Consider the following 286,294-nt stretch of genomic DNA (forward strand, 5'->3'; position numbering starts at 1 on the left):
CATATTAGCATTACTGAGTGCTCATTTGTTCTTTCTGTTTTAGCACTGCAAAAAAAATTAGGTATAGGTTTTTCCCTGTTACAGGTGCTTGAAACTGCAATGAATTTCATTAAATGAATGGAATTATTTAGGATTCTAATCAATGGAGCTGCAGAATCTAACCAGGTATCCTAAAACCATCATATTTATTTCTAAGATTCAAAAATGTTTTATTAATAATTTAAACAATTGTAGGGAATATCCTGTTATATTGACCTTGAAAATGCTGTTAAACATAGTAAATAAAAAACATTTGCTTCCTGAAATGGAAGGATAAAATGCTCAGTCACTTAGAGCTTCACATGGAAATCATCAGGAAAACAGCTCCTGTTGTAAATGGAGCTGTCAAACTGACAGGTTGCAAAAGAAACCTATTCCCAGCTATTCAGTAGTAACAAAAGATCAAGATGATCCAGTTTCATCAGACCATCAAAGAGGGAGACTTGAATTTGTTGAATTCAAATCAGTTTTCTCTGTTTGCTCACTTAGGCTGGTCCTAACTGCAGGATTTAGGAAATTCGTAATAAACTGAGCTGTTACTCATTCCAAGAACATCAAATAGCTGTCAATTATAAGGTGGCAGAGACTTGAATAAAAATGCAATTGCCTTTTTTGAGAACTACTTTGGGTTGATCACAGCCACTTTGACGTAAGATTCTCTGCATGTGCAATTAGCAACTCATTCTGGCAGTTTCCTTATGGGAATTTTTCCAGGGATATTTGATGCAAATGTCTCTGAGAATCAGCTGTGGATGCATGGTGAGCATCGTTTAGAAATCTTTTCTGGAAAAGACACCTCTGTGTCTGCTATAGCTTCAACAAGAATGTACAGCTTTATCAATTCCTAACCCTTTGTCCCTGTCCAGCTTTCAGCTCCACCACTCTGCTCCAGCCTTTTCTTCTTTGGATCAGTGCAAACCTTGGGGTTTTTCCACTTGCTTGGTAATGTATTTGCCAAGACACTTGGGGCTTCTTTGCAAAGGTGCTACTGCTCTGCTGATTGACATTCAGCATGGGCAGGCAGAGCAGGCCAAGGAAAGAAGCACCAAGCCAGGATGGAACAAAAACCTTTCAATCTTGAGTTCTTATTCCAAGTGTCTTTGAATCAGCAGCTCTGGGCCCATCCCAGCTCCTGAAGGAATGCCAGTTCAGAGCTGTGAGTGAATCAGGTGTGTGCGGGGGCGATTGCTTCCCTGTCATCTGTCAGAAGCCTCATTTTAAAAAGTGCCTCTTCTTTTGCTGAGTTACAGGGCCTTGAACGGCTCAGAGGAGCTGGGAATGGCTCACACAGGATTTTTGTCCATGGCCTGTTGCCCAGTGCAGCCCAGCCCAGGCCACGAGTGACCAGGAGCTGTTCCCGTGCCGGCACAGCCTGATGGATGGTGTGAGCTGTGCCTCGGCCCAGCTCCAGCAGCAGGAGCAGCACAAAAGCCAGCACTGCCCCTGTCCCCAAGTGACTCTCTCAGAGGCCAGGGCTGTTTTGGGGCAGGGCAAAGCCGAGGCTCTGGGGGAGCAGCTGCCTCCTGCCTCACATCCTTCCCTGTGCTCAGAGGGGGAACTCCAGCCTGCAGAGCTGTCAGGCTGATGCCTTCCCCAGCACTGGGATGACACACAGTGAAAACAGGCTGGCAAAGGAACAGAAATCAGGAGCATCTTGGGTTAGGAGCACGGATAACTTCTGGTAAAAAATACACACAAGAGCATGAATGGTTTCATGCAGAGTTTTGGACCAAAGCCCTCTGTGGATGAGGAAAATCATTAGCACATCATTAGCTCTCATGCGTTAAAATGGAAATTATTTCTTTATTGTAATCTCTGATTTTATTTTATAAAGTTTTTACTATTTCTTTTTTGCAGTTTGCTTGTTTAGTTTCTCATGCTGGTCATTTTCACTCTGCTTATATTTAATTTCACTCCTTTGCTCGCTTGTTCTTCCATCTGAAAAGCTCACGTGTTGGGTAACTTGCTCAGCAGCAAGGATAGAAGGAAACAGGTGGGCAAGCAATCTGAATTCTGATCTTGGCTCTGACACTGGTTGCTTGACAAGCTGTTTACACCCTTCCATGCTTTACTTTCTCAGAGAAAGAGATTCATAGTTGAAGAACAGTTGACAAAAAAGAACTGTGCAACTACTTATGCTATTTACTGAAGGAAAACACATGTAAAACCAGGTATTTTATTCCATGTGTTCCTTAAAATATCTATCAGTTAAACACAGTAAGCCTCTGTTCTTCATTTTCCTTTCTGAATTAGTTCTAAATGTTGAGTCACCATCATTGATGCACACATCCAAACCACCACAGAAATAGCCTTCAACCTGCTGAAAATCCCAAATGCTCTGGATACTTCACCCATTTAACAGGTAGCAAATGCAAGTTGCAAATCCTAGTAACTACTGAGACACAGCTACAGCACAGATCTGCACTGGCTCTGCAGAAGGTATGAACTGCTCTCTCCTGAAACTTTAATGTTCTCTCTATTCCCTCCCTCCCCAGTTTAATTTGGATGAAGTGTTCACCAGCAGGGCACAGTGGTTTGTTAAGGGCACAGTTGTTACATAACTTTATATTACTTACAGCTCTATAAAAGTGTTGCAGATAACACCAGAGACAGTGTCATTGCTCTGCCTTGTTCCTCCACAGTGCCATTTCCAGAATCATAAATTCACAACTGAATCCCTTTTCCCTCAGGAGTGCCTGGGGTCAGAGCAGTACTGTAGATGCTGATGGAGGTAAAGAGCCAGCAGCAGCATTATGCTGAAAAGCTTCCTAAAAATGGTCTCTGTCTCCCTGCTGACCTGGAATCTCAGCCTCTCCTATCAGATTTCCTGATTCATGACCATAAAACTCTTCGGGTACCAAAAGTTTTTTAAGTTAAATGGCAAAACTTCAAAAGTGCAAGCTTGAGTACCGCTGCTGACAGCTTGGTGTGAGCTCTGCCTCAAAGTCCAGGGGAAGAGGAAATCCATCTCTAATTATTCTGAATGCAACCCTTGACTGCATTTAGTATTTCTTGCTGCACTGCACCCAAGGGTTAGCTAAGATCCCAAAAGTGGATTTGTGAACTTTACTGTAATGCAAGTGCAACTGACAGAGTTAAATTCTTGGTTCATTTTACTGATCTTCACCGAAGCATTTGCCAGTGTGGCACCTGGGAGCTGGTGTTCTGCAGCCTGCAGGAAGCTGCCAGGAACTGTGCTCAGGGGGACAGTGCTGAGGTTATGTGCTGCAGGGCTTCGGATGTGAATGTGCTTGTGGGTGGCACTCTGGATACACATACTGAAAAATATTACACCTGTGATTTCCTAAGATTGGGTAGCAGTGGAATGCAAGAATCTTTCATTAAAAATGTGAAAAGCAGTTTGGCTTTGTTGTGATTAGAAAGTGGCTTCTATTTGTAAGAATTTCTAAAGGTAATGAATATTCCTGATCATGCTTATTCAGTTGGCTTCCTGTCTTGTTCCATGAAAAGGCCAAACAATTTTTGAAAGACTGAACAAAATAATACTTCTTTCATACTCCTTTCTTCCTAATTCCACACTCTTACTACCCATGTCAGTTACTGAATGCTTTGTTAAGCTCCTTTCATGACTATTCATTTTCTCTTTTGTCTGCACTCATTACACATTATACCTGGCACACAACTTTAATGTACATTATGCTCTTCATTGGTTGAGGAAGTAACTGAAAACTCACAAAGAGTGATCACTTGCTCTTTTCTGGGCAGCACATTAGTCCTTGTTTGCTCCCTACTGCACACCCTGTGAAATTCTGGGGGTTGAGGATTAGGTTTGGTATATGGTAAAGTAAGTGTAGTTTCCAAAGCAGGATGTGGAAAACGCCATGCTCAGAATAGATGGGAGAAGACCTACTTGGCTGAAAAGGACTGGGAGATTTTTCAAACTGAGAGTTAAAAAGGGATCTTCATTGTTTCTGCCCCTCCCATCTGCTGTTCTCTGCAGCTGAAAATGGGGCAGAAAGCCAACATTGTGACATTTGAGCAGACAGCACTTTATGGAAGTGTCTATTTCCATTCCACACCCATGGTAGAAAGGAGCCTTCTCCCTGGCCAGGGCGAGCAAAGGTGCTGCCCGAGGTACAGCTGATGTGAGGCTTCTTTCCTTGAGGCTGGCATTTGGAGGCAAACTCTTACATTTTTTTGGTGTAGGTTTTAAATAAGATTCCCCTTCCTCTGCTTGCTTACTCCTCTCCCCCTCCAGAAGGAATCAGAGGATTTCTGAAACACACTGTGGAGTTTTCTCAGCCCTCACGTGCCATCCTTGCCAGTGGGCTGGGCTGCAGCAGCAGAGAACTGCAGAAGCACCGTGACTGAGAAGAGCCCTGTCTTTGCCTCACCGAGTCATCTCAGACAGCAGTGAAATACCCTCTGAATTACAGCAGTGACTACCCTGTGAATTACAGCAGTGAAATACCCTGCAAATTCCAGCAGTGAATAGCCTGTGAATTATATCAGTGAAATACCCTGCAAATTATATCAGTGAAATACCCTGCAAATTCCAGCAAGCACGTGAAACCCACACTGATCCCAGTGCCAAACTGATCTTAGATGGGAGCCCTACAGATCAAATGGCTTTTTCAGCCCCTTTGATTTTCTTTTACAATGAGCACTTTCAGTGGTTCCACGAGTATCCTTTATCATTTTATCTGAAAGAAATACTAATATATTCAGAAATACATGCATATATATAGGCTGCACGTAAAGCATCTATCCATATATCCCCACTCCCCTTTCTTCTATTTAAATAGTGTTCAGTGATTGTTCAGTTCTCCTAAAAGGATGAGTCACTGCAGCTGCACAATGATCCAGCTGTGTAGCTTGATAAATTATTTTACTGGACCTCAAAAAGTAAATACACTGACATCCACTGTCATTATTTTTGTTTGTGCTTACATTATTTTTCCTCAATTTTTAATTTGAATTAAATATTAAAAAATTAGCATGAGGCTATAAAAGGAACTGCTGGATTGGCAGCCCTAGAAATTGAGGTTCCCTGTTTCTTGGTAGCACAGGGACACTCATAAAACACAGCAAGGACGTTCTCCTCCACCTGCCCCATTAATCAGTGATCCGTGGAGCAGAGCTGGTGGTGAGCAGCCAGTGCAGGTGCCTCACACATTCCTTCCAGGAATTCTAGAGACATGGAAACAACATGAACTGAACTTCCACCTCAGATGCTTTTCATGTGCAGCATCACCTGGTGTGCAGAGATCACCACTGCCTGGTGCTGTGAAAGGCCACTCTGCATCAGCTGTGGGGTGACAGAAGAGCAGTGGAAGAGAAGAGGGTCTGTCCCGTGCCTGCTGTGCCCTGAGAAAGCAGAGGGGTCTGCAAGGAAGGAGTGAATGTTAGACTCCAGTGAGAGTAAAACCAGGAGACTGAAGAAAAAGCAGGAAAACATTTGCTGTCATATTTAGGAATGAGCTGAGGAAGGGATGTCTGAAGGAAGATAGGTTTTCCATCATGTACATAGAATATAGAGATAATATGTGTAATCCTCCTTAGCAAGTAATTAAATAAGTAAATTAAGTGAACTTTTAAGTTTCATGCTCTCCAAAAGGTTTGATTAAAATGAAGTGAGATTGCTCGCTTATTAATAAGGGGTTAAGTGCCATTTCATTCCTAGATCTGGAAAGAGAGATGCAAAGTGAGGGAGAGGAGATGTAGATTAGCACATCTCCCCTGAAGAGCTGCAGACTGCAGTGGCAGAAGAGCTGTCAGACATTAACAAAGAAAGAGGATAAAGCAAAGGCAGTGGTGCAGCTGTGGGGAGAACAGTGACACAAACAACCCTGAAGGAAACCAGCCTTGCCACTGTAGAGGAAGTGGACTGTCCCCTCGATAAAATTCTGAAGTCTGAATGAGCAATTTATTTTTTCTTTTGTTTTCCTGAAGTCAGCCAAAGGAGTTGTGTGATTCAGTCTCACCAGAGCAGGGGATTCCCTCTGGATCTGTGTCTCTTAGCTATGGGTTGGGTTTTTTTTCCTTTGACTTGTCTCCTGAGCAAACATGACACCTCCATGTGTATCCTGAAGTGTTTTGGGAACCAATGAGATAATGGGCTAATGAAATGTGGGGGCTTTCTGGTACAGGCAAAGTACCAGGCTGACAGTGAGCCCTGCATTTCTCTGGAACCAAGAAAAGACATGCAGAGACTCTGGTGGTATTTTTGATAATTTAGATTGTACATGTCCCTGTCCATCTTTGTGCCTTTCAGCCTCAGCCCTGCCGAGACTGGGAAGATTTTTAGAGAACGTCTCATTGCTTCCTCATACCCCCTCACTGATCTAACACATTGTTTCACAAATTTCCATCCAAAGGGTGTTTAGGGCGCTGCTGGAGCTGTCCTGGCTGGGGTTTTCAGTTACAGCTGAATCAGCACAATCCCCAAACAGGTTCCCCTCCTCTGCCTTCCCTTCGGAGGTGTTTCAGACTCACTGGGCAGGAATCCAAGCACCACAGGCCTGCAGTAGCATTTAATCTATCAGAAACCAAAGTTGCTGTGTTGGCTGTAGTAGCTCATAATTCAAAAGGAACATGTTAGAGAAACTGATCTGGATATTGATTTTAAAAACTAATCTGGCACTGTGTCCCAAGATTTCTCTTTCACTGCAGAACAAATTGATGCCTTATATAAATTCTAAAATAATACAAAGCATATTGCAGAACTGGCATAAGAGTGGCTCCATTAGGGGTAGCTCTGATTTTGCAGAGTGGGGTTTGGCATGTGAAACCAGTGATCAGAAGCTGAACTGGATAATAGCTGGCGGTAAAACACTGCCAGCAGGAGAACTGGGGATTTCTATTTCATTAGGAATTTGTAACTTCATCTAATAAATGACTAAACTGCCTACCCAGTGGGTGAGATGAGTTTCATAAGAAGGGGCAGTTGCTGTTCTTTGTGCTGGTTGGTTCAAGACAGGATATTGCTGTTTGCCTTGGACCACCACAGCCCCATCAGTGCCACCCCTGTGGATGAGCTCCCCTGTGGAGAACCCTGTCCTGTGTGCTTCATTTTCACTGCCTGCAACTGAAGAATCTTCCCTGGCTCCCAAATGAGTCATAAGGATAAATTATGTAATTTTAAATGTTTAGTTAGCACTGGAAGGACAAAACCTGATAATTGAATAATATGTAACTACCCAAATACCATCTGAACTTAACAGCAAGGCTTTCCTTGCTGTTATCTTCCACAGTTGTTTGAAAACAGAAGAGAAATGGTGTGCTCATTCTGGGGTGGTATCTTGTCAGTAACCACTCCTCAGGGTCCTGAAGATTGTATTAGGAAGAATGAAAGGGAACAAGTATATTTTAAGGGAGATCCTTGCACCAGTTTCTCCCCTTTATAAAAATTTAGGTTACTTATGTGGTGATACAGTGACTCTGAGACAAGTGTATTTTCCTCAAATATGGTCCAACAAAATTAAACCCGTTCCTTGTTGATTTTTGCTGTGTGATCACTCATTAAATGCAAAGTAAACACATTGCTGAATGGCATCTGTCCTTTGGATAAATGGAAGACAGATGCATTGCAGCACAGGGAAGCACAACACAGACTTTGCAACCAGGACAGAGCTATTAAAATCATAGGCTTGAGTCAGTTAGGGAATGTGCATGTTTTTTAAGGCTGATTTAGGGTAAGCAATGAGCTGTTTCATTACAGTATGTACTGTATGTTCCAGCACGTGCTGTCACTAACACTGAGCCATGTATCAGTAAAACACTAATAGCTCAAAGACTGCTTTACTCACAGAGGTTTTGCTACTCATGGAAAATATTTTGCAAAAATTTGACAGTTTGTGTTGCTGAGGGTGTGGCAGAGCCGTGCTGAGGAGATGGATGGTGCAAGGGTGCCATGGCTGGTGCTGGGGGGCTGAGCAGGGCTGCCCTAGGGCCGTGCTGAGGCTCTGCTTCTGCACAGGTGCAGAGATGGCATCAGGGTCAGGGCAGGAGGGGACACTGAGAGGTGTAGTCAGCCTCAGTATCCCCATATCCCGTGTCCTGTCCCTCACGGCTGTCACCCTCAGTGTCCCCATGCCCCGTGTCCCGTCCCTCGTGGTTGTCACCCTCAGTGTCCCCATGTCCCGTCCCTCACGGCTGTCACCCTCAGTGTCCCCATGCCCCGTGTCCCGTCCCTCACGGTTGTCACACGCGGGGTGACAGAAGCTCCGCCCGCAGGGGGCGTGGCGCTGTGCGCGCTCTGACGTCACGCGGCGCTGCCATGGTAACGGCCCGTCACGTTGTCCGGTCCATGCGGGCGGGGCGGAGCCGCTCCCGCCCCAGCAGCGCCATGGCGGCGGCTCGGTGACACCGCGCTCCGCGGCCCCCCGGACACCGCAGGTACCTCTGCCCGGGGGATGTCCCCGCGGCTGGGCTCTGCCGCCGGGCAGCTCTGCCCGTCCCCCGCGGCTCCGCTCGGCCGCCCCAGGGCGGTGCCCGGTCCCCCCGCGGCTCCGCTCGCCGCGCCGGGGCCGGAGAACCTCGGCCGGGCGGGGCCGCGTGGGGCCGCAGGCCGAGCTTCCCGGCGCGGCGGCAGCGCCGGCCGCTGCCGCGGGACTGCGGGCGGACGGGAGGCTCCAGTGCGCTTCCCGCCTGGGCCGCGCAGCCCGGGGACGGGCTCGGCCCCAGCAGGGCGGGCTCAGGCTCGCCGGTCCCGGGGAGGGTCCCGGGTCCTGGTGCCGCGTCCGGCGCTGCCCCCGCGGGGCCGCCCGGGAGCGCCGCGCCCGCCCCGCCCCTTGGGCGGCCCCATCCGCGGCGCCGGGGGGGGGCATGGGCGGCACCACCGCAGCGCCGGGGGGGGCAGGAGGAGGCAGGCAGGGCTCGGGCGGCGCCGCCGGCAGCGGCCCCAGCGCCGTGAGACCCTGGCAGGTGAAGCCCCGGGCAGGGAGAGCCCCGCGGCAGAGGGGCCGGGGCGGGCGCGGGGCGAGGGCGCGGTCCCGGGGTCCGGCGGGACGGGCGGGCGGCATCACCCGGTGCTGTCCCGCCCGCCCCGGAGCGCGGGCGCAGAGCCCGGGCTCCGCGGGGAAGGGAGGGGCCGGGGCAGGGCCGCGGAGCGTCCCCCGAAGCGGTGCCGGGGACGGGGCGTGCGGAGGGAAGGAGAGGCTCGGTACCCCGGGCTGGGAGTGAGGAGCGGGCGGGGCGCGGGCAGCGACCCCCGGTGCCGCCGGGCCCGGCTCGGTGACACACCGGGGGCGGTGACAGTGACACACCGGGGCGCGGGCGCCGCGGTCCCTCCGGCCGGGGAGGAGCTGCTGGGGGTCGGGGGCAGCCCGGGTGGGCAGGGCCGGCCGGGGCACGGCGCTCCCGGCAGCATCGGCTGGCCCGGCCCTGGGTCCCGTGTGGGCTGCGGGAGCGCCCGGCGGCTCCCGGGCCGGGGAAGGGCGGGGGAAGCTCCGCTCTCGGGTCTGTGCCTGACGAGAGCAGCACAACTCAGTTCGGGGCTCAGCGTTCCGTAAATCGGGCTGGCTGTGACTTGCATGTCTTGCGTGACTGTTGTGGCAAAGGTGAGTCGGAAGGTGCTCCCCGTCTTTAGGAAAAGTGCAAAGTCATTAGGTGCTTTTCTTGTCATACTTCCTAGGTATTGCTCGTTTCCCCGTCCAGATTCATTTTGAATCTGCTTTTTTAATTTTGCACTTGTTGCTGAGACTATCATCTTCGATAATTTTTAGTTTGATTTCTGTTGGAAATTGTGAAAAGCATCCAAATTGCTACCAGATATAAATGTGGTAGGCTAGTTTATGCTGTAATATTATCTGAACTAATGCAAAATAAGCCTCTGATCCATTCCCTCCTGTTAATTATACAGTTGAGGATGTTGTCTTTTATTAGGCTGGTTATTGTAGCTGGGAAAGTACATGATTTTCCAGGATGGTTTTCAGTTCTGAAATAGAAGCAGGGTAAGTCTCAAAGCTAAGTATGAGCTGAGGAAAAAAGTGCTTAATTTAATTAGGTATAATCAGTTTCTGAAGCAGCAGAGGAGTGGATGCTCCTCTGCTGGGTGGAGAGTACTGGGGAAGGAAGGGGAAAGAATGGCAAAATGGTGCAGGGAGAGGAGACAGGTACCAGCCTGTAAAACCCGGGGAGAGATGAAAACTGCTCTGTAGGAATAGCAGGGACATGAGTCTGCAAAGTCATGGGAGTGTTCAGAGTAAAACCTGAAGCTACTTCCTGACTTGTGTTAGAAATATGGGAAGTGATATCAAAGATGGTCACTAACCTGGCAGTGGAGTGTCAGCTGCAGGAGATGCAGTTGCTGGTTAGAGCTGGGGGAAGTCTGGAGCTGTGCTAACAGGAATAATAACTACATCAACAAATTAAGATGAAACAAACCACATGACAAGCACGCACAGTCCTGAAAGTCTCTTAATGGGATGGGAATCTTCAGCGGGTTTTTCACAGTGTTTGTTTGTGATTTCTAAGCACGATAGCTGTGGTGAAGTTAATTTGTGCTTCCAAAGAACAGACTGATGTTATCTTGGAAGAAGGGGGCTAGGGAAATGAGGGAGATTGTAAGTGTATGGAAATGTCTCGCTGTGTGTCTGCTCTGGCAAACTATATTTTGAATTATTATTTCTCTAAAATAATCAGTTTTCACAGTGGATAATGTAGATGAGTTGTACAGATTTAATAGGCTGAGAACTAAGGCTGCTTTAATAGCATGTAGTGTATACCTTTCACCTGTTAATCATGAAAAAAATTGAGTTTCAGGTTACAGATGTGTCTTTTTCTCTCTTCTGTATTGTTAAAGTACTACAGCAAATAGCTGCTGCTCTATCCACTTCAGGCCTTTTCTGAATGCTTGGAAAGTTGGTCAGGTCGTTTAAATCTTAAATAAAAAATTGTTGGCTGCAAATGTTGTGTTATATTTATGTTAGATAATGAAAGTTTCAACTGTATTCTCATTTTGCTTAGTTGAGCACTGATGCATCTTGTGTTTAATTTGTCCAAGTATTTTAATTTTCAGGCTTCTAAAGAAAAATGTAGGACTCGGAAACCTAACTAGAAAACCTTGCAAAAACATTTTTGAATACGGAACTGTGTAGTTCTCTCCTGGACCATTAAGAAAAATGGCACAAAATTTATGAATATAAGATTTTGAAGGTGAATAAGAAATACAAGTAAAAAATCCTGACAGTATCTAGAGAAGTGATCTTCTTGAGTTACTGTTCTTTTCTGCCAGAGTCTTTAATTTATGACTATTGTGTTACTGAAGACAGTAATTTAGATTTTTTTCATATCTCAGAAGTGACTTTGAATGTCTTCTCAAACTAGTAAGAAATTCAGAATCTCTGAGCTTGATGTGCCGTGAAGGTAAAAACTTTGGGACAGTGATAATGCAGGGATTGTGTTTTGTACTTAACACTGTCTGGAAATATCAATGCTCAGATTAATGCAGCTCCCCAGTGCCTGGAACTGACTGTTTAGAAAGTATGCATAGTATTGCTAATCAAGAAAACATTTTCTAAGTTCTACAAAATTTTTTCTCTATTCTAATTGGATGCAAACCTGTCACTTACTTCATCTTCGGAAGTGTGTAATTAAATTTGGTTGTTATTGTTTTGTTCTTGTATGCAACTTCTGTGTTTTGCAAGCCGGAGTTTTGTAATAGAATTTACGTGAAAGATCTGAAACAGAACTACAGCAAATGCTCCTGAAAAACACAGAATGTGTGCTGTTCTCTCGAGGCTGTGCTTTGGTGCAGAGGGGTTCATGGAGCTTTCTGGATAACAGGGGCAGGGCTGCCCTGAGCTGCAGCTTTAATTAAAGCGTGGCACTGCTCAGGGATGGATGGGGTCATGTCTTCAGCAGTGTCTGAACAGCAGAGCTGGCTTTGCAGAGAGCCTGAAGCACAAGAGCAGGAGGGGAGCTGGTGGATGCTTTGAGTGAATGTCAGCTTGGGTGCCCCCAGCGACACTGGGTGTGCCGATGGATCACTGTGAGTTCCTGAGGGGCAGTGCCAGAGGGAGAGCTGGGCTGAGGGTTTGTCAAAGCCACAGTTAGCACAACTGCAGGTGGACACTGGCTGGCAAATACTTAGGCAGTTCACTGAAGATGGTTTCATTTCCTTTAAGGTGTCTGGGCTTCCAGAAGTTTGTGAAACGCTGACACACAATAAGCCAGGTTTTGATTCAATTACTGTAACTCTTGCAGTCTCCTGCCTTCCAAAAGGGCTTAAACTGGAAAGATGGAAGTGCCTGATTCTACTGTAGAGCAAAAGGCACTCTCAAGTGCCACCTATTATGTAAAATTAGTTCTTTGGGGCAAAACAGGTTTGACAATTTGCAGGAGCTATTTTCCCCCTCCTTGTTACATTAGATCTCAGACAAATATTAATCATATGGATTTTCAGTGTAAGCCAAATGTTTGAGTCATTGTGAATCCCAGTGTTTTGAAACATTAAAATAGCTGAGTAATGTTAACATTGAAATTATTTGATAAGGTTTTAATTTTCAAATGGGGTGGGGAGGAGAACAAAATGAAATCATAAAATCAATCCCAGGATTGAATGTGCTTCTTAAATGAGATTGGTCTTGGAGCTGCTTTCAGTGACTGTCTTGGCAGCTTTACAAGGACAAATCACCTCATTGCTATCAGCAGTGGGAACTCTTGGACCTGCCTGGTTTGTTTTCATCATGCAGGCATTAATTCAGGTGGTCAGCATCTAGTCTAGCACAGAGCAGACAAGCAGTTTCAGGATAACCTGATGATTTAATTCTTGTTGGATTATGTTTTGTATATGGTTTTCCTGATTTACTTATATATATATGTATGTAGTAATTATTTCTAACATAAATTGCACTTGTGTAATTTTATGTTTATATATTGAAATGCAATTTGTGTAGTATTTGTGTGCATTTGAAGTCTTGCATTAAAATTAAAGATGCTCTTTTACGATCTCTTGTTGAAACGTGATATTTAAAATTGGTCTATTTAAAAGAAATATTTGATCTGAGTATTTTTCTGGTGACCCTTTGTATCATAATTGGTTGCTTTAGGTGATTGTTCATACAAAACAGTTTTATTCCTAGCTTGGAAAAGGAAGACATTTTTCTTCTTTCAGTTCTTGATTTAAGTTGAACTTAGTTATTACTGAGCTGAAACAAGTATTCAGATTCTATGTATAGATGTTATACTTGTCAAAATCTGATTTCACACACTAAATGTAGTGTGTACCTAGTGATTTTGATCAGTGTTGATGATTTGACTTAAAGATTTTGACAGTGCAATGTAATGTCACGGTACTAAAAATTAGTAAATTGGAGTACACTAGGGTTTAGGTAGTTAAATTCTATAAGAGCTTTCTCTCCCCCAAAAGGTCTGAATTAGGTTTAGGGCCTTGTATTTATCTTGTGTTGCTGTTGAGGAGGCAGACTGGAGCCCTTCCCTTTGCTTGTTCATGGTGCTGATGGGAAGATCAAGTTTTGTTGTAATCCCAACATTAGACAGGATAAAGCAGAGTTAAAAGAGCAGCACAGCAAAGTTTCCATGACAGCATTAAGTCCAGATGCCCTAGAACTTCAAGAAATTAATCATGACGTTAGTACCATTTTCCTTCCATTGAATGGTAGGAAGGGCACAGCAGGGGGGTTGGGTGCTCCTGACAATCTCAGGGAGAAGAGCAGTGGTCCACAGGGAGGTGTTACAGCTTTTTATAGGACACTGAATGCCTATTTTCAGTCTCACTGACTGACACTTGTTGGACAAGAAACTTCTTCATTGCCTTTTCAAGTAGTTTTAATACAAAGTGTCTAAATACAAAATAAATTGAAAGTATGGAGAATGAGATGGCCTGGAAATAAAACTGTGGCTTTGGTGCTACAAACACAAGCTTAATTTCTAAGATAGGCACCAGAAAAGGGGAAACTCCTCTTTTGTCTTGGAAGCATCCCAAAAGAGGGAGCTGGATTATTTATTTATTTTTATACAAAATAAAAATAAAATTCTAATCCAGAGTAAATGTCCTGTAAATGAGTATTTGATGATGTGAGTGTTTCACTGCAGTTGCCCACACTTTAGGAAAAAGCAGCTAATTTGGAAAGTCAGGTAGCTGAAGATGGGAAGTGATTACAACTCCTTTTTTTCCTGCTCGTCTGTTAGATGTTCTTACAAATGCAGATAGATGGGCATCAAAAGCCAAACATGCCCTTTGAGAAAGGATGGAGTGAAGAAAGTTGACTTTTCCTGGTGGTGCTGCTTCAGAAGCTCAAGGAATTCTCTGTTCTCAATCTCTACAGAAACCTCATGACCCTGAACGGTAGAGCTCTGATAACTGTGACAGGATGAGCTGAAAGGCCAACAGCCTCAGCAAACAGCTGAACTGCTGCAGAGTTCCAGAGCTGGGCCTGTGTTTGCCTTTTCTTTGAGTTGGGTATCTTTGGCATGGAGCTCATGGCAGCAGGAACTCAAGGATCTTCAGCCACTTTTACCAATCAGTCACCATTGCTGAGAAAATCTCGAGTGGTGGAATGTGTGTCTCAAACATTAAACACCAAAGGCTTCCAGGAGCAGTGTCTGCTCTCTGGTGAGGGCTGGAACAGATGGATTTAGCTGAGCTGCTGACCTGGCTGACCAGGACTGAGACATGCAGGGAGCATTTACAGCAACAGAAGTTCCAGTGGATTGGAAAGCCCCTTGAGCAAAGCAGGCTGTGGAGCTGTGGGCTCTCTCCTGGCCATGCTGCCTGACTCATTATTCCTGTCTATAACCTTAGGCTTTGTCTCCAGAGGGGAATTCTGCTATTTATAACCTAGTGAGCATCATGTGTTCACAAAAAAGTTTTCATATAAAAAATAAAAAAGTTACACTTTGTGGAAGACTACTACATGTGGGAATCAATATTTTATTTCTTTGCAGTAGCAGTTTGTTTCTCTTTTATCCTCTTCTGTTGGAAACTTAATCTGGGGCCATTTTCTTTCCAGGCAGATAGGTAATTTCTGACTTTGGACCAGTTAAAAATTACTTCTACAAAGACAGCCTTTGTTTTGAGAACCCTGCAAGTGTGGAGATAATTAGGAACACAGTGCTACTGATTTCCTTAAGGTAACTTTCTTCAGTATTGGATGTTGTATCTTTGTTAGTAAGTGACTGTTTGAAAAGAGACATTACTGCTTGAGAAACATCAAAAGCAATCCAAGGAGTGTAGATTGGATATATCAGTCTCATCAGAAGTGGTACCAGAAGTGGCTACACAGCCCATGTGCTCTTAATCCTGTATTTGCAGTAAAAGGGGTGACAAAACAGTACATGGGGGTTTTACTTCCTAGCGTTGGATTTCTGATCATTCTATAGTGTGAGGGTTTTGGTAGATTTTTTTGAAGTATGTGCATCTCATATAAATGTGAATCTCAAAAAATATTTTTTTAAGAAGGTAGCCTGAACTCTAGTCTGGAAGAGAACTTAATTTTCATGGCTTCAAATCACAAGTAATTGTGATTGAGAAGAAAGACCAGAAATGTATTGTGAACCGAAAGCAAAATTAAAATGAGACCTGAGGGCAGTAGCTTTATCTGCCTTGAGGGCAGTAGCTTTATCTGCCCTTTGGATAATTGGTATTAAAAAAGCTGAGATGTTTATATTGCCTCGTTGTGCAGTGAAAGGGTGCAGCTGTGTTCAGCTTGAGGGGATGAGCAGCACATAAAGCCTCGCTGTGACCGTGGTACCAAGGGAGTGCTGGATGGGGAGGAGGGAAGGGGCTGGGGACCAGGGATCCATCAAATGCATGGCTTCTCCTGATGGTACATCTGAAAGGATTTAGTGTGTGTGTGTAACTGGTACTGCTGGGCTTTCTGCTCCTCAGGAGAGGGAGAATGCTCCACTTGCAAAGACTGTCAGCCAGAAATGATTGCAGGCAAGTGAGCAGTCATCTGAGATGAATGGAGGCACTTTTCCTGTAGACACTATAGTTTCTCTTAATGTGTATCTTCTCCGTTGACTTTAAACCTCAGATTTTCTGTGCACTTGGTGCTTTTTATGCATGCTGTGCAGTCTGCTCACTCTCAGATAACAGGAGGCTGCTTCAGTAATCTTTTGTGCCTGTAGGTGCCAGACCAGATTTTATATGCATAGCACTGCACGGCCCTACATGATGCCACTTCAGTAAATACCAATGCATTAGCCCTTAAAAAAAATCCAAAGTCAAACTTGCTTAGAGATGGATTTAAATGTAAATGAAGGTCTTTCAGAATGACTTTGAATTGTCACTCTGCAGTACACTTTTCCTACTAAAACGTTCAAATGGCTTCTGGGTATGGCTGGGTATTTGAAGAGACAAAAGCCCTAAGCTCACTCCATACGTGTATCCACCTGTCTGTCCCCAAGGAAGAAATTGGATTGGAACCATCTCTGTCTTCTTACTTAGGGTTATATCTTTCTGCTTCATTAAGATCTTTCTTGCCATTTCTTACATGTTTTGAATTGCAAAACCAATAATAATTTGTTCAGTGATGGAGTGTCCTGAGGTCAGTGAACCAAGTTTTTACTGCAGAATCATTATTACAGTCACTAAAGACAAGATCATTTGAATTTCACATGTAGTTCTGTTTGCAGGCAGTGTGATAAAAATAAATCTGTGCTTATGTACCAAAACATTTTGACCTGGAAACGAACATAATGAATATAAGATGCAAGAATGTTAATTTTGGAAAAATCACTGTTGGACTGTGAAATATTCATGACTAAAAAATTCCTTCCTTCCTGTGCTTTTCTCAGCCTTATGCTTAACACTGAATTTCTTGAGGCTTTTTTTCTAGAATTTGTAATGTATGGGTTAAGAAGAGTAAGGCCTTTCTGTATGTGTTTTATGAATGTACTTGGCTTTGACTTCAGCTGGGTCTTAGAAATAAACTCTCATATCTCTGAGCTTAAGAGACCAGTGTCATGAGCTGTCAGCCAAATGATAACAGTCTCAAGTCAGTGATTATTTTTTACTGGTAAACTTAAGAATCACTTCAATTTCTAAACTGATTTCCTTTGTCTGTTTTGTCACTGCTGTCAACAAGGTCAGTGTTTGTTGGTCTGTTTGTCCTCTATGGAAACCATCATCAAACCAGTCACCAAAACCAACATGGGCCGTGCCCTGGAGTGCTGGGGCTGGTCCTGTGGAACCACAGAGTGGTTTGGGTTGGAAGGGGACCTTGAGGATGCCCCAGTTCCAGCCTGGCCCTTGTGGGTTCACTCTCTGAGCCAGGGGATGGCTTAGAGATGCAGCAGCACCACGGGACCTGCTGGAGCTGCTGCTGCCTCTGCTCCCCTCTGGCTGAGAAACACTCCAGGGTGATGTTCACAGTGCTCAAGCCTGGAGGTGAATGCAGAGGTGTAAATTCTCTTCATAGCTCCAGGTAGTTCTTGTGGTGTATAGAAGTGTTTTGATGTGGCAGGCTTTATTTCAAAGTTCTGTTAAAATCCCTGGCTGAGTGTGTACGTGTGTATAAAATGGCACATACTTCTGCTCTTTGTGATGAGTGGGTCTGAGGTGTTTTGGAGAAGGGAGGAAGGAGCAATATTTGTTGCCTTGAAAGTGCTGGTGCCACCCGGTTGGTGGGTGGGGTTGTGTTCCTGGTGTGGCTGCTCAGGGCGTGTGAGCACACCCAGAGGTGAGGCTCGAATCCCACTCAGTTTGCTGGAGTCTCTCTTGTGGCATCCCCTTTCCAGCTGTCCATCCAGTTTTTGAGCACACACATCCATTGGTCCCTTGGAATTGGGGATGGTCTCTCCTAGAGGAATGGGTGTTTAAGAAAGTTCTGTTCATACCCTTCCTCTCGAGAGGCGTTGGTTGATTATTTCCTGTTTTTGTACCAGAGCTATAATGGAGACATATCACTTTAAAACACTTCCAAACCGTGCAGAAGTGCAACAATAGCACTGACCTCAGCGAGCGAGGTCACACCCAGGCTGCTTCCTGTTTTCTTCTTGGGGAGACCAGAGGCCCTGAGCACGGCCGAGCTCTGCTCGCATCTGCCTGGGGTCGGAAATCAGAGCGGCGCTTCATTCCTTCTGACAAAGTCAACATAGGAAAATCTTAGGGAAAAGATTCAGTTAGGATTTCCAGGCTTGTTTGCTCAATTGTAACTATTTTTTTTTTGAGGGAATAACCATTTTTTTCTTACTTAAGTGATGTGTGTAAGATGTTCTGCAGTTAGTGCACTTCTCAAAACATACATTAAAGATAAAGAAAGGAGGGAGGTGCACTGAAGAGGTTTGAGAGGAGAGATAAAGACCAAGGTACACAATGGGGCAATTATAGCCCTTACATACTGTTATTTCAACTTATCCCAGCATTATTCTCCTGGGATTAAAGTATTAGTTGACCAATATAAAAGCTCTTTGCTTTGTTGTCTTTGTTTATTGATGCAGTACTGCTACAAGTCAGAACAAAGAAGGCTTGGGAGAATGGATAGCTGGAAAGGTCTTTGAGAAACAAAGGAGAGGCAGCATAGGCCCAAGGTATAGTAAAAAATGCCATTTAATGTTTCATTTTCCTAAGTGCAGAGCTGAGTGTATGTATGATTCTCAAACAGCTCTACCATAAAAAATACTTCATGTAAAATTCCACCTGAAATAGTTGCTGTATATGAAGGTATGTAACTGCAGCACAGCATCAATGCATTTACTTTACATTACTGTTGTGCAGGCAGAGATTTCACTTGATGTAAGGCTTTGTCCACTGTGTCCAAGTTTGTAGATTTTGAATATGTCAAATCCATTCTCTTCAGGCTGTAGGAGATAGAACCTCTTTTTGTTCTTCTTTATTCATGGCTTTGGGGAGACATAAATGACTGGGCAAAGCTGCCAAATTTTGTTTAGTGTCACTAAATGAAGCAATGTTTAATCAAAATCTTCTCTGGCACATCCTGACTGTGTAAAATGTTGGTCTGTGTGTGCTGGCAGGGCTCAGCTCCAGAGCCAGAACCCACTGTCCACAGCCTGAGTGTCTGAGTTACCAGTGTGTCTCCCTTGAGAGAGCTGGAGTGGTTCTTGGTGTCTTTCCCCTATATTTAGTAAAGTGCTGTAATTAGCATTCCTTATGTTCAGCCACCTGTGTGCTCACTGGTAGGGATGATCACATGAAAGCCATGTGGAACCTCCTTTCTCCTCCTGCCTGTTGATCACTTTGTGGATCATTGGTGTTACTGAGTGAGATCTTTGAGATCTTGCTGCATGGGAGTTGGAAACCTGAGGTTGATACATGTAGGTAAGCACTTGTTTCAGTTCTAAAGGACTGATTTTTTATACTAAATGAAATTCTTACTTAAATAACTGATAGCTCTTAAGAATCCAGTCAAACAGACTGTTCTTTCTGCAGTCCCTTTAATCTCTATATATTTGGCACGGAAATAGCAAACCTTTGTTGTGGGGAGGGGCAAATTTACACTTCTCTAGTAACTCTTGCAGAGAAAATTGTGTTTTTCCAGCCACAAGGTTTTGAGTCCACAGGTTGCAGAGAGAGTACTTTGGAGACAAGACCCTGGGGTAATTTGTCACTGCCTGCCTGTATAATGAAGAATTAAACTCTTAGCAAATGATGCTGCTACTGAATCAGGAATAGTGTAAGGAGTCATTTATCTGTGGAGAGCTCAAGCCTGGCAGTGGCTTTCCTGGCACTAGATACACTGTGCAATCTGACTTAGTTAATACACTGCCTTGGGAGGCACTTTATTTTGGTATCAGTAAATTCACTTGTACAAGTCTGAGGAGAAATTGCACTGAGTGCAGCTCAGCCTACAAATGACTGAGGGCAGGGATGAGCCTCCCTGGTACACCAGGGCACAGCTCACAGCCAGCTCCCTGAGCTGCTGCTTCTGTCCTTGGCTCCATTTCCTGCTGGTTTGGGTGTCCTGCAGTGGCACACTTGCCTACCAGAGGTGCTAAAAGGTTCTTCCCTGTCCTGGTGCTCTTTCCCTCAGGGCCTCAGCAGGTGGAACTGTTCCTAGTTCATTGAGCACATCATGAGTTGTATTTGAAGAGAAGCCTCTGACCTCTTTCATCAGAGGTGCTGCCTCTGAGTGCTGAAAAGCAGATACCACGAGTATTCTGCATCTGAGCAAACTCAGATTATGTTTTCTTTGATTCAACATTTATTAAAACTGTGAATAAGTCAGGGAAGTGACATTATGTTAGCCCCAGTCTCCTGAGATGGCAGGAGGAATCCTCACTCATCCTTTCTGCCCATACAAGAGCTGATGGCTTTGCTGTGTATATGACCAAGCATGGTACAGTTGGGCTCCTGGGGAAATTCATGTTTGGAATAAAGATTTTTCCAGGCTGTGAAGCTGTGATTCTTCCAGGCTGTGGTATTTTGATCTTGGAGGGGAGAGTGAAGAGGCACCGTGTCCTTTGTAACCCAGTATGGGTTGGTGATGAATCCTCTGAGGTTTTCAGTAATTTGTACGAGTAAAAGTCTGCAACACAGCCATCACCTCTGTTCTGGGCAATGCTTGTAAGCCCTGCCAAAGCAGTCCCAGCACTTAATCTGATAAAACCCAAGTTGTTTACCTGATGCCTGGTAGCCCACTTCAAGGTTTGGTGGTGTCTTGCTTCTCTGCAGTGAGGACAGGTTTGTAGGATGCAGCCTCTGCTTTGCTGCCAAGCTTCTCAGTTCTGTGGTGTTCTGTGCTTCACTGCTCACCTCACTGGTAGGCTTAGAAACAATATTACAGCAAGTGAATCTAGCCTGGGTAATGGTCTTTGCACATAACTCTCTTTAACCACACTGCTGCAGCATCAGAAGGATTGAAACAGACACAGATGCATCCACGAGTTCCAAGCTTCCAAGCATGTGCTGATCTTCCTGTGTTGGAGTTGTGAGTCTGGTGACATCAGTAAGATCTTCCCACAGGAGTTTGACAGGAGTTCAGAGATGCTGCTTGCAGAGTTAGTGTGAATCTGGAAATGCATCCATGAGAGCTTCCTCCCTACCCACTCAATTTCTGTAGCTTCCTGTGGGCACAGGAAAATAGTGCTTGAAAAAAAATAAAAATCCCAAGTGGAAGCATCTTTCTCCCAGTTCTGCTAAATACTTAATGGTGGGGGATGATCTGAACACACAGGCCTTTGCATTGGGAGCTGCTGCCAGGCACTGCAACACTGCTGGATACATTTCAATTTAATAGTTGAACTGCACTTAGTTTGTTTACTGTAGTATCTTGGTGTTTATACATAGCTTCATATCTCAGAGTTAGTTGTTCAAATGCTGTGTACTGGAAAGGAACTTTAATGCTTAGAGCTAGAGTGAACCAGTTCTAAAGTGAGCCTGGATTTAGTGGAAGTGTGTGCTGGTTTGAAGGCAGCTCTCTGAGGTGCAGCTTGACCTTGAACCACTGACACATTTCTACTGAGCAGTAATGCTTAAAGCTCTGCAGGTTTAGCACATGCTGATGCTGCTAGGGATCTTCCACTGCTAAAAGTTTCTTTTAAAAATCTGAAGGATCATTGTCCTTTTATTTGCTTCAGAATTATTTTTAAACTAAAGACATGTGGGTGAGTGAGAAGACTTCTGGAGTTTGTCCATGTAGGAGCTTGGAGGAGTGTGACACAATTTAAAGTTGTGAAGTTTGACAGCTGTGCAGCTGCTGGTGCAGCTTGGTGCAGAAATGGCATTAGTGGTGAGCAGTGCTGATACAAGTGACATTAATTAACATTAATTTTATGTGCAGAATTGCTACAGATGGTCTTTGAATGCCAGTGCAGTGCTACAGCCCATTCTCAAATCTGCTCACAGCTTTACCTATGAATGGAAAAATACCCTAACTTTGGGTGCTCGTGACTGGCCATGCGTGCTTCCAGTTGTGAATAATGTCACTTTCTTTATGATCAGTAATTCTCTGTGAGAATTTGAAGTGACTGCCTACAGAGCACTGAAGTGTGGCACAGCACAGGGCAGAAGCTGACTTCCCTTCTCAGAAAATTGGAGATACATCAACTTCCCTGCTAGGAATCTTCATCTCCTGTTAAAAATAGCACACAAGACTACATTGGCAGGCAGCATGGCTGGCTGGCTTTAGACCTTTGAGGCCATTGTTTTGTCTGTGCTACCTTTCAGTAGGTTCTGGAGTAAAAAGGGAAAATCATTCTGAAAAGGTTAATTTGGCACTGTCAGAACTGAAAGTGGGGCTATGTTTCATAGAGGCATCCCCATTAAAGGCATTAAGGTTGTAATTAAATTTGATAGCCTGTAAAGGTATGTGATTAATGCATGTGCTAAAGTCATGTTTTTAATGCTTAATCCTTAAAATTGGACACCAGTGTTGATGGCTTGTATGTTATGCCTGCTGTGCATTCAGAGGTGTTAAATAGTCTGGGCTGCTGAAAAAGGAGCACAGTAGGAAATGGAGAAGTCTCCTGGAGAATTCCCATATGAATTACAACATGGTAATTCTTTGTAGTTGAACAGAGTACAGGTTTAAGGAAGGGGAATGTGTGAACCTCACAGTTTGCTTACATGTAGCTGGAAATGCTCGTTAGAGCTGAGTCACCATCCCTGTCACTGATGAGGATGATGGAGATGATCCACCTCAATGTGTGCTTGTGAGTTGGCTCTGAAATGGACTTGAAGTGATACCTGTGGGAAGCAGAGATTGAAAGGAAATAGAAGGATAATTAGTGAAGATACTTTTCTTCTTGAGAAGCAATAAACTTTGTAGCTCTCAAACACTTGTATAAACTGTTAGTCCAAGGATGATTTTTTTATTACCAATTGCATTGAACCAAAACTTCTCACTCTTTTCAATCTATGAGTGTGGTGTTTTATAGATGGAAGAAACCTTTCCAGAATCAGTCTTTAGAGCACATCACTACAGAACTGCAGGGAGCCAATAGCCAGACCAAATAAAGGGGTTTCCCTAGAGGTCTGCAACTTACCAGACACACTGTGACCTTTTTTTCTCTGGTTTTTGGCCATTTTTCAGTGGACTAAATAGGAAACATAGACTAACGTTTTGAATAGGTTCTTCTTCCTGCTTCTTTTCCTTCCTTCCTTAATTTTCATTTTGTGAGCAGTAGTCTGACTTGCCTGTCTTCTCCTACAAACTAGAAGTGTTTTGGCTTTTTATATAATGTCATGAGACCACTATTATCACCTTTCTGGTGTGCATTTTCTGTCATGAAAAAATTACAAATAAGTGCCTGGCTTGTCTGTGAGCAATTTACTTGCTGATACTGCTTTCACTGCAAGGATTTTGAAGTCTCCATGTGTGTGAATAGACTTAAGAGGTCTCTAGTGGTGTTTGACTGCACTGCTGAGCTGGGGATAAAAAACCTGAAAATTGATCTGAGGAAACTTGTTTAACACATTGAAAAAAATCAAATGCAAAAATCTGATTTAAAAAAAACAACTTACTAACCTGAAAGTGTGCCTGCATGTGGTCTTACTGTTAATTGATATTTTTGTTAAGTTGACTTGGAGTCCTCATTCAGATGACAACTGCATTAGGGAACTGAGGGCTGTATCAGCACAAGGATGCTTTTAGGGAGGATTTGGTTTTTGCTATCCCTTCTCACTCTGTGGGTGCTTTTGAAATTAAAAGATCATTGTGTTTTGCCTGAAAAAAATGTGAGAAAAAAGTGGAGAGAATCTGTTATTTCAGCTGTAGTCTAGGATTCAAAAATTTCATCTTCAATTAAAAGCAAGTCTGCCCTGGATGTCCTGTGCAAGGTTCCTGTATCACAGCCCTGCTGAGCCCAGGGGCAAACACTGGGGGCACCTGCAGCCTCTGCTCTGTGTTGCCATCCTGGGGCACAGACCCACAGAGATTTCTGGGTGGGGGAGCAGGGAGCTGCTACAAAACAGGTTTATAAAGTACAGTGGGTGGTTCTGTTGACAGTTGCTTTTGTATTTAAAATAGACTTCACTTAATTCTGCTTCTCGTGGTAATTCAGGAATTGAAATCACTCAGGTCTTGCCAAATTCATTAACACGGTGTACTAAAGGGAATGTCTGTTTGGAAGCCTTTCTAAAAGCAGAATAAAAATCAATATATACACAGATTCTTTGGTTTTTTATGCTTTTTAAAAAGGAGAAAAATAACTTTCAGTATCTCTTCCCTCTTCTTGGCAGGTTTCTTCACGAGTGGAGTGTGAGCAATAGAGGCTGAAGAAGATGAGTGAGCTGGAGCAGTTACGGCAGGAGGCAGAGCAGCTGCGAAACCAAATCAGAGTAAGAGTTGGGAACTGCTTCTTTTCCATGAGAAAACTCCTCCTTTGTGGCAACAAACTGTAAAGATCTGTCAGTTGTTCCTGGTTAACTCCTGCAGAGCTTAACGTATTTTCAGAATATTTGAGTAAAAATCAGAAAAGCCATTGGTATAATGAAGTAAATTTGTAATATTTCTTGAACAAAATGTTTTATTTCCTGTTGAAGTTCCTGAGTTTTGGTGCTAGGGGGTGTATGTGTTTCTGCAAGTTTTATGTTCTGGGTTTTTAGAAACAGAAGGGAGCAGCAAACTCCTAGAACCTAGGCATGACAAGTTTGGCTTAAGGGGTCTTGGAAGAGCCTGGTCCTGGGCTAAAAGTGATGCCTCTGGGGTTAAAGCAGGAGTGTGAGAGAGCCTTCCAGGGTGGATGTCATTTCTACAAGCACTGTTTCTTGGCTTCCTGTGGAGTTTATTTTTATTAAATGCTGATGCCCCCATACAGGCTATTTTTTTTTTTTTTGTTGGATTTACTCAGTGAAGATAAACCAAGTATGAGCTGTCATGTTCAAAGTTAGTTTTCCAGGAATCTTCTGCAACGTGCATTTATATGTCAGTGATGCAGTTTTCAGTGAAGTATAATAAGGATCTTCAAAGTCTGTTTATTTTTCATCAAAATTTTCAAAGCATGAAGCGTTGATAAATCTGATTTATATGGGAATGGCTTAAAGAGTAAAGAGTACAGGTTTCTTGGAATATGTTGCATGCACAGAGGCTTTTTTTAGCATGGCATGTGCTGGCAGCAGTTGCTGTGTGGTGTCTCCTGTGAGGTGTGAGGCTGCTGGTGGTGTCAGCCACGTGCTGAGCACACTTGGTGTCTCAGGGCTGTGCTGGGGCAGATGCTGCTCATTCAGAGCCATCCAGGGGTGCCTCTGTGTCCTGCTCTCACTTCACCCCCTGTGGAAACACAGGGTGGCAATCAGGAGACACTGTGCCCCTCCCACCAGCTCTGTAGAGGATACAAATAAATTTTTAGCTTAAAATACTTTTTTTTTGTTCCAGTTTAAGCTTTATTACAGAATTATTCTGCTAAAAGGGGTACATAATTCTTCAGTTCTTCTCTGCATGCTGTGTAAGGACTTTATCATGGTGTTATGTTGAGGGGAGCCAGTTGAGTCTTTGTTCAGTCTTGGTAATCAGTGAGTCTGGTTTCATCAAAGCTGTGGGAAGAAAGAGCCACCAAGCACATTAGAGGGCTTAGACTGTGCTGCAGGAACATTTGCTTACTTTCTAAATTTTGGAGCACAGAAATCTGATGGACTCTTGGGTAATGGCTCCATTTTGTGGCTTTAGGTCAATATAACATTTCCTTTGTAACTCTACCACCCAAACTTGTAACAGCTGTAGCTCAGTAACCATGGGTCTCTTGCCTTTGGGGTCCCTTGGCTCAGCAGTGGCAATTGGTGATTCCCTCTTGGCAGCTGAGTGCAGGCTGGGATACCTTGTGGTTAATTCTAACTGCAGATTCATAGGCAGTTAAAAATGCTTCTGATGATTTAATATCCATGAAACTTTCTGGCCAAATACTTCAATTTCACATTTGAAGACATGGCTACTTATCTTGCTTATTAAATCATTGCACAGTTTTTGTTTGGGATGGGTAAGAGGATTTGAAAATTGGGGGTGGTTTAAGTGTCACAAATATCTACTGGGCTGGTTATTTTCAGGAATTATTTTTGATGCACTCCTTAAAAGAGATGAGGTCACTAATGGCATTTGATGTTTTATGTACAGCAGCATTTTTCTGTCTTGGTTGTAGACAACTCTTGGGTTTTGTCTGGTATTTCCTCTAACAATATAATCACAGAAAATCAGCTTTGTGCCTAGGGTCCAGATAAGATTGTACCTAACAGTGTCCTAAGGTGTAGAAACTGCAGTGCAGAGCTGTTGATTCCCCAATGGACTTCAGTCTGCAATATTTTAGAAGTGTTTCATGACTATTAATTTTATTTTTGCAGTATCTGGGTGATGTCTCCCCATGCAGCTGGAGCTCTGGTCTGTGCACAGACAATGCACAGCCTGGGAGTGCAGGAATCTGTAGTGCAGGAAGGTGGAACACTGAACAGTGAATTGTCAGATATCTGTCAGATGCTTGATGGTTAAAATTAATTCCTAGTTCTGTCTGTAATGAAATTCCCATGTCATACATGTGTCCTCACTTCAGTGAGAACTGAAATTGAGGATAATGATTTAAGAAGTGTTGCTTACTTTGCACAGTGTCATTCAAACCAGAAATTCTGGACAAATAACACTGTATTTTTAAAAATACAGCTAGTTGGGGAAAAAAACTGCAACCTGAAGTGTGTGCTAGGAAAGTCTGAGGGCTGCACAATGATCAAGCAGTTAGATTTTTCTCACAAATCTTGCATGGTCTTGCTGTATGAACTGCAAAAAATCTGCAATTCCGTAAAGAAGCTCTTTTATGTTTTGACTCTAATGATTCTGTTATGGTGATGCATATGTAGAAATACAGTTTCAAGGTAAGAATTTAAATAGCCTGTTGAAACTCTACTTTTCCTGCAGTTTTGCCAATTGTATGGCAAGTATTAACCTCAAATACAGGAGTTGTTAATAACTCGCTCTTAAAGAGCAAAAAAGCTTTGTTTCATTCAAAGTGCATTCAGAATTCATTTTATGCTGAACATTTTCAGCTATTTCAGGACAATCAAACAAATAGTCATTTAAAATGCAGTGTGTTTCTTCCTGTGGATGAAATAAGTCCTGAGTGCTAAGGGATTTGCTGCTCTGGTATTTTAAACCCCTCCTGATTCCAGACGTCAACATTTTATAAATATTTCTACAGTTCAGACATTATAAAATAAGTTGAGATGACTTAATCCACTCTCAGGCTTGCTTTTTGGGAGGAGAGCTATAAAGGGTGGTCAAAATAAACATGCACTTAAGAAATGTTAAAGTTGCAATGTCAAGTAACTCTCAAGCAAGAGCTTGAAAAAACTTGAAGATCCCAGCCTGATCATGTTGAGGCAGATCCAAAATGTGCAAGCAAATGTTTCTGTTGCTGCTGTCAAAGGGACAGACTGAACAATGTGCACAGACTGAACTTGGGAGGGACACACCAAGTGCTGGTGAAGAGGCACCATTGTTTTTGGGTGGCTGCTTCACTGGTTGCACAAGGTGGAGAAATTTCCAGGAGTTGGGAGGGTTCTATGGCTGCTCCTGGTGATGGCTTTAACTTCAATTTGTGCTGCACAGCTCCTGCCTATCTTCAAGCCCCTGTAAGCCATTTTCTCAGAGGGAGGAGCTGTCCATGCCTGTCTGTGTGTCCTGGGAAGGGCCTGAGCTGCAGGAGAGCAGTGCAGTGACAGCTGTGACTGAAAGCAGGTCTTGCACAATCTGTGTAGCAGGGGAGGCTCAGTGGAGCTCACCTGTGCCAAGGTTCAATGTGGGACTGATTTATGCAATGAAAGTCAAGTTGTTTTCTAGGTCAGGTTGAATCATATGCAGGAAACAAGTCCTGTGTCCATAGAGTCTGAGATAAGGAAAAAACCATGGAGTGTCTGTGTGGGGATCTGGCAGCACCCATTCCATGAAATGGGTGAGGGTGTCACTGGGCCATTTTTTTCCCTTCAGTTGGTGTCAAGTACATCATCACTAAGCTTTGGTAATCCTGCTGTGTGTCCTGCTCCTGGGATCCTGCCTGCTGATTTTCACCCTGCCTCTCCCAGCCAGCAGGAGGGTTAATTTGGGCACAGAGCTTGCTAATCCTGTGTAATATGTGGTTGCTTTTCCAGGTGGATCAGTTCTTCCCTTGTGCTCAGCACAGCCTGAGCAAGCACATCCCCCCCAGGGAAGGATACAGGGAACAGGGTAGGCACTGGGACTTCAGGATGGCTCCAAATGCCTTTGAATCCCATAGTCTGTAGAAAGGGAGATTCAAAGGCTGCTGGGGCATGGCCTTTCTTAAGTCCCTCTTCCTCCACTACCCCTTGTTGTGTGCCATTGCTTTTTAGATTCCTTGCCCAATAAACAGATTAGGGTGACAGAAGGAATATTGGCATGTCAGTGGTGCTGTGTGGCTTTGAGTGTGTTGGAATTTAGTTCAAGAGTTACTTTTCCTTTAGACCCTCTCAGCTGATGCTCAGTGTTACCTTTCCAATTCAACTTGTTCCATTTTTTGTTTCAGGATGCCAGGAAAGCCTGTAGTGACACAACTCTTGCTCAGGTATGTTCCTGTTCTTTGTGTAGGCTGTTTCTTGAGAGATGAAAAAACAAAAATATCACTTTGTGACTCTAGCATGTTCCTGTTCAGTAACTGAAAGAATAAAGTGAAAGAAGCCTTTGGAAATGTACAGTGTGTTTGTTTAGTTTTAAATAACTGTATAAAGCCCCACCAAAAAAACCCAAATAAACAAAACAGCGAAAAAACCCAACCAGTCAACCCCCCCCACTACCTTAATGGAACCTGCTTCCAGTTTACCTTTTAAGTAGAGTATGTTTATTGTGTTAAATATATTTAGAAAAACTTAAATAAATAACTTGTAGCAGTTTTTTGGAAACAGAATTATTTTGCATATAAAGTTCTGCCATGCTTTAAAAAGTAACAGTGCAGCTAATAGTGAAGCATTTTCTTTCATTGGTTTAAAATGAAAACTTTGAGATTTAATAATCTGAAATAGTATAACATAGAAGCATTTTAAAAGAGCTTCCTGAAGTTTCATTGTGGCCACTGTGAAGTGTGTTATGTCTCTGTAAAATCTGTTTGTGTCGGTGTTGCTGGGTGTACACCAGTATCCTATTTTTAATGGTTTTTGTTGTGTGCCAAGATAGATACTCTATCAAAGTTCAAATGTATTTTTGTTATCTTGTGCATTAAAAATAGTTCCCAGTATCTCAGGGGTTTGTTTGGTTTATTTTTAGATCACAACAAGTCTGGACTCCGTGGGGCGAATCCAAATGCGAACCCGGCGCACGCTCAGAGGGCACCTGGCCAAAATCTACGCCATGCACTGGGGATCTGACTCCAGGTGAGTACAGGGAGCCCTGGGCTGCCAGGCATGGGCTGGGCTCCCACTGCCACCTTCAGATTCCTGTCAGGCCCTGGGGGCTCATGGAGTGGAGCTGGTGCCCTTGCAGGGATCACAGACCAGCACTGGTGGGGGTTCAGGTTCTTTGCCTGTTCTTAGGCATTTTGCTTTCTCCTCTCAATTTTAACTTAAGTTTTTGAGTCTGTTTGAACAAGAGAGAGTATGTGATGAGGCATATTTTTTGGAATGTTGGATATCGTACTTTCCAAAATGTTGAATAATTGTGTAACTTCTATGGTAGGGATTTAAAAACTTTACTGACAAATTTTTATTTCATTGAAAAAAAGATCCTTTTGTACATAGTGGGAAAAGTAACTTGGAGTTTTGTTTTGCTGCCTTTAGAGCAGCTGATGGTGAGGTGTAAACACTGCCTCTGTATTGTATCCTCCAGGGAGGAATTCACATAGAATCTGTTCTCAAGCTTTATTTTTGCCTAAATTCCTTACTTGCTTTTGTGTAACTGTGTAGTTATATGAATAATGAAAGCAATTGTGGAGAGAGTTCATAAAATGTGTTTTTAGTGAGTTGTGCACTTGTGTTCATTTTCAATCATGAGTCCCCATGGGATTCCTCAGCCAGGTGATATGGAGATCTAGATCTTTGCAATAAATGCACCCCGTCAATAAAAAGGAAAAAGCAGAGGGTAATGAAGAAATTATAAAACTTCTGAATCACTTGATAATCATGCATGATGTATGTCTATTTTGAGATTTTGTTTGTTTTATATTAACATATTTTACTTTGTGTTCATATTTAGGCTACTAGTCAGTGCTTCTCAAGATGGAAAATTAATTATTTGGGATAGTTATACAACAAATAAGGTAGATATTTATAATCCTTATCAATAATTCATGTATAAGTTGTGTGTTTGAAGGTGCTTGTGTCTGTCTTTTACCATGGCTGCAAATCAAAACTCAAAAGTAGCCTTTCTCATTCAGACAATCTCTTTCTGTTCCTTTCCTGGCTGGGTAGCCCTAGTGATGTGTTGTAGGTTGTCTCTGAAGCAATAGTTCATTACATAATAACAACGTGTAACATTTTCACTCTTGCTTGCCTAGTGCAGTAGCCGTAGCTCTCTGCCTGTGTGGTGTTGCTTCTAAAGCTAACTTGGTTTTGAATTATAGAACTACACAACCTCAGAATTTACAATAGTGCTTTGGGTTTGAGGGCAGAGGAAGGAGAAGGAAGCAAAACAGCTGTTAGGGAAAAGCTTAGGTGGCGTGGAGTGGAGCTGTGCTTCTGTAAACCATGCAGTCTCCATGGGAACAGCCATCCTGTCTAACAACCTACAGTTTAAAGATGCAAATAAGTTGGACAGAGAAATCTTAACTAGAATAAACGAGGATCGTAAATGTTTAAGTTTACAATAGCTTTGCTATGAAATAACCTACTGAAGATCTGTATCTGTCACCCCAGGAGCTGTGAGTGTGTAAAATGCATGGGTTGGGTGTGATGGGCTGGGGTGCCCCTGGCCCTGGGTGTGCTCTGAGGCAGCAGTGTCTCTGCAGATGCACGCCATCCCCCTGAGGTCCTCCTGGGTGATGACCTGTGCCTACGCTCCCTCGGGCAACTACGTGGCCTGCGGGGGCCTGGACAACATCTGCTCCATCTACAACCTGAAAACCAGGGAGGGCAACGTGCGCGTGAGCCGCGAGCTGCCGGGCCACACAGGTCAGTGCTCCAAGGGGAGCAGCCCTGCCTGGGGCTGGGCACTGCCTGAGCTCTGCTTGAGTGCCACAGCCTGGCTGCTGTTCTGGCATTTTCACCTTCAGTTGTTACTCCTGGGTCAAACCCTTACACAGCTGTTTTGTTTTTAGGATACTTGTCCTGTTGTCGCTTCCTAGATGACAACCAAATTGTCACTAGCTCAGGAGACACCACTTGGTGAGTTTTTGAGCTCTGTTGACCTTCTCCCACCCCCTCTTTCTTCCTTTTTTTTTTCTCTCCAGTGCCTTAATTTCTGTTTAAAATTTGAACTCTGAAATAATGACAGACGTTGTGTTAACTTCATCTGCAGTGCTTTGTGGGACATAGAAACTGGCCAGCAGACCACCACGTTCACAGGGCACACTGGAGATGTGATGAGCCTCTCTCTGAGCCCAGACATGAGGACTTTTGTCTCGGGCGCCTGCGATGCCTCCTCGAAGCTCTGGGATATCCGCGATGGGATGTGCAGGCAGTCCTTCACGGGGCACGTGTCAGACATCAATGCAGTTTGTGTAAGTGAGCCTCCTGCTCCCACGTGGGAAGAAAGGGGGAGGATAAAGGCTACATTTGCATGAATTCAGCTTAGAGTCTACTGAGCTGCCTTGATTTAAAATCAATTAGTTAGGGTAGAGAATGTTTAATTGTATGTAATGGAGAAGGTTGTGTAATAACTTACAATCTACTTTGTAACTGAATTGTTATTGCCGTTTTCTGTGATGCACTGCGCTGTTCCTGGAATAGTTTCCCTTGTGTTTTTATTCAGTAACTGAGACATCACTTTTTTTAAGAAGTAAAGAATGGACTAGGGAAACTTCTTGAAGCATGGCAATGTGTTAAAAACTGAAAATTGTGGATAAATGCAATATACTGAGAGGGTAAAACAAAGCCAAGCATACTCATCCTAAAGTTTTTTTGTTGAACAAAAAGAGCTTTCAGTGAAGTATTCTGGAAGGCAATTAAAATTAGTATTGATATTGAATATTCCCTGGAATAATATGGTAATATTTAGAAAGTGGATTATATTTCCCCTCTGTCATAGTAACGCTATGTTCTGATCTGCAAGATCCAGGCTCTGGTAAATAGAGAAAGAAATCTAAGTCGAAGCTGCATCTGTTTTTGATAAACATGAAAAATTGTTAAGGCTGAGAGAATACCAAGCACATGACCAGTACAGAAATGCAGTTCCTATACTTAGACCTGAACTCTGAGATGTGCTGGGCTCTCTCCATTCCCGTTTCAATCAATATTGCTGTTGAGAGAATAACTCGGATTTGGAATAGATTTTTTTAGGAAATTGAATTGCTTGTTTGCAGTGTTTTGTCTTGGCTGAGCCAACCTGGCTGACCAGCTCAGGATGGAACACTGTGTTCCACTTCAGCCAGGATGTGCAGAGCTGGGGTTTGCTTCATTTGTAGGAGTCAGTGGCATCCCCTGTGACTGCTCTTACAGCACACCCAGGAGCTGCCTGGCTGTAATTCCAGTCACTCAGGTGTCCCCAGTGCTGTTCCAGAGGTGTTCCCTTGCATAGCTGCGTACCTGCGTTTTCCAGCATGCAGAAATGAAATAAACCATTCTGCCTTTGCCTGGTGAAACACTCCTGTGCTGTGCTCAGCCCAGCATGACCAGTGTACATTTTGGTGCTGAGCTCCTGTGTCTCACCCCCACGTTTCTGGCAGTTCTTCCCCAACGGCCACGCGTTCGCCACGGGCTCTGACGACGCCACGTGCCGGCTGTTCGACCTGCGCGCGGACCAGGAGCTGATGATGTACTCGCACGACAACATCATCTGCGGCATCACCTCCGTGGCCTTCTCCAAGAGCGGCCGCCTCCTGCTCGCCGGCTACGACGACTTCAACTGCAACGTCTGGGACACCCTCAAAGGGGAGAGGGCAGGTGAGGACCCGGCCACAGCCCCTGCACACTGCAGAGCCAGGCTGCTGCCAGGGCTGGTGCTGCTGCTGTGGATCTGCTGGATTCCTTTTAGTGCTGTTTTCTCTCAAAATGGCATCCTTACATTTGTCTTCCAGAAGTCACGTTGCATTTCAGTTCCATCTCCATGGTGTGAGCAGTAAATGAGGCAGGAGAACAGGCCTGTTCTTGGGCTTTCCAGATCTGTGTGCTGGGAGATCCCAGCTCTTGAGGCTGAGAAATGCCCTCCAAAACTGCATCTACAGAAAATATATTTCACTAAAGTGTATGGGATTAAGTAGTGCAAAATTACACGTTTGCATTGTATTTTGCACCCATGAGTGGCAGTAATTCAGATGTAGCTACAGGAGTCTTTTTGGCTTTGCATTCCCTGCTGTTGAGATAAAGGGAAAGTGGAAACTTCTGGTCCTTGAATCAGTCACTTCTGTCAGGACACAGCATGCTTTATAGCACAGCTATTTCTCACTTCTTACAGTAACTTAAATGCTTGGGCCTGGTTCAGTTCTGAACACCAGTTCTGCTGTCCAGACTGGAAATAAATCCTTTTCCTTAGTTCTACTACACCTGGATGGGGAACCTTGGGAGAGCAGACAAGGGCAAGAAGACTTAGAGAGAAAACAGAACCAAAGCAGGAAGGAGGCAGGCTAGTGCTGCTCTTCTGTTTGTCACAATATACAGGGGATTTGTAATCCCTTGGGCTTGCAAAACTTGGGAAACTCAAAGTAGTTAATGCACCCAGGACTTTGTAAGGAGACATCACACTGGATTTTGGGAGTGCTTGATGGCTGAAATTGTGGACAGCACTGTAGAAAACAGGGAAAAACCAGTAGAGAGCCAGATTAGGGAAGACATCTATGGGGCAGAAAGGAGAAGTCATAAGGGCGGAGGGAAAATGGAGGCAATATTGTGTGTAGATATTTTTACATACCTTATTGTTGGGTTTTTTGATAAGGCTGTTATAGTCTGTGTGGTTCCTCAGAGTAAAGACAAAAAGGAGAATGAAGATCTTGCACTGTACCTTTTTTAGTACAATTAAGACTTACTTGGGAGAGCAGAGTAACAACTGAAGTCCTTGGCATCTTGCAGACACTAAACTTCCATTGCTTCTTCTTTTCCAGGTGTCCTGGCTGGCCATGACAACCGTGTCAGCTGTTTAGGTGTTACTGATGACGGCATGGCTGTAGCTACAGGGTCTTGGGACAGTTTTCTCAGAATCTGGAATTAACTGGGAGCCAAACATGTACATTCTCCATTTGAGATCTGGAGAGATCAATGCTGCAGCCTATAGCTGTGAAATAACATTTCTACCTTGTATTTGCAGGTGAAGTTTTTCTATTCACTGATTATTACACAAAAAAGGCTTTCTGTAAACTAGAAAAAAAAATCAAGTGAAGAAATAGGGGAGGGGGGAAGAAATCACTGACTTTTTAAAAGGGGCCAGCACACATAATCATGGTGACCGACAAACTAAGAGCCAGTCTTTTTGTTTTTGGTGGTTTGGTTAGATTGTCCTTGAAGGGTTTTTGCTTGTGCTCAGTCTGCTAATCCTGTACTTTTTTTTGTACATAACAGAATATACACATTATAGCAGCCAATCATGTAACATTTGTCTGTATGTAAAGAAATATGTTTGCATTTTTTATGGAACTACATTTATAGCTTTGCTTTTAACCTGAGATGTCACTTCTGAGTTTTGTAGTGGGTGAACTAGATTGCTGTTTTAAATGTTTTTGTGAATTTACTGTAGATAAAGTGAAGCCAATGGTATGTATGTGTTTTTTATAATGGAAGGCATTTGAATTTTTTTTAAAGGCCCTGGAGACTCCCAGTTAATACCTACCGCCTTATTCACTCACTTCTTGACCTGCTTGCCTGGTTTTGATCAGGGGGTTCTTCCTTCAAGCCAGTGGTTCCTGGTTCATCCATTGGCAGTCATGACCTCCAAACACCAAGGAGTTAATGCCAGGTAGACTTGCACCAAGAGCAGTAATAATTGGAAAATAAAGTAAATCCAGATGTTTTAGCTTCCTCCCTGCAGGTTTTTGCATCAGTTATTCCATGCAGTCCGTGGGTACAGAAGCCAAGTGGCCGAGTGCTGTGGCCAGCTCAGCTCTGGCCACACGTGTGGCTTTGGCTGCTCACAAGCTCCAGCTGATGTGCACTCACAGTGACTTGGCTGCTGCTCAGAGCCCAGAGCAGTGTGTGCAGAGACTGCTTGTTCCACACCAACTGAGAAATTCAGGAGGACTTTGCTTAAATTCCTGAAGAGGATTTAACTGTGCAGTTAATTGCTTCTAATTCCCCTCCAAATTCAGGGGTTGCCAAAGCACACCACAGCCAAAAGTGCTTGTTGTTAGTTCTGTGCAGTGTGAATTACCAAAGGAATTGTGTAACTTAACTGCACCTGTGTGACCCCTGAAAACTTCCAGCATAACCCTGAGGAAATGTGCTTGTTCTGTGTGCTCTCTGAGGGCTGTGCCATGGGGGTTTCATGATGCCAGATATTCTGCAGTTCCAACACCATAAATGGCCATTCCTGCTCCTTTCCTGATTTCATTCTGATTTTGCTGTCAGTTGCTTAGAAATCTCACCAAGTACAGTTCAGTACAGAGACAGGAAAATCATGGGACTGATGCCCATTTGAAACTGCCCAGGGAGGATGCTTAACTTTTTGGTGCCTGGCAGCATGTCTGTACTCCAGTGGATGTTCCCTTGGGAATCTGAACATCTGTGGCTATTTTGGAATGGGGGATTAAGTCTATTGGCTTCTCTTAAGTGACTTATTTTAAAGATAACGTGAATTTTAAATCACCAGGTTGGAAGATGATGTTAGCTGTCATTCATTGGAACTGATGGGGAGTCTGGGTGTCTCTGGGTCAGGTAGGAAAGAGAAGGACCCAGAATCCTGTAGTATATCCAAATGGATTTCTGGCTGAGATGACTTCTGTCAAGTTTCTGACATTTTTTAATCCCTAAACTTCAGTACTTCCAGACTGTGCCTGTAAACTCACCATGTCTATAATGGTGAAGGTGCCAATAAATGTGCCAGTCAATCACGGTAAATTCACTTTTAAAATAAGAAAAAGGCACTTCTTATACTGGAGAAGGAACATTTCCTAACAGCAGCCTGTGGTGTAGGACCAAAATCCCACTGTATTGTGTCTCACAGGAATTCCTCAGTGTTTTGCTTTGTGATCTGTCTGCATTTATAGAACTATTATGGAATTCTTGTAACTCTCTTAAGTGAGCAGCTCTTTGGGATCTTGCAGACTCAGTTTATTTTTTAGTGGTGCACTTGATTATTTTTTTTATCTCACAGCTGCCTTGAGTGAATCATTCTGGAAATTTGTTACTAAGGAATTTTAAGAAAATATTCTTTTTCTAAAAAAATTGTTTTCCATAGAAGTGTTTTGAACCAATTTCCTAGTCAACACCTTTGCCGAGACAGGTGCCATTTTTACATTCTGGTATTAAAACTAGTTTCTACTTGTGAAACTCCAAACCCAATTTTACAGCTGTATATAACTTTTCTTACCAGTTCAGGTAGCCTGTAACAGTGGTAATGGCTCTTGTACAGGTATTACTGCAAATAACTTCACTGTCATTGTTGGATGGCTGTTGCCTCTTGGATTCAGCTGCTTTTAAAGTAAATCCTAAGGAATGCCAACTACTTGCTGAGGTGTCCAACAGCATCACAGAGCTCTGCCTGCCTCTGCTCCTCGCTCAGCCCGGCCTGAGGGGCTCTGCTGTCAGCACACGAGACCTGGGAGAAGCCTGAGCACAGCAGGGAATCGGCGTCTGGTGCAGCTTTGGAGCCTGAAGGAAGCTGTGACAGATCCTGCCCAGGTGGTGGCTGCTGTTCCTGCCCTGGCTGTGGGTTGGTTTTCAAGCCTGCAGGTTGCAGTACCACAGGTACTGTGTGATGCCACAGAATGACTCAGGCTGTGGCATTCCCTTCTTTAAATGGCTGGCAGGGACCTCTGGAGGTCAGTGCCCCAGCTCAAGTGGAGGTGGCTTTTATGGTAAAAGCTCAAACTCCTCCTAAAAGAAGGAAGGTAATGAAATGACCCTTGATAGGTTTTACCCCAGCTTTGAATTTCAGAGACACTGGTGTGGGCCCAGGTGTGCAGCTTGTGTGACTCTGCACCATGACAGCAAACTTGCTCACAGCAGGTCCTGCAGCATGAGTGGGCACATCTTCACTGGCTTTAAGGGTTTGTAGCCAGGCTACATCCTTAGCTGAAGTTCAGATAAGTTGTGTCATTACAGAACTGGAGTAGTAACCAAGAGCATTGTGCCAAACAGTGGCAGAGCAGCTCCTGCCCAGCCTCTCTTTTAAGGCAATCTGTTACGGCTCGGGAAGCAGAACCATGTGCTTGATCTAACAAGGTTTATTTTATTCTGGTAGAGTTTGTCAGCATTTTCTAATGTGATCTAACTTTCCAATAGAGAGTTCTCCCTTCAGGCAAGTGCCCAGCCTGGGCTTGTTCCCATGTAGCCTTGGATGGCTGTTGATTGGTGGAGAAAGCAGTCTGAGATTCTGGAAACCACAGAAAGCTGCTGTGGCTTCGTGCTGATGTTTGCTCATGCACTTCAGTAGTGTGGCCTGGTTCCACCTGCCTGCAGCCCTTTTCCTTCCACACGCTGCTGTCCTCTGCTGTGCTGAACTGCAGAGCCATGGCAGGGCTGGCAGGGCTGACAGCTCCATGGATTGACAGGATTTGTGCCACTCCAAAGGGAACGTGCATTAAAGAGGCTGTTCCTGCCCCAGGACAGGCCTGACCTTGCCTTGGCAAAGCTGAGCTGGAGCAGCAGCAGGTCTCAGTGGGTCCTTCCTGTAATGCATGGGCTGGAAGTAGTTGACTCCTTCCTTCAGTTTTGTAACTGCTCATCCTTTGATGAAGTTCACATTAATTACTTTAAGATGGAATGAAAACATTGTGAAAACATTCCCAGAGTTGTAGTCTGTCCTCTCTGGGGACACTGTCACCTCCACTAGGTTTAGTGCTGTGCTTTAAGATGTTGGTGAGAGTTTTGGCTAATCAGACTAGTTGGTATCAATGGTTGTGTAGCAGAATGGCTGGTTTTGAGATAGCATTTCCTGTCCAAGTACTTAGCATGGGTTGATGGTGCACTGTGTATCCAGTACTCTGGCATGCATGCTGGTCACACTCCTCCTACACTTCAGAGGCACCAGAGCCTTTTATCCAATTGCTGGTTATGTAAAATACATGCAGAATGTTAATGCAGTGTTGTTATGGTAAATGTGTGAACAGTGTTACTAATTGATATAACTGATAACAGATTACATGTGCCTGACATTCTTATACCACACAGTATGTTTAGGTTTTAACTAATATGGACTTCGGTGGAATAGTCTTAGGTATTTCAAGCCTTTGTTTTACTTACACAATGGTGCTCTCTTTGTGTTTTTCTTTTTTTTTTTTTTTTTAATAAAAGCATCTGAACACTTGTAGTACATATTACATCCAAAGGAGTCCAAAGCAAAGTGCTTCTAAACATGCTTAATTTTACTTTGCCTTTAGTTCCCAGCATCTCTCATCAGCTTTTTTTGTTTTGTTTTTACTTGTTGCTGACTACTTTGGAAAACTTTGGTAATGTTACCAATTATGAAGTGATTCTGCACTGCCTTTGGATTATGTATGTATTCAGAAACAGTCTTAAGGCTTTTATTTAAGCTATTAAAAAACCAGGGACTTGTGCCATTTGTTCTTTAACAGTGCTGTTGTAAAAAGACTTCGCTGTGACAAAAAAATCACTTGCTATGAACTCTGTTTATAGCTTTTTTTTTCCACGATGGATCTTTTTCTTTGTATTTGTACAGTGGCTCAGTGAAAGATGTTGCCATGAGTTGATATTGTAACCAATAAACAAGTGCTTTTAACCAGCCTGGCTCAGCTGTCAGTGTTGTATTAGAGCAGTCCCTGGGCTGGGGATGGAGCAGCCACACAGCAGCAGCTGGGCCCTGTCCTGGATCTGCAATACCTGTGGGACAGAGCTGCCAAAGAACTTACTAGAGCACAGGGGTAGGACTTTTTTAATAAATAACTGTAGAACACATGCATTGAAAGTTTCATCTTGATACAAATGTCAATACAAATGCTCCACAAACAGAGCATTGATACACAGCTCTGCCCTCACCACACCAAGGCTGGGCTGTTTCTCAGGGGCAGATTCCACACTTTCCCTCAAACCCCCAGGACTCCCCATGCACAGTCAGAACAAACACCTGAACACACTGGTGGAAGTGCTGTCTTCCCTTAATGCCTCTAGCATTACATCTTGCATCTATTTCCTGATGAGACAGCCCTTAGTTACTTGAAAATAGCAAACTCCTGTACCTTAGAGCTCAATCATTAACTTAGTCAATATTAACACTGCCATAAAAATATATAAATACTCTGAAAAGGCCTTTCTTTTAAAATAATTTTAAAAAGTCTAGTTAGAAAAAAGTAGATGTTGAATGACTGCAGTCAGCAACAGCAGAAGGTTGTTAAAGAGGCTTTGCTGTAGTTGAGCAAAGGTCAAGGACTCCATCACAGCTGCCTGGAGTCTGACCTAGAGCAGACCTGTTCTCCAGCAGAGGGGCTGGAAGGGAGGGATGGGGTTTCACCATGTCCTGCTCCCTGAATGCAGCAACAGGAGCTGCAGGTCCCTCCTGGCACCCTGAGCCCCTTCTCAATCTGCACCAACCGTGCCCAGACCATCTGAGCACACCCTGCTGTGAGCTGGGGCTGTGACACACCTGAGCTCAGCACCTGACCATGGTTCCAGCCTCGTGCTCACAGGCAAAGGACCACATCACTGCTCTACCCCCTGCCAGAAACAGGTTCACTTCCATGGCATCAGTGCCCTCTTGGCTCAAGGCTGGCACACTGGCACCTGCCTTCCAAACATCTCGAGAGTTCTTTCCAGTGCCACAGTTTGTACTTCCCTTCACTAAACAAAGTCACACCCACACAGAAAACCAGCACCCTCCATGCCTGGACAATTCCTAAGCAGCTGAAAGCAGGAGGCTGGGCTAAGCTCTTTTCCTGTCTGAGGTCCTGGATGCCAGGAAGTGAGACTTGCTACTGCTGCATACTCATGAAAACCAGTGAGGATTTGGGGTTTTATTGTCAAGTGCCCAAAAAACTTAGTGTTCAAAGGTAATTTTTAACCCAAAATCTGCAAAACGAACATAACACTCGAGTACCACAGCTCTACCGTTTGGTTCACCATCAGAGTCCAAGTTTTACAGCAACTGTCACCAGAGTAACATTAAAAATAGAAATCATTTTCATAGAATAGAAGTGTCACCTGTAAAATCTCTACTTTGCCCTACAAAGGAGCACTGGAAAGGTTCACAATGATGTTTTATTTACTCTTTTGAAGAAAATGTTTTGTGAAGCGATCTAGTTCGTTCTCGAGGTGAATGGCTTTATTTCTGTAAAACAAACAAAAGCAAGGGATTCACTTCAGTGCCTGAACAATTCAAAGGCAGGATCAATATCAGTGTTTCATTTCTATTCATCTACTCACACCCCAGCACCAAGAAAACATAAATGCAGGTTTTTAGAAGGGGTGTGTGGGGGCAGATGTTCACCATCAGTGGTGGTGGATGCCCGAGGCCAGCAGGCACCAGCCCAGAGCCACAGGCGCCTTTCAGGAGGTGGAAAGATCAGGAAACTACAGCTGAGGCTGCTTCCAAGTCCCTGAACCACCAAGTGCTGGAAGTTCCTCCTCTGCCAACACCTACCACTGGCACCACCAGTACTGCACTGGATGACTCAAAAGAGCACAGCTGCTCTCCTGCTCTGCTTGGGGAGGGGCTTTGGGAAGGTGCCACCCTCAAGTTACCAACAGGAGACTAAAATTCTGGTGAAACGCCTGTCTCCCCCACTAAAGAGAGACAAGGGTACAGATGATCTAAGAAATAATATTTTTGGAGGTTAGCTGATTCACTGAGGCAGCAGCATCCATTTATTTAACATACCCAGAGCTGTTCAGGCTCTGCATCTCCTTCTGCACCTGAACTAACCTAGTTCAACTCCAGAGTAACAGCAAGCACTGACCACTCTGAAGTCAGCAGGGCTAAGAGATGCTTGTGGCCAGTCACACCAAGACTTACCTCAGCTGCTTGGAGGTGCTTTGTATGTTCTCCAGCTGATCTATTTCTTTGGAAAGCCTAGCTATTTCTTTTTCCAGGTTTTTCTCAGTAATATCCACTTGCTGACAGAGCCGAGCAAAAGTAGTGGCCATTTCCCTAAGGCGAGAACAAGTTTATGATCATGATTTACAGAAGTTTATGCTAAAAAACCCTAAGAAATAAAATCTCATGGCATTGCAGGGTGCAGGACACAGCAATCAAAGCCTCCTTCTGCATGGGAGTACAGAAGAGAAGAAAGCAGGAGAACTGGGTACTTTTTAAACTAGAAAAAGAAACCCTCAACACACCAAATGCACTCAGTCCATGCCTACATCGTGCCTGGCCATTTCCACAGAACATTAACAGGTGCAGGTCTGAGATGGGGCTCTGGCTGTGGCAGGAGGTGGCAGAGCAGCCCCACAATGCCAAGCTCAGCGCCCTGTGCCACACTCAGAGCCCTGCTCACAGGAACCTGAGCCCTGTGCAGGAGGAGGAGTGCTCCAGACCTGCCCACCCAACCTGCTCCAAGACTCCTCCTCACACAAAGGGCAAACAAACCCAGTTACCAGCCTGGGCCCAGCACCCAAGCTCTCATGCAGGAGATGAAGCACCCTCTCCTCTCTACTGGAGCAGGGTTTGAGTGCAGCTCTTCCATGTCCTCACAGAGCTGCTGGACACAGGGATGGATCTATTTCCTCTACTAAAGCAAAACTTTTTACTGTTCCTTTTGTTTTGTTTTCTCTTTCCAAAACACTTTCCCACTTGTCTCTGCCAAGTAATGTCTGGCTGATTATCTTCCTTAGCCTCTTCTTAGAACTATGTGTTTTATTGAATTATTATTTCAGAAAATTAGGGCTGCTAATGTGCCCTCTAGCCCACAGGGTGCAGAACACCTCTCCTGTGTAGCTCAGGAAATAGTTCAGAAAGGCAAGTGACGTTCATCTCCTGCAGTGCAGAAGAGCCAGGATTGGCTGCTCAGAACCTGCCCATAGCAGCACCTGGGGCAGAAGCTCTGCTCATCCTTCCAGGGACTCCAAAGGCAGAACAACTCAGCCTCCCCTAGAATGATCTCTCATGTCTCTACTGTAAGGGGCTGGACAAAGAGTCACCATCTTCAGAGCACCACACACAGCCACACAGAGATGCAGGTATTGGCCTTTCCAGGTGGGCATTTTAAACTCTCTTCAAACCCCCTCCCACTAAGTGCCAAGGGACAATAGAGGTGCCCTCATGCAGGGCCAGTGACAATGGCCTGTCACCATGATATTTTCTGAAAAATCCCTTCACCAGGATTTTTTCTCCTGAGAAACTGAGAAGCCTCACAAAAGAAATGTACACAATAATTATCTGATTGCTTTGGAATGTGGTCTGGAGACTGTTTACCAACAGGTGCATCTTCGATTGGTTCCATGTGAATTGTTTTTAATTAATGACCAATCACCCTCAGCTGTGTTGGACTCTGAGGAGTCAGTCACGAGCTTTCATTACCACTCTTCCTAAGCCTTCTGATATATCCTTTCTTTTTCTATAGTATAGTTTTAGTATTTCATTTCTTTTAATATAATATCCTAAAATAATACATCAGCCTTCTGAGAACACGGAGTGAAATTCTCATCTCTCACCTCGGCCTGGGGAGCCTCACAAACACCACAAGTCCTGTGGCAGTGAGGGGCCAGCCTGTGTGACACTTACTGCTGCACCTGGTGGCTGCAGTTGGCACTGGTGAGGCTGACGATCATCTGCAGCTTCTCGGTGGCGTAGTTCACAAACTGCTGCTTGAAGGCTCTCTCCTTGGCCCGGGTGGTCCAGGTCAGCCTCTCATACAGGTACAGCAGCCCGTACATGCTCAGTGACAAGGAGATCAGTTTCCAGCCTACGGTCTTCCAAATCTGAAAAACAAAATCTTCGTTAGCTTAAATAAGGTGCCCTATGGAATAAAAGCTAACTTTGCCCATTTTTTAAAAATCATCTCCACAGCCCTTTCACTGGACTTGTTTAAGAAATTAATGTTTTCCATATTATTGCTGCAGAGCAATACAGCTACATTAACATGAGCTGGTCCCCAATGGCACAGAGAATGTGCAGGTTACAGAAGCTTGATGCTCTTCATGAAGAAGCAAAGCTCCAACTAAATTCAAAGTGAAGGAGGTACCATCAGATCCCCATTTAATTCAGGCACTGAACACAGACTTCTGGCACAGAGAATACACCCAGCTATCCTCAGAGTGACTGCCTGGTTTCTCACTGTGAACTGACTGTGAGTATCCAGGGCTCATCTGGCCCAGCGTCAAGTCCATGGCACGCTCTGTGTCACAGCCCAGGCAGGACAGAGCAGCTCAGCCTCTGCCACCCCTTCCAGCAGGAAATGTGCTACTTGCCACTCCACCAACAATGATGATGCTCATGGAGGTCCGGGACGTCAGCGAGGCTAAACTCAACACCAGAGGGACCATGAACTCCTCCTGGGGCACGCTGTCGGGAGTTAAGGCGGGAAGGCTGGCGGCAGACGGGGTGCTGGCTAAAGGACGAGGGATCTGGAAGATGGGAACAGCCTGAGTCAAAAGCATCAGGGAACTACACAGATGGGGTTTATTTTCATATATTCAGGTTTTGATTTACTTGAAGGAAACCCTTCAGCAGTGAAATCTGCACAAAACTCCTGAGGAGAGAAAAAGGGTCTGTGTGGGGCTGGTTCTGACCCAAGGATCCAAATATTACAAATGGAATAGGCTACTCAAAGGATTCAAGCCAAAGGAAAACCAACTTGTGTACAGCTGCAGAAAGTTTAAAAGAGGTTTTCAGTTCCATTCTAACCCTGAATATAATCCAATAAAAACAACCCACACCAAAAATATTTCACACAATGGATCTAGGGAAAGGTAGCAGGAAGCGTGTAAATAGCATTGGCACAGAGGAAAAATCAATATATTCTCATCAAGGTAAAACAAAGCAGCCCAAGCTCTGAAGGACTCACATGTAGGTTTGGATCTGCTAATCCCTGGAGTACTTTCTGAGCTTGTTTAAGACCCAAGAAACGGTTTACAAGAGAAGTCCATCCCAAAGAAAAGTGGAACATGATATCCTCTTGAAAATCTGCACACAGGCTATGACAGTTTAGATCATAGCTAAGATCAAACTTCCTGCATGGAATTAGCAAGTGGAGCTGATCCTGAACACTAGAAGGCAACAATGGTTTCAGATTTTCTAGAAATAAGAACAAATAGTAAAGCTGAGTTAACATTAGAAGAAGAGCATATTCACAAGCAGTATCTCTGCACTGCTGAGCAGGTTTATCAATTCAGAGAATCTAAACTGCTCAGTTCATTATTTATTTATTTACTTGTAAAATCACTGGCATTTCAGCAGGATTGACCCTAACAGAGCAGGGAATTTATTGCTCCAATACAAGAAAACAGTCATGAAAATTAACTCACTGCTGGAAAAAAAGGCTCAAATAAACCAAAAGACCTCTACCACTGATCAAAAGATAGGGATGGAGTAAGGAAAAAAATCCATTTATCCATCTGTTCCATGGTGCCATACAGAAAAGGCAACATTATTACATAAGAGGACAGAAAGGTTCATGTAATTCCATGACCTCACTCTGAATCTTTTATTACCAGGAACAGACCAATAGAGATGGATGTGCAATAAAGTTAACTACTTACAAAGAAAAAAAAAAGGGGAGTGTACAAATCCTTTGTGAAATAAACTGTTTTGTTTTCCAGGTCTGGAGGAACCTAGGGAGAGCATTATACTGCAGGAACACTTTCTAATAATTAGTGTATTTGGTGTGTCTCTCATTGAAGCCAAATTTTAAATGGGTTTATAAAAGGATTAGATGAGTTTCCAAAGGACAGGTCCATTACTACTTGCTTAAGCCATTAATCCAGATGCAGTGTACCAGCTCAGAAGTCCATAAAATGGACAGGGATTGCTATATTTACCTTGGTTCATTATTCTTCTCCCCCAGCATCTGTTACTGGTTAGTATCAGAAACAGGGGACTGGGCTAAACACTCAGTCCTGGTCTATCATGGCTTTTCTTTTATCCTTCATAGCATCAATATTAAGCATGATCAGAAGGAAAATTCTTTTAAAACTGAATTTTCTGAGATTGTCTTCCTTTAAATGTGAAGTGTTACCATTCCTCCTCCCTCCTCCTACCAATCATCTCCTGCTGGGACTGGTGCATTGACTGGTTGACTTCACTGGAGCAGCGCTCAGCCAGGTTCTTTCCCAAACCATCTTCTATGTGTTTGTTCAGTTCCTGAAGTGCCACAAAGAACACAAGCTCATCAGTTTGTGTTTAGCCAATCAGTTACATCATATGGGGCAGGAATATGTTACCCACTAAGCATTGTTATTTACAGTGGGAAGAAAAGCATGTTTCCATGGAAATACCATGCTTTCCAACTGCACACTGGGACTGAAAACCTAACTAAAGTGACACAGGAGAGATTTCCCTAGGACTGTAAACATTAAAAGGCATAGAAGTCCATACTTTTCACTGTGACAGTGCAAAGCAAACCACTACCTACTGCCCTGCAAAGCCCTTACTGTGTCATTTGATGGGAGCCAATTCCACTGCTCTGCACAGGGACAAACCCATCCCACCAACTCCCACGGGGGCCTGCTCAGGATACTCTGCTGAGGTGAACCAGCACAGACTGTCCTGAAAATGCAGCACTCCAGGTGATCAGCCAGGCTGCAACAGCCTGGGATGAGCTCAGCTGGTTGGAGCATGGTGCTGTTAACACCAAAGTTGTGGGTCTGATCCCCAAATGAGCCATTTGTGTAAGAGCTGGACTCAGTGATCCTTGTGAGTCCCTTCCACCTCAGAACATTCTGTGACTCCAGGGCAGTCAGCATCACCAGCAAAGTCTGGGCACAAGGGGCAAACATAGCTATATGTGCTTTAACTTAAAGCACTAAGTTTGAGAAGGAATTTATAAAATTAAAAAAAACAAATCAGTTTTTATTAAAAGTGCTGAGTATTTGCAAGCTCATTTTATTTTTGGATATATTTGATTTTAGGAGTAGAGAAAATTATTTATGCAAAGTCTTATTTACTGGAAGTGAAGACTTGAAATTAGGAACCACTCTACTACTAAAAAGATGTTGAAAAAAATTAATTTCTTTCCAAAAACAAAGCAGAAAATATTTTCAACCTTTTTTAGCTTTGGGTAGAGATATGCACATGTCAGCAAGCAAAAATCCTGCAATGCTCAAAGTCACAAAATCTCAGCAATTTATGAAAATACAGAAGTAGAAATTAAGGGAAAGGCAAAGAGTCTGGCTTCAAACCATTCAAAAAAACTTACTGTCTTATAGAGCTTCAATACTTGAGGAGAAGGGTGGAAATCAGAATAAAATTCATCAACTAAAACTGAAAGCCGGCAAATCTCATCAGTCATGGCAGAGGAGACCTGGAAGAACACAGGAAATGCATAAAATGTTTCTGCTACCTTTTCCAGAGTGAGAACAGACAACTGCATGAACTGCCCCAAGAAATCATTCAATCATCTGACAGTCAGCAAAGATTGCCATTTTAAGCATTCATTTTTTCTTTTCTTTTTAATTGAAAAAGGAGTGTTCTGATATTTCAAACATATTTCCTGAGATGGGTGGACTGCAAAAGCAGCTGCCTGAGAGAGGAGGCCACACCTGGATGTGAGAAGTTGTTCCCACTGCCTTTCCTTACTTTGTTTTCGACTTCCTCAGTGACGCGTTTGATCTTTTCCTTGGTGTCTTCTGTCAAAATGTTCAGCTGATTTCTCACAAAGTCCAGCCTGTCCTTCTGATCTTCTCGCTCTTCCATGGATTGGACTCTAACCCAGCAGAAAGAAATCACCATCACCACCATGTATTCCCCCAGGAAAGGAACAAGCCCTTAACCAGGCTCAGCCAGCTGATGGTTTCTGAGCAGCCCCGGGGAATCCCAAGTGACACCGGCTGCCCAAAGCACAGGCACTGCTCCAAGAAGGGCTGGACATGGCAGCTCCATGTGCACAAGCATTCAAAGGCTGTGCTGAGCAAACACAACTCAAAACCAGCATTTCAAGTTAGAATTGTCATCACTGTACTGTCACATAATTGCAACTAAAAAAGGTGTGGGGAATCAGAGGCCTTTAATAACTCATCTACCCTGATTTTCAAAAAGGGTAAATCTGATCAAAGTGCTGCTCACAAACAACACTCAACCACTTGGTCTGATGACCCTGCAAAGCAAAGGGGATGTGGCAGAAACCAACCTTGGCACAAACAAGTCTCTTGAGAATTCCTTGACCTATCACTTAAGCAAAAATTCCTGAAAACCTGGAGCAATTTCCTCTTGAAGGGCCACCAGAAACAACAAATAGCAATTCAAACTAAGAGGCATCACCACAGACATTTTGGTTAACTCAACTGACAGAAAGAAGCAGAATATCAGAATATTTTCAAACATTTCACAGCATGTTTTCATGGGATCTGACAACGTGAGACAAGCCAGTATGTAAACAGGCAGTCTGTAAAAACTGACATATTCAGGGGGATGAGTGTGTTTGACAGCACAGTGAAGTCTGTTGAAACACAAAGACACATTATTGACAGGCAGGAAGGAGATGGATGGGAAGGATTAATCGTGACAGCAAGTTCACTGTGTACAAGAGACACAAGGTGGCAACAAAAGTGAGGAAAAACTGCACACATTTGCAAACCTCAAAGGATACATGAAGCTACCAGACAGAACAGATGAGCTGCTATCATTAGCACTAAAGGATTACATGAGTGAAGAGAGAATAAGGATATTTAAGGATGCAATCTGGAAGGGGCCAGAGGCCAAGCCTCTGTTAGCTTGGGCTCATATCATTCCTTACAGTATTCTAATCACTTGCAAATTAAAGCATCTGCATCCTTCCACTTTTCTTCTTCACTGTAACTGCTAAAGAAAGTAGAGTAGGCCCAAACATCATCTCTGAAATGCTATATATCACTAGAAAAACTTAACATTTTAACTATTTCTGAAAAAAAGGCTTGAAAACATACAGATTGCAAATCAGTAAAAAAGAACACCAAAGTAAACCAAGATCCCTGTACAGAAATCACAGACCAAGAACAGAACTGAGTGAGCAAGTGAACAATGATAAGACTGACATATTGACATACCAGGGAAATTGTCTGTTTCTTACCAATCAGAAAAAGTGGATTTTAAAGTCCATAATGGCCCAAGAAAATCACCAGCCCAGAAATGGCTCCTCAGATGATCTGGACAAACCAAATCCAACCAGCCCTCCACCCCACCTACCTTTTCTCTGCTGCTGCAACGTTTATGGTGTCCATAATGTTTTTCACAGTATCTATTATCTGTTTAGCTCTGATAGTGTGCTGTTCAAACTTGGTTTTCACGGCTGACTGCGAGATACACTCCTGCGAGGGGCCCAAGCCACAACACATTACTGCAATTCCATGCCAACACCATCAGGAATTTCACTGTCAGAAAGCACATGCTGCCAACTTTACCATGAACTTAAACCAGTGGGAAATAAAAAGGGAGAAAGTATAAAGAAATCAAAAGACAACAGAAACTGAAATCTCAAATGAATCTACAGCAGCAAATCTGCCTTCGTGTCCATTCACAGTAATGTGCATAGGTTTTCATTCTTTTAAAATAAATTAATAATGAAAAAAAAAAAGAAAACTCAGATGAATACATAAGATAAATCTATCTCTTCAGGAAATTTTCAAAACCATCTATTTGGAATTACAAATGTCAAAGATGAATGCTAGCAATATGGCCTGGCTTTAGTTTTATTTGTTGCACTACACAGTCTTACTTTCAAGAGGCAATTCTGTCAATATATTTGACATTCTCATGTCAACACTGACCATCCAGGAACAAAATATACAATTAGGAATAAGAAACAAGGGTTTTCTCATGGGATAAATAAAAGTTAAGTAGTCCTTAAAATATCAGTTTGTTTGCATGTTATTGAAGTGTTAAATTAGTAACAATACAATTTCTAATCAATCTTCAACATTGAAGAGCAATTCAGAAATACAGGACAGTGACTGAAGAACTCTTGTGGTTGAGGGGAAGAAAGCAAGCAGCTGACTTCCTTAAACCAGACCAATGGGATTTTTAAATTGCTCTCCATCTGTGGATTCACCTTTCATGGCACAGGTTTGGATGGCTTTTAGAAAACTTGCCTATGACCTTAGCATATGCTGTAATTACAAATCTCAGCTATCTAAAAATAATGATGAAAACAAAATAAACAAAATGGGTAAAACAGTCCCTGTTCCTCGACGAAGCAGATCTAGAAATCAGCAATGAAAGGCCAGAGTTTTTTAAATATCAGCACATTGTAAGAGCTAGACTAGGCACAGAGCAGAGTCTTCCCAACATTAGTATGTGGTAGATAAAAGGATGACAATCACTCACAACACAATCAGAAAATCCAAGTTAGAGCACTAGGAAAAACACAAAGGTTAGTCAAACGATGGGGAAAGATAAGAGGGGGACAGCAGCAGTTTGGCTGTTAGTCTGTACAAAGCATTTACTGAAACCAAGATGAGCTGGTTCAAGAGTCTAACCAAAACCAGTTACCTTAGCCAGCATCACAGGACACTGTTAGTGCCCAGAGTGTTCTGTATCCCATCCCTGGGCAGAGCTAGGGAAGGGCTCTGCAGCGCTGCCTCATCCCAGCCCTGCCAGCCAGGAGTTCCCTCCTCCCTCCTCCCTCCTCCACTGCTTCCCACAGCAATTCTGCTGCCAGCACTCTGAAAAACTCGAGGAGCACCCCAGCCCAAGGCATGGTGGGGTTGGTTTTATGTAGGATATCCTCTAGGCACTACTGCACCCAGTGCAGGGCCCAGGCATTTCTCTGCTGTTTTAATGAGGCATTCTGTGTACCTCAGTGTAAAATTTCAGGAAAATACACTGACCACTTTCTATTATTCCCTAGTATAAAAAAATCCAGCACTGATCCAAGAATTCAATACTTTTAAAACTGCTTCTCTCCTTTCCTTTGTTGTAATACAGCTGACATAGTAGCATCACTTTTTAAAGCTACTACATGAATCTCTAAAATCTTAATTTTCCCACTGCTTACAAGTGTTTCTAGTAATGCCTGCACCATTTTTTTTTTAGCAACTTCAACCACCCTATGCTTTGCAGACAAACATGTTTCATCTAGTTTCAGAATGATTTTTGCCCTCACACTAAAGTCTACATAACCCTTACAAGCCTTCCAAAATTAGTCCAAGCTTTTCTCATATCACAACTAACTAGCACTGGTGGGTTGTTTCTAGATTTATTTTTTAAAAGATTCTATCTATACCGAGCTCATATCAGTCCTGGAATGAACAGGCTTTCCCATCATGGAACTCATACTAAAATCAGGAATGTGGAAGTACTGGAGAAGTAACAGTTCCTCTTCTCAGCCCATATGGAGAAGAGGGAAAAGCTGTCCAATTTTAGTGATGACAAAAGCAGGGTGAGAGAATCCAGGAGGAGCAAACCCAGCAGATACAGCCAGGGGGAACAAGGCACATGTGGACAGGTCTGTGAGGTGACAGATTTCTGAGAGACGTTTGGGAAGTCTGAGGGCACCCACACAGGACAAGGAGCTAAAGGCAAGACAGACTGAGGGAGAGGAGGAATCAGTGTTTGATGAGGGCAGACAGAAGCATCTGTGCTCTCATCCCTTCCTTTTCACACACTGCAATGTAACCCCAGTGCTGGGACTTGCAGCTCCTCTGTCAGGAAACAGAGTAAATGCAAAGTGCTTAGGCTGCACCAGGGCTGCACAGCATCTGAGTTTGGTCTGGCAGTGCACAAGGCAGGGTAGCAGTGAGGATTTCACACAAAGTTCTCCCTGCAGTCTGAGATTCCTCATTAATACAGAGCCCAGAGCTGGCAGGCAGAACTGATGTCAGCATGCTGATGTCAGCTACTTTATCAGCTGAGGTGACAGTAATTTGAGTATCAGGTCTGAAAACTTCACACCTGGTAAGACATTTCAGTCTCAGCCTTGCTTTAAAAGCACATAAGCTTCCACTGTAACTTAGAAAACTGCCACAAAACTAGAATGTGAAAGAGGCTGCAACAGCAAGCGCTCAAAATTTTAATTGCTTTGGCAATCTTAATTCATCACAGTTGTCATTCTCTAAATTATGGGATCATACCCCTATTTAAAGACATTAATAATGATTTTAGGACAAAACACTGCTGAGCAGGGAAAAACACTACAGAATCCACTATTCTCACTGTTGGAGTCAGGTGTGCAGCAAATGTAACACACTGGGAAAAAAGAAAAAAGGCTGATTTAAGGCCATGCAGTGCTGTCACAGAATTGTTCCTTGTGCTACAGAAACTTGTCATGGTTGTGATCCTGTGACAGATATTTCTCATTGTGGTGGCCAGCTCGAGGGCTGACTTACACATGTGCTGAGCACTCACAGCATCATATCATTTAATAAGTCATCATCCATCTTCCTATTGAAATATTCTAAGTGAGGAGTGCTTAACTGTAATTATAAGAGATTTTGTCAAAAAAGCTTTGGGTACAGCAGATGGCAAAATACAATAAAGAACAATAACTGATTTAGCAGCTCAGTTTCCACTGTTTTCCTGCTGGCTCAAAGTTTCCTACTATGGTTCTGAGGACAAAAATTGCAAAAAACATGCAGGTTTGACTACAGCTAGAGACACAAGAAATGTCATTTCTCATGGCCAGGCCCTGCCAGTACCCTGCACCCATCATTTCAACACTTCAGTCACCTATCAGAAGAGTGTGGATAAGGAATAAATTTAGTCTGACTTTTTCTTATGCAAGACCAAATCAAGCTATTATTTTAAAGCCTTTCTCAATACACACACGATTACATAATTCAGTTCTGCTAAGGTTAAATGGGTTTGTTGTAATGCAAGAAAGACTTTTCAGAGGCAGTTTGATTTTTTTTTTAAATACTCATATACAAAACCATTGAGGGATACCCAAGAGGCTTCCTTAAGATATCCAAGAATGGCTTTAGTTAATTAAAGTTATCAAATTTAGCAAGTAAAATGGATCCTATAATAAAGAAACCACTCAACTGTCTAGCCAGTCCTACTTCTGTAGAAACTGTTAACTCCAGCTATGAATAATGGCTAAACTGAGGTGGAAGGGTGGATTCTGTACAGCACAAAGGATGCAAGGAGAGTGTTAATGATCAGAACAGAGCTAAGAGGTACATAATGGTGATAGATTCAAAACTCTGGCTTTAGAAATGAAAGTAATTTTTTAGATTTACATTGATGAAGCTAAATTTCTTACTGCAAACATTCACCAGCATATGGCTGTAAGTGATACATAAGTTTCAAGACCATAATTTCTTCTTACATAGACTATATTGGTCCTGAGATCTCAGAACATGAGCTATGAGTTTTGGTCCCTTCCCTCACTGATATAATTCTCCTTTCCAACAACTACCTGCTACTCAAGGTGAGAAGGTATGAACAGAACCCACAGAGAAGGCAAAGCTGCAGATGGCTTAAATACATTACACTCCTCCACTTGCTAATATGGATAATGCTCAGTATAATTAAGCTAAGCATAAGGAAAAGCTACCTTTACAACAAAAACCAGGCAGTTTAGAAAGCCCATCATAAATACCTCAAATATCTGCTCAAAATGCTGAAATTCTTGAAATCTTGTTTGAAATCCTTCAGCAAGTGCTCCACCTGTGAAACAACACACTGTAAGGGAGACAGCAGTACCTCACAGCAGGGACTGCATCTTTAACACATTTATCAGGTTTTATGGTGTTTTTCTGCATTTGAGGAAAAGCAGGAGTTGCTACACACCACTCTCTGGCATTCCTTGGGCCTTTTGTGTCCTGGCACTCAGAACTTCTTTTGCTGAAACAAAAAAGATGCGGTTCCTTGCTTCCACAGGATCAATAACTTTGAGCTCATCGACCAGGAACGTCAGACAGCGCTCCATGTGCTGCCTGCGCACCTACGGGAAGGCAAAAAGCGCATCAACAAAAGGCAAAAGCTGAGCTGTGAGCACATCACAACATCAGAGGCACAAGCAGATGCTGAACCACCCTCTGAGAGCAGATGCCTGCCAACCCTACAGAAGCAGCAGCTGCTTTTACTCCTTTAAACAGACCTGGACACAGCAATACCTCCTTGTACAAGTGCATTTACGTAAGTCAGAGATCTCAGCCAGTTTCTGGGGTAAACCCTTCTTTTCCCAGCATGGAGAAATAATTCTCACTGCAAGCTGGCTGCTGTTGGCAGGATCTGAAGATCCAAACTGCTCCCATCCAACACTGCACCTTCCCTGCCAACTCTATGCAGGTATAAATTTATAAACTGTGCCCTCAGGCTGCACTATCACTGCAGAAACAAAAGGTAATACAGAAAAGATTAAAAAACAAGCTTAACTGTGGAGGTTCCAAAGAAGTCTCCCATATTATTAATTGCCTGCATTACTGTCATTTGAATTGCAAGTTACTTTTTGGTTTGAATGAGGAATAGGTTATTTCCATTTTCTGACCATGTAACTTAGCCTTTAATGAATAAGACAGAGCTGGTGTTTCCATATTAATACATATTAATTAACTGTCAACCCATGTAAGAGCCATCAATTCACTCACATCTTCCATGTACTCTGGTTCTGATGCAGAAGCATCCCATCTGTTATTGAGGATGAAGATGTTTGGCTTGGAAAGTCGTTCGTTCACTTTATGGAAAAAATGTTTCTCCTAAGAATTAAAGCACAAACAGAAAATTTCCCAGACATCCAAACCAGAGTCATGCATTCTTCTGTAACAGATTCTGAAGTTAATCCAGTTTTTTACAAGTTTATTATAAAGAATTCATCAGTATAAAAGCCCACAGATATTCAGCACATAACAGGCTTAGGGTAGTTCAAAAGTCATCAAATGTCTTAAAACTGATGCCAGTGCTAGTCAAAGACACTGCAACTTTCCCCAAAAAACTGGTAAAAATACAAACTAAGAAAACTTCCACAAAATAGTTCAAGAAACACTGATGTCTGACTAAAACAATGAAATCTCCCTTACCTGAACTAGCAAGAGGCTCCTGCTAACCCTGTCAAATCTAGCTCTCTATCCACATAATATCATCTAACCTCAGATAATATCATCTTACCTCAGCTAGGTAAGATCAGCTTGAGCTACAGAGAAATAACATTTCCTGCATGAGGACATATGGTTGAGACACAGAAAAAAAAGTCATCGATGAATGTCTTAATTTAACAAAAGAAAGTGTATTTAGGTCTCTTGGCTGCACCTACCACCCATTATTGCTGTTAACAGAGTCATAATGGGTAAGTCGTGATGGAGGGAGTCCCCACTCAGCAAAGCTGACACAGAAGAGATCTCTGTGCTGCCATAAACTTTTCCAGCCTGCAGCAGGACACCACAACATATCCTGGACACAGCACTGGAGACCCATTATTCTCCAGCAGCTGGGAATAAGCATGTGCAATCCAGATCACTGCTGAAGAAATCAAAACTTTGTCTGAGGAGAATTTATAAGGGAACAGTAGAAGAATCATGCTTATCATGTTTTCACCAAAATAATCTCTGGTAGTGTGGTAGAATAAGGCCAAGTATTCTCAAACCTGCTAAGGTAAGAGGCAAGAACAATGCTTAAAGAGGATGAGAACTTTTTAGTTGTCAAAAGCTTTATCTGCAGGATAACTTACGTTATCTACACAGCAGTGAGATGTTCACAGAAATAATTTTTCTTTTTCCTTTAATTAAAAGGCCCCAGCAGCTGTGTTATACACATAATGTAAACAACTTACAGGTTTTGTCCATACTAAAAGCCTAAAAGTGCCACTCATGAATAACAGAGAAGACATGGCCACAGTAGTGCCAAATCCTTTGTCTGGAATGTTTTAAGAATTTTCTTTTTCTTCTAAACTACATCTCTTGTATTTGACTCTTTGTGGACTCAGCTCAGAAGATGGAATGCAAGGTTTTTAAACCATTCTAATGTGCTAGAATGCAAAGAAATACTGTCCTTGCACACTAAGTTCTTTATTGTACTAAAAATTGTCTCAACAGTTAGAAAGTTCACACCTTTCAGGTGAGAACCATGCTCAGAACAACTAGAGCATATTATTTGTCTGCAGTGGGCTTAATAAAAATCATCAGGAATCCCCTCAGTAGCATTACTCTGCATTCTGGCAGTCACACTTGCAATAGCTTAGAAACCTTTTATTGTCAGCATCCACAATACTTAGTTTAGTCAAAACTGGAGATCACTGCAAAATTACACCAAATTTCTGGTCTTGTATTTTGATTATTGCAACAGCTGTTCTGGCCACCTTAAATGTTCCCCTCCTCTTACAAGTCCTCCAATATTTAGGCTGCAAGGTTCAGAGAACTCTTCTCTCTCCTGAAACAAGGCTTTACAGAACAAAGACATTAAAATATCTTCAGCTCTCCACACTGCACAGAACCTTATTGCTCACACCTTCTTCAGAAGAAACACAGCCCACTGAGGGAACCTGCAGCACTCATCCTCAGCACAAGGTGTGCCAAGGGAATTCACCCTCTCCTGAGAGAGGAACAAGACAGGAATTCAACTTCTTTCAGGCAGTTCGTGTATTTTACTACATTTATGGAGTATTTTTGGATATGAAACACTCCTTAATTTCTTTGATAATACAAGTGTCTTCAGTCCACAAGTGTCTTCTTTTGTTGGTAGCAAATACCAACAAATTGCAAGGCAAGACAAGCACTCCATCATCCATTTATCAAAAACACAACTGAACTGGAAAGGACAATCATGACGCCCAAGGCAGAGAAAGCCAAGCCAGTCAGAAATTTAAATTTTGTTTTCTGTTTCCTAGTGAGAGATATACATTATTTCTTGCCTCCCACCCCCAAGTCCTATTCACAAGACCTAAGTGCAGTGATTCACTTTCTGTAAAGGTCTCAGCTATTCTGGTTATGGAACTGTTGAATATTTAAATGAAGAAGGAGCATAAAATCATTGCATATCATACCGTGTTCATGAGAGTTGATTCAGAATTGGCAACCAAGACAAACACATCAGCATCTAAGCAGAACTTGTCAATCCAGCTGTCCAGTTCTGTAGTGACATCTGTGCCAGGGCTGTTGAGAACAAAACAAACAAACTCTTATTTACACAGCAAAGAAGTAGTTGGTTTTTATAAACTGATAAAAATAGATTGGAAATGCCTAAGGGCCTTGCAAGAAATTACAGAGGTTTGTATCTCGAGGCTGATGCCTACCTCAAACTTAAGATAAACACTGCACAAGGCAATTACCATCTGGAATTTATCAGACACTTGATCATTAGACTACCTATTCATTCCAAAATGCAATTTCTGATTAGTAAGTATGTACATATAATTAACTGCCAAGTGAAGTGACAGGCAGTCCATCAGAAACCCAGACAGCCTCACACAATGGTTCCCCTCCTTGGATCCTAATTTAATCAGAAGAGACTGTAGTTCATAAAATATTTTTTTCATTAATAAAGTCCAAGTTTAAAGCAATATGCTATGTAAGCTGTGCAGAGATTTAAGAAGAAACCAAAATGAAGTTAAAACTGTAGTGCTATCTGTTTAAAAAACATTAAATGGAATACGAGCATTAAGTCATGTTTGCAACACCTAAATGATTGTGGTTCAAATTTTCTCAATTTAACAGTGAAAGGATGAGCTGCTCTTTTCAAATCCCTGCTCTCTCAGAATATATGCTCTTTTCTTTTCCCTGTAGCAACAGAGGCTGTACAGATCCAAGAAAATAATAACAAACTCCCAGTGATTTCAAAGTACAAGAGATGGAACAAAAACCACTGCAATTTATTAGAATACATTCTTGAGTGTTGTTTTCTTGAAGAAATCATACTTAAAAATTCACTGACACCTGTGTGAATTATTCACAAATTCAGTATTTATTGATTTACATGTCAGGTACAGATCACCTGAAGGTTTGAAAAGCTACTGTAGGTTCTAATGCAGTGGCCAGAAATAAGGGCATTTAGCATGGACAAAACAACCACTTCCAGAATTCTTTAAACACATCAACACAGAGGAAATGCCAGCCTAACACAGGGCACACTCAGCTGACATAGTCAAAACTACATTTTGAGGTCACCCATTACTTTGGTATGTAGGCACTGCAACTCATATCAGAAGCTTTTAAAAATGAAGTCCACGTTGTTTATACTTCACATGATCAGTCTGAAGCATTTCAAGAAAGGAAATGGGCAAAAGGTTGTTGCTGCAACAACCCTATTCACACTTCCATAGTGCTTGTTCTAAAGGTAGAGTATCCTCAGCCAAAAGCTATTCCCTTTTTCAGCTCAGTCACAAGACACCCGTCTGTTCCAACTGCTACAAGGGCAGAAACAGGAGGGTGATGACAAGCAGTACATAAAAAAGAACAAACTCTGTACTTTCAAACAAAAAAGCCTTTCAAGAATTTTGAATCTAAACCAATCTCTTTTCTAAGCATTGTAATGGCTAATATCCTTAAGAAAATATTTACTGAAACAGAAGAGATACCTGTCCACTATAACCAAATCATCTCTCAGCAGGGCACACTTTGACTTGGGCCAAAAGACATGGACGAGACAGCCAGCCTTCAAATCCTTATCCATGTGAAGCGCGTGAGCCAGCTGATTGACTGTCTAGGGAGAGCATCAAAGAGAACACAGACATGAACATGCACCTCAGACAGGGCTGTAAACCTGTCTAATTCAGTTCTCAAGCAAACTTGGACAGGATCTACCTTGAAGAGGGTAACAGAGTTCATACTTTGTTCTGGTGAATAGCTGTGATTTTTTTCTTTAAGCTCTTCAACTCACCAGCAGCTAAAGAACAAGTTGTGCCTTGAAACTCAGACAAGAGTTTCTTTTGAGCCAAAAATGTTCCCTACAGGGCTGAACTGAGTGCTGCTGAGCATCATCATGAATTTGCCTCAGAGGTTTAACAAATCAGCGTACACAGTTCACTAAGATGAGCACCATCAGTCCGAATGAAGGGCACATTCCAAATCCTTCATCAGTAACAGGACTTACTGAGTCCTGTAAAAATAAATCACCCAACACATGCCATGTTACAATGAAACAACACACGTTAGTTGTTTCTCTAGAACAGCCAAGAAAACTGGGCAGCAGAGCACTTCCATTAGTTTGCTCTTCCCTCCTAAATAAGAATTTAAAAATGCAGAATGAGTGAGCCTTATACTTTTGTTGGACTTTAAACTGTTGTTTAAAAAAACACTCTTTAAGAGTCAGTTCCTGTGAAAATTGGCATGAAATCATCTAAGAAATGTACCTTGACACTCTTCTTTTCATCTGATCCTTCCGTCATAAGATAAGCCTTATCTCCATCAGTCCCTTCCACACTGAGGAAGCAGTTTGTTGTATGGCCAATCCCACTAGGAAGTACCTTGTCCCACAGCATGGCATTAATGACTGAACTTTTCCCACTGCTTGTTCTAGAGGGATAGAAAACAAAAGTACTTTGAGCAGAGCACAGCAGCATTAAACACACCTTTGTGCTGAACCAGCTGAACAAGCTGGTCTGGGTACAGAGCTCCAGCCAGGTGAGAGTGGGGAGTGCTCATTCAGAGGAACTGGTCACTAACCCCACCTTCTGCAACAGCTTGAAGCCCTCAGCAGTGTCCTACTTTGCACTGACCCTCTACCCCTCACCCAGAAATATCTGAGGTTTAACTATTACACAACAGCATGAAGTTACACAGACTGTAACTCATTTTTGAACTACTTCCAGAAAAAGTTCAGCGCTCACTGTACAACAGTTCACAAATTTATTCAAAATGCCAGAGAGAGAGTTGAGCTCTCTTTTGTCCTGCTCAGAACTTTTTCTCTTTGCAGAAGGGAAACTTTTAACACACATCACAGCTTGTACTCAATTTTTAACTTTTTGAAATTTTGAAAAGGCTGAGATATAACTAATTTCTTTATTTCAGAACTTTTTACAGTTTTTTTTTTTAATAACTAAATTACTTTTAGCAAAATGAAGGCAAGACCACTGTTGTACAAGTTTTACCCAATACTATCACAGAATTTTTAGAACCATGAAGATTCACATGTTTAAGTGTACAGACAGAAAAATCAATCTCCCCAAAGCAAAGTGGACTAGTAGATCACATTGTTACTGCTATCCTTAAAATCATCACACAGATCTATCAGATTGATGTTACAACCAACCAGGCAACTATACTATCTCTGTTTCTCTTCAGCTGCTTATAGATGAACAGCTCCAAGTTTAGTTCTTCAGCACTTCTAATCAAATACAAAAAAAATCCTAAACAGGAACAGTCCAAAGCAAAAAAAAAACCCAAAAAAACCAAAATGAAAAAAGATTAAAACAAACAAAACCACCACCTTAAAAAAACCCAAAAGCCATTCTGGAGAACAGGACAACCTCTGACCTACCTAAGTCAAAAAAAAATGAAATTAAGTACTGGCAATTTCGTTCATTACCTGCCAAAAAATGCCACTTTCATGTGTCTCCGTGAGAGCACCTCTCCAATGACTGCCAACTTGTTTTTATATGCTTGTATTTTTGCTAGTTCATCTTCTGTTGCTATATGATCAAGCTCTGGGTTCTTGTATGTGGCTACACACAGAAAGGAAAAACATAAAGGCAATCACATACAGAGAACGTGTTCTGTGATACAAGCTGTAAGTAATCAGTACTTAACATGCCAACTACAAATTTTAATTACAGTGGTTAAACAAAACAAGAAAAAACCCACTACAGACACTGATACCAGCCCTTATCATTTGATAGCTCTGCCCCAAGCACTGCTGAAATCATGACATAAATCAGTTCAGATCAATCACCAACCTAACCACTGATGGGCTAACCCAGTGAACACAGCTTGATGGGCTCACGTGCCCAGTTCTGTGGGACACCTGCTTCCTTCAGAAAATGAAACCAGGACCTCCCATGGATGTACCAGCAAAGCTGGGCTGTCTTGCCCCCACAGAGCTCACTGGGATGATGAGCAACCAGCTCTGTGTGGCCCCACACATACCAGGCTGCTAAACGTGGCTCTGAGGGTGTGACCAGTGTTTCCCTGCATTGCATCACTGATGCACCTTTCTGCTGGAAAATGGGAGAACCTGTTTGTCCCTCCTTCTGTGCAAAACAAACTACCATAGAACTATAAAACCAGAGTGGTTAAGCTTTCACCCCCATGGAAAAGAGACCAGGCTACCAATGCATGTGAGTTACTCAGCTTTTCAGGTACGTAGCAATGCCAGGCATTCCTTCCAACACAAGATGAAAAAAATCCCCAGTGTCAAATGAAAAATATGAGTATTTCTGAAGGTGCACGCTTATACAAACAGCACAGTAACAGATAACATAAGGTACATTATGCTGCAATAAAACATACTCAGAACAAAGGACAAGGCTCTCGTGTTTAAGGGGAAAGCTCACCTTCCACAAACGCTGCTCCCTCAGTGACATACTCCAGCAGCTGGTCGAAGATGGCAGTGATGGTCTTTTTGGCCAGCACAAAGTGCTTCAGTGGAGAGACAGAGGCTTCTGCCATGCTGCAGCTGCAAGGAAAGGAGCATCAAGTGACCAAACACTCCGTACACCCAGCTCATTAAAACTCATACACTGCCCACACAGCCATTAGGAAACAAAACAAAACAAAACAAAACAAAAACGCCTGAAGCCCCAAATCAAAGCTCGAAACTCCAAAGGGCAGTAAGCTCAGTTTGAGCTGTTTACTCTGCTCTCCTCTCCTCCCCACAAGCGCCAAGATCAGCTGGCGAAACTCGGGGGCACGTTCGAACTGATTCGGTGCTATCTGTCCCGGAAACACGAGGCTTTCCCCTCGTCAAACGCGGCGGAACCGTCCGCGGCTCAGCGCTGTCCCGCTGGCCAGTGAGGACGGGCCCCGCTCCCTCCCGGAGCCCCGGCTCGGTGCGGTCAGGCCGAGGGACAGCGGCGGCCCCAGCCCCTCATGGTGCCTCACTCAGCCCCGGTCCCTCACGGAGCTCTGGCTCAGACCCGGTCCCACATGGAACCCCGGCTCAGACCCTGTCCCGCATGGAGCCCCGGCTCAGACCCGGTCCCTCACGGAGCTCTGGCTCGGCCCCGGTCCCGCATGGAGCCCCGGCTCAGCCCCGGCCCCTCACGAAACCGCCGCTCGCCCCAGTCTCTCACGGAGCGCTGACACAGCCCCAGTCACTCACTGAGCTCCCAGTCCCGGCCTCTGTCCCTCACGGAGCCCCGCTGGCCCCGGCCGTGCCCGTGACCGCCGCCGCCGGGACGGGGGGGGCGTCACTTCCCCTTCCTCCTCCTATGACCCCGCTCCGCGCCCGCGCCGGCACCGCCATGTTCAGTGCGGGCTGAGGGCGGCCGCCGCCATCTTGAGCGCGGGCAGTTCGCGAAATGGAGCTGGGCAGGGCCGGGGGCAGAGCCCGGGCGGCACCGGGATCATCCCCGGGGGTCCCCCACAGCACCGCGGCTCGGGCAGAGCCCGCACGGTGACAACGCCGCGGGCTGGCAGGAGTTAAACAGCACCGGCACCTCAGGCATTTGGTACGGGGCGAGAACCAAAATGAAAATCGGCGACAACAGCATTCTTAGAGGACACGTTATTTGAGGATTATTAATCCACTGTATTTTAAGATCTTGCAATAATTTGTGGGATGTAAACTTTGTTTTGGAGTCAACAGTCTTTCACATAAAAAAGGTCTTTTGCTCAATAAGAAATATGGTCCAGGAATCTGACACAGATTTGTTAAGGTTGGAAAATACCCCTCGAAACTAAGGGTTCACACATTGAAACTAAGGGTTCAAAAGTCTGAAAAGCAAAGAATCAAATACACGTCTCTCACAAATATAAAACACTACCAAAACCAATCTCATGATTTCGCATAGCTTCTGTTGGAATGCTGTTCCTTAAACAGCTGAACCCTGCAGGTACCAGTGAACAACCAGAATTTGATACTTAGTGCCTTGGAGAGAAATAATAAATACTGGCACAGTGCTCGTCCCTAGAGTTTATTTCTGCCTCTCTGGACTGAGATGAGCAGCTCGAGCTCCAGGGTGAGGGAACTGAGGCCAGGTCACAGCACTCACCTTCCACTTCACCCAAATAACCCCAATGTCGTCCCTGTCCTTGGCACGCTCAGCCATGCCTTTCAGCCTTCCACATTCCACGAAGACTCACTACCTATTTTTTCATTACCTATTTTTTTATTCATTACCTATTTTTCCTACTACTTAGTAACTTTCTTGCTTTAACACGCAAATCATGTGGAAGCCAGCAGTGTACTTCTGTTCTCTTTTAAAATGAGACATGCTACTCCTGTACACTTTCATTTACTTACCTCACAGTAAAAAGAAAATACCAACATTAGTCCCTCATTTATAAAATCCAACCTAAAATGACCTTGGATACATTTCCTGTTTAGACGCTGCATTTTAGAGTTTGGAATGATGTGGCTTCACAGCATTCCTGTGGGGGATTGTTTTGATTCCCATTTTAGAGATCAGAAATAACCCAACTCAAAGACAGCCATGAAGTTATTCATGTCAACAAGCAAGTGTCACAAGGGCTCTGTGCTGGCACAGGACACCACCTTTCCTGCCGGGGACACAATGCTGGTCTACACAAATATACACACTTCTTATGCCCCCTTATTTATTTTGGGGCATTTTTAAATGCCTTTTTTTCCACTTCTTGTCTCTGTCTCCCAGAGCAACTTTCTCTCCAGAGCTCAGCTGTGCCATTCCACCTCTGTGCCATCAGCAGGAGCAGAGTTTTCAGAGAACCAGCATTCCCCCTTTGAGATATTTGAGGAAAATTACCTTTCCATATAGAAAATAATTCATCTTAGTGTTTTGTAAACTATATTATTGCTACTATTTTAAGCCAGCCAGGGAAGAATGTGTACAAAATAGGAAATCAGCAATTCTACCACAGATACTGTCATTCTCTATACAAGAGAGTAATAAAACACAGCAAGACACCCTCAGGTTGCCCTTTCAATGACAAAACACAAGATCTAGTAGTGTATCAGCATTTCAAAGTGAGGAAATGGTCTTGCCTCTCACAACAAAATAACCACTAAGTGATTCATAGAGTTTCCAGAAATACTTCTCTGGAAATCAGAACTTCCATTAATCGATAACATTCAGCCAAGTTTTATCAGCTTTAAAAATCAAATCCAAAGACCCTTGCATGCCTTGAAGCTGATAACACCAAACCTCACTGATCAAGAAATGTTTGATACATTAATTATCTCTATACAAAGCTTGCATTAGACAATCTTACATTACAAATTTACAATCAATGAAGAAAGAAATGTAAACTCCACTAGTAATTATTATGAGTATTTTCACCATGGTATCTAGCATGATCTAAGTGACACCACTCTTCTTTTTTTTTCTGTCCAACTATCCACTCAGATATAGAGCTACAGAATGAACTGTAAAAACTCACTTCCAATGATTACAAAGGCAGGATAGTGCTTTGTATAATATAAACAAATGTGTGAAATAATTTGAGTGATTAGTAAAAATTTTGTAATGTACCAGTCTTTTAAGCCTGTATATAAAAGTTTTAAATTTACAGAGTTAAAATAACATTCCTCAAGTTACTAGTGGTGGAAAGATAATTTTAAATATACAGAATTACTACAATAATATGGACTACTAGAAATTTTCTCTAGTCAGAGGTTGGTGACATCCATAATTTCAGTGAGAGCTATATTAGGATTTTATATAAGAAATGCATCTTGTACATTCTCAGCAGGATCATTACAAATTTGTTTTGCAATTACTCTTTAAAACATGATCCAATCCAAACCCAAGCAATGTGTGTCTCCTCAGTGCATTAAAAGACAGGAACTGAAGGTAAATAAAGGGAATATCATGTGGGAGTCATGCAGTACATATGTGGAAGAGTGTGTTGGACAGTCCCACAGATGGGACTGAAACACAGAACAAAGTGAACAGTGAGGTCAGAACAGTATCCCAGGAGAAAAACAGGACAATTGAAAAAGCTTATCAGGAGCATGAGGTGGGAAATGAAGGCTGGTATGTGAATCTGGAGACGTCCATGCTTGGGAACTTTTGGAGCACCCTTATCTTTGGCAGGCCAGTGCTACTGCTAAACACCAGTGCAGTGACCTGCTGCCACCCAGGGTAACATGAGCTGGATGTGGAACTGGACCAGTATTGGGCTATTTAAGCATAGAATTAGATATTTGCTTTGTTTTTGTGCCTTTTTAAACTCAAGAGAGCTGGTCCTGTACACTAGACATGAAAGAGCAGGATGACCACCAGAATTGGTATCACAACATACAATTACTCCCCCTGTCCCTCCCCCCAAAATTTGATCCACCACAGTGTAAATGTGATTATTCCTACTGAAACCTGTGGACAAGGAAATTCACAACACCAAGTGCTATACATGCTTTGCTGATATAAAGATGAAAACATTAGAAATGTACAGTTGCTGTTTAAAATTGTATTTAATATCACATTCCAGTGACTGGAAATTAATTCAAATTCTAACAAAATGATTACAGGGAAAGAAAGCAATCACACCGTCTCATGTATCTGAAGATGACTTAAAAGATCTTTTTCATTCCCAAACCTCATTAAACAATCAGTACATTTATGAGGCAAATCTGCTGAATGCCTGAAATCCAAATGTGTTTTAAGGTCTTCAATTTGTCCTGTTGAATATTCACAGTATTGACACAAATAAATCCCTTCAGATAAATGAGAGCTCAGGTGCTTGCAATATTCCAACATACCTGAAAACCCCTTCCCACAGTCATCACAAACATGAGGGAATATTTTGGTGTGCTCAATAGCTACGTGCCTGTTGACATTTGTGTGCAGCCTGCTCCTAAAGCCGCACACCTGGCACACAAAGAAGTTTTTGCATTTGTCAAAAGTGATTTTGTTGATGAGGCTGTACTGGCCCCGCTCCTTGCTGTGGTAGCTGTCGCTCAGCTCGATGAGCCGGCACGCGTGCTCGTTCACCACGTGGCTGTGCAGGTCCTCGGGGTCGTTGGTCTCGTGCTCACAGAACTGGCACAGGTACTGCTCGTCACAGCTGTGCTCCTGGAAGTGCAGGTACAGCTCACTGCTGGAGGAGAACTGCACATCACACTGCTCACACCAGTAAAGGTGGTCGTTGAAGTGAGTGTCTGCTATGTGCTGACTCAGGTTCTCAAAAATCACCGTTTTGTAATCGCAGTATTTACAGATGTATGGATCCTCCTCGTGGAGTTTTACGTGCTCGATGAGCTGCACTTTGCTGGAGAAACTTTCTTTACAAACTTTACAGACGTGAGTGTCTGTACATGTCTTATGCTTCAGGATCATGTGCTGCTTCAGATCAGAGAAGTACTTGCTGTTGAACTCACAGAGCTCACACTTGTACAAGCCGCTGCTGTTGGCTCTCAGCAAGGGCCATTTCTGTTGAGCTGTGATATTCAAAGCCTGGTTCTTCTCAAAGATCTTACAGGTCTCCAGAGGGATTTCCTCAAGGTCCTCAGCTTCCAGCTTCTCAGGTGACACAGTCTGTGTTTCTATATCATGAACTTCTACAGCATTCACCTCTGTTGTAGAAATTTCTACAGTTTGGATATCTAGAGGTTTCTCCTCTTCTGTGGGGCTGTCACTGAATATAGGCGAGTCACATAAGTCTCTGCACATTCCATTGTTAGTACCTTTATCTGCAGGAGGAAATACGTAATAGAAGGTTGAAGTAAACCCACTACAAAACACCTGGGCCCATTTTTAACTTTTCAGTCAGCTGCAGCAGCTTTCAAATGCAAAGACCAGTAATTTCTCCCCTGCCAGCCTATGATGTATTATCAGCTAACAAAGCAATGCCAGAAAATATAAATTCCTCACCATTTCTGCCAAAGCAAGGAAGTTACACAAATAGCCAGGAGCAGCTGGGCTCTCCAACCTCCCAGGCCTTCATCTGCAAGCACACTGACCTTTACCTTTATCCTTCTTTTTAGAGTCTGTGCAGTGCATGCCAGTGTTTGAGTGTGCCCCACTCCAGTGAGAGCTCCCGGCATGCACTGGACTCCCATCATCATCCGTGTCCAGGCTCTGCACAGGACTGTGGAATCTGCCTGCAAAGGCAAGGGAAGCATTTCCTTGTCATCATTTCTCCACACCAGCATCCTGATTCCTGCATTTAGTCATAGATCTTACTTATTGTTTATTTATTCTACTTGTATAAATTTATCTTTATATACTAAGCACATCATAGCCTACATTTAAAAAAATTGACAACAAATACCTTGAAAATTATTTCCATACATGCAGAGAGAAACAAAGGAATTCAAAAAGTAACAAATCTGTCTAGAAGATTTCAGCAGAAAATACTGAATTTACTACTGAAAATACTCAGCTGATTATACAGAAAAAAACCTTAAAATCCTTAAATGAAACATTACATTTAAAAGACTCAAAAAAAATTCTTCAATATTTCTGGACACTGCATTTTAAAATATGATACTTTCTAAAACTTCTGCAGACTTTATGGATAATTATTAAAGTGAAAAGAAAAATAAATAGACTAAAAATCCACCATCACATTTACTCTGCTAACTTTCCATCCACTATTGGATGTTTTATAAAAAGGCATTTTGTTTTGCCAGGTTCAAGTACAATTCAATGCAACTGTTGGTAATTTCCATCTGAACTCACCAACTTTGTTACCTAGATAGTGAGTATTGGAAGCAGTTTAATCACCATAATAAATGTAAAATTGAAGGGTCTTTTTGTTGTCATTGTTTCTAATTTGAAAACTGTATTTCAGCTGTAACAATTGAACAACCTCCCACCAGTCTAAGGCCCATCAGATCACAAGGACACTCAGAAATCACCTGCTGTATACTGTGTATTCTATTTCCTTCTGTGAATAGGAACATGATACATTAAAGAACTGCAGAACAAGACCCCAAAACATAGTCTTACCTCTGTTTATATCTGGCTGTCTCATGGAACAGACACTATAGCAGTGGTCAGAAAAAATCCCACTGTTGTCTATGTATCTGCTTGCACCTGAAGAATCTAAACAAAAACATGAACAAAAATGTTTAAGTACTCATATCTTGTTGTAGCTACAGATGTATTTCTTGCTCATCAAAATTCTTTTCACATTTTTACTTGTTTTGGAAGAATTCCTGCTGTGATTTACACCTTCCAGCTGCTGCCCTGGTGTTTGCAGGTCTCTCTTCCCACTGAGGACATTGACAAGTGTGTGGTCTGTTTAGTGCTGAAAATTCCTCTCTACCCACCCCACCCCAACTTTTACAGAATTCCTGCCCTCTGTGGAAGCAGAATCACCTTCATTTGCAGCTAAAGCCAGTTCCCCCATGTGCAGGAGAACAGAACAAACCACTCAGGTGCACTGGCTCAAGGTGGCCCAACAAAGGAGCCTGCAGAGTGGGTGCTGCCCATTCAAGCCAGTATTTCTCATCCCACCCTTTGTGTCACTGCTCTTCCACGTGTTGGCAAAAGTGGTCATTTCTTGTAAAGTTATTATTCTGAGAAAAAAGATTAACTTACTAAAGTGTACATAACTCAAGCTCCAGACTGACCTGAGTAACGAGAAGGATGCAGAGTCTTCCTTTTCCTCTTTTTAGGATGTTCATTCATTTTGAACAGTCTACATGAACTGTACAATAAAAACATTAAAGAATTAGACTTGTATCTAGTTTATCTTTCAGAACCTTATGGAACAATACAAGCATTTTGAAAACCTGCATATCAAATACAAAAGTCTTTTCCTACTCCCTTTTCTTGCCCCCCAGCCCATTTTGATACAGTTAAGAACCCACTAAATGCACACAGCTGCTGAAGTCCAGTTTCACATTCCTGCCCTGGAGCAAAAGGTTCAACTAAAAGACAGACAAGTCAGAACTCCAGGTACTCCAGCACTCAGGGTCATCTACAAGCCTTCTCTCCAGCACCCTTTTTGTCAGAGACAGGACACTGAGGCAGAGCCCTCCACAAATGAGTTTTAGTGTTTAAAATACCAACACAGTCATGCTCTCTTACCAAAAATCCTAGACTCTTCAGTATCAGGATGCAGAATAGCTAAGGAGCTGATGACTGTACAGCTTCCAAATGTAGTGAATACATCAGCTCAAGAAGACCTTCACCTACAGAGTGATAGCATTTTAAACCACTTAAAACTTTAGCACAAAATAGAAAAAAACACAGAATCAGATACATGTAATACAAATACTACAAAAAAGTTAATCTATGGAAATTGAAGCTACAACATAAGAAGTTGATATTAATACCGGTTTAGAGCATCAAAATTAGTGACGTGGATGCACTGGTGTATTTCTTTTTCTTTTGTCTCAGGCTAGTTGGCTTTTGCTGCACTTGGCAGCTCCTGAGAGTAGAAAAATATTTGGAAACGAAACACAAATAGTTGACCTATATACGGGACAAACAGTCTTGAAGAAGAAAAGGCTGCAAACAAGGAATGTGATGCCGGTTGCCATGACTGAAGAGCACTGGGGGGCCCAGGAGCTTCTGTAGTCAGTGCCATGCACCGGAGGGGAAAGGAGGGAAAAAAGGGCCCTGATCAACTCAACGATGTTCTTCCGACATTAAATATTTTCTGAACTAAAACTTTATTTCAAGGGATGGAAAAATAATTGATTAACGTTATATCATGATCCAGAAGTATCAGTACCCTCACCGTTTTCTGTGATTGCAAGGAAAGAACCGACAGCGCGGTGACACCGCAAGTCTCACCCCAGGTAACGCGCGTGAAAAGCTCAACCTTTTCTGCACGGATGGCACGGCGGGGCAGCAAGGCGGGCTGTTCTATTCCAGAGGCTTTCCCGGCCCTGAAAAGCGGGATCCAGGCCCCGAGCACCGGGATCCCGATGGGCCCTGGGGCCTGCGCGGAGGCCGCACGGGGAACCCTGGCGGGAGCGCGGCGAAAGCACCGCTCCGCCCCGGCGGCAGCCGCGGAGCCGCGGGCACGGGCGAGGCCGCGACCCCGCAGGGGCGGCGGGAGAGGGCCGGGCCCGGGGCTGCAGCGGGAGAGCCGCGGGCCAGACCGTGAATCACAGCTCGCCTCCCCGGCGGGACCGGGGCACGGGCGGCTCCCGCCCCGCGGCTCCCCGGGCGCTGCCGCCGGGACTCACCTGCCGGCCGCCAGAGCCGCTCCGCTCCGCTCCGCTCCGCTCCGCTCCTCCCGGGCCCGGCGTGGCCGCTCCGCCCGCCCCGCTCCGCTCTGCTCCGCGCGGGCCCGGCCCGGCCGCTCCGCGGCTGAGGGGCGGGAATGGGGCGAGCGGCCGCCGCCCGCAGCGCCCCCTGCCGGCCACGGCCGGCCCCACACCCGCCCGTCGCCATAGCGACAGCGAGCGGCCTAAATAAACCTTTAGTTGGTATTTGTGCCGGTATGGCGACGGCGAGTGGACTAAATGAACCTTTAGTTGGTATTTGTACCCCTATGGCGATGGCAAGCGGCCTAAATAAACCTTTAGCTGGTATTTGTGCCCGTATGGCGACGGCGAGTGGCCTAAATGAACCTTTAGTTGGTATTTGTACCCCTATGGCGATGGCAAGCGGCCTAAATAAACCTTTAGCTGGTATTTGTACCCGACATTGTCTGCACGGCCACCTTTCCATCCACAGGCCTCGGCCAGGGCTGGCAGTGTGTAAGCCTGCTTCAGAACAGTGTCTGCACCCCGATTTTACACAAATGAGAGGGTGATATCAAAGCCTGAACTCAGTAAAGCTCAACTTTACTTTTTGTGTCAGTGTAGAAGCTGTCCCTTAGAGCTGCTGTATAGGAGAATCAATATAAAGTGTATCATAAATATATACAGTACAAAAAAGAAATATATACATACAGAAAGACAAGGAATTATTGGAGAGGCACAAAGTGAGGAGGGGTCTGGAGCATCTCTTGTGAGGAGAGACTGCAGGACTGGGGCTGGTTAGTCTGGAGAAGAGACCTCTGACAGGGGATCTCATCAATGCATGGAAATATTTCAAAGACAGGGGCCAGAAGATGGTGCCAGACTCTTCTTGGTGGTTCCAAGCAACAGGATGAGGAGCAATGGCCATAAACTAAAACACATGGAGTTTCACCTCAACGTGAGGAAAAACTTCTTCACATTGAGGATGGCAGAGCACTGGAACAGCTGCCCAGGGAGGTTGTGGATTCTCCCTCTCTGGAGACATTCCAAACCCACCTGGATGTGTTCCTGTGTTACCTGCTTCAGGTGACCATGCCTTGGACTGGATGATCTCCAGAGGTCCCTTCAAAAACTAACAATTCCATGATTCTGTGAAACATGTATAAATAAGGATTTGAAAATTAAAACAATCAACTCTCCCTTTTCCAAATTTATAATCATGGCCCTTTTTGCTCATTTAATCTTTGCTTTAAATCATGCCACAGGAAAAAGCACCAAATTGCATTGGTTCACAAAGCAGAACACTTCAAAAAGCATCTTACTTTTTAAAAAAATACCTCATTAGTTTTGAAGACATGAGGGAGGCCGCTACAGTCCCTTATTTCCATGACTTAAAATAACTTATGGAATTTTGCCTAAGTGTTTTATCCATTGAATTGTTTTACTCTGGCTTAGCCTGAATTTACCTAGTTCTACAAAAAAGTTTTGAATTAGCAGAGACTCCACAATAACCTCAATGATGTTGCTCCACTGACTGGCAAAAAAAGAAACTATACCCTGTTTCTGGCCTTAGTTTTATTCATTATCTGGCAGATGAAACTGGACTTACCCTGTCTATAAAATCCTACCTTTAGCCTTTGTCCTGAGGCTGCAAACATCCCTTTAGAGTAATGTGACTTGCTTAGAGCCAGATGGAAAGAGCTTTTTGCTATGATCACACAGGAGTTTTGGTGGGGAGCAGCAAAACAGAACTAAAGGTGTCCTGCTGCTGGCACACTGCTGAGCCCTCAGACAGGAAATAAATGTTGTATGCCCATGATCTCCTGCACTGAGTTACCAATCCAACAAGATCCTGGTCTCCCAGCTCAGTTTGTTCTCTGCTTTTTATTCCAGCCGTGGCTGCTGAGGTTTCCCCAGGACAGCTTGTGTTAAAGGTCTCACAGATCGGCTGTAGCCTCCCAAATGGGCGGATGCTCGCATAGCTCTCCCTCTATTCACCAAAATGTTTTCCCTACAAACGTTCCAGGAAAGCACTTTCCCCATTTCCCAGCGGAGGGCAGTGATGAGAACCTAAAATCCACACATGGCAAAGGGAGAGGAAAAAAAGCCAGACCTAAACCCAAGCCTTTGCTTTGAATTCAGTCCTGCTTGTGAGGCAAACGCGGGCGGACCAAAGCATCTTCTGTACCTTTTGACTGATTTATTCTCCACCCAAAGCGGCTCAGCCCAACACCACTTATGTCAGATAAAAAGACAAGGCTTTAAGTGAAAGAAGAACATCTGAGGAGGATCCCCTTTGAAGCTGCAGACCCAGTTCAAAGTCACACGCATCAAACAGAGCTAGCAATGCTTTAGACAGAACAGCCTAAATGAGTCTTGTTTTTTAAACCACCACGTGCTTGGGATGTTGAGAGAGCTCCGGGTGAGGTTTTAATCAGTCAGAACTGAAAATACAGAAAAGCCTGTGTGATATTGACATTCTTGGTAAAATGGACAACATAGATGATGTTCGTTTCAATTAGTGGGGATGTATCCTGACCAAAACAAGCATGGGGTAAACCCTTTCTTCAATGACAGCAGTTAGCATAGCTCATGAGGATAACCTTCACTGCAGGTAGGTTTGTTAGTGTTTAAAAGGACATGTAGGAGATTACTTGACATATCTTGTCTAGCATCAGGTTCTTTGCTCTTTTATTACATGGGTTCAGAATTTAGATTGAGTCTTTCCAAGGCAGGTTGGCAATCAGACTGATTTCTGAGCATAAAATCAGGAGGGCTTACTGAGATACTCACGCTAAAGCAAACGGCCCGCATTGCAAATCTTTCTTGTTTCACCAGCATTATTTTGCAAATTTTCTGTGATTTTTTCACGTTTAGACTTAGAACTTCTACAAAAATCACACCCTAGCACTAAATGGCAGTAAAGTCTAAAATTTGTATTTGAACAAGAGCTGATGATCCGCTCATCCTGAACCATCCTGTGCAACTAACACACAGTTGTAGCCACTCACAACCATTTCATAGTTATTAGGCAAAGGTAAAACTCACCTTATGTATAATAAACACAAGTTTAACCTGTTAGTTCAGGTTATTGAAGTAGCTAGTTCCAAAGCCCCAGCCATACTTTTCAGACCAGAGCTCTTCTGAAGCTTCAGAATAAATGTAAGGATGATGATGTCCATCTTTTATTCAGGGTAGGTCCAGCACAGACTGAGCACCTGCTGGAACAAAGCCCTTCTCAAAGCTGGGCAGTGTGACCTGAAACAGAACTGACCAGTGTACAAAGTTTAGAGCTGACTGGGGACAAAAATGTTTTGAAGGGGCCTGATTAAAAACCCTGACACTTGCCTCATCCCTCCAAAAAAAGTGAAATCCTCTCAAGAGAACTCAAATCCTTCCCAGTTTGTTAGGAACTGGAGTCCAAAGTAGGCCAACATGGCCACAGAAGGAGTTCCTCAGCAGCCTCATGCTATTGTACTGCCAGTGAGTAATTTCCCAAATATGTTTGTTGCTCTTTCAAAATTAGTATTGGATACAAAAATATAATCTTGTTTGTTTGTTTTTTTAAATTTTAATTTTGGTAATGAAAGCATGAAGCATATTTTTCAAAACTGGATTGATTTAGCAGGGATTGTAAACCATGAAGCTGAAACACTTCAATAACATCATCTTTCTTGTCACAGCTTTTTACAGCCCACGTCTAAAACCAAAATAAAATTACTTATTTTGAGGATCAGCATTTACAAGAACAAATGCCACACGCATATTGGACTTTTCACCCCTAAATAATGCAAATTCTATTTCTGTTCCCCCCAAATTAACTGAGGTATGCAATTTCCATTTCCTTTCTTCTAGCCTTTTTCAAAGGCAGAGCTGCAACACCAAATCACACACCAAGAGTGAATATTCCTTAAATTCTCATTTCAGAATTCACAGGTGTATCAACCATATCATTTTAATTTAGTTGTTAGTATATACATTAACACTCAAAAGTGTGATAAAAACCAAACAAAAGTAGTTTTTTTAATAAACAGCATGATACAGACCGCGAAGATAAATAAAAAGCAGACTTTTTACAGTTTCCCATGAACATGAACTACAATAAGTATCATAGGCCAAACTTTTGTTACTTGAGTAGCACAGCAGAAGGGTTAAAAAAGGGGTTGTGTTTTTTTTTTATTTAAAGTACTGCAAGACTATTCTCAGTATGACAACACATGCATCTTGCTGCATCTTAAATACTTTTTGGCCCATTTTTACTAAAAATGTCTTGCTTTCTACCTACTTTACCACAGACCTTTATCACAGAATGACACACACATGGCACCGTCCCCCCCTGCCCCAGTAGTGGTTATTTCAAAGGTAATTGTCTCATTTTTAAAAGATAATTGAAGCACTGGTGGGGGTTTTTACTTTCCCTTTGATGCAGACAGGTAACTGCTCCCAGCTTCAGCGAAGTTACACAGAAGCATGGAGAGCTGACACCCTCCTGGGCTCTGTTTTTACCCAAAATTCCATCAGGATGCTGGGCTGGCTCAGGAGGAGCAGCTCAGGGGAGGGGGGCCTTGCTCAGCACTGGTGAGGCCACACCTGGAGCTCCCAGTACAAACCTGACCTGGGTGTGCTGGGACGGGTCCATGGAGGGGAGGGACGGGAGAGGAGGCTGAGAGGGCTGGCACTGGGGCCTGCTCAAAGAGAAAGCCCAGGGGGCACCTGGCCAATGTGCATAAAGACTGGATAGGGAGGAATAAAAACAGGCAAGGCTTTTCTCAGTGCCCACTGAAAGGACAACAGGCAATGAAATAGAAGATATTTCATATAAACATTATGGAAAAAAAAATGACTGTGGGTTCCTTTTTCTCAGACAGACTCTAAACCCAGCTAGGCAATGTCCTGGGCATCCTGTTCTATTGCTGACCCTGCTTTGAACAGGGTGTCTGGGCTAAATGAACTCCAAACCAACCTCAATGGTTCTGTGAAAATACTGCAGCTATGTTGCCATTTACAATGAGAACAATACTTACAAAATTTCAAACCCAAGAATCCAGGACTTGAGACTGCAGCCATATATATTTAAAGCCCTTTTCTCCACCAGGGAAGTAGATTTTCATAGTGTAGTGGATATTCACAGTTAAAACTTTTAAGAGGTGCAAAGAGAATGGATGATACTCCCAGATAATGAATTACACATTTATCTTCATATGAGAAATGAAGAATTTGGACCACAGCTGCTATTAGACAAGAAGATTAATCTATTCCTTTTCTTTCCCCAGCCCCAAGTGAAACAGTAAGACAATTTTGGACAGCCTGGAGCAGTTGATAAATCAGGATATAGAACATTATTAATAAAGCCTGAAAATAGATTAAAAATAGTTAAAGAAAAAAGGCAGAATGAGATTCCAACTATTAATATCTGTATTTTGGCTCACAAGAATTAACTAAACTACAACAGACATAAAGATTCTTGAAGAAACCAGCTTCTGCCTGAATTAGGCTTTCAGTAACTTCAGCAATGCAATTAAGTCAGGTTTAGTTGTGATTAATTTTATGACTGGAACAGGAGCCTAACAAAATGAATGCAGTTACACTGAACTGAATGGCCCCTGAAGCAGTATAATAACTACTGGGAATCAGGCACCAGAATTTCAAAAAGATCAGGACAGAACAGTGTATTTTTTGCCTTCCTTCTGCTGCAGGAATATTGCATCACATACAGAAGTGACAGTAAGGACACTTAAAACACACGGACACAAACCAGTGGGGACACTAACTTCAAAGGACAGGCAGAACATTGCTTCAACTGATCTTCTCTTACAAATATTTTATGATGTTCTTATGCTCTGGGCATGTCCCAGAGGGGTGTTGGAGAGAGAAGAGAAGGGACAGAGGGATTCACCTCTGGCTTTGAGTCAGGAGCACTAACACTGCAAGACCTCAGACTTTGCAGAGTCTGTCCCATAAAGCTCAGATGTCCAGAACACTGTATGGCAAATGAAGAACAGAGATTTTTCCTGAGTGTGGGTTCAACAAGTCTGTATGCTACAAAAGAGTAGGAAGAGGAAACGTTTAAGCTACCAAGGAACAAAAATATTGAAGAAGAACGAAACAAACTGTAGACAAGATTACTGTACTTTTGGAGAGCTGAAAAGGCTATTTTGTTAATAAATTACTATTTCAAAGTAAAATTATTAAGTGTTTAACTGGGCTGCTACTAAAGATTCCTCTCCTTATGAGAACCTTTCATACTGAATCCTAGGAATAAATAATCTGCAACTCTGATACACATACAGCCTAATTCTGATTTCATATGCTGTTGTGAATCCAGAGCAATTCTGATGAAGTGAGTGTTGTATCAGCATAAAGTGAAATCAGAATTCCTCAAAGAGAATAGCACCTATGGGTTTGGTTAGAGTATGCAAATAGAGAACTCCTATAGCCAGTTTCCAGTTGGCTTCCCTTCATTAACACAGATGTAAAAAAGAGTAAAACTAAACAAAGAACCCCGAACCAACACCGGCTGCAGGGGTGCTGAGCTACACACATCATCTTGGACAGACAGAGCCTTGCCTAAACTGAGACAACTTCCAGCACAAAATAAAAAGATGCAAATTCATTATTTGTATGAAACATGTATTGCAAAATTAAATTGGGATTCAACAATCTGCAACAACATCCACAGCTATATAGTGTTTTCAAAAAAACAAGTGTGGTTCTTCCATTCAAGTAAAACTAGAACAAGTGAAAGAAGTTAAAAAAAAATCCTAGAAGCAGCAAGTTACAATTCTTTCTGTAATACCACACCATTTTCATTAACTTGAAGTATTTTCAAGATGTCAAAGACATCAACAAAAATAGTAATTTCAAGTGGCTTTTCTGATATTTGTTTTTTGAATGGGTCCAGCCCAGGTCTGCAACCTGTACAGACATGCAAAACAGGAGGAATTCATAATTACTATTAAGAACAGACATTTGAACATGCCAGTTATATAATGACAAAGCAAAGACAATACCTTCAAATTGTCAACAAACATGGGCTACTGACCACTAAAGGGCATTTAATACTTTACAGAAAAAGGAAAGTTGGCATAAAAACCCACAAACAACTCGCCAAACCACCAACAGCAGGGTCATCACTTACAAAGTTCTTATAAACCTGGTAATTTCTATACTGTCCTCTGTATGCAGGCTCATATCTTTTCCACAAGATGCCAAACCACCTACAATTTTGGTTTTATTTAAAAGCATTAAAAAAAAAATTCAAATTATACTGGAAGTCTGTTTCAACTATGAAAAAACTACTAATGCACCCTTTCAGACAAAGAAGTATGCATATATAAAATCAGTACAGGTACTTCTGCTACATTTAGGAAAGCAATGAATGTAATGCTAAGTAAAACTAATATGCAGCACCCTGTTCTGTCATTACATGAAACACAGTTTCACAGCTGAAAAGGTGACTGGTTTAAATTTTATTTCACTAAAACACCACTTCCTAATGCTTTGTGATAAAACATATGGCCCAGTCCTGGGCTCCTTGCTCTGGCAGTCCTACAAGAAGTTCTGCAGGAGCAAGGTGCCCAGATTCACTTCAAGCCCAAAACAAATGACTGAAGTATTTAGTGCATCTGATTCCCAGAACAAAGGAAACATTTTCAAATCTCCATGAAGTGGGAATAATTAAAAATAAGCCAAATTCCAAGCTATTTCTGTAAAAATCTAGGACTCAGTTACAAGTGCTTTCACGGTGTGTAAGCAGGTCTTCTTTCTGATACTGGGAGCAGATAACATCCTCTCATTTCCTCCAGGGTAAGCAAACAGTGCCTCCTCTATCCTCAGTGCAGTTACATCAGCAGGAACTGCTGTGGCAGGATACAGCAATTAGGGTTCAACACTTTGAAGCTGAGAGAAGGATTGTTGTTTTCTGTGAAACACTGGCAGAATGCTTTTCAAATGCCCATCCTGGTGATGCAAAGAACTGGGTAAAGCCCAGGAGCTTCTCCTATTTTTTAAAAAAGTTTGTTGAAAGGCTACAATTACCCCCAACTGTATTATGTCTGTACCACTCTGAGGTTTCCTTTCTTTTACTATTTGATTCTCATAATAAATCCACAGCTTATGCACAACATTTAATTGCAGTAATTTCTGGAAACCGAGCCTGACTCCCCATATCTCTGTCTGGGCAAAAAGGGTGCAGAATACTGTGCTTGAACTGAAAGACATTGATACTCATATTTACAGAAGGGCTAGGAAGGGGCAAAGTACACACAAATTTGGCCTCATAACATCCAATAAATGTGAGTTGATCTTTTCACCCAGGCTGGAAAAGGCTGACCATTTCTTGCATAAACGAGGTAAAGCATTGTTTCAACACCAGATAAATATGGATAATATAGCACCTAATGTGATGTCTGTGCAACAGTTTTACTCAGTTAAATTAAGAATTATAGCCAACAGGGTTTCAGATTTTGTGAATGAAACTTAAATTGAAACTAACGCATTTTAAGAGCTAAACCATTATTGTGTGTGGACTGCAAAGTAATAGATACAAGGGTAACTTTGCTCTAGAAAGTACAACCAAGCTTAGCAGGAGTTAAAATATTCATATGAACAAAAAGGAATATGTAACAGTCAATAAAAATAGCAATGGGAAGTCTCTTGGACTACTTCGAAATATTTCATAGAACTAAGGAAATAAAACTTCACATTTCCCATACTGTTCTCAGAGCTTCTGTAGTTTTCACAAAACCAGGTTTTCCCCCACAACATCAAGTATCCATGCATGCAGTAATCAGCTGCAGGATGCTGACTTTGAATGGGTCTTGAAACACCACAGCCTTGGCTTTACAATCCCCAAAGTCTTTCATAACGTAATTGATTGCACATTTTTAATATATTACAATTTGCTAAATGAAGCCAACCACTCATTACCTCATCAGTACAGCCTGCACAAAGTACAGTTTATTTATATGCTTATATTCTAGTCTAACACCAACTGCCAGCATATTTTATATTACACGTGGTATTGCACTTTCTGAGTGGCACCTCGGTGCGTGTTTGCAGTGAACAAGCTGAACCCCCAAAAGCCCCAAACCTTTGGAATTCAAGTGCTGCCAATCTAGCAAGTTTAAAATGTCAGGGTGAACATCACCCACAGAACTATTACGGGCTTTGCTAACTTTAAAAAAAAAAACCTGTTTAGCAATTAGAAAAACAGTCCTACCTGAAGTTGTGCATAAGGGCAATCTGAAATCCTCGGTACTCTGAACAGTTTCAACACATGGTGCCAATTTCATTGATTGCACACATTGTAATTGTGTTAAAGGACAACAACTAGATTTACAAATATATATTACACACACGCACAAAACAGACAAAGCTATAAAATGTTTGGTAACTCCACATGCTTTGAGCTAGCCAACATATCTGTCTGCTGAACTGCTAATTATTGATCATATTGAAAATCTAAATTGCTATTTCTGATGTAGCTTACTGGATTCAACAACCACTTCCAAAGGAGGAAGAAAGAGGAGAAATGGTAGACCCAAATTTTGAGGGTTTAAATGAGTGTTCTTGAAATAGCCAGCATATCATTTCAGTAATGTGAAGAGTGATTCCCAAAATTGTTTTAGAGACTTAGGCCAAGTTCCCCTTTGGCTTTAGTGGGTATATTCCCACTACTTCACTGGTACTTGTGTCCTCTTTCACTAGGGCTGAATTTGGTCCTAGGAGTATGTCTGGTCACCTTCAGTGACATTAATGAAAACGGGAGTCTTGGACAGATAGAACTGGGTTGCAAAATTAAGAGAGTTAATATTGGACAAATCATGTAAATAAAGAATATATATTAATAATAGTTCCTATTATATAAATAGCCTTTATAAAAAAATAATCTTTCAATAATTTTAATAACTCACCTTTCTTTAGGTTCTGGAAAACATGTATGAAAAAAATCTATTCAGTTCAAGTTAGATCAAAGCAAACCTAAGATGAACACTACAGCTCTCTGTTGCACTAAACCCAATTCTGACCATTCAATTTCCAGGTTAGTCAGTTTTTGGGGATGATAGGGAGTTTCTTTGTGGAAGTATGAATTGCACCCCTAGAAATACTGAGCAGGAGAAACACCATACTGAGTGGGCCTATTTCCTACTGCCTTCAGAAACTGTGCAGATGACGGACCCAGAAATCGAAGGGCCACCCAAAACCCCACAAATGTTAATGCCTCTGAGCACATTTAAAAGGCACTGTCCTCTCACTAATGTTTTTAGATCTTTCCTTTAAACTATGCTGCATTTAAGTACTTGCTATCACTTGAATTCTCTTTCTATTCTTCACAATCCAGCATAGTCTCCACCTGCTGTACCAGATCTAAGGTAAGATGTGATGGACTCTTACACTAGCACTATTTTCTTTTTCCTTCTAATTTATCCTATCAAATGAGAAAAGGAAACATTCTTCCAAGTTTACCTTTTTGAGCTTAAGGCATAACATGAATCATCGAATCATAGAATATGCTGGGACCCACATGGATCACAGAGTCCAACTCCTGGCCCTGCACAGACACCCCAGAAATCTCACCCTGTGCCTGAGAGCCTTGTCCAAACACTCCATCAACTCTGTCAGGCTTGGGGCTGTGACCACTTCCCTGGGAGCCTGTTCAGTGCCCAACCACCCTCTGGGTGAAAAACCTTTTTGTAATATCCAACCTAAACCATTCCTGACTCAGCTCCATGCCATTTCCTCAATTCCTGTCACTGGTCAGAGAGAGGAGATTGGTACCTGCCCCTCCACTTCCCCTCGTGAGGAAGGTGCAGACCTCGATGAAGTCTGAGCTCAGTCTCCTCTTCTCCAGGCTGAACAGACCAAGTGACCTCAGCTGCTCCCCATACAGCCCATTCCCCTCCAGACCCCTCACCATCCTTGTGGCCCTCCTTTGGACACTCTCTAATAGCTTAATTTTATTTAGAGTGTGGCACCCAAAACTGCCCACAATATTCAAGGTGAGGCTGCCCCAGTGCAGGGCAGAGTGGGCCAATGCCCTCCCTTGCCCAGGTGGCCATGCTGTGCCTGATGCCCCCAGCACACAGGTGGCTCACCTGGCTGCAGGGCACTGCTGGCTCATGTCCAACTTGCCATCGACCAGGACGCCCAGGTCCCTTTCCTCAGCTGCTGTCCAGCCTCTCCTTCCCCAGTCCATACACACAACCAGGCTTGCCCCATTGCAGGTGCAGAATCTGGCACTTGCCCTTGTTAAACTTCATACACTTGGTGATTGCCCATCTCTCTAATTTGTTGAGGTCTCTGCACACATGGTACTAAAGCTTAACTTTTGAAGTTTATAATTTTAGTGCTATCTGAAACCCTGTTTTACATTATTTTCCAACAGTTGTCTGAACAATTCATCTCTTTTCTCGCCATAAATTCTAATGTTGTTCATGGTTTGTGCAATTCCTATGCAACCAGTCTTTGCTGCTAACGGGTATTAACAGTGCAGTACCCACAAAGCTGGGTATCAGTTCTTGTTTTCTTTGCTGTCAGTTCAGTTCAAAGCGTGTTGCTTTATTGTGTGGAAGATCCAGTCCATTTTTGTTGTCCAGCCACCATGGTGAGCATCATTCATCTGCTTCATGAAGTACTCAAGAGCCTCCTGCTCAGTTTTGTCCAATGCAAGGGTCTTTCTAATGTATGCAATATCATCAAAGGACTGCAGTTCTGGCATTCCTGAGCCAAGCATCATGGAGAAAAGATTGATGAAGAGATTGGCATGCTGCCGAATTGCCAGGTAAGCCTTATAGCACATCTCCTGAAACCTGGAAGAGACCAGGGGAAAAATGCTCAGTGCATTTCTCTACTGGATGTGTATCACTGCTTCAGCACTAAAACAGTTCTACAGGTAACCAGACACTAAAAAAGCAGTCTTAGTCTAGTAAGAATACCATAATGTAGCTGAGAAGATTCACTCATTCTCCTACTTAGTTTATTTGTGTAAGGATTAATAGAGGTCAGACTAACACAACATCCAAAGACAGGCTTTCTAGTCTTAAACCTCATCTGTAATTCACACAACTGTTCTACACGAATTTATGTGAGCTCACAGGGTCAGTTTTGTCACTGCTACTGACATTTCAGATTTCAAAAGGTATTTCCTGAGACACTGCAAAAATCAGTGCTTTCCTGGCTATCTTCAGAGTTGCATTTCTCCTGTAGTTTTATGAGGGCAGCAGCTGTTGCTCCTTAGGTACTCTGAAGAATGCACTGAAAACAGGGATATTTGCTCTATCAGACTGAATAAAAAATACCCAGGTTAAGGGAAAAAAATGCAGAAGAGCTTCACTGCAGTGTTCAGACAGACACTATAATTCAAAATCTGTCTTCCATTGCCATCAACATAATGAAATTAAGATTAAAATTGAAACCTCTTAAAGACTGGGTTGCTGGAAAGAGATATTAAGAATGACTACAGCAACAGATTTATTTACTGCTATTATTTTAAAGTTCTTACTCAGCAGGCTCTCAGCCATTGTCACAAACTACACAGGCCAGCTGAAGAGCTGCTATCAGAGCAGCTATAGGAGAGAGAAGTATGGCTGGATGACCAGCAAGGCTCTGATGCACACAACACCCAACATTTAAGAAATCTCAGTAGCTGCAGTTCTGCCATCTCAAGAGGATTTTAAGTGTAAAGTCAAAGAAATATCAGATGTTTGAAAAATCACCATCTTTATTCACGTGTATGCTGACCCTGCAAATCTCAAGTGAGATTTCATGGACCAAAGGTCATGTAAGTGCTAAGATTACCCACTGACTTACAAGTGGATGGCTGATCTTCAACTGAAGAACTAGAACATTCCCACTGCAAGCCAATTAAAATACTACTGTTCAGTTAAAAGGTCTAATTATTAAAGGTCACCAGTACTAAAGTGCATTTTAGGTAAAAAACACTCTGGAGGTTAAATGCATAAACGAAAGCTCACCTTTCAAACTCCCTTGTTTTGGTACATTCTTGGGCTCCTTTACTAATCACTATTAAGAAGTCTTGTGTTAAGACAAATGGCACACGCTCTCTTTTGTAACCAAATTTTTTCTTCTTGTGATCGAGGAAGTGCCCAAAGTCAATGTGAAACAGCTTGGAGAGACAGAAAGGTATTTTAAGATTAATAATTCCTTGTTGAAATGAAGTCACAGTAAAGTTGATCATTTGCTTGTAGTTCCAATAGATTTTTTTTTCAAAACAAACTCATACCAAAGTGAGGATGACCTTAGGGTATGATTTTAGAAATCATCTCTTACCTGTCCATCATCTTTGACCATGATGTTACTGTTGTGGCGATCACCAATGCCCAGGATAAAGGTGGCAACACAGTAGCCAGCACAAGAACGTGTAAACAGGTCAATAGCTGCATCATACCTATTCCAACAAAAAAGGAGACACTTTCCTCAGATATTCCAATAACACAGAAGTGCATTTTTCTTTTGCAAAAGAGCAAACAGGGACAGGTGAAAAAGAAAACAAAACTAGATGGACATAATTATGGGCATAATCTCCCACTTGATGAACTTTAGTTATCTTGAAGTTTCCATCAAAAAGAAGCATATGGCCAAGGAAAACAGGTGACAGGGAATCTCACATGTCTCCTTTGTTCTTGTCCTTGAGCCACTGGTGCAATGTATGGCTGTTGAACTGCAGTGCTCCTTTTAAGCCTCCTTTACACTGGATCTGCATGATGGTGTGAGAGCTCCTGACCACCTCGATGAGTCCCACGCAGTCACCGATCGACAAACAACCATAGGGCAACATCCTGGAAGACAAAGGTTCATTGTTTTGTTGGGGTTTTTTCTTTCCTTTGCAGAGAATGGTGGCAAGAGGTGGGAGAGGATGTCTTTCTGCAGATTCCTCTATCTGGCTACTCTTTAAGACATGGGGAACTGTAACCACTCTGCAAACCATTCTTGGACGAAGGCTTAATTCTGTCACTCATTACACTACTGGAGACAAAACTGTGACCCATGAGAGGTAACATAAACCAACAGGTCCTTCTGTCTAGATAAGGAAATGAAAACTGGGGGTTTCTAGACAGTGCACAGGCAGCTCCTTCGTTCCCACCTGAAAATGTACCACACAGCAAACACAAATTTGAAGGTGTAAACTGACTAGGAACAGTTTTCCAGAAGCAGAACAGTTTATCCTGAATGCTATGCAGAAGTTGCTGCATTACAGTCTGGAGGTGGAGAAGCTCACACAGACTGGGCAATTTCTACTGTGTGGACTGTGAAGATATCAACTACAAAGAGTCATTGTTCAGCAGGGCTGAGGGTTTGCACCTTGTTCAAAGCCAAACCTACAAACAGAATCACTTGGCCACAGTGTGGCTACTGTGCCTTGGCTCTTGTATCCATTCCTTGTACGTAGCTCACTCAGACCCACTTGAATGAAAATTAAGTATTTTTCAAATATGAGCTTATGTTTATAAAATCCAGTAGTTTAGTTAACAAAAAAAAAATTAACTGTTGCTCTAACATGCACAAAAATGTCCATTTATAGCATTTCATTTATTACCCTTGGGAAAACAGAATCAATCTCTGGGAACAAACCAATGGCAGAACCATTAAGATCAGCATTACTTGGGAATGACCTCTACTGCTTACCGAAGATCAAGACCCTGATTTTGCCAGATGTTTTCCATAATTCGAATTATCTGAAGTGTCAGCATGTCCTGACGCAAGTCTGAAATAGTCAAATACGTTAAATTTGCAGATTTTGGAACACCAGAATCTTTGGTTAGATCTTACTTTTCTTTTCCCCCCAAAACTATGTCTAAATACATCTAAAGGTAATGAGGTTTGCATAGTTTTGTGCAGATTTTGTTCCCTCAAAAGAGAAAAGCAAGTTCTAAATAGTAAAAAATGAATATAAACTTGTGGTGGTGATTTTAAAAACATACATTAAAACCAGGACAATGGAATCACAGTTTACACATCTGTAATATCTTGAAGAAATTTATAATTAAAAAGAACAAATATTAAATAGTATCGGGTTCCAGCTTGACAGACTGAGCCTCTTAGAACATATAAAATTTGTACTTGACTGAGATAAATACTCATCTGTCTATGCTTAATTTTTCTGGAAAAGAAAATAGCTTTGCTCAGCTGATTTTTTTTAATATATGTACTTTATAAGCTTATAAAAAACAGAAAGTATAATGTTAGGAAAATAAACAGGTATGTAGCTTTTGAATTAAACTTATCTTTCCTTACCATCTCCATTTTTAAATATTATCTCATTGTTCTGAAATAACAATTCAGACATAATATCTGGGTTTTCCCAGTTCAACCACAGCGGCCTTTTTGCAGATGACATTATCCTGCACTCCTCAAGCCTAAAAGAGATAAGATTTCTATGAAATAGGCATAATTTGATTCTTATACCATATTTCTCTAATACTGCTAAGTTCTCCCTGTTTTGGTCAAACTCTGAACCAGCACCAATTTAAAGATGCAAAGATAACTGACAATGCACCATTTTCACTTTCAGACTCAAACTTAAATTAGTAAGTGCTACATTAACCATTTGCTAAGACCAACAGAATTGTGTTGTAAGGGAATATTGTAAATATTCCTTTGACAATACGAACCCCTGAGAACTGGAAAAAGGACTGAAGTTCCTGGCCCCCTAAAGGAACAACTGAAGGTCACGTTGTTCCCTGGTTTGTTAAACCATTAGATTGAAATGACTCCACTCTTAATGGATTACTCTGCTACAAATTCTATTCAGTGCACTTTGAAAATACTGACATTTACTAAATTAACAGTCAACCTCAACACTGTTATTGTTACCATTACTAAACATTTACTGAAGCATCTAGACAAATTTCAGAAGTGGATACAATACCGAAGGTTTCCCAGTTGGTGGGCAGGATTAAGAGGAGAGATAAAACCTTGCAAGGCATCCATGAAATCTGGCCGTCTCATTTGTTCAACAAGAAACTTCATCTGTACCTGATCAATAAGCACATTCAGGTCTTGAGAACACTATTTACATGTAAATGAAGGTATCAGATTTTAGCTTTGGTTTTCAAGCATGGTTTTGCACAGTTGTAATGTAAGTACAGCTCAGCTACATATTACACAAATTGAAACCTTTAACTTTAGTTCTATTGCCTTGAGAGCTAGACAATGGCATTGCACAGAAAACACTGCAGCTCCCCAGGAAACGTAGCACCTACTGAAATTAGCATTAACACTTTCCTCATTGATCAAATAGAACAGTTCTAAGTAATTCCTGTGACTCAACAGCAGCAGTTTGGAGATAAGGACAGCTTTAGATACCTTCTGGGTCTCATCCTTTTTTTCCTGCTTGAGAATATCTGTGAGGTTAATCAACTTCTCCATGGCCTCCACCTGCCTGCTCAGGTGCTTCAGGTACATTCCACACGCTCGACAGTAGGACTCCAGAAGTAAACCAAACCTCTGACTGACAGTTTTGTTGTGCATTTCAGACCTACACAGGGAAGAAGAACAGTTACAGCCTAGAGACAAGACCACTTAGAGGTGCCAAAAATGAAGCTGTACTTGTGACATCTTCATAGAGTCCTAAAATACATCCCCTCAAACAATCCCCTCCCTTATCCTTGATGACACCAAGGCAAGTAGCAAAGTGAGAGTACAGCAAAGATGCCTTACTTCTATTTCTGGTCTGATTACACCAGCTTAGAACAGAACTTTTAGGTGACCTTTAGCTACATCCCAATATGTTGCAGATTGAGCTATCAAGCTCTGTAAGAAGCCTTTAATAAGGAAGTAAAAATAAAGTTTTTACTTGTCTTTTTCAAAGCTTTACCTTGTTGAATTGGGTGGCTTTCTTTAGGTCTCATGTATTTGTAAAGTTTTCTGGATGGGGCATCAGACAGCTAACAATATGGGAGGCTTTCAGCAGTCTCTTAACCAATATAACCCAATCTTTATTTAAAGTGGTAATATTTTTCTAAGAAAGGACATTTAGTATGTCAAACCTTTAGAACAACTAATTGTTTACAGCTAATAGGAAGCCCACCACCACTTAACATGACAAAAAGCTTACTTTAAATGCCAAAAGAAGAAGTGTCCTATCCTTTGATTGGTCAGTGCCTTCTTGAGTAGAAATCTCACAAGCTGATTATCTAAATACTGCTCATATTTCAGAACCTAGTTAAGGATAAAGAGAAAATTTTAAAAAATCAGATGCAGTTATTATTTCTATGAACAATATACAGATTAAAGGCAGTTAAATAAAAAGCCATCTATGTTATACTTTTTTTTTTTTCCTGGAATGACTGATCTTGGTATTAATATTTGCATGTGTTAGGCTTTGAACAATATATGCCAACTGTTCACTGGCTGCTTCTATTTCAGGAACTTACCATCTGATGCTTGCTTTACTGTTACCAAATATTTTAGCCTCAACTTGCTCAAAATTTTGAGAAGATGCTTCTGCTCATCCTGTCCCATATGTTAGGACAGCTGAAATAGCTGCCTGTTCCAGTTGGTGGAACAGTTTTGCATCTCTGCAGAATGCTGGCATTTAGTACCAACAAGCAAAACCACAGCACTACAGAAAAATCAACCTTTAATCTCCTCTTAAATAATCTGCAAAGCAAACATGATGACCTCTTTTTCACAACAACCTAACTTTTGCTGTGTTTTAAGCCTCTGTGATCACTGAACATACACAAGACAACATGCCAAAATGTGCTCAGTACCTGTACCAGCTGGATGAGGTACTGAGACAGTTTGTCATCAGTCAGGGACTTCTCCAGACAGCGAACGGCAAAAGCTCGCACCATGGGGTCTGGGTAATTGCAGTCCAGCAGCTCCATGGCCTGCTCTGGCTTGATTGAGGGCCAGTCCTTCACCAAGCAGTACATCTGTGGGCAGAAAGAACAAGCACATGACACCTTTGCACTGGTCAGGAAGAAGCTGGAACACACAGCCTTTAGAAGGCAGTGTCAGGCACAAACTACATCTGAGTAGAAGCTGTTTAATTGCTGGTCCTCTCAATCAACAGTCTGGTATTAGTTGCCAGTTGACTTTGTTGGTTTATCCACTCTAAAAAGAATGAAAACAAAACCTCACATTTAACTGTAATTGACAAGTTGGCGACATCAGAGGGATTCAAGTAATGCCAGCAAGAGGAAATCTTAAGACCAGACTGGGCTCAAGAACAAGAACTATGGACCAGAAACACCTGTTAATCATAGTGGCAACTCCATTCAATGTATCATACACACAAAATATGCTTTTAACTTCCAGAAGTTTTCTTTAAAATACCATTTTAAAGCTTCTTCAAAATCTAACAGTTCTTCAGTGCTTTATGTTACCTGGGCCACTTCATCCCTAGAATTCCACTTGACAGACAAAAGTAATTTGGGTAGAATTTCTGGAGTATTCACACAATAGTGTCTGCAAAAGAGGAAAAACAAAAGTTGCATGTAGTAAACAACACTTTTGCTTTCATAACCATCAACTGTGTCCCCACAGCCTTGCACCTTTTTTATTCCTTTGTCAGCAAGGTGCTCTCAGGATCCATCCATGCAGGTAGAACTGCAGTAATTAGGAAAATGGGAACTCATTCAACAACTTACTTCTCTCCACAGGATTATAACCAAACCACACAATACAGAACACTTTACAAGTCTCGCCTAAAACACCAACTCCTCGGCACAGAAGAAAAGGGAGCAAAACCCATGACAAATTTGGAATGGATGGGGTGAAGTTTGATTATGCCAAGAAGGTTTTTTCTTTGGTCTGGTTTTTGATTTGCAATACCTGTGTCTCCAGAGGAAGTCCTTCTCTTGCTCAGTGATTTCAGACAAGGGGTCTCGGGTACAAATGGCTCGCAGCTGCTCCTTGTCACTCTCTGTTAATTCACTATCCCGAGCTATTCTGTTACTCTGCAGAGACAGTGGCACTTTAGCCCTCCACACAACTCCTTCTATTGCCAAACCACACACATGAAATACAGTATTTGAACAGACAGCAACCACTACAGCCTGTGTCATGCAATACTATCTTGCTGTATCCACTTGTTATAACTGAGAGCTCAAAATGTAGAAGGAAGATGAAAGACCAGGCCTTTGATCTCTACAACTGCTTTTAGTCACTGCTGGCACAAGAAGAGGCACATTTCAACTAAATCAGCTGTGTGGAGAAATAGCAGCAGTGACATCTGATGAATGACACAATGCAGCACAAAGTGAGACTGGTCATTTCTGACCCCAGCCTGAGATTGCTGAGGGCTGCTGAAAGGAATGAAAAGGATTTGGAACTGAAAAAGCAGAACATGGGGGATGAAAACAGGTAAATCAGGGGCAGAATGCTGTAGGAATGCCTGAGTAACAGGAAGATGGAAAATAGTAAATCACAATTAGTGTAAGACATTCCCCAAAGAGCACAGAAAACAGAACTGCTACAAGCAGAAATTAGCTGTGTTGTCAGTGAAGTGACTTTATCCTCCTCACCCTTTTTTCTTGGTGCCAGATGGAACAAAACAATGAGCTGGAGTACAGAAGCCCAGGTAAGATGCTGGGGAATGTTATTTACCAAGAAGACAACTGTCCTTAAGCATGTATTAAAACCCTGCTCAGTCACAGCATACACAGCAGAGATGCTGCTCTGTGATGGACATCCTGCTGAGTATCAAGAGGAATCCAATGCCCACAGCCTGTTCAGGATACATGGGACAGGACTGCTGCAAACACCCCCAGAATTCCCACTCTGGAAGCTCCTGCCACCTCTGTGCTCTCCAGCACAGCCAAACTCCCAGCACAGAGCTCTTCACACAGAGCACAGAGCTCCCTGGGCAAACCCAGGGCTTTGAACCAGCCTCCAAAAGAAAATGTAAAACACACCAACCAATTTCACAGCCTTGGCTTAAAATAAAGAGCATTTTTAGCTTTACTGCTTTTCTGTCTTTACTTCTTTTCATCATCCAAAAAAGTGCTTTGAAGAAAGCTCCAAACCTCACCAAAAAGCCAATTCTAATGCACAAGTTCTGTTTGTGGAAAAAGTGAGATAAAGGACTACACCCATGTGTATGTCTGTCAATTCCCTTAAAATTCCCTTTGCTTGTGGTCATAACCAGCCCATAAAACAGACAGGAAAGAGTTCTAAGCACCTTTGGGTTACACAGGAAAGCCTAACAATACACATGAAACTGCAACAAAGAAAAACTGTGTCATTGAAGGAGAAGTGCAACTTTTTAAAAGTTAAACTAAGTAGTTTGACACCCAAATTAGTGATACAAAACCGTCAAAAACACAGTAAATCAGCTTCTCTTTGGAGTGTTTTGGTTGGTCAGTGAAGCATTAGGTCACTTTACTGGTAATATAAAGAAAGGAGAATATATTGCCCATTTTACCAAACACATGACAAAAATTTGATTCTATGATTTTACAATAAATCAGGATGTAAAAAAAAATGTTTTGCCACTGATACACTGAATAAAATAAAGTAGTAAATAATCCTTTCATATTTGAATAGCCAATCCTGGAGGGGGAGTTTGCCTTACCTGCCCTGCATAGCTGTAGTTGAATCCCAGTTCCCGTGAAATTGTCCAATTTGCATGTTCTTCAATCACTGTCATATCTGGGAACTTTACAGGGTTGCTAAACCAATCAAATTCCAGCTCTAAGCATGGAGTTTCCTAGGTCAAGGGAATTCAAATTACTTTTTCTGCTGAATGATAGCAACCAGAATAAAGCATATTTTGAAAATGCACTCTTAAGGGGGAAGCTGGCATGCAAATACCTTATTTGGATTTGATCCAGTAACACCAATAGGATTCAACAAATCCTCCAGCCCATGAGGTACTGCCCAAAGATTCAAAGCCATTTTCCCAGATACCAGAGTGTCTGTGTAATCGAACATGTTTATATTTCCCCAAGCCAATGGACAGTGCTCCTTAAAGAGATTAAAATATGATTTTTTTTCAGTGTCATCTATGGATTACTGCAGAGCGAGTCAGGAGAAATAACATTTTCACCCCAGATCAAGTTGTCACATTCCCAGATTAGCAGAAAGCAAGTTGTGGAGGAATGGCTGTTATAGCAGTCCTTTAACAAAATAGTACTAAAAGAATTGTAAAACAACATGCACATATCTTCCTCACACCAAACTAAGTCAGGATGATGAAAAATGTTTTTCTGACAAGGAGATTTTTTACCAAGTCCTGTAGTGACAGAACAAGGGGCAGCAGTTTCAAACTTGAGGCCAGTATTTTTAGATTGGACAAAAGAAATATGGTTTTCTATGAAAAGGGTAGCCAGGCACTGGCTCAGGTGCCCAGAGAAGCTGTGGCTGCCCCAAACCTGGAAGTGTTCAAGGCCAGGCTGGATGGGGCTTGGAGCAACCTGGACTAGTGGAAGGGGGGTGGAACTGGATGATCTTTAGGGATCCCTTCTAACCCAAATCATTCTGTAAGGTTCACAGACCTGCTTGTGGACAAACACCCTATGTATTACCTGTGACACACACTCAAACCCACAAGGTAATGATGTTGCTGGCTAAAAATTAAACATTGTCTGTAGATTATTAAAAATCACTATTTGACATCTAGCATTAAATGCTAAAGGAGTACAAAATTTCTTTACTTGAAAATTCAACTCTAAAAGGTACAAATATTGTCCTTTAAAATTAAGTAAGTTAGGAACATGGGTTTTGAAAATTAATTTTAAAAGCACTTCCACCTCAAAACACTAACACTGGTCTTCATGTCTGGCAATGCAGTATAGGTATGAGTTACAGTGCTGAACTGATAAGCTTTTTTCTGTGTTAATTTCCAAACACACACACACAAAAAAAAAAAAGAAAAAAACCCAGAAAAAAGCCCACCCATATTTCAATCAGATTCAAATCAAACATTGCACTAAGACTCAGTGCCAGGCCAGCATTTACCAGCTATCTTCCCAAGCTGGGGCTCACTAGCACAACAAAGGCACGAGGTGCTTTACCTCCTTGGCCCCCTTGCGGCCTTTGACAGAGCAGATGGAGAGGCAGAGCCGAGCAGCACGGGGGAGGTCAGGAATGTACATGTCATACAGCAGCCACTCGTTCCACCTGCAGGTCCAAAAGGCACAATTAAACCAGGTTAAAGGAGGCATCATTCACTCCACCAAAAGGCATTTGTTATATTCCTAAACTGTATTTGCATACAGAGCACGCTTTCTTACTGAAAAAGGGTCCCCACGTGTGCATTTGACCACATTCACTGCTTTTGGGAATGGAAACTTCCCCAACAGCCTTCTAGACCCAACACTGTTTAAAAGGCCATGTTAGGTTCAATTCCTGGAACCTAAAGATAACGGATTTGCATATATGCTACACTAAAGGAGTACAAAATTTCTTTACTTGAAATTCAATGCTAAAAGGTACAAATATTGTCCTTTAAGGACAAGGTTTAGCTTGTCAAACAGTTTTCCCTTCAGGGGAAAAAGGCAACTGGAAAAAAGAGCTTTCAAAACCAAACTAAACTTCAACTGTTGGAACATAAAAAGATATCTGCAAGATGGGGATAGAACATGGAAATCCAAAGCAAAATTCCCAAGTCAAATATTTTTCTATTTACTATAGCAATAACAGCACAGATTGATTCTACAGGAATAGTTTGATTTTGTTTTCAAGAACTTCTTTAAGCAGAATTCATCTCTCAGTTGGTAGAACTGTGCTTTTGAAGAGGAACTTCTGATCCAGTTTCTTCCCCTAAGCAGATTGTCATACAGAATTTTCTCAGTTGAAAGAGAAAGCAGCTTCCAAGGACAGCATTAATTTTTCAATGTATCTGTAGGACTGAAAGCAATTTTACAAAGAAATAACTGTGAAAGCCCTTCTCTAAGAATAAAGAAATTGGCAGATGAAGTTTAATTCACTTTTCTTATGTGTTGATTTCATACAATACAGATCTATGTGACCATATCCATAATTTCAAGGCATAATCTTCACCACCTTTCCAAGATTTTATCTCTAAAATAGTTGAAATTATCAGTTCAAGTACCGCAGTATTCAGGGCAACTCAGGATGAGAGCCTATTTTTCACCAACTATGTAGATTATTAGTCCTTTAATTATAAAACCTAATCATATTCATAAAAAATGTACAGATAAAAATAAGAGTTTCAAACATTATTATTAAAGACATGAAGTCAGAAAATGCAAGCAAAGAACTACTTCTGCACATATATTTTGCAACTAATCTTAGCAGGTGCTGAAATTTCACACCTCTTCATTAGTTACAGTTATGAGAACAGGTGGCTAAAAGATGACCCTAATGTTTCTATATGCTCATAAAAAACTTCTTTTTGCACTTGTAAGTTCAGGTGATTAATTTTTTCCAGGTAATATTGATGGTTTGTCATACATCCTGAAAATATATTCTATACTATGCTATTATGTGCAAGACAAAATGTTTGTGCTTGAATTAGATTAATGCTATATATATATATATGGTTATGTATTCTATTTTTACAAAACTTAAGGTAAAAGATTCCCAGTAAGGAGCTCTACCTGAGTAATGGTTAAGTGGAGCCTTTACTCCTTCAGTGCTATAATTAATCATGCCCTGAAAGTCAGGTTCTCTACAGTCACTCAGGTATTCATCTCACCTGGGATTAGAACAAGGTACCCTCTGAGTATTCACATTGTCACACAAAGGTTCCCCTCCATGGTAGATGCCTGTCCTAACATAGATCTGGAAACAACATCCATATTAGTCTCTGAAACGTTACTGTAAACAAACGTTTTCATTGCAGTCAACACATACATGATTACAACATATTATCCTTTCGTTTTCAGTACCAAAACAAAACCAAAACTGAAAACCAAACAGCTCCACCACTCCCCAAATTAATTCATGCTTTGTTGGGTCTACAGCACAGTTTATAAGCATATCCTTCTAGAAAAAGTGTTTTGGTCTTTCTCCTCATTAATTGCAAAACTAGTTCTTAAAAAATACAGTAACAAACTTGAAATCAACACTAAAAAAAAAACCCCTGGAATTTACTCTCCATTCTTCCTGTACCAAGGTGTCATGAAAGGAATTCCATGGAAAGAGAGTCAGGGTTGTAGATGTCTTCAGTGGAATTGAACACTACACCTGCTTTTTGTCCCCTATTACCCCACACCTTTATTTCCATAAACAAAGACAGCATGCCCTCATCAAAAGCACTCTCTGTTACTGTAATACATTTTTAACCATAATTACTTAGAGGACAGATTTCTTTTTCTATCCATTGCAATCTCTGCTGGAGTGCTACGCAAACTGAATCCTGCTCCTACCAGGCAGAATATTAGCTAATTACCACAACTCACACTTTTTAAGCAGTATAGAAAAGTTTCTAGATGCTAAAACATGGGTGTGTTCTTTAGAATTCAATACTTCAATTTAAGTAAAAGAGCGGTATCATTTTCTAACGTGCTAAATAACAATTCTTTTCCAATGTCAAAACGAAACACTCAGGAGGGAAACCACAAAGCCACAAGTGATGCCATACCTTGTCTATGTCCCTAATGTTCACATTTACATAGGTAGCACAGAGGATCCTTATCCTGAGAGCGCTGTTGATGGTCCAGAGGGATTTGGTGGTGGCCTCCCCGTTCATGTAGGGCGTGGCAGTGGAGATGCGCCGCGAGTAGGAGGGCATGGTGAAGGTGTCCAGGGGCAGCTGCGTGTACAGGCTCTCCTTGGCCATCAGCATCAGGTTGGGCATGCGGCCAAGCATGATGCAGCTCCTTATGTACTGCAAGGAAACAACCAAAGTGTGCCACCACGTTTTCTGAAAAATCCTCTTTGCCCAGGATTTTCTCCTGGGAAGCTGAGAAGCCTCAGAGAGGAATGGAAACAGTAATTATCTGATGGCTGCTCCTGTGTTTGCTGCTTTGGAATGTGGCTTGGGCATTGTTTACCAATAGGTGAATGTTTGATTGGTTCCATGTGAATTGTTTTAACTTAATGACCAATCACAGCCAGCTGTGTCAGACTCTGTGTCAGTCACGAGTTTTTATTATCGTTCTTGCTAAGCCTTCTGGTGTATCTTTTCTCTTTCTTTGGTATAGTTTTAGTATAGCATCATATCATATATCATAAATCATAATAAATCAGCCTTCTAAGAACATGGAGTCAAATTCTCATCTCTCACCTCATCCTGGTAAGACAAACAAACACCACAAAAGTGCTGTGTGTTTGCAAAGCCTACACTCTTGGTAATGGAAACCTACAAAGATACTTGGGGAGACAGGAAAGTGAAAGAGCTGATTGTGTCCTGCATGCACACCCTGCAAGTGACAGCAGGTACAGCATCCAGCAGTTGGGCAGGGTCACACAGCCACACCTCATGGCTCTGAGATGTGAACATCTACAACAATGGAAGGCTGAACTGGAGAGAGAGATGGGGGCTGAAAGAAACCCCAACCAGGTTTCTTGTAGAGCTCCTCAGCCCCAGAACAGTGCAGCACAGAGCAGATGGATGTGAGCTGCTCCTGGAAGCAATTGAGCTGTTCTGGAACAGCAGGGGCTGTACCAGCCTGCAGTGCAGCACAGGTGCCTGACAGTGCCAGTCCCAGGCAGGGAGCACAAGGAAAGCAGCAGCCACGCTCATTTTTGGCTCAGGTGTGCTCATTACCTTAGGCTCAGCACTGATCCTGACACACTTCACCTGTCCATTCAGGTCTGAGTGCTGAGAGCATTTAGTCTGGCAACACCACCACAAAACACAGTGTGTTAGGACAGGTCCAGCCTGGAGTTAATGAGCAGGCTCTGCTGGGGCACAGCAAAGGCAGAGCAGATGCTTCTGAAGAAACCACGCTAGATCAAATAGGTCTGGTGTTTGATCTTCAGATGACTCTGCAAAATTATTCATGTATGCCTGCACTTGTTCCCCAGCTCCCAGAGTACAGAGATGCTTTTCCCATTATTCAGGATACCCCACCCCTCCTTCTCTCCTCCACTGCTCTGAAGATCAGATTGTCAACCTTTTTAGCTGAAGGAATGGGAGCAGCTTAATACAACAATACATTCCTCCAAGAGGAAGCAGCAGCAGCAGCTGCTCAGATGCTCCTCTGCCCCATGTTCTCTCACACTCCCAGCACCAACAAACCCAGAGAGTGAAGGACAGACAGACATAAGGAAGACTCAGCAATGATTTCTGTAGCGCTGGACATTTACGTTTTTTATCTTATTAAAGTAATGATAAAGCTGTGACAGGAAAAGAGTTTGCTCTTTTACCACCCCTTTAGGACAGGATTTAAAGTAGTAATGGTTGTTTCATAATTTACAATCTGATCAAATTTCCTGTTTTATTACATCAGCACCATTCAAATATAGCTCATCTCTTGCCATTAAAAATCTAGGATATTTCTGAAAGTACCTACCTTTGATTTAGCACTAACATTAGAAGAAAACATTCAAAGAAGAAAAATTATATGAGTGATACAAATTCTAATTAAAACTACCTTTTCTCCCCCCTCTCCCTTCTGAAGCACATGGATTAGCCAATTTGTGCACACACTGTCACTTCCTATGTTTTGGATTAATTTAATGAAAAAGCCAGACCCAATACTGATCATTTTTCTCCCCACAAATTTGGATTATTTTGGTGTAGTTCAAAAGAAATCCTTTATGTTACTCACCTTATACTGGCTCAGTGGACATTTTTCTAGCAAGTATTCATCACAGCCACAGACTTTTAAAATATATTTGCCCTGGTACTCCAAGACACAAAGTTTCAGTTGTTCAGATGACAGCAACATACTTCGAGTTTTCTTCCTAATTGCTTCAGCAATAACTTGCTCAGGCACACAGTCATGATTGATTTTTAAGGTGTATTTCTGCTTATCATTGTTTGGTGAGACTATGACCCAGATCACCACTATAATTTGCCCTGGAATAAATGTAAAATAATGTCAGGCCTATAATTTTCAATGCAGTTTCCAAAGAAAAAGCACAAACCCAAAATAACCCCCAAACCAAACAACTCCCATGCCTCCCCCACACAAAGATTTGCTTTTAGTATTAAAAGAAGATGTAAACAAAATTCATTGCCCAAACTTAGAGAGGGTTTATAATTTCTGCAAGGAACTAGATGCATTAAGTTTATTTTTGACTCTAGTGGAAATTCAAACTTTTAGCCAGCCCTGAGGTTAAGAATATTTTTATTAACTACTGACTATTTGGCCTTCAAGACAAATACAGTAACTATTTCATATTTGGGGACTGCAAAATAACTCAGTGATTCAGCATCATTTAATTCCAGATATCTGAATGCCATAGAAAACTGCAAAGACAACAAGCTGTTCCCACCCACTAAAAAAAAAGTCACCTCTGTTTACTGAGTTATATTTCAAGATTCAGATAGAATAGCACAATTTTAAATATCCCTTTGAATGCAGAGTCCATCAAGAAGATTATTCTGAACAACTTAAGGTGTAAGATATTGTTGGAGTGTCCTAAATACAGCACATAAACCAGTGATCAAGTCAACAGCTGTACTCTTTGATTTCAAACACTGAAAATGTATTATGATTCTGCTGTAAACATTGCCCTTACCTTTGTCTAGTTTGTTGTATATGTGTTTGGGGAGTTCAGCTGAGGACTCCACATTTGGAGGGTACACATAGAGTGCTCTGCTGTGAGGGGCGTTGGCATCTCGCAGGTCCACGGCTTCTTTACACACGTTCAGAATGTTTCTTCTGAAGTCTTGTACTTCTGGATCCTTGACCATGTCAAACTCACAGACAGGCATGCCAATAGCAAAACCTACAGCAATGGAGCAGCATGAGGGTATCACTGTAACTGACAAGCAGAGCTAAAAATTTCTTCAGTCACAAAAAAAGCCAACATAAAGCAGAACACAGCCTAAAATATGTGCCAGCTTCTACATGCTACATACATAGATAATTGTTTTATATCATTCAAGAACTACACAGTTCTAAAGTTCAGTGCACTTAGCAGACACAGAAAAGGTTAGAAAACAGGTGTACATTCCTTGAAGATCCTGGAAGCCTTAAATCACTGCTCTCACAGCCAACATTCCTCCTGGAGGAAAAGGACCAGGACTCAACTTCCTTTGAAGTCAGCACAGAGTTTCCTAAGGGGACCAGAGGAGCTGTGAAATTTGATTTTTTCTCAAACCCTGGCAGGATTATTGGTAACTATTAGGACCATAATCAACTTTGCTTACAATGGAATGACAGTTATTAATTTTTTTTTTAATGACCTACATTATTCAAGAACTGCAATGAGCACTCCAAGAGACACTGAACTTAAGCTCTTTGACACAGATACATATAATAACAGTGCATTTCATTCAGGTCCTTCAGATGTAATTCCATTTACTTTAAAGGGATTACTTGGATAAATCATCACTTATGCATGAGTGTTCAAATGGAAACTTTCAATTGCTGTGTTGCATGGTTACCTAACCACTGCTCTCCTCAAGTCCTGAACACGTTGAGCTTTACAAAACAGAAGCAATTTACTTATTATGCATTCGTCACAATTAAATCATTTAACAATTAGCAGTACCTCAGAACAAGTATTTCCAGTTGACAAGTCTCTGCCACTGCAGTACACATTTGTTAGCAATGAAACAGGAGTGGGTATGTTTGTACTGCCTCAATTTAACTCTTTACCAAGATGTTGGAACAAATGCCAGATTCCCTGTGCTTTCACAATGGACCATAAGCTACTTTAGAGATGATTAAAAACACCAATTTGTCTTGCCTTTGCATCTCCAACCTCAGGTGGTTTTTTCCCTCCTCTCCCTATGGCTTTTGTCAGAAGGGGGAAGAAGAAAGGTGAAAAAACCTAATTTCTGAAATTTGACTTTGTAAGCAAGATAGAGTAGTATTAAAATCTGTGTCCACAAATCTAGAATGTTAAATCTAGAAAGTACAATTCTGTAAACCCCAAACTAAATTATAACTGACTTCCCAAATAACAGGATAGGCTTTGCTCTGTAATAATATGAAATCCTGCAAATAAAAGACAAGCAAAAAGATACCCTCTAACCCACAGGCAAGTACAAATATGCTTCACAAAGCCAAGGTGAATGAAACAGATCAGAAAGCAGGAGTTTACCTCACTGATTATAAATATTGGCTTTACTATGATCAGCATCTTTGGACATTTGATGCAACAACTGGCACTTATGAAACGTGACAGATACGACCCATTTCGGTTTTTATATTTTGAAGAGGATAATCAGTTAAACAATGTTTTTAAAAAAAGATAATCTCACCTATTTCTCTATTAAGAATCTTTTCTTCTCTGTTACCTACTGGTTCAATAACTTTCAGGAAAGGCTGAAACAGTCGCAGGTCACAAAGTCTCCGTGTTTCATCAAAAAACTCTTCTCTCTCCGCTTCCTGTGTAACACTTACAAAAATGTAAGAAGATTCATCTTGAAGGAGCTGATAGAGAGGGTACTTCCTTGCTTCTTTAAAGAGTTCATGTTTAATAGTCAGTAAGGTGGCCTCACGGAGGCATTCTAGAGTCACTATCATTCCATTTGGGAGGAGACACTCCACCAGGATCCTGGGGGGCATCAAGTGGATGCCCCATAGTTCACCAGATGACGGCCGGGGAGGCATTTTTAAGTCTTGGGGAGACTTTGTACTTCAAGCTCTTAGAGCAGTGATTCGTACGTGTAAACCTGAGTGAAAAATCAGAAATCCAAATGTCAACATTTAAAATACAAACATCACTGAGAATTTCAGATAAAATGGTTCAAACGCCGCTTAATAATTACAGATGAATATTCAGGGCTGTATTTTACATTCACAAGAAAGACTTGATGAAAACAAGCCTAAGAACTTGTATTTGAATCTAAGGATCTACTCAAACAAAACAGTTTGTAGAATCACACTAGTTTGGAAAAATGCCTATATATATATATATATATATATATATGTCTTAAGAATAGAGGATTTTTTAAATCTGAAATTTAAATTCATTAATAGAACATTTCAATAGCGAAGGAATGAAAATACCTAAAACTGAAATTATTATAGAAATTTTTAACCAAATCTCCAGCCAAGTTCTCTTCAGTTTTAATTTGGAAAGTGAAGCGCTTATTATAATTTGGATGATACAAACCATCAGGTCTTTTAAGTTTAGCTAAACCAAGGCTTCCATGTTTAAAAATGTTTTTTTCTCATCTCAAACCTCTAAATATTCAAAGAACACTTACATTATAGTTATAAATATTTACTAAAAGCTCTAAACTTGATTTTAAGAATCCATGAACACACAAGACTTGGCCATAGCCATTTCAGATCAGTATAAGCTACTTACACCAACAACAAACCCTTTTTTCCATTAATGAGACAGAAGAATTGAGCCCCACTAACGTTTTGTAGTTGGGCTTGTTTTATTTAGTGCCAATGCCCCGTTCCAGTTCCCTCTGGCAGCTGCATGAATGTCCCTGCCAAGCCAAAGGAAAGGAGAGGAACACGTGTGTGACCCTCTATCTGTGCTGCTCTGGCCATCTTAGAGCAGAGGAAATGAGTATGAGAAAGAGACAAAATGAGAATGGGACAGACCATGAGAAAACCAGGGTCTGGACAGAGCAGAGATGTTTTATAGCCCAGTGGGTGAGGGGAGATGCCAAAAAGAGAGCAGAACTACCCAGCAGGCACACAGTAACACTTCACCAATAAACACTCCTAATCCCTACCTATTTTTAATTTGCTTAACCAGAGGCAATATTTGTGTATTTGCAAAAGAAATCCAGTTTGTTCAGCATGTTTTCATGTACAAATTGTTGGCATCCTGTGGCAAGACTGAAGAACACTTCATGTTACAAAATATTTGGTCTTCTTTACTGGAATTCTGATACTTTCACACAGTATTCTAGATTTTTCTGTAATGAAATAAAGTTGCTTATCTACGTATTCACTGCTCTTAATTTTGGATAGATCCATCACAGAACCATAGAATGTTAAGGGTTGGAAGGGACCCAAAGAGCATCTCATTCCAACTCCCCTGCCATGGGCAGGGATATTTCCACTATCCCAGGGTGCTCCAAGCCCTGTCCAACCTGACCTTGGACACTTCAGGGATGGGGCAGCCACAGCTTCTCTGGGCACTCTGTGCCAAGGCCTCACCACCCTCATGGTCAAGACTAACATTTACCTAGCCTGAATTTACCCTCATTCAGTTTGTACCCATCACTCCTTGCTTATCAGCACGGTCACAAACCCTCTTAGGACTGCCCCTGTATCTCAGTTTTCTTAACAACAGAAAGGAAGGGAAACCCACAAGCCAACAGCTTCACATGTCTTCTGTTGGATCAGCTTCCTGAAAGCTCTCACTGTGGAAAAGCAATGATTGCAGTGCTTGCCTTTAATTTTAAAAATATGTATTTATATAAAAATATATTTCTGCATATATTAATTAAATTATGTACCTATAAAATTAATGTATAACATTTTTATATATAAGTAAAGAAAAAGTGATCCTCCCTGTTGCATTAACATTTCTTTTCTAAAAGGTTTTCTTCCAAGTACATCCAGTACCTGCTGTTGCCACACGTCAGTTCTTACAAAGAAACATCAGAATGAAAATGATGTTTTCCCAAATCCACTGCTTCCTAAGCAACTCTGAGAAGCAATAGGGCTGTCTTTTTTAATCCCTCTTTTGTAGATGCAGTTTGGGCTTTTAAAAATATCCACAGAAGTATTGAAGTGCCACTGCAGATTTAGAAAAATGCTTTTCCAGTACCACCCCATGCATATTTAGAAATGCTTTGCAACTGACTTCTTTTTAAGAAAGAGCTTAAAGAAGCTGCTTTATTTCCCCCATCATTGTGACAGCCTCAGCGAGCGGATGCTGAAATGGAAAGCTCCCAGCACACACAATGTATTTACAGAGACAGAATTGGGAAGCTTACCAATTACAAAACACTACCAGTGAACCCAAATAACACCATTCAGAGTAACTCAGAGGGTTCCAAACCACTGATAGCTATCCTCAGCTCCCACATAAAATGAAATACACAAGTTAAATGGCATCTTTTTGATCAGGCAAAGCATGAACAAGGTTCCCTCTCCATATCACTGAATCACATGCCTATTTACATTTCTTAACTGCAAACACAGGCAGAAGCACATCACTGTTATGGCACAAACCAGCACAAAGCCCCCAAACAAACAAGAATATGCAGTCATATGAGCTTTCCTGTCCACACACACACAATGATAGTACAGATGGACGCAACCAAATTAAATATTCACAACACAGACTCAGCTGGTACCAGCAGCCTTTTAATTTCAGTTCCACCATCCTGCTGAGGCTCTTCTGAACCATGAGAGCCCATTTTCGCCCTGCCCAAGGCATGTGTCCTCACCCCTCACCCTGCTGGCACTGGGGCTCCCTGAGCCAACTGGTTACAGGTCAGATGGATGGCAGAGAACCGCTCACTTTCCCTTTCTTGTGCTGCCTTCTGCTGCTTTAGCTCCCTCCTGTGATCCCCATGGAGTCAGCCTAATGCAGGTCTGCCCTGGGGGGCTGCCTGTCTGCAGCAGGGCTGGGCAGGAGCAGCTGCAAGGATGGTGCCTCATTCCACTGCAAGTTTTCCTCCCTCTCTACCAGAAACAAAGAAACAGAGGCAGGAGTCGGGGACACACATACATCAAAAATGTAAATCCTTTTAGCCAAGCATCTCTTCAAAATAAACATCAGCCTTGGCTTCCTTAAAGAATTCAAACCTTAAATGACAACTCGGTACCTTTTCTTTAAAAACTTGCAAATGGTCCAAATGTGACATCCCAAAATCTACAATTTTTAGAGCAACTGCACCAAGACAGCAGCTTTTGTTTCAAGCTGGGATCCAGGCATGTGCTGGAGTGGTGCATGCAGGCACTGTGTGCACATTCATTCCACTTGCACATGTAAGCACGCCTCCAGGGTTTGGATTTGGAAAGCAAGAATGTAAACAGAAACAGTTTTCAAGTATAGCTGGCAGCTTGTGTTTCTGTGTACACTTTAAAATCTGGAAGGCTGCCTGGAATAAATAGAATCAATTATGTTCTTCGACAGTAAAAGGACTGTAATTTTAAGGGAATTCTAGAGAGATGTTATTTAAATCAAACTTCAAGTGAACACTTCATCACATCTGCAATCCCTGACCTTCCTAAAGCACCTCAAACATTTTTCTCCTGCCAAAAGCTTTGGGACATCTGGACCAGCACAAAACAATCTCTAGTTTTGAGATTCCATTCAAAAAGAATAAACATACATGAGGGAAGACAGCAGGAAGATAAACATGCCTTCCATAATACTTGCTTCCAGATACACTTAGCATATGAATGCTAATTTATATAACCTACTTTCTTATAGGATAGAAATTAGCTATCATCTGATATAGATGGTATAGTTCCTTATTAAGAATATGATATTCCAAGTTTGAAAATTCAGTTTCAGTAAACTATGATAGTTTTATCTCCTCACAGACACACTCTGCTTGTCAGGAGGGCAATCTAGGGGAAAAATATTATTGTTCACTTTAGCAGACAGAGCCTGTCTCCCATCAGCATAAGTGCCTACAGTTACTTTTGAGGCTCTGCAAGAAGTTCTTCCCTCTCTAAAGTCCCAACAGCAAGAAATGTGACAAGCATACAAGGGAGCAAGGAGTGCACTGTGCAGTAATATTGTACTGAAGCATAAAGTATGGGATGCTCATGCACAGAGGTGCACACACCCCAGGGACTGAGCACTGGACAACCTGCACTGCTGTACACATCAGGCAGTGTTTCAAAACCCATTCAAAAGGACAGACTGAGCACTCGATACAATTTTATCAGCCCACGGTTGAAATTGAATGAGTCATTCAGCAAACTGTTACACTTTAATTGAAGTCCATTAGTTTCTCCAGTCACAAGACAAATCCCATTACACTGTTTGTACAGACAGGATGTAGCAATGTTTTATATTTTGTGGCATCTTTGGTATCAGAGAGCTGCTCATTAGGATCTGTGTCTGGATTTGATTTCTTTTCCAGGCAGAAGTTTCCTTTAGAGTACTAGCATTGCCTTCTATTCATTTAACAGTCCTACAATTTATGATCCTGATTTACTGTGCCCTCATCTGTAGGTTAAATGATTTTCCTGATTCACTGTCACACTGACAGAAGTATCAATTACAGGTATGACCCCAAATAAGCTTTTAGAAAGTACTGTGGAATCCCCAAAACAGAAGCTGTGAGTTTGTGCAAATAAAAGAGTTCCTGGAGCAAGAACAACACTTTTCAGAATGCAAGGGACATTTCAACCTTTCTAAATGCTAAAATGTTTTATTCTCACCATCAGACAGATCAGGCACTCTAAACTATGAAGAGAACTGGACAGAGTTGTCTGTCTAATTTTGCTGCTGTCCAAACCTGCTGTGTGGTGACAGTAAGACAGCCCCAGACTAAGTATTTTCAGTACTGTCCTTTTGTTCTTGTTTTTTTGCCAAGCTGGCACTCTTCCAGAATCCAGGAAGACGAGTACAAAGATGTCTGAAACTGTCCTCCATGAAAACATTATTATACCCAGATTTAACTGGAAAAACCACTGCTTTGCTCAGAACAGAAAGCAGCAGGCTGTGGCACTGCAGGCGTGCCTGATTCATACGTACTGCTGTCGTCCTTGCTTCCCAGAAAACGTGCAGATACCCGGAACTCCTTATCTGATCACAAACAGCAGCCAGGGGAAGCAAACAGGAGGATTTAACACTGTCAAAAACATCTCAGCATTCTGTTTCCTTCTAAAAAAGACAATTATTTCCAAACACTACCGATTTTATTTGTAGCTACCCATTTCTTCCACCCTTCAAAATCAGTGCTGGGTATATTTGCCTTATTCTAGACTGAGCTAAAGACCCCTAAAATTACTGGCAACATCTGTAGAATAATAGTACTGCTGAAATATTGGATTTTTTTTCCTGTGAATGCAAAAGCTCACTAGAAATTAATGAAAAGCAATTTCACTTTAGTTAGATATGAGAAGAATGGGTGGCTATGTTTCAGAGCTGTTCTCTTTAAAGTTATCTTACATCCAGATTTTATTTCAGAATACAATATTCTCCTAGTGACTCTCAGATACTATGAATAAAATTAATGGTGAGGTCATTCTGAAAAAAAGAAGAACTCACTACAACAAAGTATTTCCCAAGAGGAACTATGTGTGCTATGTTGCTGCAGGATCAAACAGCTGAAACAAATCCAAGATGATCAGTTAAAAAAGATTTACTATTGCTGGAGTATTTTTTTCCTCTCCAAGTGAACCAAAAGGACCTTTGTGAATTCTTATTCTGAAATCCCCTTGCTTGCCCTCCCCCATCCATGCAGGCACAGTGTTTATAGCTTCCCTCACTGTCTGGGAGCCATGAAAACAGGATCACGAGAAAGAAGCATTTTCAAGTTGCTGGTGACCTCCAGAACTCCCTCTAGGACTGTGCCTTCTCCCTAGGGATCCCATGACATACCAAAGGCAGAATATCTGTCCTAGAACATTTTCTTCCAGCTAAAGGCAGAACTTTTTCTCTTTGTTAAACAAAGAAAAGCCTGGAATTAAATTTTCCTTTTTAGTCCGAAATCATTCAGTAATTCCATCCCTAGCTCCACCTCAAAAGACAGGATTTTGTTATTTATAGAGGACTAGTAGTCATAAAGCACAACAAAGAATTAGAAAAGCAATATATCATCTATTTACACTTCAAGTATCTGCTTACTCATTATTTCAGCAATTAGCTTGGCTTGCTGTGTAGAAGGATGAGAATTACCTTTCCACCTGGCTCTGTGCTGCTCCTCCACTTTAGGCTGTGAGCTCTGAAGGTCAGTGAGCAGCACCCAAATTCTTTCAAGCTGTTTAAATCAAAAGCTTTAAAGTTTGCCAACAAAATCAGAGCAACATGCCATTTTATACCCATAGAAATAAGGTTTTCCTTTCATTACATATTTTTGTTTAATACTCCATTTCATATGACTGAAAAACATCGTTTTATGTGAACATCAGGAAGAACACAAAGCCAAAGCACACCACAAAAGCTTACTCTGCTCCTTGCTGCAAATATTAATGGTTCCAATGTCAGCTTTCATGTGCAGTTCTGCTTTTGGAAATTAGTGCCAGACGATGTAAACAAAAGCTTAATGAAACCAGGTTTGAAAAGTAACAAATGCTGGTTATACAACTGAAAAAAAATTCCACCTTAAATAATGCTGTTTACTTTTCTTTCCATGTTTCTTCCCATCCTCCCACCTTCCTGGGATATTTGGAATGCAGACAGTAAACAGGATCTTTAAAAACAGGAAGTGCTGGCACACAGACAAGGAACCAGAGCAGAGTTAATCCAGGTGTTCTGCGCTCCAGCCTAGTCTGAACCCCCACCCAACATAAGCAGCTGTTTAGCAGACCTGTAACTCACACCCAGGGCCTTTCCCAGCGTTGTCCTCCCCAGATTTGTCACCTTGGCTTTTAGAAGTCACTGCTGCAGCACGATGAACCTCCAGTTGCACTGAGGAAGAGGAAAGATTTCCTCTCCCTGCTGTCCCTACCCAGAAAGGCAGGGAAAGAACTGCAATAAAACCCCGGAGGTACTGCAGACCTCACACAGTTACACTTACCTCTCTAACACAAGCAACAGTGTCAGGAGTGTTCAATTATTAATCTACATTCATCTTTACACAGAACAGTCACCCTGTGAGCCCTTTCTTTACTAAGAAGCAGCTGAAAAAGACATCAGACTCAGACTGACAGTATCTTGTTTACTTCCCATGTAACATTTCTTAGGATGCAGTCTGGCAGCAGCTTTAAATTGAGATAAAGTGTTTCTGCTGTACTAAGTTACTCCAGACCCTGAATGTGTAAAACCAGAAAAGCTTTTGCAGTGGCAGTAGATAGCACCATTCTTGCATCTCCACAGATTTTTAATAGTAAGCCTAGAACACTGAACTGGAAACAGAAGTTTCGGTTCTGTAATCCAAATATAAATTAGCTCTCCATTTATGCTATCTTTACAGACTTCTGCAGCCAAATAGTACTTAACAGGAGCATGGGTTTAGTCTGCATGGACTTACTGAATTCAGTTAGCAGCAATCATTATCTTTTATTCACTGGCAAACAGAGGATAGCATGCAACTTCATTTTTGTTAGAGGATTTGTAAGGAAGCACATGCCTCAGCAAAAGCCATGGAAGTAGGTTGTTTTATTTTTCTCTTTGTTTAAACTCCTCAACTGAAAAACTAAAACAATGCTTTCTCCACTGAGCTACTCCTTAGCTCCCTTTTCAAAACCATTTGTTGAGTGAAGGAAGTTTGTAGCAGAGTTAACACAAAGGCACAGCCACTGTAATGAAAAAACTCAATTCTGCAGCTAGACACTTGTCCTATAAACAGCTGAAACTCACACAGTTCTTAGCAGGTTATCCTATAAAAGACACATGGAATAAGACAGCAGCAAACAAATCCAGTTCTGTGCAAACCCTGCCCTGTGGAAGCTGGTGTCTACTTCCATGAGCTACAATCACACAGGAAAATACCACACTTTCCAAGGGTCAGTCACAAATGAAGTCCTACTCCCTATCACTTGTTTGTGATACAGCCAGTGGTGATTAACTAAATATTTATTTGGCAGTAGATGATAACCCTGCTGAGAAGTAAACAGCAACAGTTTTCCATAAAATATTTTCAATGGACCAAGATTGTCCTGCCTACCCCCCACACCAAGAGGGGATAATATTCATCTGCAGAGAATCTGGCAACACTAATTGCTCCCATCAGGCTTCATCTCCCTCAAGGTCACAGATCACATTGGTGTATTGCACCTAAGCACATAGGAAAACTGGGCCTTCTGTGTGGAACAACACTGCAAGACTAAATTCCCAATTTTGTAAACTTACCTGACTGCTTCATCTAAGTTACAAAGAAAACAAAGCTCCTCTGAAACCTCAAGGAGTGTTTATTCTCATTGTAGCTGTTTACTCTGGTTGAACATCACTTTTCTCTGCATTTACAGGTTGGATACCACAACTGTGATGCTCAAGACATCAATACATTTGCATTTGTGTTCAACAAGTGCAAACAAACATGATCCACTGTGACTGTGTCTCACTAGGCCCTGCATGCTCCAGCCTGAAGCACAAAACCAGCTCTGGTAAACTGGGACATGGTTCTTTACCATCCTTAACCAAATGGTTATCACTCCTGTTCATGACTGTTAGAAGCATCTCTTATGATTTGATGTTAAAATTCCCTGCACAAGTCAGGTTGCAAATGAGGTCAAATATCTGTTCAACAATATCAACATTATTCTGCCACATGAAGTGTGTATGGGAAAGAGGAGAGAGAGAGAGTGCAAGCAGGAGAGACAGAGTCACCACCATGGATCCTGTGGTGTCCCCTTGGTCCTCCAGTGCCCCAGGCTTCTTCACAGTGGTGGCAGAATCCCACGTGGTTCACTCCCAGTCAGTTTTAAACCATCCCTCACTAGCATGAAAAGCTTGAGTGGTTTTTGGCTCCTCATTAGCATGAGAGGTGAGAATAGGCGTGGTTTTCCAGATCCTCATTAGCATGAGGCAGAGTGGGAGTGGTTTTTGGCTCCTCATTAGCATGAGAGGTGAGAGTGGCTGTGGTCTCACCATTGCACATGGTCAGATGTAATTCTGGTGGTCATTTAGGGTCTGTTCTGCTGGTCATGCAAGGCACACATCCCCCAAAACCAAGTGTCCTCTTTGAGACCCCACTCCTAGGCTTGTGCAGTTACACACTTGTTCTATACACACCCCAACAGAGCATTGCTGTGAAAAGCACTGCCCTTGGTCAGAACTGAAACTCTTCATTTTTGTGGCTCATGCACAGGCAGCTCTGGTGTTTCTGCAACAACTTTCACCACTGAGCAAGTGTTTAAGGCAGATGCTGGAAATGTTATTACCCCTTTCCTTACAGCATCTGCTTTGCAAACCATGTTGTGCAACACAAGCATAGTAAGCATGAGGCTACTGAGACATAAAGCTGTGTGCTGTGCATCCCTTTTTCCTCTACTTCAAGCTGGAACCCAAATTGTTTCTCTAACAAGGTCAGCACACCAGCAATTTGTGGTTGATGCATCAGAAAGAAATGGCTACTGTTTGTCTAAATAGATAATGTTTGCAGTGAACATGAACTTCCAAAGAAGTGACACAAGCTCATTGGTATTTAAGCAGTGACTATCAGCCACTCTCTGCAGAAGTTTAAGGATTTCCCAGCTTCCCAGTTTAGAAAGTCACTTTCATATCCAGATTAAATGGTTTGAGACTAAGGCACATGCAGCCTATTACTACAATCAGAGCTCTGTAAGAAGGATATATTAAACTGAAAGGCCTTCATTTTAAAAAAGCCAAAAAGATTTGGTAGTAATCAGTCACTGCTATTGAGAGAGTTTTACACATTTACATACAAAAGGAAGCATTTTTTAAATACATGGATGGTTCTTTGGAAACATTTAATTAATGTTTTCGTAGGGGTGTATATTCCAAAAGACTGAAATCAGTTTTCAGCCTGGTGAAGTTTAACAGTAGAATAGAACAGAAGACTACAAAAGCTCAAGTGTTTTGGATTCAATTTCCACCCATTAAAAAACAGCAATTAGGGAAGTGTATCTATCTTACAAAGCATCTTTTTTGTTGTTTAAATAAATGCCTGCTCACATACCAGGACAACAAGAGACTGGAATCTATAATCATGGTTACACTTCTCATATCACCCTGCAGCTGTTTGTGATACTGCACTATCTGCTGAGGTACAATGAAAAGCCTGGAAAAGAGGTGATGAAAGAAGACCTGAAGAGCTGGATTACAAAGCACTTTGACAACACATTTAAGAAGAGTTTCCATAGTCAGGAATAGGTTTTGCTATCCTTTTCTTCATGTATAAACTCTGCCATTTTATTGCTTGTTGGCTTCTGTTTTCACCTTTATCTCTTGGTGGCAGTTTTTGCCATCGCTCCCAAACTGTCAAAACATTCCAAGCTGGAGCTATCTGAGATCAAGGCACTGCTGCTGAGCAGTGATAACAGCATCAGTGCTTTATCCTCCATTTCAGAGCTAGCTGAAGAGGAAGGCAAGTTATTAGAATTTTAGATGTTCAACCTTGGTTGAACACAAGCAAAAGAGTTAATCTCTACCTTCTCAAATAAAATGTTAAAATCAATTTAAGCCCTTTCTTTTAACTAGCAATCTCTTACCCCAAACTTCATGTAACTATATACGTTTATCCTCTCCAATTACAGCATTTCAATTTCATTTATTACCATCTTACACTAAAATACAAATGCAATTTATCACAAATCAATATTTGTAAATAACCTGCTAGACTGGCAGTGGAATTCACAGGCACATCCTCAATTGTACATCACAATCAAGACTATTCCAGATGTCTGTTTGTTGCTTAAAAATAGCTCTTAAACACCAGAGGCTTTCTTGGGACAATTGCTCTTCTACAGTACTTAACACCTTAAAATTGAAGATTTCAGAGGAGACAGCATGAAACTGCATGAAGATAAAACACAATATATTTATCACTTCCCTCCCACCAGTGGAGACTGCCTTGATAAACTGGTAAGTAGAACTGGTTGTTCAACATCCACAAAGGCAGAAGAGCAATTTTCAGTGTTATTAGTATCACTTCCACTTTTACTACTAGTCACAGCATTTCCTGATTATTCCGTAAAGAGCTGGGAATATAAATAAAGAAATGAAGACTAAGTGTTATGTTTTAGAGTCTAAGCAGTTTAATGACACCACAGGCATATTTGGAGTATTTGGAATGCTAGTTTTGACTTCCCTTTTCCCAGAGGAAGTTAGGTCTATCTAGAAACTTCTTATGTTAGCACTATTAACTTCCATCTTTCAAACTGTGCCTGTAGTCAAGAGCCAAGTTAAGTGTTTTCCAGATTTAATGGAAAGTATCTTAATGGCACAAGCACTGAAGCTGGATCATAACATTCCTCATCACAGAAAGTATATTTATTGAGTTTTGTCAGAACTGAAACTGAGTGGTTTGAGAAAGAAACAATTCCTCTCCACTCCGCCTGCCTGGTAAAGAAGCCTTTACCCCTCTGCTCATTCTCCCTCTTTTGCACTTGCATTTTCAAGCATTCTGTATTTAGTTTGCCAATTTCTTTGCAGAGATCAATCTCCTCACTTTTCCAGCAAGTCAGATGTGAAAGTCCCAAGGTAAATGGAAATTTTGTTCTATTAGATTCAGATCACAGAACAGGCATGTATTTCTACTTATGGCTGATTAGTCTCAAACGAAATGCTGAATCTTGAATATTTTCCTTTCAGTAATGTTCAAAGTTTCTTGCATTTTGAGGATCTGCAAGAATTTTTTTCTTTGTTGATTGGTGATAGCCAAGAGAAGGAACAAGGTTGCAACAAGGAGTAATTTCTTTATTCAACAATTTAGTGTCCTCTACAAGGATCCACAGCTAAAGAGCTGACAGATAAGGACACTTTTCCAAAACAACAATTGTAATTTCACCAGAAAAGCCATGTTTTTGAAAGGAGTGGGACCTAATTTAACAGCAAGAGTTAAAAATCAGGAACAGTCTTGAAACATATTGGGCAAGAGTCATTCATCACCATTAACTGCTAGATTAAGTATTGGCAAAAGACTGACTAACGAGTATGAGAAAAAAGAAAAGCAGTGAAGTCTTAATGACAGATAGGATTTTTGACATGTTGTACAATCTAGGAGGCAACCATCCAGCTTTCTCTCTCTTCTCTTGGACAGAAAATAACCCAAGGGATGTTTCTCTGTATTTCTTTCCCTTAGAAAAGCGTCAGAATGTACAGATTTACCACAATAAATGTGACTCAGCTGACTCAAAATTTCAGGGAACTTACAGTCAGCCTTAGTCAATTCAATAAATCTCCTGTGTTCAACAAATATGCTTTGTGGTTCACAACCCTCAAAAGCTACATTTGCAAATGTTTCTTTAATCAGAAAGTGTAGGCAAAACTGCCAAGGTTTTTCTGCACAAAAATCCATGAAGGTAAGTTAATTATAGCAAATGTGTTAACAAGTAGACAAAACTCCCAAGCAACAAACCCCAGTCTCTTTGGGATTTATCTAACCCTCCACTGGTGAGCAACAGGACATGAAACCAGAGATCACTGAACCTAAAGCTGTGTGTTTGACCCAGCTGTTTGTTCTTAAACTCGACTGAAGCAGCCACTTCCACTGCTGCAAGTCGAGCAAAAGCTTCACCAGAGCTCCATCATTTTTCCTGTTCAACTTGACAAAGGTAAGCTGCCCTCTTAGAACTTCAATTTTACATTTCTGGAGCTCAGGTATGTGAGCAGTGTTTTCCAGAGACAGACTATAGCCATTCCCAGGCAGTTTCCTTAGCAGACACAACTGACCAAGTGCTTTTATCCCTGCTTTGCTGGCTTTAAGAACACTGGAAATAGAGAACAGGTGATGATGTCCACTGTCCCTCACAGTCTTTCTTTGAAATACACAGGCCTCTTAGCCTGCCTTGCACAAAATCTGTGCCCAGAATTAACTACAAAAATACTTTTCCAGAACTCAAGTGTAGATACATCCCAGATAAAACAATATATATGCTAAGCATTGCTTAGACTGAGAAGTCAGATCCAGAATTACATAAACTGTACTCAGTCTGCTGCATTTCTATATGACTACAAGTTAACATACAGGATTTATAAAAATGCCTCTTTTCCTTTTTTAAACCAGTTTAGTTCCCCCTACCCCCCAGCTGGGCTTGGTTTTGTGCTGGATTTTTTGTTTGTTAGTTTGATTGATTGTGTGGGTTTGTTTGTTTGGATTTTGTTAAAGTTAATACTATACCAGTGCTGCAAGAGCAAAAAAACAACCCAGCAGTTAATACTCAGAGTATTATTTCTGGTTCATTTAGCACTTCATTAACCATTCAAAAATAGATCTGTAGAACAAATTCCACTGGGAGGAACCTCTGGAGGTTATCTTGACCAACTCCATAATCAAAACAAATCACATCCATTTGTTGTCCAATTAAATATAGAGAGAAACAAATCCATTCTCTCCACTGCTCCCATTTGGATTAGGGTACTACAAAGAGAAAATTGTAACAGAATTCTTTGCCATGACACATTCAACATCAAGAGCAAAAGAAAATTCCCATCCAGTTTTAGCATAAATATTTTTGTGGCCTCTTCTAGTCATAGCTACAGACAGGCATCATCCCCTTGGAGCAGCTGGATGTCTGGCTTTTTAAAAGGATGAGACAAAACTCCCACAAGCACGGAATGCAATGCACAAAAAGCTGCAAAACCCCCAAACCCTTGCTCACGCTAGAAGCCACATCTGCTGTCCAGTTAGCCAAAGTGCAAACTCTTATCCTTTCCCTCCAAGTGCTCCCCCTCCAACTCCATCACACACATAAAAAACGCAGGTATGGTCCACTTTTTCTCAGTGGGGAGGATTTACTAGATCTCACATATTTTTCAGTAACTACAAACCAGTATGACAAACTTAGTTTTAAAATTACAAGTTGTGCGGGATTATTTTTGTCCAGTTATAAATAACAAAATCAGTTTCTGCATCAGTATTGAAGTTAAAACACGTATCTTAGCTTCCCCTCACCCAACCACAACACTCCTCAAATGTCCTATTAACTATAATCTTTGTTAGCCTTCATTAATGGACTCAACTAGGCAAAGCAAAGCTACATGATACCAGTCTAGAGCTGCTATTATTTCTTGTGTGATTTGGCACTAATGCATCATCATCCCAATTTCCTCTCCCCCCTAACAGGCAAACAAAACCAATAGCAACAATCTTCCATTTGGAAATGAGTGATGTTTGCAAGGTGTTCAGGGTATTCCTGACACCCAGGGAATCTGCACCAGAAATCTCAAAGATTGCATAATGAGAGGATGTTTTAAGTACAAAACATAAGAAAGCAGTTTTTGCAGACCATGTCAGCCTTAGGCTTGTTGTCTAGTCATTCATAGAGAATTTTAACTCAGAAAGAAATTAAAGTTATGATGATCATCAAGGTTGTTCCAAGTTGTATCACACATGAGGAAGCCATTAAAAAGCACACCACACACACAGAAACTGAGGATCTGTGGATCAGGAAGTCCATTCCTTATGCCACAACACCTTTTAAAGGTGTGCTTTTCTTCCAGTAACTGGAAACCTCTTGTGAGGTCAGTTTGTTTTGTGAGATAGCACGAACTCCTTGCTGGTTGCAGAAATTCATATTCTAAAGCTTTGAACAACTTTTAAAAAAAAGAGTTATCCAGGAAAAAGTATCCCCCATTTGCTCAGAGAAAGGAGGAATAGCCTGATTATCAGAGAAACAGTTAACTAAGTATTGAACCACTTTATGACTTCCAATAAAGCACAATTGCTTTGTAAACAAATCAGCTACACCCCCTTTCCCAAAGAATACTCCAGAAAAAAAAAAAAAGGACACAACCCCAAAAAAAAAAAAGCAAAACAACCCTCTCAGAGCCATCATTCATGCAGTAAATGAAACAACAAACAGAATAAACTTGTCATTGATACAGAATGACAAATTGGAGCAGCCAATTACAACACTTTGGCATGGATTTGTAGGCTGGGATTCTCCTGTGCTGAAAAAACACTGAGCACTGTCTCCAGGTTGCTAAGAATGGCACCAAGTTAACACCTAGGAAATGCAGGGCATCTCACCAGTCAAATTCCAACTGCAGCTCTGGACCCACTGCATTTACTGTCCTAAGGAAAAAGTGGAATATTCCATGGATCCCATAGGAATTGGGTGGTTTCCTAAATTCCTCTGTGAACGTTGTGAGCTTGGTTGATGTGCGCTTTCTCTACATTGGCTAAAATGTGCTTCTAAATAAGTAACAACTCTGAAAGTTTTCCAATGCTATTCTTTGAGAATAAAGTTATTTGTTGTGAGCTTTAAGATCACATGGGGCTTCATTTTAGAGTAGTTTATCCAGTCAGTTCCTCATAGCAGACACATTATTAAATCACATCACCCTGCACACTGGAATAATCCCAGGAACTAACAAAGTTTACACACAAGAAGTGGACTTTGATTATTACATTGCATTATAGAATTGCAGCATGGAAGCAACAAGTATGAGTACACCTCTATAAACTCACTGTGAGATGGAAGAAACTAAAGAATGAGTCAGATCATGATGGGAAAGTTTCTAACTTTATCCAGTGTGATAAATTTGAAGACCTGGTATAGCTCAAAGCAGGGATGTGAAGGTACAAATAACTAAAAAAGCAAAATAGATTTTTTCTATTAAGTTCTACAAAATCTAGACTTAGAACCCAATTTACCACTCCTTTATAAGTCTGCTGCAGAATTAAATCAAGAAAAGCATCATGCTCCCTACTGCCTACTTTTAAAGTATATATACTTGCCTCCTGTTTGTTCTGAATAGGCACTGCTTATAAAGTAACCTTAGTTCAATCAGGTCTTTAGGCAAAAAAGAAAATAAATAGACACAAAAATTATAAAAATTAGAAATATATCCATAACAGCTACAGAAGTAATTGGCCTGATATCTTAATAACTTAAGGAACACTGAAAACAGCCACAAAACCCCCAAAGAAAAACAAACGGGCGGTTTGTGCTAGTTTGGCCAAAGTTTTGCTAATACAGTGTACCAGAAAACACACAAATACAAGCAAGAAACAGCAGCTTCATATTTAACATCAGTACAAACCGACCTCTGGGCAGCACAAGATAGGAAAGAAGGTTTTACAGGTAGCAGGGAGAGCCAGTGCTCCTGTCAGCCGAGCGCATCTGGCAGCAGGAGCTCGTGTGCCAGGATCCCCCCGCACTCACACTCACACACAGGCACCCATCGGGAGCGGCTCTGCTCCCAGCGGCATCACCCAGCCCATCCCCGGCACTGCGAGCACACTCGCAGCACTCAGCTCCAGTCCAGGGGTGGAGACACCCACACTGCAAAACAACAAGCCGCTATTCTTCCTCTCCCGGCTCGCGTCCCTGCGAGCGCCCCGAGCCACGGGATGCGGCGGGGGAGCTCTGTCGGCCGAGCGCGGCCCCACGGCCCCTCGGCCCCGCGCTGCCCCCGAGCCCCCTCAGCGAGCGGCGCTCCGGGAGCGGCCCCTCACGACCCCCGCCTCACTCAGTCACTCACCCGCCCGCCGCGGCCTCCCCGGGCCGGCCGCGCCCGCCGCGCCCCGGGCCGCGCCCGCCGCCTCCCGCCGCTGCGGCCGCCCCGCTCGCCTCGGCCGGTGCCTGTGCCCCGGGCGCGGGCGGCAGCGGCGCCGGCAGCCGCTCCCCGACAGCCGCCGCCTCCCGCACGGGAATAACAGGAAGGGAGCGGGGCTGACCCCGGATGGGGAAGGCACCGCCCGCCGGAACGGGAACCGCGGCGGGGGGAGGCGGGAGCGGGCCGGGGGAACGGGGTGTGCTGGGCGAACACGGGCTCGTCCTGCCCCGCTTGTTGCCCTGATGTCGCTGATACCACCGTGCCCTGCACATCGCAGCGCGTCTGGCTCAGTCTTGACCCTTTTCCCACTTGGACCGCCAGGTTTCTTTACAATCAGCTGCCACTGGCATCGAGTCGCTGTACGTGAGTCCGGTGTTGTGTTGAAAGAGCGGCCCGCCAAGCGAATGCCCGTACAAATTAGAAGTCGAAGAGAAATAGCATTGTAAATACGCACTCCCAAGTGGGTGTGGGTTTTCAGGGTGTGAAATGAGAGCGCTAGGCTGGGGTACCTCGGTGAGAGCCAACAAGATGCAACAAGTGAGGGTGGCACTGAGGTGATGATAGCGAGGAGGGACACGGTTAACCTGCGTTATTAATTGTTAAGGCGTTTTGGCAAATCACTCTATTGTCAAGGGGTATTTATCCTTTCAACAACGGAGATGGCATAAGCAAGTTTTGGAGCCAGGTGCGAACATGGTGAGGGCGTTGGTGAATTCTCTTACTTGGAACGGTTCTCCAAGCCCCAGGGTCTAGCACGGGGCCATATTCACAGCCGTGGCCAGTCTGAGAAGCTGCAGGCAGCACTGCAGGAGGTGGGAGCCGTGCAGGGCATGGCAGAGCATACCCTGCAAACCCAGGGTAGAGCAGGCTCCGGGAGCATTCCTGCTGCCAAACTGCCCCGTTGCTGCTTCAGCTCCTCATCGCCACAGCTCCTGATTCTGACCTGCAGCATCCTTCCCAAAGGGAGCCTGCAACAGAGCCAGAGAGGGAATTTCGACAAGGGCATGTAGTGATAAGGCAAGGGGGCACGGCTTTAAACTGGCATAGGGCAGATTTAGATCAGATGTTAGGAAGAAATTCTTGACTGTGAGGGTGGTGAGAAGCTGGCACAGGCTGCCCAGAGAAGCTGTGGCTGCCCCATCCCTGGAATTGTTCAAGGCCGGGTTGGACAGGGCTTGGAGCAACCTGGGCTAGTGGAAGTTGTCCCTGCTCATGGCAAGGAGGTTGGAATGAGATGGTGTTTCAGAGACCTTCCAAGCCAAACTGGTCTATGATTCTATGAATCTGACAAATTGATTTTTTTTAAAAAGATCTAACAAAAATTAGTAACAATCCGTGTGTCAAACCATTGGATTGCCAAGTGGGTTGGCTGATGGCTACTGTAAAATCTGGGTGATGGTTTCATCCTGTAGCGACTTCTCAGCACTTCCCTATTTCAACAAAAGGGGAGAAAAATCAACAGAAACTCCATATGCTTTGAAACAGGGTGGCCCAACCACACGGGTGAGGCCTTGGTGGCTCGAGGGGAAATCATTACTCATTTTGGCTCCGAGCAGCATGAATAAGATGTTTATATATGCAAATCAGGTTCATTGCAACGTCTGCTGTGGGGGGGAAAAAAAAGAAAGAAAGAAAATTATATTTTAAAAAAGAAAAAACAATACAAAATGCTGTTGTGCAGAAGCACGGGTCAGGGGTGAGGACCATGTGAAGCAGCTCCTGGAGGGTGTTTTGCCCGCGATGCCCAGCAGCGGGGCGGTTCGCAGCGGCGGCGGTCCCGCCCCAGCCCGGCCCGGGCTCAGCCCCGTCCCGCCCCCGCCGCCGTCACTTCCCGCAGCTGAGAGCGAGCCCGAGCCCGGGCCCGGCCCTGCGAGCCCCGGGGCCGCGGTAGGTGCGGGGTGTGCGCGGGGGGCTGGCGGGGCTGGGCTCGGGGGCGTCCCGGGGATCCCGGCCCGGTGCCGCCGTTCCGAGCCGCTCGGGGGATGCGGATGGCTGTGCGTGCCCCTCGGCTGTGCTCTGTGCCTGCCCGGAACGGTGCGGCGGTGCCGTGAGCTTGCGGCGGTCCCCAGGCTGTAGGGTAGCAGGGATTGTGTTTTTTAATTGCTGTCCAGCCCCCAGACTGCGAGGCAGGCAGCTTTGCAGGAATGTCTGCGAGGAGTCGGAATTTACACCCTGGTTTCTGATCCCCCCTTTGACGTAAGGGATGGTTCTGGGTTGCTGTATGTGTGTCCCCATCAGCGGAGGGTCAGTGCACCTTAAGGCAGAGCTGTGCATGCGGTATGTTTGTTTGGTGCTGCCTTCAGTCCTGCGGCGTTATAAAACAAGCTGCCTTTCAGGGGGAAGGGTGTAGGCCCAGTCCGTGGCAAAAGGAAACTTTCTGGCACAATTACATTAAGAGATGTCCATGTATTGATAGATGAGTGAACTTGAGAAGAAATGCTTCCTGTCTCGAAGACAGAGCGGTGAAACTCACAGCTTGTTCGCCATTTCTACGGCTTTCATCTCTGTTATTAGTTGCCTCAGCTGCATTTAAAAAACAATTCTGGTGGCAACACATAGATTTCTCACTGTGCTTTATTCTTTTCTCCAAGCTAAGTCACGCCATGCCTTCCCCATCCTTAGATGTGAAGCCAGAGCAGCTCCTTTCCCAGCTCTGTGCTGTTGTCAGTCAGGGAGGTTGCTCCCTTTTAGGTGGGCATCACCAGGCTGTGGCACTCATGCAGGCTGGGTCTGCTCCTTCAGTGCTGCCCTTGGGATGCCCCAAGGAAAGGAGGGAGCACCTGTGCCCCTCTCATCCTCTCAAGGACAGCTGGCATGGGGTGGAAGTGTATCCTGGCATGGCTGAGCTCTGAGAGATGCTGTCCTGAGGCAGAATGGCTCCTCAGCCCACCCTGGAGAGCTGCGGGTCCTTACCCTGCCTTGGGCTGTGCTGGTTGGGGTCCCTGGTGATGGAGGTGCCTCGTTCCTTTGCTGGGTCCTAGGGTAAAGATTTTACAGCTTGTCATGTGAAGGGAAAGGAGGAGTTAAAAGTGTTCCTTTTCCTTCTCCTGTAACAACCAGCAGTGGAGGATTAAAGGGACCTGGAAATACACTGATTTTTTTTTTTTCTTATAAATAATACCAGTAAGAGAGAAATGAACATAACTTGAGAAAATTTCAGTGGTTAAAGATCACTGTCAGAGGAAAACCAGAATTACATACATTGCATAAGCCAAATCAAGAAGTCTTACTATGGAAATTGCTCATGCAGCCTTAATTTTATCTTTAGACAACTGCTTACTTTAAGAAACAGTAAATGACCTTACAGTTAAAGATTTTCTAAGAATGTTACATTATACCTTTCCCCCTGTAGATATAGATCCTGTAAGCACTGTTTCCTCTTGTATATGACAAATCCCATTTGTGACAGTTGCAGGAAAATGCGATGCAACAAATGCTCATGCAAAATTAAGCAGATGAATCTCAATTGCCATTTACTGTGCATCTCTTTATGTTGTTCTATGGAGTATTTGGCTATAATTTGCTCTCATTTTAAGATAAGAGGCCCATTATATTCGTGTAGTGAAACTCTGAAATTAGCTGGCATGCTTACCTGCTTGCATAGTTGATTTAAACTGCCTTGATAGGCCTGTGTTATGATGTATTTACCCAACATGAATATGAACTTGTTCCATCTGTAGTCCCACAGAAATTAATTAGACTGTCTACGGAGTACTAGTTGAGGAAAATAAAGATAAAACCGTTGTCTTCTGTTCTGTTTAACCAGGGTCATGTGTGCTGAAAATAGGAAAGGAGTTAGGTAACACTTACAGAATTTACACTGCTGATGGATGATTTGCAGCACCATTCCTTTGTGTCCTCTTCCTTCTTTGTGGTGGATTCCAGCTCTGAAATTTTGCAGAGCCTTGGTGGTGGAGGAATAATATAAACATGAAAACTCATGGTGGCTCTGTTACTGCCTTAAAACATTGTCCCCAAGCCAGTGCATGCTGCCTTTTTTTTAAATAATTTTAATTTTTTTCCTTACCTTTAATATTAGTAATAAGTGAGCTGTCTCCAGTCTTGTATTAGAGTAAGTTTGGGTTTGAGATAAACATTTCAGAAATGATTTTGTCACTTGAATGCTTTAGTTCCATTCATTCATTCATTTAAATTATCTTTTATTTTTCCTAACAGAACAGATCTCTCTGGGAAGAGAGATCCAAAGATAACACAGTACCTAAAATTGCAGGCTTCAACTGGGATTTTCCATAGCTTGAGTGTGGAAGGTATTTATCTTCAGCTAATTTTAGCAGATTGAAAATCCCGGAAGTTACCCCAGATAAATGCTCTCTGCTTCTGCAGGTTCCTAAATGCCTTTGAAGTCCCCATTTTCAAAAGCAACTCAGGAACAAAATTCCTTGGTGGCATTTCATTTACTTTTCCCTTATTTTACACAAGTGTTGCTTTAAAATGCAGATGTGTCTCTTTATTTGCTTAAACAAATGAACAAAGCCCAGAGCATAAACATGGTTGGTGCCAGTGCAGCCCTAGCTGGGAATGATCTGCAAAGGCCAAGATAATGCTTCTCTTGATCCCAGTGTGCCACTGAACAGGATTTGTTATGATAAGAAGCTAATAAGACATGAACAAAAGTAGCTATGCCTTAATTCATTATGTCACTGCTCTGTATTATTCTAGGGATGTTCATCTGGGCTGTAGATGTGATTTATAAACTTTAATTAAATAAATCTCTCAGAACCTCTTGTTGGAAATGTGGAGCTAGTTCTAATAACTTGAATTAACTGAGAAATAATTGAATAAAGGTTAATATGAGATAAGTTCTTCTTCTCATTTTGCAGAAGAAGATGTAGCTTTAAATGTTGCATTGCTTGTAGTTAGTAATGGAAATGTGAAAAATAGCTCAAGGTCGTTCAAGAAGACCATGGGAGAGAGCCCTTGGGAGCTGACTGTACAACAAGGTGTTCTCCTGCTCATTCCCACTCTTTCTCTTTTGTTGTCTTACTGGAGAAAAGCTTTTCCTCAGGAAAGCCTTTGTGAGTATTTGAGGGATAGATGTGTTTATGTATTTTGCATCTACCTATATACAATAAATCTGCTTTGAAGTATTTGGATTCTTTGTAAATGTTCATTGCAGTAGTCTGCTGTAATATTTGTTTAGGTCTTGGAGAGTGAGCTTGTCCTTGGGCTTCCAAAGGAGGACGTGGGTAGTGGTTGTGTCCCCCCAGTGACACAGCTCTGTGGGCTGTGATGGTCCCCACTTCTTGTGGGCATGGACCAGTGGGGAGAGTGTGCTGTTGTCAGGTGCTGTGGGTGTCAGGAATCTTCACCTGCCAGGGGACCCACTTCTTATATAAGTGTCTTGTAATCTGGCCCTGGTTGTCTGGGATGCTGCTGTTCCCGTGGGTGGTAAAGTGTTGCAAACTGACTTTATCCTGCTTGGCATTTTGAAGAGGCATGAAGTGGAGGCAATGGAGTTACAGGAATTGCCCCCAATTGGATCCTTGATGTTGCTGTTCTTGTTGCTTATTTCAGCATTTGTGTTCTTTCTGGTCTAGATCTGAAGAAGACTCCTCCTCCTTCAGCAGTAGCATGCCCATAGTCTTCCTGGCCAATGATTCTTCTACAGCAAGCAGGACTTCCTCCTCATCCTGAGAAGCCTTCATCCCTTCCTATGTCAGTGGCTACAAGGCCAAGAGCCAGCTCACCACTGTCCCCACCAAAGTCTCTCGGACTGGGGCCTTCCTTTCATCACACACAAGAAGAGGAACTTGCCAAGGTGGTGGAGCAGGACCCTATGCTGGAGGAGCTATGTAAGCCCCTGTGCTGTAAGCTTTGCAATGTCACTCTGAACTCGGCCCAGCAAGCCCAGGCTCATTACCAGGTAAGGAGAGCAGCAGGAGGCTCAGCTTTTGGGGCTGCTGCATCTGCAGCTTGTGGAGACGTTCCCGTGCCAGCACGAGCACTGCCAGCAGCGTTGCTGTGGCAGCACAGAGGGAAGTGTGGGCTAATGCAGGAGGACTAACTCAGCTTCTCAAGGGGGGTTTGAGTGCTGCACACGAACAGCAGCATTCAAGTTGCTCATCTGGAGCTTCCTCTGCACCACCTCATGGACTGAAACTGCTCTGTAGACATATCTTCACCCTGCTTGGATTTGCTGGTTGTCCAGACATGCTGCAGTGCTTTCTTTTAAGGTGTTGTTACTGGAGCTTCTTGCACAAATGCTGTCCATGGGGACAGAGAAGTGGTGCCAAGATGGCATAGGTGAAAAAGCAGACACTTGTGATTTTTCCTTTCTTTTATGCAACCTGTATTTGACTATCTACACTAGTTTAGTAAAATTGACTTTCTGATTCCAGACACGATTTTGTGAGGCCTGGACAGGTTTTTTCTGCTGGATCCAGCTGTGCCATTAGGAAAGGGGCTGCTGCCATGTGTTTATCAGGGTCTCCTTTCTGAGGCTGTGCACAGCACTGATCTGGTGGGGCCTTTTATGCAAACTCTCATCAGCTGGGTTGGCTCAGATCAGATTTATTTTGTTTAAGCTGATCTTGTTGACTTGTCTGATATAGGGTGAGGACTCTTTGCATATGCTTCTTGCTGAAAGATAGAACATGTCAGCCTTGCATTACCCCATTTTCCTACACCCTCTCTGCCTGATGCTGTGTTTGCATGATTATTGGAAATAGTGACTTTCTCCACAAGTGAATGCCAAAGGGTGGTTGTCTGTAACCTCAGGACACCAGACCCAGATTTCAGATATGCTGTTGGCCCTGAAAAATTGGTATCCTGCTAGTGAAGGGGTAGGTTGGATTGGTCTTACACTTCTAACATCTTATTTCTGCAGAATTTCTGCCATGAGGGGACAGAAGTGATTTTTTTTACATAACTTGGATTTGCCTTACTGTGCGTCCACAATATGAATATACATAATCTCTTGTTATTCTACCAGCCTTTCAGAACACCAAAAACACTTATGATATTTGTTTTTCAAGAGAAAATAAAATATGATGTGGGTTTTAAATTCAATCTCATGTTTTAACTCAAGCTTGCAGTCTCATGAAATCTGTTTGTGTGTTCAGGTTTCTCAAAAAACTGCAAAGTAGTTGATAGTCTTAAAACAATAAATACTGGTTTTAAGTGAAATGGAAACAGACTGAAAAGCTAATTGTAAACTTACTGAGAAAATCAGCTGAAGAGGGGGCCCAGTCATTCTAGGTGTTGAGCATTTTGGAGAAAGGGAGGAATGCCTGCATCTCTAAAATTCAAAGCCTGGTGACAGCTCCTTTACCTGATCTGCCACCTTCATGGGCACTTTCTCATTTCAGTCTCTGGATCCTTTGTCTTTCAGAGTAAGACACTATTCTTAGGACAGTGATTAATCTGGGTTATCTTTGCAGGGTAAAAACCACAGTAAGAAGCTCCGGAATTACTATGCTGCCAACAGCTGTCCGGCACCTGCCAGGATGAGTAATTCTGTTGAGCCTGCCCCACCTCAGGTTGTCTCCCTTCCAACTCAGGTAAGGCATGGCAAAGGGACTGAGATCATGCTTGCTTGCCACCTAACCCCAGTTAGGATAACCAGATCTCAGGCTTTGAGGATTACTGCAGGACTTGGGAAAGAATTTTCCTTGTGATGGCACAAGATGGTGGAAATGGCCCATTGTGAGCTGTTTGCTTTCCTTTGAAGATGCAGATATTGATCTGCCCTTGCAGCACAATGTTGGACTTCAAATGTTCTATTTCTGCCTGGCAAATACTTTGATTGCTAAGTAAGTCTGATGTGCTGCTGATTATAGCTGTGTAAGGGCAGGTATAGAACAGAATTGCTGGAATTGGATTTGGATGTGAGGGTGTGGCATCCGCTCTGCACAATCATCCCTCTGTTGTGTGGGGGAAGCCTACATGGAAAAAGTGCTTTGGTGCTCCTACACCCATTGCCCAGGGCTGTTAGCTAATTCCTCTTTTGTTGCTCCTTTTGAAGTGCTCATTCCTGTGTGCAGAGTGAATGGATTGTTCCCTCGGTGATCCAGATTAATTCTGTTTTGGGCACGTTAGAGGCAAAAGAGATGTTTTTTGCTATCTCCCTCTAGAATTCATCCCTTGGGTTTATCATGAGATGTGACAGCTAACCTGGCTTTTGCCTGTGACTGTGCAGGGAAGCACAGCTGGGCCACGGGGATTGAAGCTGTTCTTGTCAGTCCTCACAACATAAGCCTGTGCTGCCTGTAGGGAAGCAGAGAGCATTTGCAGAGTGGCAGACTGTTTCTGACCAGAGGCAGATTTGGCCCCATGTAAATTGGCAGTGCAGCTCATGGATGTGAACTGGGATGGGGTGGCGTCCTGCCCAGGGCATGGGGATGTGGCTGCTGTACCTGCCAGGGTATCTGGTGGTGTGCTTTTTAATGGAGGGAATGGCTCATGGCAATAAAAATACCTCTAGGGCCATGTGAGGGTTCACACTGTAAGCTAGAAATCAGAATTGTGTGTCTCTAAGTTTGAGCAGTGTCAAAGGAGATGTGAAAGAATGTTGGCTTGTCAAGTGCTGCAGTGACATGGCTGCATGAATCACTGCTGCTGCACTGTTTACAAAACACTTTTCCCTGGATGTGATGTGCTGAGGAGGCATGGCTCCTGCCTGGATCACTGTATGTGGTCTGACTCCACAGACACATGAAGGTGTCCTTCACAGAGCAGGAGCTACTCATGTGAGACTTCCTTTGAAGTCTGGATACAGGTGTCCTCCCACCTGAAGGTTTAAGGATCAGAGGTTTGGCAGCTTTGCTACTGTTTTTTTTTTCCTCTTGCTGTGGTCAGGGAGCTGTGTAAAGACAGGGTGCTGTGGAGAGATTAGGTGGACTGTAAATAGGAGAGAGAGGCACCTCTACCTTTCAGTGGGTGTTCCTCAGAGTGAAAGTCACTGCTCATCAGCTCCCAGCAGTTAGGAGTTAAATCATTGCTGTGATGTAAACAAGCCTCTGTGGCTGTTGCAGAGCTATTTGTTCAGATTGCTTTTCTCTCCACCTCAGGCCAGGAATTTGCAGGCTCTCCTGGAGGCAAGGCAGGAACAATGCATTTTGTGTAAGAACACTTCGGGGACAACTTGAGAGTGTCCTAATCCATGGGCTCTAATTCCAGCTCTCCTGCTGTCTGATGAGGACAGTAGTGGTCTGGGTCACTGTGATTGAAATATTTCAGCTTATATTTAACCTTCTTGTGTTTCACATGCTGTCTCTCCCTTTGCTGCTAGATGGGATCCAGCAAACCAGGTGGCCGAGTGATCTTGGCTACAGAGAATGATTACTGCAAGCTTTGTGATGCCTCATTTAGCTCTCCGGCTGTGGCACAGGCTCACTACCAAGGGAAAAATCACGCCAAGCGGCTGCGGCTTGCGGAGGCACAGAATAACTCGTTCTCGTAGGTATTGTTCAACCTCATGCTCAGGCTGAAAGCGTGTGGCAGTGTCTCTGGCAGCCCTTTTGTCAGAAAACTCTGAATTGCAGCTGTTCATATTTGTTTAATCTGCAGGGATGCCTCAGAACTAGGCAAACGAAGGGCAAGGAAAGAAGGGAATGAATACAAGATGATGCAGAACAGAAGAAACACGTATGCGGTTCAGAACAACACAGGTAACTTGGAGCTTGCATCTATTCTGTAGTTGGAATAATAATGAATAATAAATATACTTGGTTTTCTTCTGTTTCTGAGGTCTGTTTTAGCAGAGTCAGGTTGTGAAAGGAGCTGGTCCAAGCTCTGCTGATCCTTCATATCTGCATGGGTTTTTTTCCCCAGCTGCTAAAGTTGCTTTGTTTTGTCAGCCTGCTTGTTAGTTCTTTTTCTCAGTTTGTAACTTAATTTACCATCTGCCTGTCTCTAAGGCTGCTCTAAGTGGTGACAGTTTTCCTGCTTTATTTTCTTGGCAGGTGGCCAGGTGCTTTGACTCCTACTGTGGCACATCAACCTGTACTTGCACTCCCATGACCAGAATAAGAGAGCATGTTAGCCTCCCTCTAAGACCATCTGTTCCTAGCATAGAGTCCTTTCTCAGGTGTTAGATACTAACTTTGCCTCTTTACTATGATTTAAAGAGTGCATTACAGTCTCCAGCCGGGCATCTATTTCTCTTTTTCATTTTAACTTGTTTTACAAGCACACATTAGCTGAAGCTCTGATTCCTGGTGAAGCTTGGTTTAATCATGTCATTCTAATCACTGTCATGTGGAAAAGATAAATCTTTTAAAGTTTTATTAAATATAATTTTGTGAGTTTTAAACTGAGGCAGCTTATTATAATCAAAAGAACGTTCCAGTTGTGGAATTAGATGGTTAAGAAAATAAAGTATTGATTAATTATTAAATTATTAAATTAAGCTGCTACAAAATTTTAAGTTGTTAAAATTATTAAATTATAAAAAATTAAATTATTGGATTCCTGATTTACAGTAAGACTGGGGCATTAAGCCCACTCTACTACTTCATAAAATTCCATGTGCTGTCCTGTGTGCTGCACCTCTGTAAATCTGGAAACCAGCAGAGCAGTTGTGAGGAAATTAAGCCTTGACTCTAATCAGCTAAAGAATCAAATCTTTGATTGAAAAGCAGACGTTCATTGGACTTAGGCATTGTCACTGAGCTGCCTCAAGCTTTGATTTCTCCCAGGTAAACCAGGCTTTTGTGTCGTCTCCCCAGGTCCCTACTTCAACCCGCGCTCGCGGCAGAGGATCCCCCGTGACCTGGCCATGTGCGTGACGCCCAGCGGGCAGTTCTACTGCTCCATGTGCAACGCTGGGGCCAGCGAGGAGCTGGAGTTCAGGCAGCACCTGGAGAGCAAGCAGCACAAGAGCAAAGTGTCCGAGCAGCGCTACAGGAACGAGATGGAGAACCTGGGCTATGTCCAGTGACGCGCCGCCCTCGGTAGTAGTTTGCAACTAGAGCAGCTTGTCTCTCGCCTGCTGTTTGCCACGTGCCCTGCTTTGTGCTCCATTGGGTAGGAGTATGCTCTCGAGCTGTACATGTAACACCTGCAAACTTACTGGTATGGTTAGGTTTTTTTTCTATCATAGTCGGCAGGATGACGCTGTGCAGGACATGAAGTGTTTTTGGTGTTTGTTTGCTAATTATCTAAGGCTCTTCATTGTGTTGAGTGGCGGGGAGGAACTGTGTCTTCTCCCCGGCCTTCTGCATGAATATGCAAAGCCCAAGAAGTGCTGGAAACTTCTGTGGTCCTACCACATGGGTGGACCGTGTGCAAAGCCCACTCCCCTCTTGGCACACCACAGAGCAGTGCTCCAGAATGCTTCCCTACGGCAGACCGAATCTCTGGGCAGCTTGTAAAAGAGGGGAAGGAGTAGGGCCTGTGAATGTGTGAATTAGGTGGTGTATTTGTCCACACTTTGCTGCTTCTGGCCCCCATTACAGTCCAGAGTAGGTTCTTTCCACATCCTTGTAGAAAGGCTGTGCATACCTCTTCTCCTTGGAGGATCTTGCCTCTTACTGCTTCCTCTGCGATGCAGATTCCATTCTGAACCTCTGACATGGATTTCAGCTGATTAGCCCCATTCAGAAATACTCTTCTACTCTCGATATTGTTGCCTGGACACCTTAATATACCATGGGTGTAGCTCATCTCCCTGATGAGAATCTCTGGGGATCTCAGTGCTTTAATGAATTGAACTGGAAAGCAAACCTGCTCAGGTGAGATGTGCTGTGCTCTGATTCTGCCTTAGAATGAGTCAAGTTTAGAATAGATAGGAGGAGCTCTCAGATGTGATTTCTGTGCATGTTGATGTAGAAGAGAGCAAGAATTATCTCTGGCCTGCAGTCCTTGCTCTGGAAGAGCAGGGCTGCCTGGGCTCTGGGTAGCAGGTATTGGTGTGTCCCACTTCCATGCCATTCCCTGGGCAAAGCCTAATGGGTGTTTATAGAGCAAAGGTGAAACTTCTAGCTTTGAACTAGAGCTACCAATATTGGTTGACTTTCCCCCCCACTTTCTTTTTCCATCTCAGGATGGGTTTTAATTCCATTCCTTGATGTATACTTGACTGTTCCAGGGACCATCAAAAATCCAAAGTTATGTAGGATTTAAATGTCAGGGTGATGATTGTTTGAGTAACAGCTTTTTGGCCTCATGGAAGTATTCAAGAAACTTGTTAAGCAACTTTTGAATTGTAGACAAACTCAGAAGGTGTGTGTGTGTTTGTTTTGATATTCCTTAGCAAAAGTAGGAAGGGGAAAAAGAGCAGAAGTAGGGTTGTTAATTATTCTTCTGCTTGTTTGGGTAGATGTGAGGAGCTGTGATTGGAGTCCAGTTCACAGTGTCATTAAAACATGGTCTCCAGTGGCAAGTGCAGCAAGTAGGTGGCTTTTGTTGGACCTGATCCCCCACTGTGCTGCTGGAACTGTGCACTGGTGTAGCTTCACTGACTTCAGTGGCAGGTGCAGAGAGAGTGTCCAGGAGGCACCTTGGCTCATCTCTCAGCCCTCTTCAGGCAGCTGGAATTAGATGCAGCTCCATTAGTTTCAGTAGGATTTTAGCAGGGATGAATTGTACCTAGTGCATAGTGTTGAAGGTAGCTCCCCGCCCTCCCTTTTATTGCCATTCTGATCCTGCCTCTTGCATTCCAGAAGGACTTTCTGCTTGCCTTAAAAAATGAAGAATGAGTAACAAAAAAAATCCAGATAGTTTTATTCATCTTCCTAGTCCACCTTCAAAAGGTCTGTTGCACTTGGCTGCTTCTCAGAAATTGACTATTGTTTTCTTCAGCTCCCTGAGTGAGCATCAGGGAGCCATACAACCTGAATGCAGCCTTCCTAAATCCAGGAAAGGTGAGTGCCTGCAAAGTAGTTGAACACAACCCCCTAGATCATTCTTGCCCTGCAGATAGAGGCAGAGGAATGGGTGTCCTCATGAATGGGATTCCCTCCCCTCCTCTGTGCAAAACTCAGTTAAATGGGGTTTGTGCCCTGGAGCATGTGAGAAGGTAGACCAGGTGCCCAGGTTGTAGAGCACTCACTGAACAGTTCTGACAGCTTTGTAAGTCTGTTTCCTCTGTGCTTTCCTGCCCCTGCCTCACCCTCTGTGTAGCCTTGAAGAACATTTGCCTTTCCAGAATCTCTCATCAGCCTTTCCCCCTCATCATTTGAATTGACAGAAGGGCTCTGGTTTTCTCCTAGTGTCCTGTCCTTAGGTTTGCCAGTCTGACACCACTGTCCAGAGGGACAGAGGGAGTTAGATGAGCCTTACCACAGTGTGCTTCAGCACAGTGATCCCTGCATTATGGTTAAACATCCCTCTGGCTGTAAATTAAAGCATGGCATTTCCTACAGGCTGTAATTAGTAGCAGAAAAACAACCCTTTGTGAAATATGAGCTGGAGGAGCTGTAGGTACTGCTGCTGTCTGGCTTATTGCTAGGGATGAGGAGGGATTTTTGCTTGCTTTCACGTGTCCCAAAAATCAGCTGTTCACCACTTAGCTTTGGTTACTGCTCCTACTCCCAGCCCAGCCATCTGCTCCTCATTTGGCATTTCCAGTGACTGCTGGAGGTGTCAACACCTGGTTTGCTCCAGCTGTGCAGATGTGCCACAGCCCAGCCAAGGGCTGGTGCTTTGGGGAGGGATGTGCAGGGGGCTGTTCTTGCAGGCTCCTCTCTGCTTGGGGCTGAGTCTGGTTTGGAGTGGTGGCTTCAGTCTGCCCTGGGCAGAGAAGCCTGAATCTGCTTTGTTCTGTTCAAGGGAGTGCAAGTGAATGTGATCATCCTGGTGATTTCAGAGTGGTGGCTTGTAGAGCAGGTGTACAGCAGGCAGTGGGACTCAAGTGACAAGGTAGAACAGATTTCCTCCATGGAAGGAAAGATGTCTTGCTGGGAGAAGCAGCTGAGACTCACTTGGCCCCAGTGCTCTGTTGTGGCCCTTCCTGCAAGCTGCCAAAGCTTTCCTCTCCCTCTTGAGCATGGCTTAATGGCTTGTGATCTTCCCACTCCCCTTTCAGCATAGGAAGTTGCTGACTGCAAAGAGAAAACACCCAACCTCCCCATTATCCTTAGGGTTCAGGACAATACAAACTCATACTTGTCAGCATTAGATACTGAGTAGATCCTGATTTTATTTCATTTTGTGAAAGGTGTTCTCCTAACCACTGTTCAAAAAATACTGAAAACACGTTCTGGGCAAACCCTTTTGATGTAGGTGGGCTGGGGAGAACACTGTACAGCTGAAGTGCCATTTTCCAGACCCAGTTAATCTTTTTCTCATGTTAAACCAAGTACCAAACCCAAGAAACAGGACTTCTGTGAAGCTGTCACATTGGCCAGTAAGTTAATGACCTTTGCTGCTAGAAACAAAATGTAAATCAATATGTTCATATTTATTTTACTGTGCTGACCACTAATTGATTTGTTAATATTTAAGGCATTATGCTGTAGGTTGTTTTTAAATGGAGAAATTCTACATCGCACTTTGCTTTTGGATCAGAACAATTATTTATTGTATTTGTGAAAATGTTTTTCCTCCCACATAGCTATTTTTGTCTTTCCCTTGATGCAAAAAACCCAACCAGACCCAAACAGCAAAACCCACCCTAAATCCCCCCAACCAAATCTGACCTCTGGATCTTTGTTTCTTTTCATGCTAAACAAAATGGGGATTTCCTTGCAACTTGTTATTAAATGTCAATTTCCAATTCATTTTTCCTCAAACGATTCCTTTGCTAACTCGGGATGTTATTTTTAGAGACACAGAGTTCATGCTTCATTTCAACATTCATTTCTTTTAAGGCAAGGGAGTAAACCATGTGGAATCCATGAATTTGTGAGGAGTATGAAAGTGATACTATTTTCTTTGTATTAGGCATTAGCTTTTGTTTTACATTCTGCACTAATGAGTAAATCTGTTATAGTCTTGCCTAACATTGGTCTATTTTTGACTTTTTGCTTTCTTCATGCACATTGAAAGGAGCCCTGAAAACTTCTGTGGAGTTGCTTAGGATGGTCATCAGTGTAACAAAAGGCAGATTTTCTTCTGTAAAGCTGCTTATTTCCTTTCCTAGATGCCCATTATAGGGCATTAGAAGGGAAAGCTATTGCCATAAGCATGGATTCATATTTTAGCTTACTAATGCTTGATGTCCCTTTGCTACATTACTTAAGTGATGCTCTCACTGTAATCAATGGGAATTTTGCCTGGGTCAAGAGTAAATGAAATACCCAAGGCAAAGATATTGTGTTGGCTGGGGCCAGGCAAGGTACGTTGCTAAGTTTGTCTTTTACTCCTCCATTTGGATTACAACACTCTTATGGTTTTGCTTTTTGAGGACCATTGATCTGGTTCTGTAAGGATTTGGTCTTGCTCCAGCTAAAATAGTTTGAAGTACCTTGACTTGAGCTGAGTTAGGAGCAAGGCTTGAAAACCTTCAGGAATTTCTCACTGCTGATGTTTTATATGTGTTTTTTGTTTTGTGATTTTTTTTTTTAAATTTTACAACCACATATACAAGGATGCTCTGGATGAGATGGAGATATCTGTTGCTGATTATGGAAAAACAAATGCCATGGTTGCCAAAGGATAACAGAAAATGGAGAAATATGGACCTGGTTTCTTTGAAGTTAGTGGCTAAGCTTCCTTTATTTTGAGCTGGGCTTACCACCTGCATAAAGTTGGAAGGGAAAATAAAATCTACTTTGAAATGAATGTTGTCAAACAGTAGTTCTGGGAATCTCTCCTTTAAAAATATATCACAGCTAAAATTGTGTCAGCTTACCTGAAATATCTGCAGGTAAAGACAGAACTGAATTTTTGAAATTAAAATCAAGTTTTCAGTTGTATTTTGCAGGGGAAAAATTACTTGATTTAATTTCCTTCTGCATGTGTCCAGCAACACCATTTGCAAGTGCTTTGAACATGTTTCATCTAGAGCCTTCTTGTCAGGTTGTTTTGTACATTTTTCCTTATTTCCTTTATATTGTACTGACCCCCGTGAGGGAATACTTGATGAAAATGAATTTTTTTTTTCTTCTTCATTATATAATAAACCATATTGCTCTTACCATTGCACTGCCCTGATGTTTGGTATTGCTGCTGCTCATGGCTGGGCTGGGAAGGACTGATTTAGCCCAGCACTGAGTGCAACTACATGAACATGTTGAATTTCACACACTGATAAAGGAATATGATTCAAGGTAGAATTTGTTCCTCTGGAGGAGGGTCAGTGTACTTCCAGCTCTTACTGAGAGCCAGCTCAGAGCTGTCTTGGCTTTGGGAGTGCTCAGCATCTGCAGGATGGGAGCCAGGAGGGACACAAAAGGCTCTGTGTCTGTGCTTTCCCCTTGAGTGCACATCACAAGCTGTGGGACAGCCCCAGGCTGAGCCACAGACTGACCTTTAACTCTGGCTGTGAAAAGGTGGGGACAAGCTGAGCCTGACACTTACATTTGCACATGTTCTTTACCAGAGTGCTCTTTCCCCCTTTCATTACTTGAGGGCTCCAGAAGAGCATATGCTCATGCAGCATAAATGACTTTCCAAACTCAAAGGACATTCTGAGTGGGGCCTTGGAAGCAGAGAAAATCTGGGTTTGTTGAGTTCAGCTCAGGTAAGAGCAAAGCACAGCCCCTGTGTGTTGGTGCAGTGAGCTGCTGGCCTCAAGGGCAGTGCCCTGGGGACACACCAGAGGCATTTGGGGTGTGACTGCTGAGTAACATCAGCTGTGAGCAGGGATGTGTCCCTCCCTGCCCTGTCTTACTGCAGGCATTGGGCCCTTACAGAGAACACTGACACTGGTGGAATTATCCTGATTTAGCTTTTGGGATGAGAGCTGCCTCTGTGCTTAGGTGACTTCTTCTGTGCTAACAGTGAAATTCTGGAGGTTTTATGTGTTCTCTCTTACAGTAAATAGAGTCATAAAAACTTGTAAGTGCAGTTTAATGTTCTGCAGTTAAATCTCACCCCAGCCCTTCACTGTTGGTGTTCATCCAGGCTGTGTTTGGTCATCCTGGAAACCAAACCCCTACAAAGCAGCACATCCCCATGATCAGGTTTCTCTGGCAAAGCACTGCCTTTTCAATACTTCCATGTGGTAATTGTATTTTATACTAATTCTATAGCAATTTGGTACAGCCAAAAACCATAGTGATACCTGGACAACCTAACTGAGAGTCACAGGCATTTGCTGAATTACTCAGCATATAAAATACTATAAAAAAATTAAAATCATAGACTAAGTGTGTAATTTGAAAGCATAAATAGCCCTCCATCTGCTTCTACAATTACCCTGGTGTCTAAGGATTTCACATAGTTGTCCTGTAATATTTTACAATTGAGGTAGTAAAATTTGGGAGGAAAAAATTATTTGTCCAGAAAGTCTGTGGCTAAAAAGGAAGATTGAACTCAATGCTTTTGAAGACCAAGCTGCTGTCCCTGCCTTCTCTCCATCCAGCCTCCCTGCTCCCAGGATGATGAGAATGACTGGATTTTAAAACCAATTTGATTAATAATAGTTGGATTTTCATTGTTCATGTAGTGGTTTTATAAAGTATTAGGACTTTAGCATGTGGTTTAAAAATAATGAATCCTGACAGAGAGATCTTCCAATATTGCTTCTGCCATTAAACCTTAGTGGGGATGTGGAAAAACAACATCTTTTAGGAGGATTGTAAAGGATGCAGGTTTGCAGACTGCAGGTTTGGAGGCTTTTCTGTATTCATTTATATCCCCTTCACATAAATTCCCTTTATTCCTATTTCTAGTTCTCCTAAAGCATTTGGAGTGAAGGATGCTTCTCTCTTTTTGAATAGTAAAAAGCTGCTGTAACAGATAATATCAAGGATTTATTGACCTATTCTTCAGGGAATGATGTGCTTTTGACTGGCCTTATTCCACTGGGCTTCCCTCACCTCTCCACCTGAGTGAAACAGGAGCAGAGCTGTGTAGAGTCACTGGAATTACATGAGGGTAAAGAGAGATAGGAAGATTATCCACAGTGTATTATCTGAGACTAGGGAATGTGGCAGGTGTTTGCAGTACATATAAAGATGTTAAAAAAATATTAATCCAAGGCTTGTTTCTCAGTCTCAAGGTACAAAGACACTGTGAGTGAAAGAGCAAGGTGTGGGCTTCTAAGAAGAAATGAACACAGTTGGATGAGAAATAAAATAGGCTGCATTTGGTGTGTCTGGAATTTTGTGCAGGAATTCAGTATTCACCTGAAGAAACAGACTATATATATATATATACTTTGCTAAATGCAACATGACCAATAATGTGAAAAACACAAAAGTTGAAACATAGCTATGAAAAAAAAAGGGAAAGTCAAATGTCCAAATCCCTGTGCACCAGAAGAGATGATGACATACAGCTCAACACCTGATATTTTGGGGAATCTAGAAAGAATACTTCAGAATTCAGAGACTTGTAGAAAGAGCACCATGATGCCAAGAATCTCTTATTGCAGCTGACTGGAGAGTTTGGGGGCTGAGATGTCATTTATGACAAAATGTCCTTTTGCTCTCTGTGAACCTGTGCAGGTGGGGATTGTTTCAGCAAAGGGAGAGGCTCCTGTGCAAGGCAGGGCTGTGGTCTCAGCAGCCTCCAGGGGCAAATTCTTCCATGTATGGGCTTGCTTGTCCCTTTGAGGACTCCTCCTCCTCCTCCTTGTTCTTGTCCACTCATTATTAAAGATCATTTTCCAGTTGTTGCAGCTTCCTCTAGCACTTCACAGCATCTCAGCAGCAGCTTAATGAGGAAATGGCCAAACCCCCCAAGACATGAGATCTTGGACAAGTAGCTCCTGTTTGTAAAAGCTGGTGATGCTTGGAGCATGTTTGGATCAGCAGGTCTGAGTTCTGACAGAGGAGCAAAGCCATTCATCTGCAGGATATTGCATTTATTTGTGTCAGGTGGGGTTGTGGGCTGCCATACATTCTGCTGCTCTGGAGCTGGCATTAAGGTACCCAGGTATGAGGGCTGGATGCTTCTCATGCCTCCTATTGTGCCTCCTCTCAGTGCTTGTGTCTTTGAGGGTCTGTTTTTGACCAGTGTGTCTTTGGTTTGCCTTGTCACAGTCACAGAAGTGCAGTTAGCAGGACACCACCTCTATTTAACATTTACTTGCATGAAATGGAGGTTTTTATTATGCAAACCCCAGTTTCTAGTGGGTATTGTTGAAAAGTACAAAGAAAAGAGGTAACAGAAAAAGAATATAAGTAAAAGAATATAAGTAAGAGAGGTTTTCAAGGTTGAGGTGACCCTAGGCACACAAAAGTGGGGAATGGGAGGCAGCTGTGGGTAATTCCAATCTATCTTGCCACTCCCACAGTCCCAAGACACTCTGAGGGTTCAGCTGCCATCCTTGCAGTTGTACCCTTGAAATAAAGTCTGATAAAATCCAAGCTACACTTCTGACCACTTGAATTACCCTTTCCTCGAGGCTGCTCTGCAGTTGCAGGCAGGATGCAGGATGCAGGAGGCTCAGGATTGCTCTGCAGAGCCAGGCAGGCTCCTCCTTCCCCTGCACTCCCTTCCCACAAAGGAGCAGGCTGGGCACAGCCCGTGTCCCTGGGGTGGGCTGTTGTTAGTCTGCTGTCAGCACAGAAGGCATGACAACCATTATTAAAATGTGAGATTTAGCCACATCCCTGGAGCTGTGGGTGAGCAGGACACAGAGAGAGGCACAGGGAGGTCGGGGTGGCTGCTCCATGCATCTCCTCTCTTATCAGGGCTCTTGATGGGCAGTGCCATCAGCCTGGACTCCTGTCATTGCCCCGTGTCTGGCACCTGGGACAGGTTTCTGCAGACACCTTGTTCACATAGATCAGCACTGATCTTCACATAGCTCCTCACAGCTGCTGAGAAATGCAAAGGTGAGGCAGAGCACAGCTATAGGTATAGACATACTGGGGATATATTAGGGCATAATAAGTTTTCAAGGGAGTTCTTCTTAATTTGGGTACAGACTGTGTATGCTAATTATATGGCAGCAGTCTTGGCAATTAGCATACACGCTTTCAACTTGAATTTCTGATTGCTGTAACAAAGCCAGTGCTGCCTTCTCCACTCACTGACTTCAAAGGCTTTGTCTTGATTTAAGAAATGCTGTCTAAAGCTGTTAGGAGAAAATGAAGCTGTGGTACTGCCACTGTCAGGCTGCCCACTTAACAAACTGCATGGTAAATGGATGAGCAGCCAAGCTCCCTGTAATGGTTCATGAGAGCTCTGAGGCTGGAAAATGCCAGCCAGCTTTTATTGTCATTGGCATTCAACATAATATTCCCACAGTGAATACTGCACAGGTCTTCCAAATCAGAGCATGCATCCCTAAAATATGAGCACCCAAAGATACACCTTGGGTCCAGATCACAGGTGTCATACTTTAAAGAGAATATTATGTACACATCCCAGAAGAGAAAGTAATAATCAGTGGAAGAAACAAGAATAGAAAATTTTATTCAAAGAGAAAATTTGAAGTTCCCTTGGATGATCCTGCCAACCTTGGGACCCAAGACCAGCATAGGTCACGAGTAGCGTTTAAAAATGTTTGACACCTTTATCTGCTTGGGCATTTTCATCAACCCCAGCAGACATTTTAAATTGCTGTAGCATTTCTGGAAATCTGGTTGCAAGTTATCTTTGAAAACAAGGCTTAAACCCTCAGTGAGTTAGTCTTTTACAGAATTTAACCCCAGAAGGAAAGTCATCAGCAGGTGGATGTACAACTGCAGTGGGTGAAGTTGTGGCCTTTGAGCCTGGCTAGAACTCTTCAGGGCAGGAGTTGTCTGAACTGCCCACACCAAAATTAAGGACTGCAGTCCCCTGTTGCTGCCAGGGTACATTTCTGGTTCAATCTCAAGCTATATGTTCCATGTAGGAGCTCATCTCAATGCTGTAGTGCCACAGTCAAACTGCAAATATTTGAGTGTCTTTCTGGAGACTGGTTGAGGTCACCCTGTGCTCAGCAGGTGCCACTGAAGTTGATCTAGATTTCCTCCAGAAGGAAGTGAAGCTGTGTCACATCATGCAGGAGGATCACTTAATGCTTGGCATTTGGAATAAAACTCAATATTACACAATTATAGCATTGAATGCCTGGTGGCAATTTTGCCAGACAAATATCACATGTCTTTCCCAGAAGGATTCAATCTTTAATATTGTTTCGGTGCTGGAGGCTTTTCCAATTTCTGTTTATTAGAAATGACTTATCTGTGTTGGAAGTGCTGCCTTTAACCCAATACAGCTGCTTCTACCTACAGCACTGTGAAAAAATCCTGTCTGCAGCATTTTGCTTCCACAGACTTGCTATATGACCAAAGCAAATTGTCACCTTGCAGAAATTAGGCCTTTGAAGGGCTAAAAGAGTGTTAGCTCTTCATCTGCTTTGTATGCTTTGAGGATCTTTCCAAAGAGTTTAGCTTTTACATCCTCAAAGCATGGGAATGTATTTCTGATGGGGAAATGTGGAAAGCAGTGGGGCTGGAGAGCCCATGGAAGGAAGAACAAAACAGGGGCTCTGGGATGCCAGGGCTGTGCCAGTCCAGAGCCAGGCTGAAGACCTGGCTTCTCTCCCCTTTTTTCTGTCTTTCTGTTATTACCTTTCTAAACCCTAATCACCAGCTGCAGTGGAGGTTCTTGCAATGTAGCTGAACTGGTGCTGAAATGCAGCATTTTGGGGAGCAGTCCTGTTCATTTGGAGCACGTGTACAGATGCCCAAAGTCCAGGCAGGCTCTATTACTTGGAAGATTTCCACTTGCACAAGAAGAGGCCAGTTTTAATCAGCATCCTCATGCCCAGATTTCCTACAGAGCACAGGACAGGGAACAGTGGTTTGTTCCACCTTCACCTATTTGAGCCACTGCTTTTTTGCCTTTTTTTTTTTTAATGGGACCTTAGTGAAGTCATTGTGTTTATTTGTCTCAGTGGAATCTTTCCTGTCTCTCTGGGGAAAGAACAGGTGTGGCATGACTGGATTCATTCCCATTTCAAGGAAAATAATAGAATTCAAGGTGTAATATGGAAGTGGAGAATCTGACTGTCCTGAACATTCATGTAAATGCAGTTATACACTTGAACCTTCTTTACTAGGCAGTAAAGAAGGCATTTTTATGATGCATTTTATGGGGCTGAGGAGATGAGTGAGCAATGGTCGTGTGAGGGGACGAGTCACCCTCCTGAAATTCTCTAACAAGCATTTAATCTTTATTCCCTGGAGGGATGCCTTTGGTACCTGGGAAAGTGAGAACAATAGAGAACTGAGGTCAGAACTTTGGTGGAAATGGGTCACAGTAATTCCTAACACAAAAATAACTCATGTTAGTTGTTATCCACCTTCTCAGGCTCCAATTTTGCCACCTCCCTGCAGGTCCAGCAGCTTTGCTGTGGCCTGTGGTGTCCTGCTTGGGCAGCACTGACAGGACTCTCACCCACTGCAGATTCAGGCTGTGCTTTCCTAATTGGCTTCCAGAAAATGAAGAGGAAAAAAATTACCAAAGTCTTGTAGCCCCTTAGAAGGCTGCACATTTCCATGTGTTTGGGCCTCCTGGATGCAGAATTCCCATCAGTCCTCAGCAGGGTCTGAAGTGCTGGCTGCAGCCAGAGAGGTGCAGCAGAGGTGGCAGCACCTTGTGGGACTCTCACAGGTGCCTGGAGCTCTCAGGATGCTGCTGTCCCTGGAAAGGGACACGAGGATGCCTCTCCCACATCCATGCTCTGGTGTCCGTCTGTCCTGGTGGCTGTAGTGCCTCACCCTGCTGGGCCTCAGCCCAGCCCTCCTATGCTGTGATCACACCTCCTGATGGCACTGCAGACAAACTTTTAGAAATCCCCAGCAGCTCCCTCCTTAGACCCATATTTCAAGCTCTCATTTAATGTCGCCCCCTTTTCAGAGGTTTTAAGAAAGGTGGCAATGCTTTATTGAGATTGGGTTGTTGTTTTGAGGCAGGCAGAGTGATGGCATTTTATTTTGATTTCAACAGCACACCTATTAGGATTTTGAGAGGTAGTAATATTCCCTGGAAACAGAAGAGGGCAGCTGTTTTTTGGGAAATGAAGAGTGCATTGACTATTTTTGAGAATGAAATAGCAGTCACTCAGATCTAGATGAGAGAGCTTTTTTTTTTTTTCATGAATGAATAAAAATAGCACAGTATTTCAGGGCTTGGGCTGGTGTAATTAGTGTGTGAAATAGCTGGACCCCCATCACCTTCCACTGAGTCCCTGGGTTTTGTCTGGCAAAATTAGATTCCTTGCAATTTTATTGCAATGTAATTAAAAAGTAACCAGGGGAATACAGAACTCGGTCTTCAGAGATATTCAGCTTCAGACAGAGTAAAAAGCACCTGCAGCTCACTGGATTGAGTCAGTTTCTTTATTTACTGCCCATAGAGAAAAAAAAATGCTGTCAACTGTCTGTATGCATGGAAAAACCAGGTTTAGTAAATGTTTTTCACCCCCCCCCCCAAATGCATGGGGATTTTTTTAATTGAAAGAGTTTGTATTAAACAACTAATGCATAAATTCCAGACCAAAACATCCTCCTGGAATGAAATCTTCATTTGTAATTTCTCAAATAAGGCATCTTGATTTTTCAAACTTCCATTTCCAATGTTAACAATTACACACGCTTGACATGAGATTGCAATGAGCTTAACTTCATCCCAATCTTTATTTCCTGGCAAATATTTGGCTGAAGACCATGTAGCTGCTCTAGTGTGCAGCCCTGAGCCCTGATTTCAGGCCCAGAGCAGCCCTGCTCTGGCTCCAGCCCCAGCCTGCCTTGCCCTCAGCCTGGACACCTATTTTTCAGTGAGTGCAAACAGCACACAGGCAGTGCAGCCTTGTGGCACAGGGTGGCCAGGTTTTCCATAAGAAATCTCCCATACCTGATTGTCCACATGATGCCTGTTCCCCATCCAAAACCCACAAACCCCTCTCCCAGGTCCCCACGGCCAGGGCTGTGCTGGGGGCATGACTGGATCCAGAGTCAGGAAGCTGGGTCTGCTTTTAAAGCCAAAAGAATTGTACTGGATCCCATGGAAACACATGTCCTGGATGTGTTTGCCCCCAGCCTGTTGTGGGTTTCCTGGATGCCACATCCTAGATATGGCTCTTAATGAGAGAGGCAGTCAGTCCCCATTCATGTGGGACTTGTACTTGCCAGTGCCTTCCTTGGTCCAGGTAGGTAATTTGGAAGAAAACAAATGAGAATTTTTGTATTTGGCTGCACCAAGAAGCATGTGAAAAACAAATTGTCTTTTTTTTTTTTCTAATAGCTCCGAGGCAGAAATAATTAGAGACCCTCCGTAACGAAACAGGACTGACTGAAAGCATAGCCCAAAACTGCTCTTCTGATGCAGGAAATAATGAGGGCTGCCCTAAACTTTTAATCAGAGGCTCAAATTTTATGTGCAGCTCCTGACAAGGATAGCATCCCTTAATAATGCTCCTGACAGTTCCAAACTCCTGAAATTAATATGAGAGCAACGAGGATCTAATGGAAGCGCTAATTAGAGATGCTGGAATTATTCTGCTGCAATTCAGAACCTCTGATGTGGAGAAACTCTTAGCATGGTTGGGCTGTCATCTAATTTCTAGGAAGTTTTGCTGTGAAAGGTGACCCTGGCTTTACACACCTTCCTTCTGTGGGATGTGGGCACCCTTCCCTCACACTGACTTCCACAGCTTGCAAAGAACTGGGATGCAAGCAATTAATTCTTCCTGCTCTGGAGATGCTTCTACTCACAGCCCTTTTGAGTGCTCTTCCCTCTATTTCCCCTCTCATGATTAGTCATAATGTCCTCGTGGATTCACATCCATTTTTTGGCTTTTTCCAAAAAAGCTGGCTGGTGGTGCAGGTGGATAAACCACAGATGGCTGTGGCAGTTTGTACCTGGAGTGCCCCCTCTGCAGCAGGAGCAGCTGAACCTCACGTGGAGCAGCTCCTGCTTCTCTGTGCTTCATGGTCTCATTCATTAGACCCACAAATTGGTGCCACTTCATCTGGTTATCCAGGGATGGTGGGGCATGGATGGAAGTGGAGGCCAGGCAGCCTCCAGGTGAGAGAGATTGATCCATGCACTCAGTCTCTAACGCTGAGTGCTCCTCCCAAAAAGCACAGATCTTTGGAAACAATCTGGCATTATCAGTACACCTATTTATGCCTTGCTCCAAAGCCACTTTTTACCCCAGACATCCTCCAAATCTCCCAGAGGTGTGGGAGACCCTGCCAGGTCCCTGGGGCTGGTGGGCTGTGGGTCCCTGGTAGTGAGTCAGGTTGGGCAGGTGGGCTCCACCCTTAGCAACCACCTTTGGGTCTTTGGAGCTTTCCTGGTGATGCCAGGAGATTGCTGCTGGCCTGACAAGCTGCTCTGGACACCCTGAAGGATCCTGCCATCATCCTCCTAAAGGTTTTGTGGGGTTTTGGAGACTGGTATATGGCAGCAAGCCCAAACTGCCCTCCTTGCATGTCCTGAAAATGCTCTCTCTGGATGTTTAGCATTCAGGAGAACAAGAATTAAATTGGAAGGCTTTAAAGTGAGAGCTTCAATTTCCAAGACCAGAGGAAGTCACAGACTGAGGGACTGGAGAGGGACCTTCCCCAAAACATGAACATCTTTTGATCTGTGCAACTTTTTCTAGTCTCTCTCACAGCCAGCTGTGAAACCTGAATCTTGATATTAGTTCCAACTGTTGAATGGCATTAGATGATTCATCTCTGCTATTAACACAAAAAAGTAATACCATTTTCTGCTTTGCACATAATGCCTTTTGAGAAATAGATGAAGACATAAGGGACACCGAAGAAATATTTAATCTAAGCTTTTTTCCTTCAGCCCTGCATTTTGTCACTCTATTGAATGATTACACTCCAGTTCCTGCCCTTCCCCAGTTACTCTGGAGACAGTGACAAAGGCAGGAGCCATCTCATCCTGCTTCAGTGCCCCTCTCCTAAGGGAGGGGTGTGCATCTTTTATCAAAAAGTAATAAATGTTCTTTGGTATAACAGAGTGAAAAGAAGGAGGGGAAAATCACCAAGATGGTTTCAATATGCTCTGTTAATAAGCCAGAGCCACTGTCATAAAAATGCCAGCACCAGCATTGAAAATCGAAATATAATCTCAATGATTCAGCTGTGAAATCTAATTTGGCCAAAGAGGGGGCTTGGAGATTTTTCCACCCTCTCTGGTCAACATGTGCATAAATACAAATATTCCTGGGAAGCTTTGCAATGAATCATATGCTCTGTGGCAATAAAGATGGAGAAGTTTTTATTGTTGTGGTAATTCTTGGCATGGGACATGGATTTTGTGGCTGAAAGAAAATGGCAAATTTTATGGATTTTTGAGCTCTTATTTATTTGTGAGGACCTTGATGGAGTGGAATTTGAACACCCCATTCCTCTCCCCCTCTGGTATTAAAAAAGGGAGCAATAAGTCAAAGATGAATTGGTGGAAGTAAAAATGACAGGAAAAAATCTTATGGTGTTGAATTTTGGAGAAGGATATTTGTAAACCAAATACTTAATTACAAATGTCACTGTAAAATAATGTTCTCTCTAAATTTCCCTGAAATCATGGACCACGTGCTGACCTCAGCTCACACTAAACCTACTAACAGTAAAGAATTTTGAAATCAAAATTTTGTACTAAAAATTGAGAATTTTGAATGCTGTGAGTGTGGACAGAACGACATTTTACACAGCATCTTAAAAGCTCCAGTTGTCCATATAACTTAGTAGTGGGTGGCCTCATAACATCCATATTTGTGTTTCCTGGGATTTTTTAGTGCTGTTATAACCATGGTAGAATATACAGAAATAAATGAGTTAACTTCCCAGGGCTAGGAGCAGAAATCCTTTCTTCTTTAGTGCCATTCTTGCTGCTGTTAAAGGTTTATCAAGAGGAAGCTGCATTTTTCCCAGCACATTATTATTGTGCTTGTTTCCCCAGCACTGACAGCAGCCCCAGTACTTTCTCATTATGTGGTAGCTGGGCAAAAGCCTGCTCTGCCTCCCATTAAAATCAATAACTATCTTCCTTAATTAGCATTCAAATTACAATCAGTCTTTTAACATTACTATCAATTAGGCACAGCCCAGCCATAGCCTGTTGTTTATTTGAATTCTTCCAAGTGAGCCAGGTTCACAGGGGCTGGGTGGGACTGTGGGCAGGAGCCAGAGCCCAGGGATTTGGGATGCATCCACTGATGTCACAGGCTCCCTGAAATATGGCAGGAGGAGGAGGAGGAGGAGGAGGAGGCTCTCCTGAAACAACAGACACAGCACAGCTGGGTTAATTGCCCTGTTCCAATCAAAGGAATAACTTGGATGTGTCAGAAATGTGGTTACATCCACAGAAAAGTGAGAAAGTGAGCCTTCCCTCCTTTTTTCCCTCCCTGCTGAGGGCTGGAGTGACCTTGGCATGCTGTGAACTTTCCCCAGGAGCTGGGCTGGGGCCCGGAAATTAACACAAGGCAAATTACATGGGAGCAAAGGATAACTGGCTGTGAAGCTGCAGGTTGGAAAGCCAGGGCATAATAATGCTGGGTTTATTCTCCTCCAAGCTCTGTATATCAAGGAACTGATGTACAAGTTGAGGGGGCACCAGGGGAGCTGGACATGATTGATGTGTCATCATGACTCCTCCAAAAACACCTGCCAAGGGGGACCTGGCACAGGGCAAGGCAGCTTCCAGGGACTGGAGGAGCTTGTGTTTGCTGTGCAAGATTGTTCCTTTAGATTGGAATCAGAGTATTTGCAGGGCTTCAGGCAAAAAAAAAAAAAAAAAAAAATTAAAAAAAAGAAAGAATGAAAGTGTTTTGATGAAGTTAAAACAAAGAACAAACCTGGTTCCCTGATGGCTTTACCAAGGTTTGCTGAAAATTAGCTGCTCAGCACATGGTGATATTTGCTAGCAAAACAGACTAAATGATCTAAACCAAAGCACATGGGGCTGTTATAAACCTCCTATGTCTTAGATCAGAAAATTGCTTAGCACTGGCAATTTACTCTAACATCCCTCCTCAATCTAATAGAGATTATCCTCTGGAAAGGTCTGTTTTCTACTCTGGAAACTCAGACTGCCATGTATTTTCCTCTGTCCCCAAAGCTTATATTACATTTGCACTATTTAAACTGCTGACTGTTTTTTTATACTGTTGTGTTTTACAACCATGTGGTACATTTGAATTAATTCTGCACCTGGGAAAGAGAGGCAGACAGAAACCTGCTCTTTGGAGGTGAGGAGTATTTCCCCTTGGAGCTCTGTACTTCACCTCCTCTCTCCATTTTCCTCATCTGAGTTGATAGGAGACCCTCTTGGCAAGGACAGCAGTTGTCCATGTGGAAAAGTGACCTTTTAATTTATATTTTTCGCTTTCTTGGATTCCAGCATCTGGAAGAAGGAGTGCAGCTCGTGCTGCTCTGCCAGAGGGTTTTCAAGCAGCTGCTCCATGCAGGTGAGGCAGGCTGCTCCAGAGCAGAACTAACCTAAGAGCATTAATTGAAACACAGAAGAGGATCCCAGAGAGGAATCTCAGTCTTGTTTATGAACCCCTTTGCTGCACATTGGAGGACGTGCTTTGGACATTCCAGCATGGTGTGGTGTGACCACAGCAGTAAATATGGACAGAACCAGGGCTTTCCCTGCAGGATGGAGGCTGTGAGCTGCCACAAAATACAAGCATGGTACCCCGATGTCACCCTGGTTTTTTAAGATTTTCTAAGCCTTCTGATGTTGACATTCTTGTAGTGAACTTTCTCACACGCTTTCTGTAAATAACTCATTGTTCTGCATTCCTTTATGGAGGAGGAGAAAGTTGATAGACTGTTAGTTTGACCAGTGTCATTGGAGAGGTGGCACTGTCACCCTCCAATCCACTGTCACTTTTAGAAAGCTATAAATGTTAGAGTCAGAAAATAAACTTCCTTCTTTCTTCACCTTGAGAACAGCGGTGTGCACTTGTGTTTTTTGTGTCCTATAGTGACACCCCAGTGTTCAGGGCCAGGTGAACAGGGCCCTGAGGAACCTGATTTAGTGGGAGCCATGGCTGAGGGATTGTAACTAAATGATCTTTAAGGTCCCTTCTAACCCACACCATTCTGTGATTCTCGTGGCCATTTAGCCTGGACTGCCTGTCAAAGCAGGAGGTGTTGATTCAGGGGCAGGAAGGAGAGAAACAATTTCCCCCCTTTCATCTCTGCTGTCTTCTTTATTCATTTACATCTCACAAATGGATTTAATTTATCGAGATGTGCCAGCTCAATGAAACTTCTGTTTCTTCTCTTAACTGCTGTGATAATCTCACCTCTGCTGCCTTCTGAAAATAGAAAAAGCCATGCAGATAAAATGGCCCATTTTGATGAGTATCCTTGAGATTTTTCAGCTTTCTTTTCTTCACATCACAGAAAACTTCAAATTTCACCTCAGCACCTGAGGCTCTGATTTCAATTTACATTAATTTCAGACAGCACAAAGTTATTCCCTAATAGCTGAGAGCATTGTTAATACCTCTCTTTTTTGAGGTAAAGAAAGAAGAAAATGGTCTAAAAGAAATTCATATTTTGTTCATAATAACAAATTGCAATGAAGCAAAACCCTCTGAAAGTCCTTGCAATAAAATACATACAGTTCCTTGTTTGGCTCTTGATTCTTATTTCACACTTTTTATTTGCTGGCCTTTTTTGATTTTCGGAGCAAGATGGGAAAAATGAACTCTTGGTGCTCAGTTCACAGGAGCCCTCAGATCAAAGAGAAGTGAGAGTCCTCCCTAACCCTGAGTAAGTCCCCTTACTAAGGCAAGGAGGGGTATGAGGGGAAATCCACACTCGGTGTAGGGTTTTCCAGTTACATCACGAGGTCTGATGGGGAGGCTCCAGAGGAGAACTTCAAAGCCTGGTCACTTAAAAACCCCAAATGGTGATACATATTCTGACAGAAAGGTCGTAGCTCTTGCTTTGGCTTGGGAGAGTGGGAAATGGCTTTATTTAACAGCAGAGCACTTATCCCCCTTGAAACGCGAATGAAGATTAATCCCTGGTCACACTGGGAGAGACTTTGCTTTGAATGGCTGTTATAGTGATTTTAAATTAACATACACAGCACACAGAGTGAATTCTTTTCCTCTGAGTCTGTCCACTCTGGGCACTTTTTACCACAATTTAATTGGCTGCCAATTAATGTAAAGTAGTCAGACATTTTTAAGGCCGGGGTAGACATTTTCCCACGTTAATCTGCAAGCTGGTTGATAATTAATCTGAGACATCTATCCTCCCCAACCCCAGAGATAGGTAAAACTATCAGATAGCAGACCCTTGTTACTAAAAATCACAATTATATCTTCATTTATAACAGCAGAGAACAATGTTTAATTAGTTACATGATATTATTTGTGGACAACTGACTTCCACATAGACAATGTCTAGAGTGCCTCAAGTCGTATATTTGGGTTTGAAAATTATCTCAGGAAATCATTTGCTCCTTTGTGCTTCTCTTCTGACTTCCTATTTAACACCAGCAAAAGAGAATTAAAAAGTGTTTCATCCAAGGTAAGGTGTATTCTTTTCAATAATGAGTTTGTGGATTTTTTTCTAGTCAACGAAATCTGAAGAAATTAAGCAAAATATTTCTTTCCAAATATTTATTCAGCTTGAAGTTATTTGTGACTTTCTTTGGGGAAAAAGGAAGGATTTTTAGAAGAGACAGGCTTCTACAAAGCATGTTGCATGTGTAGGCACCTGCTTCATCTGCCATCCCTGGAATTTGGATGGAGTGAAGGTGGAGGCACCTTTGCGTTTGCCTGGCGTTTCCCATTCCCTCTGTACACAGGATAACCTCAGGCTCACCACAAGCACAGGATCTGTTTGGGACTCTCCCTCTTGGCTTCCCTTGTCTTGGAGAGATGCCCCAGCACCCCAGACAGGGCACTGCCCCCCTGTACAAGGTCCTGCCCCTTCCTGGCCAGCCCTGGTGAGTGGCTGTGCTGTGCCTGCTGGAAGGCACAGGGAATGAGCAGCTCACAGAAACACAAACCCACTCACCCCATGGCTGATCTCATTTCCCAGTGAGCACAACAGCCTCCTTACAGCTGCCAGGGGATGAAAGCCCTCCACTCTGCTAGCTAATGATGGTGTTTGAGCCAGGCTAGGCCTTGAGAGAGAGAAAGAGGAGCTGGCAGAGCCTCCTGCTTTCTGCTGGTCCCCACCCTCCTCCCAGAGTGCCAGGGACTCATGCTCACATCTCCAACAGCAGAGCTGCCCAGTGCTGTGGTGACAGATGCTGCCAAAGCCTCTGGGGCCTCTTTCCTTTGCCAAATCAAGGCAAAATATTTCAGTAAGTGGGACCAAGGGGACTGTTCTGCTCCCAGGACCCTTGCTGAACTCAGGACTTGCACCAACACTTCAAGGATGAGTTCTGCTGGGCCCTCAAAGCCCCAAGCCTCAGACAATGTCTCAAATATGGTTAATTGCAGGCAAGCTCCGAGGGATCTGGTGACCACAGGCTGGACTGGGCTGGTCCACCTTCCTCAGTCAGTCATCCCAAAGGTGTACTGGTCATACTGGGAGCAGTGCAGCCTCTGGAGCTGGTGCTGCAATGCAGACAGCACTCATGGACACCCCACCCCCAGTTAACAACAATAAAACAACTCTCACCTTCACTGGCAGAGAGGGGTTTCAGCTTTGGGATTTCTCCCCACACCCCATCAAAGCCTCTGCAATTCTGTTGACACCTCTGTGGCTTAAGGACTTGAAACTTCTTCCAGGGAGGTTGGAGGAAAGCCCCTGCACAAACATTGAAAAGTTCTTAATCAAAGTCAGTAAGTGCCAGAGCAAAATGAATTGAACTTTGGGGTGAAAAAGGGCTTTTCTTTTTAAGAAAGGTGGATACTTTCTATTGATTTTTTTTCTTTACTTAGGATTTTGCAGCAAATCCATAAAGAAACTTTCACTGCAATGTTCTTGGAAATAAATGGTCCACATATTATACACATTCATTTACACCCAGCAGATCTATCTAAAAAGAATAGGAACTGATTGAGTTAGCTTTCTGTAAATGAAAAGGGGCTTGGCTGTACCAGTCTTTTTGCAAAGTAATTTATCTGCTTGAAAGTTGGATCATCAGCTGTAGTTAAACCTCATTTTGCTTTCAAGATGCTTGTTTTGTGCTTCCAGTCTAGGCTTTTTCTAAACCATCACGAGCTCAATTTTTAGCTTAAGTTTGCACAAATTTCAATGAATTAGGTCATGACTAGGGATGAGCCTTGCTGCTAGCTCAGTCTAACCACCATGTGACCTGGGGCAGCAGATCTGGGACAACCAAGGCAGCTCCTGAGAAATAGCCCATAGTAACACCAACATGGCTCTTAACCTGAGAGGAATTCTGCTTTTTTTAGTGGGGATGCTTATTAGATATTCAATCATGCTTCCTGAACCAACATCCTGTTGCCCTCTTTGTTTCCTGTCTGGACAGCTACACAAACTCTGCTAAGAGGCAGAGTGGCTTTTGGGCTTTGAGAACTCTCTCCTTTCCCATTGCATTCTTTCTAGAGGAGCAGCAATCCCAAATCTTTCACTACCAGTAGTCATCTGTGTCTCCTTGCTGAGTTTATTCCACCACCAGCACAGGTCTTGGATATTAGCTACCCTACTGCCCACTAGCTCCACTTTGATCTCAGCCTGCTCAGACAGAGGTTAATCCTGAGGAAAGCCTCCCACAGGATCCTCTTTCCTTCCCTCCTACTCACATGAATCAGTGAGCTCCTGAGTGGGGTGGGCAGGGAGCAGGGCAGTGCTCAGGGCACAGCCCCAGAGCCCTGCATGGGGGAGCTGAGAGCTCAGAGGTCCAGAGATGCTTTGGTGTCCAGAGAGCAGCAGCTCTTTGTTTTCTCTGCCCTTAGCTCGGACTGGCTCCCAGGGCTGTCCATCTCTGGCTTTGGGTGGATCTGCCCCAGCTCCCAGGGATGTCCATCTCTGGATTTGGGTACATCTGCCCCAGCTCCCAGGGCTGTCCATCTCTGGATTGGGGTGGATCTGCCCCAGCTCCCAGGGCTGTCCATCTCTGGTTTTGGGTGGATCTGCCCCAGCTCCCAGGGATGTCCATCTCTGCTTTTGGGTGGATCTGCCCCAGCTCCCAGGGATGTCCATCTCTGGTTTTGGGTGGATCTGCCCCTGCTCCCAGGGTGTCCATCTCTGGTTTTGGGTGGATCTGCCCCAGCTCCCAGGGCTGTCCATCCCTGGCTTTGGGTGGATCTGCCCCTTGGTGAGGGCACAGCCCAGCAAGGCCCCTGTGCTGGAACACCACAGGAAGATTGGGGCACCCCAAGATCCCCCAAGGCTGCAGCAGTTCACAGGCACAGCTCAGGCCACAGCCACACCAGCAGACAGTGCTGGGGACATCAGTGTCACCCACACCAGCACTTGAGGTGCTGCTGCTTAAGTTTTGAGGGCACACACATCATTTTGGGTGTGAGGAATCAGGAAAAAGCAGCTGGAAGAACATGCTGAGCCCCAGCAGCTGACAGCAGCCCTTTGAGTGAAGTGGATCCAATCCCTGGCAGCCATGGGGCAGGATGAACAGAACCACACAAGCAACTGCTTTGTCAATGTCCCCTTACCTGCAGGAATGTCTGACAGCCTGGCTGGAAGGTGCAGGAGAGCTCCCAGCCATGCTGGGTCTAGGGGCTCTACCCAGGGCTGGTGGGTTCTGGCTGAGGTGTGAAAGAGATGCTGACCACAGGCAGGGCTCTGCTGCCAGGCCCTGACTTTGTTTTACCTGATTTGCAGCCCTGGGGGAGGAAAAGCCTTCAGAAATCAATATTAGTGGATTTTAAATTAAGTGCTAAATTATCTCACCTTCAGTCACAGTGGATTTACTCCAGAATGGTTCCTACAGAAATTTACTGGTATTCCTTGCAAAAAAAAACAAGAGTCAAGTACAGCACACCATGTATTCCCCTTAAAAGGAAAGAGTAAAAATTCCTTCTTCCTCCCTAAATCTATGTAAAGACATCCAGATTTACCTCAGAGCAAGTCACTGGTGAAAATATCATGATGGAAAATTATTTGGGGAATAAACTCCTCTTGCTGTTTGCATGAGGCATAAATACAACAATGATATCATACATAACTCTTGTGAGCTTACAAAAATATGGATAGAAAATGACCTACAAGTTGTTTTTCCCCTTGGCTGTGAGATCAGGTGCCAGTATCTCTGACCAGTGTACACTTCCACATTACTGCAGTGCAAGGGAATCTTTTTTTATGCCAGGAAACACCTGTGATGGAAAAACAGCAATATAAATACTTCATCATTTCAGCCACAGCTGCTCGGTGGCTCTTGTGCTGAATTCTAAGAGATTGCGAAACCCGTAATCATTTCCCTCTTCTGCAGTTTGTAGCCAAAACATCATTACAGTCAAACACCAAAGCTTTGCAAAATGCAGGAGGTGAAATCATGACCCCCACATTTGGATGTTTGCAGCCACGTGTGCCTTGTTTCCTGCTCCCAGGGGTGCTCCTCAGGTACCCACCACGTGTGTGACAGGGGGAAGTGAGTTTGGAGTTATGGGTGAGCTTCACCTGGTGCTCTTTGTGGTGCTGTGGCTGCTGGAGGAAAAGCTCTTCTGGCAGCACATCAGGGCAGATGAATTTCCTAATAAATTTAAAAATAAATTATTAATAAAAATAAAAATAAATTCTTAACAAATTAGCTCTGGGCTCTTGGTTTGAGTCCATCAGCGCTGCTGAAGGCTCTAGATAAGGATGTCCCAGCCAGCCTGGGGAAGGCTCAGGCACTCCAGAGGTTCTTGTGATGCCAAATCTGCCTTTAAATTGATGGGTCACAACCTGTCTGTCAATGCCCTTTTGTTGGGTGGTTTTGGCTGTATGCAGCTGCTGTGGGGAGGCTGTGGTGGCAGCTCTGGGAACAGGGAGGAGCTCTGTCCCTGTGTGCCACCAAAGGTTTTTGTGAAGAATGGGGAGCTGCAGGTGCGTGGAAATGCAAATGGATTGTCCTAGAGAAGGTGTCTGTGACACTGGGGGTAGGCCCCAGTGCTGGCCTCATTCCCTCCATCTGCACCTGGGTCAGGATGGTGTGAACAGACTCACATCTGCAAATGGAGGAAAATGATAAACTCCTTCTGAATTCTATCTGAGACCTGGCCTCTCTGGTCAGTGCTGGGAGGCTCTGCCATCAGCAAATGTGCTCTAGTGAGTACTGGGCTGTTTGTGGGAACTCACTGGCCTCATCCCAGCCTGGGCTGGGTCACATGCTCATCCCTTACACTCTCTCTTTTGCACTCTCTTTGCCTTTCATGTGGCAAATAGCTCCCACCAGTGAGTGTCAGGATGTTTTACTCATGAGCAGTTACAGACATGGTAATTCTTCCTTAAAGAGACTTGAAAAGAGTCAAACTCCATACCCTGGTGCACACATTGTATGTAGTAATTAAAAGCTCTTATCACACCAAGTTTTGGTTTAAATATAGTTCATCATTCCCTCTGGACTACAGAAGGAAAAAGTGATTCCAAATCAATGTATGATAGAGCAGCCTGTGCAATTCATATCCCTTCTGAAAGCTGGGTGGGGAGACCTTTCTCAAGGAGAGCTGGAAGGGGGAAACTGGGGAGAAAAAGGGAGAAAGAGAACAAGACTCAAAGCAATGAAATACTCACCCCTTTCTAAATAAATACTAAACTCACCTAACATCCCAGCTGGATGGGTGTGCAAAGATACCCTGAGGGATGAGAAGTGCTGAAGGGCAAAAGGAACAGTGAAGTTCCACTCTGACCTGAGGCAGCCCACTGTGAAGGGTGCAGGAGGGCTGGCAGTGCCACCAGGGTCTGACCCTCTGGGCTTTGTGATGTTTCTGGAGCTCTTTGCTATAGGGACCACTAACATCCCTGGCTTTTATCTTCAGCTCAAAACCAGAAAATCTGGTGTGCTGAATGTGGAAATGAGGGTGTGTTATACTGCAATAGAAACCTGCCTCACACCTTGCTCTCCACAGCCCAGGGCATCCTCTGAGGATTCTCTGAGTGCTCTCTTGCCCAGTGACTGAAAAATATCAACATTTTTTTGGAGCATCCATAATGCTCTGTGGAGAAGCCCAATGCAAGAAGATCATCAAAGAATGGAAATGGGTGTTTATTTCTTCACTTTTCTGCACATTCAGCTTGACAATGCACTAAGGGGGAGGTCAGAGCCTGTGCTGGTGCTGTCAGGGGAAGGAGCCCAGGTCCCTGGAGCCCCTCCTCCTGCTGCAGCATCCCCAAATTACACACACATCTGTTCCAGCACCAATTAGTCATGTGATGTTTGAAACATCAAATATTCTTTCCCTGCTTATCAACACTGCAATTATGGCCTGTCAGGGTTTTATGCTCTACTCAAAATAAACACCCAAATGTTCACATTAACCCTTCAGCTTCTGGGGCTGTGGGGTTGCACAGCAGTTTGGGGGGTGAGCAGGGACCACAGGGCTCCTGCTGTGGGGTAAAATGGGGGAGAGGGGCAGCGACTTGTACAGGGTGTGTGGTGCCAAAGCCAGGCTTTGAATTTAAGCTCTAGACTATTTGCTCAAAGGCTTTCATAATATTTCACTTTTTTTCCATGTGATGCTAGGAATACAGTGCAGCTACCTTGGCTGGGGCAAAGTTTTGAAGCATCCTTGGAAGAATTGATAGTAATTTTTTTTAATCCCTTTTTCTCTTGAATCACGGTGTATTTTTCAGTGTAACTGAAATTTTACAGGAAAGAAACATATTTTAAGGGAGCTTTAATTTTCTTTATTAAAGGATGGTTTCCTCTGATCTGCCAACCCTGGCTCTGCTCTTCCCTTCTCCATGACCTTCCCCTCTCCACTTTTCACACCTCCCTTGGCTTTGCTGTGTAGCATTTTGTTTGGAAACCTGGAACTGCACAGCAGGCAGAAGTTAATAGTAATAATGTGCAAGCTTTTTTTTTTTTTTTTTTTTTAATTTTACTCTCTATTGCTGCTTAATGACCTAAACATCTTGAATGCTTTTGATAAGTTGACTGAGGTGTATATATTAAATTCCTGGTGTTTCTGCTGTGAAGGGCTCCTGGCAATGAGCAATGTCAGAGCTAATCTGCAGCTCTCAGGGCCTGGGACACGCTGCAGCAATGTCAGGAACCAGCTCATGTAGAAATCCTTCTTCATGGATGCTGCTGCAACACCTCCCCTGCAGAAAATGTCAATGTCAAACAGAGAAGAAAAGCAATGGGATTGGCTTGGACTAAGAGAAGCTCAGCTGTGTCCCAGCCTGCTCTTTATCAGTGTCACAGGGGACATTCATTATCCAATTTTATCTCTGCCCTGGGATTACTTATTTCTTTAAGTGGAGAGCTTGCTGCTGATTTTCATCTTGAATGGCAGTACTGATCCAGTGCAACATTCCAGCTGTTTAGGTAAAGTTATCCAACTTCTACTTTTTCTTCCATCTTCCAAACAAACAAAAAAAGAGAAGCTGCTCTGCCCATCACACCCCTGCAGCACCCAGCTCATCCTTGAGCCCTGGCCTGGAAGCCAAAATAACCCAATTCAGCTTCCAAGCCCAAGCCATTGCCCAGAGTCTGAGTGCTTTCCCTGCTGAGCTGTTACTGCTGCAGGTTCTGCTCCACACGAAAACCACTGCCCTTGACAAAGCCAAGTCCTTCAGGTCTCCCAAGCCAAATACAGCAGTCATTTCCCTGCTCTTTCTCTCTCTCTCCACTGTGCTTTTGCTCTGTAATTTGAAAAATTTCCAAATTTTTCCCTCGTGCCCAGCAGCAGATTTGTGTGTTCTGGGGTGTTCAGAGCATGAAATACCTGCTCTGGGTGCTGCAGCTGGAGCCTGGAATGTGTTTCTCTATACCACAGTCTGGTTTGTGGTTTCTCTCCATGTGATGATTCAGTTTAGTGCAAATGCCACAGTTGGGTGATATCTCATTTCGATACCAAAATGACATTTGATTTGTTTACAATGGAGAGTAAATGGAAGTAAGAAATATGTTACTTTGAATTTCAAAGAGAAAATCCTCATCTGAAGAGATCAAATGCCTTCTTTGTATCTTTTAAGATAAAATGCTTTTGATACTATCACAATCCACCTTTGGAAATATTGGGATGAGAAATATTATTATCCGATAGAAAAACATTTAGCTGAAAAATCGTTTTTTTTCTGCTTCTGAGAGAAATATCTGACACCTGTAGAAAGATGTGTCATTGGAGAAGACTTTCAGTGGTTTTACATGAAGCCACAGCTGCTTCTGGCTTGCCTGGGTCAAATTCCCAGTGCAGGAGCTTGGAGCTGCTGGTGTGAGCCCCCAAGGACAGCAAGGCTGCTGCCATCAGCTCCTGCCCCTGGCAGCCCAGGCTGGCTGCTGCTGGCAGGTACACAATTAACCTTGCTAATCAGCAGCTCTCTGAGGAAGGAAGTGTACTGCTCCTGCAGGGAATTCATTTTTTTTTTTTTTTTGCTTCAGGTTGATTGATATTCATGTACTTCAATATTTCAGCGTTGCTCTGCTAAGAGTGTCAGGTCTGGCTGGAGCAGGAGGGATTTCTTTTTCTCTGCTAGAGCAAGGCAGAATTGCTCTGCAGGAGCTGGTGCTGCCCTGCAAATCTGATCTGGGCTGGGAGCTGCTGGAATCCTTAATAGCACTTGAGGAAATACAGGGCAAGGAACACAAAGGATCAAAATCTACAGGGGAAAACACCAAGTGAACCAAAGCACCTGAGGGAAAATAAGAATTTGAGGAGGGATTTGGTGGATCCCAGGAGGCTGGCTGCCTTGTGCCTGTGAGCCTGGGTCTAATGTGGGTCTTGCACTCGTGGTTATTTAAAACTCAGACTGAGTTGGAGAGTGTTGGTGTGTCTGTCCCAAGTGAACAGAGCAGGTCTGGCAGCCAGAACGGGCTGGAAAAGCTGAATTTCAGCAATTCACTGCCAAAGATAGTGTCTGAAGGACTGGACAGTGCCTGTGAACCCCAGAGCAGGACCTGGCCCTGGGTGCACTCACTGGTAGCAGGCAGATGCTATAGTAGGTTTCAAAAGCAAAATTTGTTCCCAACCATGATGTTCTAAGCTTGGATTTCCTCATTACTAATTTTTCCAGGTAACACCCTGTGGAATGAACATTTATTAGCTGTAAAACCCTTCTGCAAGACAGACCAGCATTTTTCTACTTGAGTCATCCTCCAGCAATGAAAATGAGTCCCCAAATTTGGGGAGAGATATTTCCCCCACAGTCATATATATTTACAGGCTGTATTTATGCAAGGGAAGGTGCTAAAATTTTTAAAGTCTGTTCTTTTGGCAGGCTACCTTATAAAAGTCATGCAGATGTGGTGCTCCATCTCTCTAGGGTGCTGATCCAAGGCATTGCTGGTGCCCCCATTACCTTTCCTCACCATCTTTAGCCATGCAGAGGGGCAACTGGACAGGAGAGTGCTTCAGTGTCCCAGCATTTGCTCCTCTGCATTGGCTGTGGCCTGAGAGCTGCTCATGCTCTCTCTTTATTTAATAAAATCATCACTCCTTCTCAGATAGCTTTCCCCAGCTGAATTTATCAGTTTAAACAACTCAATTAAAAGGCCAGCAAAAAGTCCTTAAGGGCTCTGCCCTTCATCACTGGTGAGAAGATGAATGCTGTACAAAGAGATTGTGACAAACAGCATTGCAAGTAAACGCTGAAAATAAAAAGAAAAGGAAAAACAAAATCCCAAGAAAATATCTACATTTTCTCTCTGTGTTACCCCAACCATGCCTGGCAAGACAACACAGCCCCCTCACCTGGGTGTGCCCTTGACTGATGGGTTGAACTTTCTCTCTTGTGCCTTGTGGGTCGTACAGGGGCGTTGTGGTTGTACCCTCTGCACTTCCCATCCTGCAGGGACTCAGCCCAGGGGAAAATTGTTCAGACACCCCACCAGTCTCATGCTCCAGAGAGGAGCAGAGAGGCTTAAAAAAAAAAAAATATATATATATATATAGTTTTTATGGAAAACCAGCCATTAAGTTGCCACTGAGGCTGGTGCTTGCTTTGGTCACTAAGGCAGTTTCAGCTGTGTGTGTCAAGGCTCAGCTGTGCTCAGCTCTGTAAAGCCAGAGCAGATGTCTTTGTGCCCAGAGAGCTCCTGGTCTGTGATGGGACTTCCAGTTGGACACCACTGGGCATGGGGGGCAAGCAGCTGGTACTGCCTAGATGGGAGGGACACAAATTTCGCTGTAGGACAGTTTTCTGTGTTACTGTTCTATGAAAGCAAGGTCCTGGAATTCCATAAAATTTTGCTGGATTTACTTTTTCTGGGCTTCTGCCTCCTTTTTTACGGCAGTGGTCTAAAGCACAAGGCCAGCAACAGGGCTTGTGTTTCTGGGACACCCCAAGGCCAATGGAGTCAGGAATCTCAGGCCCAGATTGAATCCCACAGTCATGAAGAGACACAGGAAACTCTTGAGCTGCTGCACAGCCCACATCTAAACTGTCTCATCCTCCATAGAACTGTGAATTATTGAGAAGGTAGATGGAAATAATTTTCCTTTTTTTTTTTGGTTCAAATAGCTCAAGTATTTGCAACTTGCACACACTTATTTGTTCCCCAAGAAACTGAGATGTTACACAGTGCAAATGTGTTCTGCATTGAGGTTGCATTAATTCTTTATATTTCCTGTGCTGGAGATATTCTGGAATCACTGAGCAGGAACTTTGCTAGATTCAAAACAAATGTTGAAAAAACCCAAACATGAAGTCACAGAGAACAAGAACCATTGAGAAAGTCTGTTCCACAGTGATGCTGTAGTCACCATGGCAAAAAAGTTTTGAAACAACCCAGGGCAGACAATTAATTTTGCTTCATTTCTTCCTGATTGTTGCTTTGCCTTACCATGCTTCTCCACATTTTGACAGAACATGGTGATGTGCACCTGGGCTGCTGCTGGCTGGAAACTGATGGTAAATCCAGGTGGATACTCATGGCTCATCGTGGGTATTGCCTGGGAAGGACCCATTGTGAGAGGAGCAGGATTTGGTCTGTCTGTGGGGCTGATGGCTGGCTTTGTCCAGTTTTGACTTTATTGAGTGCACAGACACCCTGGCCTTTGGCCTGGCATAGGGGGACACCAGCATGAACTGGAGGAACATGGGGTTCGGTGGCTACAGAGTCTCAGTGTCAATAATTTTCTGGGGTTTTGACACAAAGGAGTTCAAAAACCAACAGTAAACTGTCCCTGCTTCCTATGGGTCAAAAATGTCTGAAGATGATCAGTTTGGAGCTGTCAAAATGTTTCCTTCAAGTTGTTTTCAGCAGGAAAATGATCTGCTTGAGCTGAGCCCTGCTCAGGGCAGAGCCCAGTGTTTGCTCTGCTCCAGCCTGGTGGAGCAGAGTTGAGCAGGAAAGGGATCCACCATATTTTGGGGAAAAGAAGGCTCTCCATCAGCCTCCCTGAAGCTAATCCTCTCCACCCTCACAGACATCTCAGCAGTGCTGTCCTCTGAAGGACATCAGGCATAGCTCCCTGCTCCACTCTGGCTCTGCCCACATGGTGCCACTGCTGTGACCCTTCCTGAAGGTCACTCACCAGGGCAGGGGCAGGGGTCCTGTGGGAAAGGGTACATCCCTGTGGCATCATGCACATATATAAGTGGTGCAGCATGGAAGCTGTTCAGGCAGCTCTATTTCTGGCATTTTGAAACTTTGGAGTGCCTGCTTTTGCAACCTGAATAATGTTCTTTTAAGTATAGAGTTTGGGAGGTTTTTTTTTTTTTTTTTTTTTTTTTAGGATGTAATTATAATCTTGTTCTACATAATTTAACAGCATCAGGGCAGGAGATTTTTATCCAAGGCTGGAAGTAATTGTCAGGCTGGTATTGAGCAGCCAAGCGGCTCGAGGGAAGGACAGAGCTGCTCATTTCCCAGACACAAAGTGGAGGAGAGGACAAGCCCACCCCTGAGGCTGCACACAGACACACAGAGCCTCTGCAGTGGGCAGGGTGCCTTGAGAACCTTGAAGGGGCACACTTAAGGGTAAAGATCATCACCAAAATATCTGCACCACAGCTGTAGAAGAAATGGGTGACATTTGGGACTCACTCTGCTCCATGGGCATGGTGGCATGCCCAGAGCTGACTGCCACCTCCTGTCCTGCTCTTGGAGTGAGGTGTGGAAGGTTTGAGGGATATCTCAGGCATGGGGGCAGCAGGGTTTGGGAGCTGGGGTGTGGGTCAGCTCAGCAGAAGGGCAACTGCATGAGAGGGCCCTGGATGCTCCTTCCTCACTGTCCCCTTTGGGTCATTTGGGTCCATAAAAAGCTGCTGGTGGTGGCCAGCACCAAACTCAAAGGGCTGCTGCCACCAAAGTCTCCAAGCCCAAGCTGAACGTGGGTTTACATGGCTGTGACAATGGGAAGTAGATGGAATTTCATCTTTGCTTCTGCTTTCCTGCATGTGTTGATCTGCATGGCCAAGAATCTCACCTGGAGAGAGGCCAGGAGGGGTGGGAGAGGACTCTGAAAGGGTACAAGGGAACAGCCCATTTCCTAGACCATTAATTTGCTATTTGCAGCCAGAGTGTTACTGGCTGGGGAGGAAGGACTGCCAGGGACAGCAGTGCAAATCTGGGACTGCAGAATGATTCCTCTTCTTAAGGTCACAGCACTGGAGAAACAGGAACAGTGAGTCCCTCCCAAATTCCTGTGCACAGACCATGCCCTCAGAGCCCTGGGTGCTCAGGACAAGGCACAACGTGCTGGTGGCACAGGGACACTTTAGGCTGCCTGGTCTCCCCTGTGCCCTTCTCTGATTTGGGCTGCAGTCCCTCTCTCCTGGATACTGTCTCAGGATTAACTTTCTGGTTGAAGTTATCAGGTAAAGCCTCCTGACAGCAGAGGGTCTGGGTTCCCTCCAATGCCAGCTCTAATTGTGGTGCTCTTTAACAGGGGAAAGCCTCCTGGGTGGCTCTGCCAGCTCTGCTTCCATGTCTTTCACTGGCTGCTTCGAGTTAAAAGAGTGAAAAATGGAGTGTGGTGGAGTATTAGCAGAAAATCAGGTTTTTAAATGAGGTTAACCAATTTCTCCACTCACAGCCAAGCCCATCACAGCTTCTGACTCGACTCCTGTTCCTGGGACAAGATCTGTACTCAGGGCACTTGCCTACCAGGTGCTGGGATGTCCAACCCCTGCTGCAGCACCCAGGATTGTGTCCAGATGGTGTTTGAATTATTCTGTTTTGATACTGAATACTCAAAACTTTTAGCATCTGCTTCAGTGGGCCTAGTAAGCAGCTACTCCTTGGGAAGGGCCATGTGTTGTGCCCATGAAATGAAAACCTGGATGTTATATCCAAACATGATTTGTCTGCCAACAGAGAATGAGGCCCCTGAACATCCCCTGCCCTGGGAAACCTCTGTGTGTGAGCAGATAATCCTCATTTCTCCTGAGCAAAGCAGAACATCTCATTTCCTCATGTTTGCTCTTTGTCTTTCCCTCTCTTTCCTGGTGGCTGTTTAATAGAAACCTTGGATTAGTGGCACTTCACATGCTGTGGAAAAACCTGCTCTGGGACAGATTGCTTGGCCTCTGTTGTGCTCTCAGGAGGGAGATCTTGTCTTGTTCTTAGAGGCTGAGGCACAGAAACCCCTGGGAGCGTGGGTTTGGGAGCCAGCACGTGCAGGGGAGGAAGGGGAGCTGCCAGAGATGGAAAATGTGCTGCTGCTGGTGCAAACCTGCCTTCCCCTGTCTCTGAGCACATGGGGAAGTGGCGCCGAGCAAGAGGCAAGCAATGACAGCCAGACTGCCTCTGTGTGGGGTTTTGCAGCCTCTGGCTGCATTGTTCAGCTCTCTTGCTGTATTAATGGCTTTTTCCTGCTTCTAAGGGGAGTGATTCAGGTGTTGCTGCTTACTCATCAGGCTGTGCTTCCTCTTTAATTTCTGATGAATATAGCGGAGAGCTCAAGTGCACCATGACTGAAATCACAAGTGCCCTCCCTCTGGAGGGGTTTCAAGGTGCTCTTCCTTTCTGCCCCCTGGATTTTAGGAATTGAGCTGCCCAGCACAGCAGAGCCCTTGCTTGTGATCAGGAGCGTCCTGTGCAGGTGGCTGGGTGTTAGAAAGGGCTTGGAAACTGAATACACAACAGCACCTGCAGTTGTGCCAAAGAATGGCCAAGGTGGGGACTTGAGGAGGAGCAGATGAAACCTCCCACCCTCCTCATGCACATTTTCACATGGGGAATCACAGAATAGTTTAGCTAAGGGACCTTACACATCATCTCATTCCACCCCCTGTCACAGGAAAGGACACCTTCCATATGATACATTAGAATACCTATCCCAGGAAGGGTAAAGATTTTACCTCACGCTGAGTGGGAAGTGCCTCTTCAATTCCACAATATTTTTTTGAGCTGTGAATGGGAAGAAAATCTTCAAAATATTCTGCACACTGAAAAACCTGAAAAAGAAGTCAAGTTGGGTCAATAAAAAGACTTAAGTGAGATCACTCCACATTCAGATGTTGCTTTTGCAATTTTTCCGAGTTTCAAAAAAAAAAAGAAAAAAGACATAGTAGAAACTGTGTTGTTACAAAGGAAGCTAGTTTTTGTGTGCACTGAATGTCACAGTGTTTCAGCAATTTTTTCCTGAAACATATTGAAAATTGAGCACACTCCTGGACAAAAAAGATGGTTTTGTTTTTTTGGTTTTTTGGGTTTTTTTTGCAACCTATAACAGTGTCTGATCCTTCTGTGCTATACTGAAGGGTATGAACACAAATTCATATGGTTCCCTAAATCTGACCTGTCTGACCTCTGGAGATGCTCCTAACTCTCACCTGATTTTCTTGAACTCCCAAATTAAACAAACCTTTTCTATGTGTTCAGTGAGCTGGTCTTCCATCTCTGCCCATGTTTTATGAGTCATTTGCTGAGCTTTTGCCTGGAAATAGCCATGTTTCAATAGAGCTTGAAAAGCATTTTAGAATGAGCATCTCTATTACAAGAAAATCACTAAGCAATGAAATACACTAAATTCTTACCTAAATAAATATAATTCTGTTAAAAATAAATACTCCCCTACCAGCTCCTTCTACGAAAATGGAGAACTAGAAAAAGTAGACAGGCTGTATGGAGAGCTCTGCTAAAATTAACACTTTTATTTCAGTGCTTGCAGAAATTTGATTTATTTAAAAAATTTTGGTGTGAATTCACCAGGCAATATTGCAGATTTTTTATTTTTTTTTAGATTATATCTGAACGATGAAGAAGCCCTTTGTGTCAAATGAAGTTTGTTTTACATTTAGCAGCTGCAGGTCAGGGACAAACAGTGGCTTGTTGGGGGCCCAGCAGATGGCCACAGGCAGCACCAAGCCCTCCTGCTTCACTGGGATTTAACTTTAAACACAGAGTGCATCCACACAAACATCTCCATTCAGCAGCTGTTACACTCTTTGAGGTGGGAGCTGTGCTTTGCTTTACCATCCTGGTGATCCCTGAGATGAGCCTGGCTGGGCCCTGGCTGGGGCTGCTGCTCAATCCTTGTGCTGGATCCTGCACTTCACTGGTGGGAGATAAAAATGAAAGAACCTTGCTGGTCAACCTCACAAAAAAACCCCAACCTCAAAATATTCAGTGAACAGATCAATTTCTGATCTTTTTTTTTTCCTCTTTCACATCAGAGGAGCTTTTATGTTTCTAACTATAATTTTTCAAGATTTCCTACATAGAAAGTTTTTCTCATCCCTAGATTTTAAAATGCTTCTTCAGTTCGAACTGAAAAATGGAAACATTTTGTTTTCAAAACACTGAAACAAAATAATTGAAGTTTACTCCTGCTTTTCACTCTACCTTGCACAACAAAAACAATTTGGCAAAGTTTGTATTCAGTTGTGAGATGTTGGGGAACTCCAAAAACTCTGTGTGGTTTTCCTGTGAGTGCTGGGAAGTGACAAGTGCTCAGTGGAGCAGAAAAGTGAGGGATTTTCCCAAATCTTTGATGGATGATGAGCAGTACAGTGGCTGATGGAGAGAAGATGCTCAGAGCCTATGGAAGAATTGTGCTGCTGCAGAGATATTGGATAACACCCCTGAAAGCCTGGAGCTAACTTAGTACCAGCATGAGTGTATGAGAAGGGAAATTAGCTGAAAAATTATAAAAGTGGTATTAAATGGACAAGACCACTCATGTCAGAGTTTGTACTGCTGTAAGGTCAAAGGTTTGGCAGTCAAATGAGAGCAGGAATCCTCTTGGAATAGATTAACACCAGCCAGTTCTTTCTGAGCAACTTCTTCCATTGAACTGACATTAACCCTCACCCAAACCTAACCCAAGCCCGAACCCTAACTCAAACCCTAACCCTCACCCCAACCCTATTTTTCAAAAAGAATCAAAAACTTAATTACCCAAGTTCACTCCTATCCTCTGTACAAAAATAAAAAAAAAAAAGAAAGTCACAAGGTGGGACTTTATTCCCTATTTGTCCTTCAAGTGGGAAACCACTGCCTTTGTGTCTCCTCTTCTCGTGTCTCCTCAACCCTCTCTCCTTGCTGCACTCACCCAGGCTCACCCTGGAGACAGGTATCCTTCCACTGGGTGCATCCTGTGAGATAAATTGACATCTCCTCAATGAAGAAAACTAAATCAAAATAAACTCTCTGTTGTCCTAGCTGGTGACATTTATAAATCTGCTGCAAGGTGCCAGATTTCAAAGTATTACAGCAAGGATGTTCACACTTCAGCTTCAGATTTAGATCTTCCAGAATAGGAATGAGGCTTGACATATACAATCTAATTAAGAAAATGACAACTACTAAAAGGCCATGGGAATTTTGTATCTGAAATACTTATGAATGCTTTAAATCATTTTAAATCACGCAAGGGTGCTTGTCATAGGTTTCTGATGCTTGGAAATATTGCACAACCTTTTTCATATTGCACCTCTCCCTTCCAGGGTTTTGCAGGACAGGTTTGTCCCTGCTGTCCCAAATGCCCAGCTGGGACATCAAGAGTGGAAATGTTTGTGCTGGGAAGAGTCAGAACCAGTCTTAGAAACAAGGGTTGGTTTGCCTGGCTGCTGAATTGCATGACATGTTTTTCTCATGCATTTGAGCTGCCTATAGGAACATCAATGCCTTTTGCAGGGGAAAAAATGATATTAAAATAGAATGGAGAAAGAAATAGGACAGACTAACATCCTTGCTGAAACACCACCTCTCTTTGGGGCAGCAGGAGTTGTCAAAAAATCCCATTTGCAGCGCTAACACTTCAGTAGGGGGTTAACAGTGCCAGGGATCAGATGGATAATTCCCTTCAAAATTATTGTTTTACCTCACTCCATCCAATTACTCAAGTTGTTTTGCTATCCCACAGATCTCTCCCTTAATGTCAACAAAATGATTATAGCCTACAACAGCAGCAAGATGTTTCACCCACAAGAGCTCTGGTGAAATGTTTTATGGCACGAGAAGTTGAAAGCAGCGTTTGATGTGTAAATGTCAGGAACAACCAGCTTCCCTGCCACCCAGGGAAAATACACAAACACAGGCACCCAAAATGTCACAGGGCACCTAAATCACTGTGCAAATGGCCAGGACAAGAGCTGGTGATGGTGTGGAAAAGCTGTACAGCATTCCTGATCTGGGAATTGTGTCTGGCAGCACAGTTCAGCCCCACTGGTGTTGAGGTTCCCAGACCCCCCAGCTCCTGCAATTCCAACATATTGATCAAAACAGGGGTTTTGCAAAGGAACATTTCTGAATTCCCTGGAGCACCAGCACTCCTCTTTTCTTGGTAATGGAAGCTACAGAAAGCAGTTTGATGAAACAAGCCAGATCTGAAGGCAGCAGATACTGAAATCTGGAAGATTTAATTGAATATTTTTATTACATATTTTTGGAACCTTCATTATCCCCCCCACCCTCCAGGAATTTAATTACCTAAGGAAAATTATACTACTGATTACAAGATTGCAGGTTTATTTTCACTGCTGAGAACTTTTTTTTTTTTTTACAGCTCACATTACACTTGCATGACTTGTTTTGTAACATCTTGAAATTTTTAATGCTATGATGAGGAAAGGTACTTATATATATATATAGATGAACTAGGCAGAATACTTGATTTGCAGTCTTTTTGAAGGGAAAAATGTTATTTTCTTGGTTTGAGTAGGCCTGTATATAGTTTCTTTGAGCTATTGGATAATGAGTTCACAGGATTACTCCCAGGATGTGCCTTGTGTTTGTCCTTCAGGCTGGGTACAACATGAGGAACTGAAAGAGGTGTCTTTAAAACATAAGAAGGAATGTTTTCTATTGGGGAATAAAAATAAATTATGCAGAAATTGTGACTCCAGTGTGTATGAAATTAAACTGGCAAGTATACTGTGATAAATATTTGACAGATAGGACAACAACTTAGCCAGATTCTCAGTTTTTCCAATAAATCATTGCACCTGGGTCTTGTAAATCATAATTCATGTCAGCCAGCACTGCATGGTGAGTAAGGGTCAGGAGAGATTTCCAAATGTGTTATGATGATTATCTAACAATTCAGTTAATAGAGCCATAGAATTGGATGAGATTTTTGTCATTTCCCATGTCACAGCAACAGAGACCTTTGACTGAAACAACATCATGAATATTGGATAAGATCCTGCAGTGCTGCTTCTCTGTGTTATGATATTATCCAAGGATGAAGGTTACAAATACATGAATTGTACTGTTCATTTTCCAGTGGGTAAAAACAAAGGAAAAAACCCCCCTAAACAAGTTTCAATACACAACTAGATATAATATAGCTTTTTCTTTATATATATATATCTATATATATATATCTGTATATATATCAAGTAAAAAAATCTAAAATAGTTGGAAGTAAAAAATGAAAAAATAGCTGATAGTGTTATTTTTTTTCTTTACAGTGATATGGTAGCAAATACAAGACAAATGAATAATAAACCTTTACAGAAGGAGTTCTGGTCCCACCTCCATCAATAGGGCTCAGACTAGAATACAAAATGGAACAAGGCGTTTTTTTTGCTTTTTTGGCTACAGCTTCTGCAAGTGACAAAACTTATGTTGATAAGACAGAAGAAAATTATAGCACTACACAAAATAAAACTCCAAAGTGTTTTCCAAAAGACCTTACAAACACCATTGGGTACAATTGACTTCTGAACTGAGGGAGCAAACACAAAGCATCACCAATTCCTACTGAGGCTGAAAATACTGTATGCTGATCCCAACCTGACCTCAAAATACATCCTTTTTGTGCCATCTTACCATTAAAAAAACCCCTTATCAATGCCTTTTCCCTCCCCACTCTGCAGCCAGTGTTAAAAAAGCCAAAGCCACAAATCCATCCAATGGGCTGAGCCAGGTGTGAGACCTCAATGATGCACGAATGGTTGGCTGCCCTTTGTCCAGCAGTGAATTTCCCCAAAATCTTTTACACCAAAAACATCAACTGACTAAAGCTTGGCCAATGGTCACACTGAGCCCTATCTTGGCTGTAGAAAAGAAAGAACTAATCCCAGCATAAAACAAGATCATAGAGACGGTCAACACAAAACAGGAACGCTTTCATTCGTCTGCATAATAATAACATCATGTTTGCATATAGAACAGCTTTTGCATTATTGCTCTACTTAGAAGAATATAGTAAGGAACTTATACCAGACTTGCACATTACAAACTTAAGGTTCTTTGGTGAAGAATGAGAAAAAACAGTATTAAATTTCGGAGAAGTCTCCTTTCCTATCTGCTGATCCTCTGGATTCTCTCGCAGAGCAGGGAGAGGTACTGAGTCAGCTTTACCATGGCCACGATGGCCACCCCCCCGATCATCATGCAGGTGGGCCAGACCAGGGAGTGGAAGAGCACGTTGGAGCTGTACAGTTTGGTGAGGATCACGTTCTTCTGCACGCCCTCGGGGTCGTAGAAGCAGGAGAAACGTTGGTACTTCCTGAAGTTTTCCATCACCACGTTCACCAGCGACATGGACTCCTCGTAGTTCTTCCCACACTTGGGGATGTAGGAACACTGGGGAGAAAGCAGAGGGAGGAAAATGTCTCCAGAGCTGTTGCAGTGTCTGTTTGCAGGTGGCAAGTGGGGAAATCTCCAGATGATTATGCTTTTCACAACAAGAGTGGAATACTATTACACTAATAATGAATTTATCACAGCAAAACTCAATATTTTGCACATCTACAGAATTTCCCATTGGAGAACCTCCAAGTGCTGTTCAAACATTAATGCTTTAATCTGCACGGTGCCTTGTGAGATAGGTGAATATATTATTATTGCTAATTTACACATGCAAAAATAGAACTGATGAAGTACCTCTTCATCTTAAGTGGCACACATATGCTCACAGTTAGATGGGTAATTGACTTTCTGTAAATACAAATCTGGGAGTTTAGCTCTCACTCGGCTTGGATCTAAGTGATCACAGTGGGCACAGGAGTTCACTCAGAGGAGGGATGAGGAGAGACCTCCACACAAATACTCTCATGGGGGTAATGGCTCAGCTAGAGACAAATAAGTGATCTAGGTTTTCCTACTGACAGCCCAGGGGACTCTCATTCAGCCTCTAGCTGAAGATCAACCTGGTTGCCAGAGTGGCTTTTAGTGATTTTTTTGCTTTTGACCCCAGCATAAGATCCTTTTCTCTGAAGATGATCCTGGATTTTCAGTTTTAGTCCCAAAGGAAATAAGATTTGGGGGTGGCTCTATCTAGAACCGTTGCAACCTGGATTTCCAGAGAATTCTAAAGGCAAGTTATTTTAAAACCTGTTTTATGGAGTCTGTGTGCTGAAGATATTCCATGAGAAGGGTAGGACAGTGGACCTGGGCTCTGCTGAGCACTCCCTGCCAAGGGCTGGTGTGGGCTGCTGAGCTGGTTGGCAGACACAAGGACTGAGGCCACATCTGGACAATTTTTGACCTAGAGCAGTAACCCCTCAGCTTGCTGTTGCTCCTGATGGTCTGGAAGATGATTGATGGGAGCAGCCCAGGGCCTCTCACTCCCTTCTCTCTTCTGTGCACTTACACCCCACCAAATCTGAATTTTTTCTACACCTGCACAGGATTTTGATTAACTGCTTCAGGAGGAGTGGAGATCTGCTGCTTGACTTCTCCTTGGACATGCAGGGAGGGAACCTAGCAGGCTGCTTGTCCTGGTGAGAACCCAAAGTAGCCCCAGATAATTTAATGAGAAAGTGAGTTTTGCAAAGGAAAGAAGATGGTTTTGATTAAAATAATGTGACCCATGGGTTTTGATTATTACTCTGTTAATGTACATACTTTATAAACGTCCCTCCGTTCTTTTTCGTGACGTGCTGTGAATTCTTTTTTTAACATACTGCAACAAATCTCTAGTCCTAATTATGATCAAAGGATTAACCTCATAATAGGACTTGATTGATTCATTGGCAAGTTATTAACACAGAATATGATTTGAAGCATGGCAGAGAGATTGTCTGGCATTAGCAGACTGGAGCATTAATGGTGGAGCGTGGCCACACTGCCATTATGAATATTTCATAGAGCTCTAGAAATTAGAGATGAAAAATATCAGAGCATTAATATCTCATCCATCTTGCTGCTGGTGCGTGTCTGCTCCCTATAGGATATTCTCTTGTACTCTGACCAAATTTGTCTTAAATGTCCAAAGTCACGAGCCCTCTTCCAGTGCCCACGAGTCTTTAATAGATCATAATCTACTAAGTAGGGGGAATTTCTCAGTGAAGCATTCCTCATTTTCCCTTAGTAAATGATCTGTTGTCACTGTAATAACAGCAGTATTTCCAGTTCAAATGGATTTGTGTTGTGGTTTTTTGGGGGAATTTGGGTTTTTTGTCTTGTCATTTTTTTTTGCTATTCATTTCTGTTTCTGGAATTCTCATGAAGTATCCTGAATGAGGTGATTAAATGAGAACTTGGCCACTTTTGCAAAATACAACTTCCCCTTGACAGAGAATAGAAGATATGTAGAAGCAAAAAGGATGAAAGATTCCTGGGCTCTAAGTTTGCAGAAATATCCCAATAGTGCAGTGAATCCAAGCACTGTCCAAGTGCTCTCAGAGGAGACCTGAAGCAGAACTTGGGCTGCTCCCTACACCTGCAGGCACAGAGCCACCATCTGTGTTGGGCTGCCCATGGTGGAGGGCCTGGGAGCATGAAACTGTGGAGTGCAGCTGTGCAAGGGAAGTTGGTTTATTGTGCTTCTCATCCAGACTCCTTGTGCTGAAGCCATGTCTCTCTCCTGTCTCCCAGGTGCTCTCCAAGGTGTGTGAGCCCTTTGTGTGCTCTCTGCCTCACTCTGGTTCTCCTGAGACCCTGGAAACTTCTTGGTCTTAGCTTTGATCCTCAGCACAAGGACATTAAATTTTGGTTGTGGGGTGCTCCTGGCCTCCTTCCACATCTCAGCTTTCCCAATGAAATCCCAGGGCTATGTTTCATAGGTGTTTGGCAAACAAGAAGAAGACTCAATAACAGGATGTATTGATGTTTTCTTTGTTTTCCATAGTTTAAATTTTCAATAGTTTTCTGCAATGGCTGGTATGGAATTTTATATCCACAACTGCTGTGCTCTACCTGTGAATGCAGACAATTAAATCTATGCTGGTTTTTGGCACTTCTGCATTGTCAAACATTGGAAATCTGCAAGTAAACAGTGTCTAGTGCTCTACCTCAGGCGAAGATTCTGTGATACAGCATGAGAAAGGTGGTTCTTGTGTTCCTTGCAATCTGAGCACAAGAGGGATCTATCAGTTACAAATAGAAGCTGTGATTAATGTTTTCATCTCTACTTTCCTAATATAAATCATTGGGTAGGTGTCCTGTCTGAACCACCTCTGGATACATCCAGTCCAGTGCCCTGCTCAGTGCAGAGTTGCTCAGGGACTTCTCCAGTCAGGTTATGAATATCTCCAGGGATGGAGATCACACAACTTCTCCAGGCAAGCTAGAGGCAGTTTCCCTTAAATCCATGAAGATATACTACAAAGGCTATTGCCAGAAAAGCCCCCAGTTCAGGGGGGCAGTGAAATCCACAACTCTCATCATATGTCTGTGGCTGGGATTGGTGTCCAAGCTGAGCCTGGAAACTTAGACAGGCAATCTTTGTGAGAAAGGGGTCAGGATGTCAATTTACACCTCCAACAAGTTTGGAGAAGGATTGAAGGAGGAGTTCTGTATCTGAGTTGGCCTGAATTGACTCCTCCAGATGGAATTTTTCAGTTCCCTACTGGAATCCACAGCTGAACAGCTCTGCTTCCCCTCCCTGCACCAGGCAAACTCCTTCCTGGCTTATAAACACCTGAGTCTTCTGTGAGAAACCCTGAGAATCCACATCATTTCTGAGTCCCAGGCAGTTACAGCTGATTTTGGTGATTAAATCCTTCTTGTTATCTCACTAACAGAGAACTGATACAAATCAGCAGGAGCTCCAATGACATGAAAAGAGTCAAAATTACATAACATGAGATCAAAATGGGGCCTCTCTAATTGCTTTAACTACCACAGCCCTTCCTCATGGTGACAGCCTGGCTCTGTGGCTGATTCACCTCTGCAGAGGCTGTTAGAGCCTTTGGCAGCTGAGAAAGGAAAGTGTGGCCATGGAAGCATTTAAACTGTTTTGCCTGTGGTATTGACCAGGGGCTGGGCTTGTCCTAAAGGCTAGAGATAAAGTAGGCACAGCAAGAGCAATGAAAAGGCAGAAAAAACCCCTTATGTGCTTTTCTTGGAAAGACTCGAGCAGCTTGACAGATCTCCACTGACTCCCCACTGACTCCCACCAGAGACTGGCAGCAGCACGCTGCAGATCTCAGTATAAATTGTACCTACTCCTTACTCCACCTCCTGAGCTGACAGCCAGGTTAGACAGCAATCCTCCTGGATAAAGCACTATTTAAACTCAAGGTGGATTTTGCTCTGGCCGTGCTGGCTGGTGGGGAGAAGAGAGAGGCAGCTCCAGATGCTGCTCTGTCCCTGTGTGTGGGTGCTCAGCAAAGCACAGAGGTTGGTGGAGGGGTGTCACCTTTTGAGAGTCACTGGTGTTGGTCTTGGAGTGTCAGGACTGTGCTCTGTGTTGTCCCCAGTAATGCCAGAGCTCAGTGAGCCAGGCATGGGGTTATTTTTTATTTATTTGGCAAAGGTAAAGAACAGGGAACACAAATGTGAGTAAATGGATGGAGAGGGACAGCTTAGCACCCAACTGGAGCATCACCACCCAGCACACTCAGGGCTGCATTCCTGCTGCATGGGGATGCTCTCTGGCCAGGGGAGAGGGAAATCACCTCTGGAGTGCTGAGGCTGGCTGTGCTGATTTGAGCTTGGAAACCCTGCTGATCCGAGCCACGAGCAAGAAGACAGGTATTTTATAGACATTGCAAACTTCCCCTCAAAACTGCTTTGTATTCAGGTCACATAGCCAGCAGCATGTCAGGAAAACCTAGGAATCCTCCTGAGAGCAGAGCTTAACCTGTAAAACAACCTTGGGCTGGAGAAGTATTAACTGTGCCTACACTAAATTAAGAGGAGGTGGCATCTGGGAGAATTTCAAAGTCCATTTCAGCAAGCAAAAATGATCAATAAAAGAATGTGGAGATTTATGCTGAATCTCTCAATTTATTTGAATCAGTGGAGCACAGATATTTATCTGATCTGTTTTAATCAAATTGAGGCGTGAACATCACGGTTTTGCTTTTGCCCCAGCAGGAAGTGAGGTCTGTCCTGCCTCAGGCCTCACAGACAGTCAGTGCCTCTTCCTGCACTGATGCCAGAGTGGAGGGGAAAAAGGGGGAACTCTTCTCCATTTCACACTTCAGAGCCAGAGGACTCCATCTCTCAGCCATGAGAGTTAATTATCCAGCAGAATAAGCAGCCTAGTGCAACCATGCCATACTTTGACTAATTTTAATATCACTTCATCTTAATATGCAGGATTAATTTGTTCTACTGAACAGCTGCCATAAATAGAAGCACAATAGGTTACTTTGTCAGCAGCCTGATCTGGGGCTATGCTCTTCTGGGGTGTGCTTTGCCAAGTTTGGGGTTCAGTGACCTTGGATAACCAAGCAGTTAAAGAAAATCCGGCACCTGTAAGTCTAATGATTCCACTGTGTCCCAGCTCCCTCCAGTTTGTGCTCTCAGGGACATAGGAGTTGTTACTATGAAGAAAGGAAGGTGGGGAGAGGGACATTTCCCTGTTCCCATCTCTCCTTTCCCTGTGGAAGGTGGGGAGTGATGCACAGCCCAGGTCAGGCACACAGCTCTGCTGCTGCTGCATTCTCTGCATCTGCTGCTCCCTGCAGCCTCCAGACTGGAGCTCTCTCCACCCCATCTGCATGGGCTTACACTGGAGCTTGTACTTGCAGAAGCAGAGGCAGGAATTCTTCAGGCTTGCTCAAAACAATTCCATTAGTCCAACATCTGGAGTCAGAGCAGCTGTGCTGTAGAGATGGGGTGACTCTTTATTTTATTTTATTCACACCCCAAAGCCAGGCCCTTTATGTTTATGCTGCTGCTTTTACCTTGGCACCCCTCAGTCAGCAAACTCAGGGTCTCTGCAGGGTGAGTGCAGTGATGGAGCCCAGCAGCACAGCTGAGCTCAGGGGGCTGCTCAGGTCAGGGTTTGCCACCAGAGATGAGGATGGGCTCTCCTCTCTCCCCACCAACCCTGCCTGCCCTGCAGAAACGGTGCCATTTCCATTCTCACCGCCACATGGGTGCTCCCTGCACATTTCTAGGGGTGTTCACTGTCATGGGAGCCATTCCTGGGTGGGAAGGGACTTGTCCACAGCTCCATGAGAATATCAAGGTGACACATGCTCAGTGAGCTCCTGCTCCTGTAAGGCTCTTGGAAAGGATGAGGGAGGCTCCAGCCCTCAGGGCACAGCACCCCTGGAATGGATGGAAGCAGAAAGTTGCCCCTTTCCAGACATGTGAGCTGTGTTTGTGCACTGATTTCTGCTTTCTCTGCTCTGTGAAACAGGAGCTGGAAGCCTTATATTGCTTTAAAGTGAGGAATGGATGTAATGAGAGGAGAAGCCCTCCAGAAACCCATTTAGGAACAAATTTTATTCTGTGCTCCTACCTCAGAATTAATTTTCATTGTTTCCTCGGTGTGGTAGAGTAGAAGCTTCTGGCCAGAAGAGGTGAGATTAACATACACCTGCAGGCAGGGGTACTGAGAGATTTTCCAGCACTCTGGGCCGCAGTTAAATGAGCAGTTAAAGGTTTCTGTGATGGATGCATTGAGCAGTGAGCACTGAGTCTCTTCTGTCCAGACACTAAGCAGGGAAAAAAGAGACATTAGAGCATGGCAAGAATAGGCAAATAAACACTAAAGCCATCTCAGGATTCCCATCAGAGACAGACTGGGGGCATCTTGCAGGAGAGGCCACGTGTTGCAGCAAAGCCTGGGCTGTCTCATGCCACACACCACAGACAGTTTAGCCTTTGGGCACAGAATTACCCAAAATCAATTACAAAATTACCCTATTCACTTATGCCTGTGTATAAATGGAAACTGAACTGGAACTTTGATGCTGGAGGAGGTGTATTTGAAAGGGTGTCAGCAGAGGGAGAGGAAAACTGAGCAGCCTGTGCTGGGGAGAGCACAACACGCACGGCGCTGCATGACAAGGCACCCTCAGCTGGGACTTGAGGGTTAACTCAAAGTCCAGGCCAATTTCAAGTGAGCACAATTTTGATTTGAACGTTAACTCAAAGTTCAGGTCAAGTTAAAGGTTGAGAGGACAATTTTGAACTAGCAGGGTATGATTCTCATACATGAAGATATAGGAGCTCTCAAGGGTTACCTCCTGCAGCTCTACCTGTGGCAAAGCTTTTCCTAGTGGCAGCTGGCTCGCTTTTCTGTGAGTTAAGTCAGTGGCTGTAACTTTTCTGCAGGATTTCATCTCATCTCCAATTCACCAGAGACTAAAACTGGAACGATGGGGCCTGGCTGTGCACTAGCAATGCTCACTGGCATGTATTTAAAAATCTGCAGCTGTGTTTTCCTTGGGGAAAGGGCACACTGCACTGAGGGGTCTGCAAAAAGCCCTTTGTGGGCTGGGGGAAGGTTTCACCCAGGGCTCTCCTTTAAGGGTGCTCAGCCCCTCAGCTCAAACCCCCAAGGTCTGCCCTGCCATGAAAGGGATGAGGGTCTGCCTGCCCCTCAAAAAACCTGTGAGGGGCTTTACATAGTAAGTGATACCAAAGATTTCTGCCTAATTCTAATGCTGTTTTACTTAAGCAGTAATTCTGCTTGTATATTCAGTTTTACATTTATATTAAGTTATGCTATGTTTTCTGGGGGGAAATTGAATGAAAGGATTTTTTTCACCCTCCCAGGCAGTATTTGTTGGAGGGGTGCTGCTGTAAAAGAGAATAACCCCTGAGGAAATCTGTCTGTGTGGAAAAAAGTGACAGCAAAGGCTCCTGGGCTGTCTTCTCCTCACTTTCACCTTTCTGGCTGCTGTTTTATTCATGCAGGGGGGTAATAAAGTAACACCTACCTACCACAGACTTGTGAAGATAGAATAGTTGATACTTTGGAGGTGTTTTGATATCATCTGGCAATTTTTTTTCACATATCATATAATATAAATCAACTCTTTCCACGTGAGCAATTTTGACCTTAGCAGCCTCTGCAATTGACCCTGATATTGCTGAAAGATCTGGGAGAGCAATTTGGAATAGAAAATGCTCTTGGATACTTAACAGGTCTTGATCTCAGTTTTCAAAATCGAAATTCTGCCTTGATTTAAAAAGGGACAAATAACTTTATCATATGAATAAGATGCTTGCAAATCAGTACAGCTCATCCTCATCTGTATTCCTCATCACTGCAGGGTCAAGAGGGAACATTCTCATGCAGGTGCACCAGTATAACTGAGGATGCTCACACCAGTTAGCTGTAGGCACTTCTTGCATGTGCCTAAAGAAGAAGCCTGTGGTGTTTAACCCAAGATGTTCCAGGTATGTGCCCCTGCCTTAGCATGGTTTGGGACATGACAGAGTAATATTTTGATCCCCAGTTACACATTTTTCATTCTCTTAACTCTACCAATCAGGGCAGGAAAAAACCCATCACTGACAGTCTTACTGCAGTCTGTGCTGGATTTTAAATAGGGCTGATGCTTGAAAACTGATTACAAATGTTGTTAATGAATCACAGGCCGAGCTCTCTGCTTGGTGGCAGAGGAGGAAGCCAGAGACAGCCTCAGAAAAATTAAGTGCAGTGCAGGAATGATGGAAGATGGTCTTTTGCTTTCAGCAAATTGCTATCTTTCATGAGGATTTCAGTTGTTAAAATGAAAGTAATAACCGACATGGAAAACTACGTGCTACAAAGAGCTTGATTTCCTTCCCAAATTAATTCTCCATCTTTCATTTGGAAGTGTACTGTTTCTCAGGGCTGCAAAATATTTTTTGCTCTTTTGTCCTGAGTCTGGGCTTTGCAGCAGCAGCCCCTGAGAAGCTGATATGGTTCAGCAGACTGCAGGCCAGCTGATATGGATATTATACTGGTGTTAAACTGTGCCAAGTCTAAAGCCTGTGGATCGAGATTTTTGTCAAGCAGGGATCTAATTCTTCCCTCTCTTTATGCCACTATGACTCAAATTGCTTTCACTGTGGCTGTGCCTAATTTACACTGGGGCAAGGAAGTGCAGAGTTTGTTTGACCAAATGAACAATTATAAACCTTTAATAGAAAGAGCCAAAAGAATAAGCCACATGCAGCCAGCTGGGGATGCAGGGTTGAGAGCAGGGAGAGCCATGGGGTTACCTTTGCATGTAGGAGCGCAGCAGGGTGATTCCCAGCAGGAAGTACATCATGATGGAGCACACCATCATGGCCAGCCCCAGCAGGATGGCACGGTCCTCTCCAGCTTTCAGGGCTGTCACTGTTTTCCTTTTGTCCAGTAGGTCGTGATCCCTGATTTTTTGGTAAATATTTCTGAGGTTGAAAATTAAACATTTTTATGTGAAGTTCATGTTCAATCATCAATGCAGCCTCTAAAGGGTGGGCAGTCCCACCTCCATACCCATCTCATGGGAGAGAAAGGCTTAAAGGTCCTCTGATGTCCTTTTCCAACAGATTCACTCTGACCTGGTGCAAACTTATTCATCTCCAAAATAAATTACAGCCATTTCTGAAAAGGTGAAAACCCCTTACAGCAAATACAAGTATTAGACATTTGTGCCAGCTCAGTAAACACTTCTTTGGTACAGCCTCTTTGGCTCAGTAGAATTATCCCAGAGGTGCATTTGACCTGCCAGTGCCATCTCAGGCCACCAGAAGATATCCAGGTGTATGAGGTGTCTTTTGTCCAGCTGAATAGGGTAACAGGTCTTACATTACCACATGTAGGAAATAGCCTGAAGAAAGTCATCATTAATATTATCTGAAAGGACCATGCTCTCTTTTGATTCACTACAGGCTATTGGTTTGGGCAATTTTCCACCCTGAGTGTGACTCAAAGCTCATGAAACACTGTGGGGATTTTGCAATTGATTTCTGTGGGTTTTTTTGATTGGGAGCTTATTTACTTTATTCATAAAACAGCTTTTTGGAAGCCCAGTTACTCATTACAGTGAAAACCCTCACAGAGAATTATCCACCAGAGCTATTTGTTCTGGGATTTAAAAAAAGAGAAGAAAAAAAAAAAAGAAAAAGAAGATACAACAAACCATTCCCCCTTCAGCAGAGAGTCCTTTGCATTTTCTAACCATAAGTCCTTCTTTCATCTCCGAGCCTTTGATGATTCAATGGGTCATGCGGACACAATGGTGGAGAAGGAAATACTTGAGTACATTTCAAACACACTCAAACTTTGTGGGTTTAAAATGTACTTACAGACCTGAGGCTGGTCAAAATCTCCTGTGCTTCCTGTTATGGTTCTTTTGAATCATCCAGGCAGCACCCGAAGCACAGCTCTGAGCCCTGGCACCACCATAACATGGACACAGTAGGACACGTGGGAGGAGTTCCTCTTCCACTGTCTGCAAAATGGCAGGTCAACATGGCAGGTCAAATGAGCAACATCAACGTCACTTTGGCCTCTAGCAAACCCTCCACTCCTTTCAGCTGAAGCCACCAAGTTTCACTCACCCGTGGGGAAAAAAAAATAAAAAATCACTGAGTCAGGTCAACCAGAGAACTTACATTGGCTATTAAGGATAAAGAAATAGAGATAAGACAGATGTGAAATCGTACATAAACACAGTAGATGCAACAGCAAAAAATATGTTTAATCATAGACTCCCTGAGACTGGAATTGAGTTTCTATTTAGATGATGAGTCATAGCCAGGAAAAGCACATATGGTGTGGGGTTTTATAGCAAAAATGTTGCTTAGACAGTACTGCAGTCAAGTCTCCTGTACCTAACAACCCTTGAGGTTTCTTTATCCAACTGCAGTTGACATCTTTAGGTGTCCATGGTTTCTCTTCAAAACCATCCTTTAGAGCTTGTCAGTATTTTCTTGTTTGGAAATGAAATGATAATTCTGCCTGTCAAGGTTTTCTCTGCTGTTCGGGAAAAAAAATAATATATTGTGAACTGGCAGATGCAATTGCCTTCAAAGAAGTAATGTAGAGTCATAATCTAATGCTACTTTTCTATTATTATTTATCAAAGTGTATTTAACTGCTGCCGTTAGGATTTGCATTGCTCCCAAATGGAAGCAGGCAGGAAGGCAGAGACTGTCATGCAGTTCCAGCACATTAAACCAGCACACAGCATAACTCATGGCAACGTGTAGGCATAAAACAGGCCCAGTGCAATCACTCACTAATGCCATTGGACATAAAAGGGATGCAAATGGACAATCTGAAAACAAATAACTAATTGAGATTGGTTACAAGTGCTTCCCATGTGGCCCTTAGCCAAGGAACACACCATCAGAGGCAAAAAAAGGATGGACTGAAAGGTGTGTAGTGAAAATGAGCTGCCTGGCAAAGGTGGCTGGTGACCACCTGCCAGGTGCATCCTCCAAGCTCACCTACTGGAGGAAATAAAGCTGAAGAAAGCTCTGCCTCAGAGGTCAGGCTTGGAGCACAGCTTCCATTGCTCTTCTGTAAATATTTGTTATTCAAAGCCCTGAACAACAGCAAAGTGATAGCCTGGTGCACCTCACTGAGGGCTTTTCCCCTGAATCCCTGCCAGGAGTCAGCCTGGTGACCCTGCTGGGGTGGGTGGTGGTGTGGCACATGCCAGCCCATGACAGCAGTCCTGCCACAGCCCAGGAGACAGCGCTGAACAACCCTTCCTCCTCCTCCTCCTCCTCCTCCTCCTCCTCCTCCTCCTCCTCCTCACACTTGTGCCTGCACTGGGGAGGTGCCAATTCTCTTTGTGTGATACTGGGAATGTCTGCTGCTACAAAACTTCACATTTTTGCCCCTGAGAGCCCTGGTTTGGGGAACACAGTATGTTTTGCCCAGTATTTGGGCAGAAGCAGAGCAGTCTCAGCTCCTCCCTCACTGGGGCAGCAGCAGTGCCCTGCATATGAGTGCAGCTGTGTCAGGGTGGGTGAGTTCATTACCTGTGAACTTCTGGCACAGCTCAGGGGCCTCCCTCTGCTCGGTCAGCTGCAATAATGCCCTGCTGAGCTGGCTGCTTTTGGATCCCAGAGCTGCACAGCCACAGCCAGCTGCCTGCTGGGCTGTGTTTCAGCACAGGTCGCTGCATCCCAGGCACTGCTCACCAAGTGACTCCATCTAATCCCAGTGATTCCCTGGGATAACTCCCCATATGCCATCCAGGGGGGCTGTTGGCTTTTAAAGAGGCCCCAGCTGTCAGAACAGGGTGTCCCTGACCTCTGCAGAGGCATTTAATAGGAAGCAATCCCCCAAGGACAAAAGGTCTTTGTGCCCCTGATCATTTCCAAAGTGAAGTTCTCCCCTGCTAAATTTCCCTGTCCTTTCTGCCAGGTTTCTCAGAGGATAAAGAGAGGCTGCTCTCTCCAGGCTCAGATGCCAGAGAGGAGATCTCAGCCATGACTGTGCCTGCTGGGGACAGTGGAGTTTCCCTCTCCATGTCCCTGCACAGCAGCAGTGCAGGGATCCCTCTCAATGTGCCCAGCAGATCCTTCTGTACCTCCTGCTCCAGAATGAGCAGCACTAAGAGCTCTGTAAAGAGTGCTAAATGTCCTTATGGGAAAGCTAGAATAACCAGGCACCTGCAATGACTTTATTTATTTCAAATAAGCACAGAGTACCTACCTCAAAGCCCTCCCCTTGCAGAGGGACCGTGGGGTGACTCTGAGGGAGGCATTGCCTCCTCTGGCACCACGCAGTCCTGGCGCTTGTCAGACAGGGATGCCTGCCTGAATAATTCAGAATGACTTTGAATTCACATTCCCTTCTCTGATATCAGAGTTGTTATGCAGATGTCACGCAAATTACCTCATGGTGAGGTGTTTACTGATATCAGAAATCCATGAATGAAATGGTCAGAAGCTACTCCTGTGTCTTACCTGCAGAATTCCCCATATTCAGGGATTTTTCTGCTTAGAAGCCACCTTCTTTACATTTTTATTTACGGGTATGTTTGGCTGCACCAGTTTTTGCTAGTAGACCTATGGCAACAGGAAATCTCTCTGGAGCCCTCAGAACAGACTCAGTGATGGTTGTAGGTGGATTCCTATAGATATTAACAGATTTTTTCACTCAATTGCTTCCCTCTTCCTCACCAGGCTGGACAAAACTGAACCAAACCGAACCAAACCAAACCAAACCAAACCGAACCAAACCAAACCAAACCAAACCAAACCAAACCAGTGCTTTGTTTTTCCAATGGTTGCAATGGTGTGGAGAGCCTCTTTGACAACTGAGAAAGAATGAGAGCTCGACTAGTTTTCCAAAGCATCAAATGTGGCAGCTGGGGAATCATTGTTGGCTAAACCAGCAATGAAATACAGATATTCTGATGCTGATCCTGCAAAAAGAGATGTCTCAGAGATACCTTCCACCCAGGAGGAGGTGATTCCTTTAGAGCAAGTGGTCCTTGCAGCAGAGTTAATATTATGGTGCCATCCCTCAAAATTCTGTGGCTGTAGCATATGTTGGATGACAAGTTTGCTGATCCATACAACAATCTTCCTGTCTGAAGTTTAAAGACCAAAATTCTTGGGAAGGGGTCATTTAAGGTGAGTCATTTCTCTGAAAGGCACCACTTGTTTGATATAATGATGGCACTGGTGACCTTACATATGTTAAAATCACTGCCAGACACTGGAGGATGAGTTTCTCCCACTAACAGCACTTGCTCTGTATTCACACCTCTCCTCTGCAGTCCTCAGGCTGCCATCAGCACTCTCTTATTTCCATCTTCTTTTCCTCCCTTTCCCTCCTGCATTTTATTAATCACTCACAAGCTACAAAGAAGTCCTTCTCTTGGGAAATAAACCCACCCAAAGGCTTGTCAGGATACTTGAATTTGTCATGGCTGGTGTGCAGGCACAGAGATCCTGCTCCCTGTTCCCTGTTTCTGCAGGCAGGCAGGGATCAGCTCTGCCTGGATTTGTACTGACCAGACTCTGGTGAGCCCTCAGCCCAAGTTAATCAGCTTGGCTTCAAGGCATGGTGAGAGTCAAAGGCTGTGCTAATCAGGAGCTTCCAGCCAGCCCAAAGTGTGGGCAGATATCCCCTCACCCCTGGACTATGACAGTGTTCTAATGCAGAAGGACATTAGCCTGGGGAAAATTCAATTAAAGAAGAGACTGGCAGAAGTACAGGAGGCATTTAGACAACCAGCTCCAATGAAAGTTCCTGCTGCAAAGCTGGCCTTTTTGTCTTCAAAATACCTGCTTGGGATCAGATAACTCCTCGAGCTGAACACCTATGCAACCTTTGCAGAAACAGTCAGAGAATGGGCCAATTCTCCAAAGAATCTCAGGGTCCTGAGGGCAGCTCTGCTGCCTGAATTCAGGAGTGCAGATTCCCAAGCAGATGTCACAGTAATGTCTCATTAGAATTACTGAAGAGTGTGGTTTGCTAATTGGCACTGTAGATACATTGATATCTGGTTTTGTTTCACTGGAGTGTGATTTTTTGTGATTACATTTAATAGTCACTGCAAGAGGAACTGAAGGAGAGGTGGAAAGGGGCAAAGGAAAGAAAAGAAAGGCAAATGTGTCCTTGTTGTGACAAGACAAGCTGTCCAGCAAATCTTACTGCAAAGGAGGGGGATTTTGGAAGGATGAGTCTGAGCATTACTGACAATTATTATTTCATCATTGATATTTAACTTCTTTTGTTCCCAATGGAGCTCTGCCTTTGTCTGTGGACTTCAAACCTCTCCTTCCCTTTCCTTCTCTTTGGAACGTTTCCCTGCTCCCCTGGGAGACCCAGTAACTCATTTATTCCTGTCTCCTTCAGCCTGTTCCCTCCAGCAACACCACTCAAGTGGGCTGGTGAGCCACCAGCTCTCTCTCAAGCAGCCAAACAACCCCCAGCTCCTGTGCAGGGTGCTGCACACAGGCTCATCCTCACACGTGCACCTGTACAGCCAGAAATCACCCCTGGCAGCTGGAGGCATCATTCAGGTGTGGGCAGTGCCCTGCCTGGGGGACAGTGTGGCTGCTGGCTGAGGCAGGACACCTGCAAAGAGCATGAAGGCTTCTCAGGGGTTGGGGCTGCACAGCTGAGGCTGTGATCAGTGTGCTTTTAAACCTGACACAGAGATGGCCACGGTGTGCTGCTGGTGGCAGAGAACAAGGGAGGCTTTGGCCATGGCTCTGGAATTTCTGCTGGTCAGAGTGACTCTGAGATGTGGACAAGCTTCTTGTTCCCAGCCTGGCAGCTGAGGAAGGAGTCAAGATTTTTCTGTTCTTGTTCTCAAGGTTTTTTATTATTTCTAAGCTATAACATTCTTTCTCTGACACCCAAGGTCTGTCTGGCAGGTTGGCTTGAGCACACTGCCCGCCTCAGAGGTGGAATTGTCTTTTATACTAAAACCTATGTGTACAATATTTACCATAACTTCCCAATACCTATCACCCATGTTAGACAGTGAGTTTCTACTCTAAACCAATCTAAAGTGCCAACATCACAGCAGAAGATGGAGGCCAAGAAGAAGAAAGAGAAAGACTGTACACACCCAGATTCCTCCATCTTACCTCCTGAACCCCCATTCTAAAAACCCCAAAAATCTATTTTTCACCCTGTGATAAATTCACTATTATTCCACTTAAACTCTTTTGACTTGTAATTCTTCATATAAAGGTTGATAATTGTTTTTCCATGGGTCAAGATATCGGAGGCACAGGGGTCTTGAGCTGTGTGCCAAGGTCTCTGAGCCCCTTGGCAGGGTCTTGAGTCCTCCAGGGCAGCCAGAAGAAATTCCTGGGTTCCCACATCTGGCACTGCCCCTGGGCTCTGCTTTGGCTTGGCACAGTAACCTGGCACTCCTGGTGGAGCAGAGCTGGGGCTGTGGGGCACAGGGAGGGCACCCTCTGCATCCCTCCTGCATCCCCAGTGCCAGCCCTGGGGAGAAGCCCCAGGCCACAGTCAGATATGCAAACCCTTAGGAGACAATCAGCACAGGTGCCTTTACCTTTTCTCATCATGTCTGTAAGATGTAGATCCCCGGCCACTGGTCCAAATAAACATTTTAGAGGGCTGCCCAGTGTTGGCTCTGCTCGCTGCAGTGGGACGATGGAAGGACCTGGGGGAAGAGGGATAATTTTTGTCACTGCCCACCCAACATGGCAGAGCACACCATATCCAGCGTGCCAGATCCCCTGTGGCCATGCCCCCTGTGCTCTGAGGATGGACATTGGTTAACTTGTGAAATGATGGGGATGAGAGACCAGTGTGCTGGAATGGAGAATAAACCCCATCAGCCCCACTGGGAAAAGCTGAGGCTGGATAATCAGGCTTAGCTCTGCTCCATGCTGCAAAGGATTCATACCATGGACAAGAAATCATCAGTAGTTCAAGAAAAGGTAATAGCTGTGTCCAGGGTTCTTATGGCAGTATTTTTTAGGGACAAAATGGGTGTTGTTTAAGCACATCCACACTCATTACAGGTTTTTGGTTGTTCTGCAGCTCCCAGCAAGATGAGGCTCTCAGGGAAGGTCTCTGAATGGGGCAGAAGTATGAGATGCAAATTCAGCATTTTGTGGAAGTGTAACTGATATGACAAAGACATATTTCCCATGGAGAAATTCCTATCCCAAGGCCAGTTAGATCCCTGCCCAAGGACTTCCTTGTTTCATTTCAGGGTGTGAGATCTGGTGCCTTCTCTCAGGGTCTCAGGCCACACTGGGCCTGCTAGTGGGGCCGTGGCTCCCCTTGTAGCCCCTCTTAATTCCTTCTGGTTTTCATGAGGCTCAGTTAAAGATCTTGGTCTCTGAGAATTGGGCCATTCCTATGAAGGCTGCATTTTGCCTTCTTTTACAGCACAACATTTTGTGTTTTTAATGCATTCAGATACAAGCTTAAGGGAAAAAATTCCAGATACCAAATAGTTCACTGTGAAGTTTTCATACACTGGGGGCCATTCTTCAGCTCACTGAAAAATAAACCTGATGGCTGAAGCTGTCAGCAGAGAAGGCACATGATCTGAGAAAGTCTCTAATGCCACTGTCTCCATAATCATGCAAAGGGCTAATTTCAATATTTGCATAGTGGTGAACCAGGAGAATACTTAAATACTGTAGAGGTGGCTGCAGGGGAAGACTGACATGGACAGGAGCCAAAACCCATCAGTGTGCAGACAGGCTGATGGGTGCTGAGGGACTGGGCATTCCAGCTGGAATCAGCCCAGACCCCCCACCACAGGGGCCATGACACAGCCCCAGGCCCAATTCACACCCTGGCTGGGCAAACTGGCCAAACTGGTGTTCCTGTCACCCCTCCCTGCTGGGATCCTCCTGCCCTGCTCAGGTGCTGGCTCAGGACTGGCACTTGCAGACAAGGGCCTTGCCTACAATAAGAGGTGGCAATATTTGATGGAGCTTTTGGCTGCATTGCTGAACAGCAAATTGGACAAGAAGGGGGTCCAGAAGAAAGGAAGAGGAAGGAGGGGAATCTCCCCCAGCCCTTTCCCTGATTCTGTGGTGATCAGTGCAGTCTGAATGCCAAGAACAATTCTGTTCTTTCCATGCAACCACTGAAGTTAAATACTGGGGAATGAACAGCAAGATGAGGCCCTACCTCCCTGAAATAACTATAGTTTAGAAGGTGAAGTAGCATCTGCTGGGATCTAATCAATATAGCCAACAGCTAAGTGTTTTGATAGTGATATTGGTCAGAAATTTCACTTGTGAAATCACTCACCCTGAGCCAAATCCTCACACTGCTGGATGAGATTTTACCCACATTACCTCAGACAGCACCACAGTGACCACCCAGCTGGGGCTTCTGCTCCAGGCCATGCAGGAGGGGTCAGACCAACTCCCCAAGGGCCACACTGCATGCTGGACTGAGCCTGCCCCAGGCTGAGTCCCTTAATGATGGAAAATAAAATTATGTTTTATTTAAATTATGCCATAGCACTCGTTAGGATGTCATGCACTACAGGAGAGCCTGGTTGTGCTGCCACAGCCTGAGTGGTCCCAGAGCCATCAGGAGATGGTGGTGAATGCTATTAGAGAGCCTTTTCTTAATTAAGCAAAGCTTGGGCACACATTAGAGGTCATCAGCAGCTTCTGCCACCTGTCTGAGCCTACAGGGACACCTGGGCAGGACTCCCTGGGCAGGGAACCAGATTTATAAGCTCCAGAGCAAATTTCTGGGCTGGGAGCTGGGTGAGGGGGTCTGTCCCATTGAGGGGATGCCAGAGAAGGAAGAGGGATGCTTCTCTGCCCAGTGAAGTGGGAGTGATTTCAGACTCCCTTGCAGTGCCAGTGCCCTGGAGCAGTCCATATGTGACAGCTTTAATGCTGCCTGCTTCGTTAGTTGAGCAATCCAAGCTAACTACCACTATTTAACACACAATTGCACACCTAATTTTGTGTAAAATTGTAACACTGATGACATCATAACACTACTCCAGAGGTCAAATGAGTGACCGAAGCCCATGGCTCCCTTAGGCAGGGGTTAGACATTAGGTAAAAACCTTTTGTGCACCAGCAACCACACAAACTCTCCAGGAGCCTTCTTTGAAGGCCTTTGGAGGATTCATAAGCTCCAAATTTGCATCCTCCATGAGCATGCTCTGCCCCACCATGAGGTGCTGTTCACAGGGGTCTTAGGAAGAGGGAAGAGATGAGGATCTGACTCCATGTTTCAGAAGGCTTGATTTATTATTTTATGATATATATGTTATATTAAAACTATACTAAAAGAATAGAAAAGATTTCATCAGAAAGCTTGCAAAGAATAGAAAAAAAAAATGATAACAAAAGCTTGTGTCTGACTGAGAGCCCGAGACAGCTGGACTGTGATTGGCCATTAATTAGAAACAACCAACATGGACCAATCACAGATCCAGCTGTTGCATTCCAAAGCAGCAGATAATCAATGTTTACATTTTGGTCCTGAGGCCTCTCAGCTTCTCAGGAGAAAAAATCCTAAGGAAAGGATTTTCCATAAAACATGTGTGTGACACCACCAGGTCAGTTAAGCCTCCATGCCTTTCTCCCCTGCTGGGTAAGTCTCTGTGATCCATGTTTCTTCACTGCCTCCTCTCTCTTTTCTGGGAAAACAAATAACACTACTTTTTCTTGGTTTATTTCCCCCATGGCTTCTCAGAGTCAGCTGCTGGCCAGTTATTTTTATCATGCAACAAGTAATCAGCCTGGGCAACTCATGACTGCAGGATGTCAGCCTTGCATTCAGAGTGGATCATGTTATTGCATGAACAGACAGAGCACCTAAAGTCACGAAAATACCTTAAAAACAGTGGAGAAGAGATGCTTCAAGCTGCTTTTTAGACTGTGGAGGTTATTCCTGTAGGGCAGGTTATCCCCAAGCTGCTGTAGTTGTGAGTTTTGCTAGCCAGGGTGCAGGGTGGGACTCTGGCCTTCCTGCCTGACCTTGCCTGGACACCTCTGTCTCCTTCACTGTTTACAAAAAGTGGCATCAATGCAGTTCTCTCCTGACACGGTTGCCACAGTGACAGGCAAGGGGGACAAGCTTTGGTTTTTACAAAACACACTTCATTCTTTACATCTGGGTGTGTTCTGAGTAAATGCTCAAGGCTAAGGGCAGAAATGCAGAATAAAGGGTGCACAGTCTGGTACAAACATGAGTCTGTGATGCTGTTCCACTCCTCCCATCTTCTCTTGTTCTCATCCTCTTCTTTAGCATTACCTGCTGGTGGATTTCATGGAACTCACCAGAAAACCTGACAAGATGTCCACTTTTTCAGCCATTGCAAGGTGAAGACTTGAGAGACCTCTTAGAAAATTAGAACTATTCTGCTCTGCCCTAAGGGTTATCAACATGTCCATACAACAGCAACCACCTGATTGAGGATTTCAGTGTGAAGAAAACACAACAGGCTAGCATTTGCTTCAAATTGCTCCAAAAAAGGATGTAATTCTGAGGGTAAATCACAAAATCCCTTTGCTGGTACCTTGGGCACTATATTACATACCCTATATTCCTCTGTTGTCCTCACTTGCACCCTGGGTTGGCTGCTCTCCTTCCTCTCTCTACAGCTTGAGTCATCACTGGTATGGAAAGTCCCTTACCTCTAGGTCACCACAGCTGTGAGCAGCCAAAGAGAGATGTTGCAGACCATGTTTTTAGATGGAAAGCTGGGTTTTAGATGTGTGTTTGCTTGTAATTGCCTCTGCCTATGTTTATGTTAATCACAGGGTTTCTGAGACCTTGGAGAACCATTTACAGCACCAAACTAATGAGCTTTTTTCCCCTTATGACATTTCATTTCCTGGGCAGTGTGGCCACTGTAAAAAGAGAAGCACTTGCATTAATTCTGCCTCATAAAGGACACCCCGATTCATCAAAAGGCAACAAAAGCTAAACATTCACCTAAAGATTCAATCACTGACCACCCCAGCTCTGTGAATACACCCACATCCCCCTCTGTCCATACTGACAGCTGCTGGATGCTTTATCCCAGTGTTTCCCAGCCAGAAGATTCATTCAAGCCCCAAGGGAGCTCTCTGGAAACCCCAAAGTTTTCCTGCCACCCCTCTCCCCTTGGCACCCACAGAAGCCAGTGCCAGTTCTTGGGCAGATGGGTCAGTGGCTGCTGAGTGGTGAGAAATATTTGGTCTCTCTCATGCCTGGATAAACCCTTTTTTTGAGTGGTCCCATGAGGAAAGGAAGAGACTGAAGCCAGCCATCAAAGACAACCTGCAAGAAGACAGTTGCTCGCTTTGAGGTGAATTTACTGAATATCAGCAATTAGACTTTGTGTCCAAACAGGTCTTACCCATGCCTCTGTCTGGTGATAGAATGTTCTCTTATGGATTTGATGAGCCAGAAAACAGGGAAAGTGGTGTGTGATGAAGGAGGGGAGAATAAATAAAACAGCCTGTTGAATTTTTAATGTAAATTGTAGCCTGACTGGAGGGCAGTCTGGCTTTCAGGTGCCTCAGAGCATGGAAGAGCTTCCCAGGCAGAGTGGTGGAAGTTACTCCTGTATTAAGATGCTCCTGTCTGATTCAGGAGATGATCCAGGGCAGGTTTCCAGTCCTGGTCTTAAAAGAATAAAAGAACTGGACCAAGGACCCTTGTTTGCATCTGAAACACGACAGAAAACACACACCAAGAACACGAGCTAACTCACAAAAGAAATGCATCTGCATGAGCAGAAGGCAGTCACCACTTAGGGAACATTGAATGCTCTGGCAGCAGCAGCTCTGGATGGAGGAGCAGCAAAAGCAACACCAAAGGGTGAATTTGTGCCTCTGTGAGGGAACTTTGCTGATGGTCAGGGGCAGAGTGACACAAATTGCTGCTCTTGCTGCAGCCTCCCAGGAGCCCCAACAGACTGATCCAGCCAGCAGGTGACCTTCAGTCTGGGCTAGGGGGAAACGGACACCGGGCAGCTGCTGCTAATGTACTGACAAGAGTATGGGAAGGCTGATGGTTAATGATGCTTCATTAATGATTCACTTCTATTTCTGACCCTGCTCGGAAATCTCCCCAGAGCTCAGAGCTCAGAGCTGAGCTCTCCAGCCAGATTTTGAGTTGAATGAGGGAGACATCCTGGACACAGAGTGGTGCTGCTGGATTCCCATGTCACAGGCATGTCTGGGACATTCCATGTCCAAAGGAGGAGAATGGGGCTGCCAGGGACAGCTGAAGCCGTTACACAGAGGTGCAGATTAGCTGTGTGTGGAACACAGTGACATTTGGGTATGTTTTCTAAGGCAGTATTTCTTTACACTTGACAATTGTTAATTCCCTCTTTCCAGTATATACAGGAGAAAAAGAAGTATTCAGAAAGGCTGGTGTATCTGTATCTCCCTGCTACATAACAATATATCCACACTTTGAAATTAAATATTCCAATGTAACCTCTGAACCTTCCAGATTTCCATCTCACGTGTTTCTCTCCAGTGCTGACTTTCTTTGTTTTGAAAAAGCTTTTAAGCCTTGCCATTTAATTATGCCCCTTATCTCTAGGCTTCCACTTTCCCAACAGCTGCCTTCCTAGTCCACCAGCATGCCTGTAGACTTTATAGCCTTTATTCTTTGTGATCTTTTTACCATTAACTTCCTTCTCCAATTTTCTTTCCTTATTTCTTTTCCAAGTGCCTCTTCCTATACATTACTATCCCAGTGATAATTTGTTTCACTCACCTTGGCCACACTGTGTTGTCTCAATTATTCTGATTTAGCTGATTGAAGCAGTGAATTCAAAAAAATTCCTGTCTCCCAGGTCAGCTACAAAGGAGGGGCTAGAGCAAGCAAGAGACTCACAACTTCTCTTCTTTGGTGACTTTTTGGTTGCCTTGAGCATTCTGGCACTATGGCCTCTGTACAAGAGAGGTGCTGGTGCCACAACTGCACCTGGCACCTTCAGACCATCCCCAGGAGGCAGAGCCAGCCCCTGTTCCCATCCTCATGTTTTGGTGCTGGTGAGTTTGCAGTCCAAGCACGAGGCAATGCCTCTCTTGGCACGTTGCACTCATGAGGATCAACGTTTGTGAGGAGCAGCTGAACATAATTGTCCACTTTGCCTGTCAGGATTCTGCAAACATTTTTAGCTTTCCGTGCTGAATTTGAATTTACGTAGCGAGTGACACATTGGACAAGCACTATATTCATCATCTCAGCTGCTCCCTGGCTTCAGAGAAGGGCACAATCTGCCTGTCAGATGGGGCTGGCTCTGGGAGGGGGGTAGCAGTGGCAAGTGCAGGGTCACCCCCTGCAATTTCCTTCTGTCCAGCTGAGCCAAGAGAGTTTTGCAGTGAGATCTGCTCTGCCAAAGACCAGGCAGTGCTACACTGATGGAGAAGGATCCTGGGGGGAAGGAAGAAGGCAGTGAAAGTGCTGCACTACCTCAATGGATGCTCTCCTTTAAATCTGAACACAGCCCTCTGCAATTGCAGAGGGATAGATCACCTTGGGTGCTGCACTGCACCACGAGAGCTGGGCCAGGCTGGCTGGATAAGAGCGTGTGGGTGGCACTGAAGAGGCTCTGTGGCTCATGGCTGTGCCCTGATAAGCCCAGGGGGAAATGGAGATGGGGTGAGAGAAAGGAGATGGAGTGGAGGCACACTCCATGGCGAGGTCAGTCTCTTTGATGGCTATCAGAAGGGAATGACCTTGTCCCCAGATGAGCTTTTGTGGGTACCTGGTTCACCAGATCTTAAAGGATGCTGTTTTGGATACTAATAAATGTATTTTTAATAGTAATTTGTGCACAGTGGGAGCTGAATGCCTCTGACTATGCTGAAGTGACCTGGCCTCAGACTGACTCACTGCTTCCATTTGAGGGACCTGGGATTTACACCCCACAGTGTGAAACAACAGAGTGTTGGTAGTGCTGCTTTAGAGGTGATGAACAGAGGCACAGAGGCTGCTGAGACCTGGCCAAAGGCTCCCAGGAACACTCTGGTGGTCGTAGTTGAAAAAACAGCCTAAAAAATGGTGGACAACCACCATCCACCCAGCGAGGAGGGAGGAGAGCCAAGACATGCACAGATGCCTGTGCCAGAGAGCAAAGGCAGAGCCTTGCTTTGTGGTTGTGCCAATTCCCACCCATGGGGACACCCCTTCCAGCTTTGTGCAACTGTGCCTCAGCTTTACACCCCTCCAGAGAAGCTGATCTGAGAAGGACATGGCTTTTAAATGTCCCTGGAGAGAGCTTCACTTCAGCACTAAAATACTGATGGTGTGTTTGAGGGTAGGAGCACAGGGGAGGAAGGGTGATGGGCTGCTGGGGACACAGAGGACACCAGCAGCTTTTAGGGAAACCACAGAGGAGAAGCATATTGCATGAGTGATGTGGCTGGGGAGGGAGGTGAGGGCAGAGAAAGATAAACAGGTGCAAAGCAGCACCCAGAGGAAAGGCATGAACAGGCAGGGCAGATAGGGCAGGAGTGGCTTTTCTGTCACCTAATTCCTTGAGCAGGTCAATCATCCTTTATCTCCTTTGAGTCAGTCCCTGTGCCATGGAGTGCAGCAGCCAGAACAAAGCAAAGGCAGAGGAGAGCTCAAACCACTGCCCAGCGGGAAGTGAATACTCCGGCACTATTTATTTTTAAGTCTGCATTTGGATTAGCTGTAAAGAGCTATGTGGATAAGCAAGCAGGCAATTACAGCTGGGACGTGCTGCTCATGAATGGAAACAGCTCCAATCTGCTCAGGACATATTGAAATTCTAATTCAGTTAGATTCCTTTAGTTACAGCGCTCATCACAGACACTAAAAGAGATAGGATTAGAAAATAAATACAACCCTTCTGCTGCCTTTGGTCTGTCTTCTGTGCTCCCCTTTCCCTCCTCCCCTCCCCAGTTTTAGCTGTTGTTTGACTTTATTTTCTGTGGTAAAATACAGCAGTCTGCTCTTAGTCTTGTTAATTTTTACGAGCATCCAGCAGAGCAGAGCTGGCCAGACCCTGCTGAGGGATGGGCAGTGAGCACCAGCACAAAGCCACTGCTGCAGCTCCTCATGTCACATCTTACTAAAGACCTCTGCAAAGGTGCAGGGGTGACAGAGACACTCAGAGCAGGGCAGGGACATGATTTGCAAAAGTTCCTCCCTGTCATCATCCCCGGTCCAGACAGGAGCTCCAGGCTGCACTGCTCACCCAGCAAGCAGGTTGGATCTCTGCTTTGGCTATTGGTGTGAAGCTCCTTCACCACTGCAGGCAACCCCTTCTGCAATTTTGTGTTGTGCAGGCAAGTTCCTAAAAGATCTGATTCAAAGAAGTGACCAGGGAAGAGGACAGGGAGTCCTGGATCAGCCCTGCCAGTGTGACCTGGAAACTCAAGGAAGTTACTTAGCTGTGTGCTGCTGGTTTAATTTCTCTGTCTGTCAGAGAGAAAATGTTGTATTAAATCTGCTGACATATGCAAGGAACAGATAATTGAGCTCTAAATGTCAGAGACTGCTGGGTTGGAGGAACAGGAGGAGCTGGAGTGTGTGTCTCCATCTGACTGGCAGTGCTGTTCCATCACAAGGGGGCTCTTGGAGCTGCTGGGGGACCTCTGAACTCAGGAGAATGTTTAAAGTGAGGTTGTGAATAGTCCTGACACATCAGCCTAGAAACCTGGTTATGGCAGAGCCTGGGTAGAAAGTTCTTGTCTCCCCTCAAGCCAAGGAAAGGGCTGGATGGAGAAAGGCAGTTGGAATATCCAATCTGACTGATACTGAGTCATGGAGCTGTGAAATAAGCAAATCTCTGGTAAAAACAAACACCCAGCTTGGCTCTCATGAGCATCTTTCCTCTTTGTCTTATTACAAAAGGGTAAAATTGACATCATAAGCACTCTGCAGTGGCTCGTCATCCTTTCAGAACACAAACTTCACCATCTGTAGCCCTCTTAGTTGAATATGATAAATTGCTCAGATTCACAAAACAAAATTTTGTGCCCAAGTGCTGTAGAAAAGCTCCAGACATATTTTTTTCCTGCACACATTTCACATAGTTTTCATATAATTTAAAATTTTATGTCCTTATTTTTTAAAATGTAATTCTGTAGGTGCAGCTGCCTATCGGCTTTTGAGTCTGAGTCCTGTGCAACATGGCTACAACTCTGTGGACCTTTGAACTCACACCCTTGTCTTCTAGAGATCCCTATTTGCTTTGCCTGATTGCTTTTTGCTGATTAGTGGTGAGGAGCTGTTGTTTTAACAATGAGCTCAACATTAAGATAACAATTGAATGGAAGGGAGTTCTCTCCATTGAGTAGTTCTACTATTCATAGCAAAATAGAACAGCTCTTTGGAATAATGTGCAAATCACATTTATAATGACCTCTAAACACACCTAATGCTGTCCCAGCTGGGGACCTCTGCTCATATATGACCAGATATCTTCTGTGGTAGTCTGTGGAGTGATGGTAAGGATGTCCAAGCCACATATTAGAGACAGAAGCCAACTGGCTGATTGGAAAAACAATGCAAAACCCAAAATCCTCCTGGGCAGCTCCATGCCCCAGAGATCCATTTCCAGTGCAAGAAGAAGGAAGCCTTTCTAGTGGAGACATTTGTGCTTAGGACACAATCAAATCCAGCCTGACGAGCAAGGCAAGGGAGAAAGTTAGAAACTGAGTGGGTCCCATGAAGGCAGAGTGTTAGAAAGAGAGGGATCACAACCTAAGAGAGAGCAGTGATGCACAGGAGAGAGCAGGAGCAGTGCTCACTGCAGCAAGGCAGTAAGGAAATACTGCACAGGGCAGCTGGGGAGAGGTGGATGGGAAATCTGGTGAGGTGAGGAGTTGATTGACTGCTGAGATGAGGCTGATGACTGGGCTTAGCCCAGTGCTGCACCAGCCACGAGGTCAAAAATCAGAGTGAGTCTAAAGCAGCTGCAGATGAGTTCAGTGTCTGTAGGCTGAGTGATGCAGATGCAGATTCAGCCTCTTTGGTAAACAGTAGCTCAGGAGTTATGAATCTCTACGGATGTGTCCTTGTAGTATAATTTTTAGCATAAAACAAATTTTTCTTTAGAGTCAGGAAAAAAGATAGTGAGAAAGAACAAAAGCAAAGTCTTTCTAAGACAGAAGGATGTGTATATGCCTTCAATGCAGTTTTGAACCAAAAATGAGAACAAAATCTCTGCTGCTCTCTGAGGGCAGTGGAGCATGCTAAACAGTGAAAGGGCCATGTCCATGAAATCAAAACCCCATGTATTTTTGGTCTTGTAACTGGTCTGGAAATGAAAGCAATGGTAGGAGCAGTCACAGATGCTTCCATTCCTCACATGACAATAATCTATAATAATTACTGCAAGCATCCAGCTTTAAACAGTGTCACTGCAGTGCTATTACTGTTTAAAAGTATTGAGTTTCCAAGGAGGTGAATGTCTTTTTCTCTCCCTAATCATGATTACTTGGCTTAGTACTTGGGCCAAGCTTCTATTTAACCAAGATAAATGGATATTTCCAAAACAAGCAAGTTGACACTATGCATCACATTATTACTCTCTTCACAGATTTCTTGCCTCTTTTGCTATTTTACTCAGCTGCTAAACACAAATAACTATAAGAACAGGGAGGAGAAACTATGCAAAATCCTATATGTATTAAAGGTAAAATAATGCATAAACCTGGTTTTGACCATTACTTTGTCCTATTCTGTGACAGCATTTTCCCTTGATCAGTGTAATATAACAACATTATTTTGTCCTATAATTTCTCTTCTGTGAAACATGGGCATCCACACCACATTTTTGCAGATACCACCAGCCTATCTGACTAATATTTTGTCGCTTCCTGCTCAGAATCCTTATTTATCATTTAAGTTGATGTGCCAGCACTGTGGGTTAGCATTCAGAAGAGCAGATGGGGAATTAGAGACAAAACTTCTGTCAGTGATAACGGGACTTCCATGCTTCATTTCCCCTGGGGCACAGTGAGTGTTTTCCTTTTCAACAGTGCTGGGCAAAACTGCCTGAAGGAATTGGTGGCAGCAAAGCTGTGAGCTGGCAACATGCTGAAATTGTCAGAATGCAGGGAGAGATTTTGGGCTGCTGGGCCATTTGTGGGAAGTTATTTTGTAATAGCTCCTGGGAAGATATCCACCTCAGAACTGGAGTTCCAGTGCAAGACACACAGGGAGAATTGACTTGAGTCAGTGAGAGGTCTGGTACTGAGCAACTTCTTCTCCACAGGTGGGTGCACCTGACAACATTTCTGGCTGTGCTGACAGGGCAGGCTACAGATCCATGAAAGGTCCTCATTCAGGTCTCCAAACTCTCCAAACCCCACTGTTTCAGCACCATCCTGATCCCCACTGCTGCTGGCTGTGCATGGGCAGCTCAGTGAGGGGAGGGTTTCTTCCTACCCACCTCCTACAGCTTTACTCAGGGACAGTGTCCAGGACAGGCCACATGTCCTTGTGTGTGGATGTGTGAGGTCCACACGTGTATTTTCCTTCAGGGAAAAGCTCCCCTGTTTCTCCAGCAGCTCTGTGCACCAGCCCTTCCCCAGGCTCAGGGAAGTTTGTCTGTCTGTTGGGGTCAGCACCAGAGTGCAAAGGCCCTCCCAGAATGGGGCATGGTTCATGTGCTGCAGCCTCAACATTCCTCACCACCACGGAGTCACAGCCAGAGGGACATCCCACCTCTGTCCTGGGGACATTCCCAAGCTGGACATCCCTGTGCCACCTCCCAGTGACCCCACACTGCTGGCTTTGCCATGGGCTGTGCTGCTGATGCTGGCCACTGCCACCCAGCAGCCACTGAATGGCAGGAACCATCAGGACCAAGGCAGAAATCACTGTCCTAACACACCAAAGGTCTCAGGGGAGATTAAAAACATATTCTGCCTGCTAATATGTGCACTGAAGATGCACAGGAGAGCTGCCCAGAGAACAGGAGCTTGTCCCTATCCTCCAGTGCCACACAGATGGGAGTTGTTCAAATAATTGCCACAGGTACAGCCTGAACCATCTCACCTTCCCTGGTTTTTGTCTCTGAGGTGTCCATCATTTGGCCAGCCTCCACCCACCTTCTCCCAAACAGCAAAAGGCTTTTACTAATCATTTGAAACTGCCATTAATGAAACAAAGAAATAGATGCTGAAAATCAGAACCTATGTGCTACGTCTGTATTCTCTGCTCTTTAGGAAAGTTTAACAATTACATGTTAATTTTCACCCAAATTGATGTTTCTATGGATGTTCTTCCTGCTTCCATCTCTTTTAAGGACCTCTGAGCCCCAGTAATCATGTGGATTACATTTGAATCAAAATGCAGAAACGCTGTGTGGTCACATTGACCCTGAAATCCTGAAGACCATTTCCATTATAAAGGTGCTTTAGAGCAGAGCTTGTGACTGAGGAGGCTGCTAAGGGAAGGATAACCAAAATATCCATGTTTTTCACATGGAGATATTCCCAGTATACTACCTGCACCTAAAAGCTGGTGATTGAATTCTACAAATTGTTTGGATCATTTAAGCAGACACAGCTGTAGGGTAACTTGTGAAGGTGTCAGCTAATGCCCTGCTCGTGCCTGGAGCTGTTCCTGTTGTAAAGTGTGGGCCTTTCTCTCTAATACACTGTAGTAAGTAAATAAAAGCTGGTAGTCTTCCTCCAAATGTGTTCAGAGGGCTTTTATCCCTTATTGATTTCATAGTGGTGATTCAATAAGAGTAAATATTATCAGGAACTGCACCTTTATTGTATTTTAACTTTCACCCATACTTGCTCCTCTTCCTTGCACTAGAGCTGCTTTTGAAAAATTCTTCTTTTTAAGCTTCTGTACAAGCTTAATGAAGTCCCTCATTTCAGTGCTCTTTGATATGTACTCAGAAGAGACTGGGTACTTGATTTTCTTCTTATTTACACCTGTGAGGTCAGCAGCTGAATGCAGAGGCAAGCAAAGGGCCAGAGCGATGCCACAGAGCCTGTCAGCACCACAACAAAGGCTTTTCTTCAGTTTGCAGTGGTCCTTTGGGAAATCCTAACAGCTGCACTAATGTTGGATGTAATTGAAGAAATACACTCCTTAAACAGGCAGGCAGCTCAGTATTTAAACATAATGCCTGTTGAGGGAATGCTTGAAAGCTGATTTTTGACCTTCATGTGAGGCAAAAAAGAGATTTTTTTTTTCCCCCAGTATCTGTACAGATTTAAAAAATGATGTGGAACATTTTGTCCAATAGTGGCTTTTTTTATTTCTTCGTAGTGTTTGTATTTATTTTTACATTTTGCCACAATGGAAATTCAATCAAAGTCAAGGATTTTATCACCTTTCCACTCGACTGCCTGAGTCAGATGCTTAAAATGTAACACCAGCAGCCCTGTGAGTAGTCGATTAAAAAAAAATCAACCTTTTGCACTATAGCTCAGAGAAATGTCTTTTTGTTGTTTTTTTTTTTTTTTCCTGCAGCCTGGTGGAGTAATTTGCTATCAAAACACGTTTTCACCCAAAGTGGTCTGCTATTGGCACATTCAAAGGGCTGGAAAATGTTGCTGCTGGAGAGTTTCAGTTGCCAGAGTGCTCCCCAGTCAGACCAGTTTGCTGTGCAAAGTCCTGGCCTTGCAGCAGGAGTTCTGCTGTCAAACACATTTGTGTCTGGGAAGCAGCAATTCGCTTCCTCTCACTCAGTGCAGAGAAAAGAAAAGTTTGTTTAATCTGGAAAGAAGAAAGCAGGAGTGGAACAAAAATGACTATCCCTCTTTCCAGCTTTCCTTCATGCTCCCAGGAACTTTGCTTGTTTTGTCTATCACCACTTCCAAAGCTCTCACTCGCTCCAGCACAGCTGGAGCAGCAGTGGTTTGAGCAGCCAGGTCCTCCTGGGGCTCTGCTGTCCCAGGTTTGGTGTGGCAGAGGATGCTCATGCAGCCCATTGCTGCTGCCAGTCCCCCCAGAGGACCATGGAAGAGCTGAGCAGGAGACAGCACATCCCGTTCTGTTCTGCAGATTTGGATGCACAGAATAAATTCCTGTGGGGTGTGGGTCACTGAGCAAAGATATCCATGTGTGGGCTCCTATTCCATGTACCCTGCTGTAAACACAAACCAGCTGGCTGAGCTGGAAGGTCAGGCTGGCTCCAGCAGTGCCCTGACCCCCCTTTCTGCTCATCTTTGAAAGGGCATCCCCCAAGTGTTACCTTGGCAGCACATAGAAGAGTATCAGCAGTTGCAATAAGTTACTGATACTATTCCCTAAGTGTCTGCATTTTCACTTCTATGGAAAACATTAAGCTGATCTAGGAGCAATTAATTTGGGAGATGCAACTCAATCCCAGCAGAAAGCAGCACTTGGAAGACCACCCGTGGATCTGAGCAGCTCAGATTCCCTGCAGTTAAACTAAATGTCATCCCACTGTACACAGCTGCTGGCTCCAGGTTTGCTAATTTGTAAAACAACGTGAAGAAGATGCTGCACTTGTGAGCAGGGCAGCTGAATTATAGGTACTTAGGCAGCACTGTAGGGATATGAATTCTGTTTATTGCACAAACCTGCCTCTATAATTAATAGAAATTATACCATTCCCTTGCTCTGTTTTCATTAATTCAGACTGATAGCTTCAGAAGACCAGACCAGATTAGGAAACACATTTTGGAAGAACAGGAGAGAACTAGAGGACTTTCTCAGCTTTTCAGCATCCCTCCAGATCTCCTTCAATGTGTAAGGAGCAAAATCACTAGCAATGCTTTGGGTGTGACAAACCATCTGGGACCATAATTGTAGCCTTGTTTTACTTTTCCCTGCTCCTGGGACAAATGATCCAAACTTCCCTGGCTACCTGTGTAAATTGAACATTATGAAATGTACTTTAAACCCTCAAGGAACAGCCACACTCAGCCCAAAACCTTCTTAAACCCCAACTGCTCTCTAAGACCAATAAAAACAGGCTGCAGGGCTCACCTATCAAGCTGCAAATGAAGTGAACAGCCCTGGCTCCTTTAGTGGGAGTTTTATAGGCCTCTCTCCCCTCTCTTAGGAGGTGTAAACATATCAAGGTTTAACATGATGCTTTATTTATCTCAGTGGTGTAGTGTGTTATTGTTCCCACAGAAGCACTGGTGATTCTTTATCGTAGCAGAGAGGGGGGCACTGCATGAACCAGAGCTGCTGCAGGAGCTGGCTCAGCCATGGCCAGTGACATCTGAAACAGAGTTTGGGTACTGTTCCATTATTCTGGATGCTCTGGAAGCAAAGTGTGTCCAGAAATGAGCATGAAAATCAGACAGCTGTACAAGGAGCAGTGGCCTTCCCCTCTCGCTTTGTCACCAAAGCAAAGATACACAGGAATAGGCACAGCCAAGAGGACTTGTTTTCCTCATGATTCATTGAAAATAGAATGAATCCTAATAGCTTTCTAACATAAAGTATGTAGTGACCACTGAACTGCTCTAAGGAGGGCCTTTCATTGATGTGACTCCGTGGCCAAATGCAATTAAATGATTGGATTTGGTTACGTATATTGACATGGTGTCAGTGACAATTTCCATTCTCTCTATTATTTCTATAAATAAAGTCATCTGCCATAATTAGAAAATATGAATGTGCTAAGACCTCCATTAATTCTTCTCCATATTAATCTAGGATCTGGGCAGATGTTTATTAATACCTTGTTTCACTGCGTTCATCAGCTGTTACCAAGAATAGAAAGATTGAGACCTGATCTCAAGCTGAAGGTTAAACAAGTGCAGATCTTGCCAAATCTTGCCTTCTGATTGATATTTTGACAATTACTTGTTTTTTTATCAAATTTTTTTTTTAATTTTGACCCTCTCTCTGTCTTTCTTTCCCTAAGTTCCTTTGGACCATGTATGTCCAGTGGTGTTTCCCATGCTCCAGGACTGTCTGGTGTGATTTCAGTGGAGCTGAATTACATCATCCTGTGGCCTGCCCTCTGCCCCTTCCACCTGGAGCCGGGGGAAGCTCAGGTCCAGCACATTCAGTGCTGAGCACCTGCTGATGGGTGCTTGGGGATGGGTGTGAGGAGCAGCAGGTGTGGATGGACCTGCACCAAGCTGTGAGCAGCCTGTGGGACCTCTCAGACTCTTCTGGTATTTGTGCTTGGCACGTTTCAGAGCTGGTCTTTGTCCCCAAGTCATCTCCTGTTGTTGCTTTCACGGGGTCTTTTGCCGTGAAGCTCCACAATTTAATTATGTTCTCTGTCAAAGAGAGTGCAATTTTCCCTGTTTCTTTTGCATACTGTGTGTGGCAACCTGAGGTCACCCCTGATCTTCCTCTTTTTTCCCATTTTCCTGGTGTTTGCTGCCTCTCCCCACTCTGTTCTGTCTCACCATCACAGGGATTTGTTCTCCTGGCTGTTTCTGCCCGGGGTCAGTGTCCATCAGGCACCTCTGCCACCCTCACAGTTTGTACCAGCAGAGTGCCTGCCCTGCCACCTCTGCAGAGATGGCAGCTGCTTGGATGATGATTTGCCCTGAACCAGGACACTCATCCCATCCCATCCCATCCCATCCCATCCCATCCCATCCCATCCCATCCCATCCCATCCCATCCCATCCCATCCCATCCCATCCCATCCCATCCCATCCCATCCCATCCCATCCCATTCCCTGGCAGATTCAGAGACAATCAAAGCAGATGAAAATGTCTCAGCAAAACAGAAACAAGTTTCATGTCAAAACTTCTCTTGAACTTAAAAAAGAATGTGGGCACAAAATTAGACCTTGTTTTGTACAAAGTCATTTTAAGTGCATATATATTAAAATAATTGAAAAAAAAAATCCAGTGTTGCTTTCACCACTTCCTAGCCCTTGTCCATCTCCTTTGCTCTAGATGCTGCTTTTCTCTTGGCTACCACCTTGAAATTACCACTTTTGCATTCTTTTTCCCTTTCTTGGAAATTAGTTTGAAGAAATACACATAAAGGTCTATTCTTTGAGTCAGCATTTCAATTAGTTTTAAGTCTTACATTTCTATTTCCTAAGTCTGTCCTTATTTATTATTTGCATAGAATCTTTGCCTGAGTGTTTGCATTGATTGTGATAACTCTGTGGGGTGCTTATCTCTCCAAATAGATCAGTAGCTTTTGGGCTGCACTTTCTGAAGCAATAAACTGAGAGACTTGCTTTGAACTTGAAAGATTCTGTGCTGCACTTACTAATACAGCAAGCTATTACAGATGTATGATCCACAAAATTACTTCAATCCCATGCTAAAGGAAGTAGATTTTCTACCTGTTCTTCCTGGTCATTTTTATTTAAACAATTTCCAGTTTTACACCCCCTTTTTTCATTACAGTCACCCTGAGTTCATCAGGGGAAAGAACATCACTGATGTCATGGTGACATCCTTTCCAGAGTTGACAGGTTTGGGTTAATTGCTGGTCCCAGCAGGCCCAAGTGTGTGGATCACCCAAGGGACTAATCTATAGAGAGGATCTCCCAGGAATCAATCTCCTACCTCAAAAAAAAATGCTCCTTTTTCTTAAAATGCAGTAAAACAAACCCCACTCAAATCTGATCTGAATTAACATCAGGAACAAACTAAGACTTTAATTTCTATTTCTAGTTTGTTCAAGTAAGTCTTTGCACTGTCTCCCTCCAAGCCAATTTTGGGCAAAGTTGAAAAACACAGCTCCACAAAGCCTCTGTGGGAAGGCACCAGGAATGCAGCAAGATAATAGTGCAGCAAGATAAGGGGGATTAAGATTACTTCTGGTCTTTTTTAAGACATAAGAGGTGAAAAAGTTAATGGAACACTCAACCAAGAGACATTGCTGAGTCCTGCAAAAAGTGATAAACCAAGATAGCTGAATGAAAAATCGGTGAGTGGCCGGAGTTTTCCATGTACATTGCAGCCTGCTGGATTCCACATGGATTATGGCATGGAAAGATGCCTGGCAGAAAAGGACCTGGGCACACAGGTCAACAGCTGGCCAAACAGGAGTCAGAGGTGGCCAAGAAAGCCAGTGGCATCTCACTTTGTGCATAGTGTGGCCAGCAGGAGCAGGGGAGAGATTGTCCCCCATAGTCAGCACTGGTGAGGCCACACGTTGAGAGCTGTGTCCAGTTTTGGGTCCTGCACTACAAGGAAAACACTGAGGGGCTAGAGCATGTCCAGAGAAGGGCAAGGGAGCTTGGAAAGGACCTGGAGCATGAGCAGCTGAGGGAGCTGGGGGTGTTTAGCCAGAAGAAAAGGAGGCTGAAGGATGCGTGTGCGGGGGGCATTTATTGCTTTTTATATTCCGCTCAAAGGAGGTTTTAGCAAGGTGAGGGGTTGTTGTGTTGTGTCTGTGTAAGTTGGACTGTTCTGTTCCCCCTTATCATGCAATGGTTCTGCCCTGGTTCTCCCTTCCCTCCTTTATGCTGCCAGTTATCCCAACTCCTCCCCAGTTGCCTTGGAGATCAATGTACCCTTTCTCAAATCCCTCCCCAGTGCCCTGTCCGTCACTCGGCGCTCCCACCCTTCTCTCTAGAACTCTCTAGAAACTTCCAGCTAGAGTGTCGAGTGATTGGCTCAGGGGCTGGGGCCCCACCCTCAAGTTATCCCCATTGGTGTTCTCCCTAAGTCAATCTTTTGTATCCCACTCCCCTCTGAAACTCTATTCGTCCAAGGACTGCCTCCTCCCCTGTGTCCCTCTCTCCTTATAAGCTGTTGCAATCTCCCCCTCTTCCTCTTCAGCTGTTAGTTCCCCTGGAACCCGATAAACCTGGATTCAGCTCAGCTGGAGAACTCTCTCTTCTTTTTCTGCTGTCTGTAGCCACAAGCCACATCCTATGACAAGATGTTGCTGCTGTCACAGCACAGAGCGTTTCCCTTAGGTGCTGTCCCGAACCAGGGAGATCGGGATAGTGCCCCCATACTGCTGGCGGTGATGGACAGCCAGCCGGGACGTCCCAGAAGGACAATCTTTCTCCAGCTGCACCACTGCAAGGGTTGGTCTCTTCTCCCAAGCAGCAAGTGAGAAGACAAGAGGAAGTGGCCACAGATTGTGCCAGGGGAGGTTTAGACTGGCCATTATTAAAAGTTCCTTCACCAAAAGGATGGTCAGGCCCTGGAACAAGCTGCCCATGGAAGTGGTTGAATAATCACTCTTGGAAGGGTTTCAAAGAGATGGAGAGGAGTCATGTAGGGACATGGTTTAGTGGTTGACTCAGCAGTGCTGGGTTAGTGGCTGGACTTGATGATTCTAAAGGTCTTTTCCAATCTAAAAGGTGTTATTATTCCACTTAGAATTTGCTTGTATTGTTGTGGAAATCAGATGTTCCTGTAATCGCCGTGGCGAGTTTGAGTGGATTACTCTGTGGAGACAGTATCAGCCACTGACAACCCAAATCCAGTGGACACCTGATCCAGCTGGTGTTGAAGCTGATGAAGTATTTCTATTGTACTCAATAAGCATTGGCCTCAGCCTCAGAAGAGTGCACTTCAGATTGAACTTCTCTGCCTTTGCAGCGATTTTATTAAATTTACAGAGCTGGTATTAGATTTGCTCAGTGGTATGAGAACATTACTATTCTGTTAAATTACTTTTTCAGTTAATAATATATTCTTTTCTACAAAGATTTTACTTTCTTAAGTCCTTTCCCCCCTCTTTGCCTTCATCTGGTTAGGGAATTCATTCTTCCTTTCTGCCTTGAGCTACTCCATGCTGTTATCTGGCAGGGTTAAACAGCTCTTGCCCACTTCTCAAAGGAGTATTAAACTCTATTTTTGCTCCTTGGGCAGGCTGTCCCTTTCTAACTAGTGGAACCAAAGCAAGAAGAGTCTCATGGACTATGAGGAGCCTAAATCAAAGCAGGCTCTTGGCCACAAGTTCTTCCAGGTCAAGGCTCAGTACTAACTTCTGGGAAAGCCCTCCACATTCCTGAGCCTTTTCTGTTCAACACAGAGATACACTTTGTGAGCCCATTCCCAATGATCTCTGGGATCCAAACTGTATTATATTATTCATATTATTTACACCTGTAATACCAGCAGCATGCTAAGGGCTTTGAAGAGATCTCGGAAGACAAAGCCCCTGCCTAAAGAGCTTAATATTCACATTTTATTCACAATATAAAAATATACATACTCTGAGTCTGTAAGACACTGGATTAAAAAGGCTTTTCTCCTTAAATTGGCTCACAGAAATCTAACCCCCTGAAGAGAGAGAATGAGGCAGCTGTGGAGGGAAGGGAGCCAGCACCACTGAGTACAAAGTGTCTCTCAGCTGCCTCATCTGGAGATGCACTTTCAGCCTCAGCTTGGGGTCTCTACAGACACTTTTGATCCCTGTGAGCCCAGCTGGGACCAGAGGGCCGGGTTCAGCATGCTCCCCTGCATGGTGTTCTTTGCCAGAAGTGAGTCCCAGCTCCACCTGCAGTGGGTGAACAGAGGGGATGTGATGGGATCGGAGCCTTTGGATCTGCCTGCTCAAACTCAGCCCTGCTCAGTGGAACAAAACCAGATCACTCACCCTTTTACTTGGGAGTCAGGGTGTACAGCACACAGCTTCTCAGTTCTGACCATTCTGACTATCACACTCTTCACAGTATTTTGACACAGTGCATTTATTTGCTATTTCTACGCACGACACACCACACTGTCAACATTGAAACACCTTAAATTATTTAAGACCAAAGAAAACCCAAACAATAGCATATGAAGAGATATTTTGGAAAAAGTTGTATTTCTGCATTAGGTGTCCTTGAAGTTTGGTGGGACTTTTGCCATAATGGACAACAGTGCCAGAGAAATGGAGCAGAGAGCTCAGGAAGGGGTTGGTGACTAAATGATTGTGGGGAGAGGGAGTCAGACCCACCATTACAGGTTGACAGTTGAGTAGCAAAGTGACAAGAGTTCAGAGGCTGTAAGTTCCAGTCTGTTGCAGAATTTTAATGTGTTTCCACATGAATGATACTCAGTTAGATATTGTAAGCACAGTGCTGGAAAATTAGGATTAGCAAATGGCTAAATAAACTGAAAATTGGGTAAAGAGATTTGGAAATAAATGTAAATGCTTCAGTCGTAATGGACTTTGCCCTCTAAGGAATATATTTTTAAAATAGCCTGTTAATTCTTATTGGATTTAAATTTTTTCCCATTACAGACACTAGAGATTTTACACAGGGGGTTATAGAAGAACAGTAAAAGAACAACAGAAGAGATGTAGGTTGAAAGTGATGCAATGACCTCTCTTTTGTGAAATGCTCATCACAGATCCCCAGGAAAATTTCTGGAATTCATTCCTGGCCACAACACAATGAAAAAAATACTTAACACAAACTTCACCAACTCACTCCTGGTCCTTAAGAAAATATCTGTTACAAGGCCAAAATCCACATCAGTCTTTGCATGATTAACTATTTCTGAAACCCAGGTGAGACACAAAGGAAACTGCACACAGGTACAGGACATAAATAACTCTGGGCATTATCTGCAAACAGGGGAAATCACTCAGAGGTGGCAGGCAAAGGAGATGGTCCATGCTGGACCCCAGGGTACACCAACATGCCTGACCAAATGCACAAAACTGGATCCACATCTGATCAATGGCACTTTGAACAATACAGGAGTTGGGATGCTCCACAAACCGGCCTCGTGCTGACACCAAAATGAACCAGACAACTCAAATACCCAAAATGGGAAAAGCAAATAGTGCTAGTGAGAGAAAAGAGTGGGTGGTGCATAGCCCCAGTGACTGTCTCAGTATATTGTTTTTCCCATGAGGATCTGCAAGATCTGACACTTCTCATACCAATTCCCAAGGAATATTGCAAGAGAATTAGAGATAGGGGGAGAGAGATGCAGAGCAGTCTGATAACTTACCATGATAATAGCTACTGAGTCAAAATTACATCCAAGGCTTCCCTCTTCAATCTGTGAGGTTTGATGATGCTGATTTTATCAGCAAGGTCATTTTAGCACCCAAGCTTAATCCAGAATCTATTCTGATATTTGTTTAGGAGATTTGAGTAATCTCTTTAGGAGTATTAACAAGTGCTGGAGTCCTAAAGAGCAATCTTCTCTCAGCCCTTACTGGAACAGAAGGATTTGAGGTCAAAGCTAGGTGAAGGTTTTTTTAGGGCGATCTGGAAGCAAATGGAATTATCTTAGGAGCAAGTCACATTTTGGAGAATAGAGGCATGAAGTTTGCAAAGGAGTTTAGGTTGGTTTTGGGTTCAATTTTCTGGCAGCCCTGGATGCAACCCATGAGCTGCTGCATGATTCAGGCATTGACAGGAGGGCAGAAGAGCTTGCTCTGAGATTTCCTCTCTGAGCCATGTACAACTGCAGTCAGTGGCCAAACAACATGGGAAAATTTACTGCCTTTTTCCAGTGTCACCATATGCTGCCTGTTGGCTCTTCATGACACAGGGCTGGCCCTGGAGCTCTGTGTTGGGAGGGGACATCTAGTTGAGGGAGTGGATGGGAAAATTCAGTAAAACAAAGTCACTGATGCTCAAATGCCAAGCTGTTAAATCTTCAGAAAGTCTTGGTTCAGAAATCAGTCAGTGTTTTTTATAAATAATTAGAAATATAATCAGTGGAGAAGAAGTCAAATGTTCACTTGAAGGCTTTGGGTTACACTTTGGAAGGGCCTTTGAGGAATTGTCATTGAATCTTTACACCCAAAGTGTTCTGGGTGTTGCATGGGTGTAGCATAAACCATTTCCACATGGTCTCATCTGAGACTGTGTGGCTGATAACACATAAGATTAGACCTTTCCTTGCAGATAGGCTGAAGAAAATCACAAAAATATCAAAATAACAAAAACAGAAGCAGTGCTCCCACAAGAGCCCCATCATGGAAGGCAGAACAGCTTGTGGCACTGTTGAGCCATTAACCCTTGCACCCTCTTCTTCCCCAGGAGGCTGATGGATTTTTGTCTAGCTCCAGAAAAAAAGAACACCCTGGCCTGTGGGGCTGAATGGTGTGGATTCTCAAGTTCTCTGCTGTTCCACAGCTGGCAGCAACAGATAAATTTATCACTTGTCCGAGCCAAGGTTCACCAGATGGAATCAGGTCTCACTTGGAGGTGCTGCCTTGAGGGTAGAGGTAGGTTTGGGCATTAACTCATCTCACCTTCCAAGCTTTGGAATGTCTGAAAATTTGGAACATCATTTGAAATCCTAAGGCCAAACACCCCAAGCTTAAGAGGGGGCACTACAGCTCACCTAGGAAAGGTTTACAGTGAGCTTTGCTATCCAAGCCATAACAATGTTATGTTTGTGGGGCTGATAAATTGCCACAGCAATTATTTTACTGTAAAACCAAACAAACCTCCCATTAGGGCCTCACATGCAAAAATCTATTACTGGTAGTTTCAGAAATTTGGGTGTTGAGTAATTGAGATTTTGGCTGTATCATGTGAGGGGAACTAGAAAACAGTGTTATTCAAAGTGTTGTGACATCAAGACAGGTACATGATGTACCCTAATGCTGACAGGACCTGCTAAAGTGTGTGGAGAAAATAGTTTTATTTTTCCTTTGTGTTTGAAGGGTTAGATACAATTGGTAATATACAGCATGTGACTACTAATGAATGTGTTAATATAGATTTTCTAGAGCTTTTTATTATGAACCACTGCTAACAATGTTTTTTTTTCACTTGTGAGTGGAAGCACACGATAAAGGCATCCCTCAGGAAGTTTGTGCATTTACTCTCCAGCCATGACTCACCCCTTACTCAGAGAAGCAAAGCCCAAGCGACCCAGCTGGGGTGAGTACAGAGCCATCACAGAGGAAGTTTCCTTAGCAACAGGAAAACATCCAAAACCCCTTCCACCTCCTGCTTGCTGTTCCTTGAAGTTGTTCTAAGTAAATGGATGCTCAGCCTCTGAATTTCAGAGGTAGAATCAATGTATCACAAAGCAAATCCTTCTGCTTGCAAGCAAGTTAACTTTAGCTACCACCCTCCTGAATTCAGGCTTAAGAAAAATAACGTTTTATTTTATCTACTCTCTCCAAACACCGCCTGGGCTCATAAACAAATAGCAGACACAGCTCCTGCATCCTCAGCTGACACTGATTATCATCAGGGATCTGTTGAAGTTAATGAAACCATGGCAATTCAGAGCAATCAGCCCAGCATGAGCTCGGTGCTTGTGGGTTCCAGGTGCCCATGATCAAAGCTGAGGAAGAGCAGAGGAATAGTTCACCCAGGAGAGAGGGAGGCTTGGGGCTTTGTTCTGTGGTGCTTCTTTGTGAGATGTTTTGAAGAAATTTTGAGGTTTTTGTGTTTTTTGGTTTTGTTGTTTTTATTTTTTTTTTTAAGAGGTATTGGACCAAAGAATGGGGAGCTGCAAGCAAGTGGAAAATTGTTCTTTGTGTTCCCAGGTACTGTGTACAGTAGTCTGATGTAGTTCCTATTTATATGTACATTGTTTCTTAAAATATCTTTACTCCCAGTGCTGCGCCCCTCTGGGGTGAAATGTGTATATTACATTGCAACAAGATGCCACTTTTTGTGTTCACTGTAAATCTATGTTAAAGTTCAATAAGGCTCAATGTGTGTGCTTCCCTCCCTGTTGTAGGCATGCAGGCATGGAAAAAGAGTGCAGAAATGAGTGTATTGATTTATGCCTGTCACTGCCTGACAGGAGCACATGGGGGTCTGGGAATTTCAGTTTAGCTGATGGACTGTTCTAAAACTGACCTGGTTCTGGTGCTGTTACTTGTGAGATGTCTTTGATGCAGCTCAGTACTTTTGAAGTATTGTGGAAGGTGAAGCAGAGCCAGCTTTGTAGGCAATAACAACAGAATGAGATTATTTAGGCTAAAATGAGTCAATATTTGGAAAATTCCACTGTTAATAATCAGACCTTGCCTGAGGGGAGCTGATTGATGCTGCCTGTACCAGATGGTTTGCAGCATGAGACTGAGCCTGAGTGCTCCTGTGGACACCCCTGATGGGGAAGCAGCTTGGGGGAAAACATGAGGGTGCAGCCACGTGGGCACCAAGTCACCTCACTGGGAACAGCACAGTCAGGGCCTTCAGTTAAGAGTGGAGAAGAAAAAGCACTTTTGGGAAAGGTATAAAATTACACAGATTTGAGCTCTTGTCTGTGGTCACCCTCAATGGTGGCCTTGTCCCAGCTGGTGCCAAGCATGGGGGTGCCTGACCTGCTTTTCCAGGGCTGTGAGCTCCTGCTGGCACCAGAAACACGAGGCCTTGGCTGTGTTATGCTGACATCTGTCCTAGAAAATTGGCAGCAATAATGAATGACAGCCCATATTTCTGTAATACCTTCTTCCTCGGGACACCTAACAAACAACATGCCATTGATAATGCTCTTTAAGGGCTGGATTTTGGCCAGGTCCTTGAAGGAGCAATAGCTTGGCCATGGTCCCACAAAAGGGATGCTTCTGATCAGGGACAAGGGACTTGCTTTCCCTTCTCCCAGCTGACTTCCTCCCCTGAACAAGCAACCTTTCCATGCCTGACTAGAGGGTATTGATGGTTCTGATTGCCTGACCTGAGTACCTGGTTGTTCTTGGCCTGGTGCTCAAGCTCTGAACAAGTGCACGAGCTCTAATGGGCGATTTTGGGTGGGAGCAGCTGTCTGTAGTGTCAGACTGCACATCTAATGACATGCCACTGAGCTGCCCTGGGTTAGGCTACAGCAATAACTCATTAAATATAATTCTGAGGGAGCCAATTTTGGGAGTGTTGGAGTGATCACAAACAACTGAGGCATAAATGTCTTCTTCCCATCCTTGGTCCGTAGCACGGCTCAGGACTTCTCTGGTTATTTGTGGACAGAATTTATTGATGATTATTGTATTCCTTGGCATGAACTGAAATTTCAGGTTCATGGCCATTAACCATGGTGAGAACAAGTGAACCATTTGTCTCACATGATGGGTTTGCCTGTGGAAGCTGCAGATGCTTTGACTGACTTATGAGCGTGGCTGGGTGCTCGTGTCAGGTGCAAACAAAACAGCCAAAAATGCCCAGCTGGAATGGGTGTTTGTGTGTGTGACATGATGGTCCCTCCTGCAGATACTGGGCTGGGAGCAGTGCTGTGGCTTCCTGGTGCCCTGATGAAATGTACTGCCTCTGCATTGTAAAGATAAAGAGGAGATGGATTAAACGCATCCGATGCTTTACAGCGAATCCTGGTAGAGCCTTTCTGCTCAAACTTTTTGTCCTGCTTTCCCTGACCACTGTGACACCAGCAATTTGCTGGTCTTTTTGAGTCACCAGCATAAAAGGAAACACTGATTTGTACCCCAGGAGCAGGGATGGGAGCCTTCAAGCACCTTGTGTGCATGCAAAGGAGGCTGATGCATCCGGCGCCGTGACTGCTCTGAAGAACTCTTCAAATCCTGGAGTGTGAGCCTGAGTGCAGTTTGAACAAGCTGTGTGCTTATGCAATTAAAACCAAGCTGTGCTGCTCCTTGAGCACTTACAGCATTCCATAGGGGCACACAGAGCTCAGGCACTGCTGTATGGGCATCTCTTTACACCCAAATGGAGGGAAATTGGCCCCTGTGCTGCAGGAAGGAGGCTGTGGGTTTCTGTCTCTGTAACCACAAGCTCAGTTTCTGAGCAGTGATTGCACTTTCCAGCAGCACCTGTGCTCTTGTTTTGCTCATGGTGTTGCTTATTTTTAATGGATAAGGAGAGTCTGCAATCAGTTTCAAAAATACAAGCAGTACAGTTTGAGCCCATGAGATCAGGAGTGGATGAGTACTTTCAAGAAGGCACTGAAGAAAAAAACACTTTAAAAGCAGTATTAATTCTATAATTGCTGTAGAGGATAGACACAGCAGGGCATGTTTTTTTCACAGAGTGAAACAGAATAATGAGGAATCACAACTTTATATCCTGTTCCATATTTTTCATTAGCTTCTATTTGGAGGCAAACAAGTGCCTTCCTTCCCTTCTTCTGCTCCTGTAGGAAAGGCAGAGCTGCAACTGGGAACAGAGCTGTCTTGTGGCTTTAAGACTCTGTGAGAACAGAAAGCCTTGATGAATGCTCCTATGGAGATATAAAATGATTAATCTACAGGCATCTGAGAACACTTATGATTTAGGTTTTGGTCTTGTATCTGTTATTTCACTTATGGGGCTGTTAATAATCTTGTAATGCACATCAGGCTGTATCTTAATGATTAAAACATGATTAAAAAGGGTCTGTTCTATCTGTAACTGGTGAGAAATGCAATTATTTTAAGTAGTTCAATGCCTGTACCAGTCAGATGTAGTATTAAATGGCTTCAATAATTTGGCTGGAGGGATTTTTTGAGGTGCTGGAAGCACCCCATCAGAAGCATAGATAAGAATGTCGTGCCAGCCCTGGAGCTGGTGTGGGGGCAATGCAGGAGGGCAGGAGGCCATGGGATAGAGAGCAGAGGGATGGGAGGAGAGTGAGAATAAGTGAAGAGAGTGAGTGTCCTCCTTAGCCTGAGACAACTGGGCAGGTGGAATAAGGCCTGGGTGGGAAATGTAATGAGGATGGCAGAGCTGGGGGACACACAAGGCTGGGCATGTGCTGAGGGGGAAGCGCTAGGGCTGGAGATGAGGTGAGGGGGAAAAGCTCTTTGCCTTCCTCACTGAGAGCTTGTGCTGACAGGAAATCCCAGGGATGACCTTTGCCTCCTAATGCTGACCTGCTGGTCCTGGGGGGAGCCTGCAGTGCTGAGACCATCAGGTCATCTGGCAGTGCTTCCCAACAGGCTCCCCTGCCTCTGAAAGGTCCAGTGCTCCTCAGAACCTCACAGCTCCTTCGCTCTGAGATAATTAACTGTGTCATTAGCAGGGATCAGACTTCAGTTTTAAGCAGAATAAACCCAACTGCAAGCATGGGGGTGGGACATGGATGGGCTTTAAAGCATTTCTGAGGTTTTTCACTTATGCTTCCCTCATATGGGATGCATTTCATCTCCTCACCAGCCTTTGCACGTCAACAACGGAGTTAAGAATTAAAGCAGAATAAAAAATGCACAGTTTTTCCAGTTTGTTGTATTTCTAGTGTGGGGGGCAGCTCTTCAGCTCAAACCCAGTACAGAAGCTAATTGCTGAGAAAGAGGGGGATCTTTGAAGCTCCAATTAAAGGCAATTTAAAATCTCCATTGATATTAGGTAGAAAATCACTGCTGCTGGACACATACCAGTTAGCAAGGCCAGCTTACCAACTGAGGGCTACAACTGACCTGGTGTAGAAATGGGCAAGGCTCTGCTGAGCAAGTTGTAATTAAACTGACAGGTATTCTATAGAAATTTGGCCTCCTGTCCCTCCTGCACACCCCAACAGTGCAGCTGGGAGATGATGGTTGGGCAGTAATGGGCAGGTATGTGCCTGTGCTGTGCTGAGTGAAGCCAACTTGATCTGGATGGAGCCCAGCAAGGAATCTCAGTGTGCCTGAAGCACAAGGGTCACCAGCACCTGTGGGGCTGCCTCAGAAGGGCACAGCTTCAGTTCTGCACTGGGCAAGTTTTACATAAACCACATTTAAGTAATTTTCTGCTTATTTCTGGTGAAACACTTAATGAAACAGTACTGCCTCATGTGTTTTGTTAACAACCAAATATTTCAGCTGACAGTGTTTGCCTGGACACACAGAAGTGAGTCCCTGGTCACACAGGAGCCAGAGGCAGCTTTGCCACCGAGTTCAACCAGCACTAAAGCTGTTTCTGGAAAAGTGCATTTCAACAGCTGCACTGCAATACCTCTGCTCTAAACCTCTAGTTAAATGCATGTTAAAGTCTAGGATCAATCTGCCAGGCAGTAAGTTAATGGCCCATGCTGTAGCTGCTGCTGTGATGCCTCTTTTCCATTAAGAGAGAGGCAGTGTGGCTCTGAGTGGCTCGTGTGTCTGGAATGATGGTGCTTGTGGCTCACACCTGCACGGGGAGGATGCTTGTTGCATTTAAACTAGATTACATGAGCCAAAAGGACTGTTCAGCCCAGCAGGCACTGCAGAGCTGCAGTGCTCCAAAGGGACACTCTTGTGGCAGTGGGAACTCCTGGCATGTCCCCCATGTCCCCCCCAAGCATTATTTCAGGAAGTTCATGCAGATCCCTCCACTGACTCAGTTTTGCTGCCCTTGACCTGCAGGGTGCTGCAAGCATCAGTACTCCTGTGTCTGCAGCCTCTGAACAGGCATGCAAAAAGCCAGGAGACTTTGCTATCCCTGCCCTCTGTTGGCACAACATCCTGCATCTGGCTCAGGGCACACTGACCTACCAGCTGATCCTGGAGTGTAAAGGGGAGAGATGTTGGTCTGTTCTGGATGCATGCCATGCTCCAGTCTGCTGGGTTGCCTCTGGCATTTTGGATATAGCCTGGAAGGCACTGGACCTGAAAGGTTCAGTGCTTGGTGTTGGGATCTCCCAGCAGTCTGCACCTGGCATGCAAAGCAGCACAGAGAATAAGTGACTTCTCCAGCTCCTTTAAAAGCAAAAGTAGAAAGGGAAATAAGAAACAATTACCAGGTGGGAAGGTGCTGAAGGTGGGAAAGGTGCTGAGGCCTTTTGCTTTCCTTTGCCATGGCTGTGCTCCTTATCTCTCTTGGCCCCATGCTGTAAATCCCATGTTCCCATCTGAGGAGCACTGGCTGCAGGCTCCCTCCAGAGCCCCTTGGTGCAGTCTGGGTCATTCAGAGCAGGTGGTCAGGAATGATCCTGCACCTCCCTGCTGTGCCAGGACACAGCTGTGCCTTCCAGGGCATGGGAGGCGCTGGGCTGGTCCTGAGTCCTGCTGCTAAACCTGGCTGGCTCAGCTCACTGCAGCCTTGGGGCTCCTGGGCTGGTGCCTGAGGCTGGGCAATGCTGGGACACCATGCTGGGGACACAGGGAGAATACCTTGGCATCTATCTACCCACTTTTTGGGTGGTGAGGACTCAGTGACTGAGGCTGGTGCAGGGCATCCCTGTGAGGCAAAACCCCCCTGCCCTGCCCTGCCCTGCCCTGCCCTGCCCTGCCCAGGGGCTGCTGGAGAATAAGAAGATTTCTAGTGGGGCGGTGAAGGCCTCCTAGGGAAAGACAGGATTTCCTCCAGTGGGACTGAGTAGATTATGACAGAGAGCTAATCTGCATGGCTGTTTCATAAGTTTCCCCAGTGCCTGGACTCCGTGCTCAGCAACAGACACTCTGTGTGCTGAGAATAACTGATTGCCCAGAAACACCATGGCAGAATGTGTGGAGGTCTGGAGCAAGCTCTGCCTCTCAGTCTCTTTGTGGTTTTGTGTTACCTAACAAAATCTCTCCTCATTCCCACACCAGGTTAGTAGGAGGGACAAATGTGCTGTCAAGCCCCACTGCTTGGTGGAAACCACCCTTCACCTGGAAGTTTGCATTCCTTGTGAATCCCCACCTCTTTCCTTCACCTTATTCGCCACAAGCAGGAAAATGTTTGTGGTGACAATCCCAACTCCAAAGCCACTGTTCAGACCACTGTCCATCTCCTACTCATTTACTGCAGTCAGAATTCACAAGCAAAGGCAGGATGCAGGTGCTGCTCCAGCCCAGGGGTCACACCATGATCACACCACGAGGGGCTTTGCTACTGCTGGTCCCTGTGCTCAGACCAACTGCACTGTGCAGCAAAAATCACAAGCAAGCAACATCCAAGGCTTTCCAGATTATGTTATTACAAAGTGCAAGTGAAGATCTAAGTTCCCATCTGGACACTTGCTCTATCCAGCTTCAAGTTTTTATCCAAATTAGTTAAATGCTCACTGCCTTAGTTTTTCTGTTTGTAAATCCCTAACCTGCCTCTTTGCTATTCTTGGATTAAAATCACTGTGTATAGTACAGCTCCTGTTCCAGCAGCTCCTGCTGCTTGTACACATTTGGACAAAAGAACTCTGAATGCATTCTGAGGAATATGGATATTCCCAACCAGCCCAGGGCTGGAGTGCTGGCACTGCTGGGGAAGCTGGGGAGGGTGTGGAAGTTTGTGCTCTGTCAGTGGCAAGTTTGTGTGCAGTTACAGCTTCCTCAGTATTTTTCTGTTTTAAATGCAAACATATACATGACTTCAAGTCCATCCTAAAAAAAAGGAAGATCATAACCCCCAATTAGTGCATTAAAGCTGGCAGCCTGTTTTCATTTGTTACTCCTACACCTTTAGCTTGCCTGACACAGCTGGGGAGCTGTCAGTGAATGCTGTATGAACTCCTGTGTGTGAAGTCGGAGGGGATGGACAGTGAGCTCCCCCCTGGCAGTGAGCCACAGCCTGGAATTTCCTGACAGTTTTGCTTTGTGGTTCTGAGAGCAGCTTGCTGTCAGGGAGTGTTTCTTGTGTCCCTTCCCTACCCCATATGCTGTTTTCAGTCTCTATTGCAGCATTCTGGAGTATTTTGCTTTCCAAATGAGGTCCACAGGGTACAGTAATAAGTTGAAACATCCCAATATGCATCAGTTAGACATCACTGTAAGCCTCTAGCTCCAGCCCACAAATGATACCAACAGCGAATTCATTCCTCAGATGAGCAAGTGTAATTTATAACTCAGAGCAGCACTTGAAACTGTTTGACTAATAAAATGCCCTTCACTCGACTCCTGGGTTAAAGCCTGGCTGGTGCCAGCCCCTTGTCAGCTGCAATCAGTCTAGGAAACCCTTTTCCAGTGTGCACCTAGCAGTCAAACCTGAATGTGCTCTGATACATGCTTTACTCTCCACTCCCCAGCACTGCCCTGAGTTCTTCCACCGACCCCATCCCGAATTGCTTGGCCCATCCAGCAGCTTCCCCCCATAAGGATCAGGTTTACCTGAGCAGCAGTGGAGCAGCAGTGCCTAAAATGGAGATTTCAATGGGATGCGACAGGGAGATTTTCCCTCTCATCTACGAACTTCTGTAGCTGCCACCTTGGGGAAAACAGCCTAGCTACCAGCAGAAGGCTTCCAAATATCTCGTCTCTCAATGTGTCCAAGTATTTCTTGCTGCTTTCACAGTTCCCAGGAAGTTTTAATTACTTTTGGTTTTTAAATAGAGGCAAAGCACCAGAATTCAGCAACTACACAGAAACAAGCTGTCAGTAGGAAGTGGGTGTGAAGACCCTCTGAATAAAGTCAACCCAAAAAAAGCTGAGCTTTCTCTCTCCAAACTTTATTTCACGAAGCTCCTTGTTCTCCCCACATTTATAAAAACTCTTCTTGAAATCCACTCTGCCTGCACATCCTGGGCTGCCGTGACTCCACTGGGGCGTGTTGGCCATGTCCACGAGGGCAGGACGCTCCATGTGGAGTCGGTGCCTTCTCTGTCATTTGGCAAAGCTCATCCCTCTCATTTTTCCTTGGAAGAAAGCTGCAGGAGTCAGGCAGAAGAAGGAGATCAGGGCTGGGGCAGTGCCAGTGCAGTGCTGAGCCCGTGGCCAGCAGCCCTGGCTGGCCGTGCACCCTCTGCCTCCGGAGCGTCAGGGCTGCGCAGGAGCGGGCGCGCGGCTCCTTCTCCGGTGCTCGCTCATCCCTGCGTGCCCTTGCCTGTGCTGGTGGCAAATCAGGGGCTTCCCAGCCCTTCCCTCAGTCACCTCCATCGGACCACTTTGTCCTTGGCTGGTGTTTGCTTTCCTGAGCCCAGAGCGTGCTGGAGAGGCGCTCCCGCCCGTCCCCAGCTGCTCACTGATTTCCCATGCTGCGCTCTTGCTGTTTGCTTCTGTGGCAGAAGGAAAAGCAGCTCTTGCTGGTCAGGTCCTCAGTTAGTTGTGAAAGGATCTTTGTTCCCCCTGTTTAAAATGTAAGGTCTCGCAAATTAAGAAGCTACAGCCTGTCTAGGTCTTATACCAGTCAGTCTCTGATTCATCAGAGAATCTCCTTGGTAACTAGCAGTTCCTCTCTGATGATTTGCTACTAAAAAGCTCTCCCAATTTAAAGATAAAACACAGTGAAAGCAGGAAGAGGAGCTACACTATACAGATACCTTATACAGAAACATATGCCTTGTGTGCACACAGCTATACTGGATATTTTCTGATGTGTGTGGGAAGCAGCCTCTCTGTGAGACTGCATGGTATTACCCTACGGATGGCAAATGTGCCCCAATTGCCTCATCTCTGCTAGAAATCCTTTTTGCTGCTCCAGGGTCAGTAACCCCATCTGCAGGGTAAATAATCCCCCAGGAGAAGATGAGGCTGGCATTTAACGAGGGGCTCAGCAGTTCATGCTTTAATAAGGCAGATTTCTGCCTTGTGTGGGACTGATTGCCAAGCACAAGGATTCAGAGACAGGGTGACTTTCTGCAGGAGCTGTGCCTGGTGTGTTTGATGCTGCCTGCTTGCCCTCTGGCTCTGGCATTGAGCCCCTGCTGCCTGACCCCCTCCTCACACATAGCAAAGTGCTGCCTGTGCTCTGGTGCTTGCTCAAGCTGCAGGGAAGGTGCTCACTGAAGATTTTTTTTTTCTAGGAATCAGTATTGCTGGAAAAGTTGGTCCAAGGTGAGGCTAAGCATACTCTGTGTTTGAAACAGTGAGTAACTGTGCTCAGAAAGTCAGTGTAAGTGAAGGATGCCAGAGGCAAATAAAGCTCTGTGGTGAGATTTGCCTGGGGTTCCTCAGGGATGAGGGAATGGTTTTGGGCTGGAGATCACTGTTCATGTTGTGCATGTCTGAAAGCTCCAACTGCCTGTGCATGCTGAGGCTGTGCCAGCAGCCCTGTCCTGCTCTGCGTGGGGCTTTCTGTGGCACTGAGCCCACCCGTGCAGTGAAGGGGACATCAAATTCTAAATGAGTGGAACCAAGCTGCTTCCAGTTCTTTTTCCCAGACAAATCAGGAATTTCTATCACTCCTAGACCTCTCTTGCAATGCCCTTCCAGCAGCCCTTGGCAGAAGTGAGCAGAGGATGAAGAGCAAGGCAGGTTCACACTGGCAACCCAGATCCTCCTCTGTATTTCCTCACTTGCCTTATGTTCCATGGCACTAATTCCTCTGAATCATCACAACAAACAGCAACAAAGCACCCAAATCCGTGAGATGTTTTTCCATTCCTGCAGGAGGGTTTTGGGCTCATTGTGGAAGCTTGCCCAGCCCTGGGAAGCACCAGCAGCTGGAGTGTGGCTCCTCCAGGCAGCTCTGGCACTAAGGAGACCATACCCCATGGATGTCAGCAATTTGGGACCAAATCTGTGTTCCCATTAGGTGGTGTGGCCCCTCTAATATCTGAGCAGGAGAGTTCCAGCATCTGGAGTGCTCTGCCTGGGGAGCCCTGCTTAGATTCAGACCTGTGGTTTCAGGGTCTTTAATTTTAGCAGGAAAACACTTGAGTGTAAATGTTTTTTCAGCCCATGCCAGCAAAGCCAAACGTGCTCAGACCTACATTTATCAAGGAATATGAGTGACAATAAGCTGGTTCTGATTAATGAGGGCTGATATATTCAAGCTGATTTTTGATGCAATTGAACATGTCAGGAACACGACCTCATTCTGGTTAAGGGATGAGTTTCTAGATAATCAAAGTTCTGATAAGCAAGGCCTGACTTCCACCTCAGTCAGGAAGAAAAGGAGAGATTGATGCTCATCCTCCCCCTTCCTGCTCTCCTGCTGCCACTGTGGGTGCTGAGCCTTGGCATGGGCAGGTGAGACCTTGCTGTGTGGGGTCAGGTGCTGCTGTTTCTGTCCTGAAGGGAAATTACCACGGGAAGCCTCTTCTCCACCTCTCTCCTGCCTTTAAATTTCCTTCCTGAAGCTTGGAAGCCTTTGCTGCTGTCAGATCAGTGAGCCTGTGCCTGTTGGAGGGAGGGAAGCAGATGGAGGCCCTGATGGGAGGGATGTCTGCAGGCATGTCCTGGCTAGCTCCAGGTCCAGGATCCCCTTCTGGAGAGAAGGATGGACAGAGGTCAGCTCCAGCAGCACTGCCCCTCTGTGCCATTCTGGTCAGCTCCAGCAGCACTGCCCCTCAGTGCCATTCTGGTCAGCTCCAGCAGCACTGCCCCTCAGTGCCATTCTGGTCAGCTCCAGCAGCACTGCCCCTCAGTGCCATTCTGGCCAGCTCCAGCAGCTCTGCCACTCTGTGCCATTCTGGTCAGCTCCAGCAGCACTGCCCCTCTGTGCCATTCTGGTCAGCTCCAGCAGCACTGCCCCTCTGTGCCATTCTGGTCAGCTCCAGCAGCACTGCCACTCTGTGCCATTCTGGTCAGCTCCAGCAGCACTGCCCCTCAGTGCCATTCTGGCCAGCTCCAGCAGCACTGCCCCTCAGTGCCATTCTGTCACCAGAGGCCACCAGACTGGGAAAAGCAGGACCACTTTTGTTTTACCCAGGGGTAGCAGGAGCTCGTTTCCCCTGGGGGAGCCTCAGAGCAGAGCCTGGGTGCCATGCCCACCCCCCAAACTCTTCTGGAGCAGGAGATGCTCCCTCAAAGCCTGTCCTGAGCTGTGGAGTCAGGGAGCAGACCTGAAGATGGACTGTTTACCTTTGCTGAACTTCTGGAGTGGCAAGATCTCAATTTTTATGTGCTATGTTTTAATCACAGTGTGGGGACTTGGATCAAGTCATGGGGGGAAGTGGAAAACATCAAAACCTGCTGGTTCCTCACCCCCACCTGGTGCCTGCATCCTTCCCTTGGCTTCCCTCACACAGCATCTCCTCAGCTGGGCTAATGCCCACCCTGCAACCTGGGTTTGGTTACAAATTGGTATTTATAGATATAAAAACAGAGCTCATGTGCAGTGTTTTGCTCTTCCTGTCTCCTTTGCAACGTGTCTCTATTTTGGGAAGTGGAACAAAGGTGTCTGCAGCTATTTCTAGCAGGGGAAGGTGCACAAAGCCTTCAGCCTGGGTGGGCACTGACCCTGGCTGGGGGTGATGTGGGGTCCCTGCCATCAGAGATGATGGTGGTTTTTTTCTGCTTTTCTGTATCTCTTCTCTTTTATTTCAGTTGTTGGCCTAATGCTGAATAAGATATGAACTTAGAGGACTGTTAATGGCAGTTTGAAAAAAAAGAAAACGTGCAAAGCCTTGGCAAGTTTTTTTTATGAATTGAATCTCTTGAGATGAAAGCTTCATTACTGTGAAACAATGAACCTGCTACACTTTTAGTAGTACAAATGGGTTTCATTTGTATTAGGAAGATACAAGCTTATTATTTTTAGTTTGTTCCTGTAGTACCAGGAATGTTTAATGTGATAATCAATGTAATTGAGGAACTGAAATTACAGAAAATTGCAGCACTCCCAGAAGTGGTAATGACTACTGCAGCATGGCCAGAAGGTCTGGGACACGGGTGCAGGAGTGCTTCAAACAGACTCCTGTCCCAAGTGTGGGTGATCCAGGATCCCTGGTTGTGCTGGGGTCTGTGGGAGGACCCTGCAGCCCCTGTAACCTCCCCAGTTCTGGTGGGATGTTCCCAGGCCTGAGCACCCAGCAGGAAGCTCAGAGCTGTGGGATGCACTTGGGATGGCTCTTCTGGAAGGACAAAGGGAAAAGGAGTTTTTGCTTTTGTCCCCAAACCGAGGACTTGGGAGAGGAAGTTTTGCCTATTGGGATCTGGGGAGTAAGAACATTTGGGAGCTAGCCTGACTGCAGGATTTGGCACCTAAGTTTGAGCAGCTCTTTACTGAAGATTTGCAAAGCTGGATAGATCACAATTTGGCCACTTTGCCTTGTTTTTCTTTCCTTCTTTTCTCCCCAGAAATAGCAAAAGGCACACCTTTGACACCAAAAATCTACTGTCAAATTCCCAGCTCCTCTTCCTAAGTACAAGGTTGCTAAAGACTTTCAATTAAATGCTTCAGAGCCCTTGAAAACACAGAGAAAACACAGAGAAAACACAGAGAAAACACAGAGAAAACACAGAGAATACACAGAGAAAACACAGAGAAAACAAACACAGAGAAAACACATCTCCTCTCCAGGCCACTGCTCACAAACTGTGATGCTATTTTGTGAAACTTTCACTCCACAAACCCAGCAGCAGGCACCCACCACACAACTTCAGCCTGAATTCTATGAAAAACACAGCATAAGCAGCAAACTCATGGGAGGACCCACCAGCAGCAGGTTGGTCACCTATAGAGCAGGACCATGGAGATCCTACTCCAGCTTTGGGGAGCTTCTGATTCCAGGTACCAAATCCAGCCTTTCCTGCATTTTTAGGCAATTTCCCTCCTCATTTCATTCCCTCCCTCATGCAGCTGGGGTTTTTTGTGATTTACTGTGTATGTTAGTCCATAGAAGAGGTGGAGGGGAGGAAGGCAGATCCTTGTGTCTGCCCTGGCTCACAGGAGGCTGTGTGAGGCAGCTGGGCTCCATTGAGGGCTGCTGGGCATCAACCTGGGTGGTGATGGGGGAGTAGAAATCCATAGAACCCAGGGCAGACTAAAGATATTTTAAATGCAGCCTGTGAAGCTGCTAAATTCAGAGCAAGTCAGAAAGAAACAACAGCTTGCAAAGGTGCAGCCAGGTTTGTTTATACCTTCTCCATTTTAATTTGTTTCACTTTGAGGAGGGAAATTTTCTATATCAGAAAAGTTGCCTTGTTCTGGTGGTCTCTAATAAATCACAGCTGTGGACACCCAGAAGTGTTGTTGGAGTTTTTTTGCCATGCCAGGGCAGGCTCCCAGCTGGCAGCATTGGAGCTGGTGCCCAGCCTTGCCCCCCAGTGCCATTATTGAACAGATAACCCCAGAGAAACGAGGTTTGCCCATTGAATGAACTCACTCTAGTGCTTGCCATGAGTTAGATTTAAGCCTACTGCAATCAGAGTGTGTGTTGGGGAAATGACTGAAGGCAGAGCTGGAAGTGGAGATGCATGGGCTGTGCTGTTCATGCTCATAATGCAATTGCTTACATTACAAAGCAATTATCAGAGTTTGAAATTCCAATAGCATTTAGAAAGGCATATATGCTCGGGGGTTTTCCATTTGCAGTGATGTTTCTTTTATTGTACCTACTTGCCGAGTAACTTCACTGTTTTAAACACATCAAAGTGCTTTAGAAATCTGTTTGTGATCTTTGTTGAAAAACAAAGGCAATCCTGCCAGGTCCACACAGAACACTTTGCTCTGTCACAAGTGGCTCCTAAAGCCCAATTTGGGTTTTGTGAGGTTTAATGAGGTAAAACCCCCTGTCCAGTGTTTCCTGCTCCCTTTGGTAAATTTTGGCAGCACATCCTTCAGCTGGGGCAGCATGCTTCAGTGCTCTCTCTATCACTGCAGTGCCATCAGCTTTTCCCTATCTGTCCAACTCCTCCAGGAGCAGCAGCAGTCACTCTTGCAGTAAATTTTCACCTGGAATAGCACATTATTCTTGTGGCCTGCTCCTGGTGCTCTGCAGACAGGCTGAGGGGGTGGGAAGGGCAAACCTTCCCCAGCAGCTGCTGAAGATGAAGCTCCTGGCTGATAATTTGAGGTGGTGCCATTTTGGCAGGCAGGGCTCTGAACAGCCACAGCCCAGCCCAGGAGAGCCAGAACTGAACTGGGACCCACTGGAGGGGGTAATTCAGACAATCCTTATCACTTAGCAAGGGACTCTCTGCAGACAGGAGGATGTTTGAACCTGACAATTCTACACCTCCCAGCAGTGCTGCTGTTCCCTCAAACAGCATCAACACACTAATTGTTTATCACCATTTATCAGGTGCAAAATGCATATGAAATTGTAATTTCCATAGTAACCATAATCACCTTCCCATGCAGGCATTGGAATGTCAGGATACTTGAGAGTTCCCCATGTACCTGTGTCCTTGTGTGAAGCACATCCTCTTCTGGCAGCCAGCCTTTTGTTTTTGGGCTTCCACTGCTTGGCATGTAAGCATTTGTAAAGCCTTGATTACTCATCAATACCCCTGCACTAAACACATGCTTCTCTAATGTCTTTAAGGTTATGTGGGATTCTATTTGCAATCCCTTTCATAAAAAAAAAATTACACAAACCACTTGCTGCTAAATCTGGCTGTCAGCAAGCAAATGCCAGAACCCAAAATGACTATTATTATTACTGCTATTTGCACCATTCCAAAACCCATTAATTTGCTTGTTGCAGTGTTAGGTAATGAACACTTCTGCAGCAAGGTCACACCTCCATTTTACATCAAATAACTATCTTTACTCATGTTTGATATATGAAGCCTATTTCTTGCTTAGGGCATAATGTTTTATTAACATTATTTTCCTTTGTTCTTTCTTACAGATCGTCTATTATGACTCTAAAGATTGCCTGCATGACATCTCTTTTTAAATTCAATGCATAATTACATAAAACAGAAATTCATTTGATGCTACATTAATAAATCTCTCATAATTTTCATTGAACAGGGGGACACGCTGCTATTATTTACCAGAAAACATGGATTTAGTTAAGCTTCGTGGAATTTTGCTGTCACTGACACAAGTATTGGATATGGGCACAGCAATGAAGGAAATAATGTGAAGGCAAACTGTTCAGTTCAAGCCAAAAAGACTGATGGAAAGAGTAAAAATAGTAGAGGTATGAAAGCAAGAAGTACTGAAATAAATATCTGACATGGGAACTTGCAGGGAGGGTTCAGTGCAGCTGCAGCTGTGCCTGGCTGAATGTCAGCCTGGGTTAATGTGCAAGGTGACAGATGCCTTGGGAACAGGCAAATGCTGAGGAGCAGAGCTGGTGTCCCTGGGCCAGCTCTGCTGGTGGAGCTGAGCTGCTCTCAGGTGTCCTTGGAGCATCAGTGACTTTGTGCAGCTGTGGCTTTGGTGCTCCTCTTTGAGGATGATGGTGCAATCCTTCACCTCCACAAGAAAAGGGCCACCTCTCCTCCTGGCTGCACAGTTTTGATCTACTGACCCTATCCTGCTTGATCTGCTTCACCCACTTCAGCTGGTCTGGCTCACCTCTGACTCTCTGAGCCCAATTTTCCCCTGACTGGCTGTATCCACCCATTGCTGGGCTTCTCAGTGCTGTCAGCCACCGTGTCCAGGTGCTTCTGGTTACCCCAGCTCCTCCTCCAGCAGGGCTGCTCCTAAATACCACACAGGTAACCTTGAGCTGTAATTTCACTGTCCCCTTGCTGGGGCTGAAGGAGTCTCAAGGGTCTTCACAACCATTATAGAATCATCCACTGTGCAAGGACAGAGAAGAAAAGAGGACCTCTCACCCTGAACTTTGGGTTTGCAGGAGGTAAGAGCTGCTGTTACTGTTCTGTAGATAGAAAACCTGCTGGCTGGCAGATATTAAGTGTTTGGCTCAAGGTCACAGTGAGTATCTTTGAAGTCACTTGATAAACACTTTGTTCTCAGCAAAGGATGTGCCTTGGGCTGTGATCTTATCCTGTACCAAAAGCTGAGATACGTTCCTCCTCGTTTGTTCTAGTCTGCTGGTGTAAGTTGCTCACAGTTAATAATAAGGGGAAGGCCATTAATTGTGCCTTCTGATATATGTTTTTAATTTCTTTATTCATAATGAGCTCATTGCTGCAGCAGCAGGAGTGAAATATGTGATACTACTGGAATTTCTTTGCAATTCAGCATTAATTAATGTCCACTTCTCACACAACGTTAATAATAATGTGCCTAATGTTTCAGAGGCTGCTGTGGAAAATTCTTCTCAAGCTGGCAAGAGCTGAGATTTGCATTTTAGCCTTTTGTTTAAAAATGCCTCTGAAGGACTTTGAAGTATTAGAGTGAAGTTGGATGTAGCACCCCTGTCCAACCCAGCACAATGTAATCAGAATTCTGGTCTGTCTGCTCCCCTTGTCTCTTCACATTTACCAGCTGGTGCAGGGAAGGACACCTCATTTCCACAGAGGCCATGATGAACTCTTTGTTGGGGGAGCCCTTATTCCTGCTGTTCCAGCAGAGTTTTGGTTAACTCACCATTGCACTTGCTACCTCTGACATCATTTGTGTCCCCTTGCATGGGATGGGCTCCTGGGTCTGTGTGGTGATTTTCCTCACCTGTCTGTTGCAATAACAGCATACTGCAGGTTTTGCTGGTCTTTGTCCCTCTGGAGGACCAGACATGTCACTTAGCAAGACTGACCATCCAGGGATAAAAATATGGCACTAAAATTAAGTTGCTGTTTGCTTATACTGTGAGATTTGTGTTAATACCATTGCAAAGTTAAACCCATTTCTTCACGAGTTAAAGAGGATGGGTTTACTGGCCTGAAATTTTGATTTTTCAGCATAACTTGCTGCAATTTCATGCATGTTCATCTCCTCAGCCCTGTCCAGGGAAAAGGAGGGGCTGGGTGTTGACCTATGGCCTTTGGTAGAGACTGGGGAACAGTCAGACTGATGGTTCATGGCTTACAAACAGAGTGTATCCCTCTACATTTAACGATATCCCTAGTTTGGCAGCAGGACTGGGCAGATTTTAGGCCCTCAGCACCACAGTGAATGTCTCTGCTGTGAGGATGAAAAGAAGTCAAAGGCTGTTGCATTTCTTATTCCTGACCCTTTAAAGTATGATGTGACCTTTAGCATGTACAGAGAGCTGAGAAATTGATAAATGCACACAGATTGAAACAAGAGATGCTGCTTCCTTTCCTGAGAGCCCTGTCAGGCTGTTGTGGGAGTGGGATGATGTTGCATGGCAAACTTAGGAATTTGTGTGTGGCCTTGCTGCTAAAAGCTTCATCTTGTGGCACCAGGGGATAACACTGGAATTGTGCATGGCCTCTGAATTTTTGCTGGTTTAGGCTGCTGAATGAGCAGATGTGGAAACTGCTGCTTCACTCTGCATGCTTGGAGTGGCATTCCCAAAAGCTCCTGCCATGGCCCAGGTTGGAAGCACCCTTGTCTGAGGGCAGCCTGTGGTGTGGAGGGGTGCATTAGAAATGTGTCACCTTGTCCCCATGGTCATCTCTGACACCTTGCTTTGTGCACCCTGTGTGTCTGAGCTGGAGAGGCAGCTTTGCTGACTGGGACAGGTGCAGCTGGGAAGTCCTGCACCCCAGCAAGGGTCAGGTTTTTGCTGCTTCTTTTCCAGCCCTGCTTTGCTGCAGGCTGGAGCTCACCCAGTGCTTGTGCAGGGATCACAAAGCCAAGTCCTGGATAGGCTATGGAGTGGGAATGGGGAGACTCTCAGATCCCCCCTGGTAGAGGGGGTGTACCAGGGACTGTTTGGCTGCTTTGCCCCCTGAGGGCAGCTGGGGAAAACTGCTCCTTTTGTGCCTGGGCACTGTCACATTGGAAAGAACATGGGAGGTGACAAATATTGCAGTTCCCCACCCCTGCTCACCAAATCTTGGCAGGGAAAAGGCACTCATCACAGCCAAGCCTGCCATCTCCTGACCCTACAGCTTTGGTGGGAAAGCTCAGAGGGAGGGATGCTGGATCCTGCTCCATCCTGCTTCACTGAGCTGCCATTAGGAAAGTTCTTTGTTTTTTGGTTTTGTGTCTAATTTGGAATATGTGCAGACCTTGGTCAGGAAAAGTGAAGAGCACTAATTGCTACACCCTGAGGTAGTGGCCTCAGTGTCCCCATGTTGCATCTGACTTTAGGATTACGTGGGAGGCTAAATACAAATCCAGGTGGTATCACAGAATCTTCAGTAATTTACCATTTCACTCACAAATGTGCTTTGCAGAGAAATAACTACTTTAAACCTTTCTCTTTGCTACACCCACTGACAAATATAGCTCTGAATCAGTATAATGCTGTCTTTCCAAAGCTCCCATTCACATCTGTCTGTGCTGAATTCACACACAGGAGTTTTCTCAAAGGGATGAATTGCTAAAATTCCTCATGAATGTGGTTATCAGAGAGGCTGCTCTAATAAAAATAATATACATCAGCAGAGCTGGCAGGTTTTTACTGGGGCAGTTCTTCATTGAGTCCAGAGTAGATTGTGTGTGATGAATCTTAGTGCTGCCACTCTTGGTCCTAATGGTGTGAACAGCCATTGAGCTCACAAACCAGCAGGGCCCTTCAGTGGCTGGTGGTTTTTTGGCATCATGCTCAAGTGTTCTCCAGCCTTTCCAGTCTTTTGCCAGTCTCTGACTAATTCACCAACTCTTTTATAATGCATGTGTTCCTCCTGCAATGTGTCTTTTAACCTCTGATGTTCAGTATTTTATTATGTGTGCTGCCTGCTCTCGGTGCAGGCTGTGAACCCCACTGCAGACCCCTGGCTCCATCTCCAGAGATCCAGGTAACACTTGGTTCTTAGAACGCCTGTGGGATTTGTTTTACAGCTTTCCCTTTCAAAACTTTTTGAGCTGGATTCCCCTCTGGCTTTCACAGACAGTTATAGCTCTAGGCTGAACTGGAAACCAAGAGATAAACCAAATTCTGTAGGGCTTCTGTGCAGAGTACAACTGGTCCATTCATTATGGAGGATGCTGCTGCTTGTTGAGCCACCTCCAACCAGTTGGGTATTTCTTGAGCATCACAGTTTGTCTCCTGGAGACACCCACAGCCTGAGGCTCTGAGTCCACAGCTTCAGTGTTTGCTGGCTATCAGGATGCCAATGACCTTGTTTCCCTGGCTGGGTTGAAGCTGTGCCTGTGTCATGCAGGATGCACACCCTGCAAACAGGGACAAGCAGGAATTTGGGAACAGCCTGTGCCTGGTGCTTGTGCTCCTTCTTGCCACGTGCTGTGCAGGACCACTGGATCTCAGTCCCACTGTGCCAGCTTCACTCTGGAAGTGGTGGAAGGGGTTTTTTACATTTCCTTTTTTAAAGTATCTATTGCTGATGTTATGTGTCAACAAACTCAAGTGTTTGCAGCAGAGACAGTATCTTACTGAGTTGTTTTGCATCAGTGGAGATCGATCTCAGCAAAAACCAAAAAAAAAAAGAATAAATGCTAGAGAATTTAGTGAGACCTGCACCAGCTTTGTCTAATACTAACCTTGCAAGAAGTCCTTGGATGATGTGAACTGGCTGCTGTTGCTGGCAGAGAAAATAAAGTTGCAGCAGTTTATACAGCTGAGTACCTGGTCATTACATCTCACATTGTGGAAGCACAGGTTAAAATGGTTATTCATCTCTGGTCCCTCAGCAATGTGGGAGTCTGTAGCAATCTCTAAGATTAGGGTAATGGAGAGCTCAAATTTTATATACAGCCTGCTAAACTGTTTACAAAATGCTTCAGCTCCAAGAGGGGAGTGCTGCACGTGCAGTGTGGAGTGGATCTCCCTCCCTGCCTCCCTCCCTGCCTCTGCTGGGCTTTCAAACCCCTGTGTGTGTGTGGGGTGCCCTGCAAGTCAGACTTGGCAGTGCAGTGGGTGCTCTGAGCTGGAGGCTGGCACTGCTGGCCCCAGCACCTGGCATTTCCAGATGAAAAGTGTAGCTGAGGAGGGGGTACCACATATTTATGGAATTGCCTGTTCTTTGGGAGCAGACATGGAGCCAGGCTGTGTTTGAGAGCAATGTAAAACCAAGCTGGAGGAATACACTGTCATGCAGGACTGGAGCCAGTGGCTTGGCTGTGTCTCACGTTTCCAGGTGACTTTAATTACACTCCCATGCAGGGGAGGGTGTAAAACATGATGGCACAAATAAACAAAACCATCCAGCTAGCAGGAGGCACATTGCAGCTTCTTAGTTTCTAATCCAGCATCCTTCAGCCCATGTTTCTTGGTTCCCTGTGTATTAATACAAGTCTTAAAAAAAGCAATTAATGAGAAGGATTTTGAATGCCAGAGCAGAAAGTTACTGAGACCAGGAACCAGCTAAGTTTTGACTGTCTTGGGCCAAGCCTGGGATTGCTCAGCAGGCTTCAGTGGAGTGATAGTGGGTTTGCCCTGGGAGAAGAACAGTTTGTCTGACCATCAAGAGAAAACATAATTCAGACTGCAAAGCAAACAGAATGAGTTTTTGTAGCTTGCTTGCTGAAATCTTTTTCTTTGAAAGTCTGCTCTGGTGTTGTGAAGGAGATAGCAAAAGAATGGATTTGGTAAAGGTGGGGGTGCCTCAGTGATGAATGGAAAATTTTCTTCCCTCTCAGTTTGCAGCAGTAATTCTATGTATCTGTTCATAGGTTTCTCAGAAAACTCTTTTCATCCTTCCAGCAATATTTGATGCCCTGTGTATCCTGCAGACTGCAGAAAATGTTTACTCTGTCTTGTTTGCCCTTCTCCCAACAATGCACACACACAAAGGACAGTTTTGAAGTGTTTGTTCCTTTTGATTGACAATAAAAATCTTTTGCTATGAGTTCTGGCAAAAAGTTCATGGTCCTCAGAATGCTTTACAGTTAATTCTTGTTTCATTTGCATGACTAAATAATAGTTCTGCATCACTTCATTACAAAAAAATTGCAGAGCTTCTTTGTTGGAGAAAAATCCAGCAGTAAATCCTGCTTCCATGTATGGTTAAATTGTTTTAAGCTAAAAACCACAATAGGAACAATTATTTTTCATAGAATAATAGTATTTTTTGGGTTGGAAGGAACATTCAACATCATCTTGTTCCAACCTCTGCCATGGAGAGGGACACTTTCCACTAGCCCAGGGTGCTCCAAGCCCTGTCCAACCTGGCCTTGAACACTTCCAGGGATGGGGCAGCCACAGCTTCTCTGGGCAGCCTGTGCCAGGGTCTCACCTTCCTCAGGGTCAAGAATTTCTTCCCAATACACATTCTAAACTTGTTCTGTTTCATTTTAACACCATTCCTCCCTGCTCCATGTCTCCATTCCTTGCAGGCCCCTTTAGGCACTGGAAGGAGCTCTGAGGTGTCCCCAGAGCCTTCTCTTCTCCAGGCTGAGCAACCCCAGCTCTCTCAGCTGTCTCCATGGCTGAGGTGCTCTGAGCATCCCCTGGGCTCCCTCCACCAGGTCCTGGTCCTTGCTGTGCTGAGGAGCCCAGAGCTGGTGCAGCACTGCAGGTGGGGTCTCAGGAGAGCAGAGCAGAGGGGGACAATCATTGCCAGGTCATGGGGAGCTCCTTGTCAATCAACGCTGCCAAGCCCTTCTCCTCAGGGCTGCAGATGCTTTTTATCCCTGCAAATGCAGCCTTAGGTAAGAGGAGACAGTGAGGCCTCAAGGCCCAGAAGAATCTGGGTGTGGATGGTGGAAACAGATGTCTGTGTGTGAGAGACAATCCAGGTTCCTCTCAGCACAGTGATGTGAAACACTGGTGATTCACTGCTGGAATCTGCCACATCCAAAGAATCGCCATGAATTATTTAGCAAGCCTAATTGAATGTAATTTTGCTGTTGGAGATAAGTAGCCACTAAGCTTAAAAATCAATTTGCCCACGTCACAGAACTGGTATCCCTCAGAACTGGCTTGGTGCCAGTGCTGCCTCCTTCATGCTGCGTTTTTAGGCCCTTCTTTGGTGTCAGCTTGGCCTGGGATGCCCAGCAGCCCACGGCTCTCTGGGATTTTACACGCAGCAGGATGTAAATCTCCCTGAATTTTCAGAGTGGCACACAGCTCAGACATTCCCTTGTCCCTTCTGGAGCATTTATGATGTCTTGGGGCAGTGTGGCACACACCCCCTGTTCTCTGAGGGGTGCACAAGAGCTGGGCTTTGCCCAGAGCAGCTGGCAGGACTCACAGTGGATGTGCCATGGAACTTGTGAGTGAGTGAAAGCGAGCCAGGAGCTAACACAGCTGAAAGTATTACTGCAATGGGAGCTGGAAGCACTGTAAAGGGGTTGGGCAGGCCAAGAAACCTAGATTTGGTCTATTGAGGTCAACATCATCTACTGGGGATTAGGTGGGATCAAGTAATTAATGAAAGGGATAATTCATACCAGTTTTCTAATCCCTGCAGATAGTGTAGATGACACACTTCTGCTTCTGACCCTTCTAGATATGTTTTCATTGTAAAGATGTGCAGAGAGGGAAAGAATGGGCAACAGGCTGCAGAAGCTGCCACTAACTCTCTCCAAGTGGAATTTTTTCAGTTGAATTTTTTGCTTCAATGTTGCTCAGACTTTTCACAACAATGTCCTAAAGTCAGAGTGATGTTTTTGGTTGCAGAATTTTTTGGTTCAGAACTTCCAAAACTGTTTCTCTCTCTGTTTTAAAGCTCACAAGATACTGTTTCAATAATTTAAATTAAACTCTTGGACTCTGTTTTGAAATAGTTTTCTAATTTTAAAATGTCCCTTAGTTAAAAAAAAAAATCTAAATCTATTTTAAAATATTTAAAGCAGACTTGAAATGAAATGTGGATTTTATTAATTACATGGAAAACTTGAAATGAAATGTGGACTTTATTAATTACATGGAAAACATCCTTTTTGGATCAACTGCAACTAAATTTTTCCTCTCTGACCTACGTTGTTCATCAGACTGGAAACTCCATCATCTGTCCATTTCTACAGGGGATGTTGGGTGCTCAGCAAATGCTGATCTCCAGAAATGGGTGCTGCTTCTGCCAGTGCCCACCCTGGACCCAGAGCTGGAGAGGGCACAGCTGGGCTGCCCACAGGAGGGGATTGCTCTGGGGAGTCCCTGCTGGGAGGTGCAGCAGAGGTGGGGTGTCCCAGGGCACAGCTGCATTGCCTGTCCTGCCAAGGGAGCAGAGCCCGAGTGCTCCAGGGCTTTTGCAGTCTCAGTGTGGCTGTCTGAGGCTGTTGCCCACCTTGTTCTCACTTTTACTGCTGAAACATGATCTGCAAGTGACTCCCCTGAAGGGTCTGGAGCTGTTTAGAGAGAGATTTTTGGGTGCACGTTGCAGGGCTCGTTCCTGCCGCTGTCCTGGTGTCCTCCAGTGGAGGACAGGATGGAAGGGGAGCAGGGAGGGCTGCTCTGGGTTTTTCTGGAGCAGGTGCCCAAGTAGTCAGAGTCTGGCAGGAAGTAAAAAGAAAAAGAATTGGAGAAGGTGGGAGACTAAATTGTAATAGATCCAATCCTGTATTCATAGATCCATGGCTGATTAGGATTGTCCTGAAGAGCCAATGTGGAGTTGAAGCTCCAGGAAATCAATCCACAGGCATTTGTGCATTGATCTGTTTGGAAACATTAACCTGAGGAATTTCTCCATCTACACTTGTTTTTGTTTGGGTGCATGTTCACAGGGATTGATTTTCCTGAGATCTGAGCATTGAATCAGATGTTTTTCTGGATGCACTGCTTCAACCTCAGCTTTTGTAAGGAGGCAGCAACTGGGATTTCACTTAATATGGTTTTGTTTTTGAGAGTCACCAACAGTAAGCAGTAGGTTTGTGACTGCATTTTCCTCAGCAGCCCTTGAAAGGGCAGAGGGCTGTTTTATCTGTAAGGCTGAACTGTGTTTTTACTCAAATGCTGTGGGAAGTGGGGGCCAAACCCAGCAGTGAGACAGGGTCATGTGGCTGGCATTGGGGCTCCTACCCCAACAAAACACAGTGACCTCTTGGCAGGAAAAGGACACTGAAGTGTCAGCTTTTCTTAGGAAAACTGCTGTGTCTAGGTACATAAATAGTGCATGTAAAGGTATATCTGTGTTCATGTGTTTTCTTATCAAACTGCTTTGTTGTCCTCTGGCCATAGAGGAGTGAGAGTGAAGCCTTAGGTAAGGTGAAAGCCAGGTGCCCCAGTGCTCTGCAATTCTGGTGAAAATCATTTTTTGGGGGAGAAGGAGGTCCCAAACTGCACCAGAGGACTCCAGCAGAGGCTCCCCATTACAGCTGCAGGGTGGTGGTGCTGCCTGGATTCCAGCTCATCTCACATGGGTGCAAGCACTCCTGCCCTTTGCTGTGACTGCCTGCCACTGCCCAGCTCCTTCAATGAAAGCAGTGGATATCTGTACCCAAATTGCTAAAACATGGAATGTTATGGGTTTGTTTCCTCTGACTTCACCCTCCCCATGGGATCTGTGCTCTGTTTGCCACTTGGCCCAGCATGGACTGCCCTGAGTCACAGGGAGACAGCTCCAGAGCCAGCTGTAAGTGGAGCCACTGCAAAGTCACAGAAATAAAAGTGGCTTTGTCCCCTGCAGGCTTGGAACCTCTTTACCTTGAACCTGTGCAGAACTTGACTTGCAGGGGTCAAGTCAGAGTGAGATAAAGCACAATTCATTACAGTGTTATTTTGTATGCAGGGACTGAGCTCAGGCGCTCTGTGTTACCAAAAGCTGATAACAAATAGATATGAAACACCTTTGAAATGTTAACTTATCCTAAAAAGCCTATTTCTTCAACACTTCTAAGAAGCATAAAGCTTCATGCTAGACAATCTGCTCTCTTCTCTCTATTTTAATAAGCAAGAAGCATAGCATCTGTCTGGAAAGAATGCAACAAATACTTTTACATTCACACAGCTCAGGAAAGAAGAGATGTGGCAAAACTTGAAGAAATCCCAGTTTCAAAGTACAGGGATGAACAGACAGAAGAGGAAGCTGGGAACAGAAAGGTTTCAGGCAGGATTGTGCTTCCTCCCAGCTGTGCTGTCCCATCTTTTCTCTGTGGGCTGGAAGGGGCTGCCCAGGCTGTGTCCTTCCAGGGGATGTTTTACTTCTGACCTGCATGCAGAGGCAGCCAGAAGCTCAGGTTTCTGCCATTGCAGGCTCTGTTTAGCACAATATGCACTTTCTCTCCCCAGCTGCATTTTCCCTGGGCTCCCTCTGAAGTCAGGTTTGCTGCTGAACTCCTTGTGTGGGTACACTGTGACCCATTTCAGTTCAAATGAACTAGGTTAGCTAAAGCAGTGGAAAATGTAGGTTTTTGCTCTTTTGCCTGGCTTTGAGTGAGATCCATTGGCTGTGGCAGAGCAGTCCCTTGGCTGATGTAAGTCAGTGCACCTCCTTTGACTTTGGTGGAGCCTCATCTCTTTGTTCCAGCTGCTGATCTCCCCTGGCATCTGGTACAATCTATCCTGTGTGGTGTTTATTTTAATAGCTTGATAAAACTATTATTCTCAAGGGGAGCTAGAGGCTCCTGGCTGTGTGTTTGGACAAATCTGCACCCATGCAGATTCCAGAAGTGTTTGCTTCAAAGATGTAAACACCAAGTTACCCAATTAAAGGAGTGTCCTTAATAATTTATCAGGCAATTAAAACGTTCATTGCCCTTTATCCCAGAGTGCTCCACCAGTGATATATAATCTGAACCTAAGTTAAAATGCCATAATAAATGAACAGTGATGCAATGTATCAAACATAATGGGAACATTAAGGCAATGGAGGGTGGTTTGTCAAGAGTGGAAGGTATAATGCAGTTAGTGGAGCTAACTTAATTTCTGGAAATACCACTGCTCCTGAGGAGTGGGGCATGGCAGGGGGATGTCTGGCAAAAAAAATTTCAGTAATATGTTCCAGGGAAAACTTACCCATTACAAATTTAGAGACAGAAAAGATCTCTGTCCCCAGTTATTATCAATAATCCTCTTGAGGATGCCATGAGAAAAGGAAATGAGCAACTAAAAGAGAGGGATTATAGCAGGAGAGGTGTTTCAGCTTAGCTCTGGCTGCTTGTTATAGTACAGTATTGCTTCCTACTTGTGTAATGGAAAATGCAGAAGTAAAGGGCTCATAAAAAAAGGCAAATGCTTTTGTTGCTAATTCTGATCTGGATGTTTTAAAAAAATGACCCCAGAGGTTGGGAGTCCTATTCACACTGAGATAGAATGAGATTTGGACAGTTCGTTTCCCCTTTGAAAATCTCAGTCATTATTGTAAAAATGCCAGAGGTGCCCAATCCCCTGCCTGTGCTGTTCCCTCTGCTCCTGGGGGTGTTCTGTGGTGTGAAGGTGTACCCAAAGGTGGATCCTGCAAACATGCAGCTGGTGAGTGTTGCCCTGGGGATGAAGGAAGGATGACAGTTTCATCTTTGCTGTTTTTAATAGTATCTTAAGGTAGGAGGATGATTAAGGGCCACTATTACAGTTTTTGAAGAACTCCTCTTGAGTCCTTAAATTGTGGATATGAAAAAGGATGGGATGGAAGTGAATGGTAACATAAAAATGATGGTCCTGCAGTTCCCCTTTCCATGCTCTGAGGCTCAAACATGTCAAGTGATTTTCTTCAATGGGGAAAACCCAAATGTGATTTGTTCTGTGGGCAGAGTTTTGAGGCTTCACAAACACCCACAGCTGCTTTGAGTGTGGCTGTACAAGTGGCACCCTTTGAAAACAAGCCCCCATAACAGGGCTGCCTCTCTGATCTGTCCTTGGGCACATGCATCCTCTGCCATCTCAGGGAGGAAATGTCCTGCCCAGGACTCTATTCCATGCCTGCTGGTTTATTTCCTGTCCTGTACAGACCTGCATGATGCCTGTGGGAGCTGTGGTTATTAGTGTTAATATTAGTCCTCTGATGACTGTGGTTATTGGTACTGGAGTCCTAGCACAGCATCTTGCATCAAGTGGAGCTGTGCAGCCAAAGGGCAGGTGTGGAGCCCACTGCACACAGCAAGGACCTGGGATGGGCTTTATTCCTGCTTCAGTCACTGACTTGCTGCCTCATCCTGAGCACTTTGTGCTGTTATTGTTTCCCCTTGCCTATCTGGTCCCTTGTGGATGCTTTGGAGAAGGAGCAGCTGCAGGACTGAGGGTGCTTAGTGCTGTCACTCTGCAGCAACTCCTAACAATAGCAGGAGGGCTGTTGGATACTGAGCTTTATATTGAGCCATTTGGAGTGGATTTTATGGACTAGAACAGTGTAATGGAATGCAGGGCTCATCCTTCCCCCACCACTTGCAGCAGGCATTGAATCCATTTATTTATACTGCCACTCTTTCTCCTTCCTGTGATGCAGAGGAGAGTCAGCCCCCTGTTACGAACTCCCCAAAGATTTCTGGGGCAAGGATCTTCTCTCTGCTATGCTTAGGAAACTTTTACAGAGTTTTGGAAAACTCTGCTTCCAGCAGCACCTGCAGCTCTGCCATCCCAGCCTGCAGAGCAGCATCCCTGCACTCCCTGCCTCCCTGGAGTAATACCTGGGGAGCTGGACACTTCTTGGCAAGCCCCTGTCCTAGTTTAAAGAACAACCACATCTGTCAGGATAAAATATTTTGCTTTGTCACATCTCTTCAGACTAATTTTTTTTGCTGAATAAAATTTAAGGACAAAAGAATACAATTAAACAGAAGCAGAAGCCGCAACAAAACAACAGCAAAATGAGCTTTTATAGTGATACTTTACTCAAATAGCTTTTTATTAGTTCAGCTCTGCCAGCTTTTAGTTCTTTGTGGTAAGTTAAAGCAGGCATCTCCCTCTCTTAGCCCCAGAAATGCGCACAGAAAAATTGATATTCCCATTTCTGTCATCCTGCATGTCCTTGTGCTTTCACTCTTGCCTTCTGTGCTTGCTTCCCTTCTTTTTGCAAAGGAGCATTTGGATGCTGTTCAGCCCAATGGGGGACTACAGCTGTTCTCTCTCTCCTCACCATTCTGGTCTCTTGGTTGACAATTCCAGCACCTGAATTTCCCCATTCCTGGGCTCTCTGTGCTTTTCCTTGCACACCTCTGAAGGCAGAACAGCAAAACCTTCATATTGTTATGAGACTTTAAAAAAACCAACCCAGTCCTTTTAGGACACTCATAATTATTCCCTCTTGACTTTAGATGTGTGTGTAAACCAACTTTTGTGTGGTTTACTGATGGCCCACCTCACTGTAGAGTTATAGGGACTGCTGAAGGTCCCTCTGCAGTCAGATGCTGCCAATGCTTCCTTTGTACAAGTGCTAGTCCTTGGCATAAAACTTAGAACACCTGAAACAAAGCCAGAGATCTAATATCCCATCCTCAGAAAATCAGGAAAATGTCAGCTCTAAATTTGCTGTGAAAACATTTGATTTGTGATGAATTTCTAGAGGAAAATAAAAATAAAAACTGCTGCCTTGCAGAAACCACAAGAATTTCAGTAGATTACAAGGGAACTGTTCTTTTTGATGACTGCCTGAATCCTCCTAATGTCATATAATTTATGTTAATTAAATGCTGATGGAATCTGAATAAGCATATTGATGGAAGATGTATTTGAGATACTGTTATTAATTCATCATTCAGTAGCTAGTGTGTGAAATAATGCATTCCTAGGCTCTGATTTAGGACATTTCATTTTCAGTATTACCAAGATGTCTGTTTCCAACAGAAATAACCCTTTAATCTACTGAAAAAACCCAACCAAAGCACAGCACAACAACAATTAAACAACAACAAAAACTCACCAAAAACCTTATTGGAGGCAGCTGGATTAAACAACTCTGAAGCAGTAATTATTTATGCCTTTCAGAGCTATAGCATGTGCTGACCCCAGTTCTCCAGGCAATGGACATAAACCAGTTATTTAAAAACGGTTATAGCATTCAAATATGAGCAAGGAGCACCTCTGAACCCAGCAGCATGTGCTGTATTGCACCCCAAGTTTATGTTCTGGCAAGTGTAAGGACATGGGAACCTTTCTGGAACTGTGCTTTGCACCTAAATCCTCACGGTGGTGTAGTGAGATGTGGCCAGGACTCAGCATCCTCCATCCAGGTGGGTGAGCTGGGGCTGGCTGGAAACTCCACCTGATGGCAAAGTGCTCCCCACCATGGCATGACTTTCCTGGTGCTGGAGAGGGTTTCAGAGGTCATCTCTAAATGTTCAGTAAGCCTCCTATAAATTAATTTTGGGAGTTAGCAGTGCCTGGGGACATCGCTGCTCCCATTACTCTGAGCTTTGCTGGAGGAAGGGAGGCAGTGTCACCTCCAGCAGTGGCTTTCCTGTGCTGAAGGTGGATCTGTCCCCTGTGCCACCAGCTGACCCTGGGAGGAAGGAGTGGCCCCTGCACACTGAGGCTCCTTCAGCTCAGGGACAGGGGAGCTCTAACCCCAAATCCAGGCAGGGACTGGGACGTACAATTCCCACCAGCCCCATGTGTCTGAATGAACTCGGCTGGTTTTGTGGGATCAGGTGGAATCCGGGTCCTGATTTTTCTGCAGAGGTTTCAGGTGTTCCCCCCAGGCTCTGTCCCCTGTATAGAAGAGTCATTGCCTGGGAGGTGGGGGAGCACTGATGTTGGCAAGAGCTCTGTTAGTTCGTGAGGCTATTCACACTTTCCCCACCGCTGCATTGAGCCCTGGGGAGGAGTTCAGAAACAATGGAGAAACGTAATGATGAGCTTCACTGAGAGAATTACAAATGTAATAGGGAATGGAATGAGGTAAACAATGAAAACCAAGGTGAAATTTCCCGACTAACTGAAGCTGAACTAACTGGGCCCTGCTGAAGGAAGCTGTCTCTCTCTCTTTGCCACTTTCTTCACCAACACCATCACACAGGGCAGGCTGAGCTCTCTTTAGAGCTATGGGGTTGTTTTTCAGGTGGATCACTGAGTGTAATTCAGTGGGGCATTTCTGCTCACACCTAAGATGAAGTGCAGTGGCAGCCTTGCCAAGCTGCTGTACAATTTGGGAGTGTAATGTGCAGAGGGGTAATGCTGCAGGTTGGATAAATGGGCACACATGGCAAATATGCTCTTTCTCTGCACTGGGGAAATACTGGTTTCACAATGCTCACAAATAACTGAAAGTATATAATATCAGGTTTTCAATTCCAGTGACCTTTCTACTGCACCATCAAGAGAGAAATAAAAATCTGGGAAGAGATTTCTGTGAGCATGTGCACAGACAGGACAGAGGTGCTCCAGATTGCAAACAGCCCCTTTCCCCTTCTGCTTCCCAAGACTTAGCCATGCCAGGCTCATTCCACGTTTTCCTCATAACCATTCAGATCAGTGAATTATTTAAATATTTTGCTTGTGGCTTTTCAAATGGTAGCTGGAAACCTTTCTTTGGGTCATTTTGAAAAAGGTGCTTTTAGACTGCTGTGTTTTCTAAGGAGATCCTGCTATTCAGTGGGTGTGAAGGGGGTTTGAAAACAGACTTAATTTGTGTAGAGCAGGGAGCAGTGGCTGCTCACTTGAATTCCCAATTCAGACTGTGCTTGGGGTGGCTCTGACTACCCCAAAGATCAAAAATATCTGTGTATATAACCTGCTGCTGGGCTGCTTTCTGCTAATGATGGTGTCTGGCCCAGCAGTTATAATTCAGGCACTGGTCTGTGTAGGAGGCACAAAGCTGGAAATACTCAGGAATTGCTCTTTGCCCCCACCAAACCATTTGGATTCCTGGAGGACTGGCTGAAAAAGGCCCTCACAGGAGACATGGCCAGGAGCTGCCTGCATCTCACACTGGTTGCACTCAGGATTCAGGCACCTCTGAAACCTGGAAACCTGTGCTTTCCTTCCTGGCTATCATTCTTTCATTTTTAGATGGGTTTGAGTGTAAGGCTTGTGAATATTTCTTGCTAGGGCTGGTATTTGCCTGTGGCTCTGGTTTCTCCTCATGGCAGGGCACAGTGCACCATCAGGAGCTGTGAGCTCTGCAGAGCAAAGCACAGGAACCTGCAAGCTCCTTACATTACTGTGACTTTATGTACATCCACTTGCCTGGGGACTTGTCATCTTATTTGTAATCTATTGTTTTAATTATTTTCTGTGAAGGTGCCCAAAGACCTTGGGGTATTGAGACACAAATACATTATTTATTCATTAATTATTCATTACTGCTAACTACTCCTTACAATGTCTGCAGTAACAAGCCTGGGTGAACCCTCTCCCCTGGATAAGGGGGTTTATTGCTGCTTTATTTGCCAGGATTATTCCTTGGTCAGGAGTAGCATTGTTAAGAAATTGGTGGGAGAAATATTTATACTTGGTGAATAAACCATTTCCTTATGTGAATCTCTAAGAGTTGTAAATCATCAGATGGAATGTAGGCTTCCTAATACACTTCTGGGGTTTATAACCTATTGCTAATTTGTCCCAGAACTGCTTGGAGGAGGATTTACCAGGTGGATAAAAGTGATTTAATTTCCTTGGTTTTTCCCACTTTAGAAATGTCTCCTCCTGCAGCTTCACCTGCATCTGAAACCACCCCAGCTGCCTCTGCAATTCAGTGCACAGGTAGTTGTCTGCAGTGCATTTTGTTTGGAAGGCAGAAATAAGCACAGAAATGTTAAAAATAGAAATAACCCTGAGCTGAAATGATTTCCCCTTCCTGGCTGGCTGCCTTGCACGCCAGGCTTCAGTCATAGATCATCTGAGATTGCTGGGGCTGGAGCTGCCCACTGCTAATCTCTGCACTGGTTTCCTCAGAGAGATACCTAATGCCAGTTTTCCATGGGCTCCACTCATTCCTTGTCCCCCAGTGATCTGTTCTCCATGATTTCCCTGCTCTGATTGCAGCCAAGGAGGGGATGCAGTGACCCCCAGGTGCAGGAGGTGCTGTGGACAGGAGTCAGAGGCTCCAGCCTGCCTCCCTCCCCTCAGTGCTGCAGCCACTGCAGCCCCTGGCACCAGGGGTGGGGTGTTCACAGGGGTCCCAGGATGAGGGAGGAGATGAGGACCTGAGTCCAAGCTTCAGAAGGCTTGATTTATTATTTTATGTTATAGACTGTATTAAAACTATACTAAAAGAATAGAAGAAAGGATTTCATCAGAAGGCTAGCAGGCAAGAAGAAGAATGGAATGATAACAAAATCCTGTGACTGACTAAGATAGTCTGGACAGCTGGACTGTGATTGGCCATTGATTAGAAACAACCACATGAGACCAATCACAGGTCCACCTGTTGCATTCCACAGCAGCAGATAATCATTGTTTACATTTTGTTCCTGAGGCCTCTCAGCTTCTCAGGAAGAAAAAAAATCCTAAGGAAAGGATTTTTCATAAAAGATGTCTGTGACACCACGGGGTAGCAGTGGGGTTTGAGCTCAGATCTTGGTGTGAGATCCTCTCCCACCCAAGCACTGCAATGTGGCTGTGGCTCAGCTGGGGTGATACCTGCTGAGCTGCTGATGCAGGACACGCTGCTTGGAGATGCCTAAATGAACTCTGATGAGGGACAGCTTTAAAGAAACTCCAGGGAAACTTCAACAGGATTTTGGTGTTTTGTTTAAAACAAGGAATAGTTGATCAACTTTTGATTTTTAGCTTGAGGGGAAGCCAGTCCTAAGAGCTGGGTGATCCTTGGGGGGCCCTTTCCAACTCAGGATACTCTGATTTTGTGAATTGTGAACCTCTTGATGAGTGAATTGACTGGTATCAGGTCAGAGAAGTTGAAATACTTCAGATGGGTTGATGAGACCAGAATTTCCAGCCTGGAGAGGTCTGACCTGGAGGAGAGCTGTGTGTAACATATAGTGACAGGGTTTTGCCCTCCTGAAAGACCCATCTCCTCAGGGACCATTGCAGCAACCTGACTTTGTGTGAAATAAAGTTCACCCACTCAGGAAAATCAATGCAGGCTGCCGGGCACTCTGTGACCAGCAGATTTGCAGAATTTTTTAAATGTCTTAAGATCATTTCTGGGAGCTCTAAAACCGTGTAAAAAACCTATTTGGCTTCATAGTCCTATCAGAAATCCCCCTGGGACACTGGTCACTGTGACTGAGTGCTCAAGAAATTTTTGCATCTGCTTGATGATTGTGTTGCTATACACTAATGTTGTGGATTTCTACAGTAATCAAGGAAAAAAAAAAAGTGGTATGGAAAGATACTCTGTGAAAATGGAAAGATATTCTAACAGTCCTGGAGAGGGGAGAGGAGGTTTGGGTAAAAAATCCTGATATTGGAAGGGTAAATCAAACACCCAGCATTGCTGTCAACCTTTTAATGGAAAGCAGCTCAATCACTGGCAGGATCAATCTCTATAGACTGAGCCCATGGCTATTATCAACTTTTCCCATGTCCTTGCTGCTTGTAAATTTAAACTCCACCTCCCAAAAATTTCAAATGACAGGCACAGCAGCACTGCAGAGAAAGGAAACAAAATGCTTCCCTAACACACTGCTCTTTGAATACACCTCTTCTCTGTATGAAACTTAGATTTTGCTTCCTGCTTACACTTGAATTTGTACCCCTCTTTGCTCTCTGCTGTGGTTGAGAGTAGACCCAGTGTGATGCACTGGGAGTACCATAGCCACAAAATCCATTTTAAAGTGTTCTTGAGAGAGCCAAGCCCATTGCACACAGTTCTGAGTGTCTCTAGCAGAATTGCATCTATTAAATGGTAATTATCTTACATGTGTAGCAGGGTAATTCTCCCTCTGCTGCTCTCTCCAGTGCTCCTACCCTCTTGGAGTTGTGTGCAAGTGGGACTTGAGTGCTCCCACTCTGCTGCTGCTCTGCCTGGGGAGATCTGGAAAGCAAGGTGGGACAGGGCCTATCACCCTCCTGCTTGCACTTCCCAAGAGGTTTGGAGCTGTGCTGCTCATCTGCCAGCTCCCTGTGAGGAAGCACAAAAAGGAGCATCAGTGACCATTCCTGGGCTGTCAGGGCAGGGGCTGAGTGTGGCTGGCTCAGATGCTGGGAGGAGACAGCCTGCAGCTGGGGTAAGAAATGACACAAAATCAGCTCCAAATTTGGCAGTGAGTATTTTTATCTCTCACACACTCCCCAGCACTCAGGTGTTAACTTTACCTCCCTGCAGTGTTTGCCTGCCCTGAGCACAGGCACCAAGCCAGCGACTGGAGCCACTGGGCATGGCAGCCACAGGAGCATCCTATGCCAAAGCCACCTCCTAGGCCTGGCTTAATGGAGCACTGATCAAATGCTTGCCCAGTTTAACAGAAAAAACCCAGAAATGTCAACATGGGCTGGCAGCTGGGAGCCTCCCTGTGTGACCACAGTTGTGTGCAAAGTGACAAACTCTGAGGGAGTCTCAGCATTTATGGAAACAAATGCACACACATTATTTCTGGACGTTATAATATAAATTATCACCTTCTCTACGCTCCCCAGGTGTGCTATAATCCTTCATAGGGCTGCTCCTTACTGTGCAAGGAGCAAAGAGGGAGCTGGTGCCTCGCTGCTGTTCACAGAATGAAAGTGCAGCACTGTTGTGACAGCATTTGTTGAGTGCCCCTGTGCCTGGAGCACACCCAGAGCCATCCACCCCACAGCTGGGGGATGAGCAGAGCTCATCTGACACTGCATCTGCCTCCTCTGCTCCTCATAAACACAGAAACAATTCACACCAGCATCCGTGGGAGCTGGGTCTTACAAGCCTTGCTGCCACATATTTCAGTCTTGGCTTGAAGGAGAGAGAAGCAGAAGTTTGGAGACTTCTCTCTCTAGAGAAAGAGAAAAGATCCTACCTTTGATGTGTGGTTGCCATAGTAAAACCAGACTTGTTTTGTGCAAAGGGTGTGAAAAGGTAAGAGTTTGAACTTAGACCAAGTGGGTTCATTACAGGAAAGAAAATAATAGAGGTAAGAGCTGCAGGGAAGGAAAATAATCCTTCAGATAGTCTCACTTGATCCGTGCTGAAATAAGGAGCCATTGACAAAGGTTTTAATGCGCTTCAATTATCTTTCAACAGAGCTTGCCAAAGTCTGAAACCACAAGGTTTCAGTAGGAATGTGATAATGATGGAGATGGGGCTCAAAAAACATAAACAAGGGAATCTGAATCTGAAATGGGCAGTTTGCTTGAGGTTGTTTTTAAAAAGCAGAATTTCTCTCCAAATCCTGCCTGTCTTAGTCTGTCAAGAAGATATATCTGTGTGTACAGGATGTGCTCAACAGCAGCATGATATATCACTGATGAATAAAGGACTTTGTAGATGGATACCTGCAGATTTAACACATAAACAAACCCTCTTCCCATAGTCCCCTGCTACCTGTTGCAACCTAATGAGCAGAGATATGTCAGGGAATGCCAACAACTTTTTTTTTTCCAGTGGGTTGTCTTCAAATGCATAATTGGTACCAAGTTTTGACACTACAGAAGCCTGCAAAAATTGTAACTGGTGATCAGAAAACAGTGTTTGCAAACAGAAAGAGATTTCTCCCTGGCTTTGTAGCCCTGTTAACCTAGCTGGCCATGTAGAGTGGGTCAGGGCTGTAGCACCCTATGCCTCCCCAGGTGCCCACAGAAGCTCTCTGTGTTGCTCTCTTGACCATTTCTCATGGCTAGTTTGATGCCAGCAATATTTTGCAAGCCCTTGAGGAAGTTTGCAAAGTGACATTGCCCCATGCCCAGGCAGGAGAGATGCTGGCCTCCCCCCATGGGAGCACAGGATGCAGGAATGGAGCTGTGAGGACACTCCATGGAGAGGTCTGGGGAGCTTTCCATCAGAAAAGCAAAACAGGACCCATCCTCCAGTCTTCTTCCTGTGTGAAGGCAATTTTTATCCAGTTTTTCTGTCTGTCACAACACACAAATGAACCCATCCTCCCACCTGTGCCAACCAGTCTCTGAAGGTCCTGTGCCACTCACAGTGGTTACAAGGCCATTTTATCCAGCAAGGGGCAGATCCAGGGGCATTTACTCAGATTTTTCTCCTTTTTTTTTTATTTCATGGCAAATATCTCCCCTGGACAAGCCATCAGTGCTTATAGCTGAGCTAGTGTTTGCACCATTCCCCTAGAAACTCCCCTGTTTCCACAGCCCCTGGTTTTGCCTTGCAGAGCCTGGCTCAAAACCTCACTTTGCCTTGGAGGAGCTCCAAGGAGGCCAAGGTGAGTTGCTGTGATTTGACCTGACTCCAGCTAAAGTCAATGCAACTTTTCTTCCTATCATCCTATTCATTTAATGTGCATCAGGGTGGGGTTTTCCATGTGGGGATGATGTTTGCAACAGTGCTGTGGTGTGGGGAATGGAATTTCCTAAGCCCACTATGGCTGTGGAAAATAAATTTATCACAGTGAACTCACTACGCAGGGCTGAGGTCGCTGTGTTGTAAAAAGGCACCAAATACAAGGACCTGGAGGTAAGAATAATAACCAAGAAACTCTACTCTGCTTGTATGTTGGAGATTTCTGATCAAAAGCAACACATATTTTAGATAATGGAAATTATTTATGAACAGTGTCTGGGGAATTCTAACTGGTACAAATGAAAGGAGCTTGTCCTCCCCTCCCCACAATTTGTCAGTCTCTAACTTCTCATCTCCTGGCTGCACAACTGAAAACTGGGCTTTTATCTGAGGAAATGAATTTAGTAAAAAACGTTTTTTAAGAAGTGATTTGATCCCTGAGGTTGGGGAAAAAACATTACAGCTGCAGTATTTAATATAATTTAAAAGCTGATTACTCTGCATGTGGAATCAGTACTTTTCATAAGGCCTTCTACGACATCTGGTATGCACCCTAATTTGTATTAATGGCTCCTAAGGAGCCATCACAGTTTATCAAGAAAGTAATATGCATTTTAAAAGCATTCAAATAAAGATTTACATGATAAACCTTAATAACTCTGGAATGCATTATTAGCTAACATATACTCCCAGAAGCAGTCACTCACTTCAGGCAAATTAGATAATTCAAGAAGCCATGAAAACCTTCAGGTCAGGGCTAAGCTGTTCCTTGGTCACCCTCTAGGATTTATTCAATACATTAAGGAGCACTTTCCATCTCAGCCTTTGTATGGTAAGTGGCTATTTTGTGCTTAGGAGAACTGCTATGATTTCTTCTGAAGAAAACAACCTGTTAAGCTTTAAAGCTCATTATTTATCACAAAATGGCCTTATATCTCTGGCAATATTTCCCTGCAATTGTCCTGTCAGCCAGATGCTAAGTAAGATATCAGTATAAACCACTTTCCCAATATCTGTGAAATATGGCTGGTAGATAACAATGTTACTGAGATGATGCTTTTAAATCATGAGAAAAGCCAGGCAGTAAATTGATGGCTTCCATAAAGCCAATGGAAAAATTAATGCTGTGGGGGAGAGGGGCTGAAAACTGCATTTACTCCAGCAAGATGAGAACAAAGCAGCAGTGCAAATGAAAATTCAATAACTTTTAATTGTGTTGAAGACTGGGATCCCTCTGATACAAAAACTTGCATGGAACAAGAAAAAAACACATCCTAGGTTCATTTGTGTATTGTGACAGACAGAAAAACTGGATAAAAACACACAAATACATCCAAGTAAAAGGATTGACTGACCTTTCTCTGCTGTAGTCGAGATAATTTAACTTTAAATGCACTTTTTAGTGAGACTAGTCATGTCCTTAAAAATGAGCGATTTACACTTTTTTTTTCCCCCACTGAGTTCTGAACTGACATTTTCATGCCTCCAACTCCATTTTCTGGCTGTTCTGTATTTGCAATTATTCTTGTATGGACAGCCTCAGCACCAGGGACTTGTTTTGTGCTCCTTGCTGGTCAGCTTCATGGTGCTGGCTGGGCAGGAAAGGCTCCTGCCCAAAAAAGGGGAAATATTTGACTGCCCAAAAAAGGGGAAATATTTGACTGCCCAGCCCTATGCTCTGCATCTGTGTTCTATGTATTGACATGGTACTGCCTAAAAGTGGCCTTTGGGATTCTTTGGTCCTTAGACTTTGCTTACCCTGTGGGCTTGTGCTCTGTGTTTTATCACCTTCTCTGAAACTTTGGAGAGACTGCAAATATTTGTATATTCAACTGCTAGCTGGGATTAATGAGAGCAAAAGAACAGGTCTTAAGTGAACTGCATTTTTTAGACATTTAGATGCTGGAGAATCTTAGCTGGAGCAAACTCTGATAGTGAACAGCTGGTGAGGCAAATTGTCCTGAAAGATTAAAGGCCTTAACTTCCCTTGGGTGGCACTATAAATGTTCACCCACCTCCTTGGGGCTGCTAAAGATCACTCACTGTGGCCAGGGGAAGGACACAGTGAGGGAAAAGGGGATGGAAGGAGAGGAGAGAGGGTTAATTCCACCCAAGGGATCTGCTTTTACCTTTGTCTCTGGGAGCAAGTGCCAGGGTGAGCTGAGCAGGAGCTGGCACTGCTTGGCTGCCCTGGCAGCAGGGGCAGGGATTGCACCACCCACAGCCATTATCTGCTGGAGTGCAGGGCAATTTCTGTGACAAAATTGGGGTGTGACAAGTGGCCAGTGCTGCCCAGCTGGGCTCCATCCCAGCTAGAGTGAGAGCGGGGCTGGTGGCAGCAGCAGACATGACTGCTCTCATGTCTAACAGTGAAGGAGAAGCTGGAAAAGGCTTTTCTGGGGATTTGCTTGGGTGGTTTGCTGTTTTTAAAAGGCTGCATAGCAGGGTCACATCACTGCCTGTGAGGCAGGGAGTTTGTGCCATCTTTGTTCTCTTGAACAAAAAAGCACAACTTTTGGGGAGCTCTGTGTATCTTGTAAGGCAGAGATAACTGAGTTACTGCCTCTGGAGCCCTCTGCCAAGGCTGAGACCAAGAGGGATTCACTCAAGGAGAGTTTTACTGAGGGAAGGAAGCTGCCCTGGCCTGACCCGAACTTGTCACCTGTTTACAAAACAGTCAAATGTCCATGAGTGAAATTGCAAATCTGAAAAACTGGGCTGTCCCCAAATAAGCTGCAGCTGCCATTGGGGTAAATGACACACAGCTTTGTTTTAGCCTGGCGAGTGGAAGGGAAATGGTTTGGGAAGTGCTGCACCCTCTGAGATCTGTGGAGCATGGCTGGGAACCATCCCTGCCTCCCCTTGGGCAGGGTGTCCCTGAACCACCACAGTTCTGCCTCAATCCTTGCCTCATTTTTACTTTATTTTACATCTGTATGTATCTAATGAGGCACCTAAGAGAAACCATGTTCATGGCCTTGGCCATACCCTTCTTGTCCAGTGAACACCCCTCACAGCCTGGGCTTGGGGGGCAGGAAAGCTCCTGGTGAGAGCATGGGAGGCAGCAGAGGGGAGCAAGGGATCACCTGGGGTATTTGGAGGTGGCTGGAGAGGGAGTGGTCATGAGCACTCATTGATAATGATAATCATCACTCAGAGGTGAGGGCAATGGTGTGGGTGACTCCCACCCTGGGGTTTTTTCCTTAGCACAGGAAAAGGGAAATGATGCTCCCACTGATATTTCTGTCAAGTCACTCAAGATGGAGAAACACAGACTCTGGACTCATGGTCCCCTTCCCTCCCCTTCCTGTCTCACTAATGGCAGCCTGGAATGGGCTTCCAGCCGGGTTAATTACCTCTAATTGCCTGCAGCTTTCTGGCCAGCCTCACCTCCCTGCAGGAGGGGCTGGCCCCAGTGGGAGCAGCTGTGCTGGGATGCTCCAGGAACTGCTCCTGCTGCCTCTGGCCACCTGCACACCTCCCCTGCTCAGCTCTGGGCATCCTTGCGAGTTCAGTTACTTGGGGGAAAACAAATGTTTTGGTTCCCAGTGGTTTGATGAAAAGTTTATAAATGTGCATATACAAATAGTGGGTTTTCCACGTGGGTTTGCTGTCACAGATCTCCTTCAGCTGCCTGGTGCAGTTCATCTCCACTGCAGCATTTTGTATTTTCTGGGAGCTCTAATGGGGAACAATGACCCTTGAAAAGAGAGTTCAAATATTCCTGTAAGGACACAACAAAGTTTTCCTTTTCTTCCTACCCCAAAGCTAGGTTTTGTTTTGTGTGCTTGGAAAAAAAACCAAAACCAAACAGCTGATTAAGAGGTTTAGGTGCATTTGGTATCTGTTTACGCAAAATCCAGGGATTAGTTGTGATGAGATAAAAGCAAATCTGGCTTTATTGTTTCTCTTCCACAGTTAAGTGATCACAGAAAGAGCAGCCATAGCCCAACTGCTCAGACACACTATTTTCACGTTTGGCTGTTGCTTGTATTAGTGTTAAGTCAGACTTTGAAAGGAATTTTCTGCAAATTTGTTTGTATGAAGTTGGGCACAAAGCAATTCAAAGCTTGGCATGGAAACAGCAAAGGGGAAGCAATTCAGAAATCCAGGGAAACGAGCCTGGCAGCATTTCAGTGTTATTTACCTTCCTCTATAATCTCACTTGTGAATACTGGGACCAGTCAAAAATCTGTGTGCTCCTCTCCATTCTCCTCCTTCATTAACCTGTGGTACTAATTAACCAACAAACCTCTGGGTTTCACGTGATCCTCTCATGTCCATCACAGGTAATTCTGCTAATTAAAGAGGTGACAGAATGGTTCAGCATGGGAGTGCAATTCTGAGATGGAATGGACACATCTGTGAGCTGTGAGAGTGCTTTGAGTAATAATATTTAGCACTAACAAATTAAATTTTGTAACTCCATAGAAATTCATGCTTCAGGGTTTAAAGTTAATCTCTGTCAGGGTAAGACCACTGTTGGCATAGATTATCATGTGTTTACCAATTAAGGAATTCTTGGAAGCATTGCATCTAGCAGAGCATTTGTTTTACTTGGGTGGCAGCTCTTACACCAGGTGCCCTGACCCAGGAGAATAAAGCAAAAATGGGCACGATTCCATGAATATAGGAGACATCAGCTGGGGTTTGTCATTGTGCTGGGGTTTGGGAGACTGACTGCTAACTTTGTTTTAGGCTTCCTCTGTGTTTTGGTACAATATAGGCAATTTTTCTGTGCCTTGGCTCATCTGCTTTCAAATAAGAAAATACAATCCCTCTTCTGCCACCTTTTCAGCTGAAACAAACACCCTTCACTGAGGAGGGGTCAGTTCTTCCTGTGGGCTGCTGCAGTCAGCACCAACATTGAATTTGAGGATTTTCAGTTTTAGCTGTGATGCTGCTGCCACTCTTGATGATAAGGATGACAGCTGTAGCTTTGCTTTTTCTGAAGTTTATTGGTTTCAGCATTTATTTTTATGTTTCATTTTCTTACAGTAAAAACTACTTTTCACATATAACAGCCTGTTAGTTTGATTTTTCAATTGTGAGGATAGATAGCAAAGACAACCAGGAGTTAGCAGAAGGTGAAGTAATTTGACAGTATCTCCAGAATCTGAATGAAGAAATGAGGGTTAATTTATGATAAAATGCTTCTTTTACAACATATTCTGTCTTATTCATACAGATTTAGTGAAAGAGATACCACAGCACAAGACACAGCTGAAATCTCAGGAGCAGGGGAGATGCTGTCATATAACTTCTAGCTGTTTGTTCATATCTGGCAATAAAATAAGTTATAGATGAAAAAGATGAGTTAGAGAGGAAAAGGAACTCCATTTGGATAAGCAACATTTCCTCGTCATGTGCACATGAAAGTCAGAAATATAACTTAAGAAAAAACACAGAAATAGGGGAAAAGTGCAATCCTGGGAAATGAGAGCTTGAGAATCTGAAAGGCAGTCACTGCTTCAGAGAGGGAGGGTTTGTTTCTGCAGTTACTATGAAATCTCATGAATGAAAATGTCATTCTGCTGTATTTGTGCTATTATACAGTGCAATTCACTGGCAGGTAACCAGCTCTTTGAAAGAAAAGCTGATGGTCCTGTTACTGAGATGCTGTAAACACAGAACCCAGAAAAAAATTGCCAGAGAGAAGGAGCTAGAAAATGCTGTGGTCTCTCATTAATTATCCCCTTGCCTTTCACCTTCCTGGCCCATCTTTGCTCTCCCTCTCTCCACCCCAGGGCATCACTTATCACCCATCCAGCCTCTGAGAGCTGCAAAATCATCCTTCATTGCCTGTGTTAGGGCAATTCATTTGCACTGCTACTGTCCCAATCTTTCATTCCTCTCAGAATTGTGCCTGCAGGAGACTGAGGCAGGCAGAGAGGATGTGTGTGGGTGATGTTGGGGTGCTGGGGTCTGTGCAGCCAGGGTGCTGCAGGATGTGTGTGGGTGATGTTGGGGTGCTGGGGTCTGTGCAGCCAGGATGCTGCAGGATGTGTGAGGGTGATGTTGGGGTGCTGGGGTCTGTGCAGCCCCCCCTGCTCACACACCACACTCACTGCTCATGGCCCAGCACCTCCGTGGGCTGCATGTTGCACTCATGTGCAACCTCCTAAATGCATTTAATTGATCTTCATGGCTCCATGTTTGTCCCCCACCTGGCTCAACACGAGGCTTTAATTGGCTGCCGTGTCGCACACATTAATAATGAAAATGGCAATTAGCTAAAATGGTGCTGGCTGTTTGGGTAGCTGCTCTGTGTTCTGGATCATGCATGAAGGCATGCCAGGGCTGCTGCACCAGCTGAGCACACTCAGCCTAGGGATGGGCTCCTGTGCCTGCAGCAGTGACTGATGCCAGTGCTTCATCCCAAAAAACAGAGACTTGGGATATTAGGTGACGCCTACAGAGCAGGTTTGTGTCACACCACTTGCAACTGTGAAATCCCTGAACACAAAATCCCTTTTCCACATCTCAGCCTGCAGGGAAGGTGTGAAGGCTGTTAGTTGCTTTGTAGGCTGGGGATGAAAGACCAGTGCCCCTGCTCTCAGTTGTTTCCCAGGGAGGTCTGAAGGCACCTCGTGATGATGAGCTGCTTTGAAAAATGTAGCCCTTTATTTTGGCAACCTTTTGAAGATAAAATGTTTTTATTGTTGGTGTCTCCAGCTTCCAACAGATCCCAAATTTGTGATATTGTTATTTGTGTCTCCCACCAGTCAGAATAAGGCAGGGCCACAACCACCTTGTAATAAATAGAAGAAAGGCAAGTGGCTTTGTCAGGCCTCTGATGAAATACTTGTGTTGGATTTTGTATCAACTTTGAGATGGGAATTGGGCTGGTTTTTGTTCATCTTTAGCTGACAAACAAGATTAAAATCCTATTTGTGCTCACTCTCTGGCTATTGTTGACACTGTCCTGTGTAATCCCTTCTGCTGGGTTATCAAACTCCATCACAAAAATAGTCAGGGTTTATTCCCCCATCACTGAGAGGTGCTTTTCATATTCTAATCCTTTTAGGGTAAGGTGATTTGACACCTAATATTTCAAGACAAAATCTATTATGAAAGCAAAATTAAGCAACAACATTTATTCTCTGATTCCCTTTATAAACTCCAACATATCTTGGCACACTTCACTTTTGTATCTCTGAGTTATGCATAAGAGATGAAAGTTATCGCTGTAAAAAATGTTAAAATCATTGAAGATGCTGTCACAGGTGACTATGATATTTATTCATGCTCATCTGGGGGACTTCTAAGGCTGATGGTGTGGTTCAATAGAAATTACAGAGTGGGAGTTTTTTTTAGCATTAACAGTTGTTAAGTGTGTCAAAGCTGGTGAAGTCAGAGGAGCTTTACAAAGACAAATGCACAAGAAGCCTGACAGCTGGTGAAATTCATTGATGGATCTGAGTAAGATTGATTGCAGAGAATCACCTCAACTTCTTATGTGTTGGCAGATTTTAAATTAATTATATTTTAAATGCTTTGGAAACAGACCTGAGAGCAAATTTGTGGAGCCCAACATAAGTGGTGGTTCAATAAATGAAAGATGTATAGAAAAGTAATCATCATTTTAGCTGTGTACAGAATGAAAAAGAAATCAAACACTGAAAATATTATTACAGTGCCATTAACATAAATCAATTGCATGCTCTATCCTCAGAATCTTTTTTCATTTCTGGTCATCCTATCTCATAAAGTCTTAAATGGTTATAAAAAGAGTGCAGAGATTGACAGTAAAAATGATTAGAGACGTGTAAAGATTTTTGTAAGAGGGGAGGCAGCAGCCTGGAACTGCTTAGAAAAAAGCTTTAGCTGCCCTAGGAGATTTGAGCAGCTCAGCAGGACCAAGGCAGCTGTAGGTGCTGAACGTGGTCCCCTGTCCCCTTGCTCACCTGCACCCCAACCCTCAGGGTCCCTGCACTCTAAAAGCCATGGGGATTTTAATTCAGGACTGTGGAGCTGAGTGGCAGCTTCTGCTCCAGCTGTGGGTCACACTCTGCATTGGGGACAGGCCAAAAACTACAGCCCAGCCTGGGCTCTTCCTGAGACTGGGGTTATGGAAACAGCCAAAATGTCCATTTTAAAAGGCACAGTTCTCTAAAACACAGGCTGAAGGTCTCACCCTCAAAAGCTGGTTCTATCCCATGTACCTCTTGGTGGAAATGGGATTTTAAGCCTCTCCAGTCAGGTCCTTGCCCAGCTCCCTTGGTTTGGGAATGGCCAGCACAGGGTACCAGCTGGCTCTGGGGATTTTCACTGCTGTCCCCTCCAGCACAAACTGATAAAATGAACCTGCTGGAACTTCTCTATTATGCTAAAATATTTGCCACAGAGATACACACCAATTGCTTAATAGGATTTTAGACAACCCCTAGAAATTTCTGCAGGTAAAGAGAGCATCTATCCACTTTATTGGGCAAGCTAAATCAAGGATAGGCTATCTCATGCTTTAAGGTGTAAGTCAGACATGCAGATTCAGACAGCAGATTCAGGCAATGATGGTTCCCTTCTTGGCAGCTTGCTCTGCAGTTTTGTGCCATTCCTGGAGGAATGTTGGGATTCCCAGACATGAACCTGGGAGCTCCCCTGGGCACACTTCTCATGGCATTTCAGCAAAGGGGAAGGAAACCTGTCTCCCCTGTCACTGCATTTAGGGTGGGCTCAGCCCCCACTCCCACGGGTGCTTCTGGCACCTTTCTGCCTTTCTCCTGATAAAATGGAAGAGAGAACCAGTGTTTCTGAGGTGTAAATAATGTTTAACAAGTGGGCCTTGGAGTTGTAAAGGAACTCCTGCACTTATGCTATAATCATTTTGGTGGTTGATTTAGAGCCAAGTCCTGCTGGCCTGACTGAAGCAATTAGCCTGATTACTGCCAGAGGGATGCTCATGCAATTAAGGTGAGCAGTGTTTGCTCTCTATTCTGGAAAGCAGTTGTCTGTATGAAAGTAGTTGACTCAGTGCAGCGGTGCTGAGGCAGGAGGGTGATGGGCTCTGAGACAAACCTTGGAGCCCTGACAGCACCTGGTGTCTCTCACAGAGGAAGGATGGACAGATGGACATTGTCTGACACTGCTCTGAGGGGAAAGCTAAAACCTGACAGTGAGAGACATGTCCTGGGGTGTTTGCTCTGTGGGACTGCAACTGCTGTTGCTTCCCCAGCTTCTCAAAAGGATGGGACTGGCCAATTAGATCTACAATTGCCATTTATCAAAAAGAGCATCTGAAGTCTTCAGTGATGTTTCCCCCCTCCTCTCTCCCTGCTATTTCTAAGGCACCTATCAATGTGGTGCAGAAATACCATCTGGATACCTGGCTAGTGACCAGCAGGCTGTGGTATGTGAGGGTTTTAAATAGAGACAAGAGAGTGGAGGGTGGAAAGGGTAGACAAGCAGCATGTTTTCATGGAGGCTGAAAAGGGGATGAATTAAGAGAAAAGCAAAGAAGGGCAGAAAATACCTTTTCTTCAAATTTTCACGATGAAAGAAGCGGGGTATGTTAAATCTTCTAGGAACCTCCCTAGGAATATTTAAACTGCTTGGGAAGTGTTCCTGCAGATGAGCAGGGCTGCTGCATTGTGGATGAACACTCACCAGAGAGCAGGAGCATCTCTGCAGAGGAAACCTCTTCCTGCCCTGCCAGGAGCACCTCTGCACCTGGCTCTGGATGCCAGCTCTCCTCTGCATTCCCTGCTCAGATGTTTCACTAAGGGCAGGTGCAGCTTTGGGGTCAAGGGCTCTGACTTATCCCTCCCCCTGAATTCAAGGAAATGTAGAGGTTTTATTTGATTCCACAGAAATCAAATACACTTTGCAACGTGGGAATTTGCCTTTTTGATGGATCTGAAGGGTTTGTGAATAGCCTAGTCCAAGGCTTTAGTGTGAAGCCACTTGTGTCATCTCGGTGATGATGAATTCACTCCTGTCAATGGAGTTTACTCTTTGTGTTAGCACTGTCCCCCAGGTGGGTGCCTGTGTGTGCACAAATAATGGCTCGGTCTGGCAGAACATCTTTGCTAAAAACACCTCACTTGTCAATTACTGGGGATTTTCCCTGAACTCTGATGGTTCTGGAGCAGAGTTTGGCCTTCTGGTGTTATGACAGAATTTTGCAGGTTCAGTGATGGCTTTTGACAGCTCAGGTCCCAGCAGGGAAAGATTCCTCACTTGAAATCAATCAGCTTTATCACACAGGAAAAAGAAAATTAAAACCCACCTGAAACTGAAACCTGCTTTAACAGGGGCTCCTCTCTGACTGAGCTGTTACTGCACATATCTCTACACAATGAGCATATTTATGTGGGGAAATATCAAGGTAGGTGCACCTATCAAAGACTTCCTGATCATGCTTAATGCACCAGATAAATAATTTTAAAATGCAGAGGAGTTTTTCTTGAGTTTTTAGTGAAAAAGCACATCCACATATGCATCTCTGAAGAGTTTTTTAATTAATTGCTTTCAGTCATTTCCTTTCATAAAATTAGAACAATGATGGAACAGACTGGCTGTGGAGTTTGGCCGAGGAAAGATTATACTAATCCACTTGAAATATGACTAAAACAGAAAGCAAGGAGAGATAAAAGCAATTTTTTTCCCCCAAGCTTGTTTACCTGTGACAAAACCCTTCCAAATCAGCTGCACACAAAATACTGGATCATCTAACACTCGACCAAAAGAGGTCTTTCTTTGGACTTCTTGAGATATTTCATGTCCAGAGTTTGTCCCATGATGCTTTTAGCAAGATGGGGGGATATGTATTTCATGCAATTAATAATTAGGAGAGCAGCAAAGCTTTTAAAGAGCAGTGATACCCAGATCAGCTTGCTATATGGAATCAAACAAAAAGGGGGAATTTATCTGAAATTTTTTATGTACCCTGAGGCATCACTGAGAATGGTTTTCAAGAGTCAGGGGACCTTTCATTTGCATATTCTCCAGTTAATAAAAGGCTATGGTTACAAATGAACTTCCTTTGTTCCCTCCATGGGTTACTGCTCCCTAAGCCTTGAACTATGTATTCTTTGTTGAAGGAATAAAAAGATGTCCTAGTTAATGTGATGCTTTCCACTCAGACTTTCCTTCCAAAACTCTTATTTTCCAGAGCAGTAAACTGCTCTGTGGAGATGCTGTTGTGGTTTGGCAAAGTCTGGTTTTCACAGCTGAATCAATTCTTTCCCTATCAGCCCAACAGCAGCTCTGGAATTCCACACATAAGCTTACAAATGGCTCATCAATAACCAGATGGGCCCTGAGGATCAACGAGCAGTGAGTGCAGACACACTGCTGTCCTTCTTTGCCCTTCAGCCCCACAATGTGGGCTCTGAACACACTGCTGTGGTCAGCCTGTGGCTGGCTGGAGCCTCTTTCTGCAGGTTATAGGGGCAGAGCAATTCAGGGCTGTGCCTGCTCCCGACTCCGCTCTTCTCCTGCTTCTCCTGCACCAGCTCTGGAGTTTGTTGTGGGCTCCCTCATGAGTCGAGACAATTTTCAGGAGGTTCCATGAGCTCTGAGGGCCAGGAGAGCCTGGAAGGTGCAGGAGTGGGTGGCTAGATGGGAATGGGAAGGCAACAAGAGAACAAGGAGCAATTCCAGCCCTGGGGCTGATGGGCTCCCTGAGCTGTCTCCCCAAAAAAGGCTCACAGACTCCTGACTGAGGTCAAGGAGTCAGTGTATTTGGCAGCTGCACTGAGGAGGACCTGGACACAGGTCTCCAGGAGGGTTTAATATTCCTTTATTCCCTCTGACTTTGATTTAACCGTGGGCTGTGATGCTTTAAGTACCAGATATTAATTAGAAGTGGAAGTAGGTCCCAAAGGGACCATACTCCACATCTTCTCACCCTTCCTAGTTTGACTTATTTCAGGTTACTACTCTGAAACATTATTTATGCACCCAGGAGCCTGACATTTATAATGCCTAAATAAATTTGCAAATAACTAATGGCTGTCAGTGAGGAGTACCACTCTGCTGAGGTGGAAAATAGCTTGCCCATGAATAAAACCTAGCCAAGTATATGGGATGTTTTCTGCAGCACTCCTTTAAGGCAGGCAATTACCTTGTCCCTCCTTTGGTATCACACCTAAACAGGCACAAAGGGACAATGCTACATGGAGGGGTCCCACCAGGGTGGCAGCCTTGGAGAGATGAATCTCTTTGGGCTGAAGCAAAAACTTCACTCTGAGCCTCTGGAAGGGAAGTGGGGAAGTGGGGCAAATGCTCTTTTGGCTCCTCTGCTCTCCAAAACCCTTCTGGCAGTGGCACAATGCAGTGGCACAGAGTGGGAGGAACACCAAATTCAGGCAAAATTGCTGGGGACCTGTGAGTGGCTGGGGCATCCCATTTGGCAAAAGCAGAGATGGAAATTATTTATGGGTAGCAGGATAGCTTTGTAGTAAGAAAGAAAAAGTATCTGTAGACATAATGGAAGTTTTAACAGCATCTAGGGGGAATTTCAAGTTGGGATTTAATTCCAGACTACATTGAGTCAATTTTTGTCCTAGCAAAGATTCTCTGTATTTGCTCAGATTTTAGTTCCCCTAATTCCTCTCATTCTCTTGCTCTCCCCAGGCAGTATCAGTCTGGTGTTATGTGTGCCCTGACAGAATATGAATACACATGTGTTGCCTGTAGTGACTCTACTGTGACTCACAGCACTTGCAATTTAGGCCCACTTCTATTTTTAGAATAAAAAAGGATATCTAGGATCATTGGACTTTAAAATCAGTGAAAAGGTAAAAAGGGGCCATCTGATGGGGGTGTAACTGCTGGTTGCCTCTATGAAGTCCTAGCAACCCTGTTGATTTAGCTCACACCAGACTTTCTATATAAAGTACGTGGACAATAGAACTCACTCAGTGGGAGACATGAGGTTTCCTCCTATATGACATAAGAACAGTGCAAAAATATCTCAAAAGGCAAATATATTCATGTTTTATAACCTTCTCCCCTTGATTTGTTTCTGAGTAAAAGAGCTTGGTGTTTTGACAGCTGAAATTTTTGGTGTCTGTGAGGAAATACATTTGACAGAAATTCTTCACCCAGCTGGTTTTGACTGTTTTTAAACCCATATATCAGGTGTTTGTTTTCTTCTCATCTGCCTTTTTCACAACTCTTCCATATCTCCATGGCATGTTAACAGTCCCCTGCATGACTGAAAGTAAACTCTGTCCCCCCTAGCTTGGTGGCAATTTTGGTGAGCACAGGGAAGGATTGGGAGCAATGAATCCAGGGCTTGCCATGGGCTGAGTCTGGTGAGACCACAGACCTTGAGGTTAATGACCCAAATTCACTAGATTCACTGTTAAAAACTGTACTTGTATATTAGGTGTTGCTGCTGTTCCTATTCCTACCTCCTCTGTACCTGCTCCATGTGCCACTGATCCCTCCTTCTGCCATCCACCCTTATTTTTCCCATTTCATTGTTTTCTCCTGCACTCACTGCCTCACTGTTGGCTGTCCTCGTGTCACAGAATGTGCAAGACAGGCACAACAGGAGAGGCTATAATGTGGAAAATTTAGAAATTTCCATTATGGTGTTTTTCCTGCTAAATTGGCTGCACAAACAGTTTCCACTGGCACTGTGGACTTACTCTGGAGAGTTGGGGAGCCCATGGGGGCATGGCAAGAGCTGGGAGAGAATGGCCCATGCAGTGCACGATGGATGATGCCCACTATCCATTTTAGCAGAGATGCAGGAATCCAAACATTTTTCATGAATATTCATGTGAAATTGAAAGCTGTTTAACCTGGCTCTCACATCTGTCTGGTGGGAGCACTTCAGTGCTTATGTGTTGCTGGTATGAATACTTGCAAGATGTGAATTTTAAACCTGACTGAGTGTGATGGAAATCCAGTATGAAACAGAACACTTGGTTGTGAAATTTGCAATTCCTTTTCTGCACAAGTCAGCTAATCAAGGAACACCACAGGACTGAACCAAGCAACACAGTATGAATTTGCAAACATTTGCCATTCCCAAAAGATCTGGAAGCCAAGAAGTTGTTTGCTGAAGAAAGCCCTAAATAATATCAAATAAATAAATTAGAAAATTGCATGACCTCCACAGGAAATTCATAACAGAAAGGGCAAGTGAGATTCATGGTAAAAAGTACTCATTGAGCTTCTGAAGAAAGCAGGGAAATCCTTCCTCAGCACAGTGAATCAATCTGATGTAGTTTGCTTCACTATCTGCTGCCCATTGATGGAATGATGGGAGATTTGGAGTCACTTCTGACAGACTCTCAGATGAATGGGTATTTGGTCCTGGCAGAAGTTTTTCCAAGTGGCCAATATTTGTGAGATAGTTTTGAGAGCAGATTTAGCTTTGGATCACGGGATTTGCTTTGTGTCATGTTTTACACTTGAAAATGCCTGAAACATTGACCTCCTTCTGCTACACAATTTGCATTTTGCCCTATCTGGAGCCCTGTGTTCAGCCTCATTCCCTGAGCAGCACTGTCTGTATTTCCATTGCATCACCACCACCTTGGCCTTGATGCACTGCCCATTTCCCAGAGATGCTGAGGGATTTGCCCAAGTCTCCCAGAGAAGTCTGGGCACAGGTTGGACACAGTCTCCCACCTCCTCATGGTTTTACCCCTTTCAGACCCTTCTCTCAAAGAGGTACTGCAGTAAAACAAAACCCCTAAAATTGTCTAAGCTTCTGGACAAAAGTGAGATGGAGAAGAAAAACCATATACTTGATTTCTGCATGCATTGCTCATTTCTGGCACAGATCTCATATCTCTGTGTAATAACTCTTTGATCCATATTGCAAACTGCTACAACAATTTCTTTGGGAGAAAGTTTTCACTGTTATCTTTATGTACTCAGTAGAGTACATAACATAGGTTGAAATTATTTCCCCCCAGATTTGCAATGCAAGGTAATGCAGTTAACTGAAAAGTTCTTGCTTGGATCAAATGGGAAATATTTATCTTTCTTAAAAAGAATTCTTACCAATTTCTGATCCAATATTGCTTCTTTTTGGCACAACCAGTATTCACTTAGACTGAAAGCACTTTTGTTGTTAAATTGTCATTGGTGTTTTGTTTTTAAATGAATTATATCACAACCTATTTACAATGCAATATAACACACTGAAGTTCTCCTTAAAGAGAACATTAGTTAGGATGAGTAAACTCAAATTAGTTGGTAAGTCCCTGCTATATATAATTCTTTTTCTGATGAAGATTTAATGAAAACAACCCGTCTAACAGAATTCTTGAAGCTGTGAGTTTTTGGCAACAGTATTGTAAAGTATCCTTAGTGACATCCACATTAAAGTAGATTTAAAATGGTATCATAACCTTAATTTGAAAATTTAGCACAGCAAGTGACTCCATACCTCTTGCTGCAAGATATGACTCTCAGCTTCTTTACGTGCATTTCTAATGGGTCCTGTGAGAAGCATTTCCACAAGCAGAACATTTTATTGTTACTAAATACCACTCACTCTGAAGTCCCTCTGTTGTTTGGGAATGAAACTTTAATGAAGAAGTTGAAACAATTCATCAACCCAGGGAACATCACACTCAGATCAAGCACACCGAATGATAAGGGCTCTGCATATGCATGGAAATATGATTTTCATTCATTATGTTCCTGCTGCTCATCCTGCTGAGGGTCACACACACAAAAACAGGAACCCAGCCCTGCCCAGGACCCCATGCAGACCCCACTGCCCTGTCTGGCCACGCAGACCTGACTGATTTTGGACATTTTCTTGTCTAGTGACGCTAAACTGGCACAACATAAAAAAGTACATGATGCTTCTAACTTTGCTATCACCTCTTGGACTTCTGGCTGGGAAGAAACAAGGTTTTCCCAGGGGAAGCCTTCCTGTTGTCCTAGTGAGTGTTCATTCTCCCCCTCAGCCCTTGCTCACAGCCCTTTCAGCATCCAGCTGAACGCTGTGTACATCCTTCCCCACGCTGCTTTCTCAGGAGGAGGAGGGTGGCAGGGGGCTGGCAGTGACACGGGAGGAAATCGTGCCTGTTTCTGTCTGAAACTACATTTCTCGTCCAGCAAAACAATGCCAACAGTGCAGAGAAAGCTTTGATTATGCAAAATGGATGGGCACATCACGCCTTCTTTTGCAATAGGTTATAACCCAAGGAGTCCCTCACCCGGAAAATTCCTCCCACCACCTTCCCCCGCGAATGCTTTCCCCCTTTCAAACGACATCGGTGGCACTCCAGACACATTTTACACGTTAATAGCACGTCTCCCTCATCTTACAGGCTCCATAGCTTTCCTCTTCCCCTTTCATTTTAGGGCAGCTTCCCCATCTCAGAATCAGCCTGGACTGGCTGGATAGAAAAGGAGCAAAGTGTTTTCTTGCATGACCTCTATGCATTTTACTCCGCGGGAAGAACAACGTGGAATGCACACTCAGCAAGGCAGCGAGGCTGGAGCCAGTTTATCCTCGGGGCGTTTCTGCCATAAAACACGGGACTGACTATGCACAGCATTTCCACCCCTGGCTGTCCCCCCACGGCAGCGACCCGCGCCCGGCGCTGCCGCCGCACCTGCCGGGAGCCGAGCAGCAACAGCTCCCTTTGTTCCCCGTGCGAATCCTACCTCCGAGAGCTGTCACATCTTCCTCCGAGGCGAAGCCTAATTATTGACAAACAGAGATCCAGCGGAATCCTCCGAACTGCCACCGGTTGTGAAGCGCTGTCATCGCTCCCTCCCGGTGCTTGAACCTTTCTGGACCATTAATGTCACAACCCCTGCTAACTCATCGCTTAGCACTCGCTGCTCAAAATGTCTGAAATAGTTTGGGGGGATAATAGGAATGACAGGCACACTAGACAGCCATGCTTGAAATTAGTTTTCTCCAGCTGACTTAAGGCTGTTTCGTAGTGCTTTTAGGCACGCACTCGGTGGCGTTTATTAACCTAGGCTAGACGTGCCATTCCTGCTTTTGTTCAGGGCTGTAATAGGATGGCTGCTAGGAACGCAGCAGCGATAGGTCTAACTCCATTCATCCCTCCGTAGTTCTTAAACCTCCCCGGGAGAGGAAAAGGCTTCAGTCATCCTTAAACTTACTGAGGCTGCTGTTTCTGCAGAGCAGGCTCTCACACATTGTTTTGAAACTAAAGAGAGAATCCCTGCCGGGGACGGAAGGTGCCGTAGCTCTGGCGGCTGCTGCGAGCAGCGAGAGGAGCCGGCAGCATCCGCCCCCGCCGCAGGCTGAGGCTGGCGCAGGACTCACTGGAAGTAGCGATTGGAAGCTGAAAGTTCCTAAAACTCTCCGAGGCAGCTGTGGCACAAAGAGAGCGAGGGGGGTGCAGGAACCGTGCTGTGCTTTGTGTGCACAGAGTCATAGATGTGCACTGCGCTTCTCAAAAGGCAAAATAATGTTTGGAGATGGTGGAGACTCAGAATCTAAACTTCTGAGTAAGCAGCACCTGGGGTGATGGTGGGCAGGAGAAATGAGACCAAAGCACAGCACTGGAAGAGAGGTGGTGAGAGATGCTACAGGACACTGCTGTTTTCAGTAAAGCTGTGCTAATCACCAAATCCCAGCTCAGAGATATTTGTGCCCTGTGGAGATCTCGGAGCCTCTTTCTTCTTGGTGGTCAGTTAATGACCAGCCTAGGTCAAGATGCAGAAAGGTTTGTTAACATCTGCTATCACTGGTGTTGCTGATCCCAGTATGGTCCCTTGTGGACAAAAGAGCCACCAGCACAGAGTTGTCTCTGCCAGCAGCAATGGCACACATGGGCTGAAGGACTGGAGAGACACCCTGGAGCCAAGGCAGGCTGGGACACAGCAAGTGAGGAGCTGGTTCTTTCATTGCTTGTTCCACTCCTGCCTGTTTTTCTAGCACCACCTGGTTCACAACCCTTTGTTCTAAATGAAAACAGCATTCAGGAAACACCTCAGAAATGAATGGTGTTGGGAGAGATTAGGGAGGAAAGCAGATCACAGTGAAACCCCAGCTATGGCTGCCTCAGACCCTGGGAAGGAAAGGGTTAGGACAGCACTAATGGCAGATTTGCTTTACCAAACAGCAAATCAGTGTTTGTGCATAGCATGGGCCACTGGTCTCTCCTCCCTTTGCATTGGCCTTCACTGAAACCATGGTTGACAGCAAGGCTGCTGCTGGTGCAAGCCAGCCATGGATGGGGATATCTGGAGGGACCACGAGCCTGATGCTTGCTCTGAATCAATGCTGCTCCAGCAGAGCTGCCTTTGCTCTCTGTGCTTCCCCATGCCTGCACTTGGACATCCTCCCTTTCCCCCTTCACCCACTGCTCCTTACACAGTCACTGGGTTGGAGGGAGGGCTCAAGGCTCCAGTTTTGTTTCTCAGTTTACAGTGGGGTATTATAGGCACATCAAGCTTCTCCCAGACCTGGTGGCAGCAAAGGGGACTTTGAATTTTTTAGGCAGGAATCTCAAGGTGGGCAATTACATGCTGACTGATAGCAGGGCTGACTGAACAATATCTGCTTTCTGAATAATTTAAAGAAATTTTTTTGGTGTCACCTATCTTGCATCTTTCATGTGCCCTTCATTCACCTTAAGGCAGAAAAAGAAATGGGAAAAAAAAGTTCTCATTGTCACAGGAAATATATTTCTGTTCCAGTAAGGGTCTCTCTGTGCCATTGATTTGTGGGTGGGATGACACAGCAGTTCAAGAGACATAAGAGTCTCATTGGAGATACCCAGGTCTAGGAGTCCTGACCTTGCTGATGATCTTGTGAGAGATTTCAGTGCTGGACTGGACACAAGAATGTTCAATGCCAGGTTAAAGCAGGTGGTGGTTGCCACCCATGTTCACAGTTTCCCAGCTGTGTATGCTGAATATGAGAAGAGTCATAAAAAGCTCCCCCAGTTCCCCCTCGTTCATGGACCTCTCTGCCAGGGAGATCCCAAAGGCCTCAGTCCTTCCCAGTAAGTTAAAGCCACTCAGACTTGGGGGTCAGGGGGTGACACTGCCTGTGAGAGTTGTGTGACTGAATGGAGAGGAGAGGTTCTTACCTTGGGTGGGATTTGAAGGGGGAATAAACTGTCCAAGGTGTACAGTGTTGGCAGGGAATGACCAGAAACATCTTCTGGGGCTGATTTGTTAACATGGTCAGTCTTAGGGAGAGATTCCATGATACTCCCCCTTTCCTCAGGCTTTTTCTAATCCTTGAGCAGCACCAGCAGCTCCATCAGTGGTGGGACTGCTGTACTCCCTGTCCTTACCATGGCTCCTCTGCTGCTGTGTTTTTCTGGCACACCAATCTGCTCCCTGCTGGAAAGAGGATACAGGGGGCAGTGGAGTGAGGATCTGATCAGGTATTCCCATTTTCTGTCTTCCTGCTCTGTATGAATGCTGTAAAGTAGGATTGTCCAGGGAAGCAGAGGGCTCATGTGTGCTTTCACTCTGCCTTCCATCAGGAAAATCCTATTCTGTGGGAGAGGAAATTGCTGCTCAGCTGTACAGCAGTGGGACCCTATTTGAGAAAACCCTTTGCTTGCAAAGGAGTGCAACAATTTACAATGTCTTGGTCTGTTTCTGACCAGTACTTAGGAAATGGCCAAGGAGGATGAAGGACAGGAGGAATTTAGGAGGTTTGCAGTTTGCATGTTGAAGTATGCCAAATAATATAATGAACAGAGCAACTAATGCATCATTTCATTATGAGTCATCCCCATTATAACAGGAATTTTATAGATATGTAATTAGAAAGTGTAACTATCAGTTACAAATGCACATTTCCACTTACAAAAGAAAGGACGTGATACAATTAAAGCTCCAGGTTGCACACACAACAACCTTTTCTCCTCCTGTGCTCACAAATTCTCCAGGAACAGTATGAGTATATTTTGAAGTTGCATCCCTATCAGACAGCATTCCTTCTACCCACTTGCTGAGTCTTTTTGAAACAGCAGCAGGCAGCCTCCCTAATCCATAGATTCTTGGTGTGAGTTGTGTATTAAAGGAATTGCAGGATGATCTGCTGATGACTCTTCCACGCTGGATGTCTCTGTGGAGTGTCAGTGTTCAGAGCAGCATTAGCCTGGCAGGGCTGCAGGTGTGGTGTGCACGGCAGGTAACAGGCTGTGCTCAGGATGTACAATCACAGAATCACTGAAATTAGTCTAGCAGGAAAAAGGATCCTCCAGAAAGGGCCAAATTCTGCCATGCACATCTAGATACTCTTGGGTGTTGTGGAGCCTGGGCTCAGACCTGAGTTTTGCAGAGGGCAGATATTCCCTAAAAAGGATGAGTCCAATGTGGGGGAAGATAAATTCCTAACAATTATCTCAGCAACAAGCATTAATCTCACCTCTGTTGTTTAATTGGAAAAAATATCAAGAAACCTTGTAGCTGTCGCTCCCCAGATTTACAGCTCTGCCTGGTTTCCCCTCTTTTCCCTGTGGCAGAACAGGCAGCACCTGTGTGAATGCAACCCCGTGCTTGTCCAGAGTATTGCAGTGTGGTGCTGAGAACCCCAGGACACCCAAGTGCTCATTTAACTGAGTTACCTCACAGTGACTGGCTAATCACTTCCACATGCTGCTTGATTGTCCCCCTCTATATCCAGCTCTGCCTTTTTCTTGCACAGCTCTTTTTGAGCTGCTTGCCTAAGAGAAAATAACTACATCTGGAGTGTGGTTAAATGACCCAGAAGCTGCTGTTTTGCAGACTGACAGTGTTTGATGCAAATGGATGGCTTCTTGCTGTGAAAATCTCCTCGGCTGACAATCCATCGGGTACTTTCAACGATAGTTGTCTGAATTAAAACACAGGCTCCTCTTTGTATATTCACACTATCATTCTTACAGAACTGCTGGTATTAAATTCTTCCTGTGCAGTCTCAGTGCAGGCCTCTCTACTCCCCATTTGTGCACCAGCTGCTGGTGCACATCTCTGCCTCTCTTTGCCTTCAGCTTTTGCCATCTGCCACCATTCAGTTGCCCAGGTGTTGGAAATCTTCTTGCTCTTCTCTGGCAAACATTACTCTGCCTCTTTCTTCACTAATTCAACCTTCATTTATATGGAGGCTGATAGATCAGGATCAAACATCTGCTGCATTTCATCCTTCAGGGGGGCACATGGGGAGCAGAGCACAAATAGTTGGAGGCAAGAATAAAGGCTGGTTAACCCTTCCTTCCCTAACTTTCCACTCCATCTTTGAGAGCTTACAGTTTTCCTGCACTTCTAGATGTGCCAATTATTTAATACTTGTCAGTTGGGATGTTACCTAGAGCAAATATGTCCTAAAGCAGAACTAATTTTCAGAAACATCAAAGCTTTCACATGCTGCAACAGTGTCTAGTCCTGAGGTATTGAGGAGCAGCAGAGTTGGAACATATCTGAGGCAGTTATCAGCAAAGATACCAGAAGAAACCTTTTTTCCTCTCTAGACTGCTTCTGCTGGTGCAAACAGGGACCACACCACTGGCTTTGTTATGCTTTCCACAGAGATACAGGTCAGGCATCCTTTGTGATTGCCTGCAGGGGAAATCCAGGCTCACTGATCATCTTTCACAACAATGGGTGGTGTAAACTATTGAATTCTTTTGGTAGAGATGATGAATTAAAATGATTTCCAGTGTGCCCAATCCTCTTCAGCAAATCACTGAAGATTGAACAGCAACAAACCAGAATCCAACAAAACAGGCTGCTTACACAATGCTGCTTGCTGGGCCCAGGGAATGTTTCCTGCTTAAAGGCTGGTAAAATATGTATCTGAGGATGCACACCCAGCTGCTGGGGCCAGTCCCCAGTGTGATTGTTGAGTAATTCCAACAGGATTTCACACTTGAGCAATTTTACTCTCCTCAGCCTGGTTCTCAGTAGCAGAGCTTTCTCAGCCTGATATTGTGTGAGGCTCTTGGGCAGAGATGGTTCCCTGCTCTGAGCAGTTCTGCTGAGCAGCAATTGCTGCCTGCTGCTTTCCCATTTGTTAAGCAATGGATTAGTGCTCAGACATTTGCAGGCCACGTTGGCCTAAGCCCTGAGTGCAATTCTGTGGATTTATTCCTCTCCTGGAATGCCATGATCAGAGCTTGTTTCTCTCTTGTTCAATAATTTCCTGAAGCACTGCTCCGATCGACACTGCTGTGATTTCCCTGCTTTGTGGCAGATAAAGCATTGTGCCATTCACCTTCCACAGAAACACCAAATTGGCCACTTAGATGCTCTCTGATTTTACACACAGTGCCTGGCTGTTTCTCCAGCTCTTGATTGCTTTTTCTGTCCACACTTTCCTATTCCTGTGTTAACATTACTTCTCCAGCAATTTTAGCAATATATTGCTAGATAATTCCTTTGCCTTTTTTGCCACCCCCTGCAAATCATCTGCTATGCAGAACTCTCCTTTCTTCAGGATTCAAGTATCTCCTTTAATCTGTTCTTCCTTTTATTCTTCACTCAGCTGCCTCTGCCTTGCTTTGGTGGAATAGTCACTTGTCTGATGAAGCTCATGCTTCTATTTCTGTGCTCTCCCTTTTGAAAGGTCCTTTGCATCAGTGAGAGGCCTCTTTGGGTCTCTTTGATGATTTGGGGCTGTGTACTGAGCTCTGCACTCCAGGACTGGAAGATCAAGCGGGAAAGATCCAGTTGTGGAGAGAGTGTGCAAAGAGGGAGGGAAGGGGGTTTTGCCATGCCCCAGTGAGGGAGGTTTCAGTGAAGCAATAACAGAAGCAGGCAGGTAAAGGGCCAGGCCAGGAGCAGGATTGTGGAGAGGCTTTGTGTAGCACCGTGACTCAGTTTCCCCACTTGTAAACTAAGAATAATCCTCTGCCTTCGTAAATTCCTTTGTGAGCCTGTGAACTGAGACAGGATGACTGAAATCCAGTGTTGCTAAGTTTATATTGTTGCTCTCTTGCTGACGAACTTTAAATTCAGAAGAGCAAAACTGCCTAAGAAGCCTCCACATGGCACAGGGTGTTTGGTGCTGAGATCACACACAGCCACCCATGAAGAGACAATGCCTGATGTCCTTGGACACCACAGACTCTCATGGGGGATGCTGTGGGAGTGCAGGAGGGAGAAGGAGGGGTTTGGTGGCAGTGTCACAGCAGCCAGGGAGCAGGAGGGACATTGCCTGGGCTGGATTCAAAGCCCAGCCTGTTTGGAGAAAATGCCTGCTGTAGGGACAGCAGAAACCTCACACAAGATGCCACTTTTTAATTTTCCTGATCTATATTCTGCAGCAGGTGCCTAGAGTGGCACATAAATCTACCAGCACAGGATTTATGGTTGTGAACACCAGGTATTCACCAAAGCTCAAAATCTCTTCTCAGTTTTCCTGCAGGCTGACCAGAGGGATTTGATTATACTTACTGAAGCAGAGGTGTTTGGGATTTATACCACTGAGGACAACATTTGGTCCTAAACATACATCTCCACATATATGTAGGTTTTGTACAAAGTTATTCTTCCCCATAAAGAAAATCTTACAGTGCCTGTAGAAACCTGCCACTTCTACCCCATCACCACAGCAGCTGAGGACACAGGATGTGCTTATGAATACATTAGTTGGGGAAAAATGGTATTTGGAAACCAAGCAGAGGCTTTCCAAGAGGAAATAGGCAAAATGATAAATCTTTGCTTTCAAGACAAGCTACAGGGATGCTCCTCTGGCATAAACACACATTTTTTCATTAATAAAACTGATCTCTCTTTTCCGCCCTCTCTGACAAATTTTTCAATTCTGCATATGCAAAAATATCAATGTATCATCAAAAGCTGAAGTGGACTCCAGAGGAATTTAGCCAGTCAGTTATCTCTGGTTTTAATTACCTAATGGTATTTGTTTACATCTGCTTGAAATGATTTTATACTCATTATGGATAATGAAGTAATGTTTTGTTATTTCTCCACTTCTGTGAGTTTTAAAAACAACAACAACCACAACAACAAAAGGAACAAGTTGCCCACAGACACACCTGTAATCTGACCTTTTCTCTGCTCTGAGAAGTTTTAAGAAGATTATTTAAGTTTTTGTGTCTGTACTTGCTCTATTTTCGGAATCTTAGAAGTAACCTTGACTCGAAATGTGGCCTCTGAGAGAGGCACAGAAGATGCATTACAAGCTGTGGAGTTCATCCCTACTGGGATGAGGGGCCATATCCTCACTGCATGAGAATTCCTCCAACAATACCCAAACCCCTGTTGCAGCAGCTCCCAGCTGGAGCCTCACACCCCAGAAACCAGAGGTGTTTTAATGGTGGGAACAGAAGAGACCTGGAAAAGCAGTCCCAGGAAGTTTGTACTTCTAATAATGTGCAGCTGCACTGTGACCAGGATGTGGCAGGATCAGGCTCTGGGATGCATTTGCTGCCTGTGTTTGAGGATAAAGGCACTCTGATGTGCCTCACACACACACACAGGCACAGCCAGCATCTCTAACCCTTGGCTCTCTCCTCTGATCCCCTCTCCTCCCACCCACAGCCACTGCAGCAAGGATGCTTTTCTTCACTTGCTTTCCCTGCTCAGATTTCAAATGCCTCTTGGTGCAGTAAATGAGTAAAAAACCCCAGTCCCTGGGAATGCAACACCCTTTGGGGGAGGCATGATGGATCTGCTCGTGCAGGAACAAACATCCCCAGGCTCTCCTTTATCTTACACACCATGTCTATTTACCTGGATTTTTTCCCCTCAGAGCTGCTATTATTTTTGCACAGATGACTAAAACAGCTCCCCCCCTTCTTGCCTCGGTGCTCACTGGCTCTTGCTTGCTCTCCTGGTATTCCCAGCTGGATCTTTAACCCCTGCCAGGCTGGTGGGCTTGAGCAGGGCTCAGCCCCAGCAGCCAGCTCCAATGCAATCCCTCAGGAAAGCAAAGGGCACTCCCTGGAGAGCCTCTCTTTGTGCTGTTTGCAGAGTAGAGGTGAATAACAGATCCTCAGATGCCTCCCCAAATCTAACTTTGCTGAATCCACCAAACCAGCAAAGAACCTCTGTCCTTCCTGGTCTGATACAGAACCTCTGCTCTGGTCAGGTTTAGTGGGATGTGAAGGGAGTCCATGTGAGCAGGGAGGTCTCTGGAGCTGTGCAGACTGTGGCAGGCACCTGTCAAGTGTGAAAGATGCTCCCTGGTATGGAGGCCTGGCTCCCTCTGTCCTTGCAGGGGTGTGTGGTCACTGTGTGGTGCAGCAAGGAGCCCTGGCAGGGTGTGGGGATGGCAGGGAGGGCTCTGCAGTGTGAAGCTCCCTGTGATGTGATGGGGATTTGTTTTCCCAGGCTTCACTCCTGAGCCTGGCACAGCCTTTCCCAGCAAAGAGAGCACTGGAACTTGCCCAGGCTGTGGGGTATGAGAGGCTCAGTGCCCTACACCAGTGACAGCTCCTGCCTTCACAGAGCCTGCAGGATTTGAAATATCTGTGTGAGAGGCAGCTCCAAACAGGAGCCACTGGCCTGTTTGGGAGGCACAGCAGGACCCTTGTGGGCAGCAGTGTGGGCAGCATTAGTGAAACATTTGTGCCATCCTCACTGCTGCCCTCTTGTCTCTGTTAGAAAACTCAGGGCAGAACCAAAATGGGGGCTGCATTCATATTTGAGGTCAGAGACACTTCAGTGCTTGTCAAGATAGGATTTCAAGACAGAAGGAATCCAAATGATCCCTATCAAAGAAATGGTGACATGATTAATCTCTCAGCTCCTGCTGTGTAAACACAGAGCAGCTCCAGGGCAGAGGATGGAGAGGCTCCCACCTGTGCCAGTGTCAGGCAGGGTTTGGCATGGCTGAGTGCAGGAGAGCAGGAAGGAGCATTGGTCTGGAGCCAAGCAGGAGCCCAGTGGCACTGGATTGACTGCAGGTGATGCCTGTCCCACACACCACAGTGAGGAATACAGGTCTGGGTGCAAAAGCAGATGTGCTTTTTCTGTCCTCTCTCTTGCAGAGAAAACAACTGTGTGTGTTAATTACTTTGGCCAGCTCAGTCCTTTCAGGATTCTTTTCCAGAGACTGCTCTATTGTGTCAAAAGCAGTGCAGCCACTGAACAAAAAGACATTGTGTGCCTGATGCTATTTATGTGCTTTATTCCAGTGACTCTCAATATTTACTTATTAGAATATTCCTTAGAATATCTGATGTGAAGAAATTTCATGCCATTAATTTTTAGTATAGCTATTTCTAATGACATAGAGGATCAAGATTCTACATTTATGTACTTGGTATGATATATATGTTATTTCCTCTACTGTATAAGTAGTACTGTCTGCTCTAATTTCTGTCTTCAGATATACAAATGCATTTTGTTTTGAAAAACTTCATTCCTGATACTGGATTTTTCTCCAGAGATCTTTTGTCCATTAAATAATAACAGTCAATAATATTTGAGTATGATGGGAGAACCATCTAAATGTGTGAGCCCTGTTACTGTCAAGCAATATAGTTTTACAAAGGAAGTCTTAAATTTTCCTGAAGCTCTTCTGATTTCAGTGGTTTGACAAGAATATAAATGAGAAGGAAATTTTCTCCTTTGCTGGCATCTGATTTCTGAGTTTGATTATTTATAACAAGAGTTTTTCCTTGCACAATCAGATTTGCTAAAATTTCCTTATTAGGTTCATAAAACTGTTTTGTGAAACAGAAAATTAAGTGGGGATTTTTTTGTCACTAAGTTCAAATTTTTCTGAACTTCCAACTGGGCTCTGGTATCCTATTAGAGCCTGTCTTTGATAATAATCGTGTTTGAATTTCATTACTTTCTTTTCTAATTCCACTCACTGGCCATTTTACTTTTCTTCTAATAGCACTACAAGGTAAATTACCCATGCAAGGCTCTTTAAGACAGTCCTGGAACAGCTCAAGTGAAATGCCCTCATTTTCATTAACTCACCATCTTTACTGTGTGTGTGTAGTACAAACAGTCAGTATAAATACCTTACTGCAGAGCTGCACATGGCTTGGAGAGCTCCCAAGGGATGCTGAAACTGGGGAGGAGGGAATGCAGAGCCCTGGCCACAGAGGGCTGTGCTGAGCACAGGAGCAGTGGAGGAGCAAGCAATGAATGACAGACTCTTTCTCAGGCATGAGGACATGAAAAAGGATCATAAAGATGTGATATGACCTGCAAAACCCACAGCATTTCTGGCTCTGAAACCCCTCCTCTGCCCCCATCTGTGACCGTGTTCACAGGGGTCTCAGGATGAGGGAAGAGATGAGGATCTGACTCCATGTTTCAGAAGGCTTGATTTATTATTTTATTATATATATTATATTAAAACTATACTAAAAGAATAGAAGAAAGGATTTCATCAGAAGGCTGGCTAAGAATAGAATAAGAAGGAATGATAACAAAGGCTTGTGGCTCGGGCTCTCTGTCCGAGCCAGCTGGGCTGTGATTGGCCATTAATTAGAAACAATCAACATGGGCCAATCCCAGATGCACCTGTTGCATTCCACAGCAGCAGATAATCAATGTTTACATTTTGTTCCTGAGGCCTCTCAGCTTCTCAGGAAGAAAAATCCTAAGGAAAGGATTTTTCATAAAAGATGTCTGTGACACCCATCTTCACATAAACTGCACATCTAAGGGTTGATGATCTCTTTAGGGCTTCCTCACAGAGCAGAGCTATGGAAAGCTGGCACTGCAATCACATCTGCTCATCCTGAGGGGGAGGAACATCACAAAAATCAGGTTTCAGGGAGAAAAGTGAAAAAGCTGCCCTGGCTGAGGCAAGAACAAGGAGATCCTCAGTGGGTAGGATGAAGGGAGGAGGGGAAACAGGGAGAGAAAATATGGATAACTTGGGAACATAAATTTAGCACATGGGAGCTCACCAGGTCCCCAAACCCAGGTCCTTTTTCATTAGTGACCAAAGGATATAGAAATGCTTAAAAATTAGATCTCCAGCCAGAAAGCTGTGAACATTAATAGCCCATTACCTGCACCATCCAGAAGCCTTTGGATCAAACCCAAACAAAACACATGGAATATTCACAATTTTATTTTCATTTCTAATCACCTGCTTCTGTGCACTTTCAAATTCTCTGGGCCTCTTTTAGGGAAGAGATTTCCTCACTGCCATAGGAAAAGATTCAGCATTTTGTTTCCACGGGTCTTGTGGAAATCCAGGTCTTACATTATTTTTCTGGAACTTGGTCTGCTTGACTCCTGAGCCCATGAGTCTGTACTTTGACACTGTAAAAGCATGATTTCAAATCTCTTTTGAATTAAAGAATGTAAAAAAGCCCAAACATTTTTTAACAGAAGGTAGAAAGGCCAGTAATAGAGGTTAGGTGCTGTTCTGCTGTGGCTTTGCTAGAGCCAATTTGTATGGAATCTGGCTCCAGATGGGGAACTGTTCCTGTCACCCCTTTGTCACTGTTCCTGTCACCCCTTTGTGTAGTCCTCACTTAGTATATTTTTTAAAGGAAAAATATGATCTCTGTGACTAAAGGCTGGTTTGTCTGACCTCAAAGTTATACAAAGCTTCAGGAGGTAAAAGGATTTCTTTTTGTAGGAAAAAATGCAGCAAAGCTTTACCAAAGCAGTGTTGTGTCAGGTGCATTTGATGATTTTATTTGATAGGATAATTGATTTTCCTAACAAAGCAGTGCAGTAGATCTAATCTCTCTGGACTTCTACAGTGTATTTGACATGGTGACAAGATTAGTCAAAGTGCAGAAAACAGGGATTAGTGGAATTGTGCAGGAAATGTCTGGAGAACTACAGAGAGTATATTTTGGAAAAGTTTGGGGTGCAGTGGTGACCCTGGTGTCCCTTTAGGGTTGGTGGGGGAGATTGATTGCATTAATAATTCTAATTTTCCTGGCACAAAAGGAGATGCTTCAAAATTTGTGGCTGAGACGAAATTAGGGTGGATAAGCACAATAGTGGAGGTTCAGAAAACTATTCAAAAAATGGGGTAGACTTGAAGGCTGCAGCAGGAGAGATGGAAGTGTGAAGAAGGATGTGATCACCTGAAGGGCAAGGCTGGGCACTGAGAGAATCCTGACATGCACTGTTTCTGTGAAATGGGGCTTATCCCTTTGAAATGATAGAGAAAAAAGTGAAGTCAGATGTTCTGGCATGCCCCAAGAGACTTTGTGAGTCTATGATGATGCATCAGACATCCAGTGTGAACACCCCTGCTCCAGGGCTTGATGAGATCTTACCTGGAGCACCAGGCAGTCAGTCCTGGCACAGGAACTCAGAAAAGGTCTATTAAAACAAGAAACAGCTGCAGAGAAGTGCAGCAAATGCAGCTTTTCCTTTCTGTGGCTTTGAGAGATGTTATTGCTGTCTACAAATGCAGCTGGGAGTAAGGCTAACACTGGAGGGTGGGAAGAGCTAATTCTGCTTGAGAACAGCATTGACACAAGAACAAATAGGTGGAAGGCTGGAAATTTTGGGAAGATTTCCAGCCATCAGAAAAATGAGGTATTAAATTAGTCCTCTTGACAAAGAGGTGGAAGTAAAGAAAGCAAACTGTAAACCAGGTGAAACCAGTTTTATGATAACAGCTTCCCTGCTGGATGAAGGGGATCCTGTGGAATGATGGCCTGTGACTGCAGGCAATTGGGCTCAGTGAGGCAGAGCCTCCTCCCAGCCCTCTGTTCCTCTGCTCCTGTCAGGAGATCTCCACTTTTGCAGTGATTCTGTGAAATCCTGTGCCTTGCAAGGCAGTGTCTGAGGAGGGCACAGGGACTCTGCACCAGCCAGGAGCACAGGGAATGTGTTCTGAAGGCCAGCTCTGGGAGACCATGCATGAATACCCCTGGTGTGCACCTTTGTGGGTGTCAGCATCTTTATGGCCTGTGGATGAAGGAAGCAGCTTTCCCTGAGCTGGGCACTCCAGCCAGGCAGGACAGAGCTTGGCAGGCACAGCAGAGCAGCTGCTCTCTTGTTCCCACCCCGCAGGAAAAATGGTCAGAATCCCTTGTAACTGAGGGAGTCATGACCTGTGACTGAAACTTTTCTCTAAATCCTGAAAATAGAACTGCTCTGATCCGCAGCTCCCAGGAAACAGCAGCAGCAGGAGGAGGAGCAGGCAGGCACCAACCCAGCATGGGCAGTTCTTCTCCCTGTTCTCTCCCAGCCCCTCAGGAGGTGACCCCAGCTCTTGCTGCTTTGCTGGGGGAGCAGCACTGAAGCCAAGCACGTCCCTGGGAGGGCTGTGGCATGCCCAGGTGCAGAGGGGATTGCTGCAGGCAGGGCAGGGCTGCTGCTCTGCTGCAGTGCTGCTCACAGCCCAGTGCTCACAGGGCTCAGGCACAGCTCCTGCAGAGCCAGCAGCTCCTTTGAGCCCTGCAGGGCTGTGCTAGCCCAGCTCTGGCCTCCTGCTGATCACACCCACGTGAGGGCCAGGTCAGGGCTGGGCTGGTGCATCGCAGGTCATGAGGCTGCCCTGGTATTTCAGCTGGGCTGGCTCATTTCTGCTGGAAAACGCCATAGCTCCGTGCCACGGTGATGCTTCTCAGCAGAATGACACCATTCTCATGGGGAAATGTCCTCCTTCTACTGGCACAGAGCAGATGTCTCTTTAGCTCATGTAAAGCATGGATAAGACATCATGCTGCCCACTAAAGTACCTCTTGGCACATTTTCAGAGGAGTAATGGAAGCAGCAAAGCAGCGATGCTGCCAGTCAAGGAGCTGTTCTTTGATGTCTGAGCAAACATCTCCTCAGCTTCCCCTTCCTGAGGGAAGAGGAGGGGCAGGCACTGATCCCTTCTCTGTAGGACCCCAGGGAATGGCTGGAGCTGTGTCAGGGCAGGGTCAGGCTGAGCATCAGGAACACATTCTTCACCCAGAGGGTGGTCAGGCACTGAACAGGCTCCAAAGTGGTCACAGCCCCAGATCTCCAAGAGCATTTGGACAAGGCTCTCTAGCACAGGGTTTGGTTCTTGGGGTGTCCTGTGCAGGGCCAGGAGTTGGACTCAATGATCCTTGGGGGTCCCCTCCAACTTAAGACATTCTGTGATTTGGTATTAAAACTCCTCCTGCAACAGACCCTGCCTTCTGAGCATGAAGGGGCTTGCCAAGTCCATACATTTACTATGATATTCAAGTCAGGAAGCAAAAGGGACTCTGTTCCTGCAAATGTCTGGGCATTTTCCTTTATAAAGTCCATGAAGAGTAAGTGCATTGTGACCAGGTGGTATTTTCTGAAATAGAAACAAGTGTGAGTGTCCAGATCCTAGATGCGTTTGAGAAATCCTGGTACTTCAGGAGAGAAGAGTGAACATTTACTTCTGGGAAGGTTCTTAATGTCACAGGGTTAAAAATGGGAAAATAAGCCTGCCCAAAGGTAAAGAGGTTGGACCAAACCTCCCTTCCTTTGGTGCTGTGTGACACCTAACAGAGTTTCTCCAGCAAAGAAATCTTCTCTGTAGTCCTTTGTAGGCTGGTGCTGATATAGCCACAGCTTCTCTTTTTTTTTTTTTTTTCCTTTTTTTAACATTTTTTTCTCTTTTTTTTTCCCAGAGGAACTGAAAAGAATGTGTCAAATAAAAAAAGACAAATCTTGTCTTTGACAAAAATAGCAGAGAGAAGAATTAAAAAGACCCAGAGGACAGAAAATTAGTGTTTAAAAGAAGGAAAAAAAAATAGATACAGGCCCATTTTTCAGCTTGACTGAGTTGAGTTTTGGCTCCCATTTTCTTGTATTCTCTATATGAAAGCCAGCATTTCAGAGTCAGAGGTTCACTGCTGGGTCTGCTTCCATCATAAAGGATGCAGACACCTTGGGGCAGCTCCTGCACCCCCAGGTGATGGAAAGAAGAGACTTGCCCTCCTGAAACTACCTGAGATTTTCTTCCAGTGGGGAACTTCTCTAGAGGAACACTCTTCAGAAAGTGCCTGTTAAGGAAATTGCTGTGGGGCTTGTGAATACCATTTGGAGTTGCTCTGGAGATGAAGGATTCATTGCTCTCTTTTGCCAGTGACATACTGATACTTTCCCCCAGCTTGCTCCCAAGGAGAATGCAGCTGCAGAGACAGACTGGCAACCAACCACAGTCTGTCACTGCTGGATGTGCTGTTGGGTTCTGGGGCATTTCCTCGTATTTTGGTTTGCTCCTTTGTAAAGCAAGTACTTTTCCTGATTCTGAAGGTATTTGTAAAACCAGGTGGTGTCCATGGAATGCTCTGCATTCCCTGACTCCACTGGAGAGGATGGAGTGCTGCTACTCAAACCCAAGGCCATGCTGACCTTGATTGCTGCACATGACTAAGCCACACTTTTTTTTTTTCCTTACTGCTAAAATAAATGCACTGAGAACAGTTCAGTCACTCCTGCCATTTCTGCAGATCCCCTTTTACTCTGAGAGCTTTCTTCAAGTCAAATGGTCAAACTGTAAAAGGTTTCTGTGCATCCAGTGGGTGCCTCAGAGTGAGAGGAAGCCAGCAAAGGTATCACCACAGCAGACAGAGCTGCCCCAACTCAGCTATTACAGAAGACTTTTCCCCATCACCTCATCTGAGCACTAAACAGCTGAGAAGCAATTATGCCTAATGTTCCCTGATCTCTTCCCTCTCTGCACATGGCAGGATATTCTGTTTCTGAAACACTTGCCTCATGTCCATGGCATTTGGCCTGTAGCAGGGAGGTTGAGTCCAGCCCCAGAATGTCTAAAACATTTTCTTCTAATAGATGGCTCACCATAAGCTGGAAATGCGTCACACACCAGCCAGTTATTTCCACATCATAAACTCCTAATGCTTCTTTAGGCTGATGGGGTTTTGTATTTGCTAAGAGCTGGAAAGGTGCCAAATATTCCTCCATGCATGACGCTTCTTTTATTTCAGCCACTGCTGAGTTAATCGTTGGGTATTTCTGGTGCTTGAAAGCCCCTCCATTTGCTCCTGGCTATGAGCTTAAAGCTGCTCCACAGCTCCAGCACTCTGCCCAGCAGGGACACAAAACATTTGAGGGAGATGTGACCTCCCACCCTGGCCATGGGGTTTGCATTGCAGGCATTCCCAAGGACTTCAGGGAATTCCTGGGGCTGGGACCTGAGCTGTCCTCAAATCCAGGTTTCTGCTCAACGAACCCCTGAGATATTTTCTTCAAGCTCTGCATGCCACCAATCCTATTCCCCCAATTCTCTGGTTTTTTTCCTCTTCCAAGAACCTTGCCCACTAAAATTCCAGTAGATCTGGGAAGTTCAGCTTATCAGCGATTGCTGGAAGGAGGGCTGTTTGGGAGGGCAGTGAGAATAAATGCAGATTTTCAGTGATGGCTTGACTTTTGTGCTCAGATTTCTGGTGATCCCGTTGGGATGCAATTGTCTGTTCATCCCAAGAACCAAAAGGCAATTCTGTTCCATTAATCACTCTGCTAGCTGGCTTTTAATGGTCTTATCAACATGCTTTCTTGTCTGCAGACTTCCCATCTTTGAAGTGCTCTGCCTGCTCACCTCTCCCCTTAATTTGTTCCTTTTATGGAACGACTCTGAAAACTGCAGAATTTCCTCTTTTCCCCACAGACTCCAAGTCTGATGTGCTTTCCAGATTCTCCAGCTGCTCAGCACTAGTTAAGACTGTGCCAACCCGTCAGATAACTCGTTTATTTCCACCCCCCCACCCCCGGAGGTTTGTATGTACAGAGCTTCAGGCATAAAAATTGCATCGGTCCTGAAGCTTGGCAGACACACCTCAGGACAGTAGCAAATACCTTTGCTAGGTTAAAACCAGTGATAATACTTCTGACCTTTTTTTTTCAGTACTGAGAGTGAAAAACGAATAGTTTTGTATGATGGAGGGGTGGATGAGCTTGTTTAACTGAAGCAGGTTTGATTTAGCACGAGGATTTTGCAAGGGATTCAGCCTCAATACAGCCTTTTGCAGTGCTTTAAATCCCTCCTCTTTCCTCTTCTGAGGTTAATGTAGTTATGCTTACACAAGGAGGAGGGTGTATTCTGCAACTTGACACTTTTGTTTTCCAAATGCACCCAGGAACCAGGAGTTAATTACACCCACGGACCTACTTGCATATGCACATGCATGCAAATGCACACAGGCAGTGCATGCATGGTTTGTTTTCTCTCTGCCCTTTCTAAAGGCTCTGACCTTGTACCAGCTCTTCTCCTGTAGCTGCAGAGCTGCTCCTTCCAGAGCTCTGCTCCCCACAAAAAGAGCTTGAGCTCCTCACAAAGCCCCTGTGAGGCTGTCCCTGGATCCTGGCTTCCCTGGCTGACTCCAGACCTTGCCACACGCAGGGAATCCTTCAAATGTCAGCTCCCACAGGGGCTCCTTTGAAAGAACTGCAAAAATAGGGATGCTTTTCACTTGAAGCATTTCCTCAGCACTGGGTCCTGACTACAGAGGGGCATGCTGGCATCCTCTACCCTAAAAGCACAAAAAAATTCTTGGCTTGAGAGTGCAAACCTCAGCAGAAATGCCCACTGTGGTTGTGGCCACTTTGCACTGAGCTGTGGATTACAGATGCAGGCAGCAGGATGTCATCCATGGAGGGGAGGAAGGAAGAAAGGGCAAGGCAGTTAGAGCAGAGAAATCCTGCCTTTACTGCATCCAGGCTATGTGCATTAACCAAATTCAGCCCAAAGTATTTTCAAATCACAACAAACTGCCATAAATATTAGTAAACATAAACATCTACAAGATCACCTCTGCATTGTCAGCATACCCCCCTGATCTAGAATCTTACACAGCTGTGTAGAGGTGGACAGAATCTCACACTTCAACACAGACAAAATGTCTAAACATTTTGTGATGCCTACAAAGTAGTTGAAACAATACAGTAAGTTTGTTCTGAGTCATAATGGACAACAATTAATGACAAGGGCACGGTTCCTGCCCAAATCCCTAAAAGAACAAAACAAAAGCCTTCCTGGTATAAACACAGAATCATACCATATTTCTTAATTCCACCCCAAAACCCTTCAGATCCCCAGTCCCACTGGAGAGCTTTATATTTGTCAAAAATCCAATAGATGTAACAATAAGGCATGGCAGAACCCAGCCTGACCAAATTAAAGCCTCTGAGAGTCTCTGTAAATCCATCAAAGAGCATAAAACCCATTAATTTATCTCCTGGTTTCACATCCTCCTGACAAACTTAGTCTCCAAATGCATTATCAGTGGCCATTTCTTTGCAGTTGGAAGTTAAAAGGGAATTGGGAGGGAAAGGGTTTGTGCTTCCCAGCACAGACCAGGGCACCCCAGGAGCTGCACGTGGCCACAGGTTGCTGTTTCCTTTTGCTCAAGTTCCTTAACCTTTTTATGCCCCATCTCCCTCTCTGTCCTGGATAACAGCTGCTGATTTACTTCACAAGACTTTTGTGAAGCTCCATTTTTCAGTGCCTGTGATGTATTATTTATTGTCAAAGACATAAACAATCACATCCTGAGGTTGCTGAGCACATCACCTGCATTTTGATTTCTGCCAAAGCCTGTCTTCCACTCAGACAAACCCTTTCTCCTGCACTAGCATAGCAATATTTTATTACATTATAATGTAATTTAAACAAGTCAATATGCATGTTTGGGGCCATGAAGCCAGTTCCCAATTACTGACTCTCTGGATCAGGGGAGGCTCAAGGGAAAGCCACTGGATTTGTGATGCACTGGTGACAAAAATTTACTGTTTGTTTTGAGGACTCTCTGCAAGATGCTTAAAATTGGTGGTCCTGTCAGTATCTTCAGCAAGGTGTTACTCATGTCTGAAGGACAGGTTTTAGGGTGAGGAAATGCCCTGCACAGGGGCTTAAAGAGCAGCAGGATAAACATATGTGGAGAAAAGCTGAACAGAGCCCAGAAAAAGCACTTCTATCTCTGTTAAAGCCACACGGGGTAAATGTATCTGAGAAAAGGCATATAAAAAGAAGTACATTTTCTATAAATCTTGGTTAAAATATTGACTTGGTTTTCATATTTTTTCTTCTGGGGATTCTGGTCTATCAGGCTTCCTTGTTCCTGTTACAAAATGTGATGACAAACTAGGCAGTGGCTACATTTAACATCCTGACTGACCTTATCTAACTGACCTTGCACCAAAACAGCACAGTGTGCTGCCAAATTTTCCAATTCTCTTCAGTATCTGAAGTCTCAGGAGGTCCATTTCCTAAATAATTCTGCATCTGCTGACCTTATCTCACTGCCCAAAAGCAAAAGTCCCATTCAGGCAGTGGGGGCCTGCTCAGGAATGCTCAGAAATTTCAGCCTGCTCAGATGTGGGTGAGCTCTGGGTGCAAAGCTCTCCTCTGGAAATACAGATGCACTCGGCTTGTGGGTGGTGGGGCTGCTGTAAATCACAGCAAACAACAAAGTCTGTGTCACTGAAGTACCTTTAACTTCCAAATTCAACCAAGAGCAAGTGTTTAACTAAAATCCTGCCAAACTCTGGAAGACTGAACATCATTTGGATGATACAAAGCGTTGCAATTTTAAAGATGCATGGCTTCAGTTTGGGGAGAACTCTTCTCAACACTTAAAAATAAAACAGAGAAAGTTAGAAATGTATCTTGTGACTCTCCAGAACTTTGATATTGTTTCACTAGTTATGCAAGCCAAAAATGGGTTTAACACAAAATAGCATTGAATTTTCAATCATTAATGGCACAATCAACTAAAATACATAATCTGTTGCAGTGTTTGTAAACACGTGCAATTAAAGTGGAATAAGATTCAATTATAATGGATTATGTGTGCATAATAATGCAGATCATGCAATTCTTATTAGTTGGGCTGTACCCTGAGCTTGGTTCAGGAGGAAATTATATTGAAATGCTCTCTAATGAAGAGGAAATTTTAATGGGAAGACAAGGTTGAAAAAATATTACTCAAAGCAAGAGGAATGAAAGCATCCGGAGGCAGAATACAAATGACAGCAATACAAAGTCATTTGACTCCATCTCTGGCTCTTTGCAAAGATTAGGAATTCACACTTGACAGCTGCTGGGAGCCAGGCAGGCACAGCTCACCCCACTGGCTGCCCCTGTTCCCAGAGCAGGTCTGTGCTTCCTCTCCAGATAAGCTCCCCACAAGCTTTGCTCATTTTAGGAGTTTCACCTGGTGCAAGAGACAGAAGAATTCAGCTCTCTGTTTTAAAAGAGGGTCTCCTTTTAGATGACTACTTTTTGAGTGGGGGCAAACAATACTCCCAAAGATGCCTTAATTTAATTAATTTCCACTTTTTTTCCCTCTGATCTATCAGCTTATATCCAAGGTTGATAGGCAGCCATCCAACCTTTCTCTTTGCTCAATCATTCATGGAAGGTGGTTTACTTCACATGAGTTGGTTTAATTAACTATCATTAGGAGTGGGGGAGGGCCAAAGTACATTTTCTAATGTGCATAAAATTACTCCTGAAGAGAGTGTAGGTGATACAGAGCACATAAGAGCTGATCTCAGCTAAAACATGCAGCCCTTGTCTCACTCTGGAAACAGATAGCTCACGTGCTGCTTTACACAGCCAGCTACACAGGGCTCACGTGTACAACAATGCAAACTGTGCTGCACTGATTAGTACAAGGCTTTGGCTTGACTCAATCAATATTTGAGAGGTGAAAGCAATACCACATATGAAGGAAAACAAAATAGGTGAGAAAGCCAAGCTGCTGTGCTGCATCAGCCACACAGTCCTGGGGAGGCTGAAATCCTGCAGAAGGGTCTGTATGGCATGGACAGGGCATGAAGGGTATCTGCTGTTGGCACAGAGCATAAAGGTGCACTGCTGTGGAGTGATGACAAGTGACTGTAGGTGTGGGAGATTAAACTGGAAATTTTACCCAGAGAAGAAAACCTCTGGGTGTGTCTGGTCCCGTGGTACCACCAAGCATTAAATCTCTCAGATAATCAAGGAGAAAATTGCCCAGAGACCAGAATCCAAATTCTCCATTCTGAGCAAATGCTCACTGGAGGAAATTAGAAATATATGAAGGAAATGGTACTGTCACCTCAGCTCACAGTGAACAATAGTCTCATACATATTCATACACTCATTGCTCTCATGTCACCCCCAGAGGGGGATTTGTGCCCATCCCAGGGAGAGCAGCACAGTGATCTCCTGGCTCTCTGGGGGCTGGGTGATCACCCTCCATTGCACATCTTCTGGCTTTTTCTTCACTTTAACTTCCACTGTTGCAGCACATGAGAGTTCCCTCGTCAGGAATTCTTTCTGGATATTTAATTTGTCTCCCTTTCTCATTTCTAATTATCATACTTCCTTTTACCCCCCACCACTTAATTTTCCCTGTCTTTGGCATTTGTACCTTTCAGCACTGGATTGTAACATATCTCTGTAGCCATTTTTCTTTGAGTGTATTACAGATTCAGTTCTTCCAGTACTGATTTAGTTCCTTTAATCTTCCTTTATAAATGAATCTCTCTATCCCCTTGATAATTTTTGTTACTCTTCTCTGAACTCACTACAATTTTTCAATATCTCCTTGCTAATGAGCTTCCCAGAACTGAACACGATGTTCCAGGTGTAGAAAGAGCAGAGGAGCACAAAGGTGATCTGAACCTGTCCTGCCCCAAACTGCACTGCCCTCCTGCTGCCATAGCTCATTTCCAGCCTGGTTCTAACTTGTGTCCACAAGTTTGAAGAGAGTAGATGGAATTCACCTACTGTTCTGTTTCAGATGTTTAGCAAGCAAATTCTACTTTTTTTTTTTTTTTTTTTTTTTTTTTTTTTTTTTTTGGCAAGTGTTATTGAGTATGCATATCTGTCCTGAAGACTGCAGTCTGAAAATGTCACCCATGAGGAAGTCAAATCCTGCCTTATGTCACTAACTTAGAAAATATCCAAATTGTACAACATGCTGGGGTGGAAATGGGTTTTCATAAGCTTTCAGGCTCATAAGACTCACATCCACAGAAGCAGACATGCAAAATTATGAACCCAAACCTCCTTTCTTCCTACCAATGAAAACTAATGATCTGTTTGTTCCAGTAAATGGGAAAACTGGTCACAGTCTCCTGTTCTGTAACTAATCCTGAATGCATTTTATACTGTCCTGACCCAGCTGCTTCTCTCTCTGGATTTGTTTGCATCTTTTGTGGAGGATTTAATTCCTCCTAGTTTCATCTCATCTGCATATCTTATTAAAATGTTGTTTCCTTCACCATTTCTAGATGAACAGTGAAGATATTAAATATAAATTAAGAGTAAGCTTTGTGGTTCTTCTACAGTCTCCTCATCTTCAGCTCCATGCTTTGCCTCTCCCTGTCATCCTCTCTTTATGGCTTTCCAGCCTGTTTTCAATTAAGACAGTGTTGATCTTCAAGCTGATTTAAATCAATTTTTCTAGAAAGATTTCATGAGGCACAGTATCAAATGCACTGCTCAGATGCAAATACATTACAGCTCCAGCATTCCCTTCATCTGTTAATTTTCTGTTTCTATCAGGAAAGCAATCAAGTTTGTCTGCTGAGATTTATTCTTGCTGGAGTGGCACTGCTGGAGGCTCTGTGCTGCTGGGCCCAGCTCTCAGGTGCCAAACCCCCATGACCAGAGTTGTGTCTGAGGCAGCTGGATGTGTCAACCCCTCTAAGAATGGGTGTTTGGGGGGCACTGTTATGCTCATTCTGCACTGTGGGCACAGCGAACTGGCAGCTCTGTCATTATTGTACCAATGCAAGCCCAGGTGGAAACACTGACTTGTGATTTCTGTCCCAAAATGTTGGGATCCTGTACAGCAACCTGGGGTGCAACTTCCCTCCTGGAGGGCTGCAGCTTCTGGTCCCTCCAGCTGCTGGAAGCAAAAACCCTTTTGTTGTGGTGGGGCCACCCAAGAGACCCCAGAGAGAGCTGTGTGCTGGCATTTCTGCCTCAGCAGCACCTGCAGAGCATCCTGTTCCCTGTCCTGCTCCCTGTCCTTCTCCTGTCCTTCTCCCTGTCCTGCTCCCTGTCCTGTTCCCTATCCCGTTCCCTGTCCTATTCCCTGTCCTGCTCCCTGTCCTGCTCCCTGTCCTGTTCCCTATCCTGCTCCCTGTCCTGCTCCCTGTCCTGTTCCATCTCCTGCTCCCTGTCCTGTTCCCTGTCCTGTTCCTTCTCCTACTCCCTGTCCTGTTCCCTGTCCTGTTCCTTCTCCTACTCCCTGTCCCGTTCCCTGTCCTGTTCCCTGTCCTGCTCCCTGTCCTGTTCCATCTCCTGCTCCCTGTCCTGTTCCCTGTCCTGTTCCTTCTACTCCCTGTCCTGTTCCCTGTCCTGTTCCTTCTCCTACTCCCTGTCCTGTTCCCTATCCTGTTCCCTGTCCTGTTCCCTGTCCTGTTCCATCTCCTATTCCCTATCCTGTTCCCTATCCTGTTCCATCTCCTACTCCCTGTCCTGTTCCCTGTCCTGTTCCCTGTCCTGCTCCCTGTCCTGTTCCATCTCCTATTCCCTGTCCTGTTCCCTGTCCTGTTCCCTGTCCTGCTCCCTGTCCTGCTCCCTGTCCTGCTCCCTGTCCTGTTCCCTGTCCTGCTCCCTGTCCTGTTCCCTATTCTGTTCCCTGTCCTGTTCCCTGTCCTGTTCCTTCTCCTATTCCCTGTCCTAGTGAGCTGCTGGCAGCAGTGGCCATTGCCAGGAGTCCCCCAGGGACCCCTGCAAGGAGCATTTGATGGCCCCAATTGTGCCACCTGCCTTTGTACTCCTCACCCTCAGCACCTTCCAGAGCAATGATGATTAGTTTAGAAAGGGTGTTAGGTGGATATTCAGAAAATAGTGTTTGGGATAATTTATTTCTCATTTTAAGTGTCTATATAGCCTTTTCATTAGTCTAATTCCTAGTCTTCTGGTGGTTAATTAGGAGGAATAATCACATGCAGCATGGCATTTTCATCACTTCCCCCAATAACATAGGCTGATCTGTTTCAGCTGATTTAGATATCAGCTCATTTTCCTGGAAGTATTTTCTCATATGCTACCAAGAAAAGGTGTTTTATTGGCTTTTCCTCATTTCTGAATTGTTCACATTTCTTTTATCTGTCTCATTAAAGATAGGATCTAGCCATCATTATTTTCAGTTTACTAATTAATGGACACATCATCTGTCCAGGATTTGTGCTTGTCTTCCCCCGATACTCATATAATAAGGATCTTTCATATTCCCTTTAAACCCTTTGACAGCATTCATTCACTCTGATTTTTTTTCCTATCCTTATCATTCCCTGATGAGCTTTAAATGAATCTGCATTCTTGTTGGATTCCCCTCCCACCATTTCCTATTCCAGCACAGGGTTTTAACCTCACATCTTTGAGCAGTCCCTCGTGAAGTGACTGTAACTGTGGCAGATAAAAATCTTTTCTTGCACACTTATTAATCATGCAGATTGTGCATCCTCCCTGCCAGAGACATTGGAGGGTTTGGTTCTGGAAATGATCCCTTGTGAATTATGGGTGCAGGGCCTGGGTCAGGACAGGGACCAGTGCCACTGGGTCCTCCTAAGCTGAGCATCCTCCCATGGGACAGACAAATATCAGCCATTAACCCCCCTAGAACAAGCTGCAGACCCAGCAAATTCATCAGGGTCCTTCAAAGAATCCCTGGCATACACCTGATGCTCATAAAAACCAGCAAACCTCTTGCTGTCAGTAATTAGTTACTTAAATAATTATTTCCTTAAGTAATTACTTGATATTTGTATAGTATTTTGAAGGTGTTAAGTGCTCTATAAGTGCACACATTATTTTTGGCATTTAAGGGTCTTTCAGTGTCTGCTGGCAGTGCCTGGTTCTCAGCATTAATGAATTATGTGACACTGCTTAGGGGTAGATGAGTTCAGCAGAAAGGATTACTTTCTATCTCTCCCCACACTCTATGAAAATAAAACACAACAAAAAAAGACCCAAACCCAAACAAACTTACTGTTTGCCAGGAAAGGGAATATCCCCCTTTACCACTCCTTTAGGGCAGCAGAGAGGCTCGTCCTGGGCCCCTGGTCCAAACTGGACATTGTTGGGTGCTGGGTATGGGGAGCACAGCTAGGACAGTCTGCCCCACTCTGTGTTCCAGCTGCAAACCCTCCCCTCACTCCATCATGGCTTGGTGAGGTAAGGGAAAAGGCAAATTCTCTTCTTCAGGCCATGTAAGTAATTACATTTTTTACTGTCACCTCTAGAGTGGGAATTCTGAATATGAATGATTTTGTTTTTTAAGAGTCACTACATTTCCAGCAGGGACACTGGTGAAGTTATTCTCAAAGTCAGGCTATCAACATATTAAGCAGCTTCTTGATGTGATCTGTCTAAATCAGCTGGAAGTGGTGTTTGTGTTGGTTCTGTTTATGTTGTTCCTACAAACTTACTTAAAGTTCCTGGCTAATTCATTATTCTGGGAGCCTAATGCAAGGCAGCAGGTACTACAGTTCCCCTGCAGAGTCTATTTTCAATATTAATTATCTTGCTGTGCATTAAGTAGTTTTTGTTTTTGCGTTAAAAGGTCTATGAAAATTAGATTATTAAAATGATAAAAACTAATTTTCTCAAGTGTAGCCACTCTGCAGCAGTCAACTAAAAAGAGAAAAATATGTGCACTTAGTTGTCTTGGAAAAATGGCACCATAACTAAATTATCATGTGTGGAGGAAGGGAACAGTGGGAAAGGCTGCTAAATCACAAATGTTGTTGCTGTCCTGCTGGCCACACACTTGTGCTTGTGTTGATGGGTCTGCTGCTCATTTTCATTCCCAATAAAGCAGATTTTTGTCTGAGAAATTAATTTCAGGATATGACAGGAATGGCTGTCACTTGCAAAGGCACCGCATCTGCTGTGAAGCTGAGCCCAAGGTGCAGCAGGGTGTGCTCTGACTGCTCTTTCAGGAGAGGGGTGATGAATCCTGCCTGGGGCTGGCTCTGGTTTCAGGGTGTTAAGCTGGGCTGCCCTCTGGCAGGGCAGCTGCTCCTGGAGGATGAGCTTATGGCCAGAGGAATCTCTTTCACCAACAGCACTGCTGTGCCTCAGTTCCCTTGCTGCAAAATGATGGGGAAGCTCTGAAGGAGAGGGATAAGTCCCAGCCCTGCCTCCTGTGAGACACTGCTATTAGTCTGCTAATGCTGACTGATATCTGGTTTCACTCCTTTGCTCTTTGTCCCCGGTGACATCCAGAGGGACTCTGCAGAGCTGGCACAGCTTATTACAATGCATTGCTAAATCTGGGGCTGTTGGACCTCAGCAGATTTGTTGGTTTAATTTTGGCCCAACAGCAAACTCTGAGGTGAGGATTGGATGGTTAAGATAGATCCATCCCCTTCCTCTGTGAGCCAGGGGGCTGGGAGTGTGCTCAGAGGTGGCTGCAGCTCCCAGAGCCCTGCAAGGCTGCCAGGCCATGCTGCATTTGCTGTTCTGTCCCCTCTGCTGCTTCCATCCCTTGTGGGCTGAGAGAGAACCAAGTGGGCAAAGCAGCAGCAATGCCATCCCCATTCCCTGTCTCCACATCCTCCCCTGTGATGCTCCCACACAAGATCCTCTCCTTTCCCCCATCATTATAAACATGGACCTTTAAGTGGCATAACACATTTTGTTATAACAAAGTTTCCTGCCTGTCAGGCAGAGGGATCTGCAGAGAATTTGCTAATGCCAAAGCCATGGGAATTAATGTCACTCTTATCTTTAGCAGTTGTCACCCCCATTGCACGTGTGAGGATGAAACCAAAAGAGCAAAAGGTGCTTTGTGAGGTACCAGAGTAAGCCAAGAAGCTGGGGAATAGCAAGAGAATTGCTCTGATTATTTTTCATGATGCAAATATCCATTTTATGTGGTCCTGTAGTGGTTTCTGCATTTTGGAACACTTTCCTTCAATGACTAGCATTCTAAATATAATTTTTTCTGTGAGGTTGTTATTGTTAGTGTTATGAACTGTTTATTTGTTGATATCATGCAGTTTTCCAATGTCCTGGAATTTATTATAGCTATTAGAGATGCCAATGTTTATCCATTTTACACCTTCATTATCTGATCTAGCCCCATCATTACTCCAGATACATACAATGGTATTATCACTGTTGTCTTGTTTCATTATAATTCCCCTTTGTTAAGTGCTTTATTTCTAAGAAATAATTTGTTATAAAACATGCTGAAGCATAACCAGACCCCATATTACATATGTTTGGATCTCAGGCATTTGACAGAAAATATCTGTGACTGAGAGGTGGCACAGCATCTGTTTTACATCAGTGTTCACAGACTGGGCCAACAGCACAGTTAATGCCAGACCCTTACAGCCTCTGAGAGCCTGAAATATCTATGGTGGATACCCCAGCCTCTTTCATGTCCACAGGAAAGGTTTGAATATAGTCTCTGTTCTCAGAAAATGAGTGATTTGTCATATAAATATATGCCTCACCTACAGTAGAAATGACTGATGTGTATTTGATTTTTTTACCCTTAGTTCTTCTGAACTGAACCTCTGTTGTGTGAGCTTACACTCAGTGGTAGAGAGGGGAAAAGAGGAGAGAGTGGGGTGGGAGGAAATTAAAGCAGGGTTCAGCTGCCTCTGACTGAGATGGACTCAAATGTCACCCTGTCATGGTGGCAACTGTTAGATTGTTATGCTGAGAAGGATTTTAAGGATCAACTCAATAAAAAGTAAAGTCAATATGAGAATGCAGAACACAGAGGGGCCAGAAGGACAGCTGTGACATGTGTGACATGAGGGGACTCCTGATAAAGGAAACTGCCTGTCCAC

At 44.2% G+C, this 286,294-nt stretch overlaps 6 protein-coding genes and 1 long non-coding RNA gene across 18 annotated transcripts; 3 read left to right on the plus strand and 4 right to left on the minus strand.

The window, feature by feature from the left end:
- Positions 1-8,261: 8,261 nt before the first annotated feature.
- On the plus strand, positions 8,262-38,828 carry GNB4 (G protein subunit beta 4). 2 transcript variants are annotated; one of them, XM_077184122.1, is made up of 10 exons: positions 8,262-8,397; positions 24,107-24,205; positions 28,384-28,422; positions 29,118-29,224; positions 30,042-30,105; positions 30,793-30,955; positions 31,102-31,168; positions 31,302-31,503; positions 32,668-32,884; positions 34,039-38,828. In XM_077184122.1, exons 2-10 carry the CDS (start codon positions 24,149-24,151, stop codon positions 34,143-34,145), a joined length of 1,023 nt encoding a protein of 340 aa, XP_077040237.1. In that variant the 5' UTR covers positions 8,262-8,397; positions 24,107-24,148; the 3' UTR covers positions 34,146-38,828. The 2 variants fall into 2 exon arrangements, with proteins under 2 accessions (XP_077040237.1, XP_054495447.1); XM_054639472.2 differs by lacking the exons at positions 8,262-8,397; positions 24,107-24,205; positions 28,384-28,422; positions 30,042-30,105 and having other exon boundaries at positions 29,146-29,224.
- Positions 38,829-38,962: 134 nt separating this feature from the next.
- On the minus strand, positions 38,963-61,460 carry MFN1 (mitofusin 1). Its single transcript, XM_054639467.2, has 18 exons — positions 61,296-61,460; positions 60,529-60,650; positions 59,565-59,700; positions 58,390-58,552; positions 57,616-57,740; positions 56,086-56,194; positions 53,699-53,806; positions 52,899-53,052; positions 52,708-52,775; positions 48,357-48,478; positions 46,773-46,899; positions 46,393-46,497; positions 45,236-45,338; positions 44,044-44,273; positions 43,448-43,603; positions 42,762-42,958; positions 41,052-41,186; positions 38,963-40,367 (listed from the first exon to the last, which is right to left on the minus strand). The coding sequence occupies exons 2-18, from the start codon at positions 60,641-60,643 to the stop codon at positions 40,298-40,300; spliced, it is 2,223 nt and encodes a 740-aa protein (XP_054495442.1). The 5' UTR covers positions 60,644-60,650; positions 61,296-61,460; the 3' UTR covers positions 38,963-40,297.
- Positions 61,461-64,567: 3,107 nt separating this feature from the next.
- Positions 64,568-69,427, minus strand: ZNF639 (zinc finger protein 639). Of its 3 annotated transcripts, none has more exons than XM_054639704.2 (6): positions 69,261-69,427; positions 68,152-68,255; positions 67,692-67,768; positions 67,066-67,161; positions 66,075-66,215; positions 64,568-65,804 (listed from the first exon to the last, which is right to left on the minus strand). In XM_054639704.2, the coding sequence occupies exons 3-6, from the start codon at positions 67,747-67,749 to the stop codon at positions 64,657-64,659; spliced, it is 1,443 nt and encodes a 480-aa protein (XP_054495679.1). In that variant the 5' UTR covers positions 67,750-67,768; positions 68,152-68,255; positions 69,261-69,427; the 3' UTR covers positions 64,568-64,656. The 3 variants fall into 3 exon arrangements, with proteins under 3 accessions (XP_054495679.1, XP_054495680.1, XP_054495678.2); XM_054639705.2 differs by having other exon boundaries at positions 66,081-66,215; positions 69,261-69,426; XM_054639703.2 differs by lacking the exons at positions 68,152-68,255; positions 69,261-69,427 and having other exon boundaries at positions 67,692-67,788.
- On the plus strand, positions 68,405-89,192 carry LOC143694897 (uncharacterized). The gene is made up of 2 exons (XR_013183695.1): positions 68,405-68,867; positions 83,111-89,192. It is a non-coding gene; the product is annotated as an uncharacterized LOC143694897 (long non-coding RNA).
- PIK3CA (phosphatidylinositol-4,5-bisphosphate 3-kinase catalytic subunit alpha) lies at positions 73,190-115,625 on the minus strand. Of its 6 annotated transcripts, XM_054639695.2 has the most exons (22): positions 105,886-105,983; positions 105,045-105,126; positions 98,521-98,934; positions 96,828-97,037; positions 95,912-96,162; positions 93,778-94,023; positions 92,890-92,975; positions 91,244-91,349; positions 90,042-90,194; positions 89,803-89,937; positions 88,062-88,186; positions 87,614-87,695; positions 86,996-87,160; positions 86,338-86,441; positions 85,587-85,758; positions 85,150-85,256; positions 84,516-84,637; positions 83,907-83,985; positions 82,889-83,059; positions 82,551-82,668; positions 82,235-82,386; positions 73,190-81,070 (listed from the first exon to the last, which is right to left on the minus strand). In XM_054639695.2, the coding sequence occupies exons 3-22, from the start codon at positions 98,870-98,872 to the stop codon at positions 80,800-80,802; spliced, it is 3,207 nt and encodes a 1,068-aa protein (XP_054495670.1). In that variant the 5' UTR covers positions 98,873-98,934; positions 105,045-105,126; positions 105,886-105,983; the 3' UTR covers positions 73,190-80,799. The 6 variants fall into 6 exon arrangements, with proteins under 6 accessions (XP_054495670.1, XP_054495675.1, XP_054495673.1 ...); XM_054639700.2 differs by lacking the exons at positions 105,045-105,126; positions 105,886-105,983 and adding an exon at positions 115,419-115,625; XM_054639698.2 differs by lacking the exons at positions 105,045-105,126; positions 105,886-105,983 and adding an exon at positions 114,982-115,106.
- A 39-nt stretch (positions 115,626-115,664) lies between these two features.
- On the plus strand, positions 115,665-131,532 carry ZMAT3 (zinc finger matrin-type 3). 2 transcript variants are annotated; one of them, XM_077184123.1, is made up of 6 exons: positions 115,665-115,852; positions 121,052-121,377; positions 122,894-123,013; positions 124,744-124,910; positions 125,022-125,122; positions 126,182-131,532. In XM_077184123.1, exons 2-6 carry the CDS (start codon positions 121,108-121,110, stop codon positions 126,391-126,393), a joined length of 870 nt encoding a protein of 289 aa, XP_077040238.1. In that variant the 5' UTR covers positions 115,665-115,852; positions 121,052-121,107; the 3' UTR covers positions 126,394-131,532. The 2 variants fall into 2 exon arrangements, with proteins under 2 accessions (XP_077040238.1, XP_054495681.2); XM_054639706.2 differs by lacking the exon at positions 115,665-115,852 and adding an exon at positions 117,245-117,380.
- A 31,770-nt stretch (positions 131,533-163,302) lies between these two features.
- On the minus strand, positions 163,303-258,942 carry KCNMB2 (potassium calcium-activated channel subfamily M regulatory beta subunit 2). Of its 3 annotated transcripts, none has more exons than XM_077184125.1 (5): positions 258,338-258,942; positions 181,022-181,132; positions 174,252-174,422; positions 171,553-171,748; positions 163,303-165,494 (listed from the first exon to the last, which is right to left on the minus strand). In XM_077184125.1, exons 2-5 carry the CDS (start codon positions 181,075-181,077, stop codon positions 165,210-165,212), a joined length of 708 nt encoding a protein of 235 aa, XP_077040240.1. In that variant the 5' UTR covers positions 181,078-181,132; positions 258,338-258,942; the 3' UTR covers positions 163,303-165,209. The 3 variants fall into 3 exon arrangements, with proteins under 3 accessions (XP_077040240.1, XP_054495296.1, XP_077040239.1); XM_054639321.2 differs by lacking the exon at positions 258,338-258,942 and adding an exon at positions 213,146-214,270; XM_077184124.1 differs by lacking the exons at positions 181,022-181,132; positions 258,338-258,942 and adding an exon at positions 213,146-214,279.
- Between the last annotated feature and the right edge of the window lie 27,352 nt (positions 258,943-286,294).

Source organism: Agelaius phoeniceus, chromosome 10 (assembly GCF_051311805.1).
Source record: "Agelaius phoeniceus isolate bAgePho1 chromosome 10, bAgePho1.hap1, whole genome shotgun sequence".
Taxonomy (NCBI): Eukaryota; Metazoa; Chordata; class Aves; order Passeriformes; family Icteridae; genus Agelaius; species Agelaius phoeniceus.

Excerpts from the sequence above, each read along its gene's own strand:
- KCNMB2 (XM_054639321.2), bottom strand. The coding sequence starts at position 213,219 with ATGAGAGGGAAAATCTCCCTGTCGCATCCCATTGAAATCTCCATTTTA. Across the intron at positions 181,133-213,145 it reads GCTGCTCCACTGCTGCTCAG|GTCCTTCCATCGTCCCACTG; the intron begins GTAAACCTGATC and ends CTCTTCCCCCAG. Across the intron at positions 174,423-181,021 it reads TACAGACATGATGAGAAAAG|AAATATTTACCAAAAAATCA; the intron begins GTAAAGGCACCT and ends TTTCAACCTCAG.
- PIK3CA (XM_054639700.2), bottom strand. The coding sequence starts at position 98,872 with ATGCCTCCCCGGCCGTCATCTGGTGAACTATGGGGCATCCACTTGATG. Across the intron at positions 91,350-92,889 it reads GTACCTTGTTCTAATCCCAG|GTGGAACGAGTGGCTGCTGT; the intron begins GTGAGATGAATA and ends TTGGACCTGCAG. Across the intron at positions 86,442-86,995 it reads ACCTCATCCAGCTGGTACAG|GTTCTGAAATATGAGCAGTA; the intron begins GTACTGAGCACA and ends ATCCTTAACTAG.
- ZNF639 (XM_054639703.2), bottom strand. The coding sequence starts at position 67,785 with ATGTTTTTATTGTACAGTTCATGTAGACTGTTCAAAATGAATGAACAT. Across the intron at positions 66,216-67,065 it reads ACAGCCAGATATAAACAGAG|GCAGATTCCACAGTCCTGTG; the intron begins GTAAGACTATGT and ends TTGCCTTTGCAG. Across the intron at positions 65,805-66,074 it reads AAAGAAGGATAAAGGTAAAG|ATAAAGGTACTAACAATGGA; the intron begins GTCAGTGTGCTT and ends TTCCTCCTGCAG.
- MFN1 (XM_054639467.2), bottom strand. The coding sequence starts at position 60,643 with ATGGCAGAAGCCTCTGTCTCTCCACTGAAGCACTTTGTGCTGGCCAAA. Across the intron at positions 52,776-52,898 it reads CCAAGGAATGCCAGAGAGTG|GTGGAGCACTTGCTGAAGGA; the intron begins GTGTGTAGCAAC and ends GTTGTTTCACAG. Across the intron at positions 48,479-52,707 it reads ATTTTGAGCAGATATTTGAG|GAGTGTATCTCGCAGTCAGC; the intron begins GTATTTATGATG and ends GGCCCCTCGCAG.
- GNB4 (XM_077184122.1), top strand. The coding sequence starts at position 24,149 with ATGAGTGAGCTGGAGCAGTTACGGCAGGAGGCAGAGCAGCTGCGAAAC. Across the intron at positions 30,106-30,792 it reads ATAGTTATACAACAAATAAG|ATGCACGCCATCCCCCTGAG; the intron begins GTAGATATTTAT and ends GTGTCTCTGCAG. Across the intron at positions 30,956-31,101 it reads CGAGCTGCCGGGCCACACAG|GATACTTGTCCTGTTGTCGC; the intron begins GTCAGTGCTCCA and ends TTTTGTTTTTAG.
- ZMAT3 (XM_077184123.1), top strand. The coding sequence starts at position 121,108 with ATGATTCTTCTACAGCAAGCAGGACTTCCTCCTCATCCTGAGAAGCCT. Across the intron at positions 123,014-124,743 it reads TTGTCTCCCTTCCAACTCAG|ATGGGATCCAGCAAACCAGG; the intron begins GTAAGGCATGGC and ends CTTTGCTGCTAG. Across the intron at positions 124,911-125,021 it reads GCACAGAATAACTCGTTCTC|GGATGCCTCAGAACTAGGCA; the intron begins GTAGGTATTGTT and ends TTTAATCTGCAG.